Raw genomic sequence first — 288,358 nt, forward strand, 5'->3', positions numbered from 1 at the left:
ACACCACAACGCCACATGTGTCTATTTGGTGCTTAAGCATGTAACCAGACCCACCTCTCATCTTTTCATTTATGTCAGTGAGACATGCTTAATAGAGAAAATTCAACTCAGTCCACACAATTCAATTATACCAACACTCGGTTATCAAAGTAGTATGTCAGGCCTTTGTTTGAGGAAAAAGCAAATGCTCATAAAGAATCCAATTCAGTATGAAAGTAAAGTTTACCTTCCCAAAAATTAGAGCTTTTGATTTCAGGAGGATATAAACTGATTACAAAGGTGATGACTTATACCTGATAGATAATTTTTCATTGGTTGTCATTAACTTCCAAACTAAAACAGCAACAATTTTAAGAGGTTTTATACTTTGAATCTTGCTAAGCAACATAATTATGCTTTCAAAAGAATAAATATGCAGGTTTTGGCTCAAGTTTGCTTAATTAGTTAATAGGAATTGTAAGCAATTATGTAACTAAATAGGGAAACTGAAAAACCCGTAGTTTTGAATCTCACACAAGATTCACCTGGTAAAGAGATAATCTGAAATAGGTTGACTTCAATTTAGAATAAATCAGCAAAAACATATCAATGTTTCTTTTGTAATTAGAGTAATTCCCTGAATGGGATATTTCTAAGTGGGGTAGGCCTCTAACTTTAACTGACAGACTGGGAAGTCCAGATAGGATATGCAGAAAAAGACAGTCCTTATACCTAGGTAAACGCTCTGTTATTAGAGGCCTGTTTTCATAACCTACCCAGGGTCTTAATTGCTGTCTTTAAATCAATTCATTTGAGGAATCACCTAACCCAATGCAATCATATTTTAGAGGTAAGAATCCAAGGATCAGATAAGTAAAAAGAGTAGTCCAAGATCATAAAACTAATGATACCGATAGACCCAGTTTCTATTAATTACTAAATTCCAAAACAATGTGGTCGTACATGACATATCGAAAGCATCTAAAGTATCATGTAAATATATATGTAAAAAGTCTGCAAAGACTTTTTTAAAAATAAGATAAATTTAATACCCTCCAAGAATTAGGATGTAGACTCATCTCTTTCTGAGGGGAGGCAGAAATTTTGCCGTTGCTATTTAAAACTTTTGTATTTGTATGGTGACCACACCCGATGGGGAGAAATCCTGTATTGTGAAAAAAGAAACAATGATGTTTCAAAATAAATAAATAGGGCCTCCCCGGTGGCGCAGTGGGTTGAGCGCAACGCTGTGAAGCTTGTCCACACCCTCTGCAGCGGGGGTTTGATTCCCGGTCAGCCAGAGAGAGTCCCACATGGCACAGCAGACCTCTCCTATCTTGTCCGCTGCTCTCCTCAGCAGTGTCTTCGGTCCGTCTGCCTGTTCTGCTCCCTGCTCTGTCTCTGGTGAATCCTTTCACCCTCCCGCACCTCTGGCCTGTACCCCAGTGCTTGTATAAATAAATAAATCTTTAAAAAATATTAAAAAAATAAAATAAAAATAAATAATTATTTTTGTGATTAAATTTTGGAATTTAGTTAGTATGCTCATAGGAGACACTAGAGAAAAAAATTTAAGGAAATGAGTTAGGGCATGCATGGCCTTCGAGAGCTCAGTAGTCAGTTTCCAAATATTATTCCAATTTCAATTTTTAATTCTCTTGGCGATTTCTGCCAAGTTGTAGGCTTAGACTTGATTTGTGATTCCTTCATTGCTGAGATACATTGTGTTATAATTTGCTTCAAATGGGAACATAAATATTCCTTTAGTACCTGAACTCATGAACATATCACATTTTAAAAATAAATTACTTTTCAAAGTGCGAAGTGTTGATTTAATGTACTTATAACATATTTACTGCAGTGACATGGTAAATTAAAGCAACAATTCTTATGTCCATCAAATATAATAATTGAGGAATGTCAAATCTGTGCATCAAAGAACTCTAAAATCCTCTCTTATCAGAGAAAAGAGAGTTGGAGTGATGTGACTGATGTGGAAACATGCAGTAAGAGGACAGAAGGAAAGAAGGAAAAATGAATAAGACAAAGCCCCCAGGATTTTTGATATTCTACTGCTACCAATGAGTTTGAGAAATGGCAGCACATATCCCAGCCCAATAGGAAAGAATGAGGAATTGTGATTACTGTGACATGATTTCCCTATTAATTTCAACAAGTACAGTTTGGGTTATTCTTTCCTGATTTTTGTTGTTTTCTGGGATTAGTTAGGATTTCTAATTCCAAAATTGAATAGAAATCGTGACAGTAGGTATTTCTCCATTCCTTGACTTAGTGATTTGCATCTAAATTTTCACCATTAAATTTGACATTTCCAGTAGGGTTTTTCAAGAAAGATTATTCTGCTAGAAGAGCTAAAAAGAAACTTCTCTGAAGAGGAAATGCAAATGGCCAACAGACATATGAAAAAATGTTCAACATCACTTGTAATCAGGGAAATGCAAATCGAAACTACCATGAGATACCATCTTACACCAGTGAGAATGGCACATATTAAAAAAACTAGCAACAACAAATGTTGGCGAGGTTGTGGAGAAAAAGGACCTCTCTGCACTGTTGGTGGGAGTGCAAACTGGTCCAACCACTATGGAGAGCTGTGTGGAGATTTCTGGACCTACTAAACATAGAGCTTCCATATGATCCAGCAATTCCACTCCTAGGTATTTACCCAAAGGACACAGAAACATCAATTCCAAAGAACACCTGCACCCCTATGTTTATAGCAGCACTATTTACAATAGCTAAGCTTTGGAAACAGCCCAAATGCCCAAAAATAGATGACTGGATCAAGAAGATGTGGTGCATATATACCATGGAATATTACTCAGCATTCACAAAAGATAAACACATGCAATTTGCAGCAACATGGATGGCGCTGGAAGGGATCATGCTCAGCGAAATAAGCCAGAAAGAAAAAGAAAAATACCGGATGGTCTCACTCATAGCAGGAATCTAGAAAACTTAAATAAGGGATCAGGAAAATGAATAACTATAAGAAAGTGAAAATCAAAATCAACAAAAAACTATGAACCAGAGACACTTTTTGGGGGGTGGGGGCCGGGAGGGGAGGGATTGGGGTCAGAATGGGGCATGTGCAGTTGTATGGGGGAATATAAAAATAAAATTTATTATTTAATAAAAAAAAAAAAAAGATTATTCTGCTAGTCAGCAAGCCAGAAGTCCAAGGTTAAAGTGTGGCAGGGCCATACTTCTTCCAACAGCTCTTGAGGAGAGTCTGTTCTTTAGTCTTCCAGCTCCTGGTGGCTCTCAGCAATGCTTGTGTCAGCAACATTCCATTTTCTGCCTCCTCCTCTCTTTATTAAGTCTTCCCTCTGTATCTCTTTTAAAGATTCTTCTCATCAGAGTTTTGTATCCTTTTTTTAAAGATTTATTTATTTATTTATTTATTTATTTATTTATTTATTTATTTATTTATTTATTTATACAAGCACTGGGTACAGTCAGAAGCGCGGGAGGGTGACAGAATTCACCAGAGCGGGGAGCAGAGCAGGCAGAAGGACCGAAGTACACTGCTGAGGGGAGCAGCGGGCGACAGGAGAGGTCTGCGCGCCATGTGGGACCCTCCTCCGGTGGCCAGGGAGCAGCCGGGGATCGAACCGGCGCTGCAGAGGCTGTGGGCAGCTTCACAACCCAGCGCTCAACCGCTGCGCCACCGGGGAGGCCCAGAGTTTTGTATCTTGCATCTAATCCAGGATAATCCCATCTCAAAGTTCTTAATTAAATTATAACTGCAAAGATTTTTTTTTCACTTATTCCAAGAATTGGGGAACTAGGATGTAGACATTTTATTTTTTTATTGCAGGGAGGTGGGGGAAATTTTGCTACAATTTAAAAAAAAAATTTCCTTTTGTGTTTAATTCAGTAGGCTTTAATTAATGTACCCATTGGAGACACTAGGGAAAAAAAAAAAAAGCAGCGTTGAATATCAATTTCAGAATTAGATGGACCTGGGTTTGAATTGCATAATCCATCAATTTCTAGCTATGTGGCATTAGATGAATTTCATGTACTTCCTCTATAAATACAAATGATAATCTATCATTGCATAAAAGGTAGAGTTGTAAAAATTGAGAATAAGAAATTTTTGGTACCATGTCTATAGTAGTTGTATGGAGCTTAAACATGGTAGCATAATAATTGAATCTTCGTTGAATTATACAATTTTAAGTGTACATTTCAGTGGCATGAAGTAGATTTATATTGTTGTACAACCCTGCCAGTTTGTAATATCAATTATCCATTCTCTTCTGTTCTGACCTTGCTTCATTTTCTAAACATTAAGAATTTATATTATTGGGCCTCCCCGGCAGCGCAGCAGATTGAGCGCTGTGCTATGAAGCTATCTACTACCTCTCATCATGGGTTCGATTCCCAGCCGGCCAGGGAGAAACCCACATGGCATGGTAGACCTCTCCTGCCTTGCCTGCTGCTCCCCTTGGCAGTGTCTTCTATCTGTCTGCCTGTTCTACTCCCGGCTCTGTCTCTGGTGAATTCTCTCACCCTCCCGTGCCTCTGACCTGTACCTCAGTTCTTGTATAAATAAATAAAATCTTAAAAAAAATTTTGTTATTATAAAATTATTTTTCTTTATCTGTTTATTGAGATGGTAATAGAATTTTCAATTATATTTTCTGAATTGAATTACCTTACCTATATAGGATAGCCTGATATTTTCATGGGAAAATTTATACAACATATAAATGTATAGAATTGTCAAATAAAGAAAGAATTGAGACAAAAATTGTAGATTAAAATGAGCTAATTTTAGCAACATGTATAAAAAAAGAAAAGCATCACTACCTACATTTCCAAGTCATTTAAAAATTTCCTGTGCAAACATTTGTTAAATTTCAATAGAGTGGGTATCATTTCTTACAGTTTTTCAGTCCTAAAAAAATGAAACAGTTCTGTAATCACCAAGATTCATCTCTATACATAGTTTATTGTCAAGATATAGCCCCAGACTAAATAAACTTGCTTACTGTTATCATTATTTCTCAGTATGTCTATTCCACTCACTAGTCCATAGTATTTCTATAGAAGTTAAAATAGTTTCCAACTGTTACTCTTTCACATTTATTATTTGGCGTCTTTTTCATACTGTGAATCCTAAGTATGTACAATGAGGATACTGAGTTATCACAGGCAAAAGTCAGAAAAGTTATCTTATAGGACATAAAAGCAAAGCAATATTTCTTTTAGTTAAAATTTACCTTAAAATGTACAGCCACGATTTATTCCAAGTAGAGAATCATTCAATTAATGAGAGAGCCTGACCCTACTATTACACTCTCAGCAGGAAGAGAGAAAAATCTAGTCTAAGGGTCTTAACTGGCCACTGGGTGTCATGCAAAATGTTTCAATCACTACAAAGTTATAGGAAATTTCAACTACTAATTGTAGTTCCCAAAATATTTGAGGAAGAAAAAAAAAGTTACTGGTAGGTACAGAGAAGCAGCCACATTGTCCTCTTTTCCTTGAGGTTAAACTGGTACAGAACAATTTTTCTTAACAGCATAAAAGTAAAAATGAGTCTGGGAAGTAGATATCTATAGCTGATTTTTAGTCAAATCATCCCTTAAAACAGTAGAATTGAAAGGGAAATGTTGACAAGCTATCTACCAGTTAAGCCTTGATGACTGCAAGGAAAACAAAAGTAATTCATTTTGTTGCATGATGCATTCATCATAATTAATCAGTTGGTAAAGAAACACATCTATTAGGAGATTATATTTCTAGTCCTTTAATGAAATCTGATTGTTAAATAAATGGGTATGGGGTTCTGTTTTTTTGTATATTGAAAGAACCTCGCCAGAAAACTCACTACTGTAATTCTGGGCAGATTTTTTTTTTTTTAATTAGCAGATTTTCTTATCTATTCCTGGAAACTTTCTCAGCTTGCTGTTTTATGCAACCCTTGCTCAAAAGTATTTCCCATTTAAATTAGATCTAGGGGCCAAACTGATTCATTTTCCTATTTCAAGTGAATACACAGTTAAACTCTGTGTTGCCTTCTCAAAAATGCACCAAATCCTTATGGGGTGGGGCAGAGGGGGGTATATTAAAAAAGGTAAGGTACCCTGAGAAAGGAATAAGCAATAGGAAGCCATTTATTTGTACCCTGCATTTCTAACTTAATGGTTTCCATTCTGAAATCTGCTGCATTTAAGGATATTGCAGTGGCCAAAAACATGTTCCTTCTGTTGCAGCACAATCCAATAAAGAAAGATTCAGAGGAAAATGAAATGTGTAGTTATTTCTTAGTTATTAATGCTGTGCTGAGTTCGAAGTACAGCCAACATAAAGGATTACTTTATAAAAAGTGATACTGATAGGGTATTAGGACTTCATGATTTGCATTTTTATATATTTACTTCCTATAATTCAATGAATGAGAGTTTGAAAGTAACTTACTTTCTATAAAAGTATCCCATATTCCTAAGAACAAAGAATGTGACCAACAGAAAAATTTAAATTAATATCAAGATTGGATTTTGATAGTAAGATTATATAAATTATATAAATATAAATGATAGGCTTATATAAAATGAAGCCACAATTATGCTATACTCAACTTTCTTTTCACTCACTAATTCCTTATAAAAATTCTTTGCATGCCATCCATGTTATTTATGCCTTCATGAAAACAGCTGATCCAACACTCCAAATTATATAATCACTCCAATGGACAAATCTACATTTTAACATTGCTTTTCAATAATCTATATTGATCCATCATCACTTACTGTCAGGTTTGTAGGTTTTTAACCCACAGTATTCTAATTATAACAAGATCATTGTACACATCCATAGTTATTTTCTTGAGCTATTCTGAGTAGTATATGTGTGTTGATGGGTACATTTTTAAGGTTTTGATATTCAAGGCAAACACACAGGATGTGTTCTCTCTTTCCATCTGAGTTTAAATAATGTGACTGAGGTGGTTAATTGCGTCCACCTAAATGTTTTCTTTAGTGATAGAATCTTCAAAGATGATTGACAGCTTGGTTTTAGCTACCCAACTAAAACTATATTCTCCATCTTTCCTTGGAATTAGATGTGAGAATATGACTTAATTCTGCCAAATATACATCAAGTCATGTGTGCATCCTCTGAACTGTGTGCCTAAGATAAAGCTATGCATTCCCCACTCCATCTTGCTCCAGTCCCAGGGCAGGACTTAGTTATGTGGAGTCAACTCTGATCAAGCAGAATTGGGAATGGAGGAGTGGAGGTAGGGAACACAGCTTATACCCTTTATGTCAGATGTTCACTGGTGATTTTATCTTGGTGCTAAGCACTGTTAAATCAATTTAAGCAGTACCATAAACAATATATCTACCTCAGTAGATGGACAAACCTAAAATTTTTTGACAAAGGGTAAAGAATAGAAATGAGGAGAAAAGTAATAATCCTGAAAGCCACATGTTTTCCTGAAACCACCTATTTGTGTCATCAGCTTTGTAGTTTCCTCCAGCAAGATATGCTTTATACCTGTGGTTCTAAGTGACACAGTATTGCTGAAATCCAATTCTTCAAAAAGAGGACTTAAAGAAAATCTCTGTGCCTGAGGTTGGAAGAGATTGCTATTCTAGCTCCAGACGTTCTCTCCTAATATATCCGTTATGAAATCTTCATTTGAACAAGGTTTTAGATCTAAAGTTGAAGTTTTCTTGACTATGTATTATTTGGATTGTTCAAAATTCCCACTTATGGTATAGGCTGATTAGACCATCATTAAAAAAAGAAAGAAAGAAGAAGAGAACGATGATTTATCACCCCCATTTGATCTTGTGGAGCCCTCCACCCTGGTTTCCTCATGTCTGCCTAAGTATTTGTATTGTGACTAAGTTTGTAAAATAGATCATGATAATCGGTTACAATGAAAATATCCAGATAATGTCAATATTAGATCAATGTTGGTAGAGACTAATGAAGGAAAAATAAGAATTTTTAAAAATTATTGTGATGACTCAGTAGTAAGATTTTCACAAAATGATTCACTAGAATGTGATGTGGTGCACAAACAGGTCTAGACATAACAGCATTTACTCTTCACAGGAAGATAAATATAGGTTTATTTGGAACTAGTCTCACTATACCTTAAGGAAAGGCACATAAAACTTGTGACCTAAAAGCATTTAAAATTAATCTGTTGGGCCTCCCTGGTGGGGCAGGGGTTAAAGTCTCAGTGCTATCAAGGTATCACCAGCCATCGCATGCATTCAATCCCCAGCCAGAGAGCTACCCACATGGCACACCAGACCTCTCCTGTCTTACACGCTGCTCCCCTCAGCTGTGTAGCTCTCTAGATCCACCTGTTCTGCTCCCCACTCTGTCTCTGGTGAATCCTCTTACTCCCTGCACCTCTGGCCTATACCCTAATTTTGTATGCATAAATAAATAAAGCTTAAAAATAATAAAATTAATCTTTTAGACACAATGATAGTGTGAAGGAGAAGAAATTGTAGAAAGTTTTGCAAAATCACTATTAGAGTCATTTCAAAGAAGAAATTCCAGTGTTTACATACTGACATAGACCACTTGCAAAGATCACCACAAAAATTTCTCTTATTTCTACCATATATTTTTTCAGCTATGACCCTGCAACTATTCCAATGAAGAGGTAATCTTTATTTTTCTTCCTTTAATAGGAACTGGTTGTGTGACTTGCTTTGAGTGACAGTGTTTGTTTAATATGGCTTGACTTGCAACCCTAGGACTCAAGATTTCCAGCTTCTGTTTTTGTCCTGTTAGAAAGCAGATGCTATACAAGAAAACCTGAGGCAGCATGCTGAAAATGCCACATGGAGAGAGATGTCATATCCTGGCTGACAGCCCTAGCCAATTGCCAGTAATGTCAGTGAAACCATCCAGGGTCAACCCACTGACCTGCCAGCTGACCACAACAGCATGGATGAGTCCCGATGACACCATGAAGAGCAGAGATGAAAAATGTGAGCTGATGGGCATCTCAAGTATCTGAGCAAATAAATGTCATTTTTTTTAATGTAAAACCACTAAGTTTCAGAGTGATAAAACACTCTGGAATAATTAATGAAGTTCACAATTTTTCAAATTAATTTACAACTCCTCTTCTTATACCTCTTATCAACAAATAAGAGTATTGATTTATTTAAATGGAAGTATTTCACTTAGACAAAAAAAGGAACTTACCTTACTATCTATTGTCCCCACCAATTAATACATTCTCTTGTAGGGAATGTTTGACTTTAGTTTATAAGAGGTCTTTGTGTGGGTGAGAATGTTTAAAAAGACACATTTATTGATCACAATGTTTCTGTTACTATAAAGGAGAATATGTACATTAATGATAGAAAAGTTGTTCTGTGAATGAATGAAGTTTGATACACATATGAAAAAATGTCATTCAGTTGTCCTATGATAATTGATGCTTGTTTTGATCTACTGATTAATTTTCTTCTTCAGTGTGACATAGTGATCTTTTAGACTTGAAATTGTTTTGGCTGGCTTTGGGCTACATTGATATTTTCACAGGATGATTTATGATACTTACCAAGAGATTCATTTGTAATATCAAAGCATAAATTAGAGTCAATTTGGCAACATTCCAATTGGAAACTTGCTATATACAACAAAAAACTCCTTAAGGGTAGAAAATCATTAAACAAAAATAGCATATGGTGAGTCACAAGGTATCTTTAAGACGTGGGGAAATTTCTCCCTGTAACAGAGTCATAAAATAATCTATGAGGCAACCCTATTTATTGAAACAAAAATCATTTATATCAATATTCTTCCATGTTGGAATCTCTTAAAATGATAGTATTCACCTGTTTATATCTCCATGCTCACTTCTCACAGAACTATGAGACAAAACAAGTCAGGTGATATTGCTTAAGTGAAATAGCTTCAGAAAAGTTTTTTATGAAATGGTTATTTCATTTGTTTTTTAAGATTTATTCATTTATACAAGCACTGGGGTACAGGCGAGAGGAACAGGAGGGTGAGAGAATTCACCAGAGACAGAGCAGGGAGCAGAACAAGCAGAAGGACCGAAGTACACTGCTGAGGGAAGCACCAGGCAAGACAGGAGAGGTCTGCCTCTCCATGTGGGAATCTCCCTGGCCAGCAGGGAATCGAACCGGCGCTGTAGAGGCTGTGGACAGATTCACAGCACTGCACTCAACCTGCTGCACCACCAGGGAAGCCCCTATTTCATTTGCTTTTATACAAATTCTATCCTGTGGAGCCAAAGAAAAATGTGAAGAAATGCTCATCACTTTCTGAGCTAATTGTGCTTCAGTAAAGTTACCTGTAAAGGCAATATCTGTAATTCTACTTCTTATTCTCAGAGGCAAGTTAGCATCTATTTAAGTCATGCTTTAAATCATTCTTCAAAAATAACTTCATGATCTCAGTGGCTAATAGAACATCTCTGTTTTATATTAAATTTTCTTTTGCTCTGCTTTTACATTCTTTTTTCCTAACTTTAATTTTGACGCAATTTTAGACCTACAGGAGAATTGCAACGATAGTACAAGCATTTTATACATAACTTTCCATATATTTCCTATCTATTAATACTTTACCCATATTTTTAATATTTACCCACATTATTCATCTTTATTTAAATATATACAGATAGGAAAAGAGGAGAGAAGGAATATTTTATTGAGTTAGTTTAAAGTAAATAGCAGGTATATATGTTATGATCCCTTTTCCCATAAGTACTTTAATGCTTATTTGTTAGGTCTCAATAATTTAATGTTCCTTTTCATATTCTTATTAGTTGTTTAAATTAGGAAATTTATCTCTTTAATATAATCTGAATTAATTTATTTTCAAAGTATATCTCTTCTAGGAGTACTTTCTTGTTGCCCATTTTAAATTCAGAACTCATACAGATCTCAGAGTTCATCAAGGCATAAACTACTCCATTTGAGGCAATTTATTTTAGCATTTTAAAGATTAATTTACAACTCCATCAGAAAATTAAATAATAGCTAAATGATAAATTAATTACTTTATTTACAAAACTAATTAATTATAATCACACATATTTATTGATGGCTTGCTATGTTTGAAGCACCTTGTAAGTATTTTACATATCTTTGTTATTTAATCAGAATAATAAGCAATATTTAACAAGTACTTACTGTGCCTTAAGTACTATGTTAAGCACATTATAAGGATTAGCAAATCTAATAATAAAAAGAAAATACTTATGAACTTTCCCTACGATAGATACAGGAACAAGTGTCTTACATATAATTCTCATTTAATCCTTGCAATATTATTACAGGGATACTATTTTCAATTATATTGTGACAATCCATAGACCACAGAGAAATTAAGCCCTGCATGGGGATTATTATATCTGTTTAAAGAAAAGAAAAAACCTGGAAATTAAATGTTATTAACCTATGTTGGTTTCTAGGGCTGCTGTGATAAATGCCCATAAACTGGGTGACTGAAAACAGTAAATTTACTCTCTTAAAGTTCAGAGGCTGTAAGTGTGGAATCTGGGTGTCTGCAGACCCATACTGTTTTTGACGGCTTTAGGGAACATCTATTTCATGCCTTTCTTTTCGCTTCTGGTGCTGCTGAAAATCCTTATCATTCTTTAGCTTGTAGATGCACCATCCAATCCCTGCCTGCCATCACATGGCACTCTTTGCTCTGTAAGTCTGTCTCTGTGTCCCATTTTATAAGGACACCAGCCATAGTAGAGTAGGGATTACCCTAATGAGTTCCTCTTGATTATATTTGCAAAGACCTATTTTCAAATAAAGTCACACTCAGAGGTACAAGAGATTTGGACTTCACCATATCTTTTTAGGGAATACATTTTAACCCATAGCATTACTTAAAGCCATTCAGCTGATTAATAACCCTACAAGGATTTTAAAATAGATTTATTTGTATGGGCTTATTTCTGAGGTCTTTTATTCTATTGGTTCACTTTTCTGTTTTAGAATAAACTATTCTAAAATTTGTACTGACCTACAAAAAACCCCATATAGCCAAAGCAATGCTGTAAGAAAAGAAAAAAAAAAAAAAAAACAGAAGTAAGATTTTGTTAGTTTGTTATTCTAGAATCCTATGTTTTTTTTTAAACATATATATGGCTATGTAAACAAATGGTAAATCAACGAAATTTGATTTAAATTAAAACAAGATTTAGGTATCACTACCCTTCTTATTGGGTTTTATAGTCAGAAAATTCATGTCATCAATTTTATCTGTGTCACCTTGGGCAAGTTTCTTAAAGAATCAGAGTCTAGGGCCCCTGATCTTAAGTTATATAATTCTAATACCTATTTTTGAGATTAGCAATAAGTAAAACAATGATTTATTGTGCCTAATTAACACTTGCACAACCTTTTTTGGGTCTTTTTTTTTTTTTGTGGCATTATCTGGATTTATATTTCAAATCCCTTCGATGTGATTTTCCCTTGTGAGAAAAATAAGACTTTATCTACAGAAAAATTTATTTAGCTTAAACATCTCCTACTTGGCCTATTTTAGACCATTAATTCTGTGTATGTTCTTCCAAATAAATTTTAATGTCTATGTACCTATATTTTATCTTTCAATTAATGAGGTAATGTCTAAAAAGAACTGTGAATTCTTTGGAGGAACTACAAGGTCAGAGTCCAAACTGTGTCAGGAATTTTTTGTGTTTATAAACTAGAGAGATGCCTTTTCTATCTCAATGGATGTGTGTTGCCAAGCACTAACTACTATATTTGAAGAGCTAATGTTCTGAGCAAAGAGGAGTAGGCAAAGACACGGCAACTTAGTGGGAGAAATAGAGTCTAATAAGAAAAGCGGAAGCAGAAAATGCCAAAGTAAAGCAGATTTAAAGAAACAGAACAAAGAAGGTCATTTACTTAGTAGCTGAATATGATACAGTGTTCATCACTCTCTACTCTCCAAAATACTTTCCTTACTTTGCTTTGAGATAAAGCATTTGTCTAGTTCGTCTTCCTCTTTTTTCAAATAATTTATTTATTTTTATATATTTTACATTTTTTTTTTTTACAGTGTTTGCTTTCTTTTCTCAGGTGTAGGTTTTCTCTTATTTGTGTATTATCTTGGCTCTGCAGCTGACTGTCCCTCATCTTTCTGACCTCTAAATGTGTGATTCAGGATTCAGTAACTGACTGTGCTCTTGTCTATACATCCTCCCTGAATGATCTCAAATAGACACATGACTATTTGCTAATAATTTCCAAATTTTTTTCCAACTTGGACCTCTCCTTGGAAATCCAGACTTGTATATCATTTGCCTATTGAACATCTCTACTTGGTTGTCTAATATGCATCTCAAATTTAGTATCTCCATAACTGATCTTTGTATAGCCTCCTGCAACCCCTATCACTCTGACCCGGCATCTTTACAAATCAGATAGTCTCTAATATTTCACTGAATAACCAGCCCATTTTTCTCCTTTTGATCAAATCTAAAAGCTTCTAATCTTGGCTCTTGTCTTTATACTCACTCTATATTCAATCCACCAGGACATGGTATCCAGTCTATTTTCAAGATGTATCCAGAATCTAAGCATTAATACCACCGGTCCTACTTCCCCAAATTCTTACAATAAATGTTCTTATTATCTGCTGGACTGTCTGCTTTTCTCCTCTCTTTACTGTAATCCCTCAAATTGTGATAGAATAGGCAGAATCCTACTTTGGTCAGGCATTTCTGCCTATGTCTCATTTGGTATCTTATAATTCATTGGTAGTAGGACAGGTAACTTATCAGGAAATGCTCTTTGAGGGTTCTCATTTTTCCTTTGCAGATAGCATAGTCTTGCTCTAAAAAACCAAGAGTTTACTTTATAATTTTCCTATTAACGTACATAAACATAACATAGTGTGTTTTCCTGTCACAGATATAGCTAAGATCATTCGGTCTGTCAGTTAAACCATCCACATTTTAGGACCATTTACACTGAAATCTGGAACCCTTGACCTGTTGCAGAGCCTTCTCTGATCTCTGTACTACCCAAATCTTGCAACTTTTTAAGTTATCTGTGTAACAGCCAGAGCAGTTTTCCAGGTATAGTGTAACAGGCACATTTCATCCTCTATGGTAGTAGATGTGAACTGCATTAATTATCCTTTATTTGGGAAGGTATTTCCTGGGGTGTCACAAATTACCTGGACCCATTAAAATATGCTAATATAGTAGTATCTTAAATCTATATAATTTTCATATCCTACCTGTGTCTTTCTAAGGCCTCCAACATACCTGTCCTTCATTCCCTATCCAATATACTTAGTATGATGTCATCAATACAGTTGACAAATGGGATTTTTTTTTTTTTGCTGGATATCCATGAGCTCTAGGTCACTTCAAAATAGAACAGAGAATGATTGAGATTACAGATTTTTAAAAATTCTTCATATATTTAAATTTTAAAGAATTACATTTAACTCATAGTAACTTTCTAATTTAAGCATTAGCTCCATTTTGAAAACAATATAGACATTAAAACAACTTCTACTTCCCTCACAAATTTCACTTGAATATAGTTTCAATTCATCAATATTAGAAACAGCCTGGATATCTGAATGCAAATCAAGATGGGTTATCTGGGCACAGTGCAAGACAGATCCATAACCTCCAAATTTGAAATCAATATTGTTATCTTCTACCAAGCATAATTTTGGTTAATCTGGGACTTCAACTGGGTCAAATGAGTCTCTACTTGAGATAGTACCACCCATATTTAAGATAACTTAAAAGGCATATAGTTGCAGAGTCAGAAGGAACTAAGAAATGAACTAGTCAAATTCTTGAGTAGATTTTGAACTCAGTTGGTAGCATTCGCAGCTCAACTCTAGACCTGTGCTTTGTTAGAATATTGATTTTCCATTCCAAAAGTTCTGGTGATTTGAAAAAATTTTCCCTCATATGGAGTAGACTCTGCTTCCCTGATACTGTTATTTTTTTTTCTGCTTCTGACTAAAAAGTCAGATACATAGATCAAATTATAATAATGGTGCCTCAATTACCTCAGGATAACTATTAAACTCTGCCCACAAATCCCCCTCCACTGACCTCAACCCTTCTTCCTGTGGCCTAGTTTTATTGTCATCATGGTATGGGGACTATTTTGTGACTTCAGGCTGACTTGTCAATTTTTCCACATGTCACTTTCAGAACTGAACATAATTCTCAAGGCATGACTGGCACAGAACATAGACCTCCCTCATTTTTTAAGACTGTACTTTTTAAGACTGTACTTCTATTAAGCCATTTTCATATCTTATTAGCTTATATGGCAGCTACAAGGGACATTTTGGCCAGTCCTTAAAAACTATTATATCACTGTTATAATTAAAATATGGAAATAAAAGTTCATTTAATTGATATGGACTTTCCTATTACTTTTTTTTCACATATTCCAAAAATTATTAGTGAGATACTACTTTATACCACCTGTATGAGAGGAATAAGTACAAATAGAGTAAAAAAGAAAATATAATGGGAAATAAAGATGAAGAGGAGAGAACATATCCCTGTGAGATGAGTTAAATAATCTATCAATACCCAGTTATTATATTGGGTAGAAACATTATTTTTTTTCAGATTTATATATTTATCAAAGAACTGGTGTTCGGGTCAGAGGCATGGGAGGGCAAGAGAATTCAGCAGAGAAAGCGGGGAGCAGAACTGGCAGACAGACCAAAGACATTGCTGAGGGGAGCAGCAGGCAAGACAGGAGAGGTCTGCTGCGCCATGTGGGTTTCTCCCTGGCCGGATGGGAATCAAATCGGCACTGCAGAGGCTGCAGACAGCCTCACAGCGCAGCACTCAATCCGCTGCGCCACTGTGGAGGTCCAGAAACTTTATTTTTTTAATTCATTTTCAAAGATCACAGAAAAGGAAATGAATAAATCAGGAACCTAAATTTTAGTTATCTTACTCAAGTGGTTTTGTAGCTAATAAAGTTACCCAACTATGGGTGGACATTATATACTTTTTAAATGTCTGGATTATGAGGTTAACTTTAAGCATCATATCATGAAAAAAATGCATATCTTCTTTTAAAAAAGCTAATAATTAAAGAGCTTCTGCACAGCAAAAGAGACAATAACAAAAACAAAGAGAAACCCCACCAACTGGGAGAACATTTTTGCACCCAACACTAATGATAAAGGACTGATCACAAAAATCTGCAAAGAGCTGATGAGACTTAACAACAACAAAGAAAAGAATCCAGTCAAAAAATGGGCAGAAGAGCTAAAAAGAAACTTCTCTGAAGAGGAAATGCAAATGGCCAACAGGCATATGAAAAAATGTTCAACATCACTTGTCATCAGGGAAATGCAAATCAAAACTACCATGAGATACCATCTTACACCAGTGAGAATGGCACATATTAAAAAAACTAGCAACAACAAATGTTGGCGAGGGTGTGGAGAAAAAGGAACTCTTCTGCACTGTTGGTGGGAGTGCAAACTGGTCCAACCACTGTGGAGAGCTGTGTGGAGATTTCTGGACCTACTAAACATAGAGCTTCCATATGATCCAGCAATTCCACTCCTAGGTATTTACCCAAAGGACACAGAAACATCAATTCCAAAGAACACCTGCACCCCTATGTTTATAGCAGCACTGTTTACAATAGCTAAGCTTTGGAAACAACCCAAATGCCCAAAAATAGATGACTGGATCAAGAAGATGTGGTACATATATACCATGGAATATTACTCAGCATTCAAAAAAGATAAACACATGCAATTTGCAGCAACATGGATGGCACTGGAAGGGATCATGCTCAGCGAAATAAGCCAAAAAGAAAAAGAAAAATACCGGATGGTCTCACTCATAGCAGGAATCTAGAAAACTTAAATAAGGGACCAGGAAAACGAATAACTATAAGAAAGTGAAAATCAAAATCAACAAAAAACTACGAACCAGAGACACTTTTAGGGGGGCGGGGGTGGGAGGGGAGGGATTGGGGTCAGAATGGGGGGCTGCAATTGTATGGGGAATATAAAAATAAAATTTATTATTAAAAAAAAAAATAAAAAAAATAAAAAAGCTAATAATTTTTTCCCACCTTCCCAGCCTTTACTTTACAAATGACTCTATCTTATATCAGCTCGAACGTAGGGGATTCAAGATAAGTCCATATAACATCTTGCTGAGTTGCCATAAATTTATAGTGATCTCGAACTTGTTCTTAAAATGAAAGAATGGTTCATTGACTTACAATATATCACCTACTTTAATAGACAATTTCATTCTCTCTCTTTCCCTAACATATTTTGCCACTATCTCAACAAATGTCTGCAGTGTCAAAGAGAAATACAGAGAAAGCCAAGAATGGTATTGTAAAAATGTTATGATCTACGAATAAAGCTGGAACACTTTAATAGATGCCAAGAGAGGTTAATAATGTTAGCTTTCCCTAGGAATGGGGGAATCAGTGTGAGAGTAATTTAGGATTATAGACTACAGGACTTAAATTATTTATTAAAACATTTTACTGACAAATGCTGAGAAAAGGGAGAAAGGCACACTTTAATGTAGCCCAAATCCTGGGTTAAGACCTTGTTGGCAGCAACATCATCATGAAACTGACATTTTGCTTTTATTGTTATTTAATGCTCAATTATTTAAATACCTAAATGAGTGCTCAAATGCTGCCAGAATATGCCAGTGAGACAGTAATTGTATGTTCTTAAATGGCTAAAATTGGAATTTATGTTTAAAGCATATGGCTATATTTCTGGAATTCCCCTGTAATCACTGTAAAATGAACTTTCTCAATTGATTTTTCAACTGTCAGTGACAAATTGTTTTGCAAAGCACAATTAAATCACACAATAGCACTGAATGACAGGTAATAACATCCAAACTTTGACTTATTAATAATGATTTGTTCTTGGTGCTCTGCAAACATGTTTGTCAATTCATTTAAGTGTTGAGTAGTTGACAAAATGACAACTGTACATAAGAAACCAAGGCAAAGAAATTTGCCTTGACCATGAATAGAACTAGTGTTTTCAGCTACTCACTTCTAAAATGGCTTAAGTAATTAAGTACACTAGACCTGTAGTAACAAGATCCAGGTTTTATTTCATACTGTCATAAATTTAGTAGTTAGTAACCATAGCTCTTCCATTATTCCAGTCTCAGTTTTCCAGATGAAGGGAACAGAAGGTACTCTAAATTGACTCTTCATTTGCTAGGATGAGTTCAAATCTAATCTCATGTATTTATACATACATACATACACACACACACTATATATAGACACACACATACACACATATGATTCTATATTGGCACATATGGCAAAGTAGACTGAGAGAGATTTGACTCTTCATTACAACAAATTACAATTTAATGCTAGTAGAACTCAAATAAGAGTTAATGTGAAGAGAAGCCGCTCATCCACATTCAAAGATGGAGCTGCTGACTTCGCTTATGATCACCATGGATTAATTTGTGTCCCACTGGAAACAAAAAAAAAATGTAGTGACAAAAACTCCCAAAAAGAGACAAAGCAATCAAACATACTAAAAAGGGTGAATACATACAAAAAGTAGAAGTGAGCTTTGAGACAGCTTCAAAGAACCAAATATATGTCTAGAGTCTCCAAATGAAAAGAAAGGAGTTAAATAAATAATGACCATTTTTTTCCAAACTTAATGAAAACTCTGAATTCACAAATCAAGGAGCTTAACATCAAGCACAAAATATATGAAGAAAATTGCTACAAGACACATACAATCAAATTCCTTAAAATCAGTGATAAAACCAGAGCAAATGAATACTTTACTGTTGGAAACAATTCTCAGTGGATCACTCACATTCCTTCATATCTTATGGGTAAGAAGGTATTAACTGCCCTTTACTTTGGACAGTATTTCTCGAAAACATTCATTTAGTGAACAGCTTTCTCTCTCTCCAGAGCAAAGTGAAGTCAAGCCTAATCCCCATTATCAAAGATTTGAATTCCCTAAGTTCCTCTTGGTAACCCAACCCACTGAATGTGAGCTGTCAAGTCTCTTCACATCACCTTATGGCAACTGAGGTTCAGGGACTGCCACAAAAATGCCGATATCCTAACTACTGCTGGTAGAGAAACAGATTGTGTTTTGACCCATGAATCTCAAGTTTTCTACCAGCAACCATGAAAACATTGCATGTTAGCTTGTAAGTACATTAAATTTTTTGATGTTTCACAGTTACTGAAATTTGGTGGTAAGTCGGGATGTTGACAGCAGAGACATGATGTTCTGGAAAAAGGAAGAATGACAGTTTCATGGACCAGTTATTAGGATTTAAGGAGAGGTCATGGAATCAATAACAAACATATGTACCAAATTACATGTTTAATGGGGCAGGAAATGGTCCAATTATGTACAATTCTAGTTAACGCAAACTAATTTCTATTAATAGAATCTATGTTTCCTTTGGGTTGGGGGCCAGTGAGGGACAGGAGGATGGTTTGAAAAGGGGCACAGAAAATCCTCTGGTAGAGATAGTTACATGTATTACCTTGACTTAATGTGGTGATGACTGTATAAGTTAAAGTTATATACTTTATATAAAGCTTACTGTAAATCAGTTATACTTCGATGATTTCAAAAAACAATTTAGAGGAATATTCATTTACCCTTTTCTTCCCACTTTTGTTCATTTTCTCTAATATTCCTAGTTTTCCTCATAACTAATCAAAAGACTGGGGCTACAAAATATACGAACAATAAAATTATCAGTTTGGAGTAAAATTATAGGTTTGGAAAAAAAAATGAAATTTAAGACACACTGTCCGAGAACTTTGCATATGTGACCTATTTTATCATCATAAAAACTGTATTTAAATCAATTTTAAAAAATTGAATATGATATTTAATGAGTTTAACCATCCTACATTTGCTTTTTTAATTCTACATAATTAATTTGTTACTCCTTTATATTTTTTCTCATCAAATGTCCAACCATTACCCCTAAACACACACACACACAAATACACACACACACAGAAAGAGAGAGAGTAGTCACACCTATCACACCTATTGTCTGATTATTTAGACTGGAACTCTGTCATCTTGCTTCCTACTCTCATAATTTACTTGCATCTATATTTATCTTTGTATTTTATGTTTCTGTACTTACCAACTAAGAAGCATAGGTTATACTGAAAAACAGTTCTAATTTTTTTCCTGCGCCCCATTCTCTGCTCATTTTTTAAAAAGATTTATTTATTTATACAAGAACTGGGGTACAGGCCAGAAGTGTAGGAGGGTGAGAGGATTCACCAGAGACAAAGCTGGGAGCAGAACAGGCAGACGAACCGAAGATACTGCTGAGGGGAGCAGCGGGCGAGACAGGAGAGGTCTGCCGCGCCATCTGGGTATCTCCCTGGCCGGCTGGGGATTGAACCCACGTTGCAAAGGTTGTGGACAGCTTCACAGCATTGTGTTCAACCCGCTGAGCCACTGGGGAGGTCCTCTCTGCTCATTTTTTAAAAGACTTGTCTCTCATAGTTCCTGCCTACCCCATCTTCATCTTAATGCCCCTAACTCTGTTTTGTGGATGATTCTTATGAATGTGTAAAATAATTCTAACATTAAAGACAAATCTTCCTATGACCCCACATTCACTTCACTATTACCAACTATTTTTCTGTTAATTACTACAGTCAAAATTGTTTTTTCTAAACTTTATTAAGGGTCATTTAATTTGAAGGCTTCTGACAGCTTACATACATTATTGAACTCCTTCTCTAACCACCTGGTATAAAATAACTACTCCTAATAACTTGCTATTGTCATTCCCTCCTATGCCTGCCTCTTTTTTCTCCATTGCATCTGTCACGTTACATTCTAAATAGGCACTTGTTTATTTTTTAACTTCAGTGATAAATTTGATGTTTATAAATTAGGTAATATACTTTATATGGAATTAAAGTTAATTTATTATTTTTTAATTGAGGAACTGAGGTAGCATTAGCATACAATGTCCTTTGTGTTTTAGAAGTATAGGATCAAGATTTAGGAATAGTTGTCTCTGTTCTTTTTTACTATTTATCCTTCATTAGTTTCACTACCTTTCAGTCATTCCTGTTTTCTCTAACTCTGCTACCCTCTCCACCTTACCTCTGAAACTGCTCTTATATAGGTTATCAATGATCTCCATGTTAACAGTTTCATCTTGTTTATACCCAGCTACATTTCCAGTGTGTATTAACTACACTCCCTCCCTCTAAAGCACTCCCAGCGCACACATCTCCCGTGTTTCTTCTATTCCATGGGCTAGTCTTTTCTGGGTTTATTTCCTAATTTTATACTTCTCAGGATCTACCTTATGGGAATTTCAGGGTCTTTTACTCTTCTAGCTACACATTGTCTCCCAAAGTGATATTCTTTAAGTTCTGCTTTGAAATTCCATTTTTAGGCTGGAAATATTCAAAATTTTATGCTTAAGGTTAACCTTTCTTAGGTTAAAAAAATGCATGTACAACCTCCTAGTTATCATCTCTAACTGAGAATATTATATGGACATTTCAAATTTAACATATTTAAAACAGAATTCTTTACAACCGTTAAATAATCCTCTCTCCCATCTCCCCAGAATTCCTCATCACAGTAAATTGCATCAGATTCTAACTAGTAATTCAAGTCCCAAAATTCACAGTTATATTTGATTCTTCCATTCCTTTGGCCACATCCATAGACAATACATTAGTATTTCTGTCCAATTCTATTTTATGGTAATTCTCCAAATACACCCTGAATAGAACTGCTTATCTCCATCTCTCCTTTCACACTCTATAGCTTACATCACCTTACTTTTCACCTTGACTAACACAACAACTCTTTCTGATCTCATGTCTTCTTCAATTGCTATTCTTTGATAATATGTTTTCTACACAGTAGACAGTGATCTTATTAAAAATGTATGTCAGGTTATGCTATTCTGTATGACTTCCAATGACTTATTTCAGGTCTTCTGTATTAGTGTCTCTGCATGAAAAATATATTTTTATTCACATGAATATTTCTCTCTCATTTGTAGCCTCAAATGTAATGTCACACTCGTGGAGTAACTTTAAGAAAACCTAAATCACCTTTTATCAGATTATCCTGATTTATTTTCATTATTACACATTCAGCAATTAAGATTATTTCTTGTTACTTTTTATCATATTTATTTATTTATATATCTTTTACATCATTGTGTATTCCCTGTAAAATTCCCACCACCCATTCACCCATGCACCTTCACCACAGTCACTTATGCTCTTCTCTCCCCTGTTTTTTAATTGATATTTTATTTTATATAATTCTTACATCATTTTTCATTTTTGCATGTTTATTTCTTCCATATTATTCATCTGTATTTCTTCTATATGAAGTTATATTATGTGAAAAAAATTCCATGTAAATAGTAGGAGCATTAGAAATGTAAAATATAGTTAGTATGTCAAAATTCTTAATAGACCTTTTATAATATAATTCAAAGTTGTATCTCTCAAATCCTTGCTTCATTATTTCTTCTTGAATATATTGTTCAGAACATCTCTTTACCTCTGGTAAGATAAGCTTAAACTGATATAAAATGGAAAAACAACTAATATTCTCTATATTCTTCTCTCAAAGGACTTTAATATACATTTTTTGATTCATTTTTTGTTATATCTGTTTATTCTTGTCCCTGTAGGATAAAACTTTCCTTGCTTTTAGTTTGAAAAAAAAGGAGTGACAGGGTGGGGGGATGAAAAATGTAAGCATATTACATTTTCACTATAAACAGAACATTACCCAAGAAATACTGGTTTACATTTTTGCTTTCTAAAAGAATTTTTAGCAGCAAATGGACCTGAACTGAAATGCATTTTTCAGATGACAAAGCAAAAGTTAACGTATATAGCTTGCTATATCCAGATGAAATGTCCGAATACTGGTCACCTTTGAAAGAGAGGATGGTTTACAGAATATGTGCATTCTTTTGTTCTCTCTACTCTACCCCTCTTCAAACTTCACTCTCCTTTAACATTCTCATTGGGGTAGCTGAAAGGAGAACTGGTGGGTCAGAATAGAGAAGAAACCTTTGCCTAAAGGTTGGTCAATGGCCACAGAAATTAACTGACAGGTTCTTAAATCACTAAATGTCTTCCTTCTGCTTTGTGAGTCTTTGGAGATTACTAGTCACAAGGGGAGGAATGTACACCTGCTCCCTTTATACTCTTTGAATAACTCTTTGCATGACTGTCTGCTGTATTATAGCCATTTCCTAACATATCTGACATGTCCAATCAGCAGTGAGTTTCTCAAGGTCAGAGGACTATAACCTAGAATACCTGACGTGCTCAGTAAATATTCATCATGTACATGTAAATAAATCTTGACCTAAACTACAACAGATAATTTTGTACAGTATGGTACTGGCTTCCTGGGTAGTCAGTTTGAGTTGTAAGAAAAGCCACAGAATTATATTCATGTCATGAATCCCTGCTTTATTATTTTAACCTCTATCAATATTAATTGTGGAGAGGGGGAAATCTTAGAAAATATTTTCCTGTACGTATTTATATTATGATACTTTCAGGATCAAAAAATGAATATCCAGACAGGAAATTACATTTTAAAGATATAAATAATTCTGGCTTAACTTTGTAATGCCACCATGAAATCTATGAAATATAAAACCACTATTGTCAAATGAAAAAAAGGGGCATGTTAATTCAAATTTCTGGGGAAAGAAAAGTTTGTAGGTGTTAGCTCACTTCATTCAGTTATAAAGGAACAGTAAGAAAAAGGAAAGCATTAATGTTGATAATTTTAAAGCATAGCTGTATCAAGAGAAAGGTCTGAATACATATATTATAGGGAATTTGAGTCCACAGGCTGTTATAGGCACTTCTCCTAGAAAAGGAGTTGGTAGATAGAACAACTAAATGGAATATGTCATTATCTATACATGTATACATGTCAACTAAATCTGTATGCATGTATGTAAACAATAATGAATTTTATAAGGAGATTTTTTGGTACTAAATAGAATTATGACTTACATTGCATTGGAAAATCGACAACAAATATTAAGGATGTATACCTACACCCACATTGATCTCAATTACATAAAATCTACATACAAGGAAGGAAGTATTTCAAAAAGTTATTGGTAGATTTTTCTGGGAAAAGATGCTGATGGGATTGTGGGAAAATATTGGTGTGATTACAATTTTTTCTGTGTTCTACATATTAAATAATAAACTTATGCATTTTTATGAGAGAATAAAGTATTTATTTTTAGCAGAGTGGCGTGTCTCCAAAATATATATTTAAAAAATTATTTTCCATGACAAATTATGCACAAGATAAATTAACGTAACTAAACTCATTTAAATAAACTTTATTGGATGGCTATCATGTACTAGCATAGAAGTAATTATTAAGGCATGTGGCTCTACTCAATCATATACATTGTATGATATTGGCTCATTGAGCTCACAGTTTGGTAGAGAATAATAAAAATACATCTCTATTATGTTATAATTATACTCTCCAGTCACTACCAAGACTTGAATTCCCAAGATGCAAGATCATATATATTAAAAGTCCTAAGTTCTGTCAAATGCCATGGCTGAGCTCTCAGTCATTGCAAAGGTTCAGTTAAATGACTGTCAGAATTTCTGTATTTTCAGTTGCCAGGGTCACCTCCAGGCCATCCACACCGGCCATCTTTCTTTGTGAGGAGTAACTTAAGAAAGTTCACAGTAATTGGGGAGAGTTGCCTGCCCGTGCTAGTTGTAGGGTTGAGAAAGGGAAAAAAGCTATGCATTTTTCTTTTGAAATGATTTTAAATTTAAAGAACTTTGCAAGTGTAACATAGAATTTATTTTTTTCTGCAACATTTTAGGATCTGTGACCAATATTAGGCTCTATAATCTCAAATTTTGTATTTCTTACATATAAGGGCATTTTTTGATAGGCTGCTGTCGCTGTAGACCCTGATCAAGTTGCCCCATTATAAAAACAAAATGATTCAATCCAGAGTCATGCTTTTGCATGACTGTCATTTAGCTGTTGTTCCTATTTAGCTGTCGCTCCTATTTAGTCCCCTTTAATTTGGAACAATTTCTCATATTACCTTGACTTTTATTATATTAATTTTTTGAAGATTAGAAGCCAAATATTACACATAATATTATTAAATTTGCATTTGTCCCATATTACCCCATGGGAAAATTCAGGGTATGCATTTCATATATGAATACACAGAAGCAATGCTGTTCTTATTGCATCAATTCAGGTAGTAAACAATTTTAATTTGTTCCATTATTGGTGATTATTAACTACTTGATTAAATTAGTTGTTTTTTAATGTTTCCTCACTATTTTTTTTGTGTGTACGTATGTGAATATATATGAATATATAAGAATATTGGAACAAAGTAAATATCCAAACATTAACCAGCTATTTTTTTACATTTCTATTTATTACCCGGTTATGATGATGACAATAGTGCAGTTGGTAAATTTCTAGAATCATCATTCTTCCATACTAGCTAGTTTAATTCTTTCTATAAAGGAAATATTTCTCTTCCTATTCATATATCCATTTATTTATTTATTTATATTAACATTCATTTAAGGATTTCTTTATATTTAATGTGTTATAATCCATGACAATCATTAAGTATTTTGATGTGGTTAGTGGGAGTCCTTTTAAGTTATCATTGGTATTACCATCCTATTGGGTTGCTGGAAAAGTCATGGCATATTTTGCTTGAAAAACATAGAAAAAATACATCATGATTTTTCTGACAACCCAATATATTTGTCACTTATTTTTGGACAAATAAGGTGTCCTAAGTTTATCTTGAATTTCCTCTGCCTCATCCCTAAAATCCACTGTTTCTCCAAGGAATCCTTTCAGTGGAAAATTCAATTAGCAACTATGACCTGGATTCGGGGAGCACTCAATGCTATTTTTTTTTATTTAAAGATTTATTTATTTATGCATACAGGAACTGGGATGTAGGCCAGAGGTGTGGGTGGGGGTGTATGTGTGAGAGGATTCGCCAGAGACAGAGTGGGGAACAGAACAGGCATACTGACTGAAATACATTGCTGAGGGGAGCAGCGGGCAAGACAGGAGAAGTCGGCCTCACCATGTGGGTTGCTCCCTGGTCAGCTGGGGATTGAACTTGTACTGCAGAGGCTGCAGATAGCTTCACAGTGCGGTGCTTAACTCCTTGCACGACCAGGGAGGCCCTCAATGCTATTGCCTATCACTGTTTACATACCCTCTCAATGGGCAAACCAGGGCATACACATGTATTTATATGTGCCCACACACAAATGCATTACTGATATGTATGCATAGCTCTCTCTCTGTATATTATAAATATTACACATTTATAAAAAACTACAAATTCACACTAATATCTCTAATTTCAACCCAACAGCACAGGACTCATATCCATTTTTACCTTTTCCTATTAGGTTCAATTTATTCACTTATTTGCTCAATCTACTACAATGTAACCAATATCCTGTCACAACTGCCACCTCTGGCCAAGGGAAATTCCCTTTAATCTTTGGACTCCAATATCTTACACAAAGCCACTGCTGTCTACCTCCACCCCCAACCCATACACACACCAGATACATCTACCACCTTTTCACTGACCCTGCTGTATTCCATCAAATGGTTTTGGGGACTATACTATTCAAGAAAGATAAAAAGAAGGTGGCAAGACAGGCTGATATTATAAATGTGTGTTATGATTCTGTGCTGTATAAAACAAAACTGATATGCATTTAACCAAAGTCACTTCAGTTATTCTTTGTTGTCATGAGAAAATGAGGACAGGTAGAAACAGAGAACTTTAGCTACCCTGTATCTCAGTCGCCACCAGAAGTTTGTGTCTAAGTAACCTGGTCTTCCCTATTGAAGTGGGGGTATAGGTAAAGGAAGTAAACTGGAGGGTGTTTTCCAGTACAGTATGTTTAGCATCATGTTTAACCAGTTTCTTTCGAGAGCTGAGATGTTAAATCAGATGTTTAGAGAGAAATACACTTGTTCTAATCTATGGATTATCTCCAGGTTAAAGGATCAGAACTCCATTGACCTTTGTATCTTAACTCATTTCACTTTTTCCTCCTTTTTTCTGGAAAAACAACATGTAGTCTAAGTTGAGTACCCCAAATTTGTGGAGTGGAAATAATAGGTTCATGATATGGGTGCTGCTAACTATAGCTAATACCACTTAGGCTGATAAGAAATAGTGAAAATATTGGCTAGCAACATTTTTTTTTTTTGCCTGATATAATGACTGAATGCTTTGGATTTCAGATTGATTAGACTTTATATTTTTCTTTAAAAAGAAATATGTGTGGGGCCTCCCAGATGGCGCAGCGGTTGAGTGCTGGGTTGCGAAGCTGCCCGCGGCCTTTGCGGCGCCGGTTCGATCCCCGGCTGCTCCCCGGCCACCAAGGAGGGTCCCACATGGTGCGCAGACCTCTCCTGCCGCCCGCTGCTCCCCTCAGCAGTGTACTTTGGTCCTTCTGCCTGCTCTGCTCCCCGCTCTGGCTCTGGTGAATTCTCTCACCCTCCCGCGCTTCTGACCGTACCCCGTGCTTGTATAAATAAATAAATAAATCTTTAAAAAAAAAAAAAAAGAAATATGTGTGCATGAAGTAAAAGAGGACACCTATAAATCTGTTTATTTTTCTGCCACCCAAAAGAGGATTTCAGAGCATTCTAATTAATGTTTTATGTATAAAGCCACATATACATACATAAATCTAAATTCCTAATTAAATTTTGATGACTTTTATGTTTTACTCAAAAAATTATCTTTTTAATTTAGCAACATATGTCACTAAATACAAACTTAAGACAATTGGTCATAGAATTCTGTTTTATACATGTACCATCACTTATTTAACTCTTTGGAGGCATTTACATAATTTTCCCCCTAGAAGCGATGCCATGAATATCACAGTAAATTTTTATATCATTCAATTACCTTTACCAATATCCTATTAAAAATTACGTTCCAAATGAACATTTTAATTCCAAATTTGCTTCCAGAAAATTTGAAATTATGTAGAACCACACAGAAACATGCCAGTGTGAGGGTATCCTGGCCTCCCCTCCTTTGTTATCAGATTTAGATACTACAGAATCTTTAAAAGTTTGAAGTATCCTTACCAAACTGATGATGTTACATACTATGATTATTGCAGCACTATTTACAATAGGTAAAACCTGGAAACAACCCAAATGGCCAAAAATAGATGACTGGATCAAGAAAATGTGGCATATATGCACAATGGAATATTGTTCAGCAATCAAAAAAGATAAACTCATGTCATTTGCAGCAATGTGGATGGAACTAGAAGGAATTATGCTCAGTGAAATAAGGCAGAAGGAAAAAGAAAAATATCGGATGGTTTCACTTATAGCAGGAATATAGGGGAACCTAATAAGATATCAGGGTAAAAAAAAATAACAATAGTACAAAACACAACAAAGCAAAAACAGGCAATTATAAATCAGAAACATACTGCAGGGGAGGAGGCGGGAGAAGGATCAGAGAGATGAAGGTAGGGAGGAGCACAAGGGACTGAGGTGATGGTGCATGGGTGCATTGGTGAAGGAAACCCTATGGGGACTACACCTGAGGGCGTGGGGGGAAGCAAATATTGTTTAAAAATGAAAAATGATGTAAAAATAAAAAAAATCTAAAAAAAAATAAAAGCCATTACACATTCTTTGTTATATTTAAAGATTATTTATTTTTCTTCCTCTGGGAATTACTAAGTGTATTAGTTTACCATGCATTGTTAAAGATTTAATGAGCCAAAGACCACAAAGCACAAATTTGAAGACCAGCAGTACCAGATTTATTGAATTGATGCAGCAAGGGAGGGTATGCTAAATGAACAGTGGAATGCCACATGGCAAAAGACAGCAAGGAATCCTCTTTTGTAAGGTTTGGTTACTGCTGAACAATTCTGAAGCATATGTAAGGAAAGAGGGCATTCATTCTGCGTTAAGTTGCTACTTCTAGGTGGAATTAAAAGAAACAAGGATTAACTAGGGTTTGGGGGTTGCTATGAGATGGCAGCATTTTAGCAATTAAATGTTTTCAGTAATCGATGAGAAAAGCAAAGACCTGGTAGCATCCCTGGGAAACAAACAGAAGTTATGCAGAGTGGTTTCTCATGACATTCTACTGCATGGCCTTAGGGAAATAATGTTTTCTGCTAATTTGGGGGCTAGCTTTGTCTGTGTCCAATCTCATACCCAATATGACTGATGACAGAGATGCCTTTTCCTTTTTCAATTTTAGCTGATATTCATTCTCTCAATCCCAGTCAGGTTTTACACTTTCAGGAAAATGTTTACCAAAGTTTAGGCCCACATGCATTTTTGGATAATGGTGCAGAATTTTCAATTACACATTCTTGAGTTAGAGGCTGGTCATACCCCTTTAATGATTGCATAATTTTATAATTGCATAATTTTAGACAAAATATTTAATCACTTTAGTCTCAGTTTTCACAATATTTTCTACTACTATGACTAATAATAATATCTCCCTTGCAGGACTATTGAGAAAATTAAATGTGATTATTTTTATAAAGCACTTATCAAAATGTCTGGCATAATATAACACTCAAAGAAGAATAGCAACTGAAAGGGTATGTTTAATAAGAGCTTTTCATGAACTAATTGCTGCAAACAATTATGAAAAGAACATGATTGTATATATGAAGCATAAGAGAATTGAAAGACATTAGGCTGTGTAGAAGTCGCTATTGAATATTTTATAAATTGACAAATCATTTTTTTTGTTTAGTGATTCTAGATATTGGACTGGAAAGAGGAGCAAAATTTTATAGATTTAGATAACCATATAGACACAACTTTCCTATTAGCAAAACACAGATATGCTAAAGAGATCCATGAGAAAAAAACCCAGACATTGCAGCCGAAGAAGGCTGTGGTTTCTTATATTATAGAATTTGTTTTTATTGAGATAGCAGTGGTGTAAACTGTATATGTTTTTTTTATTTTATACATATTTTACATCGTTTTTCATTTTTGCACAATGTATGCATTTTCATCTTGGTTATAGGCCGAGGTTACTATTGAGGAAACAAGGACATATTTCTTTCCAGAATGTTCTCTGGAAGAAGAGTGAGGTTCTAGACTTGAAGTTTTAGCTATAACTTAAAGAACATTTAGAACACACACAGTAAAGAGACAGAATGTTACAGAAAATAGATTAATAAATTGAGAAGCAGAGGTTCCAAGAGGTGGGAACTAAAATGCTAATCACTAAATTAGAAAAGAGAAGCATCTCAGAAGAGGAGGAATATCAATTGCCTCGAAAGGGAGAGACACAAGAAGTCAACTGCACTCTGTCTGCTATTGAGGCAGTGATGTGTAGTGGGCTCAATAAAATTATGCACTCTGTGCTAGAAAAAAAAATTTCTAAATCCAGCCACTAATACAGCTAGAAGGCCACGGAAGGAGTGCTAAAACTTATCTATTTTAGCAATTAATACAAACCAGCTAGCCAAGCCATGACTCCAACTCATGAGCAAGGGAAGAGTGACTTTGTTGACTTAACTGCTGCAAATCACAACTGATAAAACCAAACTGATGAACCAACAATCAATCTGCTACCATCATGCAGGAGTTAGTCACATAGCCTTGTTGCCAAATGAGTGAAGCATAAAAGATGTTGGGGAAGTTGTAGATAAAGGAGAATAGATAATTAAAATTTAGATGTGTTTACTATATTTTCAATATATGAGCAAGTCGAAGAAAAAATATTGAAATAAAAGCCATGTCATTAGTGTGTGATATCTGGTCAATTTCACCCTGGACAAGCTTATTCATAAAGTACTATTTTTAAAATTGAATAGGCCGACCTTTCGCAACAGTGAGTCATTGAAGAACCAAATTTAGCTGAATCCAGGTCACTGAACACCTGCTCTCATCGTGCCGCTCTTTCATGATTGGAAGGGAAGGACTGTGTTCTTGTTTTTAACTGCAACTTTATCTTTTTTTCATTTGAGCCCTTTTTTGGGAAAACTAAGAATAATTTGAAAAGAAGAAAAATATTTTATCTTTAGCATGTCAAAAGAGATGATAGAGATCCAGAATCAGTCTCAATGTAAAAATCTGAAACTGCCTTTTTGTTGTAACAAATTGTAACAACATTATACTACTTTGAACATTCCTCTTTTGTCCCATCTGATCTTTCAGATACTGACAGAAACACTATTTGTTTTGCGCAGTCATGGAACAGCTATTCAAACCCTGGCTACAGGTGTTTTAAAGTTTTCATTATGCTATTTTCAGCTAATTTGCAGACCAGTACTAGGCAAATAGTTCTTGGATACATATATGTATTATTTTCTTCATGGAATTTATACATATGTAAAAATGTACATTTGGCATGCATATATAACAATTTAAATTTGGAAGACATGTAATTAATTTAATATAATAATTTTATTGATAATTAAATGTCAAGGCATTTAAAATGATATTACAAATTTCTTAATTTGGAAAAAAATAATTTTACTTCAATAATGTTATAATAGCTATTCTAAAAATCATTTTGTAGATTGCTGTATTTTGTTGTGGCCTACACAGTCACAGCTTTAAAAATCAATTGTTTATAAGGTAAAATCACAAATATTCACATAAGATGTGAAATATCTGATTTAATTTTGAAAGCACTGTAATGTACAAACATTGGCATTTTTAGATGACAAAAAATGAATTATTTTCTTAGATTTGGAATACAGTGAAGCCATTTTTATTCCACAAAAGCAAATAGATGAAACCAAAATGAAAATATACTGTAATCAATGAGAAGTATTGTACATGTTTAGTTGATCTAAGCAGATCAAATTCCTTTATTAAAGGCCCCGAAGTGGATATTAGCATGGAACTAGTTATGAGAGTGTCACTAGACTAGTCTCCAACAGTCAACTTTAGGAAAATCAATGAAATGAGGAAAATATTTCTGTTTTGTTCATTCTATGGACTTACCTACAAATTCAAAGCAAGGAATGTAAAGCAACTCTAGAACTGGCAAGAAAAAGGATTCCTTGGGGGATGAAGGCAAGTAAAATTAAAGGAATTTACTAAAGGAATTAAGAATGAGGTTTCAAACCTGTGAAGCAGTCTAATGGATTTTACTCCGAGAACAACTTTGAATTTATCATTTGCCAGTAGGAACAACAAGTAATTAAAAATGTAAAGGTATGTTGATGTTACTCATGGTCAAGAGAAAGATTTTGCTGCAAAATCATATATTGATGTTACTGTGATTGATCACAATTTTCAAAGAAGTCTATTCAATCCTGAAAAATCACAGTCACTTTATGGTGACTTTCTGTTCTCTGTTTTTTCTTTCTTATATTTTTTTTCCTTGGAAGTTATACATGTGTGGAATTGGCCATCCAAGAAGAGAGACAATGAAGTCATCAACTTGACAGGTTACAATCTAGTTAAGAAGATAATTGATAAAACTAGTTTGCAACTAGAAATTTTACATAAAACATTTAAAACAAATGGCCAATACACACGTAAAGCCCATTTAACTGATTTGTTAATCACAATGTTCTAAATTTATCTGCACAATTAGTCCACACTTATTATAATTTGGTGTCCACATGGCGGTAAGTTTGCCAGAAGGGGAAATTACTGGCTTAACAGAAAATGAAAAAGTCATCTTAAATTTATTTTTGACAGAATGCCCTCAGTAAACTTGTATTTTTGTGGAGCTTCTGTATAGAAATCCACCCTGTTTATTCTTTTGTCCAACAAATATTAATTGAATAAAGAGCACATATTATATTGTAGACATTAGGCTGACTGAGTATAAAGCACAATTGCCCCTCATAAGATAGATATGTTCTGCAGCCTCTCTACTTTAAAGCCTGCTGGTTTTGAATGTTAGTTGTCCATATTGATGACACCTATCGTCTCAATATTCAAGCTCAGTCTCTTGGATTAAGATAGCATTTTACTGACTAACCCCTTTGAGATTATAGGGTGTCTTGGCACATGGGATGTCATTATGGACACAACAATGCAAATGTTAGAACATAGATGAAATAATTATTTTCTGGGTCCATCAATGACCTTGATGAAAGCTCTACAGAAAGCACAGATTGTTGAACTTCTAGTGGAAAAAAGGAGACTAAATAAAATTTGAAGTGAGCTTGAAGGAAAAACTTAAATTGAAGAAATGGAGAAGAGGTATTGTGGGGAAGCACACAGCTTAAAGAAGAAAGGCAGCGCACATGTGCTGGATGTGCGAAGTATCTGGGATGATATATAGAAAAAAAAGTTTCAAACAGTGAAAAACAAGTCAGCATTGCAGGGTGTGGATGTTTTATTTTCCTCTCTCTCTTAAACACTGTATGAAGTGCTAACCACAAAGAGAATTTACAATGCCGGTTCACTCAGTTAAACTATGGCTCAGGTAAACCATAATTTTTCTTAAGGAGCTGCATGAATATAAGTCAGCATCCAGAGGCCATTTCTCAAACTATTCTGCTTGGTGAACTCATCAAATTATAGAGAAATTATAAAGTTCTAACACATGGTTTTCTGATTCTTGAAAAGTTCTCAAAATTACAGTTGCAAAAATGAAAGGATAACTTTAATCTATACCAACAATCACCTTTTTTATTTGATTTGTTAAATTTCATAAATCAACAGAATTACGTACTTATGATTTGATGGAAATTTTGGGCAAATGCTGCATTTTTTTACATTATTGAGCTTTAAATTACTATGTTTAAAAGTTTTTACATCCAAATATACTAACACCTAATACTTGACTTGTTTCATTACTTGGTCTTCACCAATATATTACTTCAAATTTAATTAAATAGTAAACTTTCTATTGTTAAACACTACTTTTTAAATTATTAAAATAGAGGAGCTACTTATTAACCTAAAGCTATACATTTATGTATACATGTACTTGTGTAAATACATGTATGCTTGTGTACATATGTGCACATGTGTGTTTACTGGAAAAATTTATTCTCCTTCTTATCCTTATGCCATCCTCCAATTCCCATCTTATAGTGCATATCCACTACCAAAGGATAAGCATATTACCTGTTTATATTCTTTCAAATATTTTTAGCAATAAATTTTAGCTTTCATCCTTTTTACCCAATAGGGATGTATACGCACCTCTCTTCCCTGCACCTTGCTTTTCTCCACTCCAAATTTAACTTTTGGAGTTTCCATTATGTTGCTTACAGGGTTCCTTGGCCCTCATCCATCATTTTAACTTAAAAGAATATCATTTGCTGTATTTCTTATTACAACACATTCTTGGAAGAGGAGAGGTATGAATGAGTGTAGGTTCAAGTGTTGAAGGTCCAAATAGCAGTCAGAGTCATCATGAGGTGGTTGCTATTTTCTTCTGATTAAATGGCATTATTAAGATTTGATTACCCATTTTTGATTTAGTTTGAGATCTTTAGAAGAAAGCCCATAACAAGCCATCTACTTTTCTAGTTTATCTTAATCTGAAACTAAAACTTCTCCATGCAATGTTCTTGAAGTTCATCAAGTTATTGAAGAATGGATCATCTCAGAAATTAAAACCACTCAGCTGGAATTTAATGAAGCCCTAAATGGAATATTTTTCAAAGACAGACTCTCAGATACAGTATAGGCATGCTGTGCAAATTTTGGCACTTCAGGATTTCCCTGGCAGGGAAGGTGACTTTGAAATCAGTGATCTATTAGCATTGATAATTGGAAGCAGAAACTCTTGAATTCTAAACCTTCTCTCAACTGTGAGACAAAAATCACATATTATGACTTATATGCTCTCTCCTTATTCTACTGATGTGAAAGAAGAGTCTATTTTCCCAAGATCTTTCCCATCCTACTCATTAAATAAATATTACCTCATAAGCCTGTTACATCCATACTTTGAATTTCTTGATTTGACATGAAAGTATTGACCTCTCTTATTAACAAAGTGAAATGAATATAATTTCTTAATGGAGAGATTTTTCTATGACTTCAGACATTTGGAATGTTAATTAGAAAAGTAGAAGCAAATACTAACATTGGATATTCTTGCAGCAGATAAGACCTTGCCTGTCATTTCCTTGAGATCTATATGTTTCCCCTATTCTTGTGGCTACTGTTGGTCTTTGGTGTCACTTCTTTTCTGTCACTAAAGATGATTCGCTTCCCTATAATTCTTGCTTCCTGTCTCTCTCATCATTTCAACAGTTCAATGCTATATTTCATATTCTGACTACAGGTTATTTATTTTTTTTTTCCTTTTTGTCTGTTTTATCCAAACTTCTTGGTTTTAACACAGGCAAAGTTTGGTATTGACAATTTGACCAGTAGTGTTGTTTGACAAAAATTTCCAGATCTCATTGAAAGCTTTTGGTAGCTTGCATTTTGGGAGTCATGTTGGAGTTAGGTGGAGTCAAGTAACTAGTCAATAAGTTACGGACAGAAGTGTATGTGTCACTTCATTGCTGAATACTTCATAACCTACATGAGGTTTGAGGAAATTTTTTTCTTTCCCTTCTCCGGAACAGTTTGGAATATTCAAGTTAGTGAACTCTGAGAAACTGAAATCCAAATTGAGTGTAATTAGCATCACCCTCCTAACTAACTCAAATAAGTAAATGTTATATACAAAAAAAAAACAAAACAAAAAAAAAAACCCTTTTGTTTGTGTTTGTTTTAAACCACAGAGAGTTAGAGGTGTTTGTTACCATGGTGTAACCTTGTCTGTTGTCTGTCCTATACAGCCACTCAGAATATTTCTTCCTTCTTGTTGGTGAACAAACAACACGTCATAGTTTCTGTGCAATTTACATAGTACTGAATCCAAGTTAGGGAGAGACTACTCTTCGAGCACTGGTGCTGGTGCATTTGTATATCTTGCCTTTATTTTCAAAGACTCTTCTACAGGCTGAGGACACAATAGATCTGATACTCGAATCACTAACAAAACAGGAATATACCCAATTAGCAACAGAGAAGATGATGTGATACAGAGATTGGCCCTTGAAAAGAGCTAGTTTTGGAACAATGAGTTGGGTGAAGGTGATAGAAAGGAAGCCTAGGCGGCAGACCTCCTAGTGTAAAATGTACATGAGTAAGAGGTCACTCAAGACACTAACTAGTATGAGAGGGAACAAGCAGAACACACAGCCAACTCAGAGGGCAGGAAAAGCCAGAGCTTTGTTACAAATCTGTTTGATCTAGGACTGCCATTCCTGGAGACAAAGGCAAAGCAGAGTTTCAAACGTGGGCATGGGTTTTATACTAATAATCAAGAGAGGTTTCTGAACCAGGGAGTTCAAAGCACAAACCCATTTTACAACATGGGTCTAATGTTAAGAATTAACCTGAGGAACAAGGCAATTATTAGGTCTGTGCCCTATGACCAACCACATTAGTGAAAATTGAGTGATAGTATCAAAAATCTTAGATTTCTCCAGTTTATGATCAAGATAAATACATGATGTTGATGAGTTTTAATGGGATCATTGAGTTTCATCTAATGGAAACAAATAACAAGTCCCTATTTTGGAAATATGAGTTCACTTTAATTAGTATCATAACATAATCATGCATAAATCTTTATATTAGATAACTGATACACATTGTAAACTTGCTTTAAGAATTCTAAGTTCAGGATACGTCAGTTTTATATGACCTGTGATATTATTGCCAATAATATCAGATATTATCTGCTACTGCTATTAAAACATTTTTAAATGTCTTGGATCATTAAAAAAAAAAGATAAACACATGATGTTGAGGTGGACTTGATCTTATAAATTAAAGTCAGATGGTCCCAACCTTAGAAAAGAAGCTCATTCTGAGGAAGGAGGATCTGGAACAATCAAATTATTATTACTCTTTTCTTCTGTTTTTCTTTCTTTTCAATCATACTGTTAACAAATTTTATTTTCTTGCAATAAGAACTTTTAAGTTTTACTCTCTTAGCAACTTTCAAATATATAATATAGTATATTTCACTATAGCTATCATGCTGTACATTATATCTCCATGACTTATTTTATTTTTATTGTATTTTTAATTAATTTATAACCATATATGCTTCAGAAGTATGGGTTCACAAAATTTTACTTTATTGATATTGAGATGAAGCAAGTGGAGCTATAGCTACAAGTAACACCCCATGGTTTAAAATAAGAACTCTTTTACTTCTGACTTGTTTTTTACCTGGAAAAAAAGTATGTGTAATCTCTCTGTTCTCAGTAAAATAAAGGGAGAATTATATTGTATTAGATTTAAAATCACTTTTGTTATATAACTGCATTTTAAAGAGATTTTTCATCTCAGTCTCTCATTTGTTTTAACAATTGCAAAAAATTGCAAGTACACTTATTTTAGTATTAATCAAAAAAGTCTGAAATCAATCATAACTGTTATATTTCAAAAATAATAATGACAAATACCATGCGTTTTTTATTTTGTACCAGACACTTATTAAGATATTACTCATATGATCTCCTTAATGTTCCTTAAAACCTTGATTTAATTTAACAAAGTACCACAGACTGACTCAAAAAACAGACATGTATTTTTCATAGTTTTGGAGGTTAAACATTTGAGACTAAAGCATTGGCAAGACTGCTTCCTTCTGAGCACTATGAGGCTAGACTGTTTTAGGCTTCTCTCCATAGTTTGCTCATGGCTCTCTTCTCCCTGGGTTTCAGTAGACTGTACTCCCTCTGTACCTGTCTTTGTTCAAATGTCCTCCTCTCATAAGGACATTAGTCAGATTGGATTAGGATCTATCCTAATGATATAACTTAAAACTTAATTGCTGCTATCAAAATCATATTTTCAAGTATGATCACATTTTAGGGTACTGGGATTGGGATTTCAACATACCAATCAGGGAGGAACACAATTCAGCCCCGTAAAAACACTTAAAATACTTCCTAGCTTTTCCATTATTTGAAAAATAAAGAAATTGAAAAAAGCGAGATGACATGTCTAGTATGAAACATCTAGTAGAGATTAAAACCCAAGGCCATTCAACAAGTAGCCCCCTATTCTTAATCACTAGCCATTCTTACTTTCAGATATTTGCAATTATAGGGAATTGAAAGCTGTACTATCTATGACTACAGTCACAGAAGCAAGTTATTTTAAGAGTTAAAGTAATCTTCAGTGGAACTCAAGTACATGTTAATTATCAGAGGAAAAGATAAAAAGAATACAATACATGTTAACTTTCAAGAGATGGATATTTGGCCTTAGAATATGTAATTACTTATAAAACATGTTTAACATTTTTTCCAATGATAAAAATAATGCATATCTTTTGTTGCATTTGGATAATATGGGAATATATAAAGAGGAAAAGTTATAATCACACACAATCTCATCTTTTAAAACTAAATGTTAATATTTTTCTTTCTTTCTAGCATTTTAAGTAAATATATGCTGATATGTTATATACAAATTTAAAACTTGCTTTTTACACTAAAAGTAGTGTATAATTAAACTTTCTTCTGTAATTTGTTATTATTTGGCATTGTGACATTTTCTATAACTTTGTATTTTGAAATAATTTCAGACCTATAGAAAAATTATAAAAATACTACAAAGCACTCTAGTTTTTCACCAATATTTCCCAATTATTTCTTTTCAACCATACTTGCCTTATTGTCTGTGTGTGTGTATGTGCATGTGTGTGTTTCCAGAGCACAGACACTGAATACATAACCAAAGCTGAATTATAAAAATTAAGAAACTAACATTGGTACAGTACTAGTGTTAATATATGGATCATATTCAAATTTATTTTTCAATTTTGCCAAATGTCCCAAAGTCATTCCTAGCAAACATTCTAGAAGAAATTTTGGAAAAAAAATTTGCTCTAGGATTTCATCCAGACTCACATACTTTATTTTCTCCCTATATTAATGAACAACTCTTAAGTCCATTTCTGTCTTTGATGTCTCAAAGAGTAGAAATCAGTTATCATGTAGGTTACAAACAACTGTTTGGGTTTTATTTTGTTTCCTCATGATTATATTCAGTTTATGCATTTGTAGCAGGACTATTACCAAGTGGTATATAGTGTTTCTCAGTATAATCTATCCGGAGGTATGTGATGTTGGTTTACAGAGTTACCTATAATATTGAATGTGATCACTTTGGTAAAGTGGTGTTTGCCAGGTGTCTCACAAAAAAATTATGCTACATGGCATTGAAAAATATGAACAAATAGTGGAACAGATAATTTTAACAAATAAATGTACAAATGAGTATATTCCAAAAGAAAAAAAAAATAATAAATGATGGAATGGGGAGGAACCCCAGGTGGACAGAACAGCAACTATAAATACCCTGGGGCAGGAAAGACATTTTCACTAACCAAAGAACACTGTGGCTGACATGCTGTGGAGGTGTTGATATGCACTGGACTTAGATGAGGTTAGAAGGCTAGAAGATACCAGTTTCCATAGGAATTTCTGAGCCTCCCTTTCCACCTTTTTATTTTAAGATTTGTTATATTCTGATAAATGCAAAGAAATTCCAAAGAAAGACTAAGTAGTAAGGCACTCTTCAACTTGCAAAAGATTACTCTGTCTTGTAAATGGAAATTAATTTTGAAAGGACAACAGTGAAGTCATGTGACCGATGTGAATATTTTTCCAGAAACACAGGTGAGAAATGATGGTGTACACTGGGGTAGTGTAATAAATAAATAGAACCAATCTACATTTTAGAGGAAGAAATGACAGCACTTAGCTAATACGTGTGGAATGAGGATGAGAGTGGGAAAAAATTTTCCAGCTTTTCATCTTAAGAATGTGAGAAAATGATGTTGTAAATAGTAAGATAATAAGTGATTTAAGAGAAAATTGTAAATTTTAAACATAATGAATTTGATAAACCTATGAGGTATCTAATTAAAATTGAGACAAATATGCTTATGAAATTGCCTTAAAGCATGATCCATACTGAAGACTTAAATTTGTACATAATCAGTTGACCTAATGATTATTTCCTCAGTCCAGATATATAAATAATAGAAATTATCAGTGAATACTTTTAGAAATATGAGTATTTTAAAGATACTTTACACATGGGACATATTTTTGAGAAAGTTTATTCTCCTCTGTACTCCTGTTGCCCTACCAACAAGATCCTGTCAGGGCATTCAAACATATTTTAATCATAACTTTTTATTTAAGTCAATTCAGTCATTTCATCTGGTATGAATATAAAAAGGCCAGATAAACTAGAGATTAATATAGAGTGAGATATTTGTTGGATAGTATATTTTAAGTTGCTTTACTTCTGGTTAACCACTTAATAAAGGGCTCTTTGGAATATCTGACTATATAAACTGGAAATTTTGTGCTCCACTGAAATCATGGTTAAAAACTAGACTCAATTCTGAGCTCAGTAATTCTAGAAGGTATACTTTTAGAGTAACAATCTAGCACAATTTTAGTTAAGGTGGTCACTGGAGAAATGTAGTCAATTCTTTTTTTTTTTTCTTTAATGAGGATATATGTTAGCTATAGAATTGACAGGTCAGTCTACCTCAGGCACACAGACTCATGATAAGGATGTAGAAAATCAAATCTTTCCAACTGTCTCTCACAAATCATGATTGGTAGAGATGTCATCAGTGTTGAACACAAAGAGAAAATTTGAAGGATAAGGAACACAAAGGAAATCAAGTCAAGATAAATATCTCTAGGCTAAAGCCTTTATAATTCCAAATGGACTTATTTTCTGTTTACCAACTTGCCAAAGATTTGCCTATTAAAGATGAATTCTTTAGGAATGGAGCTGGTATTTGGATATCATTCTTTATAGAACACGACCTATTTTAAGGTAACTTCTCTTCTTTAAAAGTATAGTCAAGCCCAAAATATTCATGGTTTTCCCATCAGTTTATGGAATTAAAATGTCTTCCTATTCCTTTCATTATAAGCAAATTCTTCTATAAGTGCAGCTAAGAAGATATCATCCTTTTAGTAAGCAGGTAATTCATTCACTAAAGACAGATTGGAATTAATTGATGTGACACTGAAAACAATCTCCTTTCTCAGATGCTTTAGCAATGCTAATGCTAAAACATGAAAATGCGTGAAAACTGTTTATCTTTCTTATTTAATTATACTCTCTTGTCAGGCTCAGGTTCAAGAGTAGGATTATGTGTAAATAAGGATTTTGATGCAATGTGGTAAACTGTCCCATGTGGTGATAGGCTTTCTATAAGAAATGCATTGAAGGAAAATATTTGCAATGGTTGAGAAATTTATTCAGAGTGGATGAGTTCAATTCAATATTAGGAGGTATGCATAAATCAAGTGAGAGTCATTGCAATGGACACCAGAACAAAAGAAACAAAGATCATTGTTTTCAAACTCAGGTGTGGCTTCAAATATTTTCTTAACCATGGTTTATTTAGCTATTAAACATCAATATAATGATGGTCAACTTTATGTGCCAACTAGTCTAGGCTAAGGAATGTCCAGGTAACTGGTAACATATTATCTGTGGGTGTGTCTATGAGAATGTGAGTGATAAGCATTTGGATCAGTAGGGGAGTAAAGAGATTGAACTCCACCAACATGGGGAGGTATAATCTAACCCTTTAAGAACTGAATGAAACCAAAAAAGCGAGAAGAAAGGGTAAATTCTTGCTCTCTCTTCTTGAATGGGATAGGCCTCTTTCCTTGCACTCCAACATTAGAGTTCCTAGTTTCCATGCCTTTGGCCATGGACTAGGAGTTCACCTTCAATTCCCCTGGTTCTCAGGTTTTTTGACTTACACTGAATTACACCACTGGTTTTCCTGGTTCTCCAACTTGTAGATGGCAGAGTACGAGCTTTCTCAGTCTACTGACACATGACTCAATTCCAACAGTAAACCACCTCTTATATGCATGTCTTCTCTTTCTTTGAAGAATGCTGACTAATACAGATACTAACAATAGTACCTAACTTTAGAGAAACTTAAATTTGCACAAATCTACTTAGCACCAAGTCAGGAAGACAGTTATTAAAATGTTATCTTGTTTTCATTGGATTTAGATTTTTGAAATTTAATTTGTTAAAATACATATAATTATGGATATATTAATCTTATCTATTTGCTTACTGAATAAGATAGATTAAAATTAAGATAACTTAATTAAGCAGATACAGTATATCATGTACTGGGTTAGGTGCCAGAAACTGAAGGAATGGGTCTCAATGCCCTCAATGAACTCTCAAAGTGGAAAAGTGGCTTGAAGTCTTATAAGTACTCTTAGTTTTCAATACACAATTTAACATTTTATTATATATAGCTTTGCATTATTAGTTTTTTCTGTCTTTTCTATTAGATTCTGTCTATCATATTAGATTTTGTCTATTAAACAAAGTACTATAATCATATCAATAAGAGAACATCATTTCATGGAGCTTAGCTTCTCATTCAACACAGAAGGAAATTAAGGTCTAGGGTCAGTGTGGGGGGTGTTCCAGAGAGAGGAAGTAAAGGTTCTGACATCACAAAATGAATTGTTTTTGCTCTGTCCTTACATATAGTATACATGTAATACTGCCCAATTGAATATAGTTTGTGTACAAAACAGATCAAACTTCAACATTGTCAAATATGTCTTCAAACTTTTTATAGTTGTTGCTGTTAATGGAGCTGACTGAATTTACAAAGTAATTCACTTCAGGTTTTGCATAGAAACAAGGTCCTGTCTCTAATCTTTGCTAAATTAATGTTTTTGTTGTGATAGATGGGCAAACCATGATCCTGTGTTTAATTTTCCTTTTAAATTCAGACAGATCCTCTCTTCTCGGTCAATCCATTTTCTTACTTGGAAGTCTGTGTGACACATTATCTAAAGAGACCTTTCTTTAAAAAAACAGTTGCTGCAAGTGTACCTTTTTTGTTTTTGTAATGAGGTTGAATTCACAAACTAGTGGACCATGTTCTGATGGCTCCAAAGATCTGCCTTCAAACCAGCAGTGTGGGCCTCCATGGTGGCCTAAGGGTTAATTCTCAGCGCTATCACAGTTAAGTCCTGAGGTTCCATCCCTGTCCAGGCACCTAACCCACATATGGCTCAGCAGACTCAGTGTATTTCAGTCAGTCTGCCTGATCTGTTCCCCACTCTATCTCTGGTGAATCCTCTCACCCCTCAGACCTCTGGCCTACACCCCAGTTCTATGCAAAAAGAAAAAAGCAAATAAGCAGGGTAAGTCTTTTTCCCATTAATATATATTTCTTCTTCAGATCCAGTTAAAAATGTTGATGGTCAATATTTGTTGAACTGTTTCAAACTGTCAAAGGCAGTTTGCCTTATATTAGCATGAAGCAAAAGACTCATTAAATTGTAGTGAAATTGAATACTTAAGGTTCCAAGTGGTTCTTGCCATTCAAAGGAGACTATTAAAATCAGAATTATCTCTGTACCTTTAAGGGATATGAAAAGTTTCTTTAACTTTTTTTTTGGCTAAATAGTTAAATCTCTGTAAATTTGCTGAATGCATTAAATGACTTTTCTTTTGTCAGATACGAATTTTAAGTGATCAGTATAAACAGTAAACTCGTGACTCCTTACAAATCACTAGAGTATCATTGAAATTACTTAAGATTATGTTAGGATTTTTAAACAAGAGAAAAATGTCTTTTGCAAATTCCCTCTTTCACAGAGTTGCTATAAGGTAAAATCAGCCACAAAGTGTGTTTGGTGTAGGTGTTTATGGTTTTAGCTCTCAGGCGCATTGAAAATTTATCTGCACTTCCTTTGAGTGATAGGTAATGAGGGAAGTCAGAGTATCAATTCCTGTGAGAATTATTAATGAATTTTTGAGTATTTAATATACAGTAAACAAAAATTGTCCAAAAATAAAATATTTTAATAACTACTAAATGTGCATGATTAAGAATGTAAAACATTTGTATTTCGAGTGTTAGTGGAAATAAATTTTTAAAAATTATATATACTAGAATCTTGCAAAGTATATATCTTACAAAGCTGTATCCAAATTCTTTGTTTTTTTGTTAGATATATAGATATTAACAATATTACCTTATAATTGTTGGTGTTTTTAATGTATCTATAGGCCTACATATCTTCTATATGTTCTAAAATATTTCTGGGTTTCCTTCTTAAGTTGTTGCATAGAGTAAGAATGATATGCCAGCTACAAAGGACATAAGTATAGAAGCTTTTGAAGACTGTAATTCTTTTAAGAAAGATACAGACATCATTCTTTGTGAAGGATAAAATTATGCCCTTTATTTCATTGTCAATGGGCCTGCTCTTCCAGAATACATTACTATCTTTTATCTAATAGCCTATTACAGACTGCAGAGCATGTAAAAGCAGAGATATTGCTCAGGGTCTGGAGATTTCATTTTTTATTTCAATGCCATTATTAAATAACCCCTCAGATGGAAATTCAATACTGGCACGCTACATGATAAGCTATGTTAATAGCTTGTGTTATGCAAGAATTGAGCAATTACTTGAAACTTAATAGTATGCCTGTGAAAATGTGTAATTGGCCAGATTCTCATCCACAGTAATGTTATGTAGTTACCTTAGTGTTAGCAGAACGTAGTCCTTTGAAAACAGCTCATGAAACACCACCAGATTACTAAAAAGGGGATTTCTTTTACATAGCTCTAGTGGGGTGCGAAACATAGAGACACTTTACTGAGTGGTTGATTTGAACAGAAGTTAAAGTGCAAGAAGTAAATCTGAGCAGTGAATAAAACATAATTTTAATATTATCTATAGGTGTCATAAACATGTCACCTGGAAAGCAGAGCTTATAGAAATATTTGCAATGTGAAGACTATCATAAATTTTAAACAAACCACAAATGGGGAGGTTAATTTGAATTTGTTAATTGCTGTGAAAAATAAGAAAAAATTCTAAGTATAAAAAGTCAGGAATTAAGAAGGAAAAATAATCACCTGCTGGCAGATTATATGTAATTATAATTAATGATGATGACATTATATCAGAAAGCAGTGCTATAGCAAAGCTGCTTCTGAAAGAGATCATGAAAATTTGAAATGACTCAGTAGGAGTCATAAAGTTGTATACTCACTGAGTTGATATAGATGACTTTATGGCATTTATTTATGCAGTAAAAATACATTTTGTTATTTACTGATGAAAAGGTTTACTTATCAAAGATCACTAATAGCTAATTAATGAAAAAGTTGGGGCTAATTCCCAAGATTCTTGATGCACAGATCAGGGATAATTAAAATTGACTTTTAAGGCAGAAATTTTAAGAATATAAAGGGAACATTTTTTTGTCCTTCTTATTGGGGCAAAGCAATAACTTTCCATTTAAAGGAGCTGTGGTTCTCTAATTATTTATGTACAATTATCCTCTCCTAGGACAGGCGAAAGAGAGAGAGCGAGAGAGAGAGCGAGAGACAGCGTGCGAGCACGAGCCCCAGAGAGAGAGCCAGAGAGGACTGCATTTCAAATAACCTAAGGTATTTTAAGAACCATATCTATTATTACAATTGAACAACCTACTTTTAAAGATCCAGAAAATTCCAGGATATCAAATTACAACCTAAAGATCTAGGGCACAAGATACTCTCACAAGATGTTAGCTTAAGTATCTCTTTGTATGTAAGATAAATTCAAAATGGAAACTTTGAAATGAGTCAAATTGCTATAAATAGTCTAATTATCTAAAGCAAAGAGAAATAAGATAAGTGTACCAGAAAAAATAGACCCTGAGAAAGAGAAAGAAAAGGGAAAGGTCAGAATTTGTTGTAAGTTATAAATGCATTGCTCATTTTTGTGCAAAGGGGAGGCTGAAAAATGGACCCCAAAGGGCCTCCCCTGGTGGCACAGCGGTTGAGCACTGGGTTGTGAGGCTGCCCGCAGCCTCTGCAGTGCCAGTTTGATCCCCGGCCACTGGAAAGGGTCCCACAAAAAAAAAAAAATGACCCCAAAGAATGAACATGTCTAATTATCAGAACATGTGAATTTTATCTTACACAGAAAAAAAAATTCAAATGTGATTAATATAGTGCTCTTGAGGAGATTATTCTGGATTATCTGAATTGACCAATGTAATGTCAAGGTCATTACAAGGAAGCAGGAGAAAGAGGATTAAAGACAGAAGATACAACATGAAAACAAAGGTCAAAGAGGGGAGAAAATGCTATTCTGCTGACTGAAGGTGGAGGAAGGAGTCTTGATCTAAATAAGGCAGTCAAGATCTCGAAGCTAAAAAAGAATTCTGTACAGGAATATGGACTTCCTTCATTTTAACCCAGTGAAACTGATAACTTGACATCTGTTTTCCAGAATTGCAATGTAATAAATTTGTGTTGCTTTAAGCAACTAAGTTTGTAGCAGTTCATTTTATAGCAGCAACAGAAAATGGAAGCCACGAAGCATCTCTGTATCTCTAAAAAATGAATACAGGGCCTCCCCGGTGGCGCAGCAGTTGAGCGCTGGGTTGTGAAGCTGCCCTCAGCCTCTGCAGCACCAGTTTGATCCCCGGCTGCCGGGCGAGGGTCCCACATGGCACGCAGACCTCTCCTGCCGCCCGCTGCTCCCCTCAGCAGTGTGTTTTGTCAGTCTGCCTGTTCTGCTCCCCAATCTGGCTCTGGTGAATTCTCTCACCCTCCCGTGCTTCTGACTGTACCCAGTGCTTGTATAAATAAATAAATACATCTTCCCCCCCAAAAAAAAATACAAAGTCTCAATAATAAAAGGGATAGTTTTCTTGATTTCTTCTTCTTCAGATTTATTGTTTGTGTATAGGAAAGCTACTGATTTTTGTGTGTTGATTTTGTATCCTGCTACTTTTCTAAACTGATTAGTTTAATTAGTTTTTCTGTGGAGTTTTTGGGGTTCTCTATGTATATTATCATATCATCTGCAAATAGTGATAGTTTGACTTCTTCCTTCCCTATTAAACGTAACAAAAGAGGTAAAGGACCTATACAAAGAAGACTATAAAACATTGTTAAAAGAAATAGAAGACACAAAGAAATGGAAAGTCATCCCCTACTCATGGATTGCAAGAATTAACATTATCAAAATGGCCATCCTACCAAAAGCAATTTACAGATTCAATGCTATTTCAATAAAAATTTCAATGGCATTCTTCAAAGAAATAGAACAAATATTGATGAAATTCATATGGATCCACCAAAAACCCCAAATAGCCAAAGCTCTCCTGAAAAAAAAAAAGAAGGGAGTAGAGGCATCACATGCCCAGATTTCAAACTATACTACAAAACCATAATAATCAAAACTGCATGGTATTAGAACAAGAACAGACACATGGACCACTGGAACTGAATAGAAAATCCAGAAATAAACCCACATATTTACAGTCAACTAATCTTTGACAAAGGAGCAAAGAATATGCAATGGAGCAAAGAAAGTTTTTTCAATAAATGGTGTTGAGAAAACTGGGTTGCTACATGCAAACGAATGAAGCTTGACTACTACCTCACACCATGCACAAAAACCAACTCAAAATGGATTAAAGAACTAGACATAAGACGTGAAACCATAAAATATATAGAAAGAAATATAGGCGAAACACTACATGACATATACCTCAGTAACATCTTTAAAGACTCATCACCCAAAGCAGTGATAGTGATGGCAAAGATAAACAGCAGGACTACATCAAATTAAAGAGCTTCTGTACAGCAAAAGAGACAGTAAAAAAGAAAAAAAATGAATACAAAGTCACTAAGATTGTGTCTTTGGAGTTGCAGCTCTTGCACATGCTAGTTATATCCATCCATCCCATTCCCAGAAAGTAGCTGTCTTCTTCTTTCTTTACTCTCTCAGCTTTGTTGAAAATGCCATTTGTACATAAAACCTGATTCTTCTCAAACTTTATCAGCTTGTAAACACTTCTAGAGTCTAAACAATTTTAATCATTCATAATTCACTGGCCCTTGTCTCCACTTTATAGAAGTTTCACCACCAAACTTTCCTTGGGGGTCTCTAGAGGTTGCTTTACATTTGATCACAAAAAAAAGTACAATTCTTCTGGGGGTGACAGTGTACTGTAGACACCACAATGCTCCAAATGGTATTCCCAGCAGGTGCATTTGTGGTGCTGCCATGCTCTGTGCTCTGCAATAGGTGACACTGCACCCCTGCAGCACACACTCCACCCAAACACTGGACTTTATAGCATCATGGTTTGTTGGTTAGATTTTGAGGGAAAAAAATAGCTCTCTCTTCTTAGGATTCTAAGGTGGAGCCCCAAAACAGTGTTCTTAATATTTCACAGTTCATGGTAAAACACTAGATTCATTGTTGATTTTGGTGTTGTTTTGTTTTTTTAAGGTCACCTCTATTATCCATAGAATCTAAAAGTGATTACAAGTTGGAAATGCCTAGGAAACAATTTGAATAAAGGCTTCATACTCTAAGAATATCCTGGCAACTGAGGCAGCTTGACTGCATCTAATTCCTTTGGCTTTGCTTGTCCTTCCTCTAGGAGCTTTCTCTACCATAAGTTATTTCACTCATTTCCCACATACATTTGTATTCAATGCCTTGGCTTCTTCCAGGGAGTTGTGGCTAGCTTTGGTTATGGCTTGAAGTCCCTTAGACCTCATGAAAATCAATGTTTTAGAGATTTGTTTACCACTCACGACATAATGCCACTGGACTCAGGATGGATTCATCCCCACCTCCATTTTTATGCTCACCTAAGCCTGATATATTTTAATGACCTGGGAGTGACTGTTAAGTATGTTTCCTCTCAGTATAAAGCCCAGATTAAAATACTGATCTACCTGAAAAGATTGCTATGTAAATACTTTTGTGTCTGAAAATACAATCTATTTTAAGTCCTTGGTTCTGGATTTGTTGTCACAATATAAGGAATTCAATCCACCTGTGTACACTGTGTTTGCAAGAGTTTTCATCACCTGCAGGATTAATAAGAAATGTTTATCCACCATAAACAGGAGAGGTAGATTTGAGGTCTTCCCTGATTAGGTTAAATCTGAGAAAATAAGTCATAAAGGCTAATTGCTACCAAAGATTTTGGGAGCTGAAGAATGTGTTAGGTGGTTTCAATTCTTTATAGCTAAATTTAAATTAAAAAAATCACTTGAAGTAACAGCTTTAACTGTGAACTAATAATTGAGCTTATATTGATAATTTTAACTTTTTTATTATTGCTCAGGCCTATTGTGAAAACATAGCAATAAAGAATGGTTATTCCATACAATACTCAGATATATTGGAATCTGCTTTGCATTATTTACATAAAGAATCAGAATAAATTGACCCAAAAATGAGCAGTTAAAATAGTTTTAAAAACCATTATTTCACAAGTTTCTGAGAGCCAGAAATCTGCAAACAGCTTAGCTAGATGGTTCTGACACATGACTTCTGTCAGGCTTATAGTCAGGCTATTACCTGGACTACTGTACCTCTAAAGCCTTTACTAGAACAGAAGAGGTTTTACCTCTAAACTCACTCATATGTATATTGGCAGAAGGCTTTACTTTATTGCCAGTTGAGCCTGTCTATTTGGCTACACAGGATGTAGAAGCTGACTTCCAACAGTGAGAGAAGGAGAGAGACAGAGAACATTCCTTTTGTGACCTACATCCCGGAGTCACACACCATCACTTCCATTATCATATTCATTAGAATATAATTACTAAGTCAGACCCACACAACAGAAGAGGCTTATGTAAAGACATAAATACCAGGAAGTGAGGTTCATTGGAGGCAATTTTGAGGGGGATTACCACAGTCAACAACTTGCTGAATATTGAGCAAGGCACTAGCCCATTTAGAGTCATTGTTTGTTGTCTCACATGTGTGGGGACTTGTACATGCACCCTCAAAGATGGGATTTACTGGAAAATGATTGCACACAGGATTTTAACAGAAACTTACTCAGTAAATGTAACTGCTGAACTGTTTTAATTTTTTGTTTTTTTACCATCTGAAGCAGCTTCCAAAGATGTCTTTTTACAATCATCAACACTAACTGTATTTCAGTATCATAACTAATTTTAAACATATTTCTAGGAATCATTTCTCAAACACTCTCATTTTACCATTAAGGAAACTGGGATCCAGAATTGTTTCATATGCTGCTATGTGTCACAAAGCAATTACTGGCATTTACCTTTATACGATATTGGATGTAACAATATGATTTTTGCTTAGGAAAAAAATATCATGTATGGAGAATTACTATATGCCTACTACTCTTTCCATCCTCCAAACAACCCTAGTGATATGGAACCAAAATTATTTGTTTGATCACACATACAATGCCATTGCACAGTCAGGATTTAATAGCAAACAATCTGGCTTTAAAACCCAGACTTTCAACATTTAAACTCCACTGTGTCTAGGGAGACTACAGAAATTGCATATGATCAAAAAGCAAATACTAGGGGAGAACCAAAACAGGAACGCTGCTTATTTACTCAGTCACACACCCAGAGAAGTCACTTTCATGGTAGATGTTCTAATGGTTTGAAATGACAACACTTTTTCAAGTGTATTCAGACTCACAAAATTCGAAAATCAAAGATAGAAAGACCAACCATGTCCTATCTAAATTAGAATTCTGAGTACATCGGACATTCTTAGGTACCAGGAAGTCGGTATGAATCCATTTCTTAACAATTTGTCAAACTCAGTAATTTTACATTACAATAGCATAAAGTTCCCTTGTGTTTGCTAGATAGGATGACTTAATCTTTTGCCCAACTTTGTTAAGGAGCTGGGTTCTGTGTGGGATAAAATGATAATGGTAGCTAGGTATGAGTTGACAAACACTAGTCTCAGTAAATACCAATTATTCCCCTTTTTTTTGTTTGCAGGGTGAATCACATGTTAGAGAATCCCCAGAATAGCTTAGTATAAGAGACATAGGATAACCAGAGCTTCTCTGAAGGCTTTTCCAGTATTTATTCTGTTTTGTGCATCTACTCAGCAATTCAGAGAAAATTCTGAGTATATTTGCTCACTGCTACAGTGAAACAGCATAAAGCACATAGCTATTACCAAATAATTTAAGGAAATAATCATACATGCTAGAATATTGACTCTGAATTTTCTTCATTTTTAATGTTTAAAATAAATGAATACTAGGAATACAACATGGTTGGTCAGGAAAAATATAGGGTACCCAGTTAAATTCGCATTTCAGATAAACAACTAGTATATTTTTAGGTTTAAAATATTTGGTACATATATATACTAAAATATATATGTTCCTTATCCAAAATGTAAATTTAACTAGACATCCGTATCTGTATTTGCAAAATCTTGCAAATTTAATTTAAGGACCTTGAGAAAAATTGAGAATGTTCTCCTCCCTAGTGTTTGGGGTCTGATGGTCTCATTTCTTTTGACTTCACTTTAAAGAGCAAACTAAGTAATAGCTGAGATGCCATAGGTTATGAAAAAAAAAATAAAATAACAGTGACTAGGTTCCAACTTGGCTGTGCTGTTTACTATTTATATGACAGGAGCAAAGTATTTAAAGTGTCATTGTCTTATTTCATTTTTCATACTAGAATCATGGGACAGTAATACTCAACTTAGGAGTTATCTTTTATTTTCTCATGAGAAAAATGTAATTAAATCTTTGAGGATATTCCAGATAATAGTTAGGGATCTATTTTATTTATTGTTTCCACCTTTCTTATTGCTATGAAAACACATGACTTGAATTTTTTTAAGCTTTGCCTGCTTATGAATACAAATGATATTACATTAAAAATAAGCATTTGAATCTAATCAATTGTTCCCTACATGCATAATAAATCTCACTCTAGTTTTTTTACTCATTTTTTTGGATATCTCAGGGGTACTTCAGATGTTCTTACAAACTATTCAATTATATTTCTTCAACTTATTTTTTTAATATTTTAATTTTTAGGGATTTATATTTTCAACAAAATTGAGAAATACAAAGATTCCTCACATATCCCACTTTCACACCTGTATAATCTCCCCCATTTTTTTTACCAAGAATTATCATAATTACCCAAAGTCCATAGTTTATCTGTGTTCACTGTTTATACTATATATTCTATAGGTTTGGACAAATGGAAAATGATATGCATCCATTATTATAAAACCATGGTATATATTTTCTCTGCCCTAAAAATTCTCTTGGCTCTGCCTATTCATCAATCCTTCAACCCCATGCTTCTGGAACCAATGATTTTTTTTTACCTTCTGCATAATTTTGCCTTTACCAGAAAGTCACATAGTTGGAATTATATATAGTATATATTTTACTTAGTAATACACATTTAAGGCTCCTACAGACCTTTTCATGACTTGATAGTTCATTAGCTCATTTCTTTTCAGGACTAAATAATATTTCATTGTCTAGATATATCATAGTTTATTCATTTACCTAATAAACCTATTTTTTTTTTAAATCTGTTTCCTAAAGGGCATTTTTAACAATGTTTATTTTCACTCTCACTGCAATTTCTGACATCCTTCCTGGCTAATGACCTTTTGGCTCTAGGCATTAACTTCTTAAATTTTCAAAGATGTAAAGTCTTAGGGATACAAAAGTAGTCTACATTTACATTAGTACTTAGTGCACCAGTAACAAACTATATTCTAGATAAGTGAGGAAGTTATCCTTTCTCCCTTGTCAATGGGGCTTCTGAAGTGCTGATGGTTTGGTTCTTATTTTCCACAGCTTTTTTAGTTTTTTTGTAAAATTGTTCTTCATGCGGTACAAACTTGTTTTTGTAAAACTATACAACTCACCTTTCTTTCTCCCTTTCTTTTGCCTTCTATTTCTATAGTAGTGAAGTTACCCTGAAGGCTGGAAGATTAATTTCATAAAGAAAAGAACTACATGACAGCCTGTTTTCCTCATCCAGAATACCCTATTCCTTGCCCACAACATCTGATTTTTTCAGTCCTGAATGGGAAGAATTCAATGTAAAATTCAATGTAATTTAGAATGGGAGCTATGGCAAAGAAGCTTATTTATAAAGAAAAATATAGCATTTATCAGAAAGGAACAGAACAAATGGCTGCTCAAATTTAGAGCTATAGAAAAAAAAAAAAACTCAGGGGATATTGTACAATAGCGATGTTTGATTATTTTTTGTTTTTGGGTGAAGAGCAGAATTGGTTTTATTCTCTCTTCTGAGTAGTGCACCCTTTGCGTCTTAAGTAATAGGAGTTGATGAAGTGATATTCTGGGGGAAATGCCAGAACTAGGAATCCAAAGAACGATTTCAGTTAGGTAAAAATCAAAAAGTATGAGGATAACAAAAACACCAAGTTATAAGCCAGTCAAACAGAACAATTGAGACCTCTGAATGTACTGGACTGCTCCTGCCACTGTTACTTTGCAATTGTCTCTTTTCCTAGTAAGCTCTTTTCCCAAAATTGTATTCCTCTTCCCATGAAATATCTTCTTTCTGCCCAAATGCCCCTTATCTATTTCACAGACACAACTGTTTTACAGACTATGACTCCCACAGATAATTTTTTTCAATTGCAGATGCCATGTGAAATCGTAGTAATGTCTTTGCATGTTTGCCCCATCCTCTTGAAGGTGAGGGATATCTGTTCCTATTATATTATAATATTCCTCAACAAGAGTTTGGTAAATTGAGCACAGCAAGATCATTTCCTATAAAGTAAGAAATACACATATGGATTAATTCTATCACACATATTATCAGTTGTTAACTATTTAAAGCTTTAAACAATTATTAAAAAGGTAACAGATATGTAAATGATTTAATATGTTGATATAACAGGTCTTAAAGGATGTTAATCTTCTGGTGCATAGATACCCATTCCAACACCAATAGGTATCTTTTATTTTGTTATCATACCCAGAGCCCAGATGGATTTTTATTAGTTCATAAAATAATGCTCCATACTTAACTTGCATTTAAATCAGTATAATTAGTACAATCTTAAAACAAATGAAATTGTTAAATGGGCCTGGATATTTAGTTATAACTTCTTTCATGCCTAATAAATTGAAATGAGATAAAAGAGCAATATACCCCCCTCTAACACTAACTGTTGTTAGTCTTTACCTTGACTTTTGGGTCCCAGCACCTTTGCTTATTAAAGACAAGTTTTCATTTCCAGAAAATTTTAATGGATTGTACCCCAAAAGCAAAAATATGTATACTTTTTTGTATCTATTTGTCACAAATTTCAATAGGTTCTTTTAATCAAGAGCCTATGGTCCAGAGGGTTTTAGAGATAATATTAAAAGTGAATATTGCTTAAACATGGACACATCCAACACTGTAAGGCGACTTATATTTAATACTCACGGCATTTTGTGAATACATGTAACCGCGATCTTGACTTTATATGACTAGTAGGGATGGGAGAGGGCTACTTCCAGATCCTGTTCTTCTAAAAAGTTGTTCAATTAGCCTGAGTTAGACACACGTTATTGTTTAAAAGTTGTGATTAAAATTTTTTGATTATGCAAATTAAGTTTTCCTGTACTAAGGTTATCTGCAAGGAATAATTCATATCAGTTTGGTGTATGTATTGCCATTGAGCCCTGAGCAATTTCTTGTCTACCACGACCACAGTCCTCACGGCCATTCTTTCTACTGCCACAAGGGGGCACTTGCTAAAGACATAGTGCCTGCACCTGCCTTTTTCCACAAGAAAGTGTCTTCCTTTTGAAGTACGTTCCTTGATTTACACTAATGTCTGGTCTTGGATTTGAACCTTGCTACTTTTATGTGTGTTGCAAAGGTCTTCCAAAGTTTCTCTGCTCTTTTTGCCTAACTGCATCCCTTTTGGGACATTCCACAAAAAAAATAACATAGTTTTAGAGAGGCCGTTTCCAGTGTGAATACTAAAAAACATAATCACCTGACATGACACAATTCAGTTATTTTTAAATGAGAGACTTTTTTTAATAGCTCTTTTAGAGACTGATGGCAAGTTCTATAGAGTTAGGAGGTGGATAAATCATGAGCTTTAGCTCACAGCAGCAAAGGATTTGATCAGCAACATAAAATTGAATAAAGAAATGCAATCTGGAACCAAATGACTGAAAATATAGTTTTCATCTATTTTAGATAATTATGCTAACTTACTTCATTTCATTTAATAAGTATATTATTATAATTATGGATTAGACTATATGCCACAATAAAAGTTTGGGAGCAAGTGTTGCAGAAAAGAGAGGAAACCTACACTTAATAAACTTCTTGTGAGGGGAAGAATTGAGTTTATGCAGCTCTAGAAACTCAAGGGTTTAATGAAGTCTCTTTCTTCAGTTTTCTTTTCATTTGTAGCTCATTCCACGTGAGCCTACTGAGGTTTTATCTCTCCATATGCAGTTTCCTAAACTGGGTTTGGAGAACCAACTGAAAAAGAATTATCATGAAAATCTACATATGTAATATTTCCATATGTCTGTTTGTATGCTGTTCTTGAACGCTTAATATCTATAATAGCACATAAATATGCTCCTCCATGCTGACATGGGAACATAATTTATGCATTTATTCAATGGATATTTATTAAAAACCTAATATATGGGGCCTCCCCTGGTGGCGCAGCAGTTGAGAGCTGGGTTGCGAGGCTGCCTGCAGCCTCTTTCAGTGCCAGTTCGATTCCCGGCCACTGGTGAGGGTCCCACAAAAAAAAAAAAAAAAAACACCTAATATATGACAGGCACATGGGGTATATTAGTAAACACAATAACCACAAATCTTTGTCACAGTGAAGCAAAATCCTAGTAAAGAAGAAAAACAACAAAAACATAATGAGTAAGTAAATTATATAATATGTTAATACTATTGAATTAATAATATGTAAATGCTATTGAAAAATAGATCAAAGAGGATTGAGAGGATTGTAATGAGACCACAGTAGGTCTCATTGAGAAGGCATAATTTGAGCAAGAACTTTGATTTTTATATTGCAAATAGACTGTGCATGTATGTTAGAATACACAGAGTTTCTGGGTTTCCTGGAAGGATGATAGTAGCTATGACCAGTGTGATAACCATGGATTCACATTTATTTTGGTTTTTTGTTATTTGCGATTTTTTTTAAAGTGAACCAAGTATATATTCTCAGTGATTATACACAAGAGGTAGAAAGAAAAGGGGCATCAGAGATACCTCCAAGCTCTTTGTGCTGAGCAGCTGGAAGGATGAGCTTGTCTTCAACTGGTACAAGGAAGACCAAAGGAGTCAGAACGAGGGTGGAGAGAGGCCAAGAAGGTAAAGTAGGGGAGGTATGAATCTGAGATGCTCATTACCCATCTGAGGGAGTTAGATATTGTCATCGCTTTCTATAAGAAATCATAGAACCCCTGGCCCAAGATGACCCACTTTCTCTCCTATTTATGACAGAAATCCTTTATCAAAGTTCATTCCTTCTAGTTTAGGAGCTCAGACTTTCTAAACACAGAGAAGTAGAGAACCAATACAACCTGACTGAAATTGAGAATAAGATTAATTTCGTTGGTTTTCTTGCTAACTACATCTAACAACAATCAGATTTCTCCAAGTTCTTGTTATTGTAGTCAAAGATGTGATTTAATTATATACTTTATCAATATCTAAATGGGGATAAGCCTGGCACAAAATCCAGGTTATTCCAGCAGATAATGTAACATTTCCCTGTGGGATGACTGTGCCTTTTTTCATCATCCTAGCATAGGGAGAAATCATATATTATCCTAGAAATCTGGCTCAGGACTGCCTGACAGCAAACTTTTCCTGAACTGCTTTGAAGCTGCCATCTTAGTTTCTGGCAATTAAATAATTAATTAATTAATTTTAGTTCTTAGGGTAAAAGAAAATTGAACAGGCGTCCTGGATTTTGCCAGCAATGAAAGCAAATCTGATGTCAGAGAAGTCTAGTCCTTTGATTTCCTAATGAAAAAGACCAATTCATTGAACAAGTAGGACAGAGGGATGATTCTCTTATTACAACTAGGTCTCTGCTTTGTGCCTTTTAGTCCCATTCTTCCCAAAGAGCTAACATATTCTCTCTGGCATCCATTAGAAATTAACACGGATTAAGTGAAAGTTCACAGTAAATTTCTTCTGCAGCACCTGGACACCAGATAGCAGGGTATTTAAAAAGAAATAATTGAAATAAAGTGTAAAAGACAAGCTGTAAAAATACATCACTACTACATTTCAAAAGGAGTTCATTAAGTGTGTCCAGACTTTTGTTCAGTAAAAGAAAATTTTTATATTTCTTTAAGGGTGGCAATAATCCATCTGGTAACAAGTGACAAGAAATGTGTGTACAATTCATGCTGATTAGTACATTGTCTTTGTGTTGCCTGCAGAACAAAAACACAGATGTCAGGAAAGAATCCCTATGTCCATAAACTTGACTATGAAAAACTGCTAACACAGCAGGTAAGAGAAGAATTACCTGCCCACATGCTTGTTCTTTCTCACTTTATGGATTATGTATTTTTCTGTTTGTTGAATATAAATCAATAGAAAGAGAAGTTTTAAGCTATTTAGAACTCTAACCACTGTGTTAAGACAAAAACCCCTTAGATTATATAATATTTCCCTGAAATCACTCATTTAGTTAAACCACAACTGCTTTCCCTTCCATTATCCTGAATTTGTGTGTCTGAGAGCAGAAGCAGGGTAACTAAAAATGGATTTCCAAATAAACCAATCATTCCTTTGAAATAATCATTTGATAATCCCAAATACTTATGGGATTCTTTACCAGATATTTGATGGAAATGACAGATTAAGGCGAGAGGCCAGCACACCTCCCCTTCAGCTGCAGCCAAATCCCCCATGATGCCCCATGTGTAAGGTGACACAAAATGCTCACTGCCCTTTGGTGATGCACTTGGGGAATGAGTGCTTCATAGGTTCCATGGTCAGCGATTTTATTAAGGAGGTAAAATGATAAGGTAATTGGGATAAATATGTTCTTAAGGTCAACAATATAACAGAAAATAAAACATTCTTGTTGCTTAATGTTCTCCAGTTTGTTGGCCTATTTTTCTATACAAACGATAGAGAGACAGCAGAAGATAACTCAGAAAAGAGAAATCACAGGGTCACTTCTATTTGAATTATAAGGCTGATTTCTAAATCAGCATGTTGTAGGACTGATTGAGTATATATTTATTCAAATAAATGTTATTTCCTTTTAAATAACCTTGTGATAGAAGCTTGCAATGTTTGGTTTTTTTCCCTCCTCTTTCACAATTATATTTATATCCTACAGCATATTTCCTTGGATAAACATCAATGATACAGATATTTCCTCTTCTGAATGTGGCTCTCTGAAAGTTTTTCAATCATTTAAGAACAAGTTTAGTGAATAAGATAGAGAAATGGTTAATCCTTGGTCAAATTAACACAGTGGTTCTGTGTGATCCCAGATAAGCAGCGATAAACACCTCAAGGCTTTAGGTGGATCTCACCCTAAAAGTCTGTGATTCAGTAAGTTGGGAGTAGGACGAAAAAAATTGCATTTTTTTTAAGAATCCAGGTAATGCTGATGATCCTGGTCTAGGGACCATATTTTGAGAATTATTGAAATAATATGACCTTGAAATTTTTTAATTTTATTTTGGATCTTAAAATAGTTTTAAATAGGAGCCTGACTGCAACTTGCAAATGCATCCCACTTGCCATGCACCCAGTCACCTCTTGGGTGTGTGTCCCAAGAACAGGGTTGATGACTGGGATTTTGTTTTCTAATATCCATGAATTTTGCTAGAAGATTATACATCTTTACTTTTTCCATACAAGAAACACTGAATTGGGCTAGAAGAGCTGATTCTTAAAAAACTGGAGCAAAACTGATATTGTAACTTTTGTGAAATTACTCAAATGACTCCCCATTGGAGAGCACTGGGTGCCATTGTCATGGGGGCAGGAATCATTTCTGTCATGGTAACTGTGGTGTTCGCCATGCTGTAAATGGTGCCCAGCACAGTATTTGATGTAGAAGGCTCTTGGCAATCTGAGCCTTTCTTGCCTCCCTTTTTAAGTCAGGAATACTGATGTAGTTTCTGAAAAGCACCATACTCTTCATCACTGTCATGAAATTAATGCCAGTCTTAATTTTACTATTTATTGACAAATGTTGTGCCCTTGGGGAAAAGAGAATCGTTTGGATCTGATCCATTAATTTTTCTTGGCTCCTGAAGACAGTTGTCAAATTTTCTTATCTATATAGTGAAAATGAATTATTGCTTAACAGAAATAGTAACTATTTTAGGTATAAGAACAGAGCATTTGAAGAGTATTTCAGGTAACCATAGTGGGAGATTAACCAAAAGTCCAGATGGTTTTAGCTAACTAAACATGGGGAAGGGGGCTTGAGCACAAAGGATTTCTCTGACATTTTTTTCTGGCTTTCAAAATGCTTGGTATTGTATCCCCCCCCCACCAAAAAAATCAGTATTACCTTTAACACCTTACATTGAATAGCTTTTACTTGTTTGTATTAGAAAAGATAAAGTAGAGGTGTTTGGTTTTAGAATTTTGAAATGTCAGCTTGCAGTATGAATCTTCCAGACCAAAAAAGATAAACCTAGGTTTATATTAGTACAAACATGTGGGGTGTATTCCAGTTGGAATAAAGGATGAGTAGAACATCATATTTAATATTCTTCTAAATGGCCAGATTTGTTATAAGCATTGGTTGAGCCTTTGAGCAGTGATATGGTCTGACTATGTATTTCCCTCAAAAATTCATTTGCTGTAATACAAAAACCCCAGAGGTAATATGGCATTAGCAGGTGGGCCTTTGGGAAGTACTTACATTTTGAGGGTAGAACTTTCATAAATGAGGTTAGTGACTTATATGTGAGGCTCCAAAGATATTCTAAGCCCCTTCTATCACAGGAGGACACAAACAGAAGTCACATGATGAATAGATGATCTTCATCTGACCATGCTGGTATCTTGAACTTGGCAGCCTCTGTGCTGTGAGGAATAAATTCTGTTCTTTATGAGCTATCTAGTCTGTGGCATTTTGTTATAGCGACCCAGATGGACGGTCAGAAGTAGGAAAACATAAACATGAGCAAGAACACAGAGTCAAGAGGACCTAGTAATCTACTTGGTGGATATTGACGAAACAATAGTTAGTTTTGTTCATCGGTCAGAACCCTTGTGTGAATAAGTGCAAGTGATATGTACAATAAAATGAAGACATTAATTATTATACTCATCCAAAGCCAAGAGCTTTTATAGACATCTCACTTAGTATATTAAGAGTGCGGGCTCAGGAATTAAGACTCATCTGCATTCAAATTCCTTTTTTTTATCACTAAGGGATTCACCATATTGGATATGAATAAAAATTAACTTATGTATAAAAATAAGAATTCTAATAATACTAACATCACAGGGATGTTTTGAGGAATTAACTAGATAATCCATTTAAATATCTTAGCACTCAGCAATAGTTCAATTCACACAACTGTTATTAGCAGACTATTGCAATACTTCTTATATGACAGGATGGAGAATTGACATTGAATTTCTAGGATTTCTTTTCTGGTTGTAACTGTTTTATTTGTAAGATCATCCATTGTTTCTCCTCTTTACTGTTAGGTGTATTGTAGAGGCATATTTAATCAGAAGTAGATTATTTATTCACCAGAAGATCCACTGCAATCACAGGGCTCTTTCCTAAGGCCCTGGTTTTCTTGAGCCAATTCTGTGTGATGACAGCATATACTTAGTTCACATTTCTGCAATTCAGCTCACTGAGTTCAAATAGATTTCATCCATTCTTGTGCATTCATGTATGATAGGTCTGAATTTAGAGCAAGTACATAGAAAGATTTCTAGCATGTAAACATGAAGTACTAACTTGCTAAATGCTAGATGGAATGCTGCAAAAAACAAACCCACCCTACGTAACTCAAAATCATAAAAAGTGTTCAACTTTTCAGAATTTAGTTTCACTCTATAACGCACCTTTAGATGTTTTACGTTTTATAAAAATGTCAATGAGTTCAAAGTGTTTGACAAAATTCAATAAAAACAACAGGTGCTCATTGTATGTGCAAGCAGAAGAGAATTCACAATAATTGAGTTTCTCTTGTTTTGTTGTTTTTTTTTAAATAATAAATTTTATTTTTATATTCCCCCATACAACTGCACATGCCCCATTCTGACCCCAATCCCTCCCCTCCCGGCCCCCACCCCCCAAAAAGTGTCTCTGGTTCATAGTTTTTTGTTGATTTTGATTTTCACTTTCTTATAGTTATTCTTTTTCCTGATCCCTTATTTAAGTTTTCTAGATTCCTGCTATGAGTGAGACCATCCGGTATTTTTCTTTTTCTTTTTGGCTTATTTCACTGAGCATGATCCCTTCCAGCGCCATTCATGTTGCTGCAAATTGCATGTGTTTATCTTTTTTGAATGCTGAGTAATATTCCATGGTATATATGCACCACATCTTCTTGATCCAGTCATCTATTTTTGGGCATTTGGGCTGTTTCCAAAGCTTAGCTATTGTAAATAGTGCTGTTATAAACATAGGGGTGCAGGTGTTCTTTGGAATGGATGTTTCTGTGTCCTTTGGGTAAATACCTAGGAGTGGAATTGCTGGATCATATGGAAGCTCTATGTTTAGTAGGTCCAGAAATCTCCACACAGCTCTCCATAGTGGTTGGACCAGTTTGCATTCCCACCAACAGTGCAGAAGAGTTCCTTTTTCTCCACAACCTCGCCAACATTTGTTGTTGCTAGTTTTTTTAATATGTGCCATTCTCACTGGTGTAAGATGGTATCTCATGGTAGTTTTGATTTGCATTTCCCTGATTACAAGTGATGTTGAACATTTTTTCATATGTCTGTTGGCCATTTGCATTTCCTCTTCAGAGAAGTTTCTTTTCAGCTCTTCTGCCCATTTTTTGACTGGAGTATTTTCTTTGTTGTTGTTGAGTGTCATCAGCTCTTTGCAGATTTTTGTGATCAGTCCTTTATCATTAGTGTTGGGTGCAAAAATGTTCTCCCAGTTGGTGGGGTTTCTCTTTGTTTTTGTTATTGTCTCTTTTGCTGTGCAGAAGCTCTTTAATTTGATGTAGTCCCATCTGTTTATCTTTGCCTTCACTATCACTGCTTTGGGTGATGTGTCTGTAAAGATGTCTTTGATATGCAAATCACGTAGTGTTTCACCTATATTTCCTTCTATGTATTTTATGGTTTCAGGTCTTATGTCTAGTTCTTTAATCCATTTTGAGTTGATTTTTGTGTATGGTGTGAGGTAGTGGTCAAGCTTCATTCTTTTGCATGTAGCGACCCAGTTTTCCCAGCACCATTTATTGAACAAACTTTCTTTGCTCCAATGCATAGTCTTTGCTCCTTTGTCAAAGATTAGTTGACCATAAATCTGTGGGTTTATTTCTGGATTTTCTATTCGATTCCATTGGTCTGTATGTCTGTTCTTGTTCCAATACCATGCAGTTTTGATGATTATGGCTTTGTAGTAGAGTTTGAAGTCTGGGAGTGTGATGCCTCCATTCCCTTCTTTTTTTTTCAGGAGAGCTTTGGCTATTCGGGGTTTTTGGTGATTCCATATGAATTTCATCAATAATTGTTCTATTTCTTTGAAGAATGACATTGAAATTTTGATTGGAATAGCATTGAATCTGTATATTGCTTTTGGTAGGATGGCCATTTTAATAATGTTTATTCTTCCAATCCATGAGCAGGGGATGCCTTTCCATTTCTTTGTGTCTTCTTCTATTTCTTTTAACAGTGTTTTATAATTTTCTTTGTATAGGTCCTTTACCTCTTTTGTTAGATTTATTCCCAAATATTTGATTTTTTTTTGTTTTGATAATAAAAGGGATGGTTTTTTTGATTTCTTCTTCTTCAGATTTATTGTTTGTGTATAGGAAGGCTACTGACTTTTGCGTGTTGATTTTGTATCCTGCCACTTTACTGAATTGATTGATAAGTTGAATTAGTTTTTCTGTGGAGTTTTTGGGGTTCTCTATGTATATTATCATATCATCTGCAAATAGTGATAGTTTGACTTCTTCTTTTCCTATTTGGATTCCTTGTATGTCTTTCTCTTGTCTTATTGCTCTGGCTAGGACTTCCAGTATTATATTGAAAAGGAGTGGTGAGAGTGGACATCCTTGTCTTGTTCCAGATCTTAATGGAATTGCTTTCAGCTTTTCACCATTGAGGGTGATACTGGCTTTTGGCTTGTCATAGATGGCCTTTATGATGTTGAGGTATGTTCCTTGTATCCCAAGAATTTCAAGGGCTTTTATCATGAATGGGTGTTGTACTTTGTCGAAAGCTTTCTCAGCATCTATTGATATTATCATATGGTTTTTATATTTCTTTTTGTTGATGTGTTGGATAACGTTGATTGATTTTCGGATGTTAAACCATCCTTGTGTTCCTGGAATGAATCCTACTTGGTCGTGGTGAATTATCTTATGGATACATTGTTGGATTCTGATAGCTAAAATTTTATTGAGGATTTTTGCATCAGTGTTCATTAGGGAGATTGGCCTGTAGTTTTCCTTTTTTGTGTTGTCCTTATTCGGTTTTGGTATTAGTGTAATGTTGGCTTCATAGAACGTGTTTGGTATTGTCCCTTCCTTCTCAATTTTTTGGAAGAGTTTGTGAAGGATAGGCACTAATTCGTCTCTGAATCTTTGGTAGAATTCATTTGTAAATCCATCAGGTCCTGGGCTTTTGTTTTTGGGAAGGTTTTTGATTACCATTTCAATTTCGCTGCTTGTAATTGGTCTGTTTAGGTGTTCTATTTCTTCTTTATCTAGCTTTGGGTGATTGTAGAGTTGTAGGAATTTGTCCATCTCCTCTAGATTGTTGAACTTGTTTCCATATAACTGTTCATAGTAGTTACTGATTATTCTTTTGATTTCTGCTGTGTCCGTTGTGATTTCTCCTCTTTCATTTATGATCCTGTTTATTTGTGCTTTCTCCCTTTTTTCCTTTGTGAGCCTGGCTAGGGGTTTGTCTATTTTATTGATTTTTTCAAAGAACCAGCTCTTGGTTTCATTGATCTTTTGGATTGTTTTTTTTAGTTTCAATTTCATTTATTTCTGCTTTGGTTTTTATTATTTCTTTTCTTCTACTGGTTTTGGGGTTTTTTTGTTGTTCTTTTTCTAGATCTCTGAGCTTCGAGATTAGGTTGTTTCTTTGAGTTCTTTCTTGTTTTTTGATGTGAGCTTCTATTGCTATATATTTTCCTCTTATTACTGCTTTTGCTGCATCCCATACATTTAGGATATTAGTGTCCTCCTTGTCATTCAATTCAAAGATTTTTTAATTTCTTCTTTCATCTCCTCATTAGTCCAGTGGTCTTCCAGTAGTGTGGTTTTTAATCTCCATGAGGTAGGATAGTTCCTTGCCTTCTTTTTATGGTTTATTTCTAGTTTGATGCCTTCATGGTCAGAAAAAAATGGTTGGTATGATTTCAATCTTGGTGTATCTGTTGATGTTTGTCTTGTGCCCCAGTATGTGATCGATCCTGGAGAATGATCCATGTGCGCTTGAGAAAAATGTGTACTCCGTTTTTTTTGGGTTTAGTGTTCTATAGATGTCTGTTAAGCCCAAATGCTCTAGGTCCTTATTTAGAGCTTTAGTTTCTTTACTTATTTTTTGTCTTGTTGATCTATCCATTGTTGATAGTGGTGTGTTAAAGTCTCCCACTACGTATGTGTTTTCTCTGATGTCTGTTTTCAGAGAGGACAACAGTTGTCTGATATATTTTGGTGCTCCTTCGTTTGGTGAGTATATGTTAATGAGTGTTATTTCTTCTTGAAGTATTGTCCCCTTGATCATAATGTAGTGACCACTGGGGTCTCTTTTTATTTTTTTGAGTTTGAAGTCTGTTTTATCTGATATAATTATAGCTGTTCCTGCTTTCTTTTTTGGTCCATTTGCTTTTAGGATTGTTTTCCATCCTTTAACTGTAAGCCTATTTTTATCTTTTGTAGCTAAATGTGTTTCCTGGAGACAGCAAAAGGTTGGGTTTTGTTTCTTAATCCAGGCTGCAACTCTGTGTTTTTTTATTGAAGAGTTTAGTCCATTTACATTTAGAGTTAATATTGATATGTTAGCATCTGTATTTGCCATTGTGTTTGTCTTTCCTTTGATTTTATTTATTTATTCTTTTAATAACTTTTTTTTTTTGGTCTTCTTTCGTTGTTATTCATCCCTCTGAGGTTCTGGCTTTAGGATTCCTTGTAGTATTTTTTGGAGTGGGGGTTTAGTCGTAATGAAATTCCGGAGTTTCTCTTTGTCTGGGAAGGTCCATATTCTTTCTTCAAAGAGGAAGGAGAGCTTTGCGGGATAGAGTATTCTTGGTTGGCATCTGTTTTCTTGGAGTCTGTTGACTATGTCCCTCCACTCTCTCCTTGCCCATAGTGTTTCTTCAGAGAAGTCTGATGTCAGCCTGATTGGTTTTCCTTTGAATGTTATCTGTCTCTTCCCTCTTGTCAGCTTCATTATTTTTTCCTTGTCCTGGATTCTTGGGAGCTTTACTATTATGTGTCTTGCTGTGTTTTTCCTTTCGTCGTGGAAGTTTGGTGTTCTTCTTGCTTCTTGTATATCAATTTTCAGCTCCTTCTTCGCATTTGGGTAGTTCTCTTCAATTATCTCCTGGAATATTTTCTCTGTTCCTACATCTCTCTCCTCTCCTTCTGGAATTCCTATAACTCTTATATTTCCTTTCCTCATGGAGTCAGATAGTTCCCGAAGTCTTTCTTCGTTCTTTTTCCTTCGTACTTCTCTTTCCTTTTCTGTTTTGGTTCTTTTTATTTCTGTGTCTTCAAGAGTACTTATTCGTTCTTCCATTTCATCTGTTCTGCTTTCATTGCTTTTCCCAGAGTTCTTTAGTTCCTCCATTAATTCTTTGATCTCTTGCATTTCTTTTACTTCCCTCTTTAGGGACTCAATTTCATTCTTCTGACCATTGTTTTCCCTTTTTAGGGACTCAATTTCATTCTTCTGACCATTGTTTTCCCTCTTTAGGGACTCAATTTCCTTCTTCTGATCATTGTTTTCCTTTATGACTTCTGCCACTTTTTTAATCAGGGCAATTTTAAATTCTCTTTCTGGAAGGCTCAGAAGTTCTTCCATGTTACTGTCGTTGCAATCTGGAGGGTGGTTTTCTTTTTGTGGTGTGCTTCTTTCCTGAGGCGTTTTTAGGTTGCGTGTGGTTCTTCTACTCCCTACTGTCTGTTTTCTAATTTGTCGTATGCATTGGGACACTGTGTTGCTCGGACTGGCCGTCATCTTGGGTGAACTTCTCCGCTCCCCTCTGGCTCCTCCAGGAACCATCTCTGGCTTCTGGGGGGGCTTTCTGCTGGTTTCAGGAAGTCTTTACTGAAGAAATGTCCCTTTTCTAAACTGGCGAAGCGGGACGCAGTCCCTGTACATCCGGTCTCAGGCACACACTTCTGTGTGCCCGGTCTGCCCCGGACGTGGGTGCCTGCTCCCTCTGTGGGCTCCGACTGCTGGTTGGAAGTGGCCTGGCGTGGGCTAACTTCCCAGCTGGCCACTGGGTCCTCCAGAAGCCTTCTGCCCTTTTCAAGAAGTCTTAAGAAATTTCCCTGCTCTATGGGGTGTTAGTGACTTTTTTTCTGGTCGCTAGGTGGTGCCAGAGATATCTCCTATTGTCCTTGGGGGGCTGTTTTTCAGCCCCCCCACCCCCGTGAGACAGAGAACAGAGAGCGAGAATGGTAGGGTAAACCTCAACGGCTTTGGGGTGCTGTGTCTGCCTTGTGCCCCACCGTCGTGGAGAACCCACGCCCAGAATTTCGTGCCCCGGGTCTCAGTTCAAAGCCCTCAGGACCAGGACGCGGGCTGTAGCCCAGTTCAGTGGCGCGGAAATGGCGCCTTTTGAATCCCGCTCCCGTGCCTGGGCGCCTGGTTCCTGCTCACTCAGGGAGGGACTTTCACCCCCGTGAGGGCCTCCGCGCGTCTCCCTGCAAGCCTAGGTCGCAGGCGCGGGGACCTGGGCAGCTGCGATCCAGGTCTGCACTTGCTTTTCAAGCGCGCCAAGTGCGCCGCTTTCCTGCGCCAGCTTACCGGCAGCCCGGGCTGTGTGCGCGTCTCCCGGGGTCTTTGTTCTTCTCTAATGGCGCCCGGAGCCGTTCGCTCACCGCCATGGCGGATCCTGCAGGGTTCTCCACAGCTCCCGTTCACGGGGTGTGGTGGCTGCAATAGTTCCTTTCCACTCACAGTCCCGCTTGCAGCGTCGTTTGTTCTTGTTGGCCGTTTTAGTTTGTTGTTTTCCTCCTCTCTGCCGGTGGGAGAGTGCCGCCTCTGTGGGCGGGGGAGGGGAGCAGGGTTCTGCGCTTCCCTCCCTTCTGGTCCTCTTTTATGGCCACTTTCTTCTTTGGGCAGTTTGCTGGCGTCACCTGTTTATCTTCCATGTCCCAGTTCTCACTGGGACCTGCCGCTTTTCCTCCCTATTCACTTTTTTTAATGGGAGATCTTACTCGCAGCGTCTCCTCGCCGCCATGTTGCTCCGCCCCTTTTCGAGTTTCTCTTGTTTTGTATACTTGATTACTTCCTACTTGTTTGAGTTTTTTTTTTTTAAACACCTTTTTTTTTTTTCTTTTAAGATTTATTTATTTATTTACACAAGCACTGGGTACAGTCCGAAGCGCGGGAGCGTGAGAGAATTCACCAGAGCCAGAGCGGGGAGCAGAGCAGGCAGAAGGACCAAAGTACACTGCTGAAGGGAGCAGCGGGCGGCAGGAGAGGTCTGCGCGCCATGTGGGACCCTCCTCCGGTGGCCGGGGAGCAGCTGGGGATCGAACCGGCGCTGCAGAGGCCGCAGGCAGCTTCGCAACCCAGCGCTCAACCGCTGCGCCACCGGGGAGGCCCTTGTTTGAGTTTTTAAGGTTAGTTTCTGTACTTACATTTAAACCATGGTGCCCATTTGTTTTCAGGAGCAAGAAAGGCTACTCTTAGCTCCATAAGCCAGATTATCTCATCACTATATATCCATTGTCCAGTCTCAGGAAAGTGGTCTTGAATTACCAACACCGTTTGGTTGAAAGGGTGTCTGTCTCTGAGGAGTCTTCACTATTGGGGAGAAGGGGCAGCTTCAGGCTTCTGGAGCTGCTCTTCCCTACCCCTGTCACTGTTTCTAAGCTATGCTTGTCCAAGATTTCTGGAATGAATTATAATAGATCAAAACTTCAAATCTCAGCAAATATTGTACAAAAACAAACAATGATGTAATACATATATTTAAATTGAAAACCCTTCAAATCTCCATAAAGTACTGAAAAAAATATGATGTTTCTTGATTCCCAGTAACTATGATTACATTCTGTTCCCCTTTGTAAAAATACCTGTTCTATATCCCATTATTTTGTTGTTACCTCATTTCTGCCAGTTAAAATAAACATTGTACTCCAGCGATCAGAGTCCCAAGCAAATGAATATTACACATATTTGAGGGGAGAGCAGGATATCACACAAATGTTCTAGTTTCTAGTGAAAACCATTGCACAGGCAGCTTACTTTAATGAAAATGAAAAAAATAGGGGTGGGGTCTAGGATGTTGGGTTTCAACTCTATGATACCCATGCCTTTCCCAGCCCTCTTCATACTGCAGAAACACAGGATTTGCAGGGCTGCCTCATCCTTTTATCTTCATGGCACAAATTCAGGCACAAAAAATTGGTCATTGTTGTAGATGTTAATTCTATGGTAATTTACTGTTATGTTGAGATGGCGCTGAGACCACCCTGAGGGACTCATGAGCCATGGAGCAGGTTTGCAAGGCAAGACTCTGCTTCCTAGCAGAAGTTCTTGGGCTATTTATTGAAAGCTTACAGTCTAGGAAAAGTTGATCCTGTGACAATGGCAGGAGGAACAAGGTCCACAGGGGCAGAAGGAACAAAGGTTTATAAGAAACAGAAAAAAGGTGCATGGTGACCAGAGATTGTTCTGGGCAAAGGGTAATGTGTGTCAGCTGCAATGTATGCTGATGTTATCACAAAGAGAGTTATTCCTAGACTACATGGAGCAAATTACACAATCACATTAACAGCGACCTAGGCATCCCTAGGTCTGCCTCATGATGCGGGCCATTGTCCACAGGTGGTCAAGCAGGAATGCTCAATTTCGATTCCAGATGACAGGTGTAGGTCACAGGTTCTCATAAGTGGCCAGTTCATGAGAGACCACAATTTACAAAACATAAAATATTAAAATTGAATTTCTCTCTAACTTTGGGGCTATGGAAATGAAATTGCTTGGCAATTCACTTGACTTCCACAAATTCATGAACATCTCTCTTTTTCTGGGTTTAATTTCTTAAATATTTCTCCCTAACAATTTTTAGTTCTCCCTTCTCTAGAAAAGTCTGACATTTGCCATTTCTATTTTTCTGCTTCTCTTGCAGTTACACTTGCATGTTGTGATGACCTCACCCTTCCTTGACTTGTTTGATCAGATTCTTTCTGTACCATATGCTGTACTGTGCTACAACAACTTCAGATTTGAGGGTCAAGGGAATAACTTTTCTTGTTTTGCAAATATACCTTCCAAACATTTAATGTTGTGAACAGATGGACTAGCTATGTAAGCAGCACACCATGAAGACGGAGCATAGAGATACTGAATTTTCTACTATTATGTGACTTGCAAAAAAAGATAATCAGACTCATATTTCATGATAGGCACAAATATTGTGCTGATTAGTAATTTGTTATGTGGAAGGAGTTTGCATACCTAATTACCAATGTAATTTGCACAAAAATGCAGATTTTGTTTCTTCACGTTTCACTTCGGTAAACTCTGGACTGTCCCCACTGATAGACCTCCTAATGTTATAGATAATTTAATCATCACTCTTCCTAAACAGGTTCTGGATCTAAGTCTACAACAGTAAGGCACTCGTGTCCATGATGTCATCGCATGCCTCATAAAAGGTTTATTTAAATCCACTTATGTGTTATATCGCTCAGACTTCTCCTAGGTAACATCATGTACCTGAAAGTTCTTTGAGAAGCAAGTCTAGGGCCTCTCCAGTGGTGTAGTGGTTGAGCGCTGGGCTGTGAAGCTGCCCGCAGCCTCTGCAGCGCCGGTTCCATCCCCGGCTGCTCCCGGGCCACCAGAGGAGGGTCCCACATGGCGCGCAGACCTCTCCTGCCGCCCGTTGCTCCCCTCAGCAGTGTACTTCGGTCCTTCTGCCTGTTCTGCTCCCCACTCAGGCTCTGGTGAATTCTCTCACCCTCCTGTGCTTCTGACTGTACCCAGTTCTTGTATAAATAAATAAATAAATCTTTAAAAAAAAAATAAAGAGAAGCAAATCTAGCTAATCACATTTTGAGGGTCCTAAAGATACTCTAAGTCTTTCTTAGAAGAGAAAGTATAGTCAGATAGAAAGGAGCAGAAGGCGTAGTACACAGAATGAGCTCTTCCTTGGGATCTTAAAGGAGATAAGCATGAGAGATGAATTTATATATAAAGAATAAAGAACAGGAAGTACAGCTGTCAGTCGCTTCATTGCAAAGATTTTCCTCTTGATTAAATAAAAAGACCTACTGGGAAAAAACAATTTTCCCTTGGCTTTGGCTTTAGAGGTACTTCTGTATGTTTGAAGCTGCTATTTCTTCCTTGTTTGGGAGATATCTCCTATATTCTCACAACGATGGAGGCGTATGCTAAGAATCTTAGTCTTGATTACATACTTAAGTGTTGTATAGTTGAGAATTAGTTACCAGCTGATATTTTAACACAGATCTTGCCCATATAGAGAATCAAATAAGAGGTCCACATTGAAATTCATATTTTCTCTTTACTTTCCACCTATATAAAAACCTACTCTTCCTCCAGGACCTAGTTTAAGTTCTCCTGTATCTGGGATATTTTTTAATCATTCTATACCAAAGTGATAATTTTATTTACATGAATTTCTGGAGGTTTATTCATTGGACATTTAATCCTTATTAACCTAGTGTAGAGCATCCCCCTCCACACACCATGAGGATAAAAGAAGGGATGATTTCTGTTATATATTCTCATGCCATGGAACAAAACTTTCATGTAACAGTAGCCTTAAATATTTGGTGAATAAAGAAATAACTATTTTTTTTTAACAGTAGGAAACAGAGGTTAAGAGCATGACCAGTTGACCTGGAGTTTATATTCCATGTGAGATTTTTAGTCTCCAGGGGTTCTCCATGCAATACCCGTGCCTTGTTGTTTTCTACTAGTTTGAACTGTTTTGGGTTCCAGTTGAAGCTCTGAATTTACTATCCTATTTGATGGGAAAACAAAGACAATGCTTTCAAAATCACCAACGCAAAAATTTCAGACTACTAAATTGAAGAGCTAAGAATGATAATGGTGATGATGATATGATTTATAGAACACTCCATTTTTGTGGGGGATATTATTTCCAACCCTTAAATTATCATTTCAAGTTAGGTTTTAATTCATGCTCATAGCATGAATTAAAACCTTTTGCTGGTCAAAAGGTTAGATGATATAGCTCAGACTTTATAACTAAGAAGTCATGGAGATATACTGTCAACCCAAGTCTACCTGAAAGTAAGATCCAGGGTCTTTCCACTTTTCTATGGTACAGCTACCATTCATTAAATACCATGTACCAGGAACTCTTTTAGATACTTATTCAACTATCAAAATACTATCCTAAGGAAATTATTATCAGAAGAAGAAGGGTTACCAGTAAAATAAGTCAACAGTTGGTTTAAAGAATTTGGCAGCATTTTCTAAAAACATAATTTTATGGGAGTTTTTGAACCCATTAGAGAGAAATGCTTTGGTTTATATTTAATCCATACACTGGTGCTACGGACAAGAAGCATAGCAAGTTAAATGCATGACCAATTCATATTTTAAAAACATAAGTAAAGGAGGTGCAGGCATTGTCAAAGGGTCAGACAACAAGTAGGATGTATTAAAACTCCAAGTTTAAGGCCTCCCCTGGTGGTGCAGGCAGTTGAGCACAGCGCTGTGAAGCTATCTGCAGCCTCTGCAGCACTGGTTAGATCCCGGCCGCCCAGCGAGGGTCCCACATGTCATGGCAGACCTCTCCAGTCTTGCCCGCTGCTTCTCTCAGCAGTGTATTTCGTCAGTCTGCCTGTTCTGTTCCCCACTCTGTCTCTGGTGAATCCTCTCACCCTCCCCTGAAACTGGCCTGTACCCTGGTTCTTACATAAATAAATAAATCTTTAAAAAAAAACACAACTCCAACTTTAAAGCAGAGGTATCCATTTGGGTCAATTTTAAGGATATTTGACCTTTTAAAGTAGAACATACAAATCTGTAACAGCTATTTGGGAAGAAATGAATATTCATCTCTGGTGACACAGAAACAAAAGAGTTGAAATAGGAATAGCTACTCTTTGTTAACCCACAATGTCCAATCCAGCAACATTGGCCACAACCATGTTTTCACTTTCCAGCCTCTTCCCACCAGCCATCTGCTGCTAGAGATTTAATTGAATCTGTCACTTCATAATCATGTGCCTGCATGTTTTCCAGAAGGATGAATTGTAGACTTAGAGTTTAGGGTTGGGTGGTATGATGTGCAGCTGCTGTAATGCTAACAAGAATATTTCATCTCTTTTCTAACCACTATGCTAGTGTTAGTCTAGTGGCCATTGCCAGAAATGTTTTTCTCCCTAAATGCTCTAAAATGAACCAAAAAAGGCCACACTCAGAAAATTAGCAGATGCTGAAAACTGAACAATTCACTCCTCTAGGGAAAAATCATGATTGCAACCCTATGAAGCAGGGAGAAAAAAAAAACAGAATTAAATATTTCCAAAGTAATATTTGATTCCCCATACCCATTTTTATTTTATAACTTTGCATTTTATTCTCATTAAAGAATATTTTTTATTTTTTTAAAGAATATTTTTTAAATAGCAAGAGGATTGAAAATTCAATGTGAGATGTTGAAAACAACTTAGCTGATTTATCTTGAAAACAAAACATCACCCTGCCCTTATAAATAATACGATTTGACAACAAGCCAACCATTTAAGCTGTCTAATTTTCAGGGTTGTATTTTTTCCTACAGTAAAAAAAGAATAATATTCACTAGGTATTCTCTCAAGACTTTCTTGATAAATAACTCCATATAAATTTAAAGATTTTAAGCAACCTGCACGAATGAATACATCCTTAAGTAACGTACTAAGACTATATTTAGCAAACAAAATTATTTTTGCTCATTATTTTAAACACAGTAGTTCTAGAAACAGTGTAAGATGTGACTCTGTGGGGTGATGGACCACAGAGGCCATTCTACTTTCAATTACTCCAAGGAGAGTGAAATGTGTCACCAGAGCTCCAAGGTTATTCTCCAGAAGTTGGATAAACATCACTTGTTGTTTCACAGTTTCTATTTATTTTTAATAAATGCTTCAAGTTAGAGAGATCAATGCTTCAAGTTATCCTGCCAGGTGACATGATAAATTGGGAGATTCTGATAGCGATTCCAAACCTAAGGGTACTTCTGAATCATCCAAAGGGGAATAACCCAAGAAACAGAATATTGGGAATAACCCAATTTTACAGAATATCCCTAGAATTGAAGAAGAAGAAGAAATATGCTGATATTTTTTTTTCCTGCCATTTCCTCTGTCATGCCAAATGTCTTGTAACTACATGGTGAAAGATGCTTGCTACTGATTGGAGTCCAGAATAACGCCCACAGATCACTTACAGGGTCATCATGAGAGAATAAAAGATGCCTCCTATAATAATTACAGGAATATAACATCCTGTTTTTTTTTTCTTAGATATAAATCTTAGAAAAATTGTAAATGTGTTAATTCATTTTGGAATTTAGTATCTGATTTCCTGTCATGTTCATACCTGCATGTCCAACATCTAGCATCTTAATTTGTACTTCACAGATATTAAAAAAATGGCTGAATAATTAATGGAGTGAATGAATGAATAGCTCCTCTTGATGGACCTCATTGATCATATGTTGTATCTTTGCATCAACCAACTTGAAACATAATTTAATAAAATGATCAATCTTACACTAGAAGGCAAAAATTGTCTTTACAGTTAAGGCTTATAATTTTTAACCAAAGCTGCATATATCATTGAACCCAATCTCTCTCAATCTCTTTCTCTAATTTTTTTTTAATAAGTAGCAATAAAACTGGCAAACTTTTGGCTCAACTCATTAGGACAACAAAATAAAAGAATCAAATAAAATCAGAAATATAAGAAGAAACATTCCAGTGATATCACAGAAATACAAAGGTTCATAAGACACTACTATGAATATGTGTATGCCAACAAATTGGATAACTTAGGAGAAATGGACAAATTCCTTTAATTGTTCAACCTCCCAAGACTAAAGCTTGACGATAAATGCAAGCAGATCAATCACAAGTAAAGAAATTGAAACACTCATAATAATATTCTAAAAAAAAGTCAGCACCAGATGACTTCACTGGTGAATCCTATCAAATATTCAGACAAGACTCAGTACCCATCCTTTTCAAACTCTTCCAAAAATTAAGAAGAAGGGATTACTTTCTAACTCCTATCATAGGTCCAAAGTAATGCTGATAGCAAAAGCAGTAAGGACCACATAAGAAAGGGGAGGGGAGGGAAGGGGAGGGGAGGAGAGGAAATTACAAGTCAATTTCTGTAATGAACATTGATGCAAAAATCCTCATCGAAATATTGAATTGAATTCAACAACACAGTAAAATCATAATATACTACAATCAACTGGGATTTATACAGGAATGCTCAGATTGTTTCATATATGCAAATACATCAATGCAATACAGTAAATTAAAAAATGAAAGATGAAAATCATATCATCACAATAGATATGAAAAAACATTTAATAAGATTCAGCATCTGTTTATGATAAAAAAAATTTCAAAGTGGATAGGGAAGGAACATTAAAAAACATAATAAATGTCATATATGACAAACCCATAGCTAACATCATACTCAATGGGAAAACAGAAGGCTTTTCCTCTAAGATCAGGAATAAGACAAGAATGTTCACTCTTACTTAACATAATATTGAAAGTTCTGGATAGAGCAATAAGGCAAGAAAAATATATGAAAAACATCCATTTATTGCTTTCCTACCTTGGAAAGGATGAAGTAAAACTATCATTACATGCAGATAACATGGTATTATGTACAGAAAACCCTAAAGACTCCATCAAAACATTGGTTAAAATAATGAGAACACAGTAAAGTTAGAGGCTACAAAGGTAATATATAGACTCAGTTGCATTTCCACATGCAAACAATGAAGTAGCAGAAAAAGAAATAAAGAAAACAATACCATCTGTGATGATCTAAAAATAATAAAATATCTAAGAATAAATTTAACCGAGAAATTTAAAGACTGTAGGTTGTTGAAAAAATTGAAAAGGACACTAAAAAACGGGAAGACATTATGAACTCATGGGTGAACATAATATTGTCAAATGGTTATTCTACGTATAGCAACATACAGACTAAATTTCTAATGATATTTTTAATAGAAATAGAACAAATGCATTCTAAAATTTGTATGGAACCAAAAAATCCCTCCAATAATCAAGACAATTTCTCTCTCTCTCTCTCTCTCTCTCTCTCTCTCTCTCTCTCTCTCTCTCTCCCTCTGCCCTTTCCCTCTCTCCCTGTCCTTCTCTCCCCTCCTCCCTCTCTCCTCTCTGTTCTCCAGTGACATTCTAGTATTCTCTAATTAGTTTAACTCTGATAGAAGCAAGTCACCCTGAGCAATAAAGCTTGAAAGAGGTGCCCTCCTTTAATAAAAAGCAACACATAAAATGTGAGCAAATACATTCAAGAGAAAATACCAAAATTAATCACTGGCACAATATATCATCTTCAAGATTAAGGCCTATATGTTACAATTTAATTGTCATAATTTTGAAATAGATACAATACAATAATATTGAATATTTATACCAAGTGCTTCTGTTCCCAGAGCTTTGTGAATGCCATGAACTTCTTAGTCTGTGCATGTATGTGTATGCTTGCACACATGTATATTTGTGTATGTGAGTGTATTTTACATTTTAATTTCAAGGACTCTTGAGGACTTGGAGTGGGTTCCTGCACAGAAATAATATCCCTGTACCTCTTCTTTCAAATGACATTAATAGTACCCATTCCATTATTGAGAAGACTTAAGGAAATATTATATGTAAAATCTCGGTTTGTGGTCTGGCACATAGTAAGTGATCAAAAATGATATACGCCTTCCCATTTCTAGCTTAAGATCCCAAAATAGCAGTATCCTTTTAGAGGATTTCTCTTTTTAGTAATTTGTGGGCTGTGGTGACAATGTCAGAGGTGGTTCATTTTAAGAAGTTCTCAAAAGGTCTACCATCAACAATGCTTGGTATTTAACCAAGGGTAATCATTTTATCTGGCAATTTCCACGACTGCTGCCTTGGCAAACAGAAGTGGATGGGGGGCTGTGTCAGTTACATTACATGGATCTCTGTTCAATTTTGGTTTGCAATCTGGATAATCTTTCATCCATTCACCACAAATCAAATACATGTGTGCAAAATTAGTCTAAGTCAGGGTAGCCATGACTAATGAACAAAAGTAAAACTAGTGTTAGGAAGACAGGAGCACTGTTCCAAGTGGCAGCAGAAGCACAATTAAACCCTTCTAGATATTCTCCACCTTGTCATTAAAATACAAAATTTCTCTATAGAAATTCATTAGGCATTTTTGTAGTTTTCTAGTAGCAGTGAAACAGCACTGTTTACTCTCCTGAAAATTTAGTCATTTAAGGGAACTGAATAATTTTTGCATGGGTTCTCATTATCCTCATAGTGTTCACAGATTTCTTAATCATTGATTCTGAATCAGTGCTCTGCAGGATGGTCTAGGGCAGAAACACCCCATCATTGTTGTTAAGGAGTTCTTTTGTGGACAGAGCATAAAACTCAAGGTCATGACCATTTGTGTTCATTAAAAATCCCACAGAAGTTTGAGACAACAGCATAAGGATGTTCATTCTCTTGGGTGCCTTGGCTAACATCCAACTGGATAATTGCTTTCTGCCTGTAAAAATGATCCCCCTGCAGTTAGAGTTGGCTAGGGTTTCTATTTATTTACTTATTGTTCCCACTTTCAACTTGCATCTGTTGTGAGATTGGTGATGATTTCAAGTGGTTAAATGGTACCTTCCCTTTCCGGGGTGAGTTTTTGAAAATATTCTCTACTGCTCTAAAAATCTTTCCTAAGCTCTGGAAATCTGAAGTTTTAATGCTGCATAACCATAACCTTTGCCTCCTTGTCAGTAAGTTTTCTAGTATTATTAGAGGAACATATCTATTATTTTCTTGAAGTTATTATACCTCTTTTGGATTTTATTATATTATATGCAGTATTTTTAAAAATTTGTTTATAAACATGTAGGAATGCCAGGATAGACAAAAATATCACAAAACATCACAATAGGTTATTAAGATCCCTTCCATTATTTTATGTCTCTTCATTATATATTTACATATCTTAACACATATATACCTTTACCCTAACATACATACTTTCTTTCAATATCTGGTCTTATTCTGAATTTCTTATGAACTCTATAATACTAAATTATCTCTGAAGATCACATATCCAAAAAGGTTAATGTTGCTGATATATCTTGTCTCACAGGTAATTTTCTCATTGCATGGACTTTTCTCCCTTGGGTTCTTGTTTAACATGCCCCGTGGGAATCAAAGGGGAATGCATATTGAAAATTCACCTGGAGGTTGACTATGATTTATTGAAAATGTAGACTAAAGGTTGATATCAAAGTGAGAAAAGTTTTCTTTCTTCTCCTTTTAAAGTACTTTCCTTTTCCATTTGTGTTCCTTTCTTTCTAATCTTACAGAACATTTGTTCTTAAGAAGCCTGGATCTTTAGATTGGTAAACCTTAAAAAAATTATTTCTACTGATGTTTATTTTTTATTTTTTTTTTTTTTGTGCAGTTAAAGATTGGTTTCCTGCCTCTGGGTATCATACACCTAGCCTCATCTTCTGATTTATCAGCTCAGCGAGTCTCTAATAAATTACTGTTTCAGTCTCTGAACTTCTATGTATGTAAAGGACTTGATTACAGTCAATGAGTGTGACTTTATTTTTTTTAATAATAAATTTTATTTTTATATTCCCCATACAATTGCAGCCCCCCCATTCTGACCCCAATCCCTCCCCTCCCACCCCCGCCCCCCTAAAAGTGTCTGTGGTTCGTAGTTTTTTGTTGATTTTGATTTTCACTTTCTTATAGTTATTCGTTTTCCTGGTCCCTTATTTAAGTTTTCTAGATTCCTGCTATGAGTGAGACCATCCGGTATTTTTCTTTTTCAGTTTGGCTTATTTCGCTGAGCATGATCCCTTCCAGTGCCATCCATGTTGCTGCAAATTGCATGTGTTTATCTTTTTTGAATGCTGAGTAATATTCCATGGTATATATGTACCACATCTTCTTGATCCAGTCTACTGATGTTTAAACAACTTTTATGATCACAAAGAGATGCCATTAACTTTTCATATCTAGAGCATAGAATAGGTGGTTGCTTTGTGAAAGGGAGACTTTCCCATATATTTCAAGTAAAAATAATTCCATCTAGTCACTGAAAATCTAGTTCTATCCATTGGCATCAAGGTTTAGATTAACCAAAGTCAATAGTTGAAAGGTGTTAATGGTCACTTGTACCAATCTTTCATAGATATAAACAGGGAAATCAAATTCAGTTAGTACAAAGTCACAAAGCTAAAAGAACTGAGACTAGAAATTAAGTATATCACCGTGACTCTTTCTACTGTTCTGAAAATATTCCCATGACCTCAAAAGTTAAAAATTTTAACTTGTACATTTTTTTTGCACATCTCTACCTTTTTCTCAGTACATCTTCTATGATGATTGAAAGAATATTCCTGCAATTCTTTGTGAAAGTGTCCATCTTGTGGATCATGTCATCTAACTTATCAGCACTGGCGTGGAAATATGCATGCTACATGAAAAGTGGGAACAGCATCTGTGAAGGTGATTTAGAAGACTGTGATGAGGTGTGAATAGAACTTGTTACCAGGTGCTCCATGTTAAAAGATGAACACAGTTAAATGTAATTCAGTTCATTCCATAGGAGTTGTCAGTCTGTATTAGATTACTGATCCATAAATTTTGGATACCTTCCATAGAAAAAGAGGCTTATTCCAAGATCTTATCAATAAGTCAAAATTCCTTCCTCAGAGTACAAGCTAAATGAATTATACAAAGGAAGGTCAGTTACAAAAGACTTGAGAGGTGATCAGTTCCATGAGAAATGGAAATTCTGAAACAATGCACTCTTAGTTTTTTGAAACATCAATACTACTGCTTTTGAATAGGTGCACTACCTATAGTACACATTAGCAATCATATCATTACATTAAATTGTACTTGACTGGTTGTAAGAATATCTTGATGTTCTTATAGCTACAATAAGTGTACTTTAAGAAAAGACTTAACAGGGGCCTGCCTGGTGGCACAAGGGGTTAAGACACAGTACTATGAAGCCATACACAGCCACTGCAGCACAAAGTCGATGGCCGGTCAGGGAGGTGACCCATGTGCTGCAACAGACCTCTTCTGTTTTGCCCACTGCTCCCCTCAGCAGTGTATTTCAGTACATCTGCCTGTTCTGCTCCCCACTCTGTCTCAGGTGAATCCTCTCACCTCCGCAACCTCTGGCCAGCTCTTGCATGTGTAAATAAAATCTTTTTTTTTTTAAAGAAAAGACTTAACATCTTTTTTGCACATATTTTACAGTTTACAGTGGTTTGTAAATTGGTAATTAGGTGTAAACGTGTATGTCTGCCCCCACTGACTGACCAATTTGGGTTTATTTCATTAATGGCAAACGGGTTTAACACTGGAAAATCAAATCAACTCACCACATTAATAAAAAGATAAAATCTTCACTGATTGTGTCATAATCCATGAATGACAAAATTAAGATTAAAAAAAATTTTAATTTAGTGGATAACTGGAACTTCTTTAACCTGGTCATTGTAGTTCACAATATTTTTTTTTTTTTTTCGTTTTTCTACACTCAAAGCCCTTTTGTTTGCATCTGTAATGGTGGTTGGCCAGACCCACAACTAGTGAGAGAGGTTCTAATCCTGTGATGTTTTCAGTCCCTTTGCAGGTAACATGTTGGTGGTGGGTGTGGTGTGGTGATACATATCTGAGGAGGTCCAGACTTAATTTCCCTAAATTATCTACAATATTGTACACCAATATTACCTCAGTACAAAAACGTATCTAGATGATGACATATTTCTTATTCCAGTTGGGCTAGCTTAGAATAATAGCTTATACAACAGAAATTTCTTTCTCATAGTTCTGGAGCTGAGAGTCCAAGATCAAAGTGCCACATGGTCAGATTCTGGCAAAGGCCCTCTTCAGGTTGCAGACTACTGACTTCATCCTGTATCACATGCTGGGAGGGTATAGCCAGCTCAGTGGAATCTCTTCTAGAGAGATACATACCATTCATAAGAGCTACACTCATAAGACCTAAGCACCTTCCGAAGAATCTGCCTTCTCATGCCATAATATAAGGCTTTAGGATTTCAACATATGAACTTTATGGCTTCGGTGCAGGCAAAATTTTACTGAACATAAAAAATAACTATATAAAATGGGTAAGATGGACAAAAACAATGCCAAATTCTGTTTATCAAAATATGCCACAAAGAAACTCAAAAGACATGATAGAGTTAGGGAACACCTGCTTAAATATACATACAAACTCATAAAAGCAAAAGACTCACACATACAGTATATAATGCATTCCTAAAAAACAATAATGTAAGATAACCCAATATAAATATTGGGCAAACCATTTAACCAGGCACTATCAAAAAATCACATCTAATTTGCCAACTTAAAAATGTAACACACCGACAAATAATGTACATATGAAATGACATGATATCTAATATTTGCTTCAAAATAATACATTCAGGAAAGAGTTAGTGGGACAAAAACAGAAATGAGTGGCAATGAGTTGATGCCACTGCAGTTGTTATGAGGCTATGGGGATCACTGCACTAGTTTTTAGTACTGAAAATTTTCATGATTAATGTTTATTTACTTATAAGACACAAAGCCACAGAGAAGTGTACTAATAACATGTGCCTCCTGCATACATGGGAGAGACCCAGCATGACTGAGTAACTGGCCCAGGCGGCTTTAGATGCCATCTTCAATAGTTTTGCTAGGACTAGGGAGTTTGGCAGAAGAAAGGGAAAGTCAGCTTTACTGAGGAAAACAAAAGCACATCTGTCTCCACTGAAAAGAGATAAGGGGATTAGTTCTTCCTCAGAGAGGCTCCTACAGAGAGGATAAATATTTTAAAAAAGAAAGACTTTAGTTTAGAAAAATCAAGACATATTGTAAATGATTCTGAAATAATATCCTAGTACTCTGTAGAAGCTTTGCTATAACCAGGGCTAGAATCACTAGGACCCAGTGTGTCCAAATAGTGAAAAGATGAAATTGTTTCCATACCTAAACTTCCATGTGTCTTTCCAATAAATTCCAATATTGAATGTTACCTGAGGATGTCTATTTTTGCAATCTTGTAGACCATCATATATATAACGCAATATCTATACACACACATAAATACGTTTATTTATTTATATCTATAAACACACATATATGTAGATTGAGAACTGTTTGCTCATTTATTTAATGCATATCTAATAATTTTTTATGTCAGGACAAAATACAAAATATTTTCACAGCATGGCTTTATTTTCTTGGTCCTTTTAAGACATGTCCCATCAAATAACAAATTGTACATGTATGTGCTTTGTGTGTGTATAGCAAGCATGTACTGATACTTCTGGTTCTTTAATTTTTTATTCTGAGTTTAGATCAATGTACGAAGAGTGTATATACAGAAACTACAGGGACAAAACAGCTGTGTTCATTAAACTAAATAATTGAGACAAAATAAAGTGTTTTCCTTATCTTTCACAGTCTCTTAAAAAATACCCTACTATAATTAATCAAATTGTACTAGTTCACATTTGCAGTGTTAATTTTAAAAATTAAAAGTTGGAAAAATCTATTTTCATTAATTGCATTAAAATGAAACATAAGGTAAGGTTAAGGTAATATTTTATATAAAATCTTATTTTCTCCTCTACCAGATATGTAAATTCTATAGGTCTGTATCCTATGAAATTTTATAGCCTTTTGAACATTGCCTACAATAAGCACTTAATAAATGTCTATTGTAATTGAAGAGGTGTGTTTGTACATTGTTTGAAAAAGTGTTTACTATTGTTTCAAGAAATTTATATTTGGGGTCTCCCCGGTGGCGCAGTGTCTAAATGCTGTGTTGCGAAGCTGCCCGCAGCCTCTGCAGCACCGGTTCGATCCCCGGCCACCGGGCAAGGGTCCCACATGGTGCGCAGACCTCTCCTGCCGCCCGCTGCTCCCCTCAGCAGTGTATTTCATCAGTCTGCCTGTTCTGCTCTCCGCTCTGGCTCTGGTGAATTCTCTCACCCTCCTTCGCTTCTGATTGTAACCAGTGCTTGTATAAATAAATAAATAAATCTTTAAAAAAATATATATATTATAAAAAAAGAAATTTATATTTGAACATTTTTTTCAATATCAAGAAAACATTACATATTTAAAAAATTTTTCTTTCTGTACAAAATGCAATTAGAATATGAATTATTTGCAAAACTGACATTTATAGTCATAGAAGCAATTTTATATTTCTAAATTCGTTATGAAATGTGGGCATTCCTTTGTTTATGCTAATGACCTAAAATTTTTCAATTTGCAATTGGAATACACTGGATCATAATTTCAAATTCAGTGTTTTCACCAATGGTAAGTTTATGTTTCTCTGTATTAAACTCTGAAAATTTGTTAGATGTCAGATGATTGAATGCTAAAGAGAACTGGAGGATAATTGAATTGTGTGCTTTTTATTAAGTGTACTTTAATTTACATACATAATCTGATTTGATTATTAGCCAATTTTAAAAGGCCCATTTTTAGGAGACTAGAAATTAAAATGCCCATGAGAACAGTAGCAGTTGGGTCAAATGTGGGTTCCAAACTTAATGATTTGATTTTCTTATCTTTTTTTATCTTGCTAGATTACAGGTACAAGAAATCACATGTTCTAATATAATTATATCACTACTGTGGTATGCAGGGGAAAGTAGGTCCCCAACGATGTCTGTATTTCAATTCCTGGAAATTGTGAAAATGTTGTAGCACTTGGGAGAAGGGAATAAAGGTTGCAAATGAAATGAAGGTTCTTAATCAGATGACTTTAAATTAGGAGGTTTACTTCAACTAGCTTGGTGAATCTAGTATAATCTCTAGGAACCCTAAAAAATGGAAGAAGAGTAAAGAAAATTTAGTGTCAGGGAGTTGAAATATAGAAAAACAGACTTGACTGCACATTGCTGTTTTGGATAAGGAAGGTTATATTTGGATTTTGTTTCTGCTTACTGCAAAAAGCAAAATATTCTATCAGTACATATGCATACACAAAACACAGCAGAAGAATTGCTATAAAGGGAAATGCTGTGGACTGAAATTTGTTCCCCAAAAACCCATGTTGAGGTCCTAATCCTTAATGACTGTATTTGGACTAAGGAAGTAATTAATGTTAAATATGGTCATATGGGCGGGGCCCAGAAAGTATTAGCGCTGTAAAAAGAAGAGATGCAAGAGACAGCTTTCCCTATATGATGTAAGGACATGGTAAGCAGGAAACTACGTGCAAGCCAGGAAGACAGTAGTCACCAAAATGCAACCATCCAGGGACCCTGATGCCAGGCTTCCAGAGCCCAGAATTGTGAGAAAATACATTCTTGTTTTTTATGGTATTTTGTTATGGCAACTCAAACAGATTTAGACAAAAATAAAGAAAAATCAATGCCTCTCACACCATAGTGTATGGCATTCTAAGTGACTGAAGGTGTCTTCAGTTTCCACTGTTCACACTGGTGGTGGCTAGATTGATTACACAGCCAATAAAGATGATACAGATGTAGATGAACTGCAGCAGCCAGTGCAGATGAAGGGCCCAACTCCACCCCCTATGACCACACCTCACCCAAACAGGAGGGGACTAAAGCATGCACTTCCATCTGGTCTGAACTGACCTTGATGTTGTGGGTAAGTGGGCTGCTGGGCGGGAAGCAAGTCAAGTGGGCATTTTGTGAGTCTTAAGAGGGAATGATGCATGTGAGCTGGCTCTTCTTTTGTTGGAGCTGCTATTGAAGGCAGCTGGGGCCCACAATCCCCTCTGCCACAGGTCTCTGCTGCCCTCCACTTTGCTCCATCCATTGGTAACTGGACCTTCTTCTTCTCCTTCCACCCCGCTAGTTCTAAGCTGTTGCTTACACTCACTTGTATTTTGGGTTTCTTTTTTTTATTCTTTTTGCTATACCAACATTCCTTTTGTTTGCATCTGTGCACACTGCTGGCCAAACCTAGAAATGGTGAGAGAGGTTCTGACTCAGTGACAGTATTTTAGACCCCCTGACTGGTAACAGGATGTAGCTATAGAAATAGATACTATATTGTTATGTAGAGGGTGTCAGAGAGAGTGAGTTTTTCTATTATTTAAACATTTCAGTAATACATACAATAATGATTTACTCTATTTGGAAGTTTGTTAAATAGAGTAGGGGTCCAGCCTATAAAAGTTTGATGACTTCACTGTTTTTATCCAGATTTGATTAGTATTTGTTTTTATATGGAGAAAGAAACTAGTTCTACTACCAAAGGTCTTTGCCTAAGATTCCATAAAAAGGGGAGATATTGAATTTCTTAGACTCAAATCCTCTTTTTTATCAAGCTATTGGTTACCTTCTTTTATGCTTTTGACTGGTTCATTAACATTAATGGACAAAGCAGCACAGTGTGTGGATGTGATGGGGAGGGCGAGTCACTCACAGCATTTGTAGAGCCCTGTCTGCAATGGCAATACCGCAGAAGCAGGGTGGGCTAGCCCTTTTGTTTTGTGCACTATGAGCCTCATTTTGTCTCTTGACTTTAGTTTTGACTTCACAGATAACACCTCTGTGTCATTTCTCTATTTCACAGCAGGAGTAGTGATAGAAAGAAGGGAAATGTGCATTGCATCAAGACTTGGAAGAAAATCTTTCAAGTGGACTTAAAGTACAAAAAGAGTTTGTACTCTCCTGCAGATATAAAATAAGACTATGAGTGCTGAAATTTCTGAAGATTGTCGATAATCATTACATTAATTATTCACTTTTAAGAGTCTACTTGATGACCCTTTGCTAAGATTATTCAGCCACACGTATAAAGTTAGGTATCTGTTACCCTTAAACCAGCATCCCATTTCTGTGTGGGATGCATGTTTAGAATCCAGTCACCATCTAAGGAGTTACTGCTGTGCAGTGATTAGAGGTGGTTCTGTTTGGGGGAAGAAGGGGTTGGTGAAACCCATGATGCAGGCTGTTCCACTGTTCTCCATCCTAAAATATTTTGCAATTTTATACTCAGGTATACTGACTTCCATAAAAAAAAAAAAACTGCACAAATAGCAGGTTTTACCTTATCCAATCATATCCATAGCATATGTTTATAATTACCCCAGCAAGTGAGAGAAAGCAGCAGATAAGACAAATGATACTTTCATTACCCAACTGTCATATAATTATTCAGGATCAATGGCCAAGATTTTTGCCTCCTGGGATGTCTGGGGAGATGCAAAGAAGGTAACAACTATAGTTGCAACATCAAACTACACACAGACAGACAGACACACACACACACACACACACACACACACACATACACGAAGCCTACTGCACTTTAAATTAAGTTGCTTCCAAATTTTTTTTTCTTCCCCAGTAGCATCTTCAGTATCACTGCTTTTCTCTCCAGTTGCATTAAAATAGACTAGGAATGAGCAATGGATTAGTGCTGCCAAGAATATAGAACAGGGGATTTAAAAAGTCATAGAGGGAAAGATATTCTTATTTAGACAGCATGAGAGAGAGTAACTTCCAAGAGTTATCTCTCAATGCTGTCCCATATTTACCTGGAGATCCTCTAGTTTTTGGCAATCTAATACCAGAGAATGACTTTATCATGCATATTCTTACAAATAATCTCTAGTGAGAGTTCTCTTTTTTCTCTGAGTAAAACTGATTTTCATTTCACTCAACATGGTGGTGATATTTAATTGCTTTTTAAAAAAATTCTCTTCACATTTCAAGATTTAAGCTTTTATTGAGACTTAGATAATTACCTATATTCATATCAAACTTCATAACTAACTTCTCTAGAGATACTTATTTTCTATCTATAAACGCAGGAAATAAACATAGGAAATAAACAAAAATGATCCTAGGATAACAAAAATAGATTCTTAAGGGCATTGCACTAAAAAATAAGTTGCATTATGTCATAAACATGTCCCTTAGATTGTGTCTCAGAGCCTATTTAATTCTATTCTATATACAGACTTAATAAGTTCAATTACCTGGTAGAAAGACCTAAAGTTACTCCATCCAATGAACTAGAAGTGGAAGACTTCTAGAGGACGATTGATAGTAGGAAGAAGTAATAACTGAGAATCTAAAAGTGAGGATAGAGAGAGGATTTTATAAGAACTGAACATAGGATCTGAACAATGTGAATTTCTTGAATTGTTAAATATATAGGTCATGTTTATCAGCTATTAGGTTGTTCATTCATTTATCCAATAAATATATCTATGAGAAGAAAAATAAGTATGAATATACCTATAGGGCAAACATAATAATAGTGAACACTTATATTGTGCTTACTCTGTGCCAGGTACATCTTAATCTTTTCTCCTATATTAATTTATTTACTTCTCAATGTAGAAGATGAATATTATTATTATACCCATTTTCCAGTTAGGAAACAGAAGCAGAAAAGTTAAGTAATTTGTCAAATGTCACATATCCAGCAATGGTTAGAACTGAGTTTAACCTGACTCTAGAACCAATTCTCATAGATACTGCACTATATTGCTCCTGGAAAAAATACAATTAACATGTTTTGACTATAAAAATAATTTCAAAATAGCAACTTGAGTCATGCTGTGATTGTATTCAACAATTTGTTTCCTTCTTCTTTCATAAAAACTTTATATAGGCACTAGCCACCCAGCTTGAGACTACCTTTTCTAGTTTCCTTTGAGACTCGAAGTCTTTTCCAGTAGACTGTGAGCTAAAATGATATATGTAACTGCATTTCACAAGACAAGAAAGTCTTTTCCCTACTTATTCTCTTGTCTTTTCTTAACAATCTTGACCATGACCCTCCAGCTTCAACTATGCACCTAAAAGCAAGGATAAATAAGCTAGAACAAGTTGGATTCCTTAATAACTTCATAGATTAGAACAATTTTGCAACTATGATACAATAAGACATATATTTGGTCTTTATGTCTGGTTTATGTCACAGAGACGAATTTCCTGAGTGATAAGAATAATAGGAGTATCTTTTGTTCTAATGAGGAGTCTCCTGTCAGAGCCCTAGGTAGCTTCAGTCTGGGGATTGGTCATAAGACAAACCTTGAAAAGAAGTTTAGTACATTCCACTTCATTTCCCAACCTCCAAGGAGAGAAGAGAGGCTGGCAACAGAGTTAATAAACAATCGCCAACAGCATAATCAATCACACCGAGGTAGTGAAACCTCCATAAAATCTCTTAAATGATGGGGCTCAGGGAGCTTGCAAGTTTGAAAACATATCCATGTGTCAGAAGAATCACACCCCAACTCCACAAGGCAGAAGACCCTGCTCTCAGGAAACTATAGTCCTTACTGTGTGTACCTCTTCATCAGCTGCTCATTTGTACCCTTTATAATAAATTGTAGATACAAGAAAAGCATTTTCCTGAGAGTTTGAGTCACTCATGCACTTTATCAAATCCAGGCGAGAGGTTGTAGAAAGCCGCAACTTCACAGCCAAATCATACAGCATGGATCACCTGGGGTCCTGATACTTGGGAGCAGCACGTGAGTAAGGCCAGTCCTATGGGACTGAACCCTTAATCTGTGGAGCCTGACAGAGACTTCAGTTAGCTATTATCAGAATTTAATTAAATTATAGGATACCTGGTTGCTGTCAGAGAATTGGTGAATTGGTTGATATAGGAAACAAACAAATAGTAACATAGGCCAATCATTTCTAGAACGTTAAGTGAAATGGCAATAAACTTCATTTCACTTAGTCTTTTACAGTGTAGGTATTCTTACAGCATCTTATTTTCATTTCCTATCTAATACATAACTAAGAATGCATTAAACAATGATGAAATCATTGAAATAACTGTGTATTCTATCTTGGAGAGAATTATTTTTCTTAGTAGCATAACCCAATGAAAATGATTTGGAAAAGCAAAACCAAGACTGAGGATTTAGTTGTAGATATATCATGTTTCCCCATTTTCATTATTTATTGAGCACCCATGTGCTTTGCTATGTACTGAGGATAAAAATAGGAGCTGACATTTTTTTCTAACAAGAAAGATGATTATCTCAATAGGTATAAAATAATGTGAAAAATTTTACAATGAAGAAAAAGTTTAAGAAATGCTAAAGGAGAAGATATAAAAAATTGCAAGAAAGGGAAAGAAAGGAGAGCACAGTGACTTCCAAGATTGTTGATGCTTCAGTTAAATTTTGAAGCATGAGTAGGAGTATTTTGTGCAAAAACATCAGGGAAATGTATTCTGGGCATTAGCAACATCAGTTACAAAAGCATGGGCTATAACTAACAACAAGTGTTTCCTCCTTGTGGGAACACATGAAGAACAGTGAAAAGATGATACAGGACAGGTGCTTAATACTGTGCTTAATATGTAATACTTTATATTGAAAACTGTGAGGTTATTGACATTTTTAAAATATGGGACTCACGGCAACATTTCTCTATTACATTTAAAATATACCATCTATCTCTGTGAGATGTAGGGATTACAGACAGCTGAAATGCGTTGGTGTCTATTTTATTGAGAGACTGTATAAATCAACGAAGGCAATATCTTGTGAAAATGCAATGAGAAAGGCAATTATAGTGTGCTTGTGTTATGAAAGAGAAAAGAATGTGTGGAATTGAAAGGTGAGAAAGAGGATGATTTACTGATATTTGAGGAATTACAAGTGGTTAAGTGGCAATTTGGGGGAATGAGGGAATAGTAAGGAGACAAGGAATGAGACTGCAAAGTATGTAGGGGTCAAGTCAGAAAGGTCTTTGATGCCATACTAAAGAGACTGGATTTTATTCTGAAATCAATCACAACTATGATAAATCTAGGAGGTAGAGGTAATAGGAGTCATACAAGATTGAAAGAAGAATATGAATATTCTTATATGTCTCAAAAGTAATTAATTGAAATGATGGAATCATTAGTGGGTAGGGAATAAAAGGGACAAGGTCGATTCAGGGACTGGAAGAGTGAGCCACTCCAGAGGTGTCCATTGAAGAGCTTGGTCCTCGCCATACTCCTTGACGGATAAAGACAGTCCATTCATTTACCCAACACCCTGACTACATCTGAGATAACTGAGTTAAAAATGTGCTGAAGAGTAACCAATTTCCAGTCAGGGCCAGTCAGCAGTGACTATCCTAGCAGGAAAGAATTATCAAGATAATGAAGTTAGCAATGGGAACCAACTTTATATGGCCCCAAGACAGAAAACAAACCCATGACAGACCATTCTGAACTTTGCGCAAGTTGAAGTTATACGGAAGTTGTTATGTAGAAAGCAGCAGCCAACTCCTGGAGAGAATGGGTGCGCTTCCAGCAGAGACAGGATGAGAGGCAGGCACCCAAGGCATTCTGATGGCTATGGGTTTCAATGTCGAAATTTTATAACAAACTCACTTTTCCCTGATACAGTGTTGGCCAATTCTTTGTTCCTTACAACCAAGAAACTATATCTGAGAGTCTCCTGTCAGTTATGTGCTTTCTCGCTCTCATTTCTAGAAGAGCCTTTAAAAAGTGAGGGTCAGTTGAAATTCCTTTAGAAGCATTTTCTTATGTTCTTTCAGTAAAATTTTCTTTAACTGATGAATTAGACCTTTAGATCTACTATTATGAAAGTAATGAGGATCCCAGTGTTCAAAATTGCAAAGGTGGGGACAGGACTAACTATCACTCTGTCTAATGTGAAAAAGAGACTTGGGGGACCTTGCTGGAGGTGGGCAAGTTAATTTCCCCTTTCACAGCCTGCCATTCCAAGCCTCAGTGGAAAGGTATCCGGAAATGAATTGCAACCTCAGTACAGGGTCACTTTTGGTTCTATCTCAAATTGCCCAAATGACTGTGTCCAGGTGCAGCTAGCCCAAGGTAGGGATGACTGCTCCCTTGCCAGACCCGAGGAGTTTACAACCTGTACTCAGTTCCCCATCTCAGCATTAAGCAACAGTGGTCAGTGGGAGGCAGTGAAGAAGAGGAGGTCAAATTAGACCAGGGCAGCAGGGAGCTGGAGAGGTGATATGAGGTGATCACCCATTTGCTGAGGCTCTAAGGCCTGGCATATGCTTTTCACCCCATTGAACTTCATTTACACAATGCAAGTTCAAGGACAAACTTATTGAGAATTTTAAGACAGTGATTCAAAGCATTAAACTACAAAAGGAAACTGACTGTTTAGGATCCTATATGACTTGTTGAAATAATTTCCTGGACCCAAGGTAGAGCTACTCCTGCACTCAGCATCACCTTGTTAGGGGGCAGAAAGAAGGGTCTGGAACCTTTTCTGTCTATGGCTATCACACTGTTACAACATTTGCAAAACAAAACTTAGGTAACTTTGTCCTTGTAAATGCTTCACTTGACCAGAAATGCAGGAGATCTGATCCACCAATCCCTAAACACCAAGCCAGTTCTGAACCCTATACTCACTGTCTGCTCCTTAGTTACTTTCTATTTTTCTCTTCTTTGTTCTCTATTCTTTACTCCATAAAAATGACTTGCCTTTCACCCCATGTTGCAATTTTCTGGATCCTGGGAGATGAAGACTGCCTTCTTCAAGAAGTGTTAAGTAAAGTTTGTATCACCTAAATTGTTTTATTTAATCTTTTTTTTTTTTTTTATCAGATTGTGCTGGTCCCATTACCCATAAAGCCAGACTAGGTTGGTAGAAACTAGATAAAGAGGAAATGTGTGAATGATTATTTGTTAAAGATTCCAATTTTCTTTTCAACACAAGGAAATCTTATTTATAACATGTTTTTAAATAGAAGGTTTTTATATGTCATTTTCCTCAAAGATCATTTCTTTACTAGACAGAATCCCCAGGAAGTTTCCACTTACACTTATTAAAAAAAAAAAAAAACAGCAAAAAAAGCATTATAAAAGTAGCATTATAGACAACAGTACTTACAATTTCTCATAATGTAGAAGGTAATTCTCAGAATTAACCAGTTCAATATTAATAACTCAATTGAGTAACCTCTCTACTTTTAGCATTTTCTCTCAGTGTAAGAACAGAGGACTGTAATTTGCAAGCATGTTATTATGTCCCATAGGCCAAATTCCCACTATAACACACAAAAAATAGAAATCCATGAATGAAGATAATATCCTCGGATTTGAATCCCAAACACAGCCAGGCTTTGAGAAACAGTCTCACAATTTGTGCTTATTTCTTATTAAGCAGTGATTTTTCAGGAAGCAGCAAAAAACATGTTTTATTTTGTTTTGTTCTATTTTCTAAAGGAAGTAGAGGAGTACCCAGATTCTAAGCAATGTTCTTATATTCCTAATCATGCAGAAAACTCTTAGAAACAGTGGTTGTTGAACCAAGCAGTTTTCTTGTTTTTCTTAGAAGCCTTCCAGGAAAATGCAGCATTATTCATAACACTTTCCACTGAAGCAGCAGCAATGGTCATAGCAACTTGCTTGCACAAAGCTTCTGTTTAACAGAAGAGGAACAAGAGGGGGAAGGACTAGAGGAGAAGATGAGGGTAAAATTAAAATCACATCAGTCCGGGGGAGCAACACAGAGGCCAGAGAGAACAAAGGACCACATAGTGAGCTTTCAACACCCTTAGAATAGTTCAGGAGTCCCTTATTATTCCAGCAAAAAAAAAAAAAAAAGAAGGTAATTTTTCCCTGGTAATAATTAGTGTAGGCCATTAAGCAAGAAGGAGCTCTTAGGAATACAAGTGCTGTCTCAGTTCTCACAGAAATTTTCTTTCCTCTAATGAATGCCCTGTATAACGATTTTTGGAGCTATCCTGTAAAGTCTTGCTGTAATTCCCACAAAGGATGCTTAAGACAACACCACCAGTCTGTTGTTATCTCTGTGCACTCTTATGATAGCAGCAGCGAGACCTCTAAGCTGGAAATTTGCAATGTAAAGGAAAAGCAGAGCTTATTAATCAGTTGGTATATTGCCCATATGTCCATGTGTGGTGATAGTGCTCTCTTTTCCTACATGTGTCTTTAAAAGGGGTAAATAAATCCCAACACTGGCTTAGTGTGGGGGACAGGAGTCCCCTCTGGATGTTTAATTGCAGGGGAAGTGTAGTTTGGAGGGGAGCCAGGTATCTTGTAAATCAGACAGTCTTCATTTAGTGCCGCCTCTGCCTCTCCAACTCTGAGGTGCTATGATCTTATTCACTGCCCCATACCCAAAAGCTGTTTGCAATTTTCTGCTCTGCTTGGTGAAGATGATTTAGCCATTGTTATGGTTAGGTCACAGTTAATTTAATCACTCCTAATGTTAATGCATGTTAATACTCATGGCACCCTGCGTAGGGGACCTTTGGTTTATTTAGTGTCAGCCCATTTCACTAGTATAGACCAAGCCCAGGAAGTTTCAACCCTTCACAAAAGCACTTTGCTCTCATTAATTCTTACAATGCTCTTGAGCATGAGGTAGCTTATATTCATAGCTGCAGCTGTAGAACTAGAAGAAATAGTATTTCCCAGCCTTTCTACATGTGTAGTTACCTACTAGGCGTCAAATGACTATTACCTCAGTCTATAGTTTGTTGAAGTCCTTATGTTTTTGTCCCTGCTGACTGAACATTCCAATATTTTGAAAATACTTCCTACCTTCCTTGATAAGCTTACAAGTGTAAGTTATACCATCATCTTATCCCGAAGGATTGCAATTACCCAGACATTACCTCTGATGGAAGCATTTCCCACCTGTAGTTATAGTTTCTAGGAAAAGCCGTGATTTATTTTGAGGGGTTATCAATATTGTGTGTGTGTGTGTAATGAGTTACTATTGAGATGAAATCTCATTCAATTCCATACACACACACATACAGATATCTGAGTGGCAAAGAGGACAGGGATTTTGCCTAAAGACCATCCAGTTAGTTAGTGTCAGAGATGGAGGTAAACTGGATTCTCAGAATTCCCAGACAATCCATTCTCTAATACTTCCAGAGATTAGTCTATCAAAACCATGATGACACTATCGAAACCTTAGATCCTCAGATCAATGTCCTGGTTCTTTTAGGCAGTACTGAGTTTCATTTTGACACTAATCATTCAAACAGAATATTGACCAATCACAATGTACTAGACACTGAATTTAAGATTAGGAATATATATTATATATATATAATATATATATATATATATATATAGCCATATTGAGTTCCTATATTCCAATAAATTCTCTTAGGTCATAATTCTGGCACTCAAGGTACCATTTGATATTTTCAGATGGGTCTAGAAAAAGTTGTAATCCTGAAAATAATCTCTTCTATTACTGAGAATTAGAATGTAAAGGGTAGACTGTTCTCAATAAGACTGAAACATGTAAGTATAACTTTGTCACTTTAGAATACAATCCAGAAAAGAGATAAATATGTAAATGGTATGATGAAATAAGCAATTTATTTTAAAACAAATAATGAAACTAAAGCAGAAGTGTCTTTCTATTATCTGTATACCGGGAGTAAGAGCATTTAGCAGGTGCATAGAATATAAGACAAGCTCAATGGAAATGACATATTGGAATTAATCATTTCTTCTCTAATTTATTACAACTGCTTCCTGCAGGAGATGAGATTTCAAGACCTGTTTTGAGTGATGAATAAAAGGAAATTTGTGAGAGAAAATCAGAAGTATTGCAAGAAAAGCAATTTGCCCAAGGTCACCTAACTAGCCAGTGTCAGAGTAAGGAATTAAGCACACTGAAAAGAAATGAATGTTTCTAGAGTAAGTCTCTTATAAGGCCACCTTCAAGCTGATGTCAAGAATTTTTTCCAGGAGGTAGATGAGAATTACAGTGACCTTCATGAAATTACACATTGTGTCTCAGGGAAAGAAAGCTGAGATTTTTCAGAACTGAGAAACATGGGTTCCAAGGGCAGATCTCAACCTTCCTTCTATATTATCCATGCAAATACTTTCCAAAACTCTACATAACCTAGAGCAAGACAAAATGCCCCACAGAAAAAAAGATGAAAACTTACTTTATTCAACCCTTCATCTCAGGAGTGTAAAATTCATGTGCCTTTTAAAAAGAAGAATAAATTAATATAAACATTCACAATCATATGTCAGTCAAGAATCCCTCCTAAATAATTAATCTGAGTGAGAATGGAGCAACACAATCAGCTTAATGGATCAATAAGTGCCAAGTCAGAAAGAAATTTCTTTCTATAATATTAGTCATTTCATCTGGACTTGCAAATTTCCTCTTTTTTAGTGAAAATTTATTTTATTTATATTTTATTTTTTATTACTTATTTTTTTATTTTGACATTTATCATTTTTTAAATTTTTTTTATAAAACAGAGACATACTGCAGGGGAGAAGAAGGGAGAGAGGTGAGAGGGAAGGAGGGAGGAGCACAGGGGACTGTGGTGATGGTGCATGGATGCCTTGGGGAAGGAAATTTTCTGGGGCAAAATTCCTTTTATATGATCAGGTCTCTGCCCTTCCTAGTCCCATCCATTCTTTTATCTGCTTGATTTTCTTCATGGCAAGCACCCCATCTGAAGTTCTATTACTTTTTTCCATTCTCTATTCCTCTATTGGAATGAAAGCTCTGTGAAGACATAAACTATGTAGGTTACTGCTGCGACCTTAGCACCTACAATAGGATCTAGCACCTACGTAGCATTCAGTAAATATTTGCTAAACAGATAAATGTCTAACAAACGCCATAAAATATTCAAAGTATTTTTCCTATCTTTTTTCCCAAATAACAAAAAGTAGTCAAAGAATGAGTTATCAAATAAAAACTAAGGATAAACAAATGTTGTTTTCATGGTACAGTGTTTCACCATTATTAAATATTTTAGTTACATATTGTGATCAGAGTGTTATAAATGTTAGATGGAAGACTCAAACCAAAGAACATACATGGAGGCATCACTCGAGACAAAGGGTATAGAGATCATGCAAGAAGAATCACTGACAGAAGTTACTAAAAACAATCCACATTTAGAATCCATGTTTACAAATGTACATCTTATTTTGGAATCAAAGATGTATAGATGACAACTATTAAAATTGCTTAGAAAACAATAGGTCTATAGGAATGGTCACAGACCACAGAGTGAGCTATACCGAGTAAATAATTAGAACTTCACAAAGCCTATGATAGTTCAATTACCAGATCTTCTCCATCTCTTGGCAGTCTTCACCTTGGCATATTCAATAAATATGCATGCCTTACAGCCTTGCATATGCTATAACCAGAAGAGCAATAATGGTAAAACAACTTATGAAACAGAAAAAAAAATAGAAGATATATATACCGGCAGTTAAGAGCCCATAATATTTAAGACATTCAGAGTTGGATTCAAATCCCTGCTCTAATAATTCTTACCCGCAAGCTAAGCTACTTAACCTCTCAGTCTGTTTCTTTTGAAAAGTGGAGATAGAAATATTACCTTGCAGTTTTGTGTGTAGATTAAATAAGTCTGTAAAACACTCAGTGCAATTACTAGTAAAAAAAATAAACAGGACTGCTTCCTAGAGTTACTAATTTATGAAGTTATCTTAAACAGACAAAATATTGATCAGAGAAGGGAATATATAAGGAATTAAGAGAGCGTTTGTCAGCATGTGAGTTAGGTATTTTGTCTATTTCTACCATAATTAGTTAGGTCTTTTGTCCATTTCTACCATAATGCCCCTTGTTTAAATAAAAAATGTTTTTAAAATGTGTCATTTCATACACTTCTTTTACTTATAAGCATCTAGTGATATTGCAGGACACTTGCAATCCATAATTCTTATCTCAGTTTAGAAGTTCCTACATGATCTGATTCTGCTTAATTCTCAGAATTCATTTCCTGTCATTATACATTTTGCATAATATCCTCATCATTTTTAAGTTCCACTGACCAGCCCATCTTTCTATCCTTCAGAAAAATCTGCTTGACTCCTGAATCAAGGTCTTTGTGCTCATTATTTTTCCATCTAAAAAGTTTCTTACCCCAGATCTCCCCCATGACCAGCTCCTTTCCAATGATTAGGATAACGCAAATATTACTTTCCTGACAACTTCCTTGATATCTTGCCCAATTTCCCTCATTTCAGTTGCTTTTCTCACATCAGATCATAATTTTTACATAGAACTATCTGTTCAATATGTATCTCTTCCCTCTAGAACACAAGTGCCTTGATTGGGAAGCCATGATTGTTTTGTCCAGTTCTGTATTCCTTATGTTGATCTACTCAATGAAATAAATATATGTTGAAAGGATTAATAAATCCTACACTTTTAATAGGTTGGGGTAATGGAAATAGTCAAGGATCTTATGGGGGAACAGTACAATAGACAGGACAGTGGAAATGAATGTGGTGTCTAAAATGAGAGTGTGGACACATCAATGGACGGGCTGTTTCCAGAGCCTCAATGTTAAAGCCATGCCTTTCACAATATGTTTTAAATAGATGGTTTCATCTACTTTCAATAGATAGTTGCTGAAGTGAATTAGCTGATTTAAATAGTGTACAAGTGGATTTATGGTTTCACTTTTAAGCCTAGGAGGCATTTCTTTCCTTTTCCTCTTATTAGAGGGAAAATCCTTTGCATTAGCTGTTTGCAACGAATTGTGTCTAAAAACAGGTTGTAAGGTGGCTGCAGAGTGAACAAATTCTGGCTTTATTTTATCACCTGAGGTGGTGTCTTATCAATTTGTCCACTGAACTTTATAATGGTAATTAAGGTGGAGATATAGTTGACCATGTACATTTAAAGGTAACCTTTGAATTCATTTTTCAGAAAACCTTAAAAGGTTGACTATCTGAGAAAGTTCAGGAGGCAAGAGACCTCAGCTCCAGCCGTACATGCCACCAGAATGCACAGTGGATTTCAGAGCTACCACCCGCAGCAAGTGAGGCATCCTTGCAATTACCTGACCCTGAAGTTCAAAGGCACCCCAAGGCTTTTTTGACATTTCAACTGGCAGAGACACTTGATGTAGATGTATTTGTGTTAGATGTGTAGCTTTAGTGTGTGAAATTACACTCACTTCCTCTGAGTGAAAATAAAAGGATTTGAAAATTGAAAGTAAGAAGGGGAAATGAATTATTCGCTAAAAAGGCTACAGAGAGTGCCAGCATGTTAAATAGAAGTTACATGGAGATCACAAGTATTCATGCAGAAGTAGGTGAATTTCTATGTCCACATAGCCTTGAATCTTAATGAAAATGGTGATAGAATTCTTTTTCTCCAAAATACATAGCAGATATTATATTAGAAAAGGGGTATAGATAGCTGATCAGTTCAGAAGAATGAGTCATGGACTGATTCTGTACTCATTTGCTGATCTCTTTTTATCACCCGTTATTCTCACATAAAGGGAAGATTAATTTATCACTCCTGTGTTCAAGTTATAAAGTAAAATCCCTGTTCTCAGAGACTTTGTACATTGTAGAAAAGTCCTAATAAGTATTGCAACAACTTTAATACATTGAAGGTTAAGAGCCATAGAAGAAAGGAGTCTTAGACCTCCAGAGTAGTATCACAAAGTAAAATTATATAGTAGTTTGAGGTGAGAGAGATGAGTTCTAGAACTAGGGAGCAGAGAAAATATGAATAAGAAGATCCTTCTTGTAGGTCTTAAGAATGAAAGATATTTAAGGACTAAAGTAATGAGGAAGAGGAAGCCTAAGTACAGGCACCACAGAGGGTGGGGATGCATGTTCTAGAACCTCAGGATGAATGTTCTTCAAGGCTTAGTTGAATGATTGCCTTTGGATACATAGATCATTATTAAGCAGAATCTAATAGACTTCAAAGACAGAATGTATGGCTACCACTGGGTTTTAATCCTTATAAAATAATTTTAGATCTTTAATCTTAGGGATGTTATGCAGACATCATTTTTCCTTCTTGAAAAATAAGAGTTTTATTATCCAAGTGTTTTTTTTAAAGATTTATTTATTTATGCATACAAGAACTGTGGTACAGGCCAGAAGTGTGGGAGGGGGTGAGAGGATTCACCAGAGACAGAGTGGGGCACAGAACAGGCAGACTGACTGAAATACACTGCTGAGGGGAGCAGTGGGTGAGGCAGGAGGGTCTGCTGTGCCATGTGAGTAGCTCCCTGGCCAGGAATCGAACTTGTGCTGCAGTGGCTGCAGATAGCTTCAGAGGTTGCCTCTTAAACCCTTGTGCCACCAGGGAGGCCCTATCCAAGTATTTATTTATAAGGATAAATGTGATAATAATAAGAAACAAAATAAGCACTCACTAAAGGGTTAGCTAGGAACATACATCACACCATAATCTGGCTGCATAGATCTGCTCTCACCAAGTAAAGGAAACAAAATCAAACTTCTTACCTTGATATTTCAGCTAATTAGAAATACAGAAGACCAGAAATAGCTTAGTGGTTAAGTCCATAAGGAAAAAAAAAAAAAAAGCCAAGAGTAATAGGAAGTAAATAACATCAGGAGTAAGGTCAAATAGGGAAATGAAAAGCAGTTTTATTAGGCAGGTAGGTAAATAGCTGCATATTTCGTGTGGATTAATTAGAGTGCTTAAGAATAAATGAGATGTAGAGGAAATAATTTCCAAATAATCTTTCTTTGTTTAAGCGATGAAAAATTAAGCTATCTGATTGGCTACTTTAAGAGGGAAGAGGGATCCTCAGAAGCAAAATGTCCATTTTCATTCTGTATTAATGATTCACTGTTCAAGTGTGAAATTAGAAAAATATGCACTCTTTCCAGCAGAGCTAAAATTTGAAATGCCCAGGAGTTTTTGAGTGTGTCACACACAATGTCTCTGTTTTCCCTTTCTGCTTATTTTCCATAATTTGAAAAATAGTAAAAATATTTGTCACTATGACAGAGAAAAAGAGTAAAAAGAAAAGAGAGGTTTTTATCTCACCAAAGGCATACTACAAGTTACTTTTCCAAGGCTTTTTGCTTCCCTGATAAAGCAGATGAAAATAATGAAAATGAAAATGCTTTTTGTATAAAGCCAGATGACCTTCTGTTTTGGTGATTCTTGAAAAAAATCTCACATCAACATCTTTTAAGAGACAAAGGTTATCCCTATCCACTGACTCATCTCCATTTTTTAAGCGCTATTCAGTGGAAATTGCAGCAAATGATTAAAAAATCTTAGGAATATGATCAACACCCGGCTCTCTTAAGAAACTTTATAATGAGGGCCTCCCCTGGTGGCGCAGCGGTTGAGCGCTGGGCTGTGAGGCTGCCCGCAGCCTCTGCAGCGCCGGTTCATTCCCTGGCCGCCGGCGAGGATCCCACAAAAAAAAAAAAAAGAAAAGAAAAGAAAAAAAAAAGAAACTTTATAATGAAAACTACATTTGCTTCTGACATAACATTTGTTAGAGGAAAAAAGTACAATTAAGTGTCTGATTTTACATACATTTTCTATCTACCCCCTTTATAGTTTTGATAAGAACAAGGGCGTTCTGCCACATTGAAGATATTCTCAGAGCAGAACAAGCAAGCAATGCCAAGGTCAAACCAGTCATGAAGCAGAAAGGTACTGTGTTTTTGGTAGGCAGGACTTTCATGATACTGCTGGACATTCTCCTGTCTCCTGGGATGAAGAAAGATGGAGCAATCACAGATTACACAGTACATTTAATCAAGGGGGGGAACCAACTGTTGCTATCAGGGGCCCATGACTTGATCTGGCATGCACAGCAGTTTTCTGGTTTGCATTATGCAGCGACACAATATCCTACATGCTCAATCTAAACAAAGAGAGTGAGGTATCCCTACCCTGGATACAGAATCAAATCCTGTGAGATCTGCAGGAATTCAATAATAAACATTTACAGAACTTGTTGATTCAATATTCAATTTGACACATTTGGATAAAGCCAACATTGCCCAGCTGTTTCTGACGAGGTGGCTAGGGAAGCAAAGAGCCCTGGAGAAGCCTCTATAAAGAGATGACATTTCAGCAAATGTGAAGGAGCACATGAGATGACCCAGAAAATGCCATTCCAGCAAATGCAAGAATGGATGTCTCCAGGTCAGAGGGAATATTGGGGCATCAGGAGGACACTAAGTACAACTGGCCTCCACACTCTTCCACAGGGGGGATACAATGGAATGCCATCCAACTTGGTTGGAAAGGTTGGTAGAAAGCTTTGATTTTTATAACTCACCATTTTAAAAAGTCAGGATGCATCCCTTATTGAGTTTTCAACTCACAAGAAGGGATTTTCTCCAGAGAAAGCTGTCAGCTCATGTGTTGTATTTCAAAGGTCTCAGAATATACATGTTTTTTTTTTTTTTTAACCTCAGTCCTCATTAGGACTGGTGTGAATGACATAATTTTCATTTTTCCTATGGGTGGAGAAATAGTGAGCACTAAGTGGCATTGAGTATTTCCTGAGTTGCTAACAGATTAAATCCTGTTTCTATCCTTTTTTACTGACCCAGCACCACCCCTCAATACAAATGCATAGCTAATATATAATATTCATCCTAAGAAAAATATGATTTAGATTTCTTATTTCATTTTTTTTCCCTCTGGATCAATTCTGACTAACACACTTAAGTAAATGAGATGTCAGTAGCTCATTCAATAACCAAACAGTAAGTAATAGACTTATTTGGCATCTCTAGAGGCAAAACTCCAGATAAAGAAGGTATCAGATGGCAAGGCTGGTAACTCTTCTTCTTTTATTGCTTCTCTGGTAGGTGAGAGACAATATCAGTTCTTTGTTCAGAGGAAAGCAATATAGGATGGTTCACAGCACTTTTTTTTTTTTTTTTTATGTCCTGGAGCAGAAAAAGTTGTAAGGAGAAGCTGTCAAAGATATTTCACCCTCCACACACCTTATGGGAAACAGATATCCTCCTAGCTTCTGTTGTTATAATAAACACAGTTTCCATTTTGTGGACATAGTGAACTAGCAGAAGAGTTCAGTTACATAATTATATGATTTAAGATACTCCAAAACTCTGGCTAGAGACAATCTATTAATCAGTGCCTTAGTTTTGGATCTTTGGTGAGTATTATGAGAAACCTCCTCTCCTCTCCATTAGGATTTATTTTGCTATCAAGTGATAATATTATATGTAAAAAATATGTATTTTACTCTTTGTTACCATAAATCATTTCCACAATGTCAAATCAACCCAGAGAGGAAAGTTAGTGTATAGAAAGTATCACACTGCAGAATTGTTCAACTTAGAAAAGAATGCTCGAACTTAGATCAAAATGTATACATCTGTTTTCACTACTTGATGGTGTGATTTAATGTCTATTATTTAATTTTCTTTCACAGATTAAGCAAAAACAAAATGGGAGCCATTCATCAGAGTTAAATGTAGTTATTGCAAAAGAGATTCATCAAGCCATATGGTAAATTGTACCAAAGGTGCTTCTTTTGCAACATGTGTTTTCATATATATAGTTTACCTTGGTCTTTGGGAATGTTAACATTTGCATTCATTCAAGACATTTATTGGCCAACTGGATACCAGGCAATACCTTAGACACTGGAATAAATCAGTGAGCATTTAAATACAAGATTACTATTCTCAATCCTCTCACTGAATTTACATTCCAGTGTTGAGTTCCAGGTGGAAGAGACAGTGAGGGAGACATTGTAAAATAAAACAAATAAGTAAACAAAATAATTTCAAACAATGTCAAATGTGACAAGATAAAACAGGATAATATAAAGGAGAGTGATGGGGTGGTTACTATGTAATTCAGAAAGGGTTACTGAAGAAAATAATTTAAATCTGAATACTCTGAATATGTCAATAATTTGAAGAGAAAAAAGAACATTCTAGTCAGAATGTTAGAGTAATTAAAAAGTTTCTGTGACAAAAGGAAGAAAGTAACAATTATCATAGCAGAAATACATGAAATATACATCAGGAAAAAAATAGAAAAGATGATTAAGAGATATTTTTGTGAAAAGACTAACAAAATTGACAAGATGTTAAATAGATTAATTAATTAATTAGAGAGATAAGACACGGAAATGAATGAGGAGACATTGAAACTTACATCATAGAAATAAAAAGGATTAGAGAGACTACTGTACACAATTAAATTTAAAAAATTGGATAATCTAAGAGAAATGAACAAATTCCTAGAACATACAACCTACTAAGACTGAATCATGACAAAATAGTAAATCTGAACAGATTGATAATAAGTAAGGATGCTGAATCAGTAATCAAAACCTCCCAACAAACAAAAGCTCAGAACCAGATGGTTTCTTAGTGAATTCTGCCAAACTTTTAACAAAGATTTAATGCCACGCTTTCTCAAATTACTCCAAGAAAGTAAAGACTACTAAACTCATTTTATGAAACTATTATTACCCACCAAAGTCAGATAGAGATGTTTCATGTAAAGAAAACTGCATGCCAATATCTCTATGAATACAGATGTACAAATTCTCACATAAGATCAGCAAACTGAATTCAGCAGCACATTAAAAGGATCATACTTCATAGTCAAGCAGGCTTTATACCTGAGATGCAAAGATGTTACAGCATTACAAAAATATATGTGACATGCCATTATAAAAGAAAAATAAAAATCACATGATCATATCACAAGATACAGAAAAAAATCATACAAAATATACCTTTTCACAATAAAAACATTAAAAAACTGGTATTGAAAGTACCTATCTCAACATAATATAGGACTATATATAAGTCTACAGTTAACATGTTATTCAATAATAAAATGTTAAAAGTCTTTCTTCTAATATCAGAAACAAGATATCAAGAAAAGGACATAAACTCTTCCTACTTCTATTCAAAGTAGAATAGAAAGTCCTATCCATAGCAATTAGGCAAGAAAAAATAAATAAAAGGAATGACAATTGAGGGACAGAGTCATGTAGGTCAAGGTACTGGGTGGCTGCCACACCAAAATGGAATGATGTGGGATTGATCTGTTCCTGGAGGAGAGGACATTGTTTATACTTGCTAGTGCATTATAATAATAAAGAGCAGAAAGGCATGTAGGTGCTTTCATTATTGTTTTATATAGAGAATACAAACAACCCTTTGCTTTCTGCACCCGGAGAGGGTTAGGGAGATTGGGTAGCCTCCCCCTACCCCAACTCAATATACATAAATACTGCACCATCCTGATCATATATCGGAACAGAGATGTTAAGTCTAGGCTTAAGGGTCAGAGCTGGTCCACATTTGTGTTTTATTTGGCCTAAATAATATTTTGAAAAATAAACTGAAATACATCTTAAGGCCTTCTTGGTGGCACAGGGGTCAAGAACTCAGCTATCAAGTTATCCCCAGCCACTGTAGCACGAGTTCCATTCCCTGCCAGAAAGATAACCCACATGGCGCAGCAGGCCTCTTCTGTCTTGCCTGCTGCTCCCCTCAGCAGTGTATTTCAGTCAATCCTCCTGTTCTGCCCCTCTGCTCTGTCTCTGTTGAATCCTCTCACTCTCAGCCCACCACTGGCTTACATCCTAGTTTTTATATGCATAAATAAAAAATCTTTTTTAAAAAGAAATACATGTTAATATTCAAAAATTGGGAGATTTTACATAAAATTGTGGATTTAAAGTTTATCTTAAAAAATTATCATCTGGGAGCAATGACCCCATTTTTTTTCTACAAAAGTCATGTCATTGAGATAGGAAATCATTTTTCATTTTGCTACAGTACCTACTGCTGTATACCATCCCAATTCCATTCTAGTAACTCATTTAAGCATCCTGTTGTTCCTGTAGACTCTTGATTTTATCTTCCCATAGAGAAAACATAAGATAGGTTTGTTCAATGTATATTTTCCAGAAAATGATAGCATTTAATTTTATTTTAATTATCTGGTTACTGTGAGGAAAATAGATTATAGATGGGAACAGTGGGACCAGAGAAAACAGTTAGGAAGGTAACATAATATCCAAATGAATTTAAATGGTAGATTGGAGGAAAGTAGAGGCAATGGAGATGAAAGAAAATGGACATAACAAATGAAACATGAATTTCTGGTGGATTTGATGGTGTTGGGGTATAACTAAGAGAAAAGGTTGAAGAATAAATATGATTCTAGGTTTAGAAGTTACAAATGTTTTGACTTGAAAATACTGATTAAAGTAGACAGGAATTTAAACATAACATTTAAACTAATGTTACAAGAAATGTAACATTTAAAACTAATATGATTGTTTCTTGATTTTTTGGAACTATTCATAGAGAGCTAGGAATATGCTTAATGTTTTTCATTGAAACATTTCTTATCCATAAATCTAGCACTCAACTGCTTTTTGCAGTACTGTCTCTTAAATGTATCATATCAATTTTTCCAGATTTGATTTTTTTCTCTTTTCTTCATAAACTTAAGTAGTTTTTCATGCTACTACTGCCCTTTTTGCTTATGGTTCAGAATATATCTGTTAGGGTACAAGATAAGATTAAGGAAACTTGATATGGGATGCACAAGATTCAATTCTTTTTCTCTAGTTTATGAATAGTCATGTGCTGGATTATTCTTTGCTTGATGAAATTACCTCAGATAAGTTACTGATTAAAATTTGCTTCCCACATAGTATCACTTAATGGTTCTAACTAGCTACTTAATTACTGCATCTAAGTGAATCAAACATTTTGGGATATTAAGAATATTTGAACATCTTATGTGCTACCATCTTTCAGGGAAGTTGTGGGCTCTAAAAAGAAGGTCTGACAGATTCACAGTCAAATGACTTGAGAAAAGTTGTATATGTGTTGCTAAGGAGCAGAAACCATGGTAGTCACTAATGGAAAGGGACCTAGAACATGACATTCTTTCACTTCTAGATGTGGAATATTGAGAGTCACTATGGTCACCATTGCATTAGAGGGCACCATTGTATTAGAGGGAACATATAGGGCCTCCTGTGTTAGTTTTCTAGGGTTGTTGTAACAAAGCACCATAAATTAAGTGGCATAAACAACAGAAATTTGTCTCATGTTTCTGGATGCTAGAAGTTTGTGATCAAGATGTGAGTAAGGCCACGTTTCTGCTAGGGGAGAATCCGTTCCAGGTCTCTCTTCTAACTTCTGGTGGTTCCTTTGTCTATTGCAGCATAATAGTCACATGGCATTCTCTCTGTGTCCAAATTTACCCTATTTTTTTTAAAGATTTACCCATCTATGCATAAAAGAGCTGCGGTACAGTCCAGAGATGTGGGGGGTGAGAGGATCCACCAGAGACAGAGTGGGGAACAGAACAGGCAGACTGATGAAATACACTGCTGAGGGGAGCAGTGGGCGAGACGGGAGAGGTCCGCTAGCCATGTGGGCTTTTCCCTGGCCGGTTGGGGATGCATCCCACGCTGCAGAGGCTACAAATCGCCTCACAGTGCGGCACCCAACCCCTTGCACCACCAGGGAGGCCCCAAATTTCTCCTTTTTATATGGATAGCAGACATGCCATTTTGGGAGCTGTGGCTTTGAGGAGAATTCATATCCATTCCTTTTCTAGCCTCTGGAGGCTGACTACATGCCCTGACCCATGTCCCCTCCTCCACCATCAAAGTCAGCAACAGTGTCTCTCTCTGATCATTCTTAGTCATCTCTCTCCCTGACCACAGCTAGAAAAGTTCTTTGTTTTGATGTAAATTATTGTATTAAATTGGACCCACTTTGATAAACCCACATCCTTGCCCCATCCCAGGTATATGACCTTAATGAAAGCTGCAAAGTTTCTTTTGCCATATAAGGTAATATGTTCACAGGCTCCAGAAGACATGGTCATCTTTAGAATTTTACTATTCTGCCTTCTTCATGAAGATTTGTTCCTATTCTGTGGCCACATTCAATCTGGAAACTGTAGCTACCTATCAATATACTACAGTGAGTATTTGTGCAAAAAATAATTGTTGATCGATTGATTAGAAATATATGAATGAATAAATCTCACAAAAATAGTCTCAGTGTATCCAAACTAGTGTCATACCATACCACGTACCATGTCAATTCTGAACAAGCCATGCAACTGATCTTTGGCAAAATGAGAAACACCTGCAAGTACTGAGATGACTTAAAATATGTCTTAGAAGCCAAATCAGAGTTGTTTTTCCTTAGAGCAAAGCAAAGGGTAAAATTAATGGTTAAAATAAAGACAAACTAGGACTTGAAGAAGGGAGGGATAAATAGGCAGAAAATAGAGAATTTTTTGGAGCACTAAAATTATTCTGTCAAAATCCATTAGAGTTATTTGTCAAAACCATAGAATATACAAAACCAACAATGAACCTCAGTGTCAACTATGACCTCTGGGTGATAATGATATGATAATGTAGGTTCACAGATTGCAGCAAATACACCACTATGTAGCAGATGTTGATGATCACAGAAGATAAATATGGGGGCAGGGAGTACATGGGAATTCTTACTTTCAACTTAGTTTTGCTATGAGTCTAAAACTTCTTTAAAAATTAAGTCTTAAAAATAAATGAATACAAAGATCAAAATTTGACATAAAGGTTCAAGCATAAGAATATACAATTATTTAGCCCCTCGGGGCGGTCCCGCTCGGGGCTCGGCGAGGCGAGGCCGGAGCCCGTCGCGGCGCGGCGACCCGAGGCCCGAGATGGTGATCTGCTGCGCGGCCGCGAACTGCTCCAACCAGCAGGGCAAGGGGGAGAAACGCGCCGTCTCCTTCCACAGGTTCCCCCTCAAGGACTCGAAGCGTCTGATCCAGTGGCTAAAAGCGGTTCAGAGGGACAACTGGACCTTTTACTCTGCAAGTTACAATTTGTGTCACTTGTAAGTGACTGAAATTTTCTGATTTTCTATTTCTTTGTATTTATTACAAAGATAGTAAAAATCACCTCATTTGAGTTATAACTAGAAAGAGAAAAGTAAGATAAAATAGATAGTAAATAATAAAAAATAATAATATAGGCGTTAATATGAATGACAGGTGCTATCTTAAATGTATTTGTAATTATTTTTCTTAATGTCAATCCACTAAAAATAGGGCCTGTTATTTCTCTATTGAATAGACGAAGAAATTGAAGCATAGATAAGTTATATAACTTCCTCAAGAGTACAAGGTTAGTAAGTGGAAGATTCAAGGTTTGGCTGAATGCTGTGGCTCCAATTTTTTTTTTTACAAAACTAGTAGAAGTAATTCCTCTTTCCCAAAGTTCCCACTCCTTTTCTTCTGTTCCACCCTATCCAAAACATTGGCTTAGGAAATTGACAGAACCTCTCCATTGCTGCAGAGCTAATAATTTACCACCATGGTTAATTGGGGTGATCCTGTTATGTAGGACTCATGCCACATAATTTTCATTTTGTGAAAAATATAATATTTCCATATGTAAGACATTATTTTGTAAATTATTACTTCATCAGCAAGGCACCTTTATGAGCTCCCTGAAAAAGTAATGTGAACTTACTAGATGATGATAACTTTTCGAGCTGAAAAGAAATCTGACAGTACATTAAATCTGATTGTTACTTAATGCAGATGAAGAAATGAAGGTGCAAAACTATAAACTGGCTTGTCCAAGTTTATACAACTAATAGTAAATAGCTTACCCCACATGCATTTATCCTGCTAGTCTTAATATTTTCAATATACTAGTCACTTGTCAAGACTGACACATTCTCAAATTACATTAGGTAAAACAAAAGAATTAGTAAGTTAAGATCATACACCTTAATTAAAAAAGAAGAGATTCTAGCATCGTCTGGCTGGCAAAATAACCCATTCTTCCAACACCTGCTACATTGTAGTGATGGTGTCCATTTTGTAGCTTAAAGTCGTGAAGAATTAATGCTGTTATTACACTATGTTTCAGCTTTCATTTTACTCTTATTTTATTTCACTGTGATTTTTATTAACTAAATCTCTCACTGCTGTTTGAATGTGAATGTTTACTGAACACTTAAATTCGGGGCTATTACTGAAAGTATTTCTGTTACCTTGTTTATTCTTAAGTCATAATTTTAATACTGCATGTTTTTATTTCATCAGTAATGTTCCCTTTTATGCAGACTTTAAACATGCAATCATGAGAGCATTCCTTATCCAGGCTGACCTAAATAGTTACAAACCTAACTGAATGTGTAAGATTCTGAAGCTTTTTCTTACTCTATATTTACCTAAGAGGATGAACAGCTGTCTCTCAAGCAAACAATGTAATCTTTACCATCCCGACACAAGAGAATTATATTCTTTTGAAGAGAACTCTAATAGGTACTAAATGTCAAAAATGTATTTCAAAATCCTTAAAAATTCAACTTCAACTGAAATAACTAAGAACCTAATATTAAGGTTTTCTTATGTCTCTCAGAGTAAAATAATTGATGACTCTACCCAGTGTATCTGTCAGTTAGCTTTACCTTAGAATTTCTGAGATAACTTCAGCACAAATACTCCTTCAAGAAGCTTATTTAAATGAGCACTGCAGTGATTAAAAATCTTATTTCCTCTCCCTTTCATTAAATCAATTGTAAGCCATGTCACTGATTACTATGGCCATCCAGATATTGCCTTGTGCTATTACTACATTTCAGTTTTCAAACGTGATTTTGCTAATATGCTTTCTTTTCTGTCATTTCAACTGCATTATTTTCTGGTATGAGAAATCAAGATACATTATGGGCAGCCATAGATCCTAAAGAGATGCAATTGATTCTTAGGATAAAAGAGCCTCTATCTAGCACATTTTAGCATAAACAGATATTATGATCCACATTCCTGAAGACAGATAAAATCCATGAAAGCACAGATTTAGATGTACATCTCAATGTTGCAGTGATAGTTTCCCATAAATATGCATATAAGCTAAAATGCAAATAAATATAGCATTTCAAACTGCCACTGCAGAGGCAGGTATGGGAAGACAGCCAACTTTTTCTTAACTGCAGTTTTGTCCTTTTAGCCAACTGAACATTCTTGGAGAGGCATCATGTATATGGTGAGCTAGCATTTAATCAAGGAGAGCACCTTAACATTCAGACCCTGTAGCTTCTCTGACAGTCTCTTTGGAACAATTTCTAAAGACTAGGCGGTATCTTTAATTGTGAACAAGTAAACATTAGTCTGGATCATGTGAACAATTCAACAGATGAAATGAGACAGAAGTTTTCTCTGCAGGTGGGTTAACAGCTGCTGCCAAATACCTCTCCATCCTCACATCTTAGAGCAAGTCTTATACCAGATAGGTTAAATAATTTTCTCTGTCATGAAGTCTCAAGAGCTGAAAAGTTCTGTTTCTCATGAAAAATGTGATTGATGCCAATGGCTAGGGAGGCCCTTTGATTTTCTAAAAGACCAAGTCTTTAATTTCTGAAACAATACTGTTTCACTTTGTAAGTTGTATTTAAGATATCTCCCATTTTTTTTCTAAAGTTGAAATCATTGGAAAGATTAGTCCTCTAAATTTAATTGCCTATAATTTTGCTATCAAGACAGCCCATCAAAGTGCTCTACAAACAGAGGAGTGATTGAAAATGAAAGACAAGTGTCTAGCTATCTGTAAAACTAATTTGAGCTCTAAATTAGAATCATCCTGTTTAGCTTTGCTTGGATCATCTTCATTTGCATTTTTGTGTACATATCACCCCCAAAATGCATATCTATCTTTCCCACATGTCTCTAACATTATGTTAAAGATGATGCCATAATGCATCTCTAGGGCTGAGCTTGCAATCAGTTTGATTTTCAAGAGTCAAATCCCAACTATAGGTAATGAACAAAATCAGGACTGTTGTTGATTTAAAGATCTCTAAATATGTAGTTGAGACCAGGAAAAAGAAAAATGAGAATAAAAAGGTAACCAAAAATTAATATAAGGTTATTTAAGGACATCTTTGTAACTTTTTGGAGACCCATAAAGTGGCTGACTAATCCTCCAATTTCTCCCATCTCAGCCATAATGAGCTTCATGCCATCCTTCTAGAATACACACTTGCTCAATTTTTACCTTATTTTAAAAAACACTAACCTTCCTGTTTTAGTAGTTGTAACTTCAAGTAAGAATGTCAGCAGAAGAGGATAGGAAATGCTAAGTCATGTTATGTTGCCCAGTGACCCATGAACCTCTTCTACTCAGGAATTTTATATCAGCATTGGCCCAGGTTGGACTGGCACTGCCATACTAGCAATGGCACACATGTTTGATGTGTGATATTTTTAGTAGTGTAGTTTTGCTAAAATTGGTGATAAAATAAACACAAAGTAAAGGTGAACAAACTATAGTATTTTTGCAAGTACAAAATTACTTTGAGGTTATAATTTTTGAGCTTTTGGGCTTAACAGATTACTGGGAATGTGTCTAGCTGGGAAACTCTAGTTAATTATAAGTCCATTGAATTACAGAAACCTTTTTTTTTTTTTTTTGAATGAATCACTGATATTGAAAACTGATGGAGTAAATTTGGAAATCTATCAGGATGTTACTAAAGTTAAGGAAAGATGATTTGCTTCATTTTAATTTATATGTGAATATAGAGGAACAAAACAATGGAACAGTCAAACCTAAATGGAAATAAACCCTAGAAATCTGTATGACTCTACAGTTGGGGCTGCTAGAAGTACAGGGTAAAGATAGGAAGCAACTTGGGGAGACAACTCAATGGGCTATGCAGTGGATATGAGTGTTTTTATGGTGGGTGTAGAGTGGTAAGATACATCTGAAAAGGCCTGAATCTACACTTCTCAGTCATAGACAGTGCTGTAAATCAACATTACCTCAATAATTATAGTACAATTAAAATAATTATTAAAAATAAAAATAAATTATCCATTCAATTAAAAATGAAATAAAAAAGCTCAAGAACTTCAGATGCCTACTACCATTTAAAAAATAAAACTTTGTGATTCAGTCCCAGAAAAGTTGTGAATCAACCCCACAGGGAGTCTTTAGTTGAAATGTATCATTAGCATTTCTCCAAGTTAAGAGTCAGAAGTCTAGGCTTTTAAACATCCTATTGATTAAACATAAGCTGTGGGTTACTTCTAGAAGGAGGCACTACCTTAGGCAATGCGGTTTGATTTTTGTTTACACTGTTATTTAGTGGTTATCTCAAACAGGATATCAGATGGTCTTATTGAAGTCTCGTCTTGGCAGTGGAATAAGTAAGTCCTATCATGCTCAAAGATATATTAGGAGAGGGAATGATTCATAGCATTCACAAAGTTATATCTTATTTTCTACAATGTGATTTTCCACAGTTTGCCTGACTCATGTAAACCATTATCATATTTATGAAAACTTCCCTGACTTTTCACATATAATTTGGCCATTCCCTGTTTATATCACTACTTAATCTTTTGCAGACACAAATTAAGACATGCAGTCATTCCAAAGTTTCATTATCACATACTTTTGCATATTGGTCTTTTGTACTATACGCTCAGCTGTTTGAAGAAAAGAACCATACTTTTTCATCTTTGTGTTTTTTATTGCCTAACAAAGGACCAAGCATATGGAATATGCTTTTTTTAAAAAAAAGGTGGGGGTCTCCCCGATGGCGCAGCAGGTTGAGTGCTGCATTGTGAAGCTGTCTGCAGCCTCTGCAGCGCAGGTTCAATTCCCGGCCGGCTGGAAAGAAACCCACATGGCGTGACAGACCTCTCCTGCCTTGCCCGCTGTTCCCCTCAGAAGTATCTTTGGTCCGTCTGCCTGTTCAGCTCCTAGCTCTGTCTCTGGCAAATTCTCTCACCCTCTTGCGCCTCTGACCCGTACCCCAGTTCTTGTATAAATATAAATAAAAATAAAAAATAAAAATAAAATGATGAGTGGACAAATTGCAACAAAAAATTCTGAATCTGCCAACATTTACTAAATTAAGCAGAGAACTGATGAATGTCTCCTATGTGACAGGTAATAGAGCAAAGTGGAAGAATAAAAATTTCTAAAAGTAGCATAAGAGTATACAGTTTAGATAACACAAAATAAAGCAAGGAAAATTTAAAACAAAAGAATTTATGTTTTATAAAACTTATCAAAAATATTAACAATTTTCTTGTAGGAGAATGTTCAAGGAATAAGATATGATAAATGTTGGAAGAATTGAAAAGTCTTCATGAAGATTGTAGCATTTAAGTTTGGCCTTGATTTTCTGTAAGTGAATGTGATCAGTTTTGGATTGTATGCTGGTTCAAGTGCCCTGAAGCAGCACCAAGAGGAAATTAATGTGGGATAGATTTATTTGGCAAAATGCCTATGAAGAAGAGAAGTAGCAACAATGGGTAGAGAGACCCTTCAGAAAATGATGCAGATCTGATACTCATGAAAGAGAGAGGAGTGAGTAGGTAAAACCTCAAACTGCAATGAAGTCTCAAAGTCTTAATCAGGCTGACAGAGAAGCCTCAGAACAAAAATTGTTTATTGCAGGGAAGCTGTCATTGGTCTTCGGGAACAGTCCGGGAACAGTCTGGCCTTAGTGTAAAAACTGTGCTAGATCCCAGAGAGGTGACAACTGAAGGCTGCCTTCAGTCTGTACCTCAAGTTCTCTCTTTAAGGAGATCTGAAAAATGGATAATGGTACAGAGAGACACAGAACATTTTTCAGAAGAGGGAACAACATGGCTGAAGACACGGGGATATGCAGTTGAAATCTTTGGCTGCAAAAAATACCACCACTGGCCTCTATGCTAAGCAGTAATGAAAAGCAATTTTCCAAGTTCCATTGCTATTTTAGTTATTTCCCTGTGTGTATTTTGTCAGTTTGTTTATACGTTGTGCTTTTTTCTGTTGCACAAAAAACAAAGCCAAGTACCCAGCAGCCATCATGACTGAGCTATGGCTGAAGAAAAGATAAATGAAATGCCAGGGGTTCTTATTTTTCTCACAAATAGTACTCAACCACAATGCCGTGTTACTTTCTAATCCATATCTCCTCACATTGTGTCCCTTTCAACAAAACTGTAAGACTCTCAGTCAGTTTCATTGCATGTTCTTTTCCAACATGAAACATTTTTAACACCGAACAAGAATAATTCCAAACTAGTTCACATATGGATGTGTTGGTAAAATATTTGTTGCTGCATCTGCGCGCCAGTCTTTTTCCACCTTTTACAGAAAAGCAGGTTTTGACAGGTGGTTTATGTTTTTGATTAGAAATAGCTGCTTTCTCTGAAAGACAATAAGAAGCACATGAAAGGATGTTCTAAATACTGCAAAATTTTCCTGGGAATAATTTATTTGTGTAAGTTTAAAGTAGCCCTACTGATGCCTTGGCTGTGGGAAACTAACTGAGAGCAGACGCTGGGCCTCAATTTTGTTATTTCTCTCAGCTTCCTCTGACAATGTGTGCTGCACCCTCAGAGCTGTGAAAATTCTTTTAAAAGTGCTCTGATTTCCAACTGTATTGATGGAATAAGAGACTTTCTTCCAATAACATCTTCCTGAACTTCGAAAACAAACTTCTGGGCTTGGCCCTCCTGATTATCTGTCAGCAGTAGAACATGCCTGGGGAGGGCAGCCACACATCCCTTAACATCCTCACTTAATGAATCAGAGACAACTCTACCCACATCCCTAACACAAAATCAGCAGGAAGTCTGACCAAAGCAAGTGATCTCTGATATTGCGTCTCCTGGTACCAGTGATGGCCCCAAAAAACGGCAAATGGAGGGAACTTAAGTACTCTCAGAGGAAACCAATGGCTGGAATAGAGCAATTCACATGGCTGGGTGTGATCTATATGCAAAGATTCAAGATCTAGGTCCTCACTGAGCATTTCAGCATGTCTCCTAGGTTTCCAGAAGGGAAAGTGAAGCAGAAATGTGTTTATAGCATACTAGAGTAGAGGGGAAGGGTGCATGAAAGGGTCAAGGTGGTGACCTGCCTAAAAACATTCTTTCCACTCTGGTATCTAAGAAACATGAAACAGCTCACATGCTAACAAATGTGTGAGAGTAGAGTTAGGAAGTGAAACGAGTGAGAGAAATCCCTAAACAAATTCAAGATAGTGTTTATTTTTAAATAATGTCAGTAAGACATCTCTTTATGTTCGGTTTATTTTTAATTTTGTTTTTAACTATGCTTATGAGATATTCTCTATGATGGTTATTTTCAGAACCATTTACTGAAAGTATTCTTCATTTGGGGGAAAAAGTGAAAATATTCAAATATCAGTCCACAAATATTAACATCAGAGACTAAGAATTCTCTTTTCTAGAAACATTTTTCACTTTCTGAGAGGAAACAGATCTTGCCCTACTGGGATTTGAACTAAAGAACTTCAGTTCCCTAAGCAGTTGCTACTTCACAGTACTGCAAAACAGTTTACTTGGAATAAATGAATCTCTGATTAATCTAATTTATATTAAAAATAGCACAGATGTGTTCTGAATTTCTAGGCAAAAGATGAATCAAAATTCATTGTCTATCATAAATGCTGCACTTTTTAGGACTTCAAATTCAGAACACCTCTGCTCACAGAGTGATAAAGCCCTGTAATATGTAGGATAATATCAAATTGGGGTCCAAAAAACCCATCTTCTAGACTCTTCAAAGTCCATGCTTCTTATCCATCTTGTCCTGACCCATAAAAATACCTTTGACAGAGCAAAGAACTAAAACTAAAGAAATTAAAATTTGTGAGACTTTCCTAAGAAACAGTCACATTTCCCCCTTTAAAATTTGTATTGGTTATTATGTTTTGCCTTTCCTTTCTAATACTTGCTTTTTTTAGTAGCCCTTGCTTTTAAGAGTATCAATAATTGATTCTAGAATATAAAATTCTTTTACCATGGTTGATTCAACTTTGATATTTTTTGAATATGTCATCTTCTTTGAATCTACTACGGTAAAATGTAGTCTTCTTATCACATGTTTTCTGTTCCATAAACGTAGTTATTCTCATCACTGACTGATCTATTCTCCAACATCTTTACCTTCAGTACCATTACCACAATTTCCCAAATTTCTCTATTATTTCTTTAACTTTTGCACATATCCTTTGTGTATCCCTTCCTAGACATGATTTTTATCTTGTTCCCTCTTGTGAACTCTTGAGGCTCGTGCACCAAACTGACAAATTAATTCACTTTGCCATTCACTTCCCATTGAGAAACAAATACACATTCCAGTCTTTTGCAATTCTTTGTTTATATGCACAGCTCTAGAATCCAAAATAACATTAAAATCTCCTTTACTAATTTTTTTTTTCATTAGCAACTCTGATATAGAAAAGTTATATATATATATTAAATATATATGAAATAGTGGTTCTTTCTAATGTTGAAAAAGAAAGGGGGGGTGGAGGAAATGGCATTGGATTCATTCAACATATCAACAGACGAATCAAGTGCTGGGGGATCCAGATGGGGAAACCAGCTATAGTTGGTAAGATCAAGAAAAGTTTCTTGGTGAAGTTGTATTTTAGTTTGGCTGTTGGTGGGTATGGTTTAAGTGTAGGGCATTGGAATCTGGTACTTAGTGAGCTCTAGATTCTTAAAGCTGCTAACAGGAATGATACTCTCAGAGAAAAACAGGCACAACAGCAAACTGGAGAACAATGCACAGGGTGAGAAATGTTAGCTAACAGTCCTATTCAGAATGTGCAGATTAATAAGTAAATCCTTGTTGCTATAAACTGAAAGTGAATTTTTGAAACTGCAGGAAGCTCTTCTCTTAATTTAGACATAAAATGGACTAACTGCATAGTCTTGGAAAATTATCCTTTCCTACTTTTTTCTTTTGGGGCTTTTGCCTCTTTTCCCATTTATAGCATGTTTTAGAATATCATTTATTCTAAACAAATGACAAATATTATAATGTACTGCTACTCATTCATTAATCTATTTGGCCTATATATTTTGAGTACCTAATGTATTTCTGATACATTTATTTAACAATTTAAGTTATTGAAACAAAGTACTTCAGACTTCTTTACAAAGTCCTATACTTCTGACAAAACACATAAATGTGTTGTCGCTGAAAAATTTCTGCTATAAAGCTGAAATTATAGATTTTAGTATTTGATGAATCTGTATCATGGTTTCCAAATAAACCTGGAAGGATTTAGGCAGATTGCTTTTTCTTTCTTTTTATCAAATAATATTGTTTGCTTCTTTTTTCTCTTAGGGAAAAATAAAAGAAAATGAGGAAAAATTCAAATAATCAGCAACAAAAGAGAAGATTGAAAACATAAATTATATCTCAATAAAGTTAGCACAAAAGCCCAATTTATAATATTACAAAGTACTAGAACATGAGATATATATATATATATATATATATATATATAAAATAAGAAACACTTATATATATATATATATAAAAACACTTATATATATATATATATATAAAATAAGAAACACTTAGGAATTTCTTCTCATACAAATATGGAGAGATGATACTTTAGTATACTGGAAAACAGTGTTAACTATTCTAGTTGAGAAGGAATCAACCCTGATCTGCTTGTAACACATGGTTTGACAATTGATTGGACACCATATAAGTGTAATCAAAGCACTCATACTGCTCCTGTTTTCTGAGTGAACAGCTTTCCAAGAAGACTTACCTCAGCAGTAACTGAGGTAACTTTTTACTAGTTACAAATTGTTGGATCCCTATGTCTAGCATTTACTCCCTGGGATATCTGGAGATAAAATACCTATTTCTTACGATTGTTGTGGTGATTATAAGAGTTATTATATTAGCAAGATGGTAAGTGAAATACAATGGATTTGTTCTTTATCTGCTCATCATCACCTGCAATTCTAAGACCTATACATCTGGCCTAAAGAAAAAGCAAAAGTTAACCAAAGGGATGAGTAGATTAAAAATTTGAGAATAGTTCTCATTATATCCATCTCTCTCTCTCTCTCTCTCTCTCTCTCTATATATATATATATATATATCATAAAAGACAAATATGGAAATATGCCAAATTAAAAGAGGCTAAAAGACATGACATCAAAGTATACATGACACTAGACCAAGTCTTGTCCTAGAGGAGAAAAAAATCCTATGAATGATACTATTGTTCAACTGGAAGACAGATGATACAGTAGCTTATGGTAACATATCATCAGTTAATACATTAGAGTTGGGCCTCCCTGGTGGCACAAGGAGTTAAGATGCAACCTATGAAGCAATCCGCGGCCACTGCAGCATGAGTTGGATCCCCGGCCAGGACTACCACATGGTGCAGCAGACCTCTCCTGACTCTCCCGCTGCTCCCCTCAGACCGTCAGTCAGTCTGCCTGTTCTGTTCCCCACTCTGTCTCTGGTGAGTCCTCTCAAACCGCCCCCCCCACACACACCTTTGGCCCCTATAGCCCAGTTCTTGTATGCATAAATAAATAGATCTTAAAAAAAAAAAAACACTAGAGTTGATAAGTGTACTCTTGCTTAATAAAATAGTATAACCGCTAGAAAATACCGATTGAAGTACTTAAGCAGCCATAATAAATGTAATTTAATCTCAAATTGTTCAGGGAAAAGTGCTGTGTATGTGTAAGGGAAAAAGAGAGTATAAGATAAGCTAAGATAAGATAAGATAAGAAAGAAAGAAAGGAAGGAAGGAAGGAAGGAAGGAAGGAAGGAAGGAAGGAAGGAAGGAAGGAAGGAAGGAAGGAAGGAAGGAAGGAAGGAAGGAAGAAAGAAAGAAAGAAAGAAAGAAAGAAAGAAAGAAGAAAGAAAGAAAGAAAGAAAGAAAGAAAGAAAGAAAAGAAAGAAAGAAAGAAGAAAATGGGTGAATCTGGGCAAAGGATAAATGGCTATTTTTTACTATACTGATTTTTGCAATTTTTCAAGACTGAAATTATTTACAAATAAAAAACTAAAATGAAAACCAAAAACAAATTTCACAAGACATATACTAAATATGCTAAAGGAATTCTTTCTAGAGAAGAAAATTATTTAATAAAAATTTTTTTCACAAAAATGACAGAAAAACAGAAAAGAATGAAGAGCAACAAAAAGTGTAAATGTATGGGTACATATAAATGATCATAACTTGTATCCAACAAGTTGATATCATCCAGATTAATTAAAAGCACATCCAAATACAGATTGAGGGGGGCGGAGCAACATGGCGGCGAGGAGACGCTGCGAGTAAGATCTCCCATTAAAAAAAGTGAATAGGGAGGAAAAGCAGCAGGTCCCAGTGAGAACTGGGACACGGAAGATAAACGGGTGACGCCAGCGAACTGCCCGAAGAAGAAACTGGCCATAAAAGAGGACTAGAAGGGAGGGAAGCGCAGAACCCTGCTCCCCTCCCCCGCCCACAGAGGCAGCACTCTCCGACCGGCAGAGAGGAGGAAACAACAAACCAAAACAACCAACAAGAACAAACGACGTAGCAAGCGGGACCGTGAGTGGAAAGGAACTATTGCAGCCACCACACCCCGTGAACCGTGAACGGGAGCTGAGGCGAACCCTGCAGGATTCGCCGCCGCGGCGGCAAGCGAACGGCTCCGGGCGCCATTAGAGAAGAACAAAGACCCCGGGAGACGCGCACACAGCCCGGGCTGCCGGTAAGCTGGCGCGGAAACGTGGCTCGCTCAGCGCGCTTGAAAAGCAAGTGCAGACCTGGATCGCAGCTGCCCAGGTCCCCGCGCCTGCGACCTAGGCTTGCGGGGAGACGACCTAGGCTTGCGGGGGAGACGCGCGGAGGTCCTCACTGAGGTGAAGGTCCCTCCCTGAGTGAGCAGGAACCAGGCGCCCAGGCACGGGAGCGGTGCAAAAGGCGCCATTCCCGCGCCACTGAACTGGGCTACAGCCCGCGTCCTGGAACTGAGGGCTTTGAACTGAGACCCGGGGCACGAAAATTCGCGGCGTGGTTTCTCCATGACGGTGGGGCACAAGGCAGACACAGCACCCCAAAGCTGTTGAGGTGTACCCTACCATTCCCGCTCTGTTCTCTGTCCCACGGGGTGGGGGGAGGCGAAAAACAGCCCCCCAAGGACAATAGGAGAGATCTCTGGCACCACCTAGCGACCAGGAAAAAAAAAGTCACTAACACCCTATAAAACAGGACATTTCTTAAGACTGCTTGAAAAGGGCAGAAGGTTTCTGGAGGACCCAGTGGCCAGCCGGGAAGTTATTCCACGCCAGGCCCCTTCCGACCAGCAGTCTGAGCCCACAGAGGGAGCAGGCACCCACGTCCGGGGCAGACCTGGTGCGCAGAAGAGTGTGCCTGAAACCGGAGGCGCAGGGACTGCATCCCGCTTCGCCATTTGAGAACAGGGACATTTCTTCAGTAAAAACTGCCTAAAACCAGCAGAAAGCTCCCCCAGAAGACAGAGATGGCTCCTGGAAGAGCCAGAGGGGAGCGGAGAAGTTCACCCAAGATGTCAGTCAGTCCGAGCAACACAGTGTCCCAACGCATACGACAAATTAGAAAACAGACAGTAGGGAGTAGAAGAACCACACGCAACCTAAAAACTCCTCAGGAAAGAAGCACACCACAAAAAGAAAACCACTCCCCAGATTGCAACGACAGCAACTTGGAAGAACTTCTGAGCCTTCCAGAAAGAGAATTTAAAATTGCCATGATTAAAAAAGTGATAGATCAGAAGAAGGAAATTGAGTCCCTAAAGAGGGAAGTAAGAGAAATGCAGGAGATCAAAGAATTAATGGAGGAACTAAAGAACTCTGGGAAAAGCAATGAAAGCAGAATAGATGAAATGGAAGAACGAATAAGTAATCTTGAAGACACAGAAATAAAAAGAACCAAAACAGAAAAGGAAAGAGAAGTACGAAGGAAAAAGAATGAAGAAAGACTTCGGGAACTATCTGACTCCATGAGGAAAGGAAATATAAGAGTTATAGGAATTCCAGAAGGAGAGGAGAGAGATGTAGGAACAGAGAAAATATTCATGGATATAATTGAAGAGAACTTCCCAAATGAGAAGAAGGAGCTGAAAATTGATATACAAGAAGCAAGAAGAACACCAAACTTCCACGACGAAAGGAAAAACACAGCAAGACACATAATAGTAAAGCTCCCAAGAATCCAGGACAAGGAAAAAATAATGAAGCTGACAAGAGGGAAGAAACAGATAACATTCAAAGGAAAACCAATCAGGCTGACATCAGACTTCTCTGAAGAAACACTATGGGCAAGGAGAGAGTGGAGGGACATAGTCAACAGACTCCAAGAAAACAGATGCCAACCAAGAATACTCTATCCCGCAAAGCTCTCTTTCCTCCATGAAGAAAGAATATGGACCTTCCCAGACAAAGAGAAACTCCGGAATTTCATTGCGACTAAACCCCCACTCCAAAAAATACTACAAGGAATCCTAAAGCCAGAACCTCAGAGGGACGAATAACAACGAAAGAAGACCAAAAAAAAAAAAAAGTTATTAAAAGAATAAATAAATAAAATCAAAGGAAAGACAAACATAATGGCAAATACAGATGCTAACATATCAATATTAACTCTAAATGTAAATGGACTAAACTCTTCAATAAAAAGACACAGAGTTGCAGCCTGGATTAAGAAACAAAACCCAACCTTTTGCTGTCTCCAGGAAACACATTTAGCTACAAAGATAAAAATAGGCTCAAAGTCAAAGGATGGAAAACAATCCTACAAGCAAATGGGCCAAAAAAGAAAGCAGGAACAGCTATACTTATATCAGATAAAACAGACTTCAAACTCAAAAAAATAAAAAGAGACCCCAATGGTCACTACATTATGATTAAGGGGACAATACTTCAAGAAGAAATAACACTCATTAACATATACTCACCAAACGAAAGAGCACCAAAATATATCAGACAACTGTTGTCCTCTCTGAAAACAGACATCAGAGAAAACACATATGTAGTGGGAGACTTCAACACACCACTATCAACAATGGATAGATCAACAAGACAAAAAATAAGTAAAGAAACTAAAGCTCTAAATAAGGACCTAGAGCATTTGGGCTTAACAGACATCTATAGAACACTAAACCCAAAAAAAACGGAGTACACATTTTTCTCAAGCGCACACGGATCATTCTCCAGGATCGATCACATACTGGGGCACAAGACAAACATCAACAGATACACCAAGATTGAAATCATACCAACCATCTTTTCTGACCACGAAGGCATCAAACTAGAAATAAATCATAAAAAGAAGGCAAGGAACTATCCTACCTCATGGAGATTAAAAGCCACATTACTGGAAGACCACTGGACTAATGAGGAGATCAAAGAAGAAATTAAAAAATTCTTTGAATTGAATGACAAGGAGGACACCAATATCCTAAATGTATGGGATGCAGCAAAAGCAGTAATAAGAGGAAAATATATAGCAATAGAAGCTCACATCAAAAACAAGAAAGAACTCAAAGAAACAACCTAATCTCGAAGCTCAAAGATCTAGAAAAAGAACAACAAAAAAACCCAGAACCAGTAGAAGAAAAGAAATAATAAAAACCAAAGCAGAAATAAATGAAATTGAAACTAAAAAAACAATCCAAAAGATCAATGAAACCAAGAGCTGGTTCTTTGAAAAAATAAATAAAATAGACAAACCCCTAGCCAGGCTCACAAAGGAAAAAAGGGAGAAAGCACAAATACACAGAATCATAAATGAAAGAGGAGAAATCACAACGGACACAGCAAAAATCAAAAGAATAATCAGTAACTACTATGAACAGTTATATGGAAACAAGTTCAACAATCTAGAGGAGATGGACAAATTCCTACAACTCTACAATCACCCAAAGCTAGATAAAGAAGAAATAGAACACCTAAACAGACAAATTACAAGCAGCGAAATTGAAATGGTAATTAAAAACCTCCCCAAAAACAAAAGCCCAGGACCTGATGGATTTACAAATGAATTCTACCAAACATTCAGAGACGAATTAGTGCCTATCCTTCACAAACTCTTCCAAAAAATTGAGAAGGAAGGGACAATACCAAACACGTTCTATGAAGCCAATATTACACTAATACCAAAACCGAATAAGGACAACACAAAAAAGGAAAACTACAGGCCAATCTCCCTAATGAACACTGATGCAAAAATCCTCAATAAAATTTTAGCTATCAGAATCCAACAATGTATCCATAAGATAATTCACCACGACCAAGTTGGATTCATTCCAGGGGCACAAGGATGGTTTAACATCCGAAAATCAATCAACGTTATCCAACACATCAACAAAAAGAAATATAAAAACCATATGATAATATCAATAGATGCTGAGAAAGCTTTCGACAAAGTGCAACACCCATTCATGATAAAAGCCCTTGAAATTCTTGGGATACAAGGAACATACCTCAACATCATAAAGGCCATCTATGACAAGCCAACAGCCAGTATCATTCTCAATGGTAAAAAGCTGAAAGCAATTCCATTAAGATCTGGAACAAGACAAGGATGTCCACTCTCACCACTGCTTTTCAATATAATACTGGAAGTCCTAGCCAGAGCAATAAGACAAGAGAAAGACATCCAAGGAATCCAAATAGGAAAAGAAGAAGTCAAACTATCACTATTTGCAGATGATATGATAATATACATAGAGAACCCCAAAATCTCCACAGAAAAACTAATTCAACTCATCAATCAATTCAGTAAAGTGGCAGGATACAAAATCAACACGCAAAAGTCAGTAGCCTTCCTATACACAAACAATAAATCTGAAGAAGAAGAAATCAAAAAAACCACCCCTTTTATTATCGAAACAAAAAAAATCAAATATTTGGGAATAAATCTAACAAAAGAGGTAAAGGACCTATACAAAGAAAACTATAAAACACTGTTAAAAGAAATAGAAGAAGACACAAAGAAATGGAAAGACATCCCCTGCTCATGGATTGGAAGAATAAACATTTTTAAAATGGCCATCCTACCAAAAGCAATATACAGATTCAATGCTATTCCAATCAAAATCTCAATGGCATTCTTCAAAGAAATAGAACAATTATTGATGAAATTCATATGGAATCACCAAAAACCCCGAATAGCCAAAGCTCTACTGAAAAAAAAAGAAGGAAATGGAGGCATCACACTCCCAGACTTCAAACTATACTACAAAGCCATAATCATCAAAACTGCATGGTATTGGAACAAGAACAGACATACAGACCAATGGAATCGAATAGAAAATCCAGAAATAAACCCACAGATTTATGGTCAACTAATCTTTGACAAAGGAGCAAAGAATATGCATTGGAGCAAAGAAAGTTTGTTCAATAAATGGTGCTGGGAAAACTGGGTCGCTACATGCAAAAGAATGAAGCTTGACCACTACCTCACACCATACACAAAATCAACTCAAAATGGATTAAAGAACTAGACATAAGACCTGAAACCATAAAATACATAGAAGGAACTATAGGCGAAACACTACGGGATTTGCATATCAAAGACATCTTTACAGACACATCACCCAAAGCAGTGATAGTGAAGAGAAAGATAAACAGCTGGGACTACATCAAATTAAAGAGCTTCTGCACAGCAAAAGAGACAATAACAAAAACAAAGAGAAACCCCACCAACTGGGAGAACATTTTTGCACCCAACACTAATGATAAAGGACTGATCACAAAAATCTGCAAAGAGCTGATGAGACTCAGCAACAACAAAGAAAATAATCCAGTCAAAAAATGGGCAGAAGAGCTAAAAAGAAACTTCTCTGAAGAGGAAATGCAAATGGCCAACAGACATATGAAAAAATGTTCAACATCACTTGTCATCAGGGAAATGCAAATCAAAACTACCATGAGATACCATCTCACACCAGTGAGAATGGCACATATTAAAAAAACTAGCAACAACAAATGTTGGCGAGGATGTGGAGAAAAAGGAACTCTTGTGCACTGTTGGTGGGAGTGCAAACTGGTCCAACCACTATGGAGAGCTGTGTGGAGATTTCTGGACCTACTAAACAGAGAGCTTCCATATGATCCAGCAATTCCACTCCTAGGTATTTACCCAAAGGACACAGAAACATCAATTCCAAAGAGCACCTGCACTCCTATGTTTATAGCAGCACTGTTTACAATAGCTAAGCTTTGGAAACAGCCCAAATGCCCAAAAATAGATGACTGGATCAAGAAGATGTGGTACATATATACCATGGAATATTACTCAGCATTCAAAAAAGATAAACACATGCAATTTGCAGCAACATGGATGGCACTGGAAGGGATCATGCTCAGCGAAATAAGCCAAAAAGAAAAAGAAAAATACCGGATGGTCTCACTCATAGCAGGAATCTAGAAAACTTAAATAAGGGACCAGGAAAATCAATATAAGAAAGTGAAAATCAAAATCAACAAAAAACTATGAACCAGAGACACTTTTTGGGGGGTGGGGGGGCGGGAGGGGAAGGATTGGGGTCAGAATGGGGCGTTTGCAATTGTATGGGGAATATAAAAATAAAATTTAATATTAAAAAAAAAAAAAAACAAATAATACAGATTGATAATATGATATAAATTTTAAGTGCATAATCATATAAATCAATACCTGTGTATATACACTACATTATTAAAGTGTCTTTTATAAAAAAATAAATAAATAAATAAATAAATAAAAGCACATCCAGAATTAAAAATATGAGAGGCACAAAAAAGGAAGAGAGTAAAGTTATAGAACAATTTAATCCACCTTTTTACTTATTTTTTCTAGTTTTATTGTCAGTATGGTACTTTTGTTATATTCATTTTTTTTTTTGCCTAGAGAAAACACATCAAGTGATTTTATTTTTTTAATTTTATTTAAATTTTATTTTTATATTCCCCATACAATTACAACCCCCTTATTATGACCCCAAGCCCTCCTTTCCCTACCCCTCACCCCCCATAGAGTGTCTCTGGTTCATAGTTGTTTGTTGATTTTGATATTTTCTTTCTTATACTTATTCCTTTTCCTGGTCCCTTATTTAAGTTTTCTAGATTCCTGTTATGAGTGAGACCATCCGGTATTTTTCTTTTTCTTTCTGGCTTATTTCACTGAGCATGATCCCTTCCAGCTCCATCCATGTTGCTGCAAATGGCATGTGTTTATCTTTTTTGAATGCTGGGTAATATTCCATGGTGTATATGTACCACATCTTCCCAAAAACTCCACAGAAAAAGTAATTCAACTCATCAATCAGTTCAGTAAAGTGGCAGGATACAAAATCAACACGCAAAAGTCAGTAGCCTTCCTATACACAAACAATAAATCTGAAGAAGAAGAAATAAAAAAAAAATCCCTTTTATTATCAAAACAAAAATACTTGGGAATAAATCTAACAAAAGAGGTAAAGGACCCATACAAAGAAAACTATAAAACACTGTTAAAGGAAATAGAAGACACAAAGAAATGGAAAGACATCCCCTGCTCATGGATTGGAAGAATAAACATTATTAAAATGGCCCTCCTACCAAAGCAATATACAGATTCAATGCTATTCCAATAAAAATTTCAATGTCATTCTTCAAAGAAATAGAACAATTATTGATGAAATTCATATGGAATCACCAAAAACCCCAAATAGCCAAAGCTCTCCTGAAAAAAAAGAAGGGAATGGAGGCATCACACTCCCAGACTTCAAACTATACTACAAAGCCATAATCATCAAAACTGCATGGTACGGGAACAAGAACAGATACGCAGACCAATGGAATCAAATAGAAAATCCAGAAATAAACCCACAGATTTATGGTCAACTAATCTTTGACAAAGGAGCAAAGAATATGCATTGGAGCAAAGAAAGTTTGTTCAATAAATGGTGCTGGGAAAACTGGGTCACTACATGCAAAAGAATGAAGCTTGACTACTACCTAACACCATGCACAAAAACCAACTCAAAATGGATTAAAGAACTGGACATAAAACCTGAAATCATAAAATACATAGAAGGAAATATAGGTGAAACACTACATGATATGCATATCAAAGACATCTTTACAGACACATCACCCAAAGCAGTGATAGTGAAGGCAAAGATAAACAGCTGGGACTACATCAAACTAAAGAGCTTCTGCACAGCAAAAGAGACAATAACAAAAACGAAGAGAAACCCCACCAACTGGGAGAACATTTTTGCACACAACACTAATGATAAAGGACTGATCACAAAAATCTACATAGAGCTGATGAAACTCAACAAAAACAAAGAAAATAATCCAGTCAAAAAATGGGCAGAAGAGCTAAAAAGAAACTTCTCTGAAGAGGAAATGCAAATGGCCAATAGGCATATGAAAAAATGTTCAGCATCACTTGTAATCAGGGAAATGCAAATCAAAACTACAATGAGATACCATCTTACACCAGTGAGAATGGCACATATTAAAAAAAACTAGCAACAACAAATGTTGGTGAGGTTGTGGAGAAAAAGGAACTCTCCTGCACTGTTGATGGGAGTGCAAACTGGTCCCACCACTATGGAGAGCTGTGTGGTGATTTCTTGACCTACTAAACATAGAGCTTCCATATCTAGCAATTCCACTCCTAGGTATTTACCCAAAGGACACAGAAACATCAATTCCAAAGAGCACCTGCACCCCTATGTTTATAGCAGCACTATTTACAATAGCTAAGCTTTGGAAACAACCCAAATGCCCAAAAGTAGATGACTTTTGTTATATTCAAAGGAAGTCACTGTAATACTGATATATTTTAATTTTTCATAACAAATTATTCTCTTCTTGAAATTAATCCAAATGTTTTTTCAAGTAATCTAACTCTTATAAGATCAATGCTTAATATATGCTACATCCTTTTCCATTTTTCTTTTATATACAAATAAATTTGCCTGTTTAAAGACTTGATATTAACTTGATTTATTGTAGCTTCACAATGAACAAAGCTATATACATATATATATATATATAAGTGCTTAAGAAGTCATTTTTAAGTCAGATTGGCTTCAATAGCTATAACATTTAATATGGAGTGCAATCAAATAAGATTCTTCCCGCTCTATGCTCCATTATATAGGTTCATAATATCCCATTGATTTGCTATAAAGATCAAAGGAGAAAATGAAGGTAAAGTTCTTGGTAAAGTGGCTACTACATATTAAATGATCAAACAATAAGTTAATATTATTAACAAGCAGATATGACTTATCCACATTTCCTTCTACAATGCAGGACGAATCCTATTTTCTAGATACACAAACGATGTTGATCTTCACCCATACACATATGTACATAGATATTTATTAAAATTTATTAACACAGTTAAGTTGGGAAAAAAGTGTTGGATTACCTCAACTAAAATTTTAAAGATTTGAAGTTTGCCTAATATTATTAAGAACAAAAGAAGAATCATTAAAGCTTTAGGGAGAAGATGAGAAGAAGCAAGTTTGGGAATGTGGCAAGATGAGACATTTTATTTTATTTATTTCAACTCCACTCTCTTTATGATATGAGTCACTCTTTACAAAATCATAGATTTTTAAAGGTTTTATTATTGCTAATATTTGGTATGCCATCAATAATATATTGTCTAAAGGTGACTCTTGTTTTATTCAGGATTACATGAAGAGATTTGCTGAATCTTGAAATACTTTATATTTATCATCCTTTATTCCAAAATGGAATTCTTTAAAATAATGAAATAGAATGGACTGAGTATTGATTATTAAATCTCTTGGGAACCTAGTTTGAAATGAAAGCATTCAATATAGAGAAGAATTGGTTTAAATGAAAGCAATGTGTAAGACCCACAAAATTATTTCTTCAAATATTCTTCAAAATAATGTGATAATTATTTTACAAAGATATTACTGAGGAAAAATTTTGAGTACAGTTATATATTCATTCCAAACACCTTCTATATAGTGCTCTCAATTATTTAAAGAGGGGAATATATAGACATAGGGAAGCAATATTATCAGCTAAAGCTACTTCATTGATCAGTGTTGAATTCACATTTAGATTCCCAGCTCCCACTCCAGGAGCTCTTTTATATCCTATTTCTGTCTCAATCTTGCCTAATACTAATAGTAGTAATCAGAATGAATATTCTAGGGAAAGATGCCCCTAAATTCCTTTAACTATAGATTTTTCAATAGTATTTATCCTCCATGGTTCACCCTGTTGGTCTCTGTGGCATCCACAATTCATTTTCCTTCCTCTACTACTGAGTATAAGTGAGGTTCTCAAGTGTGACAGAAAATATGCCACTGCAATTTTCTCCTCATTCTTCCTTATGATTCACTATAATTGGATATTATCTCTCTACACTGAAGTTCATTTCATAATTGAAGTTTGTGGAGTGATCTTAAGTCATAAATACGTGCAGTTGATAAGACACACATTTAGCTCTCTTACACACCTCTCCTCTTCCATTGTCTCAATAAAGTTGCTAAAACTCAAGGTATATAACTTATAACCCAGTACTGTCTGTGATCACATTTCTTTACCTTGTACCTTTCCATTATCCCTATATTGATAATAGCTTATATTTTCATTTGTTTATCTATGTCATTCCACTGCCACATAATTTTCCACCTGAACTAACTCTATTGTATATATTCAATTTGCTTCCTGGGGAATTTTCTCGTGAATCAATAAGGACCTTTACTTTCTATATTTTTAGTCATAATTTTTAAAAAATGTTTATTGAGGTAACAGTTTATAACACCGTATATAATTTAGGGGTTTAGACTGACACCTATATACACATACACTACTTTCAAAACAGTTGTCATAATATGTATTCTCTCTTTTGTCTTGTGTTCACTACACCATACCATAGATTGTATTTCTTACTTTTTCTTGGTCTATACTTTTGCTTTTGTAAGGCTGTGTCTCAAGCACCTTTCTGAGAAGGTATACAAAAGATAAGTTCTTTTCTTTCCTAAAATGCCGTTATTGTACTCTTCATGTATTGGTGGGTTAAGGAGATTTCAAATTCTATTTAGAAAACTTTCAAGATATTGCTTTACTGTCTAGTATGTAAAATATCTCTGCTATTTTAGAAGTCTGATTGCATTATGATTCCTATTCCTCTTATATGTTTCTTTTTCTCACTGATGCTTTTAGGGCCTTTTTAATCCTGTGTACCCTGAAATTTAACCACAAAGCTAACAAAATTTGTTATTCATTGTACTCTCCAGTATATATCAAATGGAAATATATTACATATATTTCTGATACATTTTCTAGTAATACCTTTGAATTTTTCTTCTTACTGTTTCCTTCTTTCTGGAATACCCACTATTCAGATACCGGACCCACCATGTTGATCTGCCATTTTCTTCTTTGTTCATCTGCCTGTTTCCTATGAAATTTATCTAATTGTAACTTTCAACCTTTTATATTTTAGCTCTCACATTTTTAATTTCCAAAAGCTTTCATTGTTCCATGATTGTTCCTTTATTCTAAGAACATGCTTTCATTTCAAGGTTGAAATACATTATCTTATGTCACTGAGAACATGACTTGTGATTCCTATATACAGGTTTTCTTTCTACATTGTCTCTAGTTAAGTTTCCATTTGGGAGCTTATAAATTTTCTCTCTAGCCTGCTCTTAACAGTTTTCTGTAAATACCTGATTATTGGCTATATATTTATACTTAGGAATAAGACATTAAAATATTTCTTTGAAAATCTTTTTTAATAGGCATAGCTTATCAAAGCCAGAGCTCACTGTAGAGTGATCAATCTGGCAGTGAAATATGTTTTATATTTGGAGGGCTTCAAATTGTATTATGTCATACTCTAGAACATTTTAGGTAGTTGTACAGAAATAAAAATGTTTTCCTCTCCTGCTTGTGTGATTTTAAGTTTGCTTTCTGGCTCTTTGAATAACTGGAGGGAGTAAAGAAAAAAGAATATTCTATCAATATATAGAGCTTCTTCCAATTTCTTGTTTAAGATGATACAGTCCCTACTGTTATCTCTTTTCCTGGTATTCCCGTGTCTTCTCATGTAATTTCTCTTATAACTGGGGATCATGTAACTGTTCCTTATGACCTCTAATTACCAAGATTTTCCCATTGTACTATGGCAAATAATATCTTTTTGTTGTCTCCATTATATCTCTATCAAGGACCATCCTTTCTGCTTTCCTATTTCATATATATTATGATAGATGATTATAATATTATTCTTCCTAGTTACAGGACCTAAAGTTGTATTAAAGATGGAGATTGAGATTTTGTTTATTATTCTTCATGTATGTTGAATGTGTGTGTGTGCATGTGAGAAAGGAAGGGGGAGGGAAGGAGAGAGGGGGAGAGCGACAGAGAAAGAGAGAGAGGGAGAGAGAGAGAGAGAGAGAGAGAGAGAGAGAGATGAAATTGATTTATAGGAGGAGAAAGAAAAACTTCTTCAGTTTGCCAATTTTAAAAGAAAATTTCTAGGTAGATTTCTAATTAGCCTTGGGCCAGCCTCTTACCTAAACATCAAATTTCCCATGAGTGGCAACAGAAAACGATGAGTACTGGAGTCTCTCACAAAAAAAAAAAAAAAAAAAAAAAAATGAAGAAGCAAAAGGAAAGCTAACCAGCAGTAATTTTCCTTAGAATTCAGTACCTCCTTGAGTTTTTATCCTTTCTCTTTCATTTCCCCTATCTCTTCTGCTAGACATAAAATCTAAGGATTTTTTTTTTCTATGACTCTAACTTGTTCAGCTTTCAAGTGAGAAGCAATATATTGCAATAAGTATAGCTATCCCAGAGTAAAGGAGTTTGATCTCCTTGAGTAAATTGCAAAAAGTATAGATGCAGCTTAAATCACTGCCAAAGGAAGTACATTTCAGTCAAAATGTTTGTTAATTTAAATTGCTTACTTTGTGTTTATGAAATATGCTTTTTCTAAAATGCATAGAGATAATCCAGTATTGGTTAATTGGTTATATGAACCATAAACACAGTGGCTAAGAGCCACAGTTGTAAGATAGATTCCTGGTTTTGCATTTCTAACATACCTGTTCAGTAAATAAATCAGGTATGCATCTTTCCTGCCAAAAATCTCAGATATTGATTTACTATCTGATAGTTTGAGAAAAAGAAAATTTATCTGTAAAATGGGAATGTCTCTAAAAACTATGGAGATATATGAAAATTTATAGAGATGTTATGAAAATTTCATTATTTTAGGGATTTTGTCCATAAATTCTATAATTTGTAAAAGCCACTGACTTTGACTTCATAGATTTATCCAAGATTTATCCTCCTATGCAACCGCTGTTCTGACTACATAAATCCTTTGAATTTTTGTAAATGATCAGATGCCATCAATCTACTCATTATTAAATCAGGAGTTAACCCTCAAAACACAGGTCAGATGACAATTTGATTAAAATTTTTACTGCTAAATTGACAAATAGAAAATTGCTTAAATTCCACTGAGACTGACAGTAAATATTTTACAGGAACACACAAGATTTTGGGTCATTATTTTTCTCCTTGTAAACATTTTGTGTTCTTCTATAGAAGCAGTTATTTTAATTAAAAGTTACTCTTATTGAGCCTCCCCAGTGGCGCAGCAGTTTTGAGCACTGGGCTGCGAAGCTGTCCGCAGCCTCTGCAGCACTGGTTCGACCCCTGGCAGCCAGAAGAGGGTCCCAATGGTGTGCAGACCTCTCCTACTGCACCTGCTGCTTCCCTCAGCAGTGCATTTCGTCGATCTGCCTGTTATGCTTCCCGCTCTGGCTCTGGTGAATTCTCTCACCCTCCCTCGCTTCTGACTGTACCCAGTGCTTATGTGAATAAATAAATAAATGTTTAAAAATAAAATAAAAGTTACTCTCATTTAAAAATAAAATTATTTTGTAGATACTAGCATAACACTAAAATTTATATGAAATAGAGTTGTTCTCTTAAAATTTTTAACACATATAAATGCATATAAACCTAAACAATTTTACCTCATGCAGTCTTCCTAATGAAAATGGCTCCTTAGACTAAAGGAATAGTTAACATTTATTTTTGGACCAAAATGCTCTATCTCTGATCACATGATTTCCATGGATATTATTGTTTTCTTAACTTGAAATTTTTAGAAGACAGAATTTAGGGACAATTCTCCGCCAAAACTCTCAAATATTGATTTACTATCTGATAGTTAGAGAAAATGAAAATGGAACAAACTCTACTGACATTTCTTAAAAGTCAGGTTGTTTTTTAAGATTGTTGTAATCAGGAGTGACTTAAGAGTGTAGACAGAAATAACAGTAATCAGTATTATCTATCATTTATAATCAATTACCATTTATATGGAAGGATAAAGGTGATAGCAAAGATTTTGTGATTTCTGTAACCAAGCACATGCTCTAGGGAAGCAGAAGGCCTGATTAGTAATGTTTATCAAGATGTAGTATAATGGGCCTCCCTGGTGGTGTAAGGGGTTAAGATGCAACTATGAAGCTGTCCACAGCCACTGCAGCACGAGCTACCCACATGGCACAGCAGACCTCTCCTGTCTCACTCACTGATCCCCTCAGCAGTGTATTTAAGTCGGTCTTCCTGTTCTGCTCCCCACTCTGTCTCTGGTGAATCCTCTCACCCCCGCACCTCTGGCCTGTACCCCAGTTCTTATACGCAAAAATAAATCTTTTTTTTAAAGATGTAGTATAACGACTTCCTCAAGACTGATTTATAGTTGTATACTTTTGTATAGTTTTCAGACGTACAATATTTCAGTGATAATATTTTATACCATGACCACCATCAAATCATTCTAATGATTTAGATATATCCATGTATTTCTTTGGTGGTGGTTGTTTATCATACCTTCTCGTGCTGCAGAGCTAGAACTTCTGGTATAATTTTTCTTTTTCTTAAATTCCAACTTTCAGCTGTTCATGTCTGCTCACAGTGATAGCTCCCAATTTTATTTGGTTTAAAAAGTCCATATATTTGAGAATTAAATTGAATATCCAGTTCTATCTATATTGCCAATCATTCTTTCATTTTTTTTTTTCATTTTGAAAATACCAAAAGACTGAGATATTACAAAGGAATGATACAAAAATTGGATAGAAGTTAATATTGAGTATGTAAAATACACCTTCATGTGTCATAATAAGTCATGGTATTTTTTATGTTTTATGTTACAATTTCTTGAGTTTAGACCTAAGATTTGTCGTTTCTGTTTTGCCTTGGAAAATGAATCAATTATTTTGACTTTACAATCTTAGAATTAAGACAAATTATTCTAGGTAACATAAAACATGCATTGTATTTTAAAAAGTTAATTGCATAGAATCAATAACTATTTTATTTTTTATTTTTTTAAATGATTTTTTTCATGATTTATTTATACAAGAACTGGGGGTACAGGCCAGATACGCGGGAGGGTGAGAGGATTCACCAGAGACAGAGCAGGGAACAAAACAGCCAGATGGACACTGCTGAGGGAAGCAGCGGGTAAGGCAGGAGAGGCCTGCCAACCCATGTGGGTGTCTCCCTGGCCAGCTGGAAATTGAACCAGCACTGCAGAGGCTGCGGACAGCTTCACAGCACTGCACTCAAAGTGCTGAACCACTGGAGAGGCCCTATTTTAATTTTTAATAAAAAAGATAGCATAAGCTTTTTGTCCAAGTGATGTTTAACATGGATGCTTAACATGGACGAACCTTGAAAGCTACTGTACTTGTTAGAAACAAATAGCCCAGATGGTTGCATATTTTAGCAGAACAACTTATGCTCTGAGAAACACCTATTCTTAAAAATGATATCATATTATCAATAATGTATGTTATTGCAATATGAATTTTCTTTATCATTAAAGATAAGCTCTGCCTGGGAAAGGCAGGTAGTATTCATGTTCCAGAAATTGATTGACAAGATATTTGCCTCTGAATATCTCTGGCAGAACAATGTCTTTACTGGCCCTCGAGCCATTATCAATAAGCCCCTTGCACATACTTCAACTCTGATTATCAAAATCACACCACAGCAGGGAAGGACATGGTGGTTAAGAGAAAGACAGGATATTTGAACATTGTAAAATCCAGGACCCATGTGGCAGGAACATTTTCCCAAGGACTATCTATACTAACTATGTTAATCTCTTTCTTGATTTTTGCTTTGAGTTATATGCAATAAAAGAGGATTTGGTCTGTAATTAAATTATGATATTCTGTTCCATGGCCTCTGGGACAATTTTTCTATTTATGTGCTCAGAGATAATGTTGCATTAGATAATTTCTTATCCGATAGGTTAGAGTAAAATAATTAATGCATACTTGCTAATATTCTTTAAAATGAATATTTAATTCCAATGATCAAGAAATTAAGAAGCAGGAATGCAATTTATGTTCATATCAGAAATCTAGTTGTTGGGCCTTCCTTTTGGTGCAAGGGGGTGAGATGCAACCTATGAAGCTCTCCACAGACACTGCAGCACAAGTTTGATCTCCGGCCAGGGAGATACCCACATAGCGCAGCAGACCTCTCCTGACTGCCCACTGCTCCCCTCAGCAGTCTATTTCAGTCAATCTGCATGTTCTGTTCCACACTCAGTCTCTGGCGAAATCACTCACCCCCCATACCTCTGGCCTATACCCCAGTTCTTGCATGCATAAATTTTTTTTTACAAAAAAAAATATTTAGTTGTATTTATGGTAGCAAATTAATTTTTATCTGTATAACTCATCTCCAACCTTGACCAATACTAGCTATTTCTAAGATGAAAGGGAAAATAAACCTTCTACAAAGCTGTTAAGTAATCTCTGAATTATTCTGGGGGGCATTTCTTCTGACACCATGTGGCCATGATCATATGTTCTTGGCAATGGGAACTTAAAGTTCATGTCACTTCAATCTTTATGTGATTACAGATTGCTTTATATAAATATATAACCCTTTCTAAAATAGTCTTCTAATTCAATGGATTTCTCACTGATAGCATATCAAAAGGTACAATCAATATGTCATTGAATGTGCTTTCTCTGAATTGTACCAGTGTCCTCATCTATCATACACTCTTGTAAGATCAATCTTGGGATTACACCAAATTAAAGTGCTTCTGAACACACACACACAAAATCCATCTATAGATTAGAAGAAGATATTTTTATGTCACACATCTGACAGTAGACTGACTTCCAAAAAATACAAAGCAAACTATTATAATCCAACAAAAACAAAAACAATCAAAAAATGGTCAAGAGACATAAATGGGCACTTTTCTAAAGAAGACATTCAGATGACATATAAGCATATAAAAATTGTTCAGCATCACTAATAATAAGGGAAATGTAAATTAAAACCACAATGAGATATAATCTCACCTCTGTGAGAATGATCCTTCTCAAAAAGAATAGAAACAAGAACTGTTAGTGATCATGTGGAGAACTCGGATTCACTGTTGGTGGGAAGGAATGCAAGCTTCTGTAGTCTCTATGGAAAGTGTATGGAGATTTCTTAAGAAAATAAACATGGAAATGCACATGATCCTGCAATACCACTGCTAGTGATTTATCAAAGAATATGAAAACTCTAATTTGAAAAGACTCACATAATACTATGTTCACAGCAGCATAGTACAAAATCACCAAGTAACGGAACCAAACTTAGTATCCATTGACAGATGCCTGGATAAGAAATTATGGAATATATGCTCAATGAAATACTACTCAGCTTTCAACAAATATGAAATATGCCTTTTGGGACAAAATGGTATGAACCTCAAGGGAAATATGTCAGAAAGTGAAAGAAGATGGTTTCACTTTTCTGTGAAAATAAACAAACAGGAAACATACACTGGCAAAATAAAGTAAAAAATAATCTTAGACAAGCTAAAAAGTTACTGGTTACCAGAAGGAACTTGAGGGAGGGAGGAGAGGATAGAGGAGAAAGGTGATAGAACATTGTCATGGAAGATGTGGTAGAGGGTAATTACATATATGGAGCAGTAGAAATGTAAACTCAAAGTATTGACATGTAAGCAACTGAAAAATTTAGTTTTTTTAAAAAACAGTATGCATGCTATTAAGTACCAAATTCAATATTCTAGTTATCTTGAAATGTAGTGGGAGGGTATTTTGCTCATGGAGACATATACATTTATAGGTTGCATTGTGTCTATGTCATTATTTGTAATTTAAGATTGACATATTATCAGCATTTATATTATCATTTGTAGCATCTCACATTGTATTACATTATCCTTCATTGGCATTGTGTTGTTTTCATGTTTCTTTGTATATCTGAAATATTTCATAAACATGAAAAAGAATAAATAAAATTGAGACTATACAAGTCTTTCCAAAAATTAGTTTTTTAAGTGGGGTTAGAGGAAATGATAGTCTGTAGTGGGTAATATGGCCATACCAAGGATAAAGTTAATAGATTAGTTGGGTATGTAGGTAAGTAGTTTGTTTTAAGAAGAGGTGATTCAAAGCTTAGATCCACAACTTTATATCTATGTTCTTGGGCAAATTACTTAACATCTCTAAGTTCCAATTTTCTCATGCAAAAATGGAGATTAAAATATTTACTACTTGTTCTTCGCAAGCATTTGTTTACAAAAATCACCCAGAGCCCAAAGACTATCAAAGAACACATTAGTAAATATCATTTTTATATATTTCTATACATTTTACTTTAGCAATTTGGAAATAATTTAAAAGAGGGCATTATCTAAGAGTAAAACTTCATTTTATATTTAGTAAGTTCAAGGAAAAGACTATACTTTGTTTTCTCTCTTGTAATTGAAATCCAAGATTTTAAAATTTCTCTATCTTGTACAAATACACAAGAACATGCAAATAGTTTTGCAGCAACAGAGTGGCCAAGAATATATTACTTTTATTTATTTATTTTTAGCCTAATAGAGAAAATTGAAATGACATGATCTTTATTTCCTGTAGAGGATAGATTCCAATTTAAAAAATGTATGTGAGATATGTGTGTATGTTCATAAATTGGTCTAATTTATTAGTTGCATTTAAATTTGGAGGTTACTATGTCTTTTTTGTTTCATTTAGTTGTGGCCAATTTATTATATTCAGGATGTAAATATATTTGCTACATTATAAAAGAAATATTACATTTCAACTTTAATTTTTCAAATAGCCAAAGGGATTAGATGTATTTGTTAGAAATTACTTACAGGTAGTTAATTTAAACCAACTTGGGCACAAATAATTTCTAAGAAAGAAGAGTTTGAAATCTCTATATACATAGGAGTTCACAGTATTGAAAGCAGTTTCTCTCAGTCATAGTATTGAAAGCAGTTATACATTGCTTCTAAAACTATCCTTTGGTGACTTTACCATCAGATATGATTTATTTAGTGCAGCAATATTGAAAATACATTTATAGAAAATATGTATTATCTTTTGGCTCTTGTATTCCACTGGTCCAAAATAGACTAAATAAACATTAATTCTGGACATTCAATAGGAATTATAAACATACACATGACCTCAGTAGAAACGAATAGTTGATGCTCTTGATATCCTGAATAACATATTAAATTAACTTTTAACCTCAGAGAAAAGTGAATGGGTTTGATAAGTTACTCTGGAAACAGACTTATTCATGGGCTTTAACTTTTCTCACTAAACTGAAGTAATTTATTCCCAATTTATTTAGTTATTCATTCTTTGGTAGGTGATATGAATGTGACAGAAAAACTTGTGTCCATGTAAATATTCTTCCTTTATTGTTTTAAATAATGAGCAATACTTGGTAATTAATATGAAGTGGACACAGGGTTTGTTTGGGAGATACATTTAGATTTTTTTTATTAGGTAAAAATGTTTCATCATTTGACATTGTACAGACAGTATCTGAAAACCGTTGCTAGTTGCTTGATTTTCCATTCAGTGCTATGGCAACAGTATCCCAGCTGGGTATTATAGGAAAGAATCATGTGACTAATCACAGTGGACTTCATGTCCTTGGGGTTGCAATACCAAAATTGACATTTTTTTATACCAAATGACTTGAGTTATGACAAGTGTCTGTGAGGCTTTTCTGCTTCATTTCATCCGTGTCTATACTACCACACTATAGCTTTACCTAAAACATGACTATATAATTATCATTTAAAATTTCAGGTTTAAAGATCAGGGGAATAGATATTATCATATGGATACATATGTTTAGCAATCTCCTTCTTAGCCTCAAGTTTTCACTTAGTCTGACAAAATAATATTAACGTCTGAGAAAATGTTAAAAATAATGAATGTCTCAAGGTAAACTTGGGTGTCAATAGTGTGGTTAAAATAGAAAAAAGAGAAATCCATTTCACCATTTTCTATGACAATGGGAAATTGACATAAATAGAAATCATTTTTGAAAATATAAACTCTCTAAGGCATTTATATCACTGACAGGTCATGTTTTCTTTACAACATATTATCACTTACAATGCAATATAAGAGATGGATGGAGAGTTAAGTTAAACAGCATTGGTTTAAACTTAAAAAAAAAAAAACAGAAATTAAAACATACTATTTGATTAAGTACTGGCTCTTGTTACTTAAGAGTCTGCCAAAAATTTTGAATCTTATCCAAAGTAGTCTATTACAGTTTTCTTTCCTTTTACAGGCTCAAAGCAAGGGAGACATAAAATACACATGCATTGTGTAAAAATTGAAAAGAAGCAATTAATCTGGAACAAATGTCCAAGTAGTGATAAAATCAAAGCCCTAACAAGATCCTAGTGACAGCTTTTAGGTGTTATATTTTCCCCCTGGTATAAAATTACTTTTAAGTTTTTTGTTGCACATTTAAACTTTTCAGATTCAAGAAAAAAATTTCCTTTCCAAATATAAACATTAAAATTACCCAAAGAACAGTCATTTACTTAATAGATATTAAATTAACATCAAGACCTATACTGCAAGCCCCAAAACAGTAGTTTTGACTTTCTTAACAAAATTTGAAAAAGTACATTTCAGTATCCCAAGAAAGGGAAAGATATTAAATAAAATTATTTTAAATTGATTTTTAGAGAGAGTTAGGAAGTGAGATTAGGCGAGGTAACAATCACTAAATTCCACGAGCCACTGGGAAGATACTTTCTGTGATTTCAGTAAATCATGAGACTATGTTGTGAACAGAACTAGACATAGTATTTGTACTTTCCATAAATCATATTATACTTTGTGATGCATTTTTGCTGAGATTTATGTAATATTTTCTTATTAGTCTAAAATTGACTTTAAATTTAAGTATGTTCAAAACATCAAAATTAAGTAACTTAACCATTTTATAGAGCAGATTTTGGCGTCATCATAATCAGTTACAATGTCATGGAAAAAGTAACATATTATTAATTAAAACATATTTTATAATATTTAAAATATTTACTTAGAATAATCATAAAATAAATCAGATAAAAGGTATTATTCATTTAAATATGAATAATAACCACCTGGAAATAAACATTCTCAGCATTTCCAGATGCAAATTTGTTCTTGACTTAAATATACTTGTAAAATTTCAATACATTATAATCGAGTCACCTCAGATGGGACAATTACAACTGTAAACTTTATTTACAGTCTTTGATTTTTTTGGTTAATATTAAGATAATTTGGGCAGGAAAGGTTGCAGGCTGTTTAGTTACATTGCCAACTCTTTACTAAGCACTTTGAAGGTGCTTTAGTAGTGTAGCATATATGGACAGAGACATTATATACATATCAATATTCATGTAATAATCACACTTGATGTTGGAATAGAGGAGAAAGAAAAAAAGAATGTACTGGAGATAAACTTTTAATTGTGGGATTCATATATTTCACACAGGTATCATCTGAAGTGAAAGAAGCCAACATCAAAAATCTTAATAAAATAAAATATCATTGAGTAGCCACTATGTGCCACCTGCATACCATCAATCCTGTGCATGAGATGATTAATTATCCTAATTTTGTAGATGAGGAATGAGAAGTACAGAGGATAAAAACCTCTAAGAACAAAAAAAAGTGACAGAACTAGCAGCTGATCACACATACCCCCAAAGTTAGAATTTAGTATGTCTGAAACTTATAGGAAGATTGTTTCAAAGTCTGAAAAAGAATCCAGAACAGTATCCATTCTCTTGATCTCACTGGAGATGAGTTATCTTCTCTAGTGCAGTCACAGTAGAAAAAATATATCTGGCAGCAATCCCATTTTGTCTGAGATCTCCTACTAACCTAGCAATTATGCACTCACACACATACATATAAATTGGTTATATATGTATATACTACCTATATTCATATATTTATGTGTGTATCTAATCCACCTAAAAGAAGGGATAAAGGAAAGCAAATAAAATAGAGAGGTTTAACCTGATAAAAATTTCTAATTCACACATGTATCCAGTCCATCCCACAGTCAATATTGTGAAAATACTTGAGCACTCATCTTTGATTTCTGAAATACTCTTAAATATCACTTTAACTGCTATAAATGAAACATTAGAGGAATCCAAGAAGTGGCCATTGCACAAGAACCCCTGGAGACTGGCTGATGTGAAGTTTGATACAGTTCTAATTTGGTTTCTTTCTTTAAAGAGATATTCTAATATAGCAATAGACGCTCATATCAAAAAACAAGAAAGAACTAAAAGAAACAACCTAATCTCGAAGCTCAAAGATCTAGAAAAAGAACAACAAAAAAAACCCCAAAACCAGTAGAAGAAAAGAAATAATAAAAACCAAAGCAGAAATAAATGAAATTGAAACTAAAAATACAATCCAAAAGATCAATGAAACCAAGAGCTGGTTCTTTGAGAAAATCAATAAAATAGACAAACCCCTAGCCAGGCTCACAAAGGAAAAAAGGGAGAAAGCACAAATAAACAGGATCACAAATGAAAGAGGAGAAATCACAACGGACACAGCAGAAATCAAAAGAATAATCAGTAACTACCATGAACAGTTATATGGAAATAAGTTCAACAATCTAGAGGAGATGGACAAATTCCTACAACTCTACAATCACCCAAAGCTAGATAAAGAAGAAATAGAACACCTAAACAGACCAATTACAAGCAGCGAAATTGAAATGGTAATCAAAAACCTCCCCAAAAACAAAAGCCCAGGACCTGATGGATTTACAAATGAATTCTACCAAACATTCAGAGACGAATTAGTGCCTATCCTTCACAAACTCTTCCAAAAAATTGAGAAGGAAGGGACAATACCAAACACGTTCTATGAAGCCAACATTACACTAATACCAAAACCGAACAAGGACAACACAAAAAAGGAAAACTACAGGCCAATCTCCCTAATGAACACTGATGCAAAAATCCTCAATAAAATTTTAGCTACCAGAATCCAACAATGTATCCATAAGATAATTCACCACGACCAAGTAGGATTCATTCCAGGGACACAAGGATGGTTCAACATCCGAAAATCAATCAACGTTATCCAACACATCAACAAAAAGAAATATAAAAACCATATGATAACATCAATAGATGCTGAGAAAGCTTTCGACAAAGTGCAACACCCATTCATGATAAAAGCCCTTGAAAATCTTGGGATACAAGGAACATACCTCAACATCATAATGGCCATCTATGACAAGCCAACAGCCAGTATCATTCTCAATGGTGAAAAGCTGAAAGCAATTCCATTAAGATCTGGAACAAGACAAGCATGTCCACTCTCACCACTGCTTTGCAATATAATGCTGGAAGTCCTAGCCATATCAATAAGACAAGAGAAAGACATCCAAGGAATCCAAATAGGAAAAGAAGAAGTCAAACTATCACTATTTGCCGATGATATAATATACGTAGAGAACCCCAAAAACTCCACAGAAAATCTAATTCAACTAATCAATCAGTTCAGTAAAGTGGCAGGATACAAAATCAACACGCAAAAGTCAGTAGCCTTCCTATACACAAACAATAAATCTGAAGAAGAAGAAATCAAAAAAACCATCCCTTTTATTATTGAAACAAAAAAAATCAAATATTTGGGAATAAATCTAACAAAAGAGGTAAAGGACCTATACAAAGAAAACTATAAAACACTGTTAAAAGAAATAGAAGAAGACACAAAGAAATGGAAAGACATCCCCTGCTCATGGATTGGAAGAATAAACATTATTAAAATGGCCATCCTACCAAAAGCAATATACAGATTCAATGCTATTCCAATCAAAATTTCAATGTCATTCTTCAAAGAAATAGAACAATTATTGATGAAATTCATATGGAATCACCAAAAACCCTGAAAAGCCAAAGCTCTCCTGAAAAAAAAAGAAGGGAATGGAGGCATCACACTCCCAGACTTCAAACTATACTACAAAGCCATAATAATCACAACTGCATGGTATTGGAACAAGAACAGACATACAGACCAATGGAATCAAATAGAAAATGCAGAAATAAACCCACAGATCTATAGTTAACTAATCTTTGACAAAGGAGCAAAGACTATGCATTGGAGCAAAGAAAGTTTGTTCAATAAATGGTGCTGGGAAAACTGGGTCGCTACATGCAAAAGAATGAAGCTTGACCACTACCTCACACCATACACGAAAATCAACTCAAAATGGATTAAAGAACTAGACATAAGACCTGAAACCATAAAATATATAGAAGGAAATATAGGCAAAACACTACGTGATTTGCACATCAAAGACATCTTTACAGACACATCACCCAAAGCAGTGATAGTGAAGGCAAAGATCAACAGCTGGGACTACATCAAATTAAAGAGCTTTTGCACAGCAAAAGAGACAATAACCAAAACAAAGAGAAACCCCACCAACTGGGAGAACATTTTTGCACCCAACACTAATGATAAAGGACTGATCACAAAAATCTGCAAAGAGCTGATGAGACTCAACAACAACAAAGAAAATAATCCAGTTAAAAAATGGGCAGAAAAGCTAAAAAGAAACTTCTCTGAAGAGAAAATGCAAATGGCCAACAGGCATATGAAAAAATGTTCAACATCACTTGTAATCAGGGAAATGCAAATCAAAACTACCATGAGATACCATCTTACACCAGTGAGAATGGCACATATTAAAAAAACTAGCAACAACAAATGTTGGCGAGGGTGTGGAGAAAAAGGAACTCTTCTGCACTGTTGGTGGGAGTGCAAACTGGTCCAACCACTATGGACAGCTGTGTGGAGATTTCTGGACCTACTAAACATAGAGCTTCCATATGATCCAGCAATTCCACTCCTAGGTATCTACCCAAAGGACACAGAAACATCAATTCCAAAGAACACCTGCACCCCTATGTTTATAGCAGCACTGTTTACAATAGCTAAGCTTTGGAAACAACCCAAATGCCCAAAAATAGATGACTGGATCAAGAAGATGTGGTGCATATACACCATGGAATATTACTCAGCATTCAAAAAAGATAAACACATGCAATTTGCAGCAACATGGATGGCGCTGGAAGGGATCATGCTCAGCGAAATAAGCCAAAAAGAAAAAGAAAAATACCGAATGGTCTCACTCATAGCAGGAATCTAGAAAACTTAAATAAGGGAACAGGAAAATGAATAACTATAAGAAAGTGAAAATCAGAATCAACAAAAAACTATGAAACAGAGACACTTTTGGGGGGGTTGGGGGCGGGAGGGGAAGGATTGGGATCAGAAAGGGGGGGTTGCAACTTTATGGGGAATATAAAAATAAAATTTATTATTAAAAAAATAAAATAAATAAATGGACATATTCTGAATCTTAAAAAAAAAATCTATAAAGACACATTTTTTGGAGGGAGCAGGTAAATGATATCAGGACCAATAGCTAGAGGAACAGTGATTTGCTCATATTATTACTAAATGCTACTAAGGATATGGGTTTTCTTTCCTGCCCACAATGCCAGTGATACAGCAATATTAAATGAGGGCTTAGAGAATAGATGATCTATTGATATGGTACTTCTTAAACAATATTTCCACAGCGGCCTGAAGACATTTTAAATATATTGGGGATAATAAGGGGTGCTCAGCATGAGATACCATTAATCTTAACTCATTTCTTAGAGCCAGTAAAAAATTTAGTCAAAAATTTCATAGTGGAATAATTTGTTCAACTCTCAGGAATTGTACCCAATTAGGGACAACACTTTCTAGATGGTACCACTGTTTTCTAGGAAATAATATAAGCATTGGTCTATTGCTGTATGTAATATTTTGTCCTCTATGATTGAACACATGATTTGGGGACAAAGAGGTAGAAGTAGGATTGGCTCTTCGGTTCTTACTTCCAGTGAAAGATTTACAGAATTTATCTTTTCATGCGCACGACCTTAGACTCTGGTTAGTTAAAAGTGCTGGTGTGCAGCAGGAATAATTCTGCTAGGAGACATAGCCAAGGTTCTCACTGAACTTGATGTTGCAATTATCCCTTAGTCTATCTGGCCTCTTCATATCACTTACAGTAACTGCACTTTCAGGAGAAAAGGGTAATTTGTCTAGTCATCATCAAGAGCTAGGGATGCTCCTATGCTAAGCCTAGAGTACTAAACATTCACAGCAAAATTGCTTCGTGCTTCTGTGCCCAGTGATAACAGTAAATGGGCAGGTGCTGCAACCATGGCACAAGAAGGTAAAACAATTAAGGACTCAAACTCTTGAAGACATTGTGGTTTATACCAGCAGGCAGAAAAAGAACCCTGACCAGCTTGGGTGCCAGTCTAAGGTGAAGGAAATATACAATGAGTGGTGAAGGAAAATCGCAAAGATCACCTGTAATCAAAGATCACCTGTAATTATAGAACCAGCAACACTGCAGAGATAATTCTGCTTCAGCTAAACTCTTTCTAGCTGTCACTGTGGTGGCAACTGTTGTTTCTATGTCATTTTTTCTAGATTTTTACATGGCTCATTGCCACACTCCACACAAATATGCTCAACTGCTTCCTTAATGGTGCCTTCCAGGTTATCAAAAGTGATAATTTTTCCTGTTCTCCACTCTTTCCATTTCCCTTCTTCTGTTATATGTCATAATTATCAATTTTGAGTGAACTTATTTACATACTTACGAATTTTAGGTATTAATTGCTTAAAATATATTTTTGTTGTCTATTTCCATTCTTGAATATAAAATTCACAGTGGAATGCATTTTTGTTTACTACTGTGACTCCATCACCAGTGTCTGGTTCACAGAAAATATTTAATAAATATTTGTAGAATAAATTACTTTCCTGTGTTTCTTGACTGATGACTTCAGAATCTACATTTTCAATTACTCAGCTAAATTTATTGCTTGCCCTTTATTTTTTAGGCTACATCAGACCATGGATAACATTCTGCATAAACAGATTTGGCAGGGTAGTTTAATTGTTCAATGGAGATGAGAAGGATCTTTCCTCATATTCCAAAGCACACCTCTCTTAGCCTGATCACTAGCATTCCGTATTCCTTAGAGTTAAAATACAAATAATTTGGGAGACATAGATATTTAAACAAATATGTTCACACTGCAGTGAATGAGCTATATTAGACAAAATAAAGTAAGGGTGGCAGAGCTTGCCGTGAAAAGGTGAGAAATAATGTTTATAAATGTTAGTGAACATCAGATATTGAAAAAGACATCTGGCTCTAATTTTTTAAGGAATCCTATGTAACTTTCTCAAGCTTAAAACTGTTACTCTAAAGTTTGATTATATTCACATCTGTACTACTGAGTCAACCTCTAAAAATTCATTCCTTCCCCTAATTTCCTGGTTTCAGTCAATCAAATTATCATTTTTCTATCCTCAGCTAGAGACTTTCTTAATTTTCCCTCCTCATTGTCCATCATGTACCAGTAGTCATCACTTGTTAAATCTTATTTCAGGACATTACTAACAAAGACGGCACCTGCCCTGACATTTACCATATAGAAACTATGTTTTAAGAACAATGTATACTCTGCTTGACTCTAATCCATGCAGGCTCCCTCACCAGAATGTCTATAAAATTAGTATTTATCATTAGATATCTACCGATCTTAAATATCAACATCTCTCATTTGAGTAAACATCAAAGTGGTGATATTTCTTCCTTAAAATTCTTCTAGGAAAACATTTGTATCTTATCTATTGATACTGTTGATTTACACTGTTTTCTGTTTATATTAATATTACTGTGTATTTGCATTGCCCTATTATATAGGCTTCTAAATGACTAGAATTGCCCTTTATAGCTCCAAGAAAGTCAATAGGCATCTATTGAATGGAAATTTACAATGTCATGCCTTGACTTACAGGGATATAATTTCACTTCTCCCGACTTTCTGAAAAGATCTCTGGCTTTCATTTACTCTGTGTTGTTTCTAGGACAAAACCCACACTTCTTATCCACAGACTCATGGACTCTCAGTAACTTGTTCCATGCATTAGTTAAAGTTTAACTTCTACCACCTCTGCATTTTTCCTATATCCTAGATAATTCAACATTCATATAGTCCAGTTTTTTTTGATATTCAGTAGACTGAGAATGATGTACAGACAAGACTTAGTGACCTGCCACAAAAATAGAAAGTGAAAAACAGACTGTTCTCTTCACCTCTCAGGGTCTTTATGTTCTCACTCTATTTTTATCTTTTCTTCTTTAGATTGTCATCCTTTTGTACAGAACTCAAGTCAACTAACCAACCCACATCCATACATTATTTCATGTGCAGGATACACCATGCATGGACTACAATCTTTATTTTTAGTGCACATATTATTCCTCTAAGGAAACTTACTATCTCATCCTATTTGGGACAGTCTTTCTAGGAATTGAAGGATTTTTGTCTATTTTCCTGGGAATGAAATAAAGAGTCATAGAACTTAAAATCAAAACTAACTTCAAAGGCAACACAAAATATTACTTTTATTTCTAACAACCTATTTGTAACTAGTAAATATAATTTATGTGGAACTAACCAGGGTAAACATGCGGTTTTCACATACAGCTAGGAGTTCAATCTCAGAATCAGTAATTCAGTGCATTTCCCTGAAAATTCAAAGCAAAATATCATGCAAGAAATTTACTGAATGAGGGCGTCCCCTGGTGGCGCAGGCAGTTGAGCGCCATGCTGTGAAGCTGTCCGCAGCCTCTGCAGTGACAATTCGATCCTGGCCGGCCAGCGAGGGTCCCACATGGTGCTGCAGACCTCTCCTGTCATGCCTGATGCTCCCCTCAGCAGTGTATTTTGTCACTCTGCCTGTTCTGTTCCCCACTCTGTCTCTGGTGAATCCTCTCACCCTCCCGTGCATCTGGCCTGTACCCCGGTTCTTGTATAAATAAATAATCTTTTTTTAAAAAAAGAAAGAAATTTACTGAATGAAACACTTGTGAAGATAAAAGAAAAGGGTACAGGAGAAGCGACAGGGGACTTGAGATCTTAAAGCAGATTTGATTCCTATTTAAGGAAAGATGACGATAGGAAGACAGGGTAACAGGAGTCTTAGACTGAGTCTCAGAAAATCCTGCCTTGACTGGTGGGAAGTCTTAGAGCAAAACCTGAATCACACATTGGTCAGTTAGATGGCTGGAGTACCCCCACCATGAGTTACTAGCTGGAAGGAGCCTGAAGGGACAGAAACCTCAGGATGAACATTATAGTGCCGGCAGTCAGTTAACTACACTCTTTTTAGCAAGTTGTCTCATTAAAGAACAGGACAATGTACTTCCATGGCTGTCTCAGTCACTGACCTTTACAATTCTAATATCATCTTCTCAAGTAACAAATAATGTCTTTATATTTGAACACCATTCATTTGACAAGGGACCAATATCAAAGATGTACATAGACCTCATACAATTCAACAAAAATAAAACAAATAGCCCAATCAAAAATAGGCAGAAGAATTAAATAGGCACTTCTCCAAAGAAGACATATAGATGTTCAATAGTCACATGAAAAAAGGTTCATCACCATATGTCACCAGGGGAATGCAAATAAATACAAAGAGATCCCATCTCACACCAGTGAGAAAGATCCATGTCAAAAAGACCAGAAACAACTGCTGGCAAAGGTGTGGAGAAAAAGGAACCCTCTTACACTGTTGGTGGAAATGTAGACTGGTCTAGCGTCTATGGAAAGTAGTATAGAAGTTTCTCACAAGACTAAATATGGATCTGCCATATGATCCTGGAATTTCACTCCTAGGTATCTACCCAAAGTACACACAAACACTAATTTGAATAGAAATCTGTACTCCTATATTAATTGCAGTACTATTTACAATAACCAAGATATGGAAACAACCTAAGCGTCCAAAAACACATGAGTGATATATATACATGATGGAACACTACTCAGCCATCAAAAAATATAAATTCATGCTACTTGCAGCAACATGGGTGGAACTTGAAAGGAGTATGCTAAGTGAAATAAGCCAGGAGGAGGAAGATAAATACCACAGTGTCACTAATATATGGAATAACAGGAAACCAAACAAAGGGTAAAAATAAACATTAAAACCAATCTTTAAAAGCTGATCATAGGGCCTCCCTGGTGGTGCAGTGGTTGAGCGCTGGGTTCCGAAGCTGCCCGCAGCCTCTGCAGTGCCGGTTCGATCCCCGGCCACCAGACAAGGGTCCCACATGGCGCGCAAACCTCTCTGCCATGCCCGCTGCTCCCGTCAGCTGTGTATTTCATCCATCTGCCTGTTCTGCTCCCCACTCTGGTGAATTCTTTCACCCTCCTGCGCTTCTGACTATACCCAGTGCTTTTATAAATAAATAAATCTTAAAAAAAAAGTAAATACTTTAAAAAATAAATAAATAAATAAAAGCTGATCATAGGGCTTCCCTGGTGGCGCAAGGGGTAAAGCACAGCACTATGAAGCTATCTGAAGCTTCTGCAGCACAAATTTGATCCCCAGCTGGCCAGGGAGCTACCCACATGGTACAGCAGACCTCTCCTGTCTCACGCACTGTTCCCCTCAGCAGTGTGTTTCAGTCAGCCTGCCTGTTCTGTTCCCTCTGGTGAATCCTCTCACTTCCCACACCTCTGGCCTGTACCTCAGTTCCTGTATGCATAAAAAAATAAATCTTTAAAAAAAAAGTCACTCATAGATCAGAGGCATCTGGAAGGGAAAAAGGACGGAGGTAGAGCACAATGGACTGTGGTGAAGTACTAAGGGTACTTCAGTGGAGGACTGCTATGGTGAATATACCTATAATATATTGGCATAAGGGTTATTCTATACTGTCAAAACATCAACAAGGTCAATAAAAAATACTAAATAAATATCTTTGTTATTTATTTTCTGTACCTAACCCAATATAGTGTTGGTAAAAGGTTATATTTAGGAGCTGCCTTGGTTAACAGGTATTACCTCACTATGACTATAGTTTAACTTTGAAACAATAAACATTAAAATTTTAAGATTCTCTAAATATTTTAGACCTACTTTGATTTATATGAGTAAGGAAAACATCCCATACACCATATGTCCCTTGTAACAGCCTGATTCCATAGGTTAATTATAGCTATTAAAAATAACTTTTAAAGCAGTTGTTATCTTCTTTGCCAACAAGCTATGCTATTGAAATATAGTGTTTCATTTCAAACTTACAACTGAGAAGACTGGATCAGGTTAGTAGGGAAAGAAGCTAAGGATTTCTTCAAAATCACAAACTATATGAGTAGAAAAGTTGAAACTTGGAATTCACAGGTGGTGAACTTTTTATTTGCTCCTCTCATTGATTTACTCCTCCTTTTGTTTCTGACTTTCTTTACTGAAACAAAACTATCTGTATAGGAAATATTGAAAGTTCAATAATACCAAGGGGCGATGCTCAATATATCTGCTGGTCATCCTCAGAACATCAAGTTTGCCTAGATGAGACAAGTTGGCTCCTAAGTAGCCTTTGAAAAGTAAAGGAACTCCAGAACTATCCTAACAGTAACTACCATTTACTTATTGGTTTCCAAACACTCTGCTCCACAGGCATAAATATTATTGAATTCTCAAAATTACCTTAATCTTATTTTATAAATGGGGAAACTGAGCTAGATAAAAATTGCCTAAGGGCACAAAGCTAGCAAGTGGCAGAGATGTGATTAGAATACAAATCTGTAGGACTCTAAAAATGTATGCTATCTTCTTCCTTGGGAACATTTTTTTTTTTTTTAAACAAATGTGGGCTTCAAAAGATTTGTGAAGGAACAAAATGATTTCAGTGTAACTAGAGATAGGAGAGCCATTAGAACTCAGATGTTAGAGTCATTTCCCCTAGTCATCTCTAAGGAAGGAAATGAAAGGGGGAATATAACCCTGTTTTAAGTGCTTACTATGTGCGACAATGACCTTGTGAAGAGGGTCATGTGATCATCACTTTTCCTTATTTGATTAGCATCTACTTATTTATAGGGAACTGCCCAGCTCCTCATTTCAGCCATGACACCCCAGTGGCTGCTGACAATCATGTACTGTCATTTCCTTGGATTTATATGTAGACATTTGATGTAAGCAAGTTTAATCAAAGATCTTCTTTGGGATGTTTCAAAGCAGAAACACAATTTTATTTTATTTTCTAGTAGAAAGGCATGAAGAGAAAGCTGATCTGAAAAAATACAGGCAAAAGAAAATGAAGAGAAAAACCTGGTGGTATTGGAGTCTCTGATTTTAAGTATTTGAGCTTCATCCTTGCCCTTGGTTCAGTTTGATTATATCAGTCAATACATTATCCTAATTGGCTAAGCTACTTTTTGTTGGTTTTCAATCACTTGCAAACAAAAGACTCCTAGCTATTTTAATAAAGCAAACAAATTCAGATGCTTAGTCCCACATCTTACTAATCAGCTAGTGACAAACCAGACTGAAATCCTGGCTGATCTACTTCTAAATTTAGCTCTTTTTCCCATTTATTCTTATTCTACAATGAGGCCTAAATATGTTTAGTCATTGATATATAACTACCAAGAATGGCAATATTCTACCTCTAATATAGTCCAAACTTGTGAGAAGAAATTAAGTGCTAAGTAATGTCGTTGTAAGCTACATCTACTTTACCTTCACCTTTTGTAGGACATTACCTTAGTGGCTATAAACAGTTAAACCAAATTCACCACAAATTCTTTTGGTGAGTAAGACTTTAATTTGGGTTTTAACTAAATGAAATAAGCAAAATCTGGTGAAATTCTAAATATAGTTGGCCTAACTCACAATCCATCTAAAGAAATACATCTCTCACACATATTAAATCCCCAAATATCTTGGCATACCTGTTATTTCTTTTCACACATATCTGAACAACTATTTTCTTGATATGCTGCCTCCTTTAGAACATAGCTGTAAAAATTTTCCCCAGAGAAATAAATGCAACTTCAAACATAAGATCATCACAGTGAAAGCAAGGAATCAAGGTAGAAATACCGGAAAAGGAGGAGACACCTATAATGCATTCCATTTTTTCACAAACCCAATCTGGTTTTTTCCTAACTATTAAGGAACCTAAATCAATCTAAAATTGTGATACAGAAAAGTAAAAACATTATTTTCTTCTGAGTTCGACTGGAGTGAATTAATTATAATAGAAAGGAGACAGATATTAAAGATTATATAGAGACTAATGAAGGTCTTGGAAGCATTCCCTCCCACCTTTTTTTGGTTTTACCTGCTTTCAAATATGAAAAGACACTTGCATCAGATTTTTAAATGACCATTAAACAGTGTTTCTGCTTATCATTGTTCTCTCAATTATAAGAATAAGGAAAATTGATAATTTTTTGGATATATGAACATTTTTGGTATTATATGGTATTGTTTACTCATTTTATCATTGTTTTATATCATAGATTACTGAGGGCAATTTTTTTTATTTTATTTTTATATTCCCCATACAATTGCAACCCCCTTATTTTGACCCCAATCCCTCCTTTCCCTGCCCCCCACCCCCCATAGAATGTCTCTGGTTCATAGTTGTTTGTTGATTTTGATTTTTTCTTTCTTATAGTTATTCTTTTTCCTGGTCCCTTATTTAGGTTTTCTAGATTCCTGTTATGAGTGAGACCATCCGGTATGTTTCTTTTTCTTTCTGGCTTATTTCGCTGAGCATGATCCCTTCAAGCGCCATCCATGTTGCTGCAAATTGCATGTGTTTATCTTTTTTGAATGCTGAGTAATATTCCATGGTGTATATGTACCACATCTTCTTGATCCAGTCATCTATTTTTGGGCATTTGGGTTGTTTCCCAAGCTTAGCTATTGTAAATAGTGCTGCTATAAACATAGGGGTGCAGGTGCTCTTTGGAATTAATGTTTCTGTGTCCTTTGCGTAAATACCTAGGAGTGGAATTGCTGGATCATATGGAAGCTCTCTCTTTAGTAGGTTGACGAATCTCCACACAGCTTTCCATAGTGGTTGGACCAGTTTGCACTCCCACCAGCAGTGCAGGAGAGTTCCTTTTTCTCCACATCCTCGCCAATATTTGTTGTTGCTAGTTTTTTTAATATGTGCCATTCTCACTGGTGTAAGATGGTATCTCATTGTAGTTTTGATGTGCATTTCCCTGATTGCAAGTGATGTTGAACATTTTTTCATATGCCTGTTGGCCATTTGTATTTCCCCTTTGGAGAAGTTTCTTTTTAGCTCTTCTGCCCATTTTTTGACTGGATTATTTACTGAGGGCAAATTTTTTAAGTTAAGAAACCACGTGGCCCTTTTCCTCTTCCTAATATTATAGCGATTCAATTTCTAGTATTATTTATGAATTAAGAAAATATAGACATATGCATTCTCTCAATATATATGTATTCCTTCATATAAAAAATGAAATAAAAATTGTCAAGTTACTAAATACAAATGGTCCATTAAGTTGGATATTTGTGGGTGATTCTAACATTGAAATTAATATGGTTTTCTCAGAAGTATTTATGCTTAAATCATCATACATTTTACTTGATGGATTGTGAAAACTAGCTATGTACATGAACAATGATCAAAAATAACCTGCAGTTTACTTTTTATTGTAAAAGAGAGGATCCTATATAATATTACTGAATTGAGAAGACTAAGGTTCATCAGAAAGTATCGTAAAATTGCCTGTATCATTATGTCAACTCTGAACTTATTTTCATGAATTATCTTAAAAATATTTAGCAATTATTGAACATTTACTTTTTCTAAACATTGTGGTAACAAATGTTCTATCTCTCTTCAATTTAAAACCCTCCCTTGAGACTCGTACCATTACCAAACTTATCAATGAAGACAAAAATTTTACATACTTGACCCTGACTCATGCAGTTTACAGCCACTACTAGGAATGAAGGTGAAGTCTGTCTCACCACAGAGCTCTTCCACATAACAGTATTTTTTGTAAATCAGTACTTTCACAGCTAGACTGTTTTGTTATTAGACTGAAAAGCTTAAAAACATACATCTCCAAAGGATTTGAAGCCATTTTCTCAACCTTTTTTTAAAGATTTATTTATGCCTACAAGAGCTACGGTATAAGCCAGAGGTGTAGGAGGGTGAGAGGATTCACCAGAGACAGAGTGGGGAGCAGAACAGGCAGATCTACTGAAAAGCACTTTTGAGGGGAGCAGCAGGTGAGACAGGAGAGGTCTGCTGTGCCATGTGGGTTTGCTCCCTGGCCAGGGATCGAACTTGAGTGCCGCAGTGGCTGGCAATGGCTTCATAGTGCTGAGGTTTAACCCACTGTGCCACCGTGGAGGCCCCCCATTTTCTCAACACTTTAGAGACTAACTTGGCCTAAATTATTTTGTTACTCTATTTTTCTAACTGTGGATTAGTCTCACTGCTTTTTCATTACATGCTTCACTGGTGACCTACTGCAACTGCCCTGTGATCCTCTCATCCTGTTAGAGCCCACTGTGTCCACAGTGAGATATATGCCAGTGTATATATGGACTGCAACTTTCTGGGTGGCAACCGGGTCTACTCCAAAAGGAAAGCTATTGAAGAGTATGTGAGAGTTTAATTGAAGTTGTCATCCCAAATAAACATGTCTGCGGACATAGCAAGTCCTCATTATGCAAAAGTTTGAACTGAGCACAACAGGTTCCTTCTATAAAAGTAAACCCTGTTCAGAATGATGTCCTACTGCTGATTGTCCTAAGGATACCATTCATGTTCTGTGGGTCCTGGAACAAATCATTTAGACTCTCTGTGAATCATCACAAAAATAAAGAAAGCAGAAATAATGAGATAAACTCATTCTTTGTTAAAAATATTTTAGTTTAAATATCCTTATTACAACATTTATCATTGGTCTTTATCACAAATGTATGTTTTAGAAGTATTTCTCATTTGTGCCACTAAAATTGGGGTTGATTTTGTTATATTTCTTTGAAGAAACTAAACCTATTGCTAATTTAAAAAGAATGGACCATTAACTTATAGGACAATAAATATCAGAAACATAAAAATTACTTGATGTAAACTAGATTCAGAATACCAGCAAGAATGTTTCTCATCTCTGCATCTTAATTTACAACAATTAAATGTGATTTTTCTAATACAAATATCATACCTTAATGTTCACCAACAATTGCAATATTGAAAGAGTTTTTCATTCTAGTTCTTAAAATGAACCTGGTCTAGTCTATGGGAATTTGAAAAGATAAATTTTATGAGGACTTCATAAGCAGTTTCAGATGTGCCATATATGTAATTCACTCTGCTAAGACTATTTTCCTCCACCATTTTTTTCCCCAGAGTCTATTTAGCATAGATAAATGGTATATTTTCTTTAATGAACCTCACCTCATTATAAATGTCTACAACCTTTTAATATATCAAAGCTTATTTCTGCATGAGGAGGAAACTTGTTCTATAAGTAATTAGTGGCATATCATGTAAAGTAAAATTGCAATTTTGTTTTCATGAGCTGAAAACCTTTAGACAAATCCTGATGGAGCCAAATTCATAGTCTTGAAACTGACTGATTGATGTTTGGTTCACAAGAATTTGATATGACTTAGTTCATGAACAGCAATGAGTTTTCTTTATATTAGAAATTTTCAATATGTATGCTATTTCAAGGTTATTTTTGGAGGTAGGAATATAAATTAGATTTAGTCAGTTAGAAAATTCCACTAAAGCATTGTTGAAATTTCAATGTTTATGAACACATATTTGTAGAACCATGATTCTTTGTCAATTCTAATTTCTATAACCAGGTCCTACTTTTGTTATAGAACATACTATTATTATGCCACAACTTCTGGGTAATGAATGAACCACTCAGCGTTCTGACAGGAAATAGAATCTGAACAGATGATTTGCTTACATTTAGAATTTTGGAAATGTTTCTATGAAACCATGTAAATATTTGCCAGTTTTAATCCAGAAGTTTTCAGCTGAGCTTAATTTTATTTACCACCAAATGTAGATCATCCAATACATACTAATTAATCTAAATGGGAATAATGTGTTTGATATTAAGGAGAATGAAAAGAAATATAAGTTACAGACCTTATGCTTACGGAGTAGAAATGGAAACAGCAAATCAGTATGAGCAAAAGGGTAAAGATAACTTCAACACCAGTCTGTAATTTCTAATTAAGTTATGTTGAGAGTAACTACTAAAGGAGTGTATAGGGTTTACAGGAAAAAAATTCACTGAGTGTGACTAGAGAAATCTTTTTGTATGACCTGAGATTTGAGTAGGTCTTACATGTTAAGTAAGAGAGAAGGAGTTTCAGGTGTAACAAGCATGAAAAAGGTGCTTGTATAGGAAAATACACAGTGATTAAAGACTCAAAAGTTTTCTTGGGGCTGTGTATTTATGTAAGGGAATGTGAAGGCTCTATGATCCATTCTACACTTTAGCTAATCCAATATCAGTCAAAGGTTCAAGATTGAGTTTCCTGCTTGTTATATAAAGAAATGTTTTATTTGTACCAAGAGCCTTGAGTTCAATTTAACTAGGCCAGCAAAATCTAACAAAAATAAATGAAAGCAAAACTTCCTGACATTGTTCACAATACATTTGGGTTTGGTTTGAATGTCAGCTCTAAAACAGATGCTGATGAAGCCAAAAAAACTAATAAAGTATAAGTTCCCTTGTATGAAGAGAAGCAAGCCTCTCCTGCAAGGAGACAAAAGTATAAGATATTAAAACATGAGCAATAGTCTATTTATCATGGACAAGAAATCTAGAACATACAGCCATGGCCCAGTGCATAGATCAGTTCTGGAAGAGCACATAGCTAAAGTCAAATTCTTAGTAAGAACAATGATGAAGAAAGACTAAGGAAGCACTGGAATGGGCAGGGAAAGGTAGGGATAGTTATTTCACCAGGAAATCAGGAAGTGATAAGCAAAGGTTCATGTTCAGTGATCTATGTGGAGGGATTAATAGTGTGCATCCTAGGAGTACTTAAATAAACAGGACTTGATAATGGTGATTCTGGAATAGCTAACATCAAGAACTGGCATTTTATCCTGAAGAAAGAAAGAGGGGGGTATGATGTAGGTGGGAATAAGGGGCTAAGGGTGGTGAGAGGGGTGTGTGGATGGCAAAGATCTAGAAGCTTTTGAGAAGTCATGTGTTTCGTGTTGGGAAATGTTAGAGGGATTATGGGGTGGAACTCCAGTGCACTGAGCTAAACTAGGAAGTTCTTACAATAATCCCTGTGTGTCATGTCATATGGTGTTCTCTTTCCAGTGCACTGAGGCATAAAGCTTCAATGAAATCATCTGCGTAAAAATCTCTGTAAAGGAAATTTTAGCCCATGGAATTCTCCTCTAATGCCAAATAGGTTTTTGTTTCTCTATTCAACTCAGCCACTAAATGCCTTAAATCATTAGACTGAGTTCTCTTCAAATCTTTTTAATACATAACCATTTACACCATGCCTCATACACACAATTGTTCAGTACAGCTTCTTTTATTACTGTGTCAAGCAGTCTGTGCCACCAGATGGTAGTAAACTTAAGAATATTTATATGTCATTACATGAAATCATATTATGTGTATATCATAAATTTATATACTAAATCTTTTGAAAAACTTGCCTCAAGTTCAAGTGAGATAATATACTGGTTCAAGTGAGATAATATGCTGAAGTTGTATTTTTTTTTTTAAGATTTAGTTATGCATATAAGAGCTGGGGTGCAGGTCAGAGGTACAGGGTGGTGAGAGGATTCACGAGAGACAGAGTGCAGAACAGAACGGGCAGACTGACTGACTGAAATACACTGCTGAGGGGAGCAGCAGGCAAGACAGGAGAGGTCTGCTACACCATGTGGGTAGCTCCCTGGCCAGCTGGGGATCAAAATTGTGCTGCAGTGGCTGAGGATAGCTTCATAGTGCTGTGTGTAGCCCCTTGCACCACCAGAGAGGCCCTGAAAATGTATTTTTTAGTGCTATCCAGTTATGTGGTGCTAATAGAAATTCTAATAGTATTTACATTACACATTAGTGTTTCTATATCTAAGGGCAAGAGAACTAGATATTGAAATTTGTACAGCATAATTAGCCAATTAATATATATCCAGGATCTGCTTTTTAAGTTTTCAGGATTTTTATTTACCAAATAGAACTTTATTTTTTAATAGGAAATGAGTATTTCGATTTTATTTATTTAAGTTAATTTATTTACTTATGTTTTCACTGAAATACAATTGTTTTTATATCTTTGCTAGTATTTTGACAGTATAGGATTTCCTCCCTCACATGTAATCACCATAGTTCTCCTGTCGTCCTCCACCAGATTCCATAAGCTCTCTTGACCTCCACTACCCACCCCAACTTCCTAGTTTCACCCCTTCCCCGCCCTTCCCTTGAGGATGTTGCAGATGCATAGTCAGCAGTCAAGGGCTGGTTTTCAGGTTAGTCTTAAAATTTGATTTTTAAAATTCAATTCAACATATAGAGAATTACAAAAAGCAAAATATATTTCTTACGAACAAATAGAGTTAACATCTAATTGAAGTGCTCAATAAGCACCCATTATTGAACAAGGTATACAGTAAAAAGAGAGGATATGATTAAATATGCATTGGAAAAATGGATAAACTCTCTCATTTTTCCCAGTATAAGATAGAAAAGATTATATCAAAGTGACACAAAGTTCACTTAGATAGTTTTGATATTAACTGAGAATAGTTTTTTTTTAATGTTACAATTTATGTCACAAGCTCTCCTGGGAGTTCTGTAACCCACACTCAATAGGTATCTGAGTGTTGTGGAGCTGTTTAACAAGTTTCATTTCTAATTAATTTCTATTAGAAGAGTTTTTATTGCTTTTTCTTTTTAATAAAATTTGGAAATCATATTGATTTACATTAGATGATTTGGTGAAGGCAGAATAGATATTCCTAACCCATTTTTGTTTACAGTTCAGTCATTTTAGTATATTCACAAAGTTGTATAATCATACCATTACCTATTATCCTCACCAGAACTTTCTCAAGCCTCAAAAAGAAATTGTACACTCATTGTAGCAGATAAAAACACATGAAAAATATAGATAAATTTTATAGTTTAAAACCATGTATAATTTTAAGTAAATATGTATGTACATATAACTGAATTTAAAATGCATGGAAAAATACACATCAAATAACTAACAGGAGTCATCTATGGGAGGGACCGAGGGTCAGGGCCTAGGGTCAGAGGTCATCATGATCTGCATTCTGACCAGAGGTCAGAATTTGGAATATCTGCAATGAATATAACTACCTATTATTTATATTCTTAAACATAACACATAAAATATGTCATTTTTGGACCCTCCCATGGTGTCATTTAAAAGATAACCAACATGTTATAGCCTGTTAAGATGTAGAAAGCATGATATTGCAAAGGTTGTCTTTGAAAATCTGACAGAGGGCCTCCCTGGTGGTGCAGCAGCTTGAGCACAGCTCTGTGAAGCTGTCCACTGCCTCTGCAGTGTGGGTTCGATTCCTGGCTAGCCAGGGAGATTCCCACATGGTGTGGCAGACCTCTCCTGTCTCGCCCACTGCTCCCCTCAGCAGAGTATTTCAGTCAGTCTGCCTGTTCTGTTCCCTGCTCTGTCTCTGGTGAATCTTCTCACCCTCTCGCACCTCTGGCCTGTGCCCCAGCTCTTGTATAAAAATAAATAAATCTTAAAAAAAAAAAAAAGAAAATCTAACAGAACTCAATAAAATCTCCATGCAAAATTCCCTTTAAAATGTGACTCTTTGGTCCATGGTATCATCATTAACTGTGAACTGTTAGTTATAAAAATTCATAGAGCCTATCTGTACTTCCTATATCAGAAAAATGGGGGTGGGGCCCAACAATCTGTGTTTTTTTTTTTTAAAGATTTATTTATATAAGAGCTGGGGTATAGGCCAGAGGTGTGGGAGTGTGAGAGAACTCACTAGAGACAGAGCGGGGAACAGAACAGGCAGACAGACCAAAAACACTGCTGAGGGGAGCAGTGGGCGAGACAGGGGAGGTCTGTCGCACCATGTGGGTAGCTCCCTGGCTAGTCGGGATCGAACCTGTGTTGCAGAGGCTGCGGACAGCTTCACAGCACTAAGCTCAACTTGCTGTGCCACTGGGGAGGTCCTCTGTGTTTTAACAAACACTCTAGGTGCTGCTTTTACACACTAAATTGAAAATCACCATTACAAAGAGTTAGTACCAGATATTTTAAATGCTTTTTGAGAAAGGGACTGAATGATAAATCAATTGACTTAAAGTGATTGCAATCTAACTGCACACTTATAGTCAAAAGAGGAGACAAAACAACATTAACTCAGAAGGTGCCACTGCAATATGCATTAGTTGTCTACTACAAATTATTCTTTATTACAAAAAATTCCAATTGTTTCTCATTTCTGTCATATAAGGTGGTCATGTTAATCAAGTTCTGGCCAAAGTGATGTAAACAGATGTGGTTGTTTTTAAAGCATAAAGATTCAGCTGATATGTTCCCTTAGATTTTCTTCTCCCTTCTTGTGGCAAGTATAGGCTGCTTATATGTATTACATCTTGGAAACATGAGCATCAAAGCTATATGCTAGAGATCATGTGGAAGGAAAATTGCAGTTGGATGAGCTACTTCTGATATAATGGGAATCATACCATTTCACAGACCCAACACAGTTTATCTTCAACTTCAAAGGAAACTTATTTGGTGAAGCTACTGTCATTTTATGCAATTGAATGCAATCCTAACCAATAGAACAAACAATACAGAAGTTCAATTTAGGTCAGATAAAAGGAAGAAAATAAGATATGGGACAAGAAGAAATGAGAGGTGTAAAATGTACATGGCATAAAGGAATAAAGGTTTGATCTTACAAAGATCAATGAGAATGACATGCCAGGTGCATCCCCAGAGGTATAATCACCAGGGCTCATAAGAATGACATTCCAACAACAAAAATAACAACAACACATAAAGAAAACAGAAAAAAAGAATGACATTCCATTCAACCTAGGCTTTTAGATGCTCTAAATTTAGATCTGAAGTTTGCTTAATATTCTGTTGTAAATGTTCCTGCTAGTGTTAGGCTCTGCGCTCATCCAGCAACAAACTTCCTATTTCAATTACCTAGGATGTCTTCTGATGAATGTTTCATATAATTAGACAAAGGCATCATATAGGCATGAATTTCTTGTTTGTAACACAGCCATACCATAGAAAAAGAGCTTTCAGCAGATAAGTAGTAGAACTGTTTCACTGCTATCTGTTAGATCTGCAGTTTCTGGAAGGCCTTACTGATTATCAGTGGTCTGTTTTCATGTTTGTTTAGAAAATGTTTTTCACAGGCTGGCAAATCCTTTAAACAACTTAGTCATGTTATATTCTCTCAATTCTTTTGCAACAGAAACTCATTTCCCCTGGTAGATAAATATCATTCTCTCATACTTTGCATTCTAGATTTCAAATGTAGCTTCAGCCCAGTGTTGAATAGTCTTCTCCCCCATGACTTCTTACTTCCCATTACAAAGGTGGGCTCATTCAATATGCTTGCTTTGTGTAATACTGTCCATCGATGGCAGTGATTTCACATCCACCCTGGGGCCAGTACTGTATTCATTTCCAAAGAAATCTTTGCCACTTGTTTTTCCCTTTCTTGTAACAGCAGCAACAATTCCAGCTTTTGGCATGAAACACAAAACTACATTACTTACTATTAGATCTATGCCAACTTTCTACAGCCTTGTCTGTTTCATGTTTCTACCCCTGGGACAGTGAATTAAAGAAATAACTTTCAGTAACTTTTATACCCATTGTCCTAGCATTAAAAAAAAAAAAAGATAAAACTAAGCATATGGTGGGAAATTATGTTGTTCAACAGTATTTGTAAAATAAAAATGAAAAAGAACTCATTAAAGGAACATCTATTGACTCCACATTCCATCTTCTCCAGTACTTTAGAATTAAGTTTTATCTCTTCGAAAATCTAGGGACACAGCTGGTCTCTGTGCCATAGTACATCTCCTCTGTAGCTTCTGTGATAACCTCCCCAGAGCATTACTTCACTCTAATTAATGAAGTTAAATATGTTTTTAGAAAGTGCCAGAAATGGTTAATTTGTACCCCAGTTACTTATACAAAAATGTTCATATTTTCTTTCGTAAGGGTCAAGGAATTCTACACCTTACTAATAAGACCCCAGAAGACAATCATTCAGATTTTTTTATTTTCTTCACAGGAAAGTTGAAACATAAGGCGGCTTTGGTTTTTGTACCTAAGTGCAAATGCTCCAACTGAGCACATTTCTCCTCAAAGACAGTGAATGATCCTTTTGATATTTACAAGAGCTCTATAATTCCAAGAGAATTAGGTTGAAAGGGGAAATCGAAATATGGCACCTTGAATGCAGAGCACTGGTCCTTAAGTGTTCTTTGCTCTTTTTTCCTGTTATTAAACTGTGTATGCTTTGCTCTTCAACTTCAAGAGAAGCTGTGCCAGTTCACAGGAAGCTGAAAATGTCTTAGAAAATTTCAATGAGTACTTATAAAATTAAGATGTTTCCATCCACAAATACATCTACCCTTAGTGATGACTCATTGATCGGTGCAGGTGGCCACTTGATTAACAAAATACACTTCACTGAAGTATGACCTCTGATAGGCAGGAACAACCATCCTCAATGGGCTGTAAATCAGCAGTTTCTTGTATGTCCACTTCTCTTAGTTCTACCAAGTATTTGGAAATCCTGGCATAATCCAGAAATATTTTGGCATTTTACTTCTGATTTTGAGGTAGTCCTGTATATATAGGGTAAGCTGATCATGTTAAGTGACTTCTGCGCCATAGTATTTCAGTCATCACTGACAAGCACAGTAATTTCATGTCACTGTAGCACTACTTAATAAATAACAATCAGTTAATAGTTATAGACCACTCTTCCCCTTTCCTTCTATTTTTAAAAGCTTTTGTTTCACTCTGATTTTTTAAACCATGCTTTATAGTGTCAAGTATTGTTTTTTCACCTTTTGATTGTTTATCCAAAAAGACATTAATCAATATCAAAATACGTGAGTTATTAGATGCTAACCTACTTTTTTCCTCAGTAGCTAAACTTGACCATGAATTTTAGATACAGTTATCTTCAACAAAAGTTCACTTTGACAGTGTAAAAGCTGAGTCCCATTATCTACAATTTATTGTTCAATATTTTTCATTTATTTATTCAACCCTAGAATACAAATTATTTTCTGGATTGCTAACATGCAATTCCTATATACTATATACTGTTACACCAAATTCTTTTTTTCAGCCTTAAGTTTTCCTGTCAATACAGGAAAACATGCTCAGCATGTTCTGTCTCAACCAATTCTGTGAGGTTAGGTTTACTTGTCTCACAGTCTCATGTCACACAGAAATTTCCCAACATCTCAACATACTTATTTGGAAGTACACACACACACATGCATATATACATACACACATACAGATACACATGTATACAGATAAGTTTACAATAAGTGGGTTTTGGAAAATTTATAACAAGAGTTCACCTATCCAGTATTCTCCGCCCATTCTCCATCATGCCAAAACCTCTCATCAAAACCTCCCATGGGGGTGGGAGGCGGAAGGGGAGGGATTGGGATCAGAATGGGGGGGTTGCAATTGTATGGGGAATATAAAAATAAAATGTATTATTAAAAAAAAAAAAAGACAAAACCTCCCATGCATGGCCCTTCTGCAGTGAACCAACTATACTCTCCTCCAACCCAGCAATCACTAATGTTTTATTTTAATCTCAGATCATTAAGGTATAATTGACAAAATCAATTGTAAAATAAAGAGTACAATGTGATGGTGACACAAATGGACCTTGTGAAAAGAATATCCATCAAGACAAAGCATTCAGAATGCCACAATTACCTATCGTGGGGATCAGCAGCAGGGGGTGATAACATTTAAATTCTACTCTATTAGCAAATTTCAATAATACAACACACTTATCTACTATAGTCACTGAGTTAGAAATTAGCTCTTCAGATATTATTCATGTTGTAAGTGAAGGTTTGTACCCAGCATCTCCAGCACATGCCAAATATTTCCTACTCAAGAAATTTACATTTTTTTTTGATTCTACATATAAGTGATACCTCACAGTATCTATCTTTGTCTGGCTTATTTCACTTAGCACAATGCCAAATAGTTTCATCCATGTTGTCACAAATGAAAGAATTTCCTTCTTTATAAAGTTGAATAGTATTTCATCATATATAACCTTTTGTGGGTTCTCTATATAATAAGTTGCTTTTATCTTGTTTCTGTGTTTCCTGTATAACAAGTATGCTTTTAACATTCTGTCCTTGTCTTAAACTTTTGAAAATTTAATTCTATGACTCAGTGTAGATGTCTTTGCATTCCTTTTATTGTTATTCTCTGTATTTTCATATTGGAATATCTTCCCCACCAGTTAGGGAAGTTCCAACCACTGTTTCTTTTTTTTTAATTTCTTTTTTTAATTTTATTTTTATATTCCCCATACAATTGCAACCCCCTTATTTTGACCCCATTCCCTCCATTCCCTGCCCCCCCATAGTGTGTCTCTGGTTCATAGCTGTTTGTTGATTTTTATTTTTTTCTTTCTTACAGTTATTCTTTTTCCTGGTCCCTTATTCAGGTTTTCTAGATTCCTGTTATGAATGGGACCATCTGGCATTTTTCTTTTTCTTTCTGGCTTATTTCACTGAGCATGATCCCTCCAGCTCCATCCATGTTGCTGCAAATTACATGTGTTTATCTTTTTTGAATGCTGAGTAATATTCCATGGTGTATATGTACCACATCTTCTTGATCAAGTCACCTATTTTTGGGCATTTGGGCTGTTTCCAAAGCTTAGCTATTGTAAACAGTGCTGCTATAAACATAGGGGTGCAGGTGCTCTTTGGAATTAATGTTTCTGTGTCCTTTGCGTAAATACCTAGGAGTGGAATTGCTGGATCATATGGAAGCTCTCTCTTTAGTAGGTTGAGGAATCTCCACACAGCTTTCCATAGCGGTTGTACAACAAAAACAAAGAAAATAATCCAGTAAAAAAAATGGGCAGAAGAGCTAAAAAGAAACCTCTCCAAAGAGGAAATACAAATAGCCAATAGGCATATGAAAAAATGTCAACATCACTTGCAATCAGGGAAATGCAAATCAAAACTACAATGAGATACCATCTCACACCAGTGAGAATGGCACATATTAAAAAAACTAGCAACAACAAATGTTGGCGAGGATGTGGAGAAAAAGGAACTCTCCTGCACTGCTGGTGGGAGTGCAGACTGGTCCAACCACTATTTCTTTAAATAAGCTTTCTACCTTTTATCTCTCTCTGTTTCCCTTTGGAGACTGTTATAATGCAAATAGTGGTCCACCTTGATATTTCATATATCACTAAAGCACTCTTAACTCCTTTTTTTTTTTCTTTTTGCTGCTGTAATTACTGAATTCTTCTCTGTGCTTGAGTTTGTTGATCGTTTCTCCCATTTGATTTAGTCTAGTGTTGAAACCTCTATTGAAATTTTAAGTTGAGTTATTGTATTGTTCAACAATGTAATCAGTTTGATACTTGTAAATATATTTAATCTTTGTGTTGAAATTCTCACTTTTTTCCTACATTGTTCTCCTGAACTGATTTAGTATCTTAGGACCATTATTTTGAACACTCTATCAGGTAAATCTCTTACTACCATTCCATCTGTTTCTGGACAAATATTTCCCAGTATTTGGAAAAGATTACACTGTTTTTTCATTTTGTTGGGCCCAGTGTTAGCTTTACAGAGTAGATAAAACAGCCATTCTCCCATTCTTTAAGGAATTGCTTTGCATAAAATATAAACTTCAATAGCTAGTTAGTTTGAGTTCTTAGTTGTCTAAATCATATTGGTCCAGGAAAAAAAAAGGGAGGAAATGCTTATCATTAATATTATAAATGAAAGAATGGACATCACTATATATCAAAGTGAAAGGATGATAATGAAACATGTATGTAGAATATAATGAGACAAAGTAAATATTTTTTTAAAAAACAAACACAAAAAAAACATCCCTTAGATTCTGACAACAAAATGGTGGTTATTAGAGGGGAAGCTCGAGTTGATGGGAGGAGCATGTTGAGGGCAGGAGCCACTGGATGTTGCTGGAGGATTATAAGAACTTTGGTCATGCGGGTGGTGTGGTACCCTGCACTTGAAGAGTTATGAAGTCATATTCCTAAAACTCATGGTATTATAAATCAATGGTACCTCAATTTTTTAAAAAGATGAATGTAAGCACATTTTTTGAAAGAACCAACTACTAAATTTCACTAGAGAAGAAGTACTCCAATACTTCTATGTATTTTAAAGAAATTGAATAATAACACTTAAATGATAATAACACTTAAAATCCAGGCCAAGATTAGTCCAGAGTATATTATTTGTGAATGCTACAAGATATTCAAGAAAGAAAAGATATAATTTCTACATGAATACAACCAGAAAACAGATAAGATGAAATAATTTACAACTTATTTGAGTTCAGCATTATCCTGAAACAAATGTCATACAGACAGACATTACGCAAATGAAAAAAAATCTATAGACCAATGTATCTTATGAACTTAGATGCAAAATGTCCTTCACACAACAGTGGCAACTATTCTACACTATAGTAGTGGTTCTAGAGGATGGAATAAGACAAGAAAAAGCCATTAAAAATATAAACATCAGAAATTTAAGGTAAAAACCTTTGCATTCAAATATAATCACCTAGAAAAAAAACCTCAAAATATACAAAGCCCATAGGATGGATATAAAGTGGATATAAGCAATCAATGTTTCTGTATTTCTATATATTAACATTAATTGCAAATTAAAAATTTCAAAGAAAAAATTTCCCAGAAAATTAGAGGTTCCATGGAATAGCAGCAGTACTTCTTTTCTCATGTATAGCTGTCATACATGCTCTCCTTTCTCAATATCCTGTATATTCTCAAACTGAGTAAAAAAAAACCAAAGAATTAGTTCTTTTTTAAAAAATAAATTAGCATATGAAGATCAGTTGCACACTCAACTTAATATCTGATATAGACCCTCAAAGTGAAAGATAAGGATGATGCCAATTTTTTTGCTTAGTTACATAAATTTCCAATGAAATTAGTTTTCTAACAAATTAGTGGTGAAAATAAGATTTTCTAATATTGCACAACAGATCACATGAAATAGAGATATCTATATACTTGACAATTCTTTGACAGGAACATTTCTTTACCAGATATTTGTAAGGCTCTGCGCTTCAGTTTAAATTTTCCCTTTTCACCAACATCTTTCTTAGCCACCATATATCTGAAGTGTTCATGATTCTTTTCAGTCTATCATTAACATCCTATTTTATTTTTAAGAGATTCATATCTATAGTAACATACACACAGAGTGATGATGTTTATTATCTGTCCTTCGCACTAAATACATTCCTTGAAAGCAAAATTTGATTTATTTGTTCATATATTCAATAAACCTTTGTTGAATGACTGAATGAGTGAAATTTCAGTCTCTGAAATTCTCCTGTCTCATTTATTATCTATTTCTTTTTCAAAAATATAAGTTCTTGAGAATAATTACCATGTACATCTTCTTTACTGTTGTATTCCCAAGTCTTAAAACATTTCATGATACTAAGAGGCAATTAATTGTTGTTCTAAAATTCTAGAAAGTTTCTATGAATCCATAGAATTTTACTTTTTAAAATGTTTTAAATTCCAATAAATAATTAAATGGCATTTTGGCTGCAATCATATTCTTCATATTGTCATTAACTTCATGAATGGGTCTTCTTGCTGGGGATGATAACATGTGACTTGAATCATAACACTAATTTACAGCTAGTACTTGAATCAGGGAATACTACTGTTAATTAACTGAATAGGCTTAATTCAGACTACAACTGTTTCTAATTTCTAAGGGATTTTTTTTTTAAAATGACACTTAAAACTAAAATGTCCTGTAGCTCATTTTAGACAATGAGTGATTGTTTTGAGGTAAGTGTTAAGCTGTCTCAAATTTTTCTTTCATCATTTCCTAAAATGAGACAGTAGAGAGAAATTTATCTAGTAAAATAATGTAAACATCTAGAGGTTAAGTGATGATCATTTGCAAGATATGAGTGGCAATAAGCATGTGGCCAACATTTAGTGAAAAATGAACAACAGAGGATACCTCAGGAAACAAGAAATATAATAATCCATTACTCCCTTAGAGCGCATGAACACCCTGTGAATTAATCACAGATGAGCCACAGGCTAAGACAGGTGATATTGTATATAATTTGTTAACAGTGAAGTTCAAGAAAGCGGAGACTAAAAAACAGTAATATTGGCAAGACTGCTACATAAATATGCTTATTGGCAAAAGAGAAATAATCATAATTTGGCACACAGGAGAGAAGTTTTTTTCTGAGACATCCTTCTTGAACAGGAAACGATTTCTTAAGAATAATATTTTCCTACTGAGATCCATAATCTTAGAGAGAATCATCCAAGATTCTCTTAAAAACAACTTTATATAGACAGAAGGGGAGAACTGCCACCTAGAACTTCCAACTAGAATTAGCTGAAGGTGGTGAAATTCTGATGGTGATAATTAATTCTATATCCTACTAATTTTCAAACAGTGAAAAGAATAACTATAAGAAAGAAAAAAATCAAAATCAACAAACAACTATGAACCAGAGACATACTTTGGGGGGGGGGGAAGGAGGGATTGGGGTCAAAATTAGGGGCTTGCAATTGTATGGGGAATATAAAAATAAAAATTAAAATTAAAAAAAAGAAAAGTGTGTTGTTGGTAAAGATGCTTTGAAAGCTTTGGTGGAATAGATTTTAAAACCAGTTCATGTTGAACATTATCAGGTTCAGTGAAGAACATTTGCTGTGGCTCTGGGTAAGCTAGTATTGCTTCCTTCATAAAGTTATTCAAATTTTTTGAAGACTTGATGAAATATGTTAACTTTTTTAGCAGACGGGTACAATAATATACAGTTCTCCAGAAAATATCAAAGAAAATCATGTCAGTATGGTGCATTGAAAAAAATGATTTTTTAAATTTATTTTCTACTATGATCCTAAGAATGTTTTATTCTTATACCTCGATATCCAAGATTTTTAAAACTGATAATCCCCTCAACCAGTGAACTGGTTAAGATATTTAGTCAATCTTTATTCTTGGATTTTCCCTTGAAAATCAGGTACATTCACCTATGTCATATTTCTCTCTGTACCTACATGAGGAAGGGTTAACACTAGCCATGTCTTTCTTAGTAAGAGTTCCAAATTACTGCCTTCTTATAATTTTTAACCTCATTTCCCCCCTCCCCTTTTTAAGATTTATTTATTTATGCATACAAGAACTGGAGTACAGGCCAGAGGTGTGGGAGGTGAGAGCATTCACCAGAGCCAGAGCAGGGGAACAGAATAGGCAGATTGACTGAAACACACTGCTGAGGGGAGCAGCAGGCGAGACAGGAGAGGTCTGCTGCACCATGTGGGTAGCTACCTGGCTGGCCAGGGATCGAACTCGCGCTTCAGAGACTGCGGACAGCTTCACAGTGCTGCGCCTAACCCCTTGTACCACCAGGGAAGTCCTCATTTCCCCCTTTTTATTAGTAATTTCTTATTATAAGCATGGATGCTAATAATTAAAATAAAAATTATAACCATTTTCCTTTCTTTCTCTCTGCAAATTTAAAGAGAGGAGCAAAAGATTAATCCTTCTGCTAGTACTCTAATTATATACATTTTAAACTGGATATCCTCATCTGTTTCTCAAGATTTAGAATACTAGAAAGGTAACTGATTAAGCCTCTAATCAACTTATCCTAGCTACTTTTCCATATCAGTGTGCCTCTTAGAGATTGTTTGGATTAAAATCTTCTTGCAAAAAAAACATTATATATTTCACCATCTCTTTCAGCAATAATCTGTAGAGTCTACTCACTAGCAATATTTCAATGAACTTCTCTGGAAGTATTTGCTCCTTGTTTTATATCTATTTTTCTTCTGTTGCTAATACTGCCAAGCTAACCCATCATTTGGTAAAGATAAAACTTTGAATTAGTGGTCCTTGCTGAAGAGACTATTTCTGCCAAGATTCTATTTTCACATGGTTTGGGAACAATTGTCCTTTGTGATAAAATCAAGGCTGGTAATTGCTTTTGACCTCACGGTTGTAAAAATCCAAAATGGCAATAACTCAGCATTTGGTTTTAAATCTTTGGGAATCCCTTATCTCTTCTTGTTGTTTCTTCCTAGATCGTCTAAAGGTCATATGCATAAAGTGTGCACACACGCATGCACACACACATTAAAACAGGATTTCTGTGCTTTTGAATAAATGATACTGCAAGAAGCTAACCTTATTAGTACTAACAGAATACTAAAAGAAAGCATTCATTTCATTGGGTTGCAATGCTGCAACCAAGAAAGGGATCCTAAGAAGATGGGAACATATACAATTGAGATATTGAAATTGATTATACAATCAATTTTCTGATTATACAATCAATTTTCCGAGACATACAATCAATTTTCATGCTGCATTTTCTTCCTTCTTTTCCCATTTCCCCTTTTTCATCTGATAAGTGTATCTATGTGTGTTAGTACTTATGTGATATGCTGTCTTTTTCTTTGTTAGTCAAATATTAGGATTGTTTTGGTGTTCAAGTGTCATCCAATTTTCTTAATCCTTTCACAGATTCCCTTTTATTAAGACTGATTATTGATCCACTAGTTTCATCCTTCCTCATAATTACATCCCTGCAGTTCCTTAGATCTTTAATGACTTCCGTTCTTCATAACTGACATCGTAAGATGCCTCTTCCTTTTTCTTTTCTAAGAAGCTAATGTATCATTATCCCCGTAGGTTAAACTGATCAATTTCCCTGCTTGAAGCTATGTTTAGATAGTCTCATTTTCTATACAAATTTCACTCCCTTTTCTGTTTATTTTTTGAAGTCTGGAGGAAAGAATATCCAATCAAAATAACACTTAAGGCAGATGAATTTCCTTATTCAATCATTTTTGTGGCTAAAATATTTCTTCAATATTTTATCTTTTCCTTAGTCTTTGACTTCCTTCACCAAGGGGCAAAATGGTACAAACTTTCACAAACAAGGAGCTGTCAATGAAAATAGAGAACAGTTGCTTAGAATATTTCCATCATGAAAAAGTCAATAAATATGTGCCAATTACATATATAATGACAATGTTAATAGCAGGGTAACTGATAAAGAACAAGTGGGGAAACAGACATCGACTGCCAATGTGACTCAAATCTAAAATTCCAGATATCATCAAGAATAATTGAGGGACATTTGAAAAACAGTAGGATAAGGAATTAGAAATAGGAAGGAAACAAATTTATAAAATGCCTGTTTATGTTCATCCAGTTCATAATAATGTATTCTCAATGTTTTTACAATGCTAAAGTATCTTTTAAAGTAAGGTAACCAAGGCTCAGAAATGTAAAGTGCCTTTACCATGTTTACACAACTAGTAAAATGCAGAGTACAGGTATGACCTTCTGAAAGGCATAGTTAAAAACATTTTGAAGGGAACACTGTGAAATATCAGAATGCCATCATTTAGTGTGAAATACATTCATTAATTTGAAGATCTCTACATAGTACTGTGTCTTCAAAAGGATGATTGCAAACATTAATTCCAAAGAGCACCTGCACCCCTATGTTTATAGCAGCACTATTTACAATAGCTAAGCTTTGGAAACAACCCAAATGCCCAAAAATAGAGACTGGACCAAGAAAATGTGGTACATATACACCATGGAATATTACTCAGCATTCAAAAAAGATAAACACACGCAATTTGCAGCAACATGGATGGCGCTGGAAGGGATCATGCTCAGCGAAATAAGCCAGAAAGAAAGAAAAATACCGGATGGTCTCACTCATAGCAGGAATCTAGAAAACCTAAATAAGGGACCAGGAAAAATAGCTATAAGAATGAAAAAATCATAATCAACAAACAACTATGAACCAGAGACACACTATGTGGGGGAAGGGAAAGAAGGGATTGGGGTCAAAATAAGGGGGTTGCAATTGTATGGGGAATATAAAATAAAATTAAATATAAAAATAAAGTTAAATATAAAAATAAAATTAAAAAAAGATAATTAAAAATTAAAATTAAAAAATTAAAAAAATTTAAAAAATTAAAATTAAAAATTAAAATTAAAAAAATAAAATTAAAAAAATAAAATTAAATATAAATAAAAATAAAATTAAATATAAATATATAAAATTAAAAATAAAATTAGAAAAAAAAGATGATAGCATGGATGCAGGAACCAATGAGTAGAAGGAAGAGTAACTTCAGTGTTGTTCACTCCCTATAACCTACTAGAACTCTGGATTTCATATCCACACATATCTGGGGTGTGTAGTTATATGTCCTGTCCCCAAAGTGTACCAGTCAACTGAAGACAAAATGGTAGGTTGGTTGTCTTGGTTCCCCATGATCCAACTGACATTTGCATAATTCTACATTCACAAACTATATATAAACATTCTTTCCAGTGAAACATTTATCACACAAGATAAAATAACAAAGCTTCGTGAATTAGTTCCTTAACAAAACAACTAAAATTGAACTGAAAAGACCTAAGCCATGTTGGCATTAATATCTGAAAACATGAGAATGTCTCTGAGGTTTGGATGGAAAAAGAATGCATACCTGGTATTATAGGATATAATGACTATGGGGATCAGGACCAGTGGGGCTGTCACCAGTACTTGGGGATCCTTATGTACTGGTACCAATAAGTCAATAGAGCAGTCATCATTCTGCCAGGACTAAATATCATGAATATGAGAAAACAGGAGTGCTTTTATATAACTGAAGGAGTATATATGTATATAAATCCATGATAAACTACCCATTCATCTCCTGGTAGAATGCTGTCCATTGTTGATTGTAAGAAGACATGTGTAGCAATCCTGGTCTGAAAGGGTGTGAGGTCAGGACTGGACATGGTGCAGGTTTTCTGTGATCCAGCAGACCGGTTAAAGGAGGAATCAGAGCCCACAATGGCTTTTTGCAAACTTTTATTGCGGTTTACCAGGTACACAGCAGGCAGGGGTGCTACTGGGGGGCCGGGAGGCTGGCAGGCCTCCCAGCCCCCAGCAAGTCTTCACTCTATTTGGGCTCTCCGGCCTTCTCTCTATCTTGGCTTCTGCTGCTTCTTTCTCAGCTTCTCTTTCAGCTTCTACTGGTGTCCCCGTGACGCTGCCCTTAAAAGCACAGTCTCAGCCCAGGTGAATCCCATCTACCTATGCCCACACCCTATTCCAGGTGCCCGCCATCAGGCATGCATTTAGGACCGCAAGGATCCATCATCTATCCTGATGGCGGGAGGGCAGAAAAGTCTGACATTTTTTCCTTACCCTACAAAGGGGAACGATTGCAAAGGCTCAGAATAAAACCTTTGATCATAATAAATGTTTAATCACACCACAAGGTAATGTGTCCAAATGGTTGTTGAAGGTGAGAAGAAAGGAAAATAGAGAATAGCAAGAGATATTAAGTATCATTTGTAATCTGGAAACCCAGGACAGAAACATGGGCTATTGTCATTCCCACTAATTGTTCCCTTCAATGCCGTGCCTAAGAATTAAAACCCAAAATTCCTGTGAAGAAGTTGTTCCTTGGACCTCCATGGGGAAATAGATCTGCTTGGAGTAAGGGGTAATCATAGCAAACATAAAAACAAGCTTCTCAGGTTTACTACTGCAGGTAGCATAATTGACAACCCCAGCTGCTTATCTTCTGGCTAATGTCTAAATTAGGATTACTAATGCAGGTGCATCCTGTGAGACAACAACATTTTTTACAGAAGTCTTTGGCTCAAGGATTCCTTATCAACCTGAATGATATCTTGTAACTTCTGCAATCTGACCCTTCTGCCTTTCCTGTACAGATATCAGACCTGTATTGCAGTTTGAAGACTCCTCTTTTCTTGTTTGACTCCTTCCCTTTATCTTTCTCAAGCATCACTTGCAAATCTACTCCTGTCTTGACATTAGTTTCTTAGAGGACATGAACTAACACAGTGCTTGAGAGGAAATGAAATAGTAATATGATGGGAATACAGTGACGGGAAGTGCCAGAATGGACTAGAAATGCAAGTAGACCCCAATCTCTGAACCACATAGGGGCTTAGAATTTTCAACTTTACCCACAAAAAAGGAGAAAATTTTTAAAGATGGCAGTGCTATAAATTTCCACTATTATCATATAAATCTTTTCAGATTTGCATCCTATAACACTGTCCTTGTTATTATTTTTTTTAAAGATTTATTTATTTATTTATTTATTTATTTATTTATTTATTTATTTATTTATTTATTTATACAAGCACTGGATACAGTCAGAGGTGCGGGAGGGTGAGAGAATTCACCAGAGCCAGAGCAGAGAGTAGAAGAGGCAGTGACGAAGTACACTGCTCAGGGGAGGAACGGACGGCAGGAGAGGTCTGTGTGGCATATGGGACCCTCGCCCGGAGGCCGGGGATTGAACCGGCGCTGCAGAGACTGAGGGCAGCTTCGCAACCCAGCGCTCAACCGCTGCGCCACTGGGGAAGCCCTTTGTTATTATTTAATGCCTAGTTTCTATAATATATAAATGCCTTTTTTTATTTTTGCTAAAAATAAATTAAGTAAAAGACCGACGGTACAATAAAATCTTCTCATTACATGGGACTTTGAAATATTTCCCACTTGATCACTTTTCTTTGTTCAGCAATATTTTTGGTGTCTTCTTCACCTGCATAATTTTTAAAAATAACTCAATTAGAACACTGGAGAACACATAAAAATATCAAGATTCACCATAATATAACTGTTCTCTACTCTAGCCAATCCCTTGGGCAAATATTCACTACTACTTCTTTTCTTTTACTTTCATGAGATATCATTGATTTACTAACCCTGTATATGACTGAGAGGTATAGGTTCACAGCTCTTTACATGTGTGTTATCCACTACACCCGCCACCCAAATATCCATACTCCCCTTAGTCCACTGAACTCCTTTCCTCCATTCCTCCCTTTGTTTTTACCTTCCCCTTCCCTCTTAGTCTCAATTTAACAGTGATATCTTTATGGTTTGTTTTTGGTACAGATTTGTCTACTTTGTTCTGTTTCTCTGTATTCCACATGTGAATGAAATCATCCAGTATTTGTCTTTCTCCTTTTGGCTTATTTCACTTAGCATAATCCTCTCCACTCCCATCCATGTCTTTGCCAACCCAAGACAGTGCTGTGTGCTTTGATTTTGATTGCCCACATTTAACACCCACTGAGCTTGTTCACCTTTGCCTTAAATTGCAAAGACAAGTAACTAATCTCCATGTGAATTCTTTTCTTCATCTAAAATGGATGATCTTCATCTATAAATCACGGTAATTAAAGTACCCCCTTCGGGCCTCCCCTGGTGGCACAGGCAGTTGAACGCAGCACTGTGAAGCTGTCCACAGCCTCTGCAGCACTGATTTGATCCCAGCTGACCGGCTTCACAACTGTGAAGCTGTTCTCAGCCTCTGCAGCACCGGTTCAATCACGGCCGGCTGGCGAGGGTTCCACATGGCATGGCAGACCTCTCCTGTCACGCCCGCTGCTCCCCTCAGCAGTGTATTTCATCAGTCTGCCTGTTCTGTTCCCCGCTCTGTCTCTGGTGACTCCTCTCACCCTGCCGCGCATCTGGTCTGTACCCTGGTTCTTGTATAAATAAATAAATAAATCTTTAAAAAAAAAAAAGTACTCCCTTCACATATTTATTGCAGGAACTAAATAAGGATATTTCTTACAATAGTATCTAACACCCCGTATTTGGTGTGAACTGCTATCATAATCTCCCTTTGATATTTGATATTGAGATGTCAGAATATCCTCAACATCATTTCACTAAACTACTTGAAATCATGTATCATATGCAAGTTTTACATTTTAAATTTGCAAGTGATTTTCATTTTAAATAATATTTTGGATGTTTAAAGTAGTTTGGTAGGTAGGTAAATAGAGGATAGATATAGGGATGGATGATAGTGATAGATAAGAATGTGTGCACATTAGCAAGAAATTTATTGAAATGCTGACAAATTAACTGGTTTAACAGCTTAGGATAAATGTTTTGTTAAAATAAGAGGGAAGTCTGAATGAGGACTAATTAATTAAGTGGTGGTTTAATTAGTGAATTTTTTTATTCTATGACTACATTTGCATGCATTTCAATAATGGAGCTATGGAAAAGACAATCATAGTTACATAAAATAAAAAGGAAATTGTGGAAGGAGAGCAACCTATTTCAAATTTGTATTTTTAATTAATATTTTATTTCTCTTTATTATCAGAACATTACAATTCAAAAAGTAAAAAAAAAGTTTCTTCCTTCTCTGGAGATGAAAAAAACTCATAAAAATAACATTCATTCATATAAATTTGATTTTAATTACTATTATGATAAAAGCAATTGAAAACAGCATAAAAAGACTATGTAAGGAACACCATGTAAGCTTCCCAACATAGCCCATTGAACCTCCTTTTCCCTTTGTTCCCCACCTCTCACCCTCCTCCTGTGGTAGTTTCAATTCTGCAGTCAGGTTTCCACCACCATCCCTTACCATTCCCATCACCATTCCTTGAAACTTCTCTCTCCCCCTTCCACCTTAACCACAGAAACCTCCCTACATTTTCTAATTTTTAGAGGTATTTAAACATTAATGTTATTTCACATAACTGACTTTGTAAATGTCCAGTATTTGTCTCTGTTATCTGACTTGCTTTACTACACATAATTCCTTCAAACTCCTTCTTTTACCTATATATGGCAACATTTCATCTTTCCTTAAGGCTGAATAGTATTCTATTGTGTAGATAAACGACATCTTCTCACTGTAATCCTCAACCAGTGCACACTTAAGTTGCTCCCATATCTTGCTATGGTAAATAATGCTGCTATGAACAATGTGGAACACATACTTTTTTTAGTTTATTGTTTTATGTTCTTTGGAGACATTCCCAAGTGTGGGATTGTTAGGTCATACAGTATTTCCATTTTTAATTTCTTAAGGTAAAAATCCAAATCAATTTGCAAATTGACTGTACCAGTTTATAGTTCTGCCAACAATAGGATGGCAGTGAAACAGGGTACCCCTTCCTCCACATCTTCTCCAGCACTGATTGTTGGGGTTCTTTTTAATGTGTGCTATCTCAAAGGGGGGAGATAGTTCATTGTGGTCTTGATATGCATCTTCCCTATTAAAGGTGATTACGAACATTTTGTTTCCATGTGTCTACTGATCATCTGGACAGTCTCTTTGGTGAACTGTATGTTCACATATGCTGCCCATTTATAAATTGGGTTGTTACTGTAAAATGGAAATAAATTTTTATATATGTTGTGTATCAACCACTTGTCAATAGTACACTGTGAAAATATTTTCTCCCATTCAGTGGATTATTCATTAAATCTAGTTAATTTTCTACAACTTTTAAATTGAGGTAACCACAATTGTTTATTTTTTATTTTATTTCTCTTAACATAGGGACTAAGGCTCTAAAAATGTTTGTCGTTGATGTCATGAAACATACTGCCAGTGCTTTCTTCTATATAGTTTATTGTTGAGGTTCTAATATCTAAGTTTTTAGTTGATTTGGGATTTACTTTTGTATATGGAGTTAGAGAGTAATCAACATTATTCTATTATATTCTTTTGGTATAAAAACTGAGGTCAACAAAGGATGATTAAAATAAACTCTGGTTTTATAGTTCTTGCTTCAAGTTTGAACCAGTGTATGCTATGGACCACCTCCTTCAATATTAATCAGAAAGAAACTAGAAAATTTAGAGAATATTAGAGGTCAGGAACTAGGAGAACAAGCGGGGGAATGATCCCTAGTTTGAAGCTATCTTGAACTGGTAAGCACAGATAGATTTATGCGTACCTGTGTGTCTGAGCTACCAGTAAGAGGATCACTTGGAGGAAAGCTTTAAGATTCTCCTCTATCCTCCCCATAACTTCCCTTGCGTCCACCATTCCCTCCTCCCATACGACATAAATCTGCAGATGACAGCAACATGTATTCGAGAGGAGAATCAAGCTGTGCAAAAATTCCTCTGAGATAAGAAATTGATGAAAGCAAGTGTGGAATGACTAACATTGCTCAGATAATCATTCATTCATCTGACCCATTCAAATACCAAGTCTGGAGATTACCACTTAGGAGCACTGTACCTGTCAGTGCTGTTCCTCCCTAAAGTAAAGCCCCGATGTGAGGAATTGTTCATAGGAAATGCAGCAAAGTAAAGTGATAAACAATGTTTTTGAGGCCTTGGTGATCTATGCTGAGGATCACGTTCTTCTTTTCAAAAGACTTGGTTCCAATGCACACTACTTCCTCAATGCACTATTACATAATACAGTTGATGTTTCAGATGAACATGAGAGAGAAACAGAAACAGAGGGAGGGAGGAGAAAGAAAGGATAGAAAACAAAAAAAAACTAAAAACACAGACATCTGAAAATAGAAAATGAAACTTGGTTGGGGGTAGGAATAAGAACTAAAAATAAGTATTAAAATAATATACTTAAGATGTAAAAGGGTGGATTAGTAATAAAAGCAACCAACAAGTCATTTAATAAAAGCAAGTAGAAATATTAGATAAAAACATTTTAAATGTTAAAATGAAGAGTACAATAATTGCAACAAACAGCAAAATAATTGACAAATGAATAAGTGCACATCACATTGAGGACCTTATTCAGATGTCTGCAAGAAAAGATAGTTATAAAAAAAGTAGTAAAATGGGGCCTTCCTGGTGGCGCAAAGGGTTAAGCACTATGAAGCAATCCACAGCCTCTGCAGCACAAGTTCGATTCCCAGACAGCCAGGGAGCAACCCACATGGCACGCAGACCTCTCCTGACTCGCCTGCTGCTCCCCTCAGCAGTGTATGTCAGTCAGTCTGCCTGTTCCCTACTCTGTCTCTGGTGAATCCTCTCAACCCCTGCATCTCTGGCCTGTACCCCAGCTCTTGTATGCATAAATAAATAAATCTTTAAAAAAAATTAAAAAGTAGTAAAACAAAACTAAGAAATATGGGGAGAGAAATAAATATGCTGTACCTTGATAGTAGTAGGCCCCAAAAAAGAGGAGGCTAATTGGATAGAATGAAATATTTAAGTAAAAAAAAAAAAGGCATTTTAAGAACTAGCCAAAAATGAAAGCTACTGGGTTAAAAAAGATATAAATTAAATAGCTAAGATAAAAATAAAAACATATACTACACATAAAACACAATTTAAATTTAAAGTATTAAAGTCACAAAGAAAATTCTTACCTCCTTGAAAGAAATATCAGATTATTAATTTCAATGACATTATAACCAAATTGGAAAATATCATCCTAAAGAGTGACACTGGTTGCAAGAAGACTGTACTGATATGCTTAAAGTGTTAAAAGAAAATTTGGAAACTATAATTTGCTATTCATTTAAATAGTTATTCAAATATGTGTGTATGGTAATATGTTCTGAACCGTACAAGACTCTAGGTTTACCACAGAAATAGTTTTACTGAAAATTTTGAAGGAATTTCTGAAATGCAAGAAAAATAAATAGAATATATTTCTAGAGATTGGAAATATGAGGGGAAACTGATTTCTTAATAATATTTTACATTGTGAGTGGAAACTAATTAATTAATAGTAAATTTCTAATCCCCTAAAATTCCAGACAATATCATGATGCAGGTGGTAGGATTAGGATAGAAGTAAAGGGCAATGTGAGAGTGATGAATAATTATCTTGTTAGAAGAGAGAAAAAATTCATAAATCAATAAAGGTAAATAAACAATTATGTATCCTTTAGTAAAAACCAAAGTTTGGAAAGCTCGATTTGTCCAACACAATGCAGGAAAGAAGACAACTACAGAAAGAAATAAAATTTAAGTAAGACTACAGAAATAAATTTGACTACAAGAGTAATTACAGTGAATCAATTGAAGGATGATGATACTAAAATTAGATTAAAAAATAGAAAAAGTCAAAAAACAGATGGAGGAAAGAACAGACAAGTGTACCCAAAATTAAGCCACAAAAGTAATCGTCATATCTGACAAACTATACTTTCAACAAAAATTATCATGCATCAAAAGGGGGCATTATACACAACACCAAAGAATAATCAAATAGGAATTCATTACCATGATAAAGATATATGTGTATCATGATACATTCTAAAACTTTAAAAAACAACAGCCGACAAAATTACAAGGAATAAATTTATCAATTATTGTGAGAAATTTTATGTACCCTTCTGAAAATCTAATAAGTCAAATTGATTCAACCAGAGATATTAAACAGATACTTAAAAACCTAAACTTGGATATGCGTATTCTTTTCTTTTACAAAATTTAGCCAATTTTTGAAAGTACAAACATAGAAACAGAGTTCAGTGTTTCATACGGTTGTTGTCCAAACACCAGAATATGAATATTCCCCTTTATTGGTATTGTTAATTACTAAACACTATCTTTACAGTATGACCTTTATGGTGTTAAATATGTAGGGAAGATTCTCTAACTAAACTCTTACAATCCTACATTTTCACAATTTGGTTTTAAAGGCTCCTGGAATTGGATGTTCAATGATTAAATGAATCTGTTCTTTGGTTAAGTATGCCTGGAACATTTGATCAATGTTAATTTTGTTTGTCCATTTCTTAAAGTTCTCATAGTTTATGTTGCAGTGAACCAGAGTGCCAAAGTAATTGTTGTCACAATGAAAAATTATTTGTTGAGAATCTGTCCTTTTTGGCCCATTTTATGCTACCTACACAAGACATTAATTTCTACATTTAGAGTAGATACACACCATGTTAGTGGAACAAGAAATATGTCTCCAATTCTAATTGGAGACAGGCTTAGTTAATCAAGAGAAAAGGTCAACAATTAACATAAGTGAAATAGACATTTTACCCCTGATGTAAGCCAAGAAAAATAAGAATTTTATGCAATCAAAGAGGAACGTAAATGTATATTGCTAATTAACTCTTTATCCCTTGTAAGTTCAAATATTTTAGTTGTACCCTATCAAAGGGAATGTGAATAGACTTTAAAATGTAGCATACTTCTAGAAGCAACAATTTTTGAATATTGGTAGAGTTACTTGAAATTCAGGTTTCAGATCACTTTAATAATATCAATTTACAAAAAATATCTATCAGCTATATTTTTCAAATATTTATTAATTTACAAATGGATTCTTCATTATAGCTTAACTTGTAATAGAAAACTTGAATATATTGAAACCAACATTAGTTATGAATGTTTCAGTTGATAAAATAGTCATCTTTGAATAATATATATTAAATTGACCAGAGTGATGCCAGCAAGATGGCAGACTAGGAGCTTCCAGTCCCCATTCCCCATAGAAACACTAATTTAATAACTACCTATGAACCAGTATGACTTTATAACAGCTCTGGAATTCAGGTGAAGTTACAGCACCCTGGAGAAGCACAGAAATGAGAAAAGATGCATTGGAAAGGGTAAAACAATATTATTTATCTGTCACCCTTTCCATAAGCCACATAGCACAGACCCAAGAGAGATTCTTTCAGCCCACTGAGTTTCCCTGTGAAGCTCTTGTGAAAGACAGTATGGAGATATCTTAAGATTAAAAATGGGGCCTCCCTGGTGGCACAGCGGGTTGAGTGTCACGCTGTGGAGCTGTCTGCAGCCTCTGCAGCATGAGTTTGATCCCCCAGTGAGCCAGGGAGAAACCCACATGGTGCGGCAGACATCTTCTATCTCGCCCGCTGCTCCCCTCAGCAGTGTCTTCGGTCCATCTGCCTGTTCTGCTCCCCACTCTCTGTGGTAAATTCTCTCACCCTCCCACACTTCTGACCTGCACCCCAGTTCTTATATAAATAAATAAAATCTTTAAAAAAAAGATGAAAAATGAATCTGTCATATGAACCAGTAGTCCTACTCTTAGGCATGTACCAAAAAAATTTGAAAATACTAATTTGAAAGGAAACTCGCACTCTTATATTATTTGCAGTGCTAGATACAAAAGCAAAACTGTGGAAACAACTCAGTACCCAAAAATAGATGAGTGGATCAAAAAGATGTGTTGTATATAGACAATGGAATATTACCCATGCCATTGCAGCAGTGTGGATTGAATGAGAATGCATACTGCTAAGTGAAATAAGTCAGAAGGAGAAAGATAAGTGCCAAATCATGTGGCTTATATGTGGTATTATAGAGAAACCAAGTGGAAAGTGACAGAAAGACAAGCTTAAAAACTAACTTTAAAAGCTGACTATAGAGGGCCTCCCCTGGTGGCTCAGTGCTTGAGTGGTGGACTGCGAAGCTGCCCGCAGCCTCTGCAGCGCCAGTTCGATCCCTGGCCACCAGCGAGGGTCCCACATGGCATGCAGACCTCTCCTGCTGCCCGCTGCTCCCCTCAGCAGTGTACTTTGTCACTCTGCCTGCTCTGCTCTCCCCTCTGGCTCTGGTGAATTCTCTCACCCTCCCACGCTTCTGACTGTACCCAGTGCTTGTGTGTGTGTGTGTGTATGTGTGTGTGTGTGTATATATATATATATATATATATATATATACATATATATATATATAAATAAATAAAAGCTGACTATAGAACTGAAGCATCCAGAGGGGGAAGGGGATGGCAGTGGCGGAAAGCAAAGAGGGAAAGGAATGCAATGGACTATTGTGGTGGATTGTGAGTGATTTGTGGCCAGTGCATATGGTAGCAATACTTAAGGGTGTGGGGTATCCTTTACTTCCAAAACACTAACAATAATGTATACCAACAATGTTACCTCAATTGAAAGAATTAATTAAATAAAAAGTAGTTTCCCTGTGAGAGAGTGAAATGAGCATGTGACTTTCCCAGCCTTTTGAGACTGTCTTCTGTTATAACTCAGCCAAAAAAACTGAATTATTCAGCACAGCTAGATTACTTGGGGGTAACTAAGAACAAAGAAAGGGAGTAGGAACTCTCAACAACTCTTATAAGAACCTGAACAGCCAGTTCACAGCTCAAGGCCCTGGGCATTCCACCTGACCCCATCAGGCAGCAAGCCCATTCCCCTTCAGATCCTGGCACTGGGCCTGCTCACTTTTAGACCTGAGCAGGTCTCACACCATGCCAACTATCCTGCCCAGAATCTCTGGTTAGACTGACAGGTGAAGAGCATTTCCTGCTGAAGTCTATAGAAACTAAAAGGGATAGATTGCTTCTTCAAAGAGTATACAACAATACAAGGTCAGAAGAATCACAAAGAATCAGTGTACTTGAAAACATCAAAGGAATAAAATAAATTTCTAACAATTGACCCTAAAGAAATAGGCCCTAAGGAATGCCCACCATACTTACAAATTGCTTAACTAAATATTCAAATAGTCGTCTCAAACAAGCTCAGCGAGCTACAAGAGAATATGGACAATTATTCGATATGTGAAATCAGGAAAATAATACATGCTTCAAAATATATTATAAGGTAACTATATATCTGATAATTAATAACATGTAATTTCAAATAAATAAACATAATCCATGGAACAGAACAGAGTCTACAAATACACCCACCACCAACATATGGTGAACTGATCTTTAATAAGGATACTAAGAATAAACAATAAGGAAGGATATTTTCTTCAATAAATTGTACTAGGTAAGCTGGATATCCACATGCAAAAGAATAAAGCTGAACTCTTCCTCTATACCATACACAAAAATCGAAATTAAGGTTAAATAGTTTAATTACTCTCGACTGCCCCCATCCTCACCCACCTCCCCCCCACACATTCAAATATCCTCTAAACTTCTCTTTGAGGCTTGCATTGCAAACAGTAGAACCTGGAAGCTTATTAGCAAATGACCTGCACAAAAGTGACTAATCTTGAGCAGAGCGACAATTTGGTCAAGGCAGAGAAGGTACTACCCTTGGCCTACCAATAGAATTTTAAAACTTCAATTATAGGAAGACAAAAGCCCCTTCATATTTCTCTAAGCATGGACTGCCCTGTAATTAGCCAATGAACTTCAGCTAAGTCTGCATTTCTTTGCCCCAAACCACTGCTCAGTCAATAAAATTTAACATGCTTATTCTCAACACCATTCTCCAAATCAATATCTAGACAGGGAGGCAAATTTGAGTTTTTTTTCTTGCCTCCTTGCTAGTTGACCTGCAATAAACTTTTTTCTTCTCTCAAAATTTATGTCATGGTTTTGTCCTCTAAGCATCAAATAATGAACTCCATTGCTTCATAACTAAATAAACTAAAAATAAATGTAAGACCTAAAACCATAAAACTCCTGGAAGAAACAGGATTGAGGATAAAAATTTGGTTATCTAATTCACTTTTTGGTGATTAAAAAGTTATTTCTCTTTCTTTAACTATATGCTAAATTAAACAAAGATTTAGGAAAAGATTTCACACACAATAAACTATCACAGCACAATTACCAGAATGGCTAAAGTTAGAAAGTCAAAATGTTAAGGATGTAAGGCAGCTAGAAATCTTTGATATTGTTGATAGGAACTTAAAATGCTACAATGAGTACAGAATACTGACATGTGCTTGGAAAGTTATATTGCCATATGGCCCAGAAATTATACTCCTAAGTAATTACCTAAATTTTCACATATCTATACAATGATTTATACATAAATATTACCAAAGCCAAAAACTTTGAAACTATTCAAATATCAACACATAAATTGATTAATGAATTATTGTATGCTCTTAGTAATCATGGTGTGCTCTTAGTAATCATAATTATGGTATGCTCTTAGCATATTGCCTTAGTGTTCAGTGAAATACTACCCAGCAATAAAAAGAAATGAACTACTGATAAAACAGTAAGCATCTCAAAAAACATTATGCTGAGTAAAAGAAGGCACATAAAGAAAAGTACATATCCTATCATTTAATTTACATAAAATTCTATAAAATGAAAACAAATCTTTAATGATGGACAGTAGATAAGTGGTTGCCTCGGACTGGAGAGGGAAGAAAGGAGAAAAGAATTGCAAGGACTTGTGGATTGAGTTGTTTAACTCTGAGAGGATGGAAATATTCTGTATCTGGATTGTAGTGAGGGATTTCATAGGTTTACAGATCTCTAAAACCTCACCAAATTCTTTAACTGGAAAGGTTTTCTTGCAGTATATTATACTTCAATAAAATGATTTTTAATTAAAAATTAAATAAAATTGACCAAAGAACATTTACTGATCAACGAATGAGATGACTGTGAACATATTATTTCCTTAAACAATAGTATTCCCCAAGACTATTTAAAACACATATTTGTAGATATTGAAGACGTGCCTGAGAATATCAGACTGAGTCATCTTTTAGAATTTAAAATGCTTCTCCTTGAAATTAGAGGTCATACTGAAGATACTAAGTTAGAGATAGGAGGTTGAAGGTCAATTTGACATCCACTGAGATCAGTGTGCCTGATGGATATTAGAAATAACTACAAAGAGGTGAAATACTACTTGAATTGGTTTTCAGCTGATTAATATCATCTGACGGTTTCAGCGGATAGTCAGCTGAATTAGTTGTAGCTGATAGAGGGAGGTGGTACAGTTACCAGAAAGTAAGGGTCCATTGGTATTCAAGAAGCACCTTTACTATAATGCTGGAAGACAATTGCTGTGTGGCTGCAAAACCAGTATTCTGCATGCAGCTCTGAGAACTGTGGATCTCAGGACTATGATTAAAACAGACAGTTACTGGATGCCACTGGAGGCAAAAGAACATTATATAGGAGGAGGAAAGAAGTCATTCTGTTTTGGCAGGAATGTAATTAAATGCTCAGCCCTGGGTCCTTGCTAACTGTTTTACATAATTTCTAAACATTTAAAATAATAACATATTCTCATTTTACAAATGAGAATCCTTATGGATAAAGATGTGTAAGTAATATACAAATTCTTATAGCAAAACAGTTTAAACTTATTTTTAAGACCTTACCTTTTTCACTGCAATAGGATGTTTCTTTGTCATACTAAATAAAGATAAAAAGAAGTATGACCTATACAAAAGTTTGATAAATTTTGATAAAATTACCCAACTTCCAAAACATTATTTGTTTTGTTTGACAGAAACCATCAAGATCACTTTTTTTTGGAAAAATGTGTTTATCCTAAATGCTATTGTTCTCCAGAAATACTGAAAGATTTTCTTTGGTAGAAGAGGAATCACTGTAATATTGTCCAAATTAATAAAAGTTTAATTCTATTGACCACTCCATCTACAGCTTGCAAATAAGATTTCAGGATTTCCTATCTTAGGAAATATTTAAAAGTAGCTGTCTTTAAGTAATATTGAACTAAATCCAGAAAAGTAAAATAGAGAAGAAAATTGAGAAACATTAAATTAGTAATTTATTTCACCAAAATTAATAAGAAGACAATAAAAATGAATGAATACATGAAAAATTACATGCAATATAAAAATGTAATATAAAACCTAAATATAAAATTAAAATTTGAATTACTATAAAGTTTTAATATCATTCTGAGATTATGAAAAAAATAGACAATTGTTGGGCACAGGGGAAAATTCCCTACCCCTGTCATTCTTCTTAGACTGGTTGAGTAATCAAGTTAGCATCAAATGGATTGACAGAGGGAAAAAAATCAATTTATTAATGTATGCACATTGGATAATGTGATTATGGAAGTTTGATTTCAATAAGGGAGAACAGGGTTCAAATCGTAAACCAACTTACACCATTGCCTCTCCTAGTTCTGACTCATATTTCAATTTAAACCATCAACTCTTCCTCTTCTCAGGTCTTCAGATTCAGACAGGGACTACACATTGGCTATCCCAAATCTCCAGCTCACTGACCACAAACCTCAGAATTTCTTAGACTTCATAATTGTGTGAGACAATTTCTTGTAGTGAGATAGATGAGAGGGAGAGACGTATTCTCTTAATTTTGTCTCTCTGATGAACCCTAATACAGATGTTGACTGATAAAAGTGAATACACAAGATATGAATTTTCAGGATGAATTTGCTGAACTTCTTCTGGGGTTTCTGGAATTGACTCCCTAGTCTGCGATGTTAATGACTTTATTTTCAGTAATAAAAGAATACTATAGTCCCTGGCATTGTCTGACAATAGAGATAGACCAAATATCATCCCTGAATACCACAAATTAAGCATTTATAGGAATCAAGGATCTGGGTGATTGTGTATATACTTTCAAACATTTTTGGCAAACTCACACATACAATAGGCTGATTGTTCCTATAATCCCTGGAAAAAGTAGGGAAAGAAAAGGTTGACATCAGGAATTCCAATTCCTAGCTGAAACACTGCATAAATGACTTGAAAACTTCTATGTGCACCTGAAAGGTGACCTTCAATTCCTTTAGCCACAGGTTGATGTTTTTGAAAATCAAATGTTGCAGTTGATTCAGCTAGAATCACTGACTCTGAACTGATACATAACAGGAAATGCAAAATGCCTTTGACCCAACAGCCAGTAGAGTAGACTTGTGGAGTTAAATTATTTAGCTTGAGTCCATCTCACACTGAGCCCAGTAGAACCATAGATCTAGAATTATCCATGATTATTACCCCAGTTTTTGAATCCATAATTGGAATAGACATACTCAGCAACTGGCAAATCCCTCTATTGGTTCCCTGTAAAGGCTATAATAATGGGGAGCTTAAGTGGAAACCATTTTGACTGTTGTCACAAAAAAAAAGATGAAATCTTGTTATTTGTGACAACATGGATAGAAAGTTATGCCAAGCAAGATAAGTCAGAAGAAAACATATATTAGTTGATTTTACTTATGTGGAATATAGAGTAACAAAGCAAAGAAATAGAATAACTAGACTAAAACAAACCCTAGAAATCTGCTTAAAGAGTTGAAGCTACCATATGGGGAGGTGGGGGGAAGGCTAACAACGTGGGAAAGGGGACCCAATGAACTACTGTGGATGATTATGGCTGTTTTGTTGGTGGGTATGTTGGAATATGCATTTGAAGAAGTGTGAACCTATACCCCCAAACTGTATATAATGTTATAAACCACTGTTACCTCAATAAAAATAATAGAACAAAAAATTAAAATTAAGGTTTGAAAATGCAAAATAAAAATGTATACAAAAGTATACTACATTCTTGGAGAGACTTAAAAAACTATATTTAGAACTTAAAAGAAGCAGCAGTGATGATGCTTTTATTATCTTCTCTAAGAATTTTTTTTTATCCATCTATGTTGTCTTCTATAAGATTTATAGTCTCTGGGTAAACTTGAAATTATGGTGTGCAAGTGTATGTGTGCACACGTGTCTTATGTGTGGTAGAATCTGAGATTTCATTTATCAACATTTGGATCAAAAAATGCAGAGTAGCTGTGGGAGTACTGATATACAAGTAGAGTAATCCTGGAGAAAAAGAGATCAAGAACTTGAGAGGTTAAGGTAATAATGAGAGGAAGAATATGATATAGATGTCAAACAAAGTCTTCAAAAATGATGATTTAGGATAAAGCAGCTTATAAACACTGGGCATTCTGATTATTAAAATATGAAGGAAATTATGAAATATGAACCATGGCATCTGGGGGGGGTGCGGATTTGAAATAAATTTTATAAGAAGTGGTGAATAAATTTCCTGGAGGAAAGATACACACAGAATGAGGGTAAACCAAGGTTAGTTGATATAATTGATGGATCAGCCAGGACAGTGAGGTTCTGATGAGCTGCCAAAACAGTCAGGACACTTTCCTCTGATGGAAAGAGAATAACAGAAGTTAGCTACAGTCTTGTGGGATTTCAGTTTTGAGGGATTTGGAGCTTCTTGTGGATTGAGAGACTACGCTTTATGGAAGGAATCTATTTCTGAATATGTTCATAGACTGTGTGGCTCAAGCTTTGAGGTTGCTAATCTATTTACTTTAATACACTGGTGATCAGCCTTGTCTGTGTATAATGAGATTAACAGGCAACGGGGCTTAAGATCAGAGGCCATGTTGGTCACTGAGAACTGTTCCATCTCAGAACTCACTTCAAAGTTCAGAGCATAGACAAGGGATAACTGGTACAGGTGCACTCCACAACATATTCCAAAATTATGTTACTGTGTAGGTGATTAGATGATATTACCCAAACTCATACTTATCAACAGGTTTGCTTAGATACTTATCTAATTCTTGAAGTGAAAACATTCAATCAAAATAAACATTTGTACTAATAGTTCCAGCACTTCATAAGAAGCTAGAGAATTATAATCAGAATTCCTTGCTTCCCTGAATTCCTTCTGATTATGGATTTTTCTTCATTTTGAAGTATAAGGAAATGAAAGAGTTTTAGACTGAAATTTAGTTCCATCTACTGACAAACTGTATGCCTTTGACAATTCAGTTAAATTTTTAAGTTTGTTATCTAAAAAAATTAGAAACATTTATAATACGAAAATATATATTTAAGTAACCATTATAATATACTGAGTAGAATATTTTTTATATCTCTTTCTGTGAGGGAAATACATCAGAAGTTAAATGATTTGCCCAATGTCACACAATGCTATACTATGTTCTTGCTTGTAGAGTTGGATTTATAGCCTGGTTCTGACTGAGAGCATTACATTATTCTACAATTTTTTTATGATTGTTAATTGCTTTTACCTCTATTTTATAAAATGGTAAATTTCTATATCACAATGAATGCAAAATAAAATTCAACTTAAAGAAAAATTGGGAATAAAACAAATTCTAGAACAGTAATTATAATCCCATCTCATGCCAATTTCATAAAGGTATTTAGGAAGACACTAATCTTGCCTTGATGGGGGATACTTCCCTATAAATTTACTATGAGACTCATCTTACATATAAGGAATAAGTATAAATGGAGGAAATGTCAGTATTTATTAGCCTCATTCTTGAGATGCTCAAAGCAGAAAACTGATAGAAAATATGCATAAAGTCTCAAGAAAACACATACAGAATTAAAGTTGTAGCATTTGACCAACCTCAGGCTGGACTTAGAGAGGAGGCATGAATGTGCTTTGAGTCAGTGGGGAAGCAGAACGGTTATTAGGATGATGAGCCCTGCCATGGATCGGTTCATCACTGTGCAGAGGAGAAGAGGCAATGGCTCAGGGTGCACATACAGGGAGCGTTCACACCAAGTGAGTATGCCCATTAATGAAAATGGTATAAACTCTCTTGGATCTGCCCAGTAAAGTTAGCAATTGCACCTTTTCTGTGTGTGTAAGGGGAGAAATGGAGAAGAACAAAGAGGTTAATAGAGAGGGGAGCAAAGAGGGAAGGCAGAGATCTTCCCTCCCAGATGATATTATCCCCATTTTACAAGACACAAAATTGAGGTATAATGAGGTATAAGGTGCAGCTATAAGGTGCAGGTATAAGGTGAGGTATAAGGTGAGGTATAAGGTGAGGTATAAGGTGAGGTATAATTGAGGTATAAGGTGCAGAGTTAGTATTTGCACTCAGCAGTCAGCCTCTAGAGTACATATTAGAATATCTGATGGTGATTTTTACAGAACATGGAATGGCATTTTTAGAGAAAAAAATGGAGCCACTGAAGAGATGAGAAAACTGGACATTGCCAAGGTACATGTATTTGTGTATGTATGTTATAAAACTTAAATCATGTACTTAAAAAGTAATCATTTTGACAGATAAGTAGAAACAAGGGAAAGAATCATCTAAAAAATGATTCACATATTTTTGAACACTTGATATTCAAAAAATGCTCCAAGGCAATTTGGCAAGGAAGGTCTATTTACCAAATTTTTTAAGAACAGTTTGATAATTGTATTAAAAAAAAAAAACCCTTCAAATTATACCTCCATCACACAGATGCAGACACACATACAAATAATTTCAAGTCAACTCATATACCTAAATGTGAAATAAAATTTATAAATTCTATAGAAGATACAGATTGGTAGATCATCTCCTAGATGACAAAAAGGACCATTTTTTTTAAAAAGTTAAATTGCCCTTCATTAAAATAAAATTATTTCTTTATGGTCACCATTTTTTAAAAGATTTATTTATTTATGCATAAAAGAACTGGGGTATAGGCCAGAGGTGTGCGGGATGAGAGGATTCACCAGAGACAGAGTAGGGAACAGAACAGGCAGATTGACTGAAACACACTGCTGAGGGGAGCAGTGGGCGAGTCAGGAGAGGTCTGCTGCACCATGTGGGTTGCTCCCTGGCCAGCCGAGGGATTGAACTCATGCTGCAGTGGCTGTGAATAGCTTCATAGGTTGCATCTTAACCTCTTGCACCACCAGGGAGGCCCTATGGTCACCATTTAAAAGTGAAAAAGCAAGACACAGACTGGGAAAAAAATGTTTTAGGGGATTAAGGTAAAGATGTGAATGTGTAGTCTGAAAAAGTATACTCCAATAAATCAATATCAAAAATATAAACAACTCAATAAAAAAGAGACAAAAGCATTGTCAGGATTCATTATGAGAATACATCTGCTGCTTAAGGTCATTAGTCATCAGCAAAATTAAAACTAAAATTACAATATGATATGATCTGACACACACTTAAATCACTATTATAAATTGTATTATTTATCTAGGTAACACTGGTGTACAACACCATACATGATTCAGAGGTATAGGTTCATCCACTTTTAGATTTATGTTACCACAACTACAAACAAGGCACCAATTGTTCTCCACCAGCATCTATTGCATTCCCTCCATGTTTTACTCCACAATGCCCATCTCCCAGTAACCTGAGTCTCCAGATTGCTAGATTTTGTCTTGATTTGGTTTTGTCTGTTCCTTTGTTTTGCTTCTCTATATTTTAAATGAGTGAAGTTATGTGGTATTTGCCTTTCTCCTTGTGACTTAATTCACTTAGTATAATCTTCTCCAACTCCATCCACATTGGTGCATATGACAATATTTCATCTTATTTTATTGCTGAGTAGTATTCACCACTGTGTGTGTTTGTAAATTTAAGATTTATTTAAGATTTTTTTTTATTTATTTATACAAGCACTGGGTACAGACAGAAGCGCAGGAGGGTGAGAGGATTCACCAGAGCCAGAGCAGGGAACAGAACAGGCCGACTGAGGAAACACACTGCTGAAGGGAGCAGCGGGTGCGGCAGGAGAGGTCTGTCATGCCATATGGGACCCTTGCCGGCAGCCAGGGATCTAAACGGTGCTGCAGAGGCTGCGGGCAGCTTTGCAGCCCAGCGCTCAACCACTGCACCACCAGGGGAGGCCTGAAGATTTATTAATAATAGTATCAAAGTAGAAATGGAATGTCTATCAAAGATTAATCAATAAACAAATTGTGGTATGGGATAATATTCAGCAATTAAAAGAATAAAAATCAAATTACTGATACACGCAATGACACGTATGAATGAGAAAAAAGGATGAGGAAAGTCAGACCAAATGAGCCCATATGGTATAGTTCCATTTCCATTTCTTCTGGACTAGGGAAAACTATTTTATGGTTGTAAATGTCAAGACTCTAATAGCCTGGGTAGGAATGTGAATTGACTAGAAGGGTACATGAGGAAACATTGTGGGATGATAGAAACACTTGATTTCTTGAGTGATGATTACACAGAAAACACACTGATCAAATATTATAGGAATGTATACAGAGATCTGACCATATCCCCGTAAAAACAAAACATCAGCAATAAGAATAACTTGAGACCTTACCGCTGGAGACTCAGGTAAGACTGTCGGAACACTGTTCAGTCTTGGAGGCCACTTTCATCAGTTAAGACAAAAATTATTTTCCCCAAGCATGACCATTTTAGATTTTAAATTCCTTCCAATAAGTTTTGGGTTTTTTTACACTAGCATACTAATTAAGTGGCACAAGCTGCTCTATAACAAATTAGATTTTCTCTGCCTTAGTGGAAGTTTATTTCCTGCATTAAAAAAAAACAAAAACTTCCACCAATATATATCAAGACTAGAAATTTCTTTACAAGTCAAAGATTCTGCTAAAATCAGTTTTTCTTCTTTCTCTTCTCTATCTACAACTGCCATCTTTCTAAAATTTTAATTAAATAAGAAATGCAGGCTGTGGTTAGTTAACCAAATAATAAAAGGTTATCTGAAAAGTACTGCCTTTCCTGAAATGTTTCTTTTCAGTGTGAATCACACATACGGAGAAAACTGATACGAATATAAATTGGTTGAGAGGGTTGTATTTTATAATACTTAACTAACTGTAGTGTAGAACTAAAAGAATTAGAGGACTAAGATACTAAAAGTTTCAATTAAATTTCAATAGGAACATAATCATAACTAGATAACAAATATATTCATGTATCCATAGTTGAATCCACTTCCTTCTAATATGCCCTCCAGGCAGAGGAAATAAGAAAGGCTTTGACTTTTTCTGTTCTGTAGTCTTTTCAGTTTTCAAAAAGCTCTTCTCTCTACTGTTGCTAAGAGGGAAAAGAAACTGTTGCCAAGTAACAAGAAAATACAGTGTCCAACATGTATCTGTGTCTCCTTAGTTGCATATCTAATGTAAACCCTCAACTGTTCTCAAGGACATGGAAAGAAACCGTTTATAACACTGCAATTCCAGAGTTTCGGACTTTTCTGACCCCAGGAAGTTCAGTGCTTCTCAAATAATGATATTCAGTTTTATATATATATATATATATATATATATATATATATATATAATTTTTATATATTCCACCTTGAGGAGCAAGTATATTACTAATGCAATTGCACTTTTCATTTACCTGAGGCTTTGTTTAATCGTGAGCAAGTAATTTGAAGGAATATTATCTTGCTTGTTTCATTTCTTCTTCCTGACCAAAAACAGATGTCAGATCTGACCTGCTTAATAGAACTTCCTCTTTGTTCAGAAGTGATATGTAGGTAAATAACTCTATTATGATTCACCTTGACACAATACCAGAGTCACTTTGTGATTTGAGAAAGTTACAGATATAAATTTGAGAAATGACTCATCCAAAAGGAATCAAACAAAATACTAAATGCTCTCTCTGAGAGTCCCCAATGACTGCCTACTTGCCTTGTCTCATTCAAAGGGAGTTTATCATAACCTTTCATTTGTGCTGCCATTTGTACTGTGTGCTCACACTGTGGCCAAAGTTGATGGAACCAGTGGTGTACTCACTTTGCTAGGTGAGGTAAGCAAGCTAAATACTTTCTATTGAAAATATGTATTAGGAGACACAGAGTCAGATAGTAATTTGCATGGGGGTCATAAAACTTTGGGGCTCTGTTAAGCTATATTTGGGCAAGATTAACTCATATAGAGAGGTGCTAAAGATAAATAAGAGAATTAGAGATGATTCCACACCTGAGACTTAAACCAAGCCACTGAGTAGACATTGACTTTAAAAATTTTAATTTTATTAACATTAGTTGATTTTGTTTTTCAATTATTCCTTTAAAATATACCACATTAATTCCTGATCCCTTTCCTTAGAACTGTTCTATAACTTCTTGGTCACTATCAGTTATGAAAATTTAGAATATATCATTTGATATTCCAGTCTCACATCTGATTCAAAGCACTTATGTTCCATTTTGTCACACTCCATTCTGCCTCTTCTAGTCATTTGTTCCTTTAATGGCTCAGGCATGGAGAGGAAGGACATGAAAATTAGTTATATGTATTAGTACTTAATTTGCAAAGTTAAGTAATTTCCACTAATTTCACTTGTGGAAATTATCCATGAATATTTTGGCTCAGTTTGACTCTATTGCTGGTATCTCTGAGGAGATGGAAAGTGTGGGGGTTTTCAGATTGGTCTTCTTCTAGATTCTAGAACCCTTTGGTATTCATCATCCCCTTAGATAAAGGCAGCTCTGTCCCTGTGCAATCCTGTTTTAAGTCCAGCTTCTGATGTTTTTTTCAAAATGTTGTGCATCCCATTGCTTTGCCTGGCAGCTGTCTGGCCATCTTTAAGTCTTCTGCAATTTCATTAATTCCCTTTCTTCTTTAATTAAATATCCAGTAACTGCTAAGATTCTTTTTCTTATCATCTGAGAGTCAAAGAGAATAAGGATGCATAGTGGTTGCCACCATATGCTGGTGGCATGATTAGGCTTCAGAACAATTCCTCCAAACTCTAATTGAATGAGATATCCAGATGATCCTGTCTGTCAAAATATGTAGACAATAAGTATATAACACACAAATGTAGAGGACACAAGTCAAGGCTACCCAAGAACTTCTTCATTGTTCTCTGCTTCATGATCACATAATAATGGATCTTTCAGTTCTACAACTTGACCAATATTTACCCAGGGAATTAGATGTCCAATTATAAACACTCCTCCCAGTTCTTGTACTTAGTTTCTTTGATTACCTCTATAATTTGACTTGGGTGTTGTGTATTAATGTGTATATACATATTTATACACATACATTTTAAATAAAATGTAAAAGTGATTAAGGACTATGAGCATGGAAATTCAGTGAAAACTTTTCAAGTGGAGTCTCCCCAAGTTTACTTTCAAAACTGACTCTTCCAGTTACCCTAAAGTCTCTCTTTTTATTCACTAGGAAGAGGATAGAGCAGTCATTAGTAAACTCTGTGGAGACAAATCTAGCCACAAATGTTGTGGGTTGCTCATTTGGGTTCTCCTTAGAATATAAAACATTAGCATCTCTTATGAGCTAAATAGCCTTAATAGCCTTAATAGCAAATCCAGAATATCAGAAGTCTCTTTCAGCATCATTTATATGAACTTTATACTTTTTGTCATGAGATCTGCTTGTATTTCCTCAGTTTCTATCAGAAATCTATGTTAAATAAGACAATATTACCAATTTCTGTGGGTTTCTTCTCTTATGCTCAAACAGTATCCAGTGGAGACAGTGGGCAAGTTCCCATAAAAGTGTGGGGAGAAATAAGTGTGAAAGGAAAGTATGGAGTGATATGAGAAGATACATTATCAAGAAACTTAGGACCCAGATAAAACTTGCACACACAAAAAATAACAATTTACTTAGTATTTTAACAAGTACCAAAATAATGCTAAGAGACAATTGTCACAAAAAAGAAGCTGCTGGTTCATAGCTGGCAACCATGCTGTGGATTTTTTTTTTCCAAATCAGTAATTGGAAAAGATAATCACATTTCACTTATGGGGGGGAAAGGCAAAATCTTCATTTTAAAGCTGTTAATGACATCTTTAGACAAATATAAAAAAATAATGTGTTTACCTATAGATTGCAGAGATTCATAGGGTAAAATTCTGGAAATAATATAAATTAAAAGCCTTTTCCATATATGATTGTATGTGTGTGGTACATATGCATATTTATGTATTTTGTGTATTAATGTGTATATACATATTTATACACACACATTTTAAATAAAATGTAAAAGTGATTAAGGACTATGAGCATGGAAAATCAGTGAAAATTTTTCATGGTTAGGTATGTCCTCTTCTGCGACAGCTACAATAGTGAGGAACAAAAAAGAAGAGAGTGACAAAGCTGTTAAAATGATCAGTTTTGTTGAAAGCAGTGAGACTAAGAAAAATTCAAGAAGGGTTTATATCAGGTATGTTGAAACTTGTAGTGACTTGGGTTCAAGATCAGACATGGAGCCATGTCTTTCTCAGGTGATCATGACCAAAGCAAAATATTTGTTTGTGATGCTGAAAGAAAAGACTGGACTGATCACAATGTTGGATTTACTTTAAAAAGTAGGTGAAAAGAACCCTAAAGAATATCAGTAAAGCACCTGGCAGAAGCATTTGCAGAACTCAACAAGCTCCTTTAAAACTTGAAAACGTGAAGCACAACACCAAAAGGGTTTTATTAACAAAGTGGAATGTTCAGCGTGCATTTTCTATAAAGAAAAAAGAAACTAAGCAAGCCACCATGGACATATTTCTGAAAGAGTGATGCCTCCTCAAGAAGAGCCTCAGACAAGCTCTTCAAGGTGTATTCCCGAGGAAGGCATGGCTATCCCAGGAGACCACCACTCTATGTGGTTCTGGCCCCTGAGCCCTCCAGTGAGATGAGATGTGGAGGAGAACACAGTGATATTGATGACCTCGATCCTCTGTAGGTCTATCTAGCCTGGTAGGTGTGTCTGTACCTTAATTTTTAACAAAATACCTTTAAAATGTTTAAATTCAAACATTTTAAAAATGAAAACAATGCTAATAGCTTAAGGATATAAAGAAAAAATATTTTATACAGCTGTATATTATGTTTATGTTTTAAGCTAAGTGATATTACAAAAAAGTAAAAAGTTAATTTTAAGTTTACAAAGTAAAGGCTACAGTAATCTAGGTTAATTTATTATTAATTTATTATTAAAAGAAGGAAAATATTTCATTTCAAATTTAGTGCAGCCTATGAGTACAGTGTTTATGAAGTCACAGGAGTGCCCAGTAATATCCTAGCTCTTCAGATTTACTCACCACTCTCTGGCTCACCCAGAGTAACTTCTAGTCCTCCAAGCTCCATCCTCTACCAATGTGAATTTTCTAGCTTTTATACTGCATTCTCACTGTACCTTTTCTACATCTAGATATATTTATATACATCAACACCACTGTGTTGCAACTGTCTGCAGTATTTAGTACATAGCAAACTGTACAGGTTTGTAACCTAGAAGAAAAAGACTATACTACATAGCCTGGGTGTGTAGTAGGCTAGACCATCTAGATAAGTATACTCCTGACCTCCATAAAACAATAAAATCACCAAACAATTCATTTCTGAGAATGTAATCCTACCAGAAAGCAATGAATAACTAACGCGAGGCCTGTGGTTAGTTGGTAAGCTATTTTGTGGTTCACCAGAACCCTCTTTCTCCAACCCTCCCTCACCCCATGGCAGCACTAAGACTCAGGATATCCACATTTTCCCTTTGAAAGATAAAATCCATTCCTGTTGCATTTTACCAACAATGTCACATAAAATAGAGGGTAGGGTATATTAAATAGGATGGAATGTGTCTTCTTTAATGATGTTATAAGTGTCTTAATATGATACCATCAATGTGTGAGATCAAGATAATTTCAATGAAGTCTCAGAAAAACATTGATTCTCTTATATGGGAATGTAATGTGCAGCCTACTAAAGCATAAGGCAGTGGCTGTAGTTCAGTAGAGCTATTTACTTGATTTATTCACAATAAAGTATTAAAATCTTGGCTAAATAGAAGGTCCATTCTACCTAATTGACCTGAAATTCTTTGGCTTATGCCTTTTGAACAGAAAATCTTTTGTCTTTATGATGACACATACCTTTTATTTCTACTGAAAAGAGGCAGCACTGATATCTCTATAGTGGAATGGTTCTGATAGGTGTTTCTTTTGTTTATCTGTTGAGTTTCCAGTATTACTTCAAAGATCTGCCTTGGTTCTATTTTTGAATTATTTTTTTTTCCATGTCCCACACATTCTCATCCCAGAGTGTCTACCTAGGATAACTACTAATTGCTTTAGGGCTCTTGTTTAATTTTTTGACCACTCTTTAAAGTCACTTTCAGTACTGACTTTATCAATGAGTTTATGCAGAGACTTGTTCACTGCAATAAAACTGTAAAATAGTCACGACTATTTGCTTAGTAATTTTTGCTGACCCTTTCTTGGTCAATTCTCAAACTCTATTGTATGTCTGGGTTATACACACATACAAACACTCACACACATATATATACACATATATATGCACGCATATATATATATATTTACACATCTATATACACATATATACACATATATATACACACACACATACATACATACATACATACACACACACACACACACTGTGGTAATGAGAGGATAATGAGGCAGAAGCTAAAAACCCTTTTTCAGCAATAGGGGTATTTCCTGATTAAGGTCTTAATTGCCTATGGATTTCCCCATTGAGTAGAAATGTTTCTCAAAACAAGATCTGCTTTGCCCTACAGTAGCACAGGAGGAAGTTTGTGTTTAATTACTTCATAACCAATATTATAGCATCTAATAGAGAAAGAAATTCTTATTCAAGTCTGTGCACTATGGATTTTTTTATCCTTAGCACAGTGTCAGAAACAGAGTAAAAACTCAATGAATCTTTGTGTTTCAATTGAATTGTTTTGTTACAAAACACATATAACCTATGTATCTTTTCAGTCTGTTTATTTCTGCAAATATAGAAAAACGAATTAACTGGGGATAATACTATTCCAAGATTTGACAAAATTTCTGGTGTGTAACTCAAAGGGTAACAAATAGGGTGCTATATGTAGTGTATCATTTTTGCAGTGGGAACGTGTCAACATACAACATTAAAATACTGCAAAATAGCAAAAAATATCAAATGGTAGGAAAAGCTGAGTAATGTTATTGTGACAGAAAATCAGGAAAGGTCGTATTGATGACTTCTTATTTGTATTTTGTTCCAAGGCATTAGTTATTGGTCAATGAAACTCTTTAAAAATGTTCATTCTTGAAAAGATATTGTAGCACTGAGTTCTATGGGCCAAAGAAAGAAAATTCTGTATTTTGCTCTTATAAACAGTGCTTCACTTTTATCATTTAACTAAGTCTGTTAAAAACTAACCTCCTTTAGTTAAACTGAAATTGCCAGAAATTTAACTAAATATGTCCTTTTCTAAAAAACAATAGGCAGTCTTCCCATATGTGTGGATTAATCCTAGCTCTTTTCACTCTGGGAATCCCCATGAATCTTCTCATCAGATAACATAGCCAAAGGCATACTTGAAAAATCAACATCAAATTTTGTCCAGCTAAAAAGTCCTCCATTGTGATTATTTCTATTTCAGAATCTCACATATAAATAGCTCAGCAAAAATTATCTCTCTGACAAAATAGGATATTATAACTAAGAAAAAAAATTCTAGCTGGGTGAGATTTGCCATATGAAGTTTAGGTTATTTCTATATTTATTATAGTTCTTGACTTCACAAAAAAGATATATAATTATTATTTATAGTAACTACATCTAACTAGGTACTAGGTGTTTAATGTTATATTCCAGAATCCCTATTTCAGAAATAGGTCTCTCTGTCCTGATAAATGCTCAAAAAATTATTTTTATAAAATAATTTATGTAGGGGCCTTCCTGGTAGCACAGAGGTTAAAGACACAATGCTATCAAGCTATCCCCAGACATTGCAACATGAGTTCTATCCCCCGCCAGGGAGCTAACCCATATGGCACAGCAGACCTCTCCAATCTCACCCACTGCTTCCCCTCAGCAGTGTATTTCAGTGGATCCACCTGTTCTGTTTCCCACTCTCTCTGGTGAATCCCTCACTCCCCTCCCCCCATCACACACCTCTGGCCTACATTCCAGTTCTTGTATGCATAAATAAATAAATCTTAAAAAAATATTTATTTAGAAAAATCTGTATTTAGATTATTCAAAGAATATATAACGGCTGCCAGAACATGACAAAGCATATGGATCTCAGCTCTTCTGACACATAAAGGGTATTTCATAGCACACAAAAGGTTTTGCCTGTTAAAAGAAATTTCAGATCATAGAGGAATTCATTGTTTTTTTTTGTAAAAATGATTATTAGAGAAAATATTCACTAAAAGATTCTGCAACTATTTGTTTCTTTTGTTTCTGCTTACTTGAAATATGTATTTGTTGAATAAACATGTATTTTAGTGGCTTCTATATATGCCAGGCACTACGCTAAGTGCTCTGCCAAAAGGTGATAAATGTAGTTATTTGTCCAGTTAAATACATAAATAAAGAAACCATCAGTGCACACAACCATCAACATTTGTGGCTTTGACAATTGTGGATTTCTATGGAGGAGATAGCATAGCTTAGAAAGTTCAGAGGCAGGAGCCTCCCTGGTGGTGCAAGGGGGTAAAGCAGTGCACTATGAAGCAATCCACAGCATTCTCTACATGGCAAAGCAGACCTCTCCTGTCTCACCCACTGCTCCCCTCAGCAGTGTGCTTCAGTCAGTCTGCCTGTTCTGTTCCCCACTCTGTCTGGTGAATCCTCTCACCACCTGCATCTCTGTCCTGCTCCCCAGATATTGCATGCATAAATAAATAAATCTTTAAACAAAAAAAAAAAAAAAAAAAAAAAGAAAAAGAAAGGAAGGCCAGAAGCAGAGAGTGCTTCTGGTATTCTATCATTTGAACACTAAGATTATCTCATCTATTATCTCATTAATTTCCAAAGCCACTAAATTTCCAGGCTCATAGTCTTCCTAGAGTGGTGAAGTTCATGAAAATGTGAAATTTCTCTGGAAGATCCTGTAATGGCTTTGTAAAAACTATGTGCAAAAAGTGGATAAATGTCTGATCTTAACATCTTCTGCTTCTTTATAGCACCTATTATACTGAGGGATAAGGAAAAGTTCCAACTGGAGCAAGAAAAAGAAAATCCAACTTAAATATAAATTTTCTTCGTAATCATTTTAGAAATTACATTTGTGTTTCTAACTTCATGGTTCTGAAGTCATATATTGACTCATTCTATTCAATTTAAATTACCCAAATCTCTGAATCTCTGAACCAAATAATCCTGAAGGGTTACTAGGATTGAATTATTGCATGAATAATACTTATGACTTGGTGGTTATTAAATAAGTATTTACTATTATAATGTGCAATATTGAGGTCTCCACAAAACCTCATTTTTGCATTTCTAAAGAATGATTTTCTTCAATAATGTAATAAATGAAAAAAATACATATACATGTTTTCAGTTTGGTATGTGTTCCACATTCATTCTATTTTTCTACCTAAGTAATTTCTATGATCAGTAGTATTGCTTTCATTACTTTCAAGCTCTTTAAGATGTTTTACAGTCCTTTTGTCAATAGCAGGCATGAATAAATTATAATACTTTATAATTATTCTGTTGGATTTATGTGTTTCTAAGTTTGCTTGCCTATTGAAATTGTATACTAGGAGGGCCTCCCCGGTGTCATAGCGGTTGAGCGCTGGGCTGCGAAGCCGCCCGCAGCCTCTGCAGTGCCGGTTTGATCCCTGGCTGCCAGGCGAGGGTCCCACATGGCGCGCAGACCTCTCCTGCTGCCCACAGCTCCCCTCAGCAGTGTACTTTGGTCCTTCTGCCTGCTCTGCTCCCCGCTCTGGCTCTGGTGAATTCTCTCACCCTCCCACGCTTCTGACTGCACCCAGTGCTTGTATAAATAAATAAATACATCTTTAAAAAAAAAAAATAACATAGCCTTTAAAAAAAAAAAAAGAAAGAAAGAAATGGTATACTAGGGAGAATAATGCATAGGCCTAACAAATGCCCTTACAGAAGAATTCAGAAAAGCCTAACATGGGTTTTTCAGAAATTACTGGCTTTTAATTACATACCTGAGTATGTCAATTGTCCATGAAATGACTGAATGACAAAAAGTACAAACTCTATCTTCTTTGTTGCTAACAGCCACCCTGTTTATTATGGTGCACAGGTTGTTGTGATGGACACCAGGTGAGAAGAAATAGCACAGAGAAGTTAACCTAGATAAAATTTTTGAGGCCCTGTTTCTTTGATCTTAACTAGGACACATCAGTTACAAGAAAGAATCCTAAGGTAATTGAAGTCCTCAGATTTCTTTCAGCAAGACTAACCTTGCTTTGTAGTTTAGCTTAGAGTCTGAGAGTGTGATACCACTGTTCTTTTTTCTCAGAATTTCTTTGTTCAGGGCTTTTATGGTTCTATACAAATTTCTGTAATGTTTGCTGTATTGCCATTGAAACTTGAGTAGGGATTGCACTAAATTTTATATTGCTTTGGCTAAAATGACCATCCAATAATCAATTAATATAATTTAGGACATCAAAACAGGAAAGATAAAAATCATACGATTATGTCAATAGATGTAGAGGAATCATTCAATAAGATTAAGTATCCATTTGTGATTAAAAAAAAAAAACCCTTGAAAATGGAGCTAGATGGAACATAATCTCAATATAACAAAACCATATATTGTGAACTAATAGCTAACATCATCTATTGGTGAAAAACAGAAAGATTTTTCTACAGTCTAGTAAAAGACAAGGATCTTTACTTTCACTGCTATTCAACATATTATTTGAATGCCTATCTAGAGCAACTAGGCAAGAGAAAGAAAATAAAAGGACTTGAAAATGGAAAACAAGAAATGAAACTTTCACTATATGCAAATGACATTATACAAATAAACACTAAAGACCCCACTTAACAAAACTAACTGAACTAGTAAATCTATATAATAAAGTGCTGTCACAAAATCAGTTTACAAAAATCAGCTGTGTTCCTTCCTATATGAAAACAAGAGATAGAAGAGGGAAAAAAATCAGGAAAACAATTCTATTTACAACTGCATGAAAAAGAATTATACCTAAAAGTAAATGGAACAAAGTAGGCAAAGGACCAGCATAATGAAAACTGTAAGAACTTGTTAAAAGAAATTAAACAAAATACAAAGAAATGGAAAGATATTCCCTGATCATGAATTAGAAGAGTTAACATTGTTAAAATGACCCTCTTACTGATTTGTAAATTTTTAATTTCAAAAATATTAACACCCAAATATTTGGTATCAACAAAATCATGTTAATTCCTTTCTGATGAAATCTACCCTAAAGATTACTGATTGCTAGGTCAGTGTCCTTTGGGAGAAGTACTTGTAGGTTATTTTTTGTCATGTATTTGGTTCAAAAAAGTTTTGTTAATTTTACCAATTACTTTATGAGATAATAATATATATTTGTAACATTTTTAAATTGTATAATCCTAGTAGGAATCAAAATCAAGGCTTAAATAGTTCTTTGCTTTCTGAAAAACTGGGCTTAACTTAAAATATATCACTTGGCAAGTTAAGTATTAATGTTAGACCAAAAAAATCACCATTTTGGCAATTCCTATTAAATGAATGGTTCTAGTCATTGAGTATGAGCAGCTGTTAACATTTCAAAAATAGAGATAACCAGACATTATGTGTCTCCTGATGGAAGAACATTACATTACCTATGAAGTATTCCTGCAAAAAAATTGAACTCAAATCAGATCAAGTCTGTAGATCCAATTTACAGAAAACAGAGACATCAGAGAAATTAAGTTCAACTTTACTGCAAGAAATTTCAGCACAAATGACATAGTTTTTTAACAAAATATTCATGCATTTGTTCTAAACTTAATATTACAAGTATGCATTACATGGGATATTAATGGTATATAAAGCAACATTAAATATACAAATTACCTATTAAATGTACACATTAAAATATGTAATGGATGTTAACTCTATAAACTTCAAGTATATATTAATGTATTACATATAACTATATATAATGTGTACAATCTATTACAAAGGACAATTAGATTTTTGATGATATAAGGTATTATAAATAAAGGACAGTTGGATATTGATGATAATAAGAAATACATGTAGAAAAAATTGTGGTTGAAATGATATCATATCTGGAATTGTTCAAAATAATATAGATGGGAGTGAGTGGGGTAGAGAGGAAAGAATATTGGATTGGATATAGATGTATAAAGATTCATCTATTATTTATTTTTATATATTTGAAACATTATTTTGCAATTATGCCTGTTCCCACAAGAAACTGAAAAAAAGGCAAGTAAGGAGATCTGTCCTAGAGTCTCAGAAGATGTATTTTATTAGAAGGCTGAGATATTTATAGAGATGAGTGTAGGTTGTCATTCATAGCGCAAGTTGTACATTAGAATTACCTAAGTAATTTTATTTTTAATATTGATACATAGAACTTATCCTACCAATTATACTCAAACCTCCAATTGGGCCTGAGCATCTATATTTTTTAAAGCTCCCAAGATGGCTCTAAAATGCAGTCATTGTTAAAAACTGATAATGTAAATGTGTCAGTTTGTCTAATTTTGCATGCATTTTACTTTATGAATATTTAGAAGAATGCAAGTAGAACTGTTTAAAGCACCTGACACTTGAAAGTCCAAAAGATAAATCATCATACAAAAATCAGTTGCCAAAATTTTCTGAATTCTACATTTTCGGTGCAAACACAATAGAAGAAAGTATAGAAAGAAGAGTTGTGGCTGTGGTTAAAGTTGTTCACAATATATGACTAAGTAACCATATTCCTGTTCAAATACCAATTGTTAAAGTGATGCAAATATTTTGAAAGTTTGTTGATAATATTAAACAAATTTCCATAATTACTTAAAACTAATCATTGACTCACAGACACTTTAGGTTTATTTGTAATATGGTTAGGAAGGTCCAGAATTTACAAACTTAATTGCTAACCAAAGGAAGGTGCTGGCATTTTTAAAAAATGGATACATTCCTATCGTAATGGCTAATTAATTTTATGTCCCAACTTAGTTTGGCCATGTTGTCCAAATGTCTGGTCAAACATTATTCCGTCGTTTTCCATGAGGGTGTTTTTAGATGAGATAAATATTTAAATCAGTGGGTTAGTTTGAAATAAGATGATCATGACTCAAATACTATGAAACCTGCTAGTGGGAATGGCCCTCAGTTTAGAACTAAGAGTGAGAATTTGATCCAAAATTGCAAAGAATTGAAATTTTTACAAAAGCCCAAATTATCAGGAAAGGAATTCTCCCTTATACCCTACAAAGAGCACAATAACCTGCTGATGCCTTGATTTTTCAACTATAAGATCCATGCTAGACTTCTCACCTACAGAAATAAAATAAATTTGTGCTATATTTTAAGTAAAAAACAGTAGACTTTGAGTAAATCAGAATGTTCTCCATAATGTAGGTGGGCTTCATCAAATCAGTTGAAGGCCTGAATATAATCAATTTCCCCCTACCCCACAGATGACCTTTGGACTTGATTCATAGCATTAGTTCTTCCCTAGCTTACTATCCATTCTGTAGATTTTGTATTTATCAGGATTCATTATCCAATGAGCCAACTCTTTTAAATATCTCTCTACATATACACTTCTTGTTGCTTCTGTTTCTCTGGAGAACCATGACTAGTTCATGTACTTTTCCTTCCTATTTATAATATACAGGTCAATTAAATATGATTAAAATTATCTTCTTGCACCTATTCAGAAAGCATCTGACAAAAATAAGGTATATACATAGGGGAAACACACACATTCACCAGAAGGAGCAATTATTAAACTAAAATGAAACATTACACATCTTCCATGTTGGGTGAGACTTTTATTCCAGAGCCCAATCCAATCAGTGGTGGTTCATAAGACAATAATACTTCCTCATCATTTTGGATATCACTAAATATCTTTATAGATACTCTAACTCATAAAGCGCCGATAAGTGATGCATATTGTCAGTGAAAATGTTGCAGATGGAGCAAGAAAATTATTCTGAAACAATTCAGTTACCAGAGCAGAGTTTTGGAAATTAAGATTTAGTCCCTAAAGAATTCTAATGACAGAAACATGTATTTTTAAGGAGCTTTAAAAGTTATCTGGTCTAGTATCTCAACTGGTTCTTGGGTTCCCTCTATTACATCTCTTTCAAGATTCTGCTTTTTCATGCTTGATAAAGGCTTCCCTATAAGAAACCTGCTAACAGATGATATGATAATATACATAGAGAACCCCAAAAACTCCACAGTAAAACTAATTCAACTCATCAATCAGTTCAGTAAAGTGGCAGGATACAAAATCAACACGCAGAATTCAGTAGCCTTCCTATACACAAACAATAAATCTGAAGAAGAAGAAATTAAAAAAAAAAAAACATCCCTTTTATTATTGAAACAAAAAAATCAAATACTTGGGAATAAATCTAACAAAAGAGGTAAAGAATCTATACAAAGAAAACTATAAAACACTGTTAAAAGAAATAGAAGACACAAAGAAATGGAAAGACATCCCGTGCTCATGGATTGGAAGAATAAATATTATTAAAATGGCCATCCTACCAAAAGCAATATACAGATTCAATGCTATTCCAATCAAAATTTCAATGTCATTCTTCAAAGAAATAGAACAATTATTGATGAAATTCATATGGAATCACCAAAAACCCCAAATAGCCAAAGCTCTCCTGAAAAAAAAAGAAGGGAATGGAGGCATCACACTCCCAGACTTCAAAATATACTACAAAGCCATAATCATCAAAACTGCATGGTACTGGAACAAGAACAGACACACAGACCAATGGAATCGAATAGAAAATCCAGAAATAAACCCACAGATTTATGGTCAACTAATCTTTGACAAAGGAGCAAAGACTATGCATTGGAGCAAAGAGAGTTTGTTTAATAAATGGTGCTGGGAAAACTGGGTCGCTACATGCAAAAGAATGAAACTTGACCACTACCACACAACATACACAAAAATCAACTCAAAATGGATTAAAGAACTAAACATAAAACCTGAAACCATAAAATACATAGAAGGAAATATAGGTGAAACACTACATGATATGCACATCAAAGACATCTTTACAGACACATCACCCAAAGCAGTGATAGTGAAGGCAAAGATAAAGAGCTGGGACTACATCAAATTAAAGAGCTTCTGCACAGCAAAAGAGACAATAACAAAAACAAAGAGAAACCCCACTGACTGGGAGAACACTTTTGCACACAACACTAATGATAAAGGACTGATCACAAAAATCCGCAAAGAGCTGATGAGACTCAACACAAACAAAGAAAATAATCCAGTCAAAAAATGGGCAGAAGAGCTAAAAAGAAACTTCTCTGAAGAGGAAATGCAAATGGCCAACAGGCATATGAAAAAATGTTCAACATCACTTGTAATCAGGGAAATGCAAATCAAAACTACCATGAGATACCATCTTACACCAGTGAGAATGGCACATATTAAAAAAAACTAGCAACAACAAATGTTGGCGAGGATGTGGAGAAAAAGGAACTCTCCTGCACCGTTGGTGGGAGTGCAAACTGGTCCAACCACTATGGAGAGCTGTGTGGAGATTTCTGGACCTACTAAACATAGAGCTTCCATATGATCCAGCAATTCCACTCCTAGGTATTTACCCAAAGGACACAGAAACATCAATTCCAAAGAACACCTGCACCCCTATGTTTATAGCAGCACTGTTTACAATAGCTAAGCTTTGGAAACAACCCAAATGCCCAAAAATAGATGACTGGATCAAGAAGATGTGGTACATATACACCATGGAATATTACTCAGCATTCAAAAAAGATAAACACATGCAATTTGCAGCAACATGGACGGTGCTGGAAAGGATCATGCTCAGCGAAATAAGCCAGAAATAAAAAGGAAAATACCGGATGGTCTCACTCATAGCAGGAATCTAGAAAACTTAAATAAGGGACCAGGAAAATGAATAACTATAAGAAAGTGAAAATCAAAATCAACAAACAACTATGAACCAGAGACACTCTATGGGTGGTGGGGGGCGGGGAGGGGAGGGATTGGGGTCAAAATAAGGGGATTGCAATTGTATGGGGAATATAAAAATAAAATTTATTTAAAAAAAAAAACCTGCTAACAGTAAAATTCATCTCCCTTTTCTACACTGACCATACCTCTACTTTTTTGAGACAGAAAAAACATAATTTTTATTATCATATTGCAAGATAGTTCCAAGAAGTTGCAAAGAGATGAGGCAGACAAGTATAGTTTTCCATGCTGCATAATATCCTTTCCAATGTGGTCTTACAGACTAGGGTCTCTCAGACTTAGGCATTACAAGGGAGCCATATGAATGTTTTTCTGATAATAAATCTTAGGTATTTAGATAAAATTTCTTTTTATTATTGAATGGAATGATATATACAAAATTCTGGTCATGACAAAGGTATTCTTTATTATTACACAGCAGAAAGTAATGGTGAATGAAGGACAAAGTGTGGACAAAAGGCAGATCCTACTGAGAAATACAAAGTATTTCAGTAAAAATTCAGAAGGGTATCTTTGTCAGTGCTTAATTCTTCAGAACAAATTTTCTCTCTGTTAAAATGTGTCTTTCTATAACAGTATATTATATATGATTTTGATTCAGAAGATGCCCCTTTAAAAGGATTTAATAGTAAATAAATGTTCCAAATGTTCTAAAGAGAAACTCAAAAGGAAACCATGCTTTCACTGAGTGGGCACTGCCCCTTGCTGAAATAGTTGAGGGGTCTTGTTTATTTCCTTACAGGTAGAGGTCAACCACAATGCAAGCTAAGTGTACATGAGGAAAACAATATAAATCAGAAGTTTAACTAGATTCTATCTTCTATTGCTTTGTTTAAGCAGGATTGAACATGCCTTTCTATTTTATTCAGTATTTCAAGTGTGTTCATATTCTATGATACAAATATAAACAGACAAGTCACAGCTTCAGCAGTCAAACATCAGTATAACATTTATAAAAAATGTTGTGATTGAGTTATTTGAACATTTACACAGAAAGAGGAGATAAATAACCAGATTACAGGCTACAGAATCATAGCAACAGCCCGGAGAGCCCCTGGGAACAACTGAACATGCAGTGGAACATCTTCTCGCCTGTCACGGCTAGACAGCCACTCAATTTAGTGCATATGTATGTGCAAAATTTATGAAAAACTGCACTCAGCCAATATGCAACAGATTGCACCAGAAAGGAAATTATTTGAAGAAAATAAACTATGATCCTAAAAACAAACAAACAAACAAACAAAAAAACAGGTATTTCTTTTCTCTCCAAAGCTAATCTTTCCTAATGTAACTATTACTTTTCCACTTACACTGCAGGACTCTCAGTAAAAAACTAACAGCTGGGTACATTTGAGTGATAAAGAGGGAAAGTATTTAATAGGATCATTTTAGATGCCAACCACATTAGACTCTATAGGAAATAGCTAGAGAGGGCAAGAAAGAGATCTGATCAAGTTAAGAAATTGGCATTTCACTACTAAGGTGAAAAAAATAGGAATAAATGAAATTGGAGGAGATTATGCTAAGAGAAACAAAGCAAAGGGAAGAAACTAAACCAAAACAAACACTAGAAATCTTACTAGAGAACTGAGGTTACCAGGAAGGAATTGTGGGAGGGATGAGGACAAAAGGATGAAGAAGGCCCAATGGACTATGATGGAGGGTTTTGGTACTCCAGTAGTGGGCATGGTGTGGTAACATATGTTTGAAGAGGTGTGAGCCGATGCCCTGAAAACATACACAGTGTTGTAAACCAATGTGACCTTAGTAATAAAAATAATAATTTTTTAAATGTTATTTCTACTTCGATTCAGTAGAATACATTTAATTCATAAATCCTTTTGTCTTTTTTCTTCCAGGTTTAACTTTGCCTCTTAGATACATGGAATAAAAGACACAATGTAAATCACATGGAAAAAAGCATAAAGGAATAATCACAAGGAATTTATGGAATTTGTGATTGTGCACAGAGAGAATACTGTTAATTTCTCGGGCCTATTCATCCATTGTCATGTTGCATTAAGATGGAAAAGAAAGGACTTTGCAAAGAAAAACAGAGTTTGTGCAATGAAGGTCATACATTGGAAAGATTGGATGATGCATGTGACAGAAGTTTCTTAACACAAGTACCTCTTCTGAATGTCTGACCTCCATGTTCTGAATGTATAGACACTAGTGGTGGGTGGGGGTCAGCGGCTCAGCAACAGTGAGACCAGAGCGGAAGAACTGGATTCCACAAGGGTTTACTGTGTAAATATAATTATGATAGACACTCAACTGTTTTCACTGACATGTTTTTTCACTGTAGAAGATTCTTTGTAAGTTACTTTATACCCTACTTGCAGCTTTTTAATTATATTTTAAGTATTAAAGGGACACATAGAAATTGAGAATAATATTCTTGCGGAGAAAAGTTTCAGAGTGTCATTAAATCTGAGTTGAAGTTAAGGAGGAGGGCACATGGAGATTTGTATGAAGGACATTCTGGAAAGAAGGAACAAAAATATTAATGGTATGGAGACTGGGGAACAAAATGATTATTTGGGAAATAAAATTTGCTGTGTGTGTACAATGCTCAAAAACATGCAGTAAGTGTAGCCACACATCATATAATTGAATACAAAATTGTCAAGTATCATTATTCACCATTACATTGAAGATAATTGTACACCGGTGAGTTTCTCAATATTTGCATTTTGCAGATAAGAATCTTGATTATTTAGAGAATAGTCTTGTTTGATAAGAATTTACAATGGACATTAGAATGTAAGAAGCTAAAAAGGTAAGTAAATTATAGAAGTCTTTGATTGTTGTGCTAGTTTTCTATCACTGTATAATGAATGACCATAATTTTATCCTTAAAACACACTATTATCTCAAAATTTCTGTGGGTCAGAGTCTGGGCACAGTTTAACTGACTTCTTTGCTTAGGATCTCATATGCTAACTGACAAGTTATCTGCATTCTCATCTGGAGACTCATCTTGGAAAAAGTCCCCTTTCCTGCTCACAGAGTCATAGGCACAATTTATTTCCTTGCAACTCTAGGGCTGAGCATCAGGTGCTCGTGCTGGCTGGTAGCTACAAATCACTCTTAGCTTCTACAAGTTGCCTGCAGCTTCTAGAGACCTATAATGGTTTCTTGCCATCAGGAATTTTCTATTATGGCCACTTCCTTCTTTAAGGGATCAAGAAGATTTTTTGTTATTATCATAACAAATTACAATATAATCATGGAAATAACCTCCTACCACCTTTGCTATATACTGTTGGCTAGGAACAGTTCACAGATTCTGACCACATTCAAGCATAGAGAATAATACAAGGCTCAAATCCCAAAGATGGAGATGAGTGGAAACATCCCAAAGATGGAGATGAGTGGATAGATTCTATCCACCATGATTTCCATTTAAGAAAGTGAAAATCTTTACTGAGTCAGGAACTCATTAAAAATTTTTGAGTAGACGAGGGAAGTAATCAGAAGTGTGTTAAAATAAGAGGAAATTCAGAAAATAGAAACAACATGATAAGAGAAGTAGAACTTGAAAGTATTGCCTTGATTACCTTTCTAATGTTAGTCCCCAGCTCAGGTAGTGTGCCAAATATCACTTCTCTAGGAGTTTTCAAGTTACAGGGCACATGAGTTGCCTATGAGATGCCCACTCCATGTGAAGAATTAACACTATCTCCTCTCAGAATGTCCCAAAGACCATAAATAACAAGAATAAGGAAAGCAATAAAGAAAACTAGAGGCTCCCTTGAGAAACTTCTGGCTGCTAAGACTCGTGATGCCATGGGAATTCAGCATTGATTGAATTTTACACAGCGGTACAGCTTAAAAATTTGTGTGTGGGGTCAAACATGACCCAAAGAAAATAACAACTTGCAGCAAAATTGACATATAAAATTTAACCACAGGACAACAGCAAATAAAGTCGATGCCTATGTTTCCCAAGCAAGACAATAAAGTATTCAAGTGTACCAGAGGAAGACACAGAGTGAGATCAGCTGAGAAACTGATTAACCTAATCATAAACCAAGCATGTGGCAACTATGCTGATAATTGCACTCCAGTGAGTCACTTATAATGCCATTATACTGCACATTAGTCACTCTGCTGCCCTACTTGCCCAAAATATACTGCAGTTTGCCAGTGTAACAGCTGTTCTCTGCTTTGCAGAGGTTATAAACGTTGTGGAAACAAAGAACAAAGCGTATACCTTCCTGCATTCTGCTAGCTTTACTGCTAGTAGCAACTGAGTGTTTTCTCTAATTAATAAATATACATCCCATGGAGAGTCTCCTAATGTTTACAGATGTTCAGGATTTTTAATGCTTCCCAAGCACTGGATTATTCTGGATTCTGTTATCTGGTGTAACCTTTTAGTGATAGATAGTAAGAGCTAATGGAAACTGACTCCTTAATGGGGGTGATGATATTGGGCATTCCAAACCACTCCTCGTTTTGGGAGAGATTTCTTGGTGAAGTTGCTAATGTGAAAATAAAAGAATCCAGAATCCTCACAATATATGGATCTAGATGATTCTGCAGGAGGAATGAAGTGAACCTCCTTTCTAAGATGAGAACTGGGGCTTGGAAATAAAAGTTTATGTAGTCAACAAATGTCCCTTGCAGGTTAAAACTTTTACACACACTGTATTATACTTGGAAGTTTCCAGTGAAATACTCTTGATCTTTTATCCCCCTGAATGGGAGAAGATATCTGCACATCATACATCTGCCAAAGGGTTAATACCCAAAATATAAAAAGAACTAAAAAATACTCACCACTACCAAAAAGAATCCATTTAAAAAAGGTCAAAGGATCTGACCAAAGAAGACATACTGGTGGCCATGAAAAGATGATCATTATCTCTTACCATTAGGAAAATGTAAATCAAAATAACACAATAACTTATATCTGTGAGAACATCTAGTAGTCAAAAGACAAAAAAGTAACATGTATTGGAGAGAATGTGGAGAGAAGGGAACACTTGTAAGTTGTTGGTGAGAATGCAAATGTTAGGGCATCCATTAAAAGCAAAATGGAGATTCCTCAAAAAGTAAAAATAAAAATTTCAAGTGACTCAATTATTCCACTTCAGGATATTTACCAAAGAATATTAAAAAAAATTTTTTGAAGAAATACAGGCACTCTATGTTCACTGTAGTATTATTTACAATAGCTGAGAGCTAAATACAACCTAAGTGCCCAGAGATGATAGGATAAAGATGTTCTCATACACAATGGTATATGACTCAGCTACATTTATACCTAAAATGATGAAATCCTTCCATGTGCCATCCAACAACATGGTTGGAACTAAGGGGTTTTATAACTAATGACTTAAGCCACAAAGAGACAATCACCATATGATTTCATTCATAAGTGTTAAAAAGAGAAACCAAACAAATGAATGAGTAAATAAAATAAAAACAGTCTTTAGACTATAAGAAAAATTATTGGTTACCAGAAAGGAAGGGGATGGAAGGGTGGATAAATTGGGTGACAGAGATGAACTGCATAGTGCAGGACAGATATGGAATATGAGTAGTAAATTCAATTATCTACATATATTGGTTTATAATGGTGTATACCTGAAACTGGCATACTACTAGAATGCAATCTTCAATAAGAAATTAAAAAATAAATTAAAATTAGTGTGATTAATAGAAAAACATGGTTTTTACTCACAAAGACTCATCAATTAGTGGCATTGATAAATATTTGTATGAATGCTGAAAAAATACAGTAGTATAGCACAACAAACAAGATGTTTGTTTGCATAATCTCATTTAATCTTTACATAAGATTTTCAGCACCTGCCTTTAGAATTTCTTGGCTAACTTCCAACTGCCAGTCTCCCCATTTCTATGCTGAGGCCTTTATTCCACAAGCAGGAAAGGCAATTCTCTGTCCTTATTGGAGATAATGAAAACTAAGAGAAGTAGTTCTCAGCTGAAAACACTTGGGAGATGTTATATGAATACCCCAGCTCCCAGTCCTTTAGGTGAGATAATTACAAGGTTTATATTTTTTTCTCACAAAATCTGCATTAGTTCCTGCTGATGCTATAACAAATTACACCAAATTTAGAGGCTTAATGTAATACCAATTTATGGTCTCAGAGTTCAGAGCTTCAGAAGTCCAAAACAGGTCTCACTGGCCTTACTTGTTGCTGGCAGCCAGGTGCATCCCTTCTGGAAGCCCTAGGGCAGAATTCTTGCCTTTTTCAAATTCTAGAGGCTGCCTGCTTTTCTTGGCTGTAGTCACATCACTATCACTCCTGCCTGTGCTTTTCACCATTACATTGACAAGCAACTCCCTGCAGTTCCAAGCAATTCCAAGTTCCAATTGCCAACTGTGGTAGCTGAGTGAACAGGGCAGTCCTTATTCATAGCCTTTCATTTCCTATGTCATTTCCCCACCTTCTCTTTGGTGTTCCTTACACATCCTCACACACCCCAGCTTAACTACTGCACTGGAATCAATCTGTACTAAAGAAACCCAAACTAAGGTAAAATTTATTTCATAGGGCATGCGAATTTCTTTGCAATTATGGAAAATAAAATGCAAAGAGATTAAATAGCTTCTGCACATTTTCATAGCTGGGAGCTGTGAAGCTTATCCCAAGGCATTTATTCTATTAGCATACCACTCTACTGTTTATTATTAATACAATGTTAGTTATAACAGTAGCTTCAGTAGGAATAGTAGCAATGATACTATTAATAATTATAATTAACAAGCATAAAAATAGTCAATCACAAATCCTCCAAATTTAGCACCTTAACATGGTTCAGCTCCACAGACTGAAACTATAAGGTCTTTTCACACATATCCTCTCATTTGGGTTTTGTGACAGGAATACATGAGATCACCAGATATATTTTTCAGGGGAAGGAAATGGCACATATTCCGGTCATGTAAATTATGTAGTTTAAAAGACACAGAGGCATGCAAGGGGACTTTTTCTTGTCCTCGTTTGTATTATTTTCAAAAGCCTAACTGAAATGCAGAGCATGTCGTGTAGCTCGTGGCAAGGACCAGGCTGGAAAGGCAGTGCAACGGGAGCCTCTGGGTGTAGTTAATTCACACCTTAGAGTACCTGTACACTCCTCAGGTCTCGGGAACACCCCACCAACTCCTACCCAGAACCCCTTAGATATCCGATGTCTGTCCTTGACAAATCTTCCATTTTGGGGAGTTAAAATGAATAAGGCAAACCAAGATAAACTCTAAATCAGATTGGTCCAAAATGATCTCAATTTCAAAGATTCACCTTAAGAAAGTAGAATATTGGTCTTTTAGTATGCTCTAAGTTTGTGTTGGAGCTTCTATGGATCCCAGTTTAAATCCAAAGGTTAGACCACATGATTCCTGGGATGCTTCTCTTACTCTAACATTGTAAAATAGAGACTTAAGCAGCACATTCAATTTGGTTCAATATTCTCAAACTCAGGGACTGGTTTATGTATCTGAACATAAACCATAACTCACAGAGGCTCTGAGACACTATTCCTCAAACTTTTATGTGTCCATTGAAATTATCTGGAGATCTGTTAAAATGTAGATTCAAATTCAGTTAGATTCGGCAGGGACCCAATTCTGCAGTAGTGATGCCCATCGCAGCTGGTCCAGGGCCCTCATGTGACCCTCATGACATTGCTCATAGTCTATATTCTACATCAGAAGTTTTCCAGTTCTGGGGCCTCCCCGGTGGTGCAGCAGTTGAGCGCTGGTTTGCGAAGCTGCCCGCAGCATCTGCAGCATCGGTTCTATCCCCGGCTGCTCCCCGGCTGCTCCCCGGCCACTGGAGGAGAGTCCCACATGGCGCGCAGACCTCTCCTGCCACCTGCTGCTCCCCTCGGCAGTGTACTTTGGTCCTTCTGCCTGCTCTGCTCCCTGCTCTGGCTCTGGTGAATTCTCTCACCCTCCTGTGCTTCTGACTGTACCCAGTGCTTGTATAAATAAATAATAAATCTTAAAAAAAAAAAAAAACCTCCCAGACATTTAAAAAAAAAAAAAGTTTTCCAGTTTATCCTTAAGCAGAGAATTAAGGGTGAGGGGGGAGACAGTTCAAAAGGAAAGGTACCTTCTAAATGATCACAGTGGTGTCTTCCTATATTTGCTGAGGCCTAGGCATGTGCTATTCGGAAAATAACTGTGAACTGTCTAGAAGCTCCTAGCACTAGGAGTGGACACCAAGCACAGCACAGAGTAGCCCAGAATAACCAGGGAGTCCCTGTAGCACTGTGTGTGTTGCTTTAGAGCCTCTCGTGACTGTTCAGCATAAGAATTACATACATTGGGGGCCTCCCTGGAGGCACAAGGGGTTAAGGTGCAACACTATGAAGCTAACTGCAGCCACCATAGCATGAGTTTGATCCCTGGCCAGGTATCTACCCACATGGCACAGCAGACCTCTCCTGCCTTGCCCGCTGGTCCCCTCAGCAGTGTATTTCAGTCAATCCGCCTGTTCTGCTCCCCACTCTGTCTCTGGTGAATCATCTCACGCCCCAAACCTCTGGCCTGTACCCCAGTTGCAGTATGCATAAATAATCTTTAAAAAAAAGAATTACACTCATTTCAATATCCTGTCCAATGGCTTGAATGTTACAAGCAAGCCTATCACATGTACTTACTGGTAGGTATGGCTACAGCACTAAATATAAGAATTTAAAGACAGACCCTATACATACACACAGCCCTTGTCCTATCAGAGATAGTTCTCTTAATTTCTAATGAGCTATTCTTCTTGCCTTCACACACAAGACATCTGAGTTACTCTGGATCCACAAACCATGACCTTCCATATTCAAACATCTTCATATTCAAACATCTCCATATTCAAACCTCCATATTCAAACATCTCTCTCTTTCACCCATGTTCTCTGCCATGATCCCTTGCTGCTAATTAACCAATCACCTTTACATTCAGGGATGGGTAAGAAAATAAAATCATTTCTAACTAAATGGGCATAGTAAGCATTCATTTATTCATCCTTTCATCCAATACTTAACCAAAGTATACTCTATTCAAAATACAATGACAGGTCCCATGGGTATTAAAAATATGCAGCTGTGCTCCATGCTATGAATATATATTATGTATTAAACAGTCAAAAATCAGATGCCGTTGAAAACTATTGACCTAATATTTGGGAGCTTCTTTGTTTTGAATGCTTATTTTAATGTCATGCTGCAAACTAACAATAATTTGAATGAAAAAGATAAAAAATGAAAAGGTTTAGCAGTCCCTGGTTGTGCTGATCACTATATTAGAAACTCTAGTTAAATCTTCTGGGAACCATTTTTCATTACAATGACTTTTCATATCTCAATCCTCATTCATTATGTGTTGATTTTATAACATGACTTTCAGAGGACAAATATTTTTTTAAGGTCTGTTCCACTTTCCTTCTCACTTGACAAATACTTCCTGAGAGATTATAACAGGTAACATTTATTGAGTTCTTTCCATGTGCCAGACATTATTCTGAACCTTATGTGTATTAGCTCATTTATTATTAATGTATTACAGACATTGCTTTAACTACTCCCTGTCTGCAAGTGATGACCAACTCAGACTTCACTTCCACATGTAGTACACATCAACTCAGCATGAATCTTACATACATCTTTTAAAAAAGTAAGATACAATTTGAAATCAAACACTAGTAATTTTTAGGTTTGAGTACTACACAAAATTTAAGGGATGATTTCCATAACATATGAAGTATTCAGTGGATCTTAAAGATTGATTTTTGAATTTTATTTTTAAGACCAAATTGTTTCATTAAAATCTATGTTTTTAAGATTTAAACACTAAAATTTTTAAACATTTAAAATAGTTAAATTTTGTATCATTATGGAAAGATTTTGATCATGAATTACTCATCACTTAGTACAATATACTCAAATGAAGATGTGCTCCATGTACAATATAATCAAATGATATTTTAGAAAATGTTTCATACTATTCCAAGCATTCAATTTTGTCAATATTATTTGTTTAAAAATAATATTTTTTAAAAATCAAACTTTATTTGGATTTTGATATAGCTCCAAAGAAGTTAAACAAAAATGAGACAGAACTTTAAACTATGAAATGTATTTTACTTCTCTTTCTGAATTGAAAAATGTGTTCTGGTTTTATTAAAAAACAACAATAGCTTTAAACTGAGGTATTTTGAAGGTGAGAATTTTCTAAATAGATATTTATGCTGACTTATTTTGTGTGACACACAAGTTATTGACTTCATTACTTTATATGTGAGATTTTGGGCTAAAGAAGACTTCATCCAAAATCTCTGTAACCAAATGGGCATGGGCAAATTCTTAATTTTTTTTAAATGTGAAGAAATGCAACTGAGTCTTAAGTGTCTTAGAGTCTAATCCTGACCTTCCTTGCTTGCAACGGTGTTCATGGAGCCACCCAGAGAGGACCAAGTAAAGACAAGTTAGTAGGGCACTGAGACCCAAGGACAGACATGGCACAGTCTGATAGATTTAGTGTAGAAATGATGGAGGACAAGAATAGAAAAATTGGAAAGGAGGTCTCACAAGACTAAAACCTGATTCACAAGGAAGTAGGGGTAGAGGGAAATAACATGACCATTAACCCAGCTGTAGAGGTCAGGACCCTTAGGCACCAGTGCCTTATCACAAGACATGAGACCCAAGCAGGATTAGACTGCTCTAGGGAGTGGAGCACAGACCTGAGGGTAAAGATATGGAGATTAGGTCCACCCTGGAATCTCTGGTCCCTTTCTAGTTTTGCCTGTTACCCAATGTCAGCAACAAGCAGGCCACTCCACAGAGGAGTGACCCCTCCCAAAGAGAAAAGGACTATATCAATGCAGTCTCTGCACAGGCTTGGGGCAGCACTCCCACTACCCACCTGTGACTATGCAGGTGCCTCTTCTCACCAACTCTCTCCCTCTGCAGGGCAGCAGCCACCCTGCCCACCTGTGCCCTGTACCATGCCGGGGCTTCTCCTCACTGACCTCTCTCAGCAGAGGCAACTCTCCTCAAGGCCGCTCGCCTGCAACAATGCAGGTCTCTCTCAGCAAACCTGTCCCTTTCCCTTTCCCTTTCCCTTTCCCTTTCCCTTTCCCTTTCCCTTTCCCTTTCCCTTTCCCTTTCCCTTTCCCTTTCCCTTTCCCTTTCCCTTTCCCTTTCCCTAATAAACCTGCCCTTTAAATATAACTAACATCTCTGTCTCATGCAGAAACTCGCTAGGGAACTCATCGCGTGTCGCTGAAATGGGAGCTCTGGTGAAACCTTTCCCAGAGTGAACCCAAGGACCCCACGACTCCAAAAACACCATCAGAAACAGTCCAAGGCCTCTGAGTTACAGGGACACCATTGTACCAGCCTGGGGCCGGCAGGAGCAGAACCTGTCAATGGCTTTAGTGTTGCTGGGAAACAAAGAATTTACAATGAATTTCTTTCCTTTTATAAATTATCTTTAGTAGACATTGTGTCCAACATATTCAAAAGGAGAATTTTTATTTACCTTCCTGGCTGGAGGAAAGATTTTCCATTTCTGAAATATAAAACTGATAGGGAAGTGCCATGGACACTTCATGCCACGAGTGTTTCTTATTTTTAATCAGTTAATATGAAAAGCTAACAAATAGGAGAGAACAGGAATAAAAAGAAGTTGGATAGTCAGTGAAAAAGAATTACTCTTTTGTCTTCAGTGAATCACACCTTGTAACTACAATAAAAATATCAATCATTTACAGCCCAGATGCTCATCCAAAATAACAGAATAATAATCTAAAAGTCATATTGTTTTGATATTCTGAACAGGGTTCTTAGGGACAATTGGCAACCCTGGACTGAAAGATATTTATGTAGCTTTTCCAGATCTTATTTTGGGAAAAACCAAAATGTTTTTAAATAAACTTTTACTCTTCTGCACTATTTTATTTCCATATGACTCCCTGGTATAGACACTGCTGCATGCATGTCAGCCTGTAATTTATTTGTATGTTAAGTCTCTTTAATATCTTCACTACTACATTACCTTGTGCCATTATTTAATTAAAACATAATTATAGGACATTGACATAATAAAACACTCAGCTGAATGAGCAATTCACTTTCAAGTGAAAAGCATTTGGACTCAGCTGTGCGACAGAAAGTAATCTCTTTCAATGAGAAAACCATGAGCTCAGGGAATGATAGTTATCTTCACAACATAAACACATTTGACTTTGAAAGGTTAGAAATGTGCAGAATCTCCTTGTCATTTACAGAGGAACAGAAATTCCTAATCATAAAGATAATTTAAATGTGCCCTGTTAACTTAAATGTGGAGATGTTCAAGATCTTTTATATGTTTTAGAATTGTTAAAGCAGGGGATACAGAGCAGGAAGTGTTCTGTTGTAAGAATTAGGTTGGCATCACCAGATATATACCAACAATTAGGATTTCTAAATATACACCAAACTAGAAGCAGAGATTCAATACAGTGGAATGTTTACATGACCAAGTATGAAGCAGAATATACATGACCATCAGATTTTTAAGTAATAGACTATATTGTGCCACTGGAATTGAAGACAGAATTAAAGTTTTAATAATAGGATTAACAAGGGTATTTCAGGATTTGAAAGTCAATCACATTCAGGTTAGTTCAGGGTGAGGTCCAAACTATTCAAAACTAATATCAAAGAGATTTATGTAATATAGTTTTTAGTAGTCTCATTGTTAAATGCATTTTGTATTTCAATATGGTCATAAATGTATCCCCCTTTCCTGGGGACCACCCTGTTACATAATCATGATTAACTACATTCCTTATAATGTGATTGTAAATTTCTGTTTGAGGATGAGAATGGAACAATTTCCACTTTCCTCACCATTTGGGAATGGAGTGACCTGGAGAACAAAACAATGTTCTAAAGCCAAGATTCAACTAAATAATAATGCTAGAACTATCTAAGTATTAAAGGGTGATAGAAGTAATAACACATGTTTTTTGATTATTTTTAAATCTCTCTAATTAGGCTGTTTGTCATGCCTATTTGGAATCAATATTAAAAATTCAAAGCAAATAAATTTAAAACTCAACTGCATCTTGATGACAGAAGGATCTGAAGTTGGGCATCAAGTACTAAAAGACTTAAAGGAGAAAAACACTTGGAAACAAATTCCAGTATCTAAATTGCAGCTGATCATTAAGTATATCCAACTGTGTGCTTACTAGGCAATGAGGGAGCCACCAACACTTCAGAACAGCCTTCCACACTGTAGTCTGTTAAAAGGCCTGCACTTTCTTCATGGCGTGGCTCCTCCCGCCTCCAGACTGCTTCTCTACTATTTAGCAAGCACTTTTACCAAGTAGTACCTAAGACAACAATGAACTACAGAGAGGGAAAAGAAATGTATGGAACAATGGCAAAAACAATAATATAAGGCTAACATTTATGATGTAGTTAATCTTTTGCACCAAATATTGGATATAAAGTTTATAGCATAGTATTGTTCGAAAGATTAAATATTTTTAAAAATGTAAATAATGCATGATTTATTATGCCCATATACAATGGATTCAATGTCAGCGATGAATGTTTCTTTTTCAACAATGAGTTTTGAAACTGAGTTTGAACTATCTACTAGACATAGAGATGTGAAATAGACAGTTGAATATATTGACCTAGTATTCACAAGAAGATCAGGTTATAGATAAAGTTTTAGGAGTTCCCAGCATATGGACATTATTGAAGATTATGGCACTGGATATGTAAGCAGAGTGAAAAACGAAACGGACTTCATCTTTAGACAGTCTGAAGAAATTCAGAAGTCAGGAAGAAGATGAAGAACCAGTAAAGGAGAATATAAAAGAGGGACCAGTGGTTGGAGGAGAGGGGAAAGTGGAAACCCATCATTGAAAAGGTATTATAAAATCTAAGTAAAATAAAGTTGGAGCAATAACTATTAGATTTAGCAACATGAATTTCTTTGATTATATTAGTTTTAATACAGTGAGAGAAATGAAATCTTTCTGTGATAGATTTAAGGGAGTCAAGGAAGAAAGGAATTTGTGGTAGTATTTTTTTTTTTAAGCATTGTGCTATCAAGACAAGTAGTAAAATGAGATGATAGCTACAATGGGTTTAGGATCAAAACATTTTTAATATATGCTAAATAGTGACATGTTTGAATATTGATGGGCATGATCCAGGAAAGAGATTCTTGCCAATATAGGAGAGATAGAGGAAAATTGAACATCTTTAAGTAAAGGAGGATGAAATCTTGTACCTAATTGGAGAGAGCGGATAATAACAGTGGGGAAGGTAGAGTGTACAGGTACAGAAGCTGGTAAGAGAGTAGATGTTGTGGTGGGCATTAAAAGTCTTGAATTTTCCCTTTCAGGTAGAAAGCAAGGAAGATAATTGTTTGACCTCAATGTATAAGGTGACATTTTTGGCTTTCCTTTTATCCCTACCAGTTGGGCATTGAGTTTATTGCTATGCATGTTGGCTTTTTCCTCATTCACTACAGTTTTAAACCCTTTTAACATTTCCCTAAATGACTCTGATGCAATAACTCTTTTGTAGTAAATATCCTCATTGGGAACTGCAGCAGCAGAAAAGCCACAGCCAAATTGGAATTCAGCCATAAGCACCAGGAAAACCTCTTAAATCTCTGACTCTGCATTCTTTTCAACAGTAGCAGCTTCCAACAAGGAGTGAGCACTGGGTGCCTGGCAATAGCTTCTTAAGGTGAACATAACAAAGAAGACCAAAAAACATCAGGGGAGGCACTATTGCCAAACAGGAGTTGTCCCTTCAAAAAATTCCTTTATTTTCAGGGTTAGTCAAATGGCAGAAGTAACAAAAACATTACAACCTGGATAGATGCTGTGCCGTTTTTTTTATTCATACCATTAACAGTATAATGTTTAACTCCTCTGACCCCAGAAGTAACTACAGTCACTCATGGAAATTATCTTATTTTAACATTGTTCATGAAGTAAGGACACAGACAAATATTCAAGGTAAACTTCAAAAGCAAATGGAATCATTTCCCATGAAATAATTATCAATGAAATGAATTTCCCCTTGCTTCTTTAAAGCTTCAATGTTACTGCAGTTTGAAGTGACAATGTACTGTTTTTCTCAATTTAAGAAAAATAAATCTCTTTTCTGTTTACAAAACAGCCCTTTTGCTATGAGTAAGACTGAAAGACAAACTTCAATACAATTTTTTATAAAATTTTTTAAACTCTTTTGGAGAAAGCTTGTCATCTCTGGTCCTAGATTCTTACTGCAAACTTCTAATCCTCCATTTTCTGCTACAATTTGGTATAGGGAGTCAAACAATATGCATCCTAACCAATGACAGCTACAAAAAGACATAAAATTTATCATCTAGAATCTAGTCTATTAATTCCATGGATTCGCATATTCTTAAACTATTGACCTAATATGGGATCACGGAAAAACTCTAACTCTATAACTACTCATTTTATCCAGTTTTTTGGTTAATCATTTCATATAGATATGGATGACTGAATATGACATATAATTAAGTGTTCAAGTTATAGCTATAAATGATAAAGAAGGTTCAACCTGACTTCAACTGGCCCATTACTTATATTTAACTGTACACTACTGATTTTTTTAAAGTTCAAAATAGTAATATAAAAAACACTGATGTTCAGATAAAGAATTCAAGAAATTTTACACCACATTGAGTTGAATGGAAAGGATAAAATCACTTGAATTTACATAAAACACCTATGAATCATCAATGACCTTTCATAAAATGTGGTTAAAATATCTACTTAGACCTTTTTGGCTAAGCCATGATCAAATTGCAGTAAACTGAGTGAAACTAACTGTAATTTGAAGAATTTTAATAATTCCATTTAGAATCTAATATCTATTGTCTGCCATATAGAAAAATTCATTACTTCAATGTACCATATTAATATATGACTCTGAAATCAGCTAGGAGTTATTTTATTTGTTGTGGTGTGTGCTGTATTTTTTCTATATGGGTTCTAAAATTTGGATAAGAACTACTTATAAATATAAATATAAATCTGTATATAAGTATAAATAAAAATATAAATATAAATCCCATTTTAATACATAAGTTATAATTTCATACATGCTATATACTTGTTGATAAAATTTTGGTCAATCACCAGTAGAATATCTGAGGTCATAAATTTTCGTATTTTTAGACAACACTCTTTTTTTTCTTTCAGACTCTAAATGCAGCATCTAACTTTAGTATTATGCTTGCTCAATTCCAAGTTTTTGGAACATTTATAAAAAAGAGAAAAAATTGTCATTTTTTTTATTCTCAGCTGATATGGAGAAAATGGAAGGAAAGAAAGAGAAATAATATTTTTACCTCACTAAACTGGTAATACACTATATGTGGCAATATACTACATGCTAGGTACAATAGAGCTATTGTGCAATTGAACTTACATAGTAAGAAATATGAAATATACAATATAAATGCATGTGTATATATGCATAATGCAAATGTCAGTTATAGTATATATATAGTATATATGTAAATACTATACATGTGCATATTGTATCAGTAGGTATGTATATCTATATATGTATGTGTATATTTGCTATATAAAGGACTTAAAAATTTATTTACATATATAATGACTTAAAAACTCAGTTTCAAAAAGATAATTTCCCAAGTCATAATTAGATAAAATAAAATTCAAACTATGGTCACATACTTGTCAATGTTTGTTCATTACACATGCCATTGCCTATACTATTACTAGGAAGAATTCAGTCATAAAACATTCTGATGTGGGAGTGCAAACTGGTCCAACCACTATGGAGAGCTGTGTGGAGATTTCTGGACCTACTAAACATAGAGCTTCCATATGATCCAGCAATTCCACTCCTAGGTATTTACCCAAAGGACACAGAAACATCAATTCCAAAGAGCACCTGCAGCCCTATGTTTATAGCAGCACTATTTACAATAGCTAAGCTTTGGAAACAGCCCAAATGCCCAAAAATAGATGACTGGATCAAGAAGATGTGGTACATATATACCATGGAATATTACTCAGCATTCAAAAAAGATAAACACATGCAATTTGCAGCAACATGGATGGCGCTGGAAGGGATCATGCTCAGCGAAATAAGCCAGAAAGAAAAAAGAAAAATACCAGATGGTCTCACTCATAGCAGGAATCTAGAAAACTTAAATAAGGGACCAGGAAAATGAATAACTATAAGAAAGTGAAAATCAAAATCAACAAAAAATCTATGAACCAGAGACACTTTTGGGGAGGTGGGTGGAGGGAGGGGAGGGATTGGGGTCAAAATGGGGGGGTTGAAATTTTATGGGGAATACAAAAATAAAATTTATTATATATTAAAAAAAGAATGACTATAGTACAGTATATATGTAAGGGTATACTATTAGAGGATATTTTAAGTTTTAATCATGAAATACTTTAAACATAAGAAGCAGAGAAAATATCACATGAACCTATTAACACACCGCCAATATTAAAGAGATGCTAACATTTTCCATTATATGTTTTAGGTCTTTACTCCAATTTTTTTGAAGAAATAAAATGTTACAACTAAAATTAAAACCTTAAAAAAAAAACAAAAACATTCTGATGTGTTTCTGTTCCTAGAAGGACCCCCTTGCTTCCAACTGTCAGAAAGTGATGAACTCTTTGCAGCCCTCCAGGTGATAGTGAACAAATGTTTGATCCAGTGGCAAATAAATGCTTTCTTCAATTTATTATTTTACTTACGGTGGAAACTCAGAGTGTTACTCATGCCCTAATATAAAGTTGTCTTTTCATAAAACTTTTCTTTTTCTTACAAAGACTAAAACATAAATGCACAGATTTCTGGACTTGACATCAAATCTGAGTGACCATAACTATAACAGAAACTAAGACTGTGGGCTCATATTCATTCACTTACTTTTCTCTTGTCATAGGATGGGTTTCCCAATAGGTGCCTCAGTTCCTCATGCAAATGTACTTCCAATAAGACACATATCTTGTTACCTATCATTTAGAATAAAAATTACTAATAACAATTTATTCAAATAATATTTTATAATAATTATAGTTTTCAATTATAAAGTTGGCAATACAATCCTTAAAGATGACAAATTTCAATTATACATAGAAACAAGTTGTGGGAACTTTCTGAGATCCAAAGATCAAAACCAACTTGGCAATAAATCTTGGTCTATTCAATGTGAGAAATGTATGAACAGTCTCTCTCCTTTCTCAGAGGTAGAACCAGACCTTATTATTCTGCTACTTTCAAGGTGGGCAAAACCCTTCAGGAAAGCTCATGGATAAAGCAACTGGCCAAATTTAAAAGAAAATGAGTAATGCCACATGAGTGTCATACTGTAAGTACTGGGTAGTATATTTTGACTTTTTTAATTAAGTCATTGATTCCAATCTCTGACAACTCCACTGTGGATTTAAGTCATCCTGTGATAGAGCAATTAAGTCATCCTGTGAAGGAAATTACTATCAATTAATGATATATCTAATGGTTGTCTATAAGGGTTTTTGAAGAATTTTAAGAACTTTAAGAATCATCAGCATAATTAAGAAAAAAATCCTTAGTGTCAAATAAGTGAAGTCAGATAGGTCAATGGCTGATATTAAGAGATCATAGGAATCAAAATCTTCTAAGTACAACTGTACTTACGGAAAAGTATTATGACCCTCAATTTGTTTCTTTCATTTAGAGTCTTAGGGAGCCATAGATTAGATTACATAATTTTAAATCATGTTTCCATAATACTTTTACTAGTTCTCTGTAGTCTATATTCATAGACTATAGGGCATGAGCACAAAACTACTCTTTTTGAATAAATCCGATGGCTTATATGGAGAATGCTGCATGAGAGGTGGTGGAGATGGACAGTGTTGTGACTCCGTATGTGCTCACAGAACCAAAAATATGTTTTCTGTTACTAAATTTGTGAGACATTTTTCACATGTATTAAAATTGACTTTTAGGTATTATATTGTGAAATAGGTGTTCTAAAAAAAGTTTCAACATACCTACCTTCAGGACTGTCAGAACTAGAGCCAGGTGGGCCTTCTAAGAGAATAACCAATGTTATGAGAACTAATAAAGAGAGAGGATAAGGTCATTGCCAACCTCTCAGAGAATGTACCATACTGAGGGGTGGTGGGAAGGAGATTAATTCTGGAGTAGGAAAAAATCAAGGTGCTATAGATTTAATCCTGATAGAATTTACGAAGAATAATAGCAAGTGCAGCACTTTGATGATATAAAAGTATCACACAAATATCCTCAAACCCAGATACAGAGACACTTTAATAGGTTCATTAACTTTTATGAATTTCATTCACTCATGTTTTTCAGTAAAAATATTAGTCGATTTTCTCAGTAAATTGCAAAACAAGTAATATAATTGATTAAGTTAAAACCTAAGTGTCATTCCTGATTCATTTTCTTCCCCTACATTCAATTTTTTAGTGTCTATATCCACATACTTCAAACACTACCACTTTCTTAGAGGACCTTCAATCACCACCCTGACCAAAAAGAGACTGTTCACCTCCCATATTATTTCTACACTATCTACACTATCTCTGTGTTTATATATCACTTTCTTTTTTTTTTTTTTTTAATTTTCTAGAGGCATGTCTTATTTATTTATTTATTTATTTATTTATTTATTTATTTATTATGTTTGTTTGTTTGGTTATACATGCACTGGGTACAGTCAGAAGCATGGGAGGGTGAGAGAATTCACCAGAGCCAGAGCGGGGAGCAGAGCAGGCAGAAGGACCGAAGTACACTGCTGAGGGGAGCAGCGGGCGGCAGGAGAAGTCTGCTCACCATGTGGGACCCTCCTCCGGTGGCCGGGGAGCAGCCGGGGATCGAACCGGCTGCAGAGGCTGCAGGTAGCTTCGCAACCCAGCGCTCAACCGCTGCGCCACCGGGGAAGCCCTATCACTTTTTTTTTTTTTTAAGATTTATTTATTTATGGGCCTCCCAGTGGCGCAGCGGTTGAGCGCTGGGTTGCAAAGCTGCCCACAGTCTCTGCAGCGCTGGTTTGATCCCCGGGCATGGGGCAAGGATCCCACATTGCGTGCAGACCTCTCCTGCAGCCCACTGCTCCCCTCAGCAGTGTACTTCATCACTCTGCCTGTTCTGCTCTCCGCTCTGGCTCTGGTGAATTCTCTCACCCTCCCACGCCTTTGACTATACCCAGTGCTTGTATAAATCAATCAATCAATCAATCAATCAATCAATCTTAAAAAAAAAAAAAAAAAGCCCAGGACCAGATCGTTTTCAAAAAAAAAAAAAAAAAGATTTATTTATTTATGATTACAAGGCCAGAGGTGTGGGAGGTGAGAGGATTCACCAGAGACAGAACAGGGAACAGAACAGACAGACAGACCCAAGTACACTGTTGAGGGGAACAGTGGGTGAGTCAGGAGAGGTCTGCTGCGCCATGTGGGTAGCTCCCTGGCTGGGGATCAAACTCACGCTGCAGAGGCTGTGGATAGCTTCACAACGCTGCGCTCAACCCCTGGCGCCACCAGGGAGGGACCTATATATTAATTTCTAATTTTTATTATCATCTGTCAATATTGTTGTTCATGTCCATATTCTCAAAAGCAACCTATTATAAGTACTGTATATTTGCTAACTGAATGTTTTTGCTAGATGTCTCAAATTCTCAAATTATTTAAAAAAAGGCTATTAGCCTAAAATATATTAGTACACTTGGGAGACTAATAAAAACATATAAACCTAATGATTAGAAAGCCCTTTGCTTCCCTAGGAAAAACATTTGTTCAATGTAAAGACAGATGATACCATCTCAAATCCCAGTAGTTATGCATCATTCATCTTTGGTAACAGAAAAGTCAGTTGCAATTACATATTGAAATACCATCTTGTGATTTTGGAGTGTTACATATGATGTCAGAAGTGAAAGATAATGGTAATCAAGAAGAAATCATAAATAACTAGTACTCTTCTGGGGAAAGACGGTCCCAGGAGTTCATAATGATTGCACTAAATAGGGAATTAGAGTAAAAATCATTTCAACACCTTGTGATCAAAACAAGAGTTACACACTTGAGCATAATTATTCAACAAGTATTTATTTGTCATTATATTCCTAGTATTTAGCTCACATCATGAAACATTTTTTTGTCCTGAAGGACTATTTAGATTTGCTTATAATCTACAATTTCTTGTGCTCAATTTTAGTGCAGTATAATTATAATGTATGACATAAAGGACATTGGTTTTACACATATTACAGTTTGCAGAGAATAGACTATCTAACCTTTCAATAGAAAAGCTTATTTCTAACAAAAGAAAATCCCTGATGATTTTTTTTTTAAGATTTATTTATTTATACAAGCACTGTGTACAGTCAGAAGCGTGGGAGGGTAAGAGGATTCACCAGAGCCAAAGCAGGCAGCAGAACAGGCAGACTGATGAAATACACTGCTGAGGGGAGCAGTGGGCGGCAGGTGAGGTCTGCGCACCATGTGGGACCCTCCTCCGGAGGCCGGGGAGCAGCCGGGGATGGAACCGGCGCTGCAGAGGCTGCGGGCAGCTTTGCAACCCAGCGCTCAACCGCTGTGCCACCGGGGAGGCCCAGATGCTTGAGACTCTAAATTTTTAATAAACTCAAAGGTGTAGTCAGTGCTGCTGGTCCAGGAATATATAGCAATTTGATAATTTGGTTTACTGGCTACTAATTTGGAAACTAAGACCAGAGGTGGAATATTCTGCTAATCTGGATAAAGAAGTTGTGCTGTATTACTGAAAATATGTTTAGAAAGAAATGAGAATCGAAAATGAATCAATGATGGATCTACTTTCATGGGAGAAAGCTTCTTTCCATTAAAAAAAATACATTGTGTTTTTCCAAAAATAAATGCTTTTGAAAATTAACCTTGTGACTTATTTGAGTGATTTCCCTGTAGATCTCCTACTTGTGTTTCAATTTTGATAAGGAAATTTGGGTCAGCATCAGAGTCACAAAAAGCCAACAAATGTTATCAAGCAACCTGTGCTGATCACAGTTCTAACAGAGGAGCTGTTGTCCCTGCCCCAGTAGTCACTAGTCAGCCCAGGATTTTCTCTTCCCAGCTTGTGCATGCTGACAGTCAGCTTTCCCACAAAGGGGGTTTTGTTAAGAAACCCTTATTTAATATCAACTCTCCTTAATAATGGAGGAATGGGTAAGTTACTTAAATAGTTAAAAACAGACTACTAGTAGACTTACATTTTAATACTAAAAGAACTCAGTTATTCTGCCTTTATACTCTAATCACTCTCTCCAGAGTCAGTAACTGTTAGTAGAACAGCCATATATCATGATATATAGTCCCTGGATTTTAGGATCTACTCCACTTGACATATCATAGATATATTTGTGCTGTGACTCAAGCACTATCTTCCCAGAGAAAAGTTAATGTAGTTTAAAACAAGAGATTTCAGTTTTGTGTTTGCCTACTCTGAGATGATCAGAGTCCTCCTGTAGAGAAAAACCTGACAACCGGAGAAATCCTGGTGACATCAGCCTTTTTGTAAACTATCAGGGGCCATGTTTTCTGTGTTTTCTAGGACCATACTTATTCTTTTGTATTTTTTCACTTATTGTTTTAACAATGTTGTTGAAGGACAAAACACACAGCTCTGCCTATGAACTCACAAAGACTGTAACAGTTGAAAGGTATTCAGAGTGTTTACTAGCATTTTCATCTTGGTCATTTTGCTTATAAAGTCCTTCTCAGACAAAGGCAAGAATTCTAGCAGAAAATCCATACCCTTGTTTCCCACTTATTATATCATTTTATTATTCGATCAGAGGAAGTATGTAAGGTGATATCCTTTCAATTTACTATCCTGAAGAGTATTTTCAAATTGCGCTCTTAACCTGGTAAAGACTATTTCTCAAAGCTTAAAAATAGAGCTTCTATCATATTTCTTTGCTTTTTCCAGCAAACCAAAAGGTTTCTTTCTATTTAGACCAATGATTGTGTAAATATTTATGTCTTCCCTCTATGAACTTAAAATGTTCCTACATTTTAACCATTAATCAAAAACTTCCATAATGTAAAACAATAGTAATAATAACTAATTCTAATAGGGATTAGAATTTTGAAGCCCAAGGTTGAAGAGGTAAATCAGCTTAAGAGTTGAGGCGAAACAGAATGCCTGGATCATAAAAGATTTCAAAAATATTTATTGCCTAGCTTATTTGTAGACATTTGAGTGTAAATTCATGCTTGGATAGTCTTGGTTGTTCTTGTTAATTTATCTCACTCTTATTTGCAAAAGATTTTATTTCCTGATGTCATTATATCCTCAATGCTGAACTTTCTAAGCCTCAGGCTATGTCTCAGTTTGACTTTCCTTCAGAAAGCCTTTTTCCATGTGTACTTTCATCTTAATCCATGGATTTATATATAGGTTAAGTGGAATTGAACATTTTCCCACAACTTGTCTCCTCTGGTTGTTGCAAGTTAGAGTTGCTAGGTCTCAATGGAATGAATGAAACTTTTTTAAAAAATGATCTTTTGGGTCAGGTGGACACAGGCCTGCAGGGTTACAGTCTGCCAAGTACTTATGATTTCAAGTATTCTGCATTTTTGCTGAACTTGTAGATGAAGCACTTGGATAATGAATGAACAAGAACATTACAATTATACGAAAAGTTTCAAGTTGAAGAATACTCAGTTTTACTCTCACCCAGCAGTGTTACTATTTATTTAAACACTTCCCCTTTTGGAAAGACCCTCGGCCAGTGGTCCAGAACTGAGCAGGTCATGCTGGTGTATCTGCAAACTTGATGAGAAAAGGACATCCTACAAAAAATATTGGCCCTGTGGGACATCTTAAGCTGCAGGATACACATGGGTGGAAAGGAACAGTTCTGGACCAAGTGCCTATAATTCTTCTTTGTATCTTATAAAATACTATGGCTTTTACCATGCTTATAGACTAGAACTTAATAAAGAGGAAAGAGTTTCTGGGCTTGAAGTTCCCCCTGACAGAACAACTGCAACATCTTGAATCAGCACTGCACACCTCGCAGATAAGATGATTGCCAAAGCTGTAGAGCACATGCCTGAGCGGAAGGTTCTTAAGGCCAGGGGAATGCTACAGATGATGATGGATGTGTGGTATTATACTACCTATGAGAAAGACCCTGTCTTATATGTGTACCTGTTCTTAGATGACTATAAAGGAGAACTTTGTATTGCAACTGATTCCAAAGATTTACCTCCAGCAGAAAGGGAATCAGAAGCTGTGAAAAGCGCAGTAGGCAAACTAGTGGATACGCCAAAGAGACAGCTCAAAAAGGACTGGCATGGTCAGTCATGAAGTGGAGGGCAAACCCTTTCTCTACTTCACCAGGTTTGATGATGAACTCCATTTGCATGTTTTCGATTTGTTAAAAACATGCTAGATGCCATCAGGAACTCTGACAAATTGGTATAACTATTAAATGTATATATTGCTATAGATGTAACAAAACACCAAATAAGGGTTGTTGCCTTGATAAGTTATGATCAACAGCTGATTCTTTTTTATTTTCAAATCCTCAGCTTTAGTTGTCTATTTGAATGTATTATTTTTCCATTTGTTTTGATTCCTAGCTAGTCTTTATTATTTTCCCCATCACCATCCCTTTTACAACTTTGACCCTCTCTACACCACCTCCATTTTAAATGTGAGAAACATCAGTTTGCTACTTTGTTCATTAGTGTCTACTAGTTTTTGTTATGTATTTTGCTTTGTCAAATAATCTGCTATGTAAATGTCGAGTATTTGTCTTTTTCACTCTGACTTCATTTACTACACTTAATTCCTTCACACTCTTTTCATTTCACTGTGAATGGAAACATTTCATCTTTCCTTATGACTGAATAGTATTGATTCTCTTATATGAGATTGTCCAGTTTCCCCAGCACCACCAATTGAAGAGATACTGTTTTCTCCATTTTATGGTCCCAGCTCCTTCATCATGAATTAAGTATCAATATATGCATGGATGTATTTCTTGGCTTTTGAGTCTGTTCCATTGATCCATGTGTCTGTTTTTATATCAATGCCATATTATTTTGCTTACTGATGCTTTATAGTTAGGTTCAACTTCCAGTTCTAAGACAAGTAAGTACTTGGGATGTAGAAAAAAATGGTATAAGAGTAAATCCTAGAGTCCTCATCACAAAGGGCATTTTTTCCCTTCTTTTTTCTTTTTTATTATATATGTATGAGAAGATGGATGCTATTCAAACCTATTGTAATTGTTTCATAATTTATGTAAATCAGATCATCATATGGTTTTTATTTTTCTTTTTTGTTGATGTGTGGGATTACATTAATTGATTTTTGGATGTTGAACCATCCTTGTGCCCCTGGAATAAATCCCATTTGGTCATGGTAAATTATCTTTTTGATGCATTGATGGATTCTGTTGGCTAGGATTTTATTGAGGATTTTTATATAAGTGTTCATTAGAGAGATTGGCCTGTAGTTTTCTTTTTATGTGTTGTCCTTGTTTGGTTTTGGTATTAGTGTAATGTTGGTTTCATAAAACGTATTTGGTAGTATCCCTTCTTGATTTTTTTAAAGAGTCTGTGTAGGACAGGCACTAGTTCGTTTCTGAATGTTTGGTAGAATTCATTCGTGAAGTCGTCTGGTCTTGGGCTTTTGTTTTTGGGGTGGGTTTTGATTATTGTTTCAATTTCACTGTTTGTAACTGGTCTGTGTAGGTGTTCTATTTGTTCTTTATCTAGCTTTGGATGATTGTATAGTTCCAGGAATTTGTCCAACTCTTCTAGATTGTTGAACTTATTTGCATGTAACTGTTCACAGTAATCTCTGATTATTCTTCTGATTTCTGCTGTGTCTGTTGTAATTTCTCTTCTTTCATTTATGATCTTATTTGTTCTTTCTCCCATCTTTTCTTTGTGAGCCTGGCTAGAGGTTTGTCTATTTTGTTTGGTTTTTTTTTTTTTTTTTGAAGAACCAACTTTTGACTTCATTGATCTCTTGGATTTTTTTTTAACTTCTATTTCATTATTTCTGCTTTGACCTTTTTTTCTTTTATTTTGTAAAAATAAAATGTAAATAATATTTAAATGTAAAAAATAATAAAATGTAAAAAATATTTTTACATCATTGCTCATTTTTAAAAAATGTTTGCTTTTGGGCCTCCCTGGTGGCGCAGTGGTTGAGTGCTGGGTTGCAAAGCTGCCCACAGCCTCTGCAGCGCCAGTTCGATCCCCGGCTGCTCCCCGGCCACCAGAGGAGGGTCCCACATGGCGCGCAGACCTCTCCTGCCGCCTGCTGCTCCCCTCAGCAGTGTACTTTGGTCCTTCTGTTCTGCTCCCCTCTCTGGCTCTGGTGAATTCTCTCACCCTCCCATGCTTCTGACTGTACCCAGTGCTTGTATAAATAAATAAATAAATCTTTAAAAATAAATAAATAAATAACTTTAAAAAAAAGTTTGCTTTTTTCCTCCTCCCACTCAGGTGTAGTCCCTATAGAAATTCTGCTTTGGTTTTTATTATTTCCTTTCTTCTAATGGCCTTTTGGGTTTTTTTTTTTCTTTTTTCAGTTCCTTAAGGTGGGAGATTAGGTTGTTTCTTTGAGTTCTTTCTTGTTTCTTGATTTGAGCCTGTATTGCTTCATATTTTCCTCTTATAACTGTTTTTGCTGTGTCCCATGCGTTCTGGAGAGTTGTGTCCTCATTGTCATTCATTTCAAGGTATTTTTAAATTTCTCGTTGATCTCCTCATTGATCCAATGGTCTTCCAGTAGTGTGGGTTTCAATCTCCACGAAGTGGGAGGTTTATTTCTAGTGTGATGCCTTTATGGTCAGAGAAGATAGTTGGTATGACTTTCATCTTAGTGCATCTTTTGATGTTTGTCTTGTGTCCCAGTATGTGATTGATCCTGGAGAATGATCCACGTGCACTTGAGAAAAATGTGTACTCAGATTTTTTTGGATGTAGTATCCTATAGATGGTCTGTTAAGCCCATGAGGTCTAGATCCTTATTTAGAGTTCTAGTCCTCTTGCTTATTTTTTGTCTTATTGATTTATCCATAGAAGAGAGTGGTGTGTCAAAGCCTCTCACTACATATGTATTTTCTCAAATATCTGTTTTCAGAGAGGACAATAATTGATATATTTCAGTGCGTCTTCATTTGTTGAGTATATATTGATGAGTGATATGTCTCCTTGAAATATTGTCCCCTTAATCATAATGTAGTGACCATCTGTGTCTCTTTTTACCTTTTTTAGTTTGAAGTCTATTTTATTTGTTATAAGTATAGCTGTTCCTGCCTTCCTTTTTGGTCCATTTGCTTGTAGGATAGATATTTTATTTTAAACAGAGACATATTTTAGATACAATCTCTCTTAATCTGTTAGTACTATTTTTCCATTTTGAAATTCCTTTTTCTCCTGTTTTTTTTCATTCTCTGACTTTTAAGTTATCATATTCTTCAGGTTATTAGAAAACTGCTCACCTTTAAAGCAATTATTTATTTTTCTATTAAGGTGAACTGATTTTTAGCCTTTTACATAAGAAAAGGAGCATTACTTAATAGGTACTGCTCATTTTTCTAATGCCTGACACGTAGTAGGTCTGATAAATGTTTGCTGAATGCCTGACAAATAACTGACCTCTTAAAATGTTCAAGTTCATTCCTTCTAAATTTGTGTTAATTTGCAATAGCTCCAGAATTATAATTGAAAAGTATCAGGAAACCTAATTAATTAAAAAACTTGCTCACCTGCTATAGTCTGAAATGTATGTACTACCTTTCTCATTGAATTTAAATAAAGCCCTAAATACAAATGGGTGCAAAGTATTTAAGTTTGAAACCTCTTAGCATCCATCCATATAAACACTCTGTACTCATAACTGAGAATGTGTGATTATAAATATCATTGAGAGAATATGTTCTTTCTTTTATTTCTTATCTCTTACCAATTAATTTATGTCTCTTAGACCCATGTGCATGGAAGGATTCAAAGCATACCTTAGACTAGCAATTTCCAAATATATTCAATTTGTAAAAAATTATGCATACCAGGGACCTATCTCTGAACTGCTGGAATATAATCTGTAGGGTTTGGGTCTGGGATCTGTAGTTTATGAAAGTTTCCTGAAGTGGTCCTAACATGCATCTGGCACTGGATTATGGAGACATGTTTGGAAATTACTGATTGTGTCCTACATTAAGGAGCTATTGCCACCATTCTGCAGAGTATTATAGATGTATTCACTGGAACAGAGATTTCTAAGATGCCTGGTTTGGATCCTCTTTATTAATTTTAGAGTGAAAAAATTAGTTTGCAAATGACATAAGAGCAGAGACACTCAATGTTAACTTAGCATTCTTGGAAATTAGGAAAACGACATTCTCAACTTTGAGTCACATCACTTATAAAATCTTTCCATACATTCAGTGGGATCAATGAAAAAGACTAGTTTTGTTCAGATAAACATCCATCTAAGTATGATCTTGAATCTGGACATCCTAGGAGTATTTGGGAGCTCCTCTTACCATTTGAGTCAAAATACAATGTTTACAATGAAATTGGACTCCATTTCTTAAAAAATACACGTGGACATTCACTATAATTACAAAAGAAAACTGAGAAGAAAATCAGTAGTTGCCTTTTGAAAATTCATAGTCACCATATCAGTAGGAACATTTGCTGCCAGACTGAAATTTTCAGGAAACCAGCATGTCAGAGTGAACAGCACGAGTTGGTCTCATCACACCCCTTCATTTACTGTGAAATCCCAAGCCGGTAGAAAGGCCTAAATAAGTAACTTCCAATCTCAGAATGACATCGTTACCTGCACTTGGTGCCTGGTGATTCAGCTCTGCCAAACGGATGCTGTGCAAGTCAGGCACAGAGCCTCATCTCTCATCTTCAGAGCACATTGTTCTGTCCTGGAACTGGCACAGCTCACTACAAAGCAGAGAAAATTTTAAGTCTCTTTCACAATACTTTTTCCCTTTGTCTGATTTTTATTAGATCCCAGAACCATATTCCCCTTTTGGGACATATTTTAAAAATTGATGGACATCAATAAGAAAATGACTCAAATGATAGATATTCTCTTCATACCTTTTCTTCTTAAGCTTTATATATTTCATAAAGCACCTATAAAAACAGTTGAAAGGTCTTCATTTACTTGACGAAAATGTGTTCTGCTTCATGGTCATTATTTCAAAGGTAGTCAGTCTCTCAATGAGTTAAAATACAGATGTTGAAATTACAGGATGAAGATATTCAGAGTATTCAGCTATTCTATATGATTCATATGTCCTAATCATTGAATTTTATATATATTTTAATAACTACATGTCACATTATATCCTATATTTCTTAAATTTATAGTTTTTATAGTCATAATTACTATGTGAGCACAGAAGACAGATATAACTGTCTCTATATGCAGATGAGTAAACAAAAGGTTGAGGGGGTTGAGTGATTTACCTCAATGGCATTTACCATCCTGTTGGTAATAAACAACTTATGATTTAAAACCAAATTTTTTCACTCCAAGTTTACAACTTCCTCTTCTACTTTCTAACCTCCTTTATTATGATGTTAATAATAAATAATAACATGTGACATTATCTTTACCTTTCTTTTTTTTTTTTTAAATTTTATTGTTATATTCCCCATACAATTGCAGCCCCCCCATTCTGACCCCAATCCCTCCCCTCCCGCCCCCGCCCCCCAAAAATGTCTCTGGTTCATAGTTTTTTGTTGATTTTGATTTTCACTTTCTTATAGTTATTCATTTTCCTGGTCCCTTATTTAAGTTTTCTAGATTCCTGCTATGATTGAGACCATCCGGTATTTTTCTTTTTCTTTTTGGCTTATTTCGTTGAGCATGATCCCTTCCAGCGCCATCCATGTTGCTGCAAATTGCATGTGTTTATCTTTTTTGAATGCTGAGTAATATTCCATGGTATATATGTACCACATCTTCTTGATCCAGTCATCTATTTTTGGGCATTTGGGTTGTTTCCAAAGCTTAGCTATTGTAAACAGTGCTGCTATAAACATAGGGGTGCAGGTGTTCTTTGGAATTGATGTTTCTGCGTCCTTTGGGTAAATACCTAGAACATTTTTGCACCCAACACTAATGATAAAGGACTGATCACAAAAATCTGCAAAGAGCTGATGAGACTCAACACACAACAAAGAAAATAATCCAGTCAAAAAATGGGCAGAAGAGCTAAAAAGAAACTTCTCTGAAGAGGAAATGCAAATGGCCAACAGGCATATGAAAAAATGTTCAACATCACTTGTAATCAGGGAAATGCAAATCAAAACTACCATGAGATACCATCTTACACCAGTGAGAATGGCACATATTAAAAAAACTAGCAACAACAAATGCTGGCGAGGGTGTGGAGAAAAAGGAACTCTTCTGCACTGTTGGTGGGAGTGCAAACTGGTCCAACCAATGTGGAAAGCTGTGTGGAGATTTCTGGACCTACTAAACATAGAGCTTCCATATGATCCAGCAATTCCACTCCTAGGTATCTTTACCTTTCTAAACTGCGTTATTCTGCCCACTGATGTTTTCTCAATGAAAAAAAAAATTCTTGGAGGGGGCGGAGCAACATGGCGGCGAGGAGACCCTGCAAGTAAGATCTCCCATTAAAAAAAGTTAATAGGGAGGAAAAGCGGCAGGTCCCAGTGAGAACTGGGACACGGAGATAAACGGGTGACTCCAGCAAACTACCCGAAGAAGAAAGTGGCCATAAAAGAGGACTAGAAGGGAGGGAAGCGCAGAACCCTGCTCCCCTCCCCCGCCCACAGAGGCGGCACTCTCCGACCCACAGAGAGGAGGAAACAACAAACCAAAACGACCAACAAGAACAAACGACGCAGCAAGCGGGACTGTGAGTGGAAAGGAACTATTGCAGCCACCACACCCCATGAACGGGAGCTGAGGCGAACCCTGCAGGATCCGACACGGCGGTGAGCTAACGGCTCCGGGCGCCATTAGAGAAGAACAAAGACCCCGGGAGACGCGCACACAGCCCGGGCTGCCGGTAAGCTTGCGCAGAAACGCGGCGCGCTCGGGGAGCTTGAAAAGCAAGTGCAGACCAGAATCGCGGCTGCCCAGGTACCCGCGCCTGCGACCTAGGCTTGCGGGGAGACACGCGGAGGTCCTCACTGAGGTGAAGGTCCCTCCCTGAGTGAGCAGGAACCAGGCACCCGGGCACGGGAGCTGTGCAAAAGGCGCCATTCCTGCGCCACTGAACTGGGCTACAGCCCGCGTCCTGGAACTGAGGGCTTTGAACTGAGACCCGGGGCACGAAAATTCGGGGCGTGGGTTCTCCACGACGGTGGGGCACAAGGCAGACACAGCACCCCAAAGCTGTTGAGGTGTACCCTACCATTCCCGCTCTGTTCCCTGTCCCACGGGGTGGGGGGGACGAAAAACAGCCCCCCAAGGACAATAGGAGAGATCTCTGGCGCCACTATAGGCCAATCTCCCTAATGAACACTGATGCAAAATCCTCAATAAAATTTTAGCTATCAGAATCCAACAATGTATCCATAAGATAATTCACCACGACCAAGTTGGATTCATTCCAGGGGCACAAGGATGGTTTAACATCCGAAAATCAATCAACGTTATCCAACACATCAACAAAAAGAAATATAAAAACCATACGATAATATCAATAGATGCTGAGAAAGCTTTCGACAAAGTGCAACACCCATTCATGATAAAAGCCCTTGAAATTCTTGGGATACAAGGAACATACCTCAACATCATAAAGGCCATCTATAACAAGCCAACAGCCAGTATCATTCTCAATGGTGAAAAGCTGAAAGCAATTCCATTAAGATCTGGAACAAGACAAGGATGTCCACTCTCACCACTGCTTTTCAATATAATACTGGAAGTCCTAGCCAGAGCAATAAGACAAGAGAAAGACATCCAAGGAATCCAAATAGGAAAAGAAGAAGTCAAACTATCACTATTTGCAGATGATATGATAATATACATAGAGAACCCCAAAATCTTCACAGAAAAACTAATTCAACTCATCAGTCAGTTCAGTAAAGTGGCAGGATACAAAATCAACACGCAAAAGTCAGTAGCCTTCCTATACACAAACAATAAATCTGAAGAAGAAGAAATCAAAAAAACCATCCCTTTTATTATTGAAACAAAAAAAATCAAATATTTGGGAATAAATCTAACAAAAGAGGTAAAGGACCTATACAAAGAAAACTATAAAACACTGTTAAAAGAAATAGAAGAAGACACAAAGAAATGGAAAGACATCCCCTGCTCATGGATTGGAAGAATAAACATTATTAAAATGGCCATCCTACCAAAAGCAATATACAGATTCAATGCTATTCCAATCAAAATCTCAATGGCATTCTTCAAAGAAATAGAACAATTATTGATGAAATTCATATGGAATCACCAAAAACCCCGAATAGCCAAAGCTCTACTGAAAAAAAAAGAAGGAAATGGAGGCATCAATCTCCCAGACTTCAAACTATACTACAAAGCCATAATCATCAAACTGCATGGTATTGGAACAAGAACAGACATACAGACCAATGGAATCGAATAGAAAATCCAGAAATAAACCCACAGATTTATGGTCAACTAATCTTTGACAAAGGAGCAAAGACTATGCATTGGAGCAAAGAAAGTTTGTTCAATAAATGGTGCTGGGAAAACTGGGTCGCTACATGCAAAAGAATGAAGCTTGACCACTACCTCACACCATACACAAAAATCAACTCAAAATGGATTAAAGAACTAGACATAAGACCTGAAACCATAAAATACATAGAAGGAAATATAGGCGAAACACTACGGGATTTGCACATCAAAGACATCTTTACAGACACATCACCCAAAGCAGTGATAGTGAAGACAAAGATAAACAGCTGGGACTACATCAAATTAAAGAGCTTCTGCACAGCAAAAGAGACAATAACAAAAACAAAGAGAAACCCCACCAACTGGGAGAACATTTTTGCACCCAACACTAATGATAAAGGACTGATCACAAAAATCTGCAAAGAGCTGATGAGACTCAACAACAACAAAGAAAATAATCCAGTCAAAAAATGGGCAGAAGAGCTAAAAAGAAACTTCTCTGAAGAGGAAATGCAAATGGCCAACAGACATATGAAAAAATGTTCAACATCACTTGCAATCAGGGAAATGCAAATCAAAACTACCATGAGATACCATCTCACACCAGTGAGAATGGCACATATTAAAAAAACTAGCAACAACAAATGTTGGCGAGGATGTGGAGAAAAAGGAACTCTTCTGCACTGTTGGTGGGAGTGCAAACTGGTCCAACCACTATGGAGAGCTGTGTGGAGATTTCTGGACCTACTACACATAGAGCTTCCATATGATCCAGCAATTCCCCTCCTAGGTATTTACCCAAAGGACACAGAAACATCAATTCCAAAGAGCACCTGCACCCCTATGTTTATAGCAGCACTGTTTACAATAGCTAAGCTTTGGAAACAACCCAAATGCCCAAAAGTAGATGACTGGATCAAGAAGATGTGGTACATATATACCATGGAATATTACTCAGCATTCAAAAAAGATAAACACATGCAATTTGCAGCAACATGGATGGCGCTGGAAGGGATCATGCTCAGCGAAATAAGCCAAAAAGAAAAAGAAAAATACCGGATGGTCTCAATCATAGCAGGAATCTAGAAAACTTAAATAAGGGACCAGGAAAATGAATATAAGAAAGTGAAAATCAAAATCAACAAAAAACTATGAACCAGAGACACTTTTTGGGGGGTGGGGGGCGGGAGGGGAAGGATTGGGGTCAGAATGGGGCGTTTGCAATTGTATGGGGGAATATAAAAATGAAATTTAAGATTAAAAAAAAAAAAAGAAAAAAAATTCTTCTAGCTATTGGCTGTGTCTATTTTACTTTGAACTCAGATGTTAACATTTAGAACATTATTAGCTCTTTTCCCATCCTTTGCTTCACAACATGGCAAAGTCCCAAGGTTTGAGTTAGTAACTTGAAAATATAATGTCTGTGACTTTATGGAAGAAAGAATAAAGAGAAGCTGGACTGAACAAGATAAGAAGTTTAGTCATTGTTCCAAAAAGTTCTCTTTTAAAAACAGGAATTCTAGGCCCCTAATATGAAAAGTAAATGAGAACTTAGATTTAATTATAGACTTCTGCAAAGTTCACTCTTTGTGTTACCCAATAGGAAGCAGCTTTTTATAGATACCAATTTATTCACTTTCTTTAGCATTCCAAACTGAACACTTTCATGAGGTTTTTTTTTTTTAATAAGATTCTTCATGAGTTGCTGCTATCATAAATAAGGTAATACTTCATTTGTATTGATAGTTATAGAACAATCTAATTCCCCTGGGCTCAAGGCTCAAGATATTTAATTTACTAAGAATAGTAAGTGTCAGAGTGACACAGATAAATAAAGGGTAACCATGGAGCCCAGAACACCAACAATTCCATTTGTCTTGACCAAGTAATTGGTACATAATGGTCTGGAAATAATCTGCAGAGGTTCTACTTCCAGTTCTCCTACAACTCATTTTGCAACCTTTTATGTCATACCTCCGTTTGGACCTTGATTTGTCTCATCTATAAGGGAAAGTTTATCTTTATGTACTCAAAGGTTCTTTGCACTGCTAATATTCTAGTGGAAGGTCTTGTCTTGATACTGAAGGCTGCTGACTGATTAGGGTGGTGGTTGCTGAGGCAGTAGGGACAATTCCTTCCAAAAACAATAAAGATTTTTGCACAAATTGACTTCTGGGAGTGATTTCTCTCTAGTATGTAATGCAGTTTGAAAGCATTTTGCCAACAGTAGAACTTCTTCCACATTTTGAGTCAATGTTCTCAAATTCTTGTCATTACAGCATAGTCACTGGAAGTGGCTTCCATCCCAAAATAAACACTTACTTTGCACAACCATAAGAGATAACTTTTTATCCATTCAACTTTTATCATGAGATTACAGCAATTCAGTTTATCTTGGGGATCAACCTCTATTCTAATTTTCTTGCTATTTCCACTGTATCTACAGTTACTTCCTCCACTGAAGTCTTGAACCCTTCAAAGGGTTGGCATCACCTTTCAAACTCCTGTTAATGTTGGTATTTTTTAAAGATTTATTTATGTATATAAACAGGCCAGATGTGCAGAGGGTGAGAGGATTCACCAGAGACAGAGTGGGGAGCAGAACACAGACTGACTGAAACACACTGCTGAGGGGAGCAGTGGGCGAGACAGGAGAGGTCTGCTGCACCATACAGGTTGCTCCCTGGCCGGCCGGGGATTGAACTCATGCTGCAGAGGCTGCGGACTGCTTCATAGTGTGGTGCTTAACCTCTTGCACCACCAGGGAGGCCCTAATGTTGGTATTTTTACTTCTTCCAATTAACCAGTGTTCTTAATGGCATCTAGAATAGTGAAAACCCAAAGGTTTTCCATTTACTTTTCTCAGATCCATCAAAAAAATCACTATTTATGATAACTTTTGCCTTAGGAAATACATATCTTAAATAATTAGACTAAAAGCTGAAGTCATTCCTGGGTTCATAGACTCAAAAATAGATGTCATTTTAGCAGGCATGAAAACATTAATCTCCTTGTACTTTCCATCAGAGCCTTTGGATGACTTACTATATTTTCAACGAGACAGTGAGAAGTAATATTGAAAGGATTTTTTTTTTTTGAGTACTAGGTCCCAACAGGGGGTTAAAATATTCAGTAAACCCTATTGTAAACAGATGTGCTATTATCCAGGCTTTGTTGTTCCATTTAGACAGCACAGAGTAGACTTAGACTAATTCTTTAGGGTCCTAGGAATTTTGGAATGGTGTAAGTGAGCACAGGCTTCAACTTAAAGTCACAGCTATGATAGCTCCTAACAAGAAAGTCAACTTCTCTTTGAAGTCAGGAATTGAGTTCACCTCTATAGCTATGAAAATCTTAGATAGCATATTCTTCAATAGCAGGTTGGCTTACAGACAACTATAAATCAGAGATACTCTTCAGGGGAGGGGAGGAGAGGGATCAAAACGAGGGTGGGAGGAGCACAAGGGACTAAGGTGATGGTGCACAGGTTAATTAGTGGTGGAAATTTTATGGGGATTACACCTGATGTAAAATATATACAAATAAAGAAATTAATTATAAAAAAGAAGAGTAAAAAGTGTGAGTTTAATTTTTTCCCTGTAAGTTTTAAATGTTTCATTAATTAAAATTTGAAAGAAAAAAAGTTTAAAAAAAAAAAGGATGATTTATCACATTGAAAATCTTCTGCTTAGTAATAACCACCTTCATCAATTACCTTAGCTAAATCGTTTGGACAACTTGCTACAGCTTCTATAACAATACTTGCAGCTTCACTTTCACTTTAAGGGTTGGAGTACCTTGTTTTCTTAAAACTCATGAAAACTCTGCTAGCTTTAAACTTTTCAAATACAACTCTTTAGTTCCTCCCAGTCTTCATGGGATTTAATAAAGATGGGGCCTTGCTCTGTATTATGCTTTAGCTTAAAGAAATGTGGTTTGTATGATCTTCTATCCAGATCACTAATACTTTCACCATAACAACAATAAGGCTGTTTTGCTTTATCATTCATGTGTTCACAGTACTAGCCCTATGAATTGCTTCAAGAACTTTCAGCTTTCAACATGCTTTTCTCACTAAACTTTTTTTTTTTTTTTTTTTTTTTTAAAGATTTATTTATTTATTTATACAAGCACTGGGTACAGTCAGAAGCGCGGGAGGGTGAGAGAATTCACCAGAGCCAGAGCAGGGAGCAGAGCAGGCAGAAGGACCGAAGTACACTGCTGAGGGGAGCAGCGGGCGGCAGGAGAGGTCTGCGCGCCATGTGGGACCCTCCTCCGGTGGCCGGGGAGCAGCCGGGGATCGAACCGGCGCGGCAGAGGCTGCGGGCAGCTTCGCAACCCAGCGCTCAACCGCTGCGCCACCAGGGAGGCCCTTTTCTCACTAAACTTAATCTTTATTTCTAGTTTTCAATTTGAAGTGAAAGATGTACAATTCTTCCTTTCACTTGATTGCTTATAGGTCATTGTAAGGTAATTAATTGGTCTAATATAAATATTGTATCTCAGGGAACAGGAAAACCAAAGGGGCAGAGAGAGTAGGGAGCAGCTGGTAGGTACAGAAGGCAAAACACATACAACAATTATGAATTAAGTTTGCCATCTTTTATGAGATTCTTTACACCCAAAACAATTACAATAGTAACATCAAAGATAACCATAATATGTATTATAATAATAATGAAAAACTTTGAAATATTGTGACAATTATCAAACTGTGAGAGATACAATGTGAGTACATGCTTCTGCAAAAATGGAAACAATATACTTATCAATGCAGAATCACCAAAAGCCTAAATAAAAAGCAATTATCTGCAAAGTTCAATAAAAGTAAGAACAATAAAATGAGGAATACCTGTAGTTAATATAACATGATGAATCCATTCAAAATATTTGGCAAAGTAAATGATAAAATACATGATTTCTTAGGTTAATTAGAACTATAATCTATGGTGTCTTTATTCTTATTATTTGGTGTTTATTCATGTTGGACATGCTTGATAAATTATTGCTCTATACTGTTATCCTCCTGGAAATCAACAATGTTAAAAGTTCTTTTTAAACTTTAAACTTTAGACTACTAAGCGCATAAGTATAAAGACAAAAAAGTTAAGGAGTAGAAGCTACAGATAAAAAGAAGAGAACATCTTTTATGTTGTTCTCCAGTACAAAAGTCAAATCCTTTTGTGGGGATACTTCAACATAATAAATTCCATATATGGCAACCCACGGTTAACATCAAACTCAATGGTATAACTCTGAAAGCTTTTATTTTAAGATCAAATAAAAGGGAAACAGACAAAATTAAGCCAAACGAACCCTAGAAATCTGAATACAGAACTGAGGTTACCAGAAAGAAACATGGTGAGGAGAAGGGTTGGTGGTAGGAGCAAATGGGAGTGGAGTTCCAATCAACTATAGTGAAGGATTATTTGAGTTTTGGTGTTGGGTGTAGTGTGATAACATACAATTGCAGATGAGTGAAATTATCCCTAAAACATATACAGTGTTATAAACCAATGTTACATAAATAAACAAAATTTTTTACAAAGTCAGATAGTATTTATGTACCACATTCACTTTGAATTTATGCTTCTGGCATGGATAATAGAAATTAAACAGTTCTAGAAATCATGAGACCTTTCTTCTAATTCAGCCTTTCTGCCAAATTGGATTTGTGAAACATGTATGTAGAGCCTCTGAAATTCAATTTCCTCATACATAAATGGATGATTCATTCTATATTTTAAAATTTCATTCCTTTATTATTCAATAATTACTTGATTCCCCTTCCCAAATTCTTAAAGCTAGGTTCCTAGAAAATTAAATGAAAATTGTCATTTTGTGACTGATATGTCATAAGCTGACTCTTTATCAATAATTCTAAAAGTCACTTTATTGATAATGGTCATTAAAATAATTACTTTTGAAAAATAAAACAAAGCCACCATTAATAAGAGTTTCCTTTGGAAAACAGAGGGCTGAATGCATACAATTGTGTATTTATGGGATGTGAAGGGGCTGTCATTGTAGGATTTATATTCTGCATGCCTATGAGTTGAACCCACTGAAACAGCAAATTTTCCATAAAACTAAGTCATTCCAGCTTCCTGTGTGCAGTACAGAAGAAACACCAGGCCGCAGCTCTCTCTCATATACAAACATGAGGTCATTTTACTTGGTTTCTACATGTAGTGTTTCTCCAAGCAGCATTAATACCACCTTTTTCCATAGCTCATCATCTTCATATCTATTCATTCTCTCTACTAAATTAAAAAAAATCTACTTCACATTTATTCATTAAAATGGCAGTAGCTATTTGGCTGCCCTGAATATCTGGACATTTCAATAAAATGCAGATGTAGAAATTATGAAGCTATTTTTCCTGGAAAACTACACATTGCTCTCTTTTCCATGCCTAACAGAGAAAACTAACCAAAGTCAGATTCTATAAACTCTTAAAAAAAAAAATGTTCTCCTTTTATAGCTCTCTTTCTTTGAACAACTTGTTAAGCCTATATGTCCTCCCTAAATGGACATTGAGTAAAGAACGGATATATCTAGCAGAGGGGAAATGTAAACAAATTACTCCAACAATTCAAACTTGAAATATTTTTTCACTTTAATTTGGGATTGCTTTGAGTGGATTCCCAATTCATTTTTATGGTTTAGTCAGATCTAAGTAATATATTTGTGTTTGTAATACATTCCCTTGTAGATCGGGATGAAGTTTTTAATAGTTAACAATTCATATATAAATGGTAATACAGATAAAATAATGAAATTTCACATTTATTAAACACTTAAGATTTTCCAAATAGCCTCAGATATTTTCCTTATACTTAATTTATAGATATTATAATTATATATTATCACTTTTAATCATCATGAGGTAAGGATTATTTGAGTAAGCATTACTATTTCACTCATTTTTGTATACTGATGACACTGAGGTGCAGAAAAGTTAGGAGACATGCAATAGGTGTATTAGTCAAAGGAATAAGTGGTAGATCCAGGATTTACACCTATTCAACATGACTTCAGAATCTTGATGCTTTATGGCTTTATGGTCAAAATACATTTTGTAATTAGAATTATTTTCTCTCAAGTAACAAAATACCTCATTCAAAATGACTGGAAAAAAAAAAAAAAACTACTTTAAAATTCCAGGAAGTTGTAGCTTTGGTATACAGAATGACTTAACTTACATATATTATAAAATGATATCCATGGTAAGTTTAGTTAACATATACAATTTCATACACATACAAAAAATATGGAAAATATATTTTGCCTTGTGATGAGAACTTTTAGATTCTACTTTGCTAGCACATTTAAAATATACCATACAGGGCCTCCCTGGTGGCGCAGGCAGTTGAGCGCCCCAGTGTGAAGCTGTTCGCAGCTTCACAGCGCGGGTTCAATCCCGGCCCGCCGGCGAGAATCCCACATGGCGCGGCAGACCTCTCCTGTCTCACCGGCTCAGCAGTGGGTTTTGTCAGTCTGCCTGTTCTGTTCCCTACTCTGTCTCTGGTGAATCCTCTCACCCTCCCGCACATCTGGCCTGTACCCTGGTTCTTCTATAAATAAATAATCTTTAAAAAAAAAAAATAAAATAAAATATACCATACAGATGCGTTACCTATAGTCATCATGTGCTTTATACCCCCAGTATTTATTTATCTTATAGATTAAAATTTGTACCTTTTGACTATCTGAATCAAAAATCTATTGATGACTGCCAGCTTGCTCCATAAATAAGGGGAATATGTAAATTATCATTTAGCTCTGATCTTTTTCAAAAGTGGCCATCACTCTCACCTTTAATGTAGCTGGTGCTCCATTACTTTGACTCCATTGCACTTACTTTAGTTGCCCTATGGTTCACCAATTACTTAATGGAGAAATAAAAAAAATTCTCCTACTATATTATAGGCTTTTAATGATTTAAGAAAAATTGGTCAAACAATTCATATTCCTGTATACATAGACACAATGAGCTGACTCATTTTCTATGAATTAATAGTTTTATTCAAATGTAACTAAAATATAATAGCAACTATCCTGACATTGTACAACATCTATATGATTTCAAACACTACCATCCAGTAATGCACTGCTTTTTTATCACAGTATTCACTGTGTATTCTACTTTTTAACATCCTCAGAATTAAGTGATTTGTGACAATTTTTTCCCCTCTGAAGTACTTCTTAGAATAATGCTTTTGTATTCTTGTATTTCTCTCTGACTTTTGTGTCCAATAAACTTCCTTTGTTGGTAGAAAATTTGCTTTGTCAAAGAGATTATTTGCTACATTTGAAAAAGACATGCTACTAATCAAAAGAATTCTATATTTGACAATATACTGACAAGAGCAAGAAGATTATGAACCTAATAAATTTTAGTTTTCAGTTATTCATAAAATTATCCTACGTTCAATTTCCTTTCACTTTATGCTTATAGATTTACTTCTCCTGGCAAATAAAAATTCATATTCTACTTTTACACTGGAACAACAAACACTACTACCTTTTATAATATTATTCCAAGTTGTGATATTTATGTAATCATTTCCATCAGGCAGCCAATTAGTAAGTAAACCAATAAAATTAAACTCCTGCAAAAGTGACTACTCTTTTGTAAATACAATGAATATAATCAAGTTGTGCAATGGTGCATTGACAAACTAACCACTAGGAACATGGTGTAAAGTACCATGGAGACAAATTACACAACTGGAAGCTGCAGAATGCTTGGTACCCCATTCTTTTGTATCTCATCTGAAGTGTGTTTTCGTGGTTCAACCTTAGTTGTACAAACTACAGGGAGTCCAGGAAGGAAACAGTTAAAGCCACTATAATTCATATCTGGCTTATAATCAATGGAGTGGGGAGGGATGCTCCTGAGGGGAAAATAGGTGATCCAGTGTAATTTCATTGTAAGTGTAGCTGGAGCTGGACCTCCAGGCAAATAGTATAATCTGCTCTTAAAAAAATACCTAGTTTTGGAAAGCTTTGAGTAGGATGCCCCTGATTTAGAATTGCCTAATGTAAACACACAAAACATCTACATTTTGACGACATATGTCTTCCAAAAGAACATCGCATATACCCACAGGTAGGAACTGCAGGTGTTTCATAACTTAAATGCTCCCAATTATGTGAGATGACCCTTAAATCTCATCAGATACCTCCCCATATATTATCCTAAGCCCAAATGTATGTGTTTAATGCAGAAAATAAGAACCTAGGGGAACCTGTTATATATCCCAGACTTTAAATTATTTTTCCTATCCTACTAATTATTTGTATTTTTGAAATTATTAATAAAGTTTGACACTGGTAAGATTTTAGATGTATTTCTAATCTGTCAATCTGATGATTCACTTTATCTGAGTCCTTTTAATTAAACATGTACACAGACATATGTTCACACATGTTTTAGTAACATATATATAGAGGAAGTAAGACTATAAACTAAACAAGATATAAGTAATAGAGGACTTATGATGATAGTTAATTGGGGTAATGGGAGGAAAGGGTGAGGGTTGACAGAATGGCAAAATCAGGTGGCTAGAAGTAGATTATTGTTGATATTTTAGTTTTGCTAAGAGTGGCAATCTCATGGGTGTTTATTGCATTTTTAAATATAGTTATTTAAATAAAAAAACAAGGCTAAGGAACAGACAAATCCAAATAAAAACAAACCCTTGAATTCTGAGTGCAGAACTGAAATTGCCAGAAGTTGGGAGGTAGCAAATGGTGGAGAGGATCCCAAGGACTGTCATGGAAGATTATTGGTGCTTTGGTGGTAGGTACTGTGGGTGACATTTGAAGAGGTGTGAACATGTACTCATAAAACAGGGATGTATACAAATGCTACAGCAATAAAAATAAAATAAATAAAAAACAACAAAATAAAAATAAGTATTATAAAATAAATTTCAAATGTGGGTCAGCCCCAGTAGTATCATAGTTAAGTCTCAATAATTAATGAAGTAACTAGTGAAAATAAACATTTCCAGTATCAGCTACAAAAATAATATGAATGGATATATGCAGATACGTAAATTAAATTTTAATTCCTAATACTTAGTACTATAGCTTACACTTGGTAGGAGCTCCTTTTATAAGTAATTGTATTTTGTGAAAATAAATATTTTAAAAGCATGTAACAAATTAAAGAAAAAATAAGGGAGTGGCGGGGCAGGGTGATATGAGAAATGTTCCTGCATCCTCCTAAATTCAGTCAAAAATATGTTACAGACAAAACAGCTCAAATGACATATTCAACTTCTACTGAATTATGGCAAACTAAATAAACATAATCGCTTCTGTTCCCTTTAGAAGTATCATTGAAATATAATAATAATCTGGAATGATTTATAGCACCTAGAGATGTTTGGCAGCACACACAAAAAAGAACTCTGACATTTAGGATTACTTTCATGAACATCCTGTTACGTAACATACTAAAGATATTAAAATAGAATACTGTGGGAGAGAAATACACAGTTACAAATACTTGTTTAAATAGGAGATTCTATAATAAAAGTATGATGATAGCCATGTAGAACATTTTCAAGATAAATTAATGAACAAACCAAAACTGTTACATAGGCAAAAAAAAATACTAGCCTCAAATAAATTATTCACTTAATAATAAGCACATAAAATTTATTAGATTGCTAAACTGACAAGATAATATAACTCACACATGAAGATATTGGTTAGGCAATGTATGAAAACTATCAAAAATGTAAAACAACTTTCCATAATTGAATTATATATAATCTATTATATTTGTAATACCCAACAATTGCAAGAATATGAAAAACTCATGTTTATAGATTGTTAGTTTCAGTGTTAATTGGTATATTATACAATTTCTTTGGATGACAACGCAGCAGAATATTTTTTAAAGCCATAAAATGCTCATATATCTTGATTCTTTAATATCACCTTGGGTAACTTATTTTATTAATGGAGATTAACTAGTTCTAACACTGATTTTAAAAGACCTGTTGAATATTTAAAAGCTGTACAGAAAAAAAGCACAACATAGGACGACTAAACAAATTCAAGACTACCTATAATAACAGTACATAAACTAAAATTTCCAATTTAAAATTATGTTGGACAGGTCTTGTCAAAATAAAATTCAGTGACATGCCACACACAAGAGTTATATAAAGAATAGCAAAGAAATGACCAAAAAAAAAAAAAAATGGTTCAAACACAAGGGAAAATTTCAAGAGCAAGCTCAAGTTAGTATAACTCCATGAAAACTTTGAAGGTAAGCTTTAAGACAAAAATCCATAACTAAGGGTAAAGAGGGTCACTACATAAAGAAATATGACCTTGTCAAATCTGTAAATACCTAATATGTCCAAGTAAAACTAAAAAGAAATATAAGGGGAGGACAAACAGAAACATTCACAGTGATCAATTCTAGAATGAAAATTGGGGCATCAACTATGATTGTATTCATATTGAAGATAAGTAATGGCAACTTGGGTTTTATGATCTTTTATAAATTTAACAATTTATATTACATATACTCCTTTTATAGATGATATTTATAAAAGAAGTATCACAATAAAATACATAAGGCTAAATTTGAAGCTATCAGTAATAGTTACCAAACTGTGTTAAGATGCCAGAATTTTTGCCTTATTTTTTATCCCAATCTCCTCCTAACTAAATACAACATTTAAATAAAATATAGGTTGAACACTAAAGGCAGATTAAAATGAGCTATGTTTCCATTATTAAATAGCTAATGAATAGAGTGCTTCGAGAATATCAATTCTCTATATCTTGTTTGGAAACTGGAATTTTGTCACAGTTGTACAAACTAGGAAACAAAGGAGATCAAGAATTCCCCAAAGCAGAAAATGACAGCCCAAAGCTTAATAATTCCCAATAGTATGAATAATTTATTTTATTAGGTAATAAATTACAATATAGTCTTTTATCTACATTTAAGCTTTAAATTCCCACTATAAATAGTTCAATACCAAACCATTCCAATTGAGATATACAGGATAGTGACTGTAAGGATTTCTTTTTAGAGAAAAAATTCCATATTTAAGTTAGATATTTAATTTTTCAATCACTAATATTTTAACATTTACTTAAAAACACTTATTTTGAGATACAGAATGCAGATAAAATTAATTCTTCTTCAACAGACAGGAAAAGGTTCTTTGAAGTACATTTTGCTTGAGATGTATCTCAACTGTATTTTTATACTTAGCATGTTTCTTTTCAACTACAACAACTTAGACTGAGTAGGTATATTTATTTACTTTGCTTATACTGAAAAGACTAGAGATTACAAAGATATAGAAGGTTAGCTGCACCTATAACTAAAAATAAATACCTTTTACACGAGTACATAGCTTTGCATTGCACATCACTGAATTCTTTATTTAATTGAATTTGGCATGGGTTAGGTGACAAATCAGCATAACTAAAGTAAGTGTAAGGTAGTATTGCATTTACTCTATAGAATGTAATTATAAGCATTTTCAATTTAGTACATTTACTTTTGAACTTACTTATTTGTAGGATGTGAGGACTGTGACCTCTTTTTAAGTTCAGTGTAGTAAAATCTTTTAATGGATAAAAAACAGTAAACACTTCTAACAGAGCAATATGAGATATATTAGGGCCACTCAGTAACTATGCCATATTTTTTTTTGGAAAAGCTGTTCTGTAACAGTCCTGATTATAAGACACCTGCTTTAACTTTCTGGAAAACTCTTTCTGTTAGCTGGGATCTTTTTGTTCTTGGCATGTACTCAAAAGTGACTAGTATTTCCTGACCATTTTTAAAGAAGAGAGAAAACATATAAACCTACACATACACACACACACACACACACGTATATACCTGCAAACAAATCAGCATAGACAAAACACATATTTTTATGCTCTGACAACCTGCTTGAAAACAAATCAATTTGTTGTTTTCATTCATAAAAGCATGAGGTTTTAACAACTTACTAAATCTGAAAAGGGATCTTGAATATTTGACTCGAGGGAGTCCAGCAAACAGAAGAGTAAAGACACCAGGTTCACCATATTATGTAAATATTAATCATACTTACAGCCTAATTATATATAAATCAAGACAACAATCCCTGGAGGAAAACCAGATGACCAATGTAGACACAAGATATTTAATACATGGCACAGACATTAGAAAAAAACATGGAATTTAATTGCATTTGGAGCGCGACCAGGGCAGTGTGATCCAAGAAAAGCAGGGGAAGTTTGGAGCATCTCTGGTGTGGACTGAAGGGCTAATGCCCACACCAGGGACTTTAGAACCAGGAATCTGCTCTGGGGGACAGGGAGGTAGGTGTATAACAGAGGGTCTACATCCAGAAAACTATAATAATGGATGACAGACCCACATTCGAACACCAGTAAAGGCATATACTATACTGCTGGATGGGGGGACATGGGGGTGTCCAGAGCTATGGAGTTCAGCTCTTCTGGGAATGGCAGCTACCATTAAGAAGGAAGGCGATAGATAGCAATGGAGAACTGTTAGCAATGAGATTAAAGACCATGCAAAATTCCAGATGGGTTTAAGATGACCTTTGATGGAGAGAAAGGTGTTCATAATCACAGTAATTTACAGAAGTTTATGTCAGCTTCTATAAGTGTTAAAATAAAATTGCAGGTATAACATATGGACATATACATTCTTGTGTGTGTGCGCACATATCTGCCAGGAATCATAGGGAAACGAGAGATTGAAAATAAGAAAACAACACAACAGAAATACTGTGCACTAACTAACCAGAATGCTTAGTTAGGATGGTTGGACCCATTTCAACCATCCGTTCTTCTGCCTCTAGCACAAGTAGTTGCTGTAAAAGTCTAATCAGAGAAATAGCTCACTAAGACCCAGCTGGAAGTTTGCTTATGGAAGGGTAGTAAGGAAATGCTGTTAGTGGGAGCCAGGAAGGGGAGTACCCTACTAGCAAGTCGCCTTCTATGCTGCGGAGACTTTGCTCTGGATGCTCTCCCATGCTGCCTCTGCACCCACTTTTATGACTCTTGGGGAAAAATTAATTCAAAGGATGTCTTGTAGATTCTATGGCAATGCAGATGGAATGGATACTTTTGGTATTTGCTGTGTGCTAAGCCTGGGTTGTTCTATTTCATCCTCAGTACCATAACATTCCATAACTAGAATAAGATGAAGAATTATAGAGGTTATATTTTCAAGGGAAGCAGTCAAAGGCAGAGCTGGATTTCAACCCCAAGTTACCATGACTTATTAAATGTCCTTCTTTTCACAGTCATATCTCATTCAAATGAATCCCAGAGCCCTTTTCAGGTATAAATTAAAAGAAATAGCAATGAAGGATAAACTATTTGCAAACTGCAGCATTTGTCACTTTTCACAACTTACCTTTTTAAAATCCATAGTCTTTACAAAGAAATCTTGCTCCTGGAGAGAAAATGATCTCTCCTAAGGACAAGCTAGAACAGCTGCAATAAATGATAGACTTTACGCACTGCTATGCGGCAGAAGATGAAATAATACCACTCTCACTGTGGGGTATCTCATCCTAGAACTGTCTGCATACAAATATACCCAAAGGAAACATGCAGAAAGCAAGCAAGCAAGGTTGTACCTCAGTCATCCCAGCATAAAGGAACAAGTGTCCAAGTTGTGTTTTATAATTTAGAATTCTCCATAGATGAATTAAAACTCAGATTTGAAATCTGTTTTCATAATGCTATGGGTAATTCAATTTTGAACACTAATGTAAACAGAGACACAGATTTTGTTACTGAGATACCACAAATATGCAACCTGATAAGAACAAGAAGTAATCTAGTAGCTAGCTAAATACCCTTGAATAAGTGAAGTATATTGTAAAGCAGTGGAGTGATGGTATCCAGGTAGAGATGATCAGGTTTGTGTTGCTCAATTTAGCCCATTTGGGAGACTAGTACCCACTGAAAACCTTAGCCCAGAGTCAGAGTTTCATGCTCACACAACCATACTACCCTCTAAATGGAATATAACAAATTCCAGGCTACTAAAGCTCTAACAATTGTTTTCAATTTATTGTTGTGGAAGTACCATTGTCCACCTGCCAGTGTTTTGACTGTACAGGATATCCCCTCTTAAGCGTAGTCACCTTAGCAATGCAGCAGTTTCACCACTGAGGCACCCATAGTCCTCCACCATGATCCTCCCCCACCCGACTCCCTCCCTGTCTCCCTCTGAAAGCCACAGATCTGGACAAAGACAACGTATTACCTCTCTCTCTCTCTCTCTCTCTCTCTCTCTCTCTCTCTCTCTCTCTCTCTCTCTCTCCCTCTCTCTCTCCCTCCTTCCTTCTTTCTTACAAATAAGTTATGTCCTAGAACTATGAAAATGGCTATAATCTCTTTTTTACTGGCTTGCTTTGGATTCTGAACAGCTCCAACATACTAAATGTAAGAAACAAACTTAAACGCTATCATTCAACTGATATTTCATTTTTTGAAAAATTCAATTGGAAGTATTTACAAACACATAGTATTAATGGATTTGTAATTCCAAATGACTTAGCCTGCCATACTTGAGCAAGAACCATAGTCTTTATACATGTACCCATTCCCCCCACCCCTGAAGGGTTGTTTTAGATTCCACATATAAGTGTGATCATACAGTATTTATTTCTATGACTTTTTTTTTCACATAGCATAATTATGCCCTCAAGATTCATCCACATTGTTTCAAGTGACAGTATTTTCTTCTTTTTAATAAATGAATAACATATAATGGCTCTGTACACATACACACACACACACCCCAAACATGTTCTATATCCATTCATCTGTTAATGGACAATTAGGTTGTTTTAATATCTTGGTTAATCTGATTTTAGTTCTTTCAAATATATAATCAAAGAGGAAATGCCAAATCATGTAGTAGTTCTATTTTTAATTTGTTGAAAAACTGCATAGTGGCTGTACCAATTTACCTCCCAACAAGAGAGCACAAGGGTTCCCTTTCAGCCTTCCATCCTCCCCAACGCTTGTCTCCTGTCTCCATGATAGCCATTGTCACAGGTGCGAAGTGACAGCTGACTGAGTGGGGATTCCGCAGGACTACAGCAGAACCTAGGATGCTGCCTTTCTGCCTACCTTGTAGGCGATGCTGATGCTGCTGGTCTATGGACCCCACTTTGCACAGAAGGTTCTAATTGGTTTGTAAATCTGTCTTTCCATTGCCTCCTGGGCTGCAATGGAAGACACTAGCATGTCACTTCTTTAGTTGAATTTTGATATTCACATAAACCACTTTCATTGGGATAAATAGCAGGATGATCAGAATATGACTATCTAGGAGCAGTACATTCCCCCAAATTTCAAATGAGCTAAAAAATGTTAAAATAGGGGCCTCTCTGGTGGTACAAGGGGTTAAGTCTCAGTACTATCAAGCTATTGGCAGCCACTGCAACACGAGTTCCATCTCTGGCCAGGGAGTTTACCCACATGACACAAAAGATCTCTCCTGTTTCACCTACTGCTGCACCTCCCCCTGCAGTGACCTTTAGGGCTAACCGGCCCTAGGTCCGGCTGGGCAACCAGTGCGCAGGGGAAGAACAGCAAAGCAGGGGAAGTGCAGCAGCGGAAGTTCCCTGAAAAGGCAGAAGCTTATCAAAAGATAACGACCACCAAGAACCACTACAAGAATACTAAAATTCTTATCCCATCTTTCTAGAACTACAAACTTTAATCCCTTATCTGTCTTTCTAAACTTCCTCCTTTCTTCTATAATGGTCATTGTTTGTTATGTAGATCACCTCCCTGATGGTGATAGACTGAGCCCATGAGCAAGCTAATTTCTTTAATATTCATTCCTGTGCTTTTGGAAAACATATATATACTGGTCACAAACTTAAAGAAAATTACACTCAGATTATCACTCTTGAAGTGTGTCTGTTTGTCATTTCTTTCGCCGACGCCCTGACCACCCTGCACGCTTCTCTCAACCCTGAGGTGGCCTCATCGTCTACTGCTGTGCTGGTCCACGGCAACCTACTGCTCCCCTCAGAAGTGTATCTGCTCCCACAGTAGATCCACCTGTTCTGCTCCCCACTCTGTCTCTGGTGAATCCTGTCACCACCCCCCATGTCTGGCATACACCCCAGCTCTTGTATGCAAAAATAAATAAAATAAATCTTTAAAATATTTTTAAATGAATGTGAAAATATTTTATAAAGTAGAAATTACTGTAAACAGTTTGTTGTTTTAAATGTTGATACATATTTAAGTGACAATGTTAGGGGGAAAGGATGTCCTGAGATTAATCCCACAGTCAGGCACCCCGTTTTGTATCGGGGTTGCTCTACAACAACAATTCTTTAAGTGATCGAAATATTTATAATTACTAAGGTAAAGCCAGGTTGACTCTATACAGCTGATATAGGTTTCGTTTACAGTTACAGAGTTGCTGTTCAAACTCTTAGAGGCTAGATCCTACTCAGTTCTTTTTTTTTTTTTAAAGATTTATTTATGTATACAAGCACTGGGTACAGTCAGAAGAGTGGGAGGGTGAGAGATTTCACCTGAGCCAAAGCAGGGAGCAGAACAGGCACACGGACGAAGTACATTGCTGAGGGGAGCAGCGGGCAGCAGGAGAGGTCTACACACCATGTGGGACCCTTGCCTGGGGGCCGGGGATTGAACCAGCGCTGCAGAGGGTGTGGGCAGCCTCGCAACCCAGAGCTCAACCGCTGCGCCACCGGGGAGGCCCCCTACTCATTAGCTGATTGGGCTGCCATCACAAAATACTTCAGACTCAGTGACTAAAACAAGAATTTATTTTCTCCCACTTCAGGGTATGAGTAGGGCTTGTTTCCAGTAAGATCTCTCCTCCTGGCTTGAGGATGGCTTTCCTTCCTCTGTGTATATGTACTCCTGGGATCTTTCACTTCTTATGAGGAGACCTACTTACTGGATTAGGGTCTACCCTTAGGACCTCATTTAATCTTGGTCACCTCGTTAAAGGCTCTGACTCTAGTACAATATGCTGGGGTCAGGAGTTGGGCATACAGTCTTGTCTTTCTGTTTATATTTCCTTTATAAATGTCTCATACCTTTTCTCTAATTTTAAGCCAAATACAGACAGAAAGGCATACACAGCTATAGTTAGTAGTAGTATAGTACGGATGAAAAAATTTTAAAAACATTTTTTTCATCTTTTTCTAAGCAGTTTTCCCTTCTTGCAAGTTCATAAATTATTGTAATCTACTCTCCCTTTATTAAGTTACCAGCTAATAGTTATTTACCAATTTTATAGCATTTACATAAAATCTGACCCCTATAATTTTGAAGTCTGTCCTTAGACACAGCTACTCCTCTTTGAAAGGGAGCATGACCCTTTCCACAGAACGAAGTGTTTTAAATAACAAACAAAGCATAAAAGTATTATTATGCTATGACAGGGTACTCTACAATTACAAACAATTTATCCTAATTATATGCTGTCCTGACACTCAATATAAAATGCAGATGAACCACTTAATGCACTTATAAATAAGATCAAATTTGAACACTCCCACTAAATATGCCAGTGGTATCTGCTATTAGCACCTTGCTTGTTTTATTTCTCAGTTTAACCAAAGCTTATTATGGATCAGAAATACTAGTTTCTCACTTTTAATATTGTAAACAACTGAGAGAGAGAACACCTAAAACTACCTTCAAATAATCATCTGTGAATTGGAAGCCTACCTTGATACTATGAGACTCAGGATATTTGAGGTTTGCTCCCAGTCAATAATGCTTTCTCTAATATGAAGTCTACATACAGTCATGTGTGCATTGTTATTATTGAAATAAAGCCACACAAGGTGTTGGTCTGATTAAAAGACAAGTGCGTAATTATGGGGGAAAAAAAAACAAATAATCCAAAGTAAGACTGATTTTTTTTTCTTCAACGCCTCCCTTTAAGAGTTGACTTTAGAAAGAGTCATGCGGAGCTACTATTCTGGTTCTCTATTGCTGAGGGTCATGGCAACCTGAAATCAAGGACAAAGACCAGGATGATTTCTGTAAAATGTTAAATGCTAAAATGCAAACAGGCTTGCACACACACACATACATACACACACACACACAAACACACACACCCCTTCCTGGAGAGGAATTTTTTTATAGTCATTAACCTTTCACTTTAAGTTTACTTTCATATATGTTTTAGCTCAATTCCAAAATGTTGTTTTCCTTGAGGTGGTTTTATACACTCAACTGGCATCCTCCTATTTTTAAAAAGTCGTTAAGGGTATAATTTTGGAAGTCTACATTAGAAAAAAAATAGTAGTTTTATTTACAAAATCTTTCCATCAAAGCTAAACAGTAGAGTTGAGCTGTGTTGTCATACTGAGCATATTTTTTTAAAGAATTAATAACATAGCTCTGTGCATTCTTGGAAGTATTAAAAAATAAAAAGCAAACAAAAAGATCCCACTTTTGGTCTTTCATGCCATGTCTTTGTAAATCAGATTGACAAATTTACCTAATCTAGCTTCCTTCCTACTGTTTACTGCAAGTATAAGATTAAGGGACAGGGCCTCCCTGGTGGTGCAAGGGATTAAGCACAGCACTCTAAAGCTGTCTGCAGCCCCTGCAGTACAAGTTTGATCACCAGCTGGCCGGGAGCTACCCACATGGCTCAGCAGATCTCTCCTGTCTCGTCTGCTGCTCCCCTCAGCAGTGTATTTCAGTAGATCTGTCTGTTCTGCTCCCCACTTTCTTTGGTGAATCCTCTCACTCCACCCCCCACACAACTGGCCTACATCCAGTTCTTGTATGCATAAGTAAATAAATCTTTTTAAAAAAAGATTAAGTGACAAAAGTTCTGCTCACTAAAAAGCACTATCAAGAAATACACAAGTGCAGCATAGGATAAGAGGGACAGAACCTGCTGGAGCAAGTAGTGGGTTAAAATTTAAATAAAGTGATCAAGGTTGGTCTCATTGAAAAAATGAAATGTTAGCAAATATTTTAATGAAGTGATGTTCTCATCATTTGATATGTGGGAGAAGAGCAATGGAGCTAGTGGAAAGTCCCTGAAGGTAGGACAAAAAAAACAAAAAAGAAATACACAAGTGCAGGGCTGGGGGATTTTTTCCCTCTATCCTTTAAAGGTCTCAACGGAGATCCCTGTAACAAAAAATAAACAGGAGAGAAACATAGAAATTTATTTAAGTTTTATGGAATGTGTGAACTTTCACCAGGTTATGAAGAGCTGAAGAAATAGTTAAACCAGAGTGTTTTTATGCCAGGGTTGATGAAGAGTGGAAAGCTGTGGAAAGACATGATAGGCGAAAGGATATGAGGCTAATGTGATAACTGGGATAACTTAGCAAGACCTATGCAGTCAGAGTCCTGTGTCCATTAGATTGTAAGTCTGTGCCTTCTTTCCAGGCACAGGAAGGACACCTCTCCCATGACTATTCAGGAGAAAACCCTTCCTGCACTGCTGTGTCTCAAATTGTTTTAATTTGAAAATTCAGTATGACAAGGCGCCATATTTTAGAGTAGTGTGTTCTCAATTCTATTCTATCATGAGCCAACAACAAATTATAAGAAAAATATTGGTGGCATATATAACCAACAAGAGTTGGCTCCTAGAGTGTATAATAAAAATATTAACTTAATAATAAAAATATGAAAAACATCAAAAATAAATGATAAAACTTTTGAACAAATTTCACACAAGATAAACAGTATAGTATATAAAATGACCAAACAGCACAAAAAAAGGTGCTTAATATAATTTGTCTCAGCAAAATGAAAATTAGAACCACAATAAGATATTACTGTATATGAGTCAGAATAATTAAAATAAAATATAAGAACAGCCCCAATTACTGGTGAGGATATGAAATAAATAGAACATTCCTACATTGCTAACCATACCAAATGGTTAGACTTTCAAAATCCATAGGCGATGTTCAAATTAAGCAAGCAAATTGCCAATGCCCCAGCAATTCTTCTCGTATTTAATTAAGTATGATGAAAATATATTATCGTAAAAACATATTGTGCATGAATGTTCATATCAGTAACATTCATATTACTCAGATGTGAATTAAAAGGGAAATAAGCTGTGATTCAGTGAATCACATAAGATAGCAATAAAAAGAACAAATTACTGATACAACACAGATAAATTTCAAAAATATTTTTGAATTTTTGAATGTTTTCTAAATATTATTTTTGAAATAAATTATTTAAAGCTCATAAAATTTTAAAATACATCTATGAAATTCTAGAATAAGCAAAACTAACTTATGGTGATATAAATCAAATAAATGGTTGCTTTGGAAGCAAGGACATTAACTGGGAAGGTAACAAGAATAAATGTCCTAATCTGTTGCTTTTAAAGTGTGTGTTGTATAGTTTTCTTATTTGGGTTCCTTCTCCTCCCTCCCAACTCTACACCCTGACATTGGAAAGGTGACAAACATGAAAGAAAGCTTCAGCAAATTCCAGAATATTCTCCATAGAATTGAAAGTCTTTCCTTAGGAGACATGGTCTTGTTATTTGGAAGCTTTATAATGTATTTATTTTTATACAATAAGAATTACTATTATTTTTAGCATGGCAATGTCAGACCAGAGAGGAGCTGAATTTTAGGTCTGAACAAAGAAATTAATGCTTTCATGAAATGGGATGCCTCCCATTATCAACAATATCATTTAATTTCTTGTAATAAAGAGATTCCAGTAATTACTGTTTACATGAAATAATATCCTTGAATTTTTTAAAAACTGTAACTAAAAGTCAGTGGCAAATTTCCTCTCAACACTATGTATCAATCATTTCATTATGACAGTCTTAAGTCATAGGGCAAAAACAGAAGCTAAATTACTATCCTTCATTATCCATCACAATAAAAACACCAAGATGATGTTAAATGATGGATTTGCTAAGTTACTCCCCATTCATGAATACTATCCCAAATCTAGTCTTCACATATATAATACAAATTATATGCTTTCTTGAAACATTCCATATAAATGGAAATTGCATTTCTTTGTAGAAAATGTAAAGAGAATCAAGGATCATCAGTAATTGGAGTGAGAATATTCTGCTTATGACAGAATTTAGCAGCAAGGAAAATGGCACATAAAAGTAATTTAAAATGAGAAAGAGGAAGGAGAAAGAGATTGATTTTTTCCACTTAATATGCAAGATTCATCATTCTGTTAAGACTTAAATACATTAATTTTTAAAAGCAGTTTCACAACTTCTTAAGGACAATAATTATTTTGCCCCAATTATTTTATTTCTGTCTGCTGAGAAAACAAAACAAAATGAGATTCTCAGAGAAGACTGAACATTCTTCAGTTTTGTCTCATTGGGGTTTGTTTGGGGGGAAGCAGCAGGAAGAACATGGAAAGGAGGACAATTACTGATGTTGAAACACTCAAATAGGTCAATATTAACAGAAGGTTTTGTTTTTTTTCCAAAGGTTTATTTATTTATTTATTTATATAAGCACTGGGTACAGTCAGAAGCGCAGGAGGGTGAGAGAATTCACCAGAGCCAGAGTGGGGAGCAGAACAGGTAGACTGACGAAATACACTGCTGAGGGGAGCAGCGGGCACGGCAGGAGAGGTCTGCACGCCATCTGGGACCCTCGCCCGGCAACCAGGGATCGAACCTGCGCTGCAGAGGCTGTGGGCAGCTTCACAGCCCAGGACTCAACCGCTGCTCCACCAGGGAGGCCCAGAAGGTTTTTGTTCCTGATTTCGGTACTCCAAAAAAAAAAGACTTCTGTACCTGAAAAAAAGCTAATGCAATATAATGCCATGCAAATAGAGAGGGGGGGCAGAATGCTGGTGCTTCTTGGCTGGGCATCTCGCAGGACATCTAGAGTTTGTGTGATGGTTCTGTCATGTGCATTGCTTTTTCTCTTTGTCCCTTTGTGTAAAGAATCTGAGTAATGGACACCTAGAGGCGAGGGACGAAGATGGTAAGAGATAACCACCTCTTAAGAAAATTTAAAGGACCATGCATGATTAGTCAGGAGAATTAGGATATATGCCAGATATAGCAAAGTTGTTGCAGCAAAAGATTCAATTGCTCTGTGCATCAGAAAAGCATGACTCAAGTATGATTTACTAAGTGTCTCTGTGGACAGCATTCTGCTAACCAGCAAATGTGGGTGGATGAGTCAGACCATCGCATTTCCTACCATCATGAGGCTTATTAGCACTGGTCGGGCATAAACAAGGTGTGGTCATCATTCTCACAACCATTTCCTTTTTCTGGGGAGTTCCCACTAGCAACATTTTCACAAATAACACCCAGAGTGAGGAGTAGGCTGAATATATTAAATCAGAATGTTGAGGGAGTTCGATTAAGTTAACTAGATTTCTCTAATATAAACTGAGAAAAAAGAAACTAAGAGATTGGGAATTTGAATCAGAATGTGTTTTTGAATTTCATTCTAGGAGGAGATGCTGTTGGACAATCATGTAATGGGAGGAAAAAAACAGGTAGGAACCAGACAACAGTCCCTAACATTTTTTTTGAGTGTTTGGTGTTTTAAAAATAAATTATTAATTTGGGGTAACATTGGTTTACATCACTGTATATGATTCAGAGGAACAGGTTCACACTGCCACAGATGTGCATCAAAACATCCTACCCTGGGCCTCCCCAGTGGCACAGTGGGTTGAGCACAGCGTTGTGGGGCTAGCCACAGTCTCTGCAGCATGGGTTCGATTCCCAGGCGGCCAGGGAGATTTCCACATGGCGCGGCAGACCTCTCCTGTTGTGCCCGTTGCTCCCCTCAGCAGTGCTTTCAGTCTGTCTGTCTGTTCTGCTCCCCACTCTGTCTCTGGTGAATCCTCTCACCCTCCTGCACCTCTGGCCTGTATCCCAGCTATTGTATAAATAAAAAATAAATCTTTATAAAAAATTTTTAATTAAAAAACATTTAAATAATGCCTGTTCCCCTTTAGCTAGCATATATTATCTGTTGACCACCAAAGAGAAGGTCAGAACAATACAATCAATTCACATCAATAAGTCCTTCAGTGGATGTGGAATCACTTGTTAATTGTTAATGATGTAACTGTTAAGAATGATCAGGAACAAACAGATCCAATGACTTGTTATTGCCAAAAAGTTGCCCTGAACTTCTATAGATTCTTGTAATTTAAGAATTCAGGAAGGGCTCATCTGAAGACTCCTCTTCTCCCAAAAGAATGCGGTATCAATTGCAATCACTTAATGGTGCTCAGCAGGTAGCATGTCTGGTCTGGGAAATCTGAATCTAGCTCTTTGCAAGGAGATCTAGAAGACTCACTTCAGGTAGCATTCCCCTCCATGGCACCCTGTTGTGCTCCTAACATAGTAGATCAGAGCTCCAAGAATAAATTTTAAGAAACAGAAAAGTAGCAACTACAAATGTATTATGGCCTGGGCCTGGAAATCAACATTTTATTATATCTATTCCATTAGTCAAAACAACTACTCTGCCCAAATTTAAGGGAAGGAGGAATAAACCTCACCTCTAGGTCAAGAATGTCAAAAATCTAGCCACCATTTTCAGTTGGCTACACAAACCCAGGTGAAAATCACTTATAGATTAATCCCTTTCTCCATTTGCCTCAGCATCCACTCATCCATCCTTGTTTCCACAAATAGAGACCAAGTAAGTTCATGCAAGAATATAAAATTCCTAGGGTCTCCCCAGTGGCGCAGCGGTTGAGCGCTGGGTTGCGAAGCTGCCCCGCAGCCTCTGCGGCACCGGTTCGATCCCGGGCTGCTCCCCCGCCACCAGAGGAGGGTCCCACATGGCACGCAGACCTCTCCTGCCGCCCGCTGCTCCCCTCAGCAGTGTACTTCAGTCCTTCTGCCTGCTCTGCTCCCCTCTCTGGCTCTGGTGAATTCTCTCACCCTCCCGTGCTTCTGACTGTACCAAGTGCTTGTGTAAGTAAGTAAGTAAAGTAAGTAAGTAAATAAATAAATAAATCTTTAAAAAAAAAGAATATAAAATTCCTAAAAGGAAAATGAAATAGGAAAAATAAAAAACCTTTCCCGACAGGCTCCCATTACAATGACTGAAGAGAGAGACTTCAGACATTTTCTCTAAACAAATCAGCACTAGCACATTCAGACTGCAGACGCAGAGAAGGAGTCAGAGTACAGTGTGCCTGAACTTTCCGACTTCCTCTAGTGGGTGCAAAATATTTTGTTTTCCCATATTACAATTTATTAACAAATAGGGAAAAAAACAAGTGCTAAAAATGTTTTCTGAGGTTCATATCACGACTATAAGGAACTCCTAATGTGCTAACTATGATCAAATGACAAATGAATTTGTAGATCTTAAAGAATATATTATAATAGAATTTAAATTGGAATATATTCTTACTTGCTATAGAAAATATTGCTGTATTCTCAAGGAGAAAGCATGCTGTCAAAAGAAAAGGCTGTCATTGGCATCACACAGATCTGAGTTTGAGCAGCATTTCTACCACATGGGAACTGTAAGCCTGACACTGTCACACCTGAGTGTCCATTTCTTCAACACTGTTGTTGCTGAAGAAATCAATATGAAAAGGTGCCTATGTGATGACTGACCCAACAGATTTTCAAGAAATATTTGCCAAGAAAATGAAAAAAAAAATTGACATCATCAGAACAATCTAAAAAGAAAAAAAAAAAAAAACAGATCAAGAAAACTGATCTGTTATCTTCTAAGATAACAGAAAAGGGAAAGTAATGTTGTTAAAGCACCTACTATGTGGCAGTCATTGTGCATGTTGCTGGGGATAATAGATGAGAAACACAAGTTTCCACAGAAAAATAAGAGCTTCAAGAGCAGAAAACATAATGATGAGCTGTGGATAGGCAAAGTGTACACATTCAGCCCACAGGTCCTGGGGGGCGGGGGGGGGCAGGGTCCAGGGGAAGGGGCTTTATTCATTTTAAGAATGAGTAGGAATAAAGCGAAAACTGGGGAGGAACAGAGGCAGGCACAAAGATTATCATGAGAAAAGGCAGAAAGGCCCATTTAAACATTCTTGATATTAGGTTTGAGGAGTGAGGAAAACGACACTACAGGTCTATCCTTATTCATCATTGAATCCTTGGCAATAAGTCCAGCTCCAGGCACACAGCAGGTACTCAATGATTTACTCATTAAAGGAGAGTAGGAGAATGTGGGGCACCTGATGAGTATTGTAGCCTGTTGTAAATGACTTCAGATGTTACACTTTAGGACACGAGAATTCCTTATATGATTTTAAGAAAGGGTAACCTGATCAGATTTCTCTTTTATAACATGTATCTGAGAAGACTCTAGGGAAAGAAATGGAGTGAATTTAGAAGTAGGGAACAGTGAAGGACCTATTATAGTAACTTTCCTCTGGTGGGTTACTAAAGTTTTATAAAGATTAAAGCAGGTATAATGTTCTCTATTTCACCTGAATCAAAGAAACCTGAAATCTGCTTCCACACTTCCCTCAAGTATGAAATTTAGACATGGGTCAGAGTACCAGTCAGCTCAGAATATATTTCTATTGACCTGGCTGGGTGCTTTCCTGGATAGCAAAACTCTTTCCTGATGAAGTGACAATTTAGCTTCAAAGCACGTCTTACTGTGAGAAGATGTGTGAATCTCAGACCAAGAGCAAATGTCTTGTTTTGTCAGACCTATTTTTTTTTTGTCTTTTCAGCTTCTTTTTGGATTTTGCTCTAAGCTCTGGGTATCTGTAACCTCTCGCACTCAAAAGTTCAATTGAAGAAAACACTAGTTTGTACATGATTCTCATCATGACAAAATGACATTATCTGCTTGAGGCTATAAGATTGTAGATGAAAGGGGATTGAACATCAAGTCACTAGTATATCTGGCTGTCAGGCAGAAAAGGGCAAGTGGTCAGTTGGATGAAATGACTTACAAGCTACCCTTACAAAGTCAAATATTTATCTAAAGGTGGTCAAGAAAATTATTTTGGTCAACCTAGCCTTACCTCTGATGTTTCACTTACTCAAATTTACATTCATTCATTTCATTCATTCAACAAACGTATCTTGAGTTTGTTTTTTTTTTTTTTCCCATAGACCCCACATTGGGTGATAGAAGTAAAACTGTTAACTAGATAAAGGCAAGCCTGCTTTCCAAGCACTGACTGCATCAAGGCAATACAATTTAGAGTTAGGCCAGTTTTGTCATGGTTTCTGAAACATTGTCTAATTAATCCTACTTCCACACTTGGTTTGTACTCTCATCTCAAGATAAATATTTTTGTCATTCAAAAGTTTACTTTTAATCTATCACTTCTATGAATATTCCTTATTTTTCAGCTCCAAGTAATGTTTTGTTTTATATCTGTTTCACAAACTTTAGCCATTGGTGATATAATGTGAATTAATTTTCAAATTTTTCTTTTAATATGAAGTGAGATATCATTATTGTATATTTTCCAAAGTACATTTCCAGTTGCATCTTCCAATCCTTCCAAAAGGTTTTGCCATTCTTTCCAATGTAACAAAAGAATCTGGATTATGGTTTTATACCCCTTATCTTTTTGAAAGCAGTACAATTCTAATGACTGATATATTACTTGCAAGAATGCATATAGATACAGGTATATAGATATTATAGCATCACATGTGTTTTTCAAATATCCATTTGTTCTACAAATATAGATGAGTGTTTACAATTGATGAGATAGTTGAGACACCCTCAGCAGTACTGAATTCCAACTAGTTCATGTAAGCTTCACAAAAGATGCAGGTTTATCCTTCAGGTCAGAATCCATTTAAGAAGTATGGCTAGAGGGCCTCCCCAGTGGCGCAGCGGTTGAGCGCTGGGTTGTGAAGCTGCCCCGCAGCCTCTGCGGCGCCGGTTCGATCCCCGGCTGCTCCCCGGCCACCAGAGGAAGGTCCCACATGGCACGCAGACCTTTCCTGCCGCCCGCTGCTCCCCTCAGCAGTGTACTTGAGTCCTTCTGCCTGTTCTGCTCCCCGCTCTGATTCTGGTGAATTCTCTCACCCTCCCACGCTTCTGACTGTACCCAGTGCTTGTATAAATAAATAAATAAATCTTTAAAAAAAAAAAAGAAGTATGGCTAGATATGTCTCACATTCAATAGGAAGATAATGTTAGTGCCTGGATGTGATAAGTAACATTCAACTCTGGATTTTTAAAAGTTGGCATATAAGGCATGAAGAGAAGAAATTGTGCAGCTCCTCATTTTCTAAAAAACACATAAAGCTGTCACAGAGAACAACAGAATTGTTCTATACCCTCTAGCTGAAAAATTCCAGAAACAGGAGATTGAAATGTGGGTCCATCCTCAACGCTATATGCCTAGGAGAACGTATGCTGTGGATTTTTAGGACAACTTTCCAGTAGGGTAAGATTAGAGGAAAGTCTCAAAATCTCATCTATCATCATTAGCTATAAACTGTCAAACACGTAAGAGAAAGTAAGGCCAAACAGGACATGGGAGGTTCAATGAATGGAGACTTACGAAGTGTAAACATTTTAACCTCATTGCTTCACTTCCCTATCCACTCCAACTTCCCCCCCCCCGCAAAGCCACAAAATATTTCTTCACTATTTACAGAGAAATATTTTCATTCTTCTTTGCTCTTATATCCAAATATCAAAGGAAATTCCATCTTTTTTACATCTCACTCTCATATAAACACTCTAAAGGAAAACAAGTAGTGAATTCCCCTTAGTTTATTAAGAGATCAGCAGAGCATATGCTTAGGAGTTATCAAAAGGTCAACTATTAGAGAAGCATACTGTGATGTACACATTTACTTTAAAAACTCCACTTAATCCCAACATTTGTAATCACAAAAATTTGTTTTCTACAACCATCAATCAATTTGACTAAATGTTTTATAACCTATCTCCATCTCTGAATAATGAGCAAATAACTTATTTCTAACCACAAATCCAGGAAATTTTATGTTATACATAACAAAAGAGCTTCATTGACACTAAATAATAATCAAAGTTAATTTCAAAAGAGAAAGTAAACATAAGAACTGTTTGAAACGATTCTAATTTTCACAGGTATATCAGCAATTGTGAATGGGGATGGAAGGGAAAATTAAAAATACTGAATCAAGAAGATGTGGTATATATACACAATGGAAAATTACTCAGCAATCAAAAAAGATAAACTCATGCCATTCACAGCAAAACAGATGGAGCTGGAAGGGATCATGCTCAGTGAAATAAGCCAGAAAGAAAAAAGAAAAATAACGGATAGTTTCACTTATAGGAGGAATGTAAAGGATCCAAATAAGTGATGGGGGAAAAAATTATAATAAAGTGAAAATCAAAATCAACAAGCAACTATAAACCAGAGACATTCTGCATGGGAAGGAAGAGGGGGAGAAGGGAGGGATCAAAACAGGGGTGGGAAGAGCACAGAGGACTATGGTGATGGTACACAGGTGAATTGATGGTGGGAATTTCATGGGGACTATAACCGAGATGAGAAAGCATACATTGCTTAAAAAAAAAAAAAAATGCCCTCACTCGCTGCCGACGGTCCAACTCATTGCCCACACACCCTGCCACCGCCCATAGAAATGCTTCAATTACCCTCAGTCCTTCACCAGATTAGATGGTGTGACTGTTTCAAAGTCCATTGACTTAAAAGATAAATATAAAAATATTGGAGCCAAACTTGTTCAAGATGTTGCCAATAACACAAATGAAGAGGCCAGGGATGGTACTACTACTGCCATTGTACTGGCCTGCTCTATTGCCAAGGAAGGCTTTGAGAAGTTTAGCAAAGGTGCTAATCCAGTGGAAATAAGGAGAGGTGTGATGTTGGCTGTTGATGCTGTAATTGCTGAACTCAAGAAGCAGTCAAAACCAGTGACAACCCCTGAAGAAATTGCTCAGGTTGCTACGATTTCTGCAAATGGAGACAAAGAAATTGGAAACATTTCTGATGCAATGAAAAAGGTTGGAAGAAAGGGGGTCATCACAGTAAAGGATGGAAAAACACTGAATGATGAATTAGAAATTATTGAAGGTATAAAGTTTGATCAAGGTTATATTTCTCCATACTTCATTAATACATCAAAAGGTCAGAAATGTGAATTCCAAGATGCCTATATTCTATTGAGTGAAAAGAAAATTTCTAGCGTCCAGTCCATTGTACCTGCTCTTGAAATTGCCAATGCTCACTGTAAGCCTTCGGTCATAATTGCAGAAGATGTTGATGGAGAAGCTCTGAGTACACTTGTTTTGAATAGGCTAAAAGTTGGTCTTCAAGTTGTAGCAGTCAAAGCTCCAGGTTTTGGTGACAATAGAAAGAATCAGCTGAAAGATAAGGCTATTGCTACTGGTGGTGCAGTATTTGGAGAAGAGGGATTAACTTTAAATCTTGAAGATGTTCAACCTCATGACTTAGGAAAAGTTGGAGAGGTCATTGTGACCAAAGATGATGCCATGCTCTTGAAAGGAAAAGGTGACAAGGCTCAAATTGAAAAACGTATTCAAGAAATCACTGAGCAGTTAGATGTCACAACTAGTGAATATGAAAAAGAAAAACTAAATGAACATCTGCCAAAACTCTCAGATGGAGTAGCTGTACTGAAGGTTGGTGGGACAAGTGATGTTGAAGTGAATGAAAAGAAAGACAGAGTAACCTATGACCTCAATGCTACACGAGCTGCTATTGAAAAAGGCATTGTTCTGGGAGGAGGCTGTGCTCTGCTTTGGTGCATTCCAGCCTTGGACTCATTAACTCCAGCTAATGAAGATCAGAAAATTGGTATAGAGATTATTAAAAGAACACTCAAAATTCCTGCAATGACTATTGCTAAGAATGCAGGTGTTGAAGGATCATTAATAGTTGAGAAAATTTTGCAGAGTTCCTCAGAAGTTGGTTATGATGCTATGGTGGCAGATTTTGTGAATATGGTGGAAAAAGGAATCATTGGTCCAAGGTTGATCAAGATTGCAAGAACAGCCTTATTGGATGCTGCTGGAGTAGCCTCTCTGTTAACTATGGCAGAGTTGTAGTTATAGAAATTCCTAAAGAAGAGAAGGACCCTGCAATGGGTGGAATGGGTGGAATGGGAGGTGGTATGGGAGGTGGCATGTACTAATTCCTAGAATAGTGATTTACCATTATTGATGAACTGTGAGAGGAAGCTCAAAGCAGGGTTCCTCATCTATAACTTCAGAGAAGTCACTTGAAGGAAATGACTGAAGAAAAGGCTGGCTGATGTTTAAGAAAATCACTACAATCATCAGTTACTGGTTTCAGTTGACAACATATAATGGTTTACTGCTGTCATTGTCCATGCCTACAGATAATTTATTTGGTATTTTTGAATAAAAAGACATTTGTACATTCCTGATGACTGAGTGCAAGAGCCATGTACCAACGTACTGCTTTAAACTTAAATCACTGAAGCATTTTTACTACTATTCTGTTAAAATCAGGATTTTAGTGCTTGCCATCACCAGATGAGAAGTTAAGAAGCAGCCTTTCTGTGGAGAGAAAAATAATTGTGTACAAAGTAGAGAATTATCCAATTATGTGACAACCTTTGTGTAATAAAAATTTGTTTAAAGTTAAAAAAAGTGAAGAATGATGTACAAAATATACAAACTTTAAAAAATAATAATATAAAAAATAGTAATACATGGGGTACATAGTAGTCATGCAAAATATGCTTAGAGTAAGTGAATGAATAATTATTACTTTTAGAAATTCCTATGGAAAGAAAATTGAGCAAAAATTCATTGACAGTGTTGAAGTTATCCCAATGAGCCCAAGTCTATTCCCCCCTTGTTTTTCTCCAAAAGAAGATTTGCTTTGAGTAGATTTCAGCCCCATGCATGGCCATTCCTCAAGTAGACATGTCATGTTCAACAACAGCAGACCCCAGGCCATTCCAGGCAGCTTGAAAAGAGCAATGCAGGAAAAACTCAAATATGATTAATTGAAGAAGGGAAGTATTGTTATTTTTTATGCTTGTTTGATTTTTACTCAAAGTTATGGAAACAACAAATCCTCCACTTCTTTAGGAGAGCAGAAATCATTTCTATTTCTCTAGTACATAAGAAACATATTTATGAAAGTCTTCTGTTATAGATGCCTATGTCCCCACAAAACGTATAGGTTGAAACCCTATCCCTCAGCATGTCTGTATTTGGACAAAGGACGATAGGATATAATTGAGATCATCAAGGTGGGGCTCTAATTTGATAGGATTAGTGTTCTCATGAGCAGAAAGTTCTCTCTTCAAACTTAATTGTGGAGGGAAAGTCGTATGAGACCACAGTGTGACGAGAATCTGAAGGAAAAATTGAAGAAAACCTAGAACTTTCTGGAATCTTCAGACTCCAGAAATGTGAGAAAATAAAAGTCTGGCATTTAAGCCACTTAACCTGAGGTGTTTTTTGTTATGCAGCACAAGACAACTAATACACAGACCCCATGACTCCTCTTTATTTCAGTGACGTAATAGTGGCCCTTGGAGGCTGTGCTAATAATGTTTCCCAGATGATCCATGTCTTTATTTGAATTTGTATCCAGGCAAAACAATGCTCTAGGAACACAGATCTCCACCAAAAGGCTTTACCTCTAGAAGCAGATGCTTTGATGTTCTAGCCAGATTCTCCTTTAGGACTAAAAGACTGGAAAAATGGTAACAGCTCTCAGAACTCCATCCTCTCAAGACACTGCCTCAGGAGAAAGCTCCTCCACTGAGGTGATACCTTTTTCTGGGAGTCACTCTCAGCCTGGCCACTCACCATATTGTTGGCTAAGACATGTCATCCCCATTTCAGAATCACTGTAGGGTTGCATCAGACCGTCACTGGGACTAATCAGGACTGAACTTCTCCCTCAGCTGAATTCTGTTTCCTCTCTTTTTCTTACACAGGAATTGATCCCAAGAGCATATCATTTGAAACTTTTTCCAGAGTTGGCATTCTAGAGAACCCAACCAATAGCTCTCCTCATCAGAATCACTTCTAGTTTTGTTTTTGTGTTACAGTTTAAAGTGAGTTTCCAATGAAAGACTATAAGGAAAAGTGTCATAAATACAATCTAATGATGAGAAGAAAAAACAGGAGGGAAAAAATTTTACTGGGCATTTGCCACTGCTTGGACTCATTTTGGTGCCATGACAGTGTTAATCAAGTTTTTCGTCCTAAAAATTTTTTAGTAGCAATATTTTCATATGCTTCCCCATTAATGCCATCAAATTAACATATGATCACTGCTAACAAATTTTACTTACAAAGAAAAAATCAAATTTATAGTAACTTTAAGAACTCAATGTAGTATGCCTATTTCTGTCTCCTCTATTTTGCTCACTCTCTCCCCTTCTTCCTATTCATCTTTACTAAAATAGAGTTAACATTTTCCTTCTTTTAAAGCCCAACTCAAGTCTATCTCACTATGAAATCTTTGTCCGTCTCTAGCTCTGTAGAGTTTGTGTGTACTATTCCTTTAATGCACTGAAAACTTTTGAACTCTGAAGTTTATATCTCAAAAGTCTCAAACTTTTAGACACAGAGAGTATATGTTGTAGCTCTTTAAGAACCCCAATGAGCTCAGTGCCTCATTTATCACCTATAGATAGATGCCTAATGGGTATAAAAGTGGAGGTGATCCTTTATGCAGAATGTCCAAATTGTCTTCTAACTAAGGAATAGGGGAAAATCCTAATTCATATTGCATGGATAAATTATTTATATTAATAATCTTTATATTTAAAAATGAAGTGCGAGGTTTATAGATAACTGGTAATCCTTAAGCAATACCCAGATATTGCACAGGTTAAACTTAAGTGGTTCTAATAAATAAAGAAGGGCTGGTCTAATTTTGAGCACTAACTAATTCAACAAGTATTATACCCTCAAAATATTCTGGAAATCAGAAATATAGAGTTCATTGCTGTATAGTTAAAGCAACACCATTTCCTTTATTAGTTTCAATAAGTAGGGTAGGACCAGGTGGTCCATATAGTACTGGCCAATGAAGCTAATGAAAGGAGACATAAAATGACATTCACAGACCCAAATCCATGAAAAGAGAAATCTTTCCCTACCTACCCCATTTTTAGTATTTACTGGGCATCAAGTGGTGCCCTACGTCACACAGCCTTATGTAATCTTCACTAAAGACCTACGATGGTGCACTTGACAATGGAGAAACCTGAGAGTCAGATAATTTCAATAACATATCCAGTGTTACAAGGCATAGTCTGCTCTTTATTCCACTATACTTCCCCCGGAAATTGAGTGCTAGTACTACCATCCCTCTAACATGGGTCAATGAAAACAACTTTCCGAGATACTTTGTCTGCTACAACTTTCCTGTTAGATTTCTTGTTTATATTTTTATGAGGCATAATGTGCTCTCTGTTTTAATTTCATTTTTGCCTGCAATAGCAGTTACAACCTTAGCTAGCAAAAATATATATACTCAAATAGACCCTAGTGGAACTTAAAAATAAAATTTTAATGTGATTTTCCTATATCTGCCCCCATTCTCCTTCAAACCACATTATTTCATAGATACTGAATTTTCTTTTTACAAAGCATTGAAACTAATATTTGGACCTAGGGATTTTGCATGATATTAAGAATTTGGAAGGCAAAATGTCAGGAAGTATTGTTTTTGTCCTTGTTGAAACATGGAAAGCAATGATTAAAAAAATATTATGACTTATTTTTGTATTATTTTAAGTATGCTTTCCAAAATCTGACTTTACATTTAATGAGCAGAACTTACTTGGAGAATAAATGAAAATACTGTATGCATTAATGTTTTAAATTTAAATAAAACTAGATGAATACCATTTAAAATGGTGATTTGTAAAAGTGTTTAAAAGATCTCCCAGTTTTCAACTAAGAATATTTAGTAAGATATAAATAAAAGGCCAAAATTTGAAAATTAGGTAGAAAAGCTACCATTACTAATGCTCATTGGAAATTCCCCTACTTTAAAGCTTTATACATTAAAATGCAAATTTTGGTCTACTAAGGATACTAAGGGAAACAGAAACTACCTTCATATTATCTTCTTCCCTCCAAGCGCACTGGCAGACAAATGCTGTCCAAATCTCAAAATTGGGCAAAGTGAGCTGGCCATGATACTGTGTGAGTTCTGTCCAGAGACACTCCTGCAGAGCCAGTCTGATACACACAAACTCGCCAAGAAATAACTCAGTTCTAGCAAGAGAGAGACAATAAATCTCTGACAACTATTTCACAAGAAGTAGTGCAAGGCTGGCAGAGCTGTAATGATCTGGGGAGAAAAATGGGAAAGGAAAGCCAAAAAGAGGAAAAGCCAAAAGAGGAAAACCCAGGAAAAATGTTGGAAATTGTGGTCCGCAGGTACTTTGTCTAGAGGAATTTCAAACTCTTCACAGTGAGAAGTGACTGAGAATCCCAGCACAGCTACACAGCACATAGTGAGCAGGACTGTCAAAAACTACACAAATAAGCCAAATGTCACAGTCTTTAGGGAGAGTATTTGAAGATCAGTTCAGAAGGTCCCCAAATCTAACAATTTTGAAATTCTTCCCACACCATTCCCAAAATGAAGAAGTGAAAATTTAGGGCAAAGTAAATAATTCATACCAAAAAATTTCTCAAAATGACTAGGCTAATGGCCGAAATAAAAAATTTAAAAGCAACAGGCATAAAAGGAAACTCCAAAGCTTCCAAAAAATGAAAAATAATACCAAAACACAATCAAAGGAAAGAAAATCATAATAGCATTTGGAATTTTCATCACTCATACTGGATGCTAAAAGACTAAGGAACGATCCCTTCCAACTTCTCAGGGAAAATAATTTTTACCCTAGTATTCTATCTTCACCCAAACTATCAAACAGGAAGATAGAACAAAAGATATTTTTAGATCCTTCTAATTCAAAAGCTCACTACCCACTCCCATCTTCTTGGGAAGTTGCTGGAGGACATGTTTCAGTAAAACAAATGAAAGAAAGACGTAGACGTGGTGGGTAGAGAACTGGGGCTTCCCAGCAGAAAACAACTCAGGAAGTTCCACAGCAGGATCCCGACAGCTGGCCCAGAGAGAGCACAGTACAACTAGTGAGAAGGGAGAGTTTACAGGAAGAATAACAAATGCAACTAAAGGTTATCTGATATCTTTGAGTATCTGGGATAAGTTATTATAAGACATTTCCCAGATTCATTGGATCATTTAGCAAAGGATTATGGATAGGCACTTAGAAACGAAGCAATTGTCAACTACCTAGAGGTAGTATACTATTGAAATAAAAGTCAAGGCAGGTACATGGGCTATAATGGCTCTGGGGAGCGGTGGTCAGAGCTGGCTTAACTGGGGCTGGGTATAATAACAATAATAATAATAATAACAGCACTGGGACATGGTCCCAGAAGTGCTGCAGGATGGGATCCCAGCATGTCGGCCAGGCACGCAAAGGTCTCTGCCTGTGGCTGGATCCAGGAAGCCACAGGAAGACTGGTCTGGGCCGGCTGGCCCACAGGCAGTGCTTGGGCAGGGGGCAGGGAAATTCCTGCTGCTGTGGCCTAAGTGGCTGCCACAGGAGCTTTAGGAGTGAGGTGCTCAAATAGGCTGGCATGGGGCCGGGGGAACAGCCACAGGCAGTGGTTCTCAGTCCCAACAAAACCAGTGTGCCCCACAGCCTCTGGCAACCCCGGGATCCAGTTACACTTCTGATTTCAGATCTAACTTTTTTCCATTAAACACTTCCTGATATCACAACTATTTAGATCTTTTTAAAATATCTTTATAGACAATACATAATCCAGGAGATGAGGTTCTACTGGTCAAATGGCTGATGCCATCACAGGCAAATGAATGTCTCCTGGGAGTAGGTGTAATTCTGCTAGGTAACAAGATTACTTATTTGAAATTTTCAGGCCTATGAATCAAGGTGTGTTTTTGTTGTTGCTGCTATTGCTGTTGCTTTATCACTCCTTACTTCATCTATTTGTGAGACCTGTAAATCTTCATTAATAAAGTCAAAAGCAATAGTAATCTAAGAAAATATATTACATTTGTTTCTAATGCAGGTGGTTGAAACTTGAGTTATGATGAAACACAATAGCAATTTATGTAGGAAAGTGCCCATGTCTGTCAAAACATGTTAGACACAACAACAACAGCAGGCTAAATTGTCACAGCTAAAATTTTCAGCTATTTGCAAAATGTTTGAAAGGATAAAAGGGAGAAGTATAAACAATTCATGAAATTTACAAAACTGTTTCACCAACCTGGAAATAAAGCTACTTTTTAAAACTCATGTGCCTTTTAAAATTAAACCACAGGGCCTCCCCGATGGCGCAGCGGTTGAGCGCTGGATTGCTAAGCTGCCCGCAGCCTCTGCAGCACTGGTTCTATCCCCGGTTGCTCCCCGGCTACCGGAGGAGGGTCCCACATGGTGCGCAGACCTCTCCTGCCGCTGCTCCCCTCAGCAGTATACTTCGTCAGTCTGCCTGTTCTGTTCCCTGCTCTGGCTCTGGTGAATTCTCTCACCCTCCCGAGATTCTGACTGTACCCAGTGCTTGTATAAATAAATAAATAAACAAACAAACAAAACAAATAAATCTTTTTTAAAAAATAAATAAATAAAATTAAAGCAATGAATGTTAAATTTAAAATATCTAAATTCCAAATCCCAAAAGACAAGTTAGGTTTAGTATCAAAGGTTACTACTCTATGTTACCTTCTCATTGCAATGAATTTGCTAAGAAAGCAAAGATTATAGCCATCATTCTGACATTTAGAAACTGCTCCCTCAGAACAGTTTATTTTTGGTTCAACCCACAAAATAAAAGCAGTATGTACCAGTTTATATTCAAGAGGACTTCTACTTACTCCCAAACTTCTTTCTAATCAAATCAGTTTTGCCCCCCCAAAAAAGGGGGGGAGGCACTCACTTCCTCCTCCTCCCTTGTACAGTACAGTCACTTTGCTCTTGTGGATTTCTTGAGCATGTTAAAAACTGACCAGAAAGCAAATAAATTAAGACCAAAGAACAGTAGCAAAAAGAGAAAAAGTCTCTTTTGGACAATCTATTTCTGCCTTCAATGTAAATTATGATTCTAAAATTAGGGATTCTAATTTGATTTCCTGGCTTTTTGAAATCATTACATAGTACAATGTCTCAATTTCTCTATCTCTAAAATAAAGTTGGTAATTGTGTGTGTTCTATCATTTACATAGGAGTAGGGAAAAAATCTTTATAAAGCATTCCCTAAAATTCCTCTAGGAGAGAAGGATGATATATGTAAATCATCATCATATTTTCAGGCTAAAAGAATAAAATAGCAACCATTAGCCTCTGCAGTGCCGGTTCAATCCCCGGCTGCTCCCCGGCCACCAGAGGAGGGTCCCACATGGCGCGCAGACCTCTCCTGCCGCCCGCTGCTCCCCTCAGCAGTGTACTTCGGTCCTTCTGCCTGCTCTGCTCCCCGCTCTGCCTCTGGTGAATTCTCTCACCCTCCTGCGCTTCTGACTGTACCCAGTGCTTGTATAAATAAATAAAAGTAAATCATTAAAAAAAAATTTTAATTTTAATATTCAAGATTTAATCTAAATTATCTAAATATTTCTCAAATTTTATCTAACTTTAAATTAACAATATGTCCTAAAACTGTTATTAAATTGGCAGATACTAATCAAGTCATGTGGATACCTCATTTGTATCAGGATGCAAAGAAAAGGTGGGTGATGTGTTTCCACTGTGAGCTGCGCTGTGAACTAAAGTCACGTGGGAGTAACCACACCAGAGCTTCCTCACTACAGTTCTTTGGTATCCCGGTGTTGCTCACCACCCTGTCTATCTATCTTCTGCTGTAACCTAACCCTGTATCCAATGACTTGCTACATTTAGTGTCTTTATTGTTTCATGGTGGGTGGGGGGGGCATTCTGTGGCTAGTTTCTAATCTTGATTACTAAACAAATAAATTATTTTATGAGATACAATTGTGTCTTCAAGGCAATGAAAACAAGAGCAGAAGCCAGATTTTACATTCATCTGCTACCTCCCTTCCACACCTAATACAATGACCAGCACTCAACAAATGTTTGTTGAAAGGAAATTAGATACTAATCAGAGACTGAGATGTGAGTATGCAAGGGAGAGGTGGTAGTTGATATATCTGAGCACCGGGACCCAGAATCCCAACTAGGAAAACTGCTTTTGTGTTTCTTCAATTTCTATTTGTGAGACTGCAGACCAAATGATAGACAATTTAGTATCAGAGTACAACCAAAGAGAAATCTTCTTTTTTCCATTAGGCAGAAACTAAAAACCACTGAGACTACCCTGGCAGATCCTAATCATAGAGATCCCAAACAAAGGATGTGGGACACAGTGTCTTCCTGTGAGTCCCAAATCCCTGATATTCATCAAAGCTGCACCTTCAATATCCCCTCCATCCTGCTGCCATTACCTCCTTTTAGTGTTAATCACAGATCATCACTCAAAAAAAAAAAAAAAAGAAAGAAAGAAAGAAAAGAAAACCAGAAGAGTCCAGGATGCTAATCTATATAAAAGTCCTAAACAAAGCAAATACAGTGAATACCATATCTTATTAAATTGAACTCTTCCTTACCAGAGTGATAAAAGGTGATAGGATCTATAAGACTAAATCCATTTTACACACCACTATTCAAACTAATCTTCCCTGTGGTTCAAGGAACAAAGAAATCTGCAATAGGGAAAACAGGGGCCCTGCTTTTTATTCTCTAACACTCCTGTTCTTGCTGGTCAAAGCAAAAGCCATTAATCTAATACTCTGCACTGTATTCAGAGGCACAGCATCATGAAGCAACTGGTGGTCTAGCCAACTAGCTATTAAAAACAAATGGTCTTTCTAGCTTTAAAATATTCTCTCATAGACAGAGAAACCAGAGAAAGCATCAGCAAAAGGAAATAAGTGGGTTGAGAGGACTTCTACTTAATATCTCTGACTTAGTTTTGAATTTAACTAACAGCCTTTGAGGAGATTTAATACTTTAAATTGTGAGTTTTCTTACCCTAGGGAAGCTATCCTAAGTATGACTATAACTTAGGGGTCATTAAATCATTTCCTAAAGATTTACAATAAATTCAGCCACTAAAGTAAGGTCTAAACATTTTCCCTAATATTGAATATTGATAAATATATACAAGGGTATAATTGGAACAGTTATAATACAGAGGAACAGTTATAATTGGAACAGTTATAATACAGAAAAGTAATGGGATTATTCTGAACTATAAACATTTCAAGACACTATTATTTCTGAAGTATTTTTTCAATTCTTATATTCACCACTCATATATACCTTACATTCTTCCCTTCACTCTCATATTCAACTCATGTTCACTTTACATTATTACCTTACATATATTCAGTTTTCACTATTTTACACCTTAGATTAAATGTAGTGAAGCAAAAATTAACAATTTTTAATTGAAAGCAGTGTGATGTGGTAAAGGTATCATTACAGAGCAGAAACCAAAGAACAAGAAAATGAATGAATATGATACAGGTAGGACAGCCACAGACACTGCCAAGAGAGGACCAAGAATGTGCTTTTTTTCCCCTATTAAAACATTCATGATTATTTATTCTCAAGGCTATTTTATAGCTCTCTGTAAAAGTTAACTATGAGTTCTTGACAGATGAAGAAAGAATAAGGGGAAGAAAGGAGAGGGAAGGAAAAAATGACTTACATAGTATTATTTAGAGAAGGACAGTAGAGGTTAGTAAAAGATCATCCTGTCTGGAAAGAAAGTGTTTATCTAGTGGAGAAGTAAAATAATAATAATTAAGAAAGGTAAATTGGAGGCAGATCATACTAAGATATATTTTGAACGGAAAAAGGAAAGAAAAGATCTAAGAATACACTACTGTGTATAGGGAAGGATTTCAAAAAATAGAGTCCTGATTAAACTATGAGACTGTAACAGCAAGTTCTCTGTCCCACCCTATGGACTTGAGGATCTGGGCAGGGAGGAGAAACTAAAAAAGGGGGCTGGGAAAAGACTGAAGGAGGAGGAGCAGCAGGAGAGGCAGAGAAAGATGGAGAAGACAGGAGGAGTCACATGGAGCCGAAAAAAATGTAAAGAAACTGCTCTTGCTTCTCAGTCTTGACTGGCACCAGAAACTTGGGGCACATGGAAATGACACTTGAAAGAAACAGATGTGGGTGAGAGACTGCTGGGAGGCTGACAATGACAGCCTTTATCTTGATTTTCATTTTGCTCTTTTCCTCCCAGACTTGCCTTTGGCCCTTTCTGCTGCTTTTCTATGGGTCCACACCAGAAGGTACAATAGACGCGTGGGAAGCTTTCAGGCCTCAGCAATCCTGCTTTGAGCCAATCCTGTTTGGCTGGGCATTTGCCCACAAAGGGATAGGTAAAGTTGAGTGCTTGATTTAGAAACTATGTTCTTTCTCTTATTCTTCTCTCTATTGCACACTAATTGTATTAAAGTTCTTTTTTATTGAAGGTCTTACATTCTAGAGTATTCTTTGTCTTGGTAAGGCAGATGGCAGAACTCATTTAGAGTGGGCAGTTCCTGGAGAACTCCTCCTCCTGCCCATTGATGAGAACACACTCCCTTGTGCCAAATGGGCAGAGTAGGCTCAAAAACAGAGTAGGCTCAAAAATCTCCCAAAGAACTGGGAGAAAAGCAGCTAGCCAGAGTTCCAAATGTACTGCAGGAGCTGAATACACCAAATGACCAAAGTTTTGTGAATCTGAAGGTTTTATTTTCTAATATACATTTGTTCTTTTTGGCTCCTACCAGGCTAGTGTTATGCAAAATAGAGTACAGTACTTATCTTTAATACCTGCCGATATGTTATATTATTTTTTCCTAATGGGGTTTCTTTATATATGAAAATTCTTTTGCTTCCTTTGAGGAATTTAGAATTTGCTCTGGTTTAAGTTTCAGCTCTAAATTAGAAGGATGTATCTGTATAAACCTGGCAAACATTTGGCTGCATTGCCTATGTTGCAGCTTAGCTGTACATGATTATTTTGTTAAAGATATAAAACTGATACAAATTTGGAGACAATTTCCTGATGGCACTCAGGGAAATGTTAACATTACCTTTGTTTTTATCTATAGATCTTTGTTTGCATTAGGAACTAAATAATGGAAAGAGAGAGCACACAAAGCAAATAACTTTGTCTGGAATTATTTCTACAACGCAATCAAAGTCTTATTTTTCAAATTGACACAGACTTGTTCTAAGCTAGAAAATCTCTATTGATGTTTATTGAAACAGAACAGCTAAAATCAATATGTTTCTTATGAGATAATGCAAGAAGCTCTTCAAGTATGTGGAGGAAGTTTTCTGAATTTAGGACAGAGTATTAGCTGTTATGAGCTACAACAAATTTAGAACTGTAAAGTCTGACTCCTGTTTCTAAATCTTTCACTGAGGTCAAATCACAATCTTGGCACTCTGTGTCTTTTTAAAAATTGGTCAAAAGTGGATCTATTTATAAAAATTTAACTGAAACAGATAGTCCTGTATAGCTGTTACACTTTAATGTTTAGAATTACGTACAGTAACTAAATACAAATTGAAAAGTAATTTTTGGCATGTTTATATTTTATGAATGGTAAAACCAAAACTGATAAGTTAAATTACAGTGGCAGCCACATAACTAGTCATCCCTAGAACCAGAAAACTTAATGCATCAAGTCTTTATTCTTTTTTCCTCTAGGGGAATTTATTAGAAACATTTTTTTCAGAAGCAGAAGAGATTTTTAAAGGAAACATCCTTGGAATTTTGATCATGTCATCTCTAAATAGATTTATCTCTGAAGAGCATGTTTGGAGTAGAGGACTAAGAGGGTAATAGCTATTGCATAATTCTTTTTAGTACTTTGTTGTCTAAGGGGCATAGTGAGAAATTCCTCTAGACAACAGCTGCTGTTGGCTATGTGTGTGCACCATAGCAACAATATTTGGTAATGCCCACATGAATAGTATCACTCACTACTCATTCTTACGTGAAAATGATGATACAGAACATATTGTAAAAGTTCAAATATGTTGATTATATATTTTGTGTTATTTCTTACAGATTATTTCAGATGTTATTGTCTGATTAGATGACCATTCCCTAAAAGAAAGAAAGAGAATCAGACAATTGCATTGTCTCATTGGATGACTATTCCATAAAAGAAAGAAAGAAAGATGGGAGATGAGAGAGAAGAGGGAGAAGGGGAAAGGAATAGAGTAGGGAGGGAGTTCTTTTAAAAATTATGAATTAGGGGCCTCCCTGGTGGTGCAGCCAACAGCCTCTGCAGCACGGGCTCAATCCCCAGACCCAGGGCAAGGGTCCCACATGGCGCGCAGACCCCTCCTGCGGCACCCGCTGCTCCCCTCAGCAGTGTATTTCATCCATCTGCCTGTTCTGTTCCCTGCTCTGGTGAATTCTCTCATACTCCCACGCTTCTGACTGTACCCAGTACTTGTCTAAATAAATAAATCTTTAAAAAAAAAATAATGACTTAATGACTTCCTACATGCCAGAGACTATCCTAATGTTGTGAAAACAGAAGAGAAATATAGCAAATCTTTCTTCTCAAAACCTTAATGCAATGGGGAAATCCCCATGTAAAATGGGAAATATATAATATGTTATTTAGGCATTTTAAGTGTTATGAGAAAAAATAAACAGATTAATTGGTTGCACAATGGGTGAGGCATATTTTAAGTGAAATGGTTAAAAAGATCTCTCTGAGAAGATGACATGAGCCAAATAAGGAAGGGATCTATACAAAGACGGAGGGGAAGGGCATTTCAGGAAGAGTAAAGAGAAAGTCTACAGTCCTAAGGCAAGAAGAAATGTGGTAGGAGACAATGTTAAAGTTATAGACAGTCAGATAAAGGAGGCATTTGTCATTTATTCTAAATACAATGGAAATATACTGGAGAGTTTTGAGCAGGAGGGGAGACATGATTTGATCATGATGAGATTGATTTATTTACTGACTGGAGAATGGATTGTTAGAATGGCAAGAGTCAGGGAGGGAAACTAGCTGGTTATTGCAAAATTCAGGGAAAGAAATATTGACTTAACCTAGAAATGTGGTGATGGAGCTGTGGTGGACAGTGGCATTCTGGATATATCTTGGAAGTGGAGCTCATCTTTTAATGTGTTAAATTTGAGTGAGAGTTATAAAGATGGTGATAACATGTGAGATATTGCTAAATCATCACCTTACTTCACTTCTTTGTTCTCCTGGGCACACAGACCATATTTCCCAATTTCCTTTGCAGTTAGGTGAGTCATGTGATTCAACATTGGCCAATAGGATTAAGGTAGAACCGATACATTGCACTTCTAGCCATAGCTCCTAAGACAGCCTCCATGTAATCTTCCACTTGCCAGAACACATTCCCTAGCTACCAAAGAGTCTATTGATGGAGGGTCTATTAAAGGACTCCAAGAAAAGGAGATGAATTCTATCTAATTCTGGTAATAATGATTATGATCTTATAGTAAACATTTTTTAGAGACTGTCACTTTATGTTCATATACCTTAAGTCATATGATATTTCCAGTGGCACTATGAGAAAAGTAGCATCATGATCTTCATTTATAGATGAAATTATCTCCAAGTAATAATTTCTAGTAGTCAGTTGTTAGATATAAATTTTAAGTATGGGGGTACAGTGGCTTGGATCTTGGACTATAGAGTCATACAGACATGAATTCCAGTATTGGCTCTTCTGGTTACTAGTAGTGTTATCTTCTGCAAATTATTTAAGTTTTCTGATTCTCAGGGAATTTTTTGTACCAGTAAAATAAGAATTATCATATCTAAATAGGTAGTTGTGAGAATGAGAATGAAATAATTTTCAAGCATACTGTACAGTATTTGCTAAAATTGCTTTTAAAATACTGTTTCTTGTTTTGTAAGTTGGAGACGACTTCAAGAACAAAGAACTCAATGATAAGATTTATGCCAAAATGACAGAGCTAAAAGGCAATCAGACTATCTTACCTTAAAATAACTCCAGCCCATAGAAAGAATCAGCTCAAAACATAACACAAACTACATGTAGGGAATAGGAAGTCAATGGAATATATGTCCTTCCAGCTGTCACCTTAACCTTTACCTATTTATACAACTTGTAAGAGAAAAAAGATTAACTTGTTTTCCCTGAAAAGAAGACTCTGAAACAAGGATTCAGCTTATTTGAGAGATTTTTGGAAGCAGAAATAAAAGTGGAAAGATTGGGAAGAAACCCAATAAATTACAGGCTACGAAGCTTGTTACTATTGTGGGCAAATGAATGCAGTCCCACTAAGAATGGTCTAAAAAATAATGTAGACTACACTTTAGGATTATCTACCTAAAAGAAAGAGTCTGGAATGTCCATCTTTCCCTTTATTGGCTGGGAGTTGGCACTAAGAGGTCAATGACCCCTCCCAAGCCCTACACCTCAGCATTTTCAGAACCCTACGATTTGGGAAAGTGTGACCTACCAGAATTCACAAAATGTCCTAAGGTAAGGAAGTAGAGAAAGCAAAGCAGGAACTTTGAATGTTCTTTTGATGTTGATTTACAAAAGAGCCTCCCAGCAGAGCCACACACCATTCATATCACAGTTGCATGAAGAGATAAGTTTTAAGATATCAAAAAAATGAATGTGAAATTATAAGCTTCTCCCATAGGATCACTGTCTATGAGTATTTAACCTTCCACATTCTATGTAATAAGTGAAAGACAATGTGGTTGAGAGAGTTGGATTCAAGAGGAGTTGAGGATTTCTTGTTGGAGCCCGTTTTCTCAATGTTTTTGTATAAGGTGGTGGTAAATCAGGTCACATCAGGGTCGTTGTCAAATACCAGGATTTCAGAAACCTTGACTTGAAAAGTGTTAAGCAGATATCACTGGCTTGTAATTTTTGTCATATTTTAATGAGGGAACATCATTAAATATGAATATTCAAGGGCATATAACATTTGAGTCTTTCAAAATTTGATTAAATAATTGTTCATTTTTCATGACAAACCCAGACAAATATTTTGGTGATTCTACTTGAAGTACTCACTTAGACCACACTGTCTGATAGAGTAATAAAGATGAACTTCTTTGTGATACAGTAGTAGAAGGAAGGTCCGAGAGATTCACAACCAAATAATTAGTTTAATAAAGGTATTCTCTGGAAACATGGGCTTAAGATATAGAACTGCTTCAAGAGAGATAACTTTGCTTTCATGCTTGAGTTTAACCTAGGTATGAGAGGAGTAGGGAAGGAGTACAAAGATACTATGTCTTTATTTTTACTATTTCCTTTTCTCCTACTTAGGCTTTAACTCAACAACCCAGGCAGTGGCCCCCATATTTTGATCTTGCCAAAATCTCAAGTATAAGCAAATCAGACTGACTCTTATCCAGAAGGCCAATTCTCTTTACATCTGTTTCTAAATAAATGTAGTAAGTTTTGAAATGATATAAAGTGGGAAAGTAAGACAAAATTGTAACAGACAGAAAGGCACTAACAGAGTCTAAAGATAACTTCAAAATATAATTCAACTTGGGAAATTGAAAATTAATAAAATGAAGAAAAAATGACCAAGATGCTAAGTTTCAAATGTCAAGAGAACCTTAGAGATCAGTAAAATTAAAGAGAAATGTGTGTGTAGCAAAGGGAAAGTAGAAACATTTTACAGCATGACATGAAAATTCTTTGCCAAGGTTACTTTGACCATTGTACAAGGAATAATAAAATAAGAAAAATTTGTGTACCTTGTTACTCATTTTAAGCTAAAGCAGAATACAGATATGACAGTGGAATAATATTATAACCTAATCCCATGTGTCGCCTTTCTTCATTTACCAATAGTATCAGTTCTGGCAGATTTAATTATAATTTGGGGCAACTGAAGTGAGCAACAAAAGTCATTAGCAAGCTAGAGTCTATTAACAAGGAGGAAAAATATAAAACAAAAAATGTTATCTAAACCCTGATCAAGGAACTGGTCAAAAAAGGAACACAGGACATTTAAAAACAAAGGAAAACTCCCAGAAACCTTTGGTAAGAATCAAGATTTTTTATAATTTTTTGGCAAAGTGAAGACTTCTTTATAAAGCTCTCAAAGGACAAATATTACTATTCCCTCAGTCTGGAATATGAATCCTTCCTCAACAGCCAATGAGCCAACATCTCTTAGTTTAAGTGTTGCCCTCCCTGCAGAAACTTCCAACTTTCTTAGCAGAGGTGAGCTTAAACTTCTCAAAATTATATTCTCCTCTGTCACAGCTCTTAATATAGAACTCATTTTCTCACTGAATTCTATCTGAAGTCAGGGTCCATGGCTTTTCATATTTTTCAAATCTACCCATCAATAGATGGTTAAGGTTCTTAGTAGAAACTTAATAAACAATTTGAAATAGATAGGGAAAAAACTGAATGAATGAATAATACAGTGGTTACTAAAATAGATGGTAAATTTTGGGAAACATAAAAGCCTACTAGCTTTTAAAAT

At 35.6% G+C, this 288,358-nt stretch overlaps 2 pseudogenes; both read left to right on the plus strand.

The window, feature by feature from the left end:
• The first annotated feature begins 107,104 nt into the window (after positions 1-107,104).
• LOC119258129 (spindlin-1-like) lies at positions 107,105-232,596 on the plus strand (annotated as a pseudogene).
• Positions 232,597-242,665: 10,069 nt separating this feature from the next.
• LOC119258130 (60 kDa heat shock protein, mitochondrial-like) lies at positions 242,666-272,197 on the plus strand (annotated as a pseudogene).
• The last annotated feature ends 16,161 nt before the right edge of the window (positions 272,198-288,358 follow it).

Source organism: Talpa occidentalis, unplaced genomic scaffold (assembly GCF_014898055.3).
Source record: "Talpa occidentalis isolate TD23 unplaced genomic scaffold, MPIMG_talOcc4v2.1 talOcc4.4, whole genome shotgun sequence".
Taxonomy (NCBI): Eukaryota; Metazoa; Chordata; class Mammalia; order Eulipotyphla; family Talpidae; genus Talpa; species Talpa occidentalis.